Source organism: Bos mutus, chromosome 11, assembly GCF_027580195.1.
Source record: "Bos mutus isolate GX-2022 chromosome 11, NWIPB_WYAK_1.1, whole genome shotgun sequence".
In the NCBI taxonomy this organism is placed as follows: Eukaryota; Metazoa; Chordata; class Mammalia; order Artiodactyla; family Bovidae; genus Bos; species Bos mutus.
The window spans coordinates 962,768-1,228,586 of NC_091627.1; the positions used below are offsets into that span (position 1 = coordinate 962,768).

Below are 265,819 nucleotides of genomic sequence, written 5' to 3' on the forward strand. Positions count from 1 at the left end.
ATCTGTGCAGAGGCACCAAGGAGCACCCCCCGCCCCCGCAGGGCTGTGCAGGGTTAAGAAGTCTGGGGGCCGAGTGGGGCCCCACCTCTCTGCCTGCGCCTGGGGCCTGGACCCCACCCAGCTGCTGTCCCCTGTCTGGCCCGGGCCCCAGGCCGGCGAGGGCTTAGACCTGCCTCTAAGGATGGCCCCGTCCATGGAGAACACCACGGGTCAGCGGGGGAAGGACGGAGGAAGAAACACAGCGGGACAGAGAGGGACCACGGCGGAGGGTCCACCCTGTGAACCATCACCCAGTAGCCAGTCCACAGCGGAGAGGCCCATCCTCACGCAGGAAGGAAGGCTGCACCCCACAACCACAAGCCCTTGGTCAGAACACAGCCACCCTCACGCCCACCTCCTCCACCCGTCCTCCCACCAGCCACCCACCTGCACACCTCGAGCCCTCTGCTAACCCCCCCACCTCCGTCCGTCCATCCGCTCAGGGCCCGCCCCCTGCCCCCAGCAGGCAGGTGTTCACGGCCTCCTCTGTGGCCGCTGCCGTTCGGGGTCTGGGACACAGCGGCGGGCAGAGCAGGCTTGTGCCTGGACAACCCGAGCTATTGGAGAGTCAGATGCACAGAGGGACGTCAAACCGTGACCACAGGAGGCCATCACACGTGGTGCCCCTGGGGTCTATTACAGGGTCAATCTGGGCCATCAAGGAAGGCTTCCGTCCCAGAACCCGCCTGGTTTCTGCGACACCCTGCTCGGTGGACGTGTCTATGAGACCAGGCTCCACCGCCCAGGGATGCTGGAAGGGCTGCCTTCAGAGGAGTTTTAGACCACCCCCTCGTGGAGTCCTCCTGAGGGTAGATGCGCCTGGAGGCCAAGGTCAGGCACAGCAGGGTCTCTCTGGATGCCTGTTACCCTCTCCTGGGGCCGGTTCCACCCCGGCCCTGGGCGCACCCTACACCTCCCGGCTGGTAGACCCGGGGGTGCACCGGGAAGAGACTCAGACTGCGGTTGGTGTCCCGGCTGGCAGCCTCTGCCCTGCGGCGTCCCTGTCCCTGCACCGTCAGTGGCAGGAGGCCCAGCTCCCCTTCCCCAGCCTGGGGCCTCTGTGTCCGGTCCTCCAGGCCTTCTGGGGGCAGAGGGAGGCCTCTGAGGTCCCCCAGCAAGGAGCTGGGAGGATGAGGGGCCTTGTCCTGGGAACCACCTAGTACTGCCCACAAGGACATGCAGACACATTCACGCCCTCGTGCGCATGCCCCTGGTGGGCAGGGGCTGGGCATGGGTGCTCTGAGGGCAGCCCCCACCCGGGTGCCTCCCCACCTGCCCCAAGGTCACGGTCGCTCACACTCCTAGGTCCCAGCACAGCGAGTTTATTTCATGCTGGGAGTGGAGGCGGGGAGAGTGGGGCAGTGAGGCCGGGTTTGGCGGGGGATGAGGTGACTTCATCTTTCAGCATTTCTCAGGCAGGACTGACCACTCTGATGGAGAGACAGAGCCTCGGGATGGAGGCCGCAGGGGACAGGGCAGAGCCGGGAGGGAAACCAAGACAGACACAGACACACACACATGCACACACACACACACAGACTGGCATCGTGCACACATGTACACACACACGCACACACGCACACACGCACAGACTGGCATCGTGCACACACACACACACGCACAGACTGGCATCATGCACACATGCACACCACGCGTGCACACGCACACGCACGCACACACGTGCACACACACAGACTGGCATCGTGCACACACGCACACACACGTGCACACAGTCGCTTTCAGGAGGGAATGGGGAGGAGGCAGGGAGGGGGCAGGGGCTGGGGTGGGGGCCGAGGCACCTCTAGGGGCTGCCCTGCTGCCAGCCTGACCTCCTGGGGGGAAGTGCCCATGGGGCCAGACTCACTGCAGACCCTGGTGGCCAAGCATGGTGGGTGTGCGGTGGGCGTGCACATGCTTGTGAGTGAGTGTGTACCCGAGGGCATCCTCCCTGTGCACGTGTGTGTGCATGCGTGTGTAAGTGGTATATGTTCAAGCGTGAAGTGGTATATGTGCATGTGGCTGTCATGTGTAAGAGCAGAGGAAGGAAACTCAGGGGTGACGGGAGGGGCACTTGGCTGGGGAGGGGGTGACCCAGGGGAGGGGACCTGGGTGTGGAGGGGTGACCTGGGTAGGCGGGGGACACAGGTGGGAGGGGGTGACCTGGGGGAGGGGGACCCGGGTGGGAGGGTGACCCGGGAAGGGGTGACCTGGGTGTGGAGGGGTGACCCGGGGGAGGGGGGACCTGAGTGGGAGGGGGTGACCCAGGAAGGGGTGACCTGGGTGTGGAAGGGTGACCTGGGTGGGAGGGGGACTCAGGTGGAAGGGGGTGACCTGGGGGAGGGGACCTGGGTGGGAGGGGGTGACCCGGGTAGGAAGGGTGACCTGGGTGTGGAGGGGTGACCCGGGGGAGGGGGACCCAGGTGGGAGGGGGTGACCCGGGTGTGGAGGGATGACCCGGGGGGGGGGACCCAGGTGGGAGGGGGTGACCCGGATGGGAGGGGTGACCTGGGAAGGGGGACCCAGGTGGGAGGGGGTGACCCGGGTGTGGTGGGGTGACCTGGGGAGGGGTCCCAAGTGGGAGGGGGTGACCCAGGACTGGGGGACCTAGGGGAAGGGAGACCGTGGGGGAGGGGCTGGCCCCAGGAAGGGGACGCAGGTAGGGAGGAGACCAAGGAGCATTGAGACCCCCAATACGGACTCAGGCTGAACCCTGGGGTAGCTGGGACCCCACGCTTGGGCCACAGGTGTGGGCCGGGCTCCCGCAGGACCCCCGCAGGGCTCCGAGGCCCCGGGCAGACGCCAGCTGGTGCAGAAGCCCACCTGTCAGGTCTGGAAAGACGATACTGTCATCCGAGAGGCCCTGAGCTCGGACCAGGCAGACGAACTTGTCCAGCACCTGGGTCTGAATAGCCCATATTCTGCCTGGGGCCGAGGAGCATGGCCTGGCTTCAGCCACACGTAGACTGGCCTCCCTGCCCCCCACCCACCCTGACTGACCGCGCTGGGGCGAGGGGCTCACACAGCAGGCTGACCCTGAGGATCCTCTGCAGGTCCGACTGCTTTTTGGAGAGCAGGAGGGCGAAGGACGCGTAGTCCGTGTCATACACTTGGATCTCCTCGGGGTCCGCCCCGGGCTCTGGCGAGGCAGCCTCGTCAGGCCTCCCCGCCAGCGCCCACAGGCTGCCCCCTCCTCCCCCCGCCCCCCGCCCCCTCACCTCCACTGTGATCCACCGAGAACGTCCCAGGCTGGGACTGCGAAATAAGCTCGTACGACCAGGTGACACAGCGCTGGCCCCTGGGGAGGGGGACGGGCAGGAAGAAGGTTCCAGAACCCGGCCGGGCCTTTCCCAGGGGCTGCCCCCAGGTGGACCCACCAGGAGGGCCCACTCACGAGCCCCAGCAGCCCTGGGGCTTTGCCCCGTGGAGGGGACCTCAGCCCTGGGAGCTCTGGCGCCGTGTGGCCCACCCATCTGTGGCCTCCATCAGGTCCACCCGCTGACCATTCCTCGGCCTGGAACCAGACCCGAAATGCACCCGAGGCACACGCTCGAGGGACGGTGTTTCTGGGCCGTGACGTGCCTGGGAGAGCTCTGGCTGGGCCCTGGACTTGAGCTGGGAGGCAGGACCTGGTGCCCTGACCCTGCCAGGCAAACACACTCGACTGACAGCAACAGTGGAGGCTTCTGGAGGTGGTGTTTGCACTGAGTCCCTGCCCCCCGAGGGATCGGGAGCTGGTAAGGATTTGGAGACTCCCCGCTGGGGTCTGGCGTGGCTGAGCCTGCACAGAGCTGGGGCCGGGGGCTGCTCTGTGCCCCGCTGCTGGCCTCCGGGCTTCCTGTCTCATGCCGGGATCCAAGAACCCCAAGCGAAAGAGATCTCTGGGTGGGTGGGCGAGGAAGGCCTCGGGACCTGCTGGAGGAGCTGCCCCGGGAAGGAAGCCCTTGTGGTTTCAGCGTCTCCAGGGGGGCTGTGCACCCCCAGGGCACCCCCAGGGCTGTCCATCAAGCCTCCCCACTCTCCCCAACCAGTCATCCCGGCTGGCCCAGCAGAGTGCCTGTCGCCCTGGACAGCACAGCAACGGGTCCAGGGGAACGCAGGACTCAAGAAGAGCCGGTCAGACACCATGGCCAGGCCGGCCTGCATATTTCTTCTGTTCTGGAATTCTGATCCTGAAGAGGACGTCAGTGTAAGCCACTGTCTTATCCCTGTGAGGGGAGAACCTGCCTGAATGGAAGTCTAGGGCAGGCAGAGCTGAGAGGAGGAGAGGGAGGGGGTGAGGAGTCTCTGATCACAGTGTGTGAGATCTTGGATCCAGTGGAACCTGGCATCCACCAGCCCTGGGGTCTCCTGAGTCTGTGATCTAGTCCGTGCCTCCCCTCTTTTGAAGACGCCCCCCTAGACCCGAGTGAGGCTGTTAGCGGCTCGTGCTGGACATCAAGTTAGGAGGAAGGCCCTGGGAGAGTGCGGCCAGAGCCCCTGGTGGAGCTGCCGCGGAGGCACTGGCCCCTCACTCACCGGATCATGGCGTATGCCGCTTCCAAGTGGTTGTTTTTATTTAGCACGAACGTCGCCGTGAAAGGGCTCAGCAGGGACCTGTCTGCTACCGTGTGGGTGTTGCCCGCCAGGCCGAGGACATACCACTCCCCCTGGAACTGCAGGGGGCCAGGGGTAGGCAGGGGCCGGGCTGGCCGGGAACCCTGCTGCACTCGGCAACAGCTCCCGCTGTTCGGTCACGCTGGCAGGAGCCCGAGAGAGCCCAGGCCTCGCAGGGACTGTGACGCTGGCTGGGGGCCCCACAGGGACTGTAATGCTGGCCGGGGGGGCTCTCTGGGCAGAGGGACTGAGACATTCCCCCCAACTCCACAGGGAGAGGTGGGGACTACAGGGGAGTCTAGGGTTCTCTGCTGCCAGAGGCCAGGGGTCTCCATGGTGGGGGTGCCCAGAGACCTGGCCTGGCTGACTCCCCGCACCCAGGCCTGGCGGGCACCTCCTGTCCCTCCTTGGCCCTGACCTTGCTGTCCTCGAAACTCTGCAGAACAGAGCTGGGGGCCGCCCGGGTGTGTGGGCTCTGTCCCTGGAGGGCTCTCGGCAGGTAGAGAAGCACCCACAGGGCCAACCACGGGCCCATCCCGGCAGGGATGGGGTGGGACGCGCCGCTGGTGCTGCTGACCTCAGGCTCGCCCACCTCTTTATGGGCCTGCCTGGGGGTGTGACCTGGCACCGTCCTCCTCAGGACCAGGCTGGGGGTGGGCTCCAGGGGTGGGGCCCAATCAGGCCCTGCCCACCAGAGATGGGGGCATCTGGGTCACAGCCTGGACAGCGTGGGAAGCCAATGGGGCAGGTGGGGTGCCCACTGGGTCCAGCCCTCCCGGGGAGGCCCGAGCCAGCCTCCCGGGCTCGGCCGCCCCTTGCCCCCTCCGGGGGCCTCCCCACGCCGGCCCAGCTGCACCAAAGGACAGAATGCTGTGTCCCAGGCGGGAACCCAGGGGTCAGGGTCAGGGCCAGGGCGTTCTCACTCTGGAACAGGCAGGGCAGCCAGCCCGCAGGCGGCTCCACAGCCCCGAGACCGAAGTGGGGCCAGAACAGGGCCGGGGACCTGAGTCACCGCCCAGGAGGCGGGCAGGGGAGGAGGGGACAGGGAAGGCCAGCCGGGCGGGGGCGGCCCCACACGCTGGTCCTGGGGGCTGGAGGGCAGCTGTGGAGGGCGTGGGTGGCCTCAGACACCCCTGGGGGAGGACAGAGCCCTCCTCTCCACTCCAGCCGGGCACTGGGTGCTGGGCTCCGTCAGACGTGGGAAGGACCTGTGCTCGACCCCCGAGCTTGCCCTGGGCCACCTCCCCCCATCCTTGGCCTCCGGGCCCAAGGCTTCAGGCCTTGGCTCAGTCCCAGGCCGCCTCCTCTCCTCTGGGAAGGGCCTGGCCCTGGGGTGGGGCGGGGGCTCTGGGGGGCTCAGCCCCCTGCCTTGACCTCCCTGAGCCTGGCCGGTTAGCCAGGTCTTCTGCTCACAGACTCTGGCCTCAGCGACCTGGTGGTTAACCTCCCGAAGGACCCGTCACGCTCCGCCTAAGCTGGGGGGCAGCCCCCAGCCCCTCTGAAAGCTCCTATCCTACTCCGCTGACCCCACTTGATCCTCAACCCGGCCGAGGCGGCACCTGGCCCCTCGGGCTGTGGGCACTCTGCCGCGCCAGGCCGGGCCCTCCTCCTACCACCGTCCCGCCCACTGGGCCCTCCAGGGAGACTGAGAGCGGCGGTCAGCAGCGTGTCAGATGGGACAGCCCGCCCCCAAGTGCCGCCATCCCACCAGGGCCCTGTGACCACCTGACCTGCCACGGTTAGCTCCTGCAGCGGCTGAGGCCAGGCGAGGCCTCCACCCCAACCCAGCCCTGAGCGGAGCCCCAGGCCCAGGGCTCCCACCGCCCCCCAGGCCCTGTCCCCCTCCAGGCCCTATCCCCCCCCGGGCCCTGTCCCCCCGCAGGCCCTGTCCCCCTCCAGGCCCTATTCCCCCCCGGACCCTGTACCCCCGTGGGCCCTGTCCCCCCCAGGCCCTGTCCCCCCGTGGGCCCTGTCCCCCTCCAGGCCCTATTCCCCCCCCCGGGCCCTGTACCCCCGTGGGCCCTGTCTCCCCCAGGCCCTATCTCCCCCAGGCCCTGTCCCCCAGGCCCTGTCCCCGCCCCGGCCCTGTTCCCCGCCAGGCCCTGTCCCCCCCAGGCCCTGTCTCCCCCAGGCCCTGTTCCCCCCCAGGCCCTGCCCCCCCCACCCCAGGCAGGGCGCCCCCCTCCACATGTGCACCCAGCAGAGTAGGAACGCTGCTGCAGGGGAGCGGGAAGGGTGAGTGAGCCCCCGTGAAGCCCTCTCAAGCTGGGGAACTTGGAGGCCCCTCTGCGGTGGGGGACATCTGGCCCTGTCCCCACACGCAGGGGCCTGGCCCCCTGCCCACCGGAGCTCCTGCGGGGGCAGGGACAGCAGGTGCCCACCGGGAAGCGCCGAGCACAGGGAGTGCCCTGGTGGCCCAGTGGTTAGAATTCCCGGCTTTCACGGCCACAGCCGGGTTCAGTCCCTGGTCTGGGAACTCCCGCCAGCCGCGTGGCCAGAAAACGCCGAGCGCCTGCTGGTGTTGCAGCCGCGGTGGGGAAGCGGTGCTGGAGGCTGGGACGCGGAGCCTCATCCCCGAGGGGCGGGTGGGGGGTCCGAGTCAGTGCAGCTCAGGCATGCATGGCCCTTCCAGACTCCCTGACCAAGACTGCCAGTCAGAGTTCCCTAAGCTTTTCAAGGTTTCTCTTTCTGATAAGATTCTCTAGGCAAGAGTGCTGGGGTGTGTCACCAGGCCCTCCTCCAGGGGATCCTCCCCCACCCCAGGCCTGAGCTGCAGGTTCTTTACCACCCCTGGGAAGCCCGATAAAAAGCCAACTCTTACAATTAAAAAGCAAAGCTCAATTATAACCGATAAAATCTTTACACAAAACGACTCAGGGCTTCCCCAGTGGTGCAGTGGTGAAGAATCCACCTGCCACTGCAGATGTGGGTCTGATCCCTTGGTCGAGAAGGTCCCCTGAAGAAGGAAATAGCAACCCACTCCACCATTCTTGCCTGGGAAATCCCGGGGGTAGAGGAGCCTGGTGGGCTGCAGTCCATGGGGTCGCACGTGTCCGCAGAGTCTGACGTGACTGAGCACACACGTAAAAACGACTCATCTAGAACTGCAACTGCCTCACCTAGTTTTTGAAAACAATTAAAAAAAAAATGTATTTGGCTGTGCTGGGTCTCGTGGCCGCCAGGATCTTCAATTTTTGTTGAGGCACGAGGGATCTTTAGTTTCAGCGTGTGGGATCTGGTCCTCTGACCAGGGATCAAACTGGGGCCTCCTACGTTGGGAGCACAGTTAGCCACTGGAGCACAGGGAAGTCCCTAGATTCTGAAACTTAGGAGGAGGAGGGGGCGAGAGAGGATGGAGTGGCTGGAGGGCGTGACCGACTCGACGGACATGAGCTTGAGCAAGCTCCGGAGATGGTGGACAGGGAAGCCTGGTGTGCCGCGGTCTGTGTGGTTGCAGAGTTGGACACAACTGAGCGGCTGAGCATATAAAACGACTCACCCAGGACTACAGTTGCTTCACCTCGTTTCCTGAAGTGTAACTAGAGCTCGTTACACATTTTAGTGAAATCAAAAAACATTGAGGCCGTAGCGCTCGCTACGGTGTCCCCGGCCCCCAGCTCTGTGTAAGAGCTGCGGCGGGGCTGGGCTGCCCTCGGCCTGGGCCCTGGGAGCCCTCGAGAGGCCTGGCGCAGCCCCTGGAGCCCAGCCCCGCTGGGAGCACCCTTCCTTCCCCAGAAGCCCGAGGAGGCTCTAGGGAGCCTGGCCTCCTGCCCGCAGCTGCCCACACTCAGGGCACAGACCCTCCTTCCTGCCTGGGCACATGCGGCCAGGCCTGCGGGGGCCTCTGGGAACTGCCAGCTCAGAGCCGCAGCCCGGGTGATGAGGTGCCCAGCTCGGCGGGGTCTTTGACTTTCCCCTTCCTGCCAGCCCCATCTGCCTGTCTGGCTGGGAGCCCAGCACCAAGGGACATGGTCCCTGCCCACTGTGGACACTGGGCCCTGGAGGGCTGTGGGCTCCTCCCAGCAACCGTACCCCCTGCCCAGGTCTGGACGGGCCCGCGGGGGGAGGAGGGAGGTGGGCACGCGGAGGTGGGCCCAGGGGTCTCCGACCCTGCTCTCCAGGGACCAGACGGAGGTCCCTCCTGTTTGTGGCCTGCAGCTCACCCGGGGTGGCCTGGCCTCCCCGCAGCCCAGGTGGGGAGGCCGGGGGGGGGGTCCGTCTTGCTGTGCCCACTCTGCCTCACCAGCATCAGGAGTGGCGAGCCCTGGACTTCAGCTCCCAGGGGCAGGGGCCTGACACGCAGTGGGCATCTCAGAGATGTCCATCGGGCAGACACTGAGTCTCCCCGGACGGGGCGGCTTTGGCCGAGCTGAGGCCCACTCCCTGACCTCCTGCCCCAGTGTGGCCCCAGCATGGGGGCCGCCATTTGCCCTCAGGTCTCCCCAAGTCCTCTTGAGGAGGGCCGACCCTCCTCCTCATGGGGGGCACAGTGGGACGGGGCGGGCTGGGCAGTGTGTGCCAGGCACAGCTGCCTGCAGTGCCCCAGGGACGACTAGCAGCCGTCGTGTAGGCCTGGCTCCCGCCCGCCACGGGCTGCTGTGCGGGGAAGAAGGTGGGAGAGAGGTGGGGGAAGAAGGCCAGCCTCCAGTGGGGGCAGGGCGCAGGTCCGGGGCCCATCGGAGCGCGGGCGGGCGGGCCTGGGGGCAGCTGGAACTGGCCCACGTCCTCTGCAGCTTCAAAGGACGGGTCAGGGGGCGGGCTTTCACCAGTGGGCCCGGAGCTGGGCACCCCCACACCAGCAGACCTGGCGGGGGGTGGAGCGGATGCTCCATCAGAGCTCCTGCCCTTTGGTCTCTGCTTCTCAGGGCTCTGCACCGCGGGTTTTTTCTTTGGCGTCCTCTCCGCTGTCAGGGACACAGGTGAGGGTCCCGGGAAGCTTGGCCGGGACCCACGTGTGGAGGGCGCACAGTCGACCGCGGGAGGCCCCATCCCCACGCTTGACCTTCTACCAACAGCCTGCGGTTGTGCGGAGAAGCCCCTCCAGGCAGAGGCTGGGGGGCGGGACACCAGCCCCCATCTGTCCCCAGACCTCAGGGCTCCCACCTTCCAGAAAGTTCTTCTCTACAGGCTAGAGACCATCTTGTGGTCCCTCATGACTGGTGACCCTGGGCAGACCCTGGGTGTGGGCTCCTGGGGGCCACCCCGTCTGTCCAGGCACCCCTCCCCCGGCACTCTGGGCCCCCTGCCGGCCCACCGACGTGGTTGCCCCCAGGGGCGCCTGTTGCTCGCAGCCACACGTGGACTCGCCCCGGGGGGCAGTCCTGTTCACCAGCCAGTCCTGTGCCCCATCTGGCCCTGTCTGCCCCTGGAGCGGCCGTGAGGGCCACGCAGGCTCCCAGCTGCCTCAGATGGGCCCCAGACCCGGGAAGTGATGGGGGGTGGTTTCCCTGCCTGACCCCCTGAAGCCACATGCTCCTCCCCAGGGGCCCTTCCTGCCTTGGCTACGGGCCCCTGGGGCTCTGGGCCCTGGCTCCCAGGAGGGGTCTCAGGAGGCAAGGGAGACCTGCAGGGAAGGCTCTGGAGAAGACCAGGGCGTCTGCCCAGCACGACGGCCCAGTGGGGCCACGGGGCAGGCCTGCTCAGAGCCAGGGAGCAGGAGAGACAGGCGCCAGTACACGGGACAGAGCAGGGGACACTGGGGTCCGAGGGCAGGGTGCCAGGTGCCCTAGGCCGTGGCCAGGAGCTGTTCCCCACCCCCAACTCCCTGGGGAGGGCTCGGCACCAGGAGGTGGGCCCCCGCCCTCCAGCCCACCAGGGAAGCAGAACAGGTGGGCAGACGCGGGGTTCCAGGGTGGAAAGGAAGAGGCAGCGACTGAGGCTGCGACGTTTAATGAGAGCCCACGGAGCACCCGGGGGAGGGGCAGCTTCGCGGGGGCGGTGGATGAGGGGTGGCAGGTCCAGCTCCGGGCCGGCTCCTTCCTCGCGCGTGGCGGCCACCCGCCTCACCTCCGCACTTCTGCAGCACAGACGCGTCTCAGCTGTGAGGGGGCCCTGGGCACCACCCCCTACATACTGCCCGCTGGAGCTGCCCGCTCACCGTCCAGGGTGTGGAACTGGTCCGCGGCCTCGCAGAAACCTGGGGGCCGGGCCAGGGGTCAGGGGCAGCCGGAGGTGGGGGGTGGGCGGCGAGCCAGGGGGAGACAGGGGCAGGGGATGACACTCACCGTACTTGGGGAAGAACAGGGTGTGGTCCTCGGTCAGGTTGGCCCCCTGGACCCGCTGCTCAAACACACTCAGGAAGGAATCGCTCACAGGGAGCGAGCGGACTGCGTGCAGGACACACGGGCTCCTGGGCACCCACGGGGCAGGGGCCTGCAGGGCGCTCTGGGGGCTGGGCTGTGTGCCTCGGGCTGCGATCTGACCCCTGCTCCCCCGCTTCCCCGTCCCGTTCTGTCCCCACATTTGGGCTGAAGAGCAGGGGCAGGCGGGAGGGAGGAGAGGGCCCACCCAGCCCACCCAACAGCCCTGCGGGCGCAGCAGACCCGGGACCCAGGGCCCCAGGACGTACCGTACAGCTTCACCGACAGCTGCCGCGCCCTCTCCAGGTACAAGACGGCAAAGCCGCGGTAGTCCGTGTCCCCGACGACCACATCCACCGGTCCGCGGGCGCCCCGGGCTGTGGGGAGCCGGCGGGTCAGCCCCACCGCCAGCGCCGTACCCACCCCCAGCGGCCACCGCCTCACCTTGGAGCAGGAAGCGCCCTGGGCGTCCCGTGTCTCCGTACAGCTGCCGCACTGCCCAGCAGATTCCATCCCTGGGGGCACGGCCATCATGGGAGGATGCCCAGCAGGCTGGGGCACACCGACCCGGGTGAGGCCGCAGCTGGGATGGGCTCAGGGGTCCTCGCTGGGACTCACAGCTTTCGGAAGGTGCTGACAACCATGGCTGAGCCCTGAGGAGCCACGTGCAGAGTGGTGGCCTCAGCCCGATGGCCCTGCTCCTGCAGGTAGCGACACGGGGAGGCCACGGCCACCAGGAGCCAGGTCCCTGAGAACTGGGGAGCAGGCTGTGTGAGGGGCGGCAGAGCCGGGTGGGCCCCTGCCCCACCTCGTCCCGGCTCTACCTGCTGGGCGTCAAAGTTGGCCTTGGGCTGGATGGTGCTGATAGGGGATGGGGGCCGCGGGGGTCTCCGCACCCGCTGACCCAGGGAGCTGCTGGCCAGAAGCAGAGTCAAGAGGGCTGCAATCCTGGGGGTCAGCATGGCGATGGCGGCGACAGGGCGAGGGGACCCGCAGGGCAGGACGGCCACGTCCCAGGTCAGAGTCCACTGCCCACTGCTGCCCAGCCGCCCCGCCCAGGAAGTCCGCCCATGCTCCCGCCACCAGAAACCTCTGCCCTGGGCCAGGCAACCCCCGACTCAGCCTCCCAGTGAACTCAGCCTCACCCTGGACATCTGACCTTGGCCCTGCGCTTCCCGGCAGGGGCCGGTCGCCATGTCCGGTGTCCAAAGTCCAAGTTGACCTCTGGTCTTTGTCCACCAGGTGGCTCTGAGTCCACCTGCAACGCGGGAGAACCGGGTTTGAACCCTGGGTCAGGAAGATCCCCTGGAGGAGGAAAAGGCAACCCAGGATTCTTGCTTGGAGACTGCGACGAACTGTACACTCCATGAATGGACAGAGGAGCCTGGTGGGCTGCAGTTCATGGGGTCGCACAGCGTCGGACACGACTGAGCGACCTTCCCTTTCTTTCTCTTGTCCACAAACCCGGTGATTTCCACTGCGGCGGGTGCTCACCCCTTTGCACGTTCATCTCCCCACAGCGAAGCAAGGGCCTGTGAGGCCGCGGAACGCCGGAGCTCGGTCTCGAACCCGCGACCCTGAGCCCCGCGCGCAGCCACGCCCACGGCCGCCGCCCCTCCCCGCTGCCAGGGCCGCTGTTCCAGGGGAGGCCGGACGCGCACAGGCGCACAAGGACGCCCCGGGCCGCGGGGTCCTGACGCGCAGGCGCAGGAACGGCCGACGCGGGCGGTGGCGCTCGGCCGGCGACGGTCATCGATGCCTCGGGGCTCGTGGCATCAGCCTGGCGGCTTCCATCATAGAGACGCGGCGGCCGGAGCGTCGACGAAGGGCGGAAGAGGGTCCGTGGGCTGAGGCCGGGCGCCGGGGCGGGGGCCGCGCATCCGGGCGGAGGCGGCCTTGGTGAGTGCGCCCGCCCGGGGAACGTCGTCACGGCGGCGTCCGGACCCCGGCCCGGGCCCTCACAGCCTAGCCCGGAGAGCGTCGTCACCCCGCCCCGACCCCTGGTCCGGCCCCCCAACTCCCCGGACGCGTCCTTGGCCAATGAATGAATCGCCGAGGCCGCCGGGACTGGGGTGGCGGGGCCCGAGCCGCGGCCCCGCCCCCGGCAGCCCCTCAGGGAGGGTGGGGGGCGCTGGGCGGCCCCGCTCCCGCCCCGCCCCGCCCCGCCCGGCCGTGTCCGCGCTGGCCTGCGGTCAACCTGGCAGGGTCCCCCAGGCCAAAGGGCAGAGGTCAGGGCCGGCTGGTGTTCCTGGCGGCGTGTGGGACGGGCGGCCGGGCCGGCCCTCGTCCCGCCGGCCCCGAGTCTCTCCTGGGAAGGACCTCTATCCCATGCTGACCGCTCCGAAGCCTGGGGCAGCAAGGTCAGAGATGGTGCGCAGGGGTCACCGACCCTTCCCTTCTGGGCCTCGGAGCGGTCACCAGCTCTGGCAACCAGATGTCTCCCCGGGATCCTATGGGGGGGAAGTCAGAGGGCCCCACCCAGAAAGCCTGTCCTCCTGAGGAGGGGAACTTTTGGGGTGACAGTGGGTCCCCCGAGCCCACGGCCACTCCAGCTCCAGCTGGACCAGGCCGGGAAGCTGCGTGTTCAGGGACTCACTGGGCCTTGGGGGACCTCAGGAGTGCAGGGTCCGAGGAGCACGGCTGTGTAGGGGGGCTTGGGGAAGCTCTTGGCTCCTTGGCCGTGCAGGCAGTGCCAGCCGGCCCTCCGCACATGCTCAGTCCAATATAATGCCCAGCAGGGCAGTTGGTGGGGCAGGAGGAGCACCCACTGGGCTGGCTCGGCTCCGCTCAGCCCCGGGCTCCTGTGCCTCTCCTTGGACCTGGGGGCCAGTGTCCTCCCTGGTCCCACCGGCAGCTAAGGGGTTGTGCGTGTGTTTCAGGGCCGCCGGGGCAGAATGTCACGATGGACGAGGGGGAAACACCCCTGCTTCCAGACAGCCTGGTCTACCAGATCTTCCTGAGCCTGGGCCCGGCCGACGTGCTGGCCGCCGGGCTGGCGTGCCGCCAGTGGCAGGCTGTGTCCAGGGACGAGTGCCTGTGGAGGGAGCAGTTCTACCGCTACTACCAAGTGGCCCGAGATGTGCCCCGGCACCCAGGTCAGCACTGGCCCTCACGCTGGCTGGGGACGGCGGGCTGGGCCTGGGAGCAGGCCCGGAGGGTGGGCAGGGCGGCCCCCGGCTGCCAGGGCCTGGGCTTGAGGCCCGCAGCCCCAGCATGACCCCCCCACCCCCGACAGCGGCCACGTCCTGGTTCGAGGAGTTCCGCCGCCTCTATGACGCGGTGCCCTGCGTGGAGGTGCAGACGCTCCGGGAGCACACCGACCAAGTCCTGCACCTCAGCTTCTCCCACTCAGGCTACCAGTTTGCTTCCTGCTCCAAGGACTGCACAGTGAAGGTGAGGGCGGCGGCCCCGGGGGGAGAGGGTCAGGGCTGACAGCCCACGGCGAGGGTCGGAACCTGGACGACCGCCCGGGCTGGGAGGCCGGGGCTGGGCGGCCCTAACTGCCTGCAGGTGAGCAGGGGCCCTGCGTGCAGCTAGGCCAGAGCTCGCTGGAGCACCACGTACTCACAGGCCTCGGGTGGTCTGAAGGCCAGAGACAAGGGACCCCCACCCGATGGCGGTTTCCGGGCGCCAGCAGAGCGGGCTCACCAGGCGTGCCTGCTGGGCGCCCCCACACGCAGATTTGGAACAACGACCTGACCATCTCGCTACTGCACAGCGCGGACATGCGGCCCTACAACTGGAGCTACACCCAGTTCTCCCAGTTTAACCAGGACGACTCGCTGTTGCTGGCGTCTGGGGTGTTCCTAGGGCCCCACAACTCCTCCTCAGGCGAGATCGCGGTCATCAGCCTAGGTAAGAGAGGGCTGGGGGCGGGCGGCCCGACCACCCCGCCCCTAACGCTCCACCCTCTGCCCAGACACCTGCGCCCCACCCCTCCAGCCCCGCCCGCCCCGCCCCTTCCCTCTGCTCCCCCAGACACCTTTGCCCTGCTGTCCCGGGTCCGCAACAAGCCCTACGACGTGTTTGGCTGCTGGCTCACCGACACCAGCTTGATCTCGGGGAACCTGCACCGCATCGGGGACATCACGTCCTGCTCAGTGCTCTGGCTCAACAACGCCTTCCAGGTGCGCGCGGGGGGCGCCCTGTGGCCGGTGCGGCCTCCCGCAGCCCGCGCCTACCTCCGCGCTCCCGCCCCCAGGACGTGGAGTCGGAGAACGTGAACGTGGTGAAGCGGCTCTTCAAGATCCAGAACCTCAACGCCAGCACCATCCGCACCGTCATGGTGGCCGACTGCAGCCGCTTCGACAGCCCCGACCTCCTGCTGGACGCCGGCGCCCCCGGCACAGACTCCAGCCGCGTCTTCGACCTGGGCAGCGATGGCGAGGATGAGGAGAGCGACCCGGGTCCGGCCCGCGCCAAGGGCCTGCGGCGCCTCCTGGACGGGTTCCTGGAGGGCCGGGCACAGCCCCCGCTGCCGGAGAGCACGCTGGAAACTAAGGTGGCCAAGCTGCTGGCCCAGGGCCACACCAAGCCCCCGGAGCAGGGCAGGGCCGCCGCCGGGAACAAGCTCCTCATCTTCACCACCGGCTGCCTCACCTACTCACCGCACCAGATCGGTGAGGGGCCTGGGGCGGGCCCGCCTGTGGGCAGAGCCCCTTCCTCCGTTTGTCCGGGGGCCCAGCTCTAGGCCAGCGCTGCCCCCACTCACCCCTGGGCAGGCACACGTTCAGATCTGGGGATGCAGGGCAGGCAGAACCCTAGCCGTCTGGGAATTGCCAGGTACCGAGGCGCCGCCGCCACCCCCGCCCTCCTTGCAGGCATCAAGCAGATCTTACCGCACCAGATGACCACAGCCGGGCCCGTTCTGGGCGAGGGCCGGGGCTCCGACGCCTTCTTCGATGCGCTGGACCACGTCATCGACGTGCACGGACATATCATCGGCATGGGCCTGTCCCCCGACAACAGGTGGGCCTCTGTGGGCAGCCCGGGGGCGGGGGGAAGCTCCGTGGGCGCGCACTGAACTGCGTGCCGGCGCAGGTACCTGTACGTGAACAGCCGCGCCTGGCCCAGCGGCTCGGTGGTGGCTGACCCCATGCAGCCGCCACCCATCGCCGAGGAGATCGACCTGCTGGTTTTCGATCTCAAGACCATGCGGGAGGTGAAGCGGGCTCTGCGCGCGCACCGCGCCTACACGCCCAACGACGAGTGCTTCTTCATCTTCCTGGACGTCAGCAGGGACTTCGTGGCCAGGTGGTGGGGTGATGCCTGGGCGGGGCGGGGTTGGGGGCGGGGCGGGGCTCACCGCACTGTCCCCTCCCCAGTGGGGCCGAGGACCGCCACGGCTACATCTGGGACCGCCACTACAACATCTGCCTGGCCAAGCTGCGGCACGAGGATGTGGTCAACTCTGTGGTCTTCAGCCCCCAGGAGCAAGAGCTCCTGCTGACGGCCAGCGACGACGCCACCATCAAAGCCTGGCGCTCGCCCCGCACCGTGCGCGTCCTCCAGGCCCCGCGCCCGCGCCCGCGCCCTTTTTTCTCCTGGTTCGCCAGCCAGAAGCACTGAGGCGCTGGGGCCCGCCGAGCACGCCCGGGACCCTTTCCCAGGGCTGAGTGCTGCCCAGACCGCACAGGGGCAGAGCAGCTCGCCACAGGAATGCCTTAGGAAGGGGGCCGGGAGGCCGCAGGGAGCGCGGCCTGGCCCCCACCACGCTCGCGCACACACACCGCCTCCCACAGCTGTGCCGCTCAGCACCGGGCAGCCAGGGTCACGTCTGACTGGCCCGGGGCGCACAGGACACTGTGTCCCTGCCCCCCGCTCCTCACCCACCCCTTTCCCCTGGGCCTGGGCCCTGGGCCCTTCAGCACCACGTGTCCCCTGGCAGCCCTGTGGGGCCTGGCGCTGTTCACTGGGCCCAGCCTTGCCCAGGGAGCTGGGGCTCCCTCCTCTGGGAGCTGCCCAGCATCAGGGTTGCAATGCAGGTCAGGCTGTCATGAGCCCAGGGGACGTGCATGTCACTGGTCACCTGTTCAGGGTCTGAATAAACAGTTGGCAAGAGCACAGCACTGACCAGTCTCTGTGCAGGGAGGGGTGTGGCATCCACTCGGGCCCTTGGTGTGCTTGCTGGACGGGGTGGGGCGCCCCAGGCCACACGCTGGAGCTGCCCTGAGCCGGCCAGTGGGGACTCAAGTTTGTGTCCCCAGCTGTAGCCCCCACGGCGTCTAAACAAGGCCCCGGCACCCACTCCTGAACAGGCCCACTGTGTGCCCGCTCCCCGCCAGCAGGGGGCACAGGAGGACTGACGGCAGGCGGGCCGGCAGCAGGCTGGGGAACCAGAGCTCCGCCTCCCTGGGTGCCTGTGGAGCCACCGGCTCAGGGCTTGGAGTCCTCAGGGGGCCCTGGCTGGGGCAGTGGCAGAGCCCTGTGGCGCCTGGCACGTGACAGTGGACAGTAGAGGGGCAGGGGTGGCCCCGGCCCTCCCAGGGCTCACCCGGCCCGTGTGTTCGTCTGGGGACGCTGGGGGTGGGGGCCCTGGCGTGGCGGGGCTCTGGCGTGGCGACGGCCTGCCGAGCAGCCCCACACACGGCGCCTCAACAGGATGGTCGAGAGAGTCATGGACAGGCCCTCGGGGACCTTACATCCTTCCAGCCAGGGGCAGTGGTGAGCAGAGGCTGGCCCAGTCGCCTGCGGGGTCATAGTCAAGCCGGCCGCAGGGAGACGGGCCAGGCAAGGCCAGGCGCACACAGGTGAGCTAGCCTGGGAGGACTTCAACGTGCCTGGAGGAGCCAGCTAGCAGCATAGCGGCTCCCCAAGGACAGCCCCAGCGCTGTGTCAGACGCAGGGGCGCTCACATCCCTGGATTTGTCTGCAAACCGCTGGACCCGTGAGAACAGGGAAGGGGCCCCAACAGCAGTGGAGCCGGGGTGCACTGCCCTGGACCCGCTGGAGCCGCAGTCCGGAGCCTGTGCTTGGCCATGGGCAGGAACCAGCAAAAACCCCATGGACGCTACTGTCCGGAGGAGCTGCAAGATGAAACAGTTTCTGGAAAAGACCAGGGATATGTTTAATTGAAAGCCATCTGCTGCTGCTGCTAAGTCGCTTCAGTTGTGTCCGACTCTGTGTGACCCCATAGACAGCAGCCCACCAGGCTCCCCTGTTCCTGGAATTCTCCAGGCAAGAACTCTGGAGTGGGTTGCCATTTCCTTCTCCAATGCATGAAAGTGAAAAGTGAAAGTGAAGTTGTTCAGCGACCCCATGGACTGCAGCCTACCAGGCTCCACTGTCCATGGGATTTGCCAGGCAAGAGTACTGGAGTGGGGTGCCATTGCCTTCTCCATGAAAGCCATCAAGGAAATACAAAACCTGTAAAGCAGAAGCAGCAGAATAGGAATTGAGAACAGGCAGAAACTGACATTTAAAAGGGAGCTGACAGGGAAGAGGCACAGCGACTGGGCTAAATGCTTCACGCAGGGAAAGGAGGCTGGACCCAGACCAGCTGCTGTGGAATCAGACAACAGAAAGCAGAGAAGCAGAAACCTGCCAGAAGAACAGGGGAACAGGGGGGCCTGGGAGGTGGCTCTGAAGAGGAGACTGTCCCCAGGGTGCGAACAGAGGTCTGATGGAGGGCAGGAGCCCCATTCGAGCCTCCAAGCTCGGTGGGGAGCAGCTCAAGGCCCCGCCCCTCCCGGGCAAAGCGCGGCGGGCCCACCGCCCAAGGCTCTGCAGAAGGCACCGGGGCAGCTGGGCCCCAGCACCGCACCTCTCCCCAGCGCCCATCTTTGATTGCTGGGCCTGCAGCATGGCCACCAGCCCACCGAGGGGCAGGAAAGGGGGCTCACGAAGCGGACTGAGTGCTGAGAGGCGGGGCACCCCTGAGGGCTCTGTGGCCCCAGGTGCGGCGGCCTGAGGAGAGGACTGACAGCCAGGCCACAGGCCACAGGTTTCAGGCTGGGGACCAGACGGGGGGGCCAGACGGGGTGCCAGCAACCAGCCAGAGGGAGCGGCTTGAGAAACAGCCCGTGCAGGGCTCGCAAGGCCCAGGAGCCCCTTGGCTGTGGGGCTGCTCCCGAGGATGTGACCCAATGCCTGGTGAGCTCACAGAGCAGTGCCTGCGTCCCCGCCCAGGGCTGGGGGTGCACACACAGGGGGCCCACCCAGGGCTGGGGGTGCACACGTGGCCCGTCCAGAGAGGAGGGCTTGGGGGCGCAGCAGATGTGGGGTCCAGCCCACAGGTTGCAGTGGGGCCGTGAGCCTGAGCCTAACCAGACCCAGACCAGATGAAGTCCATGTTCAGAGTCTAATGCACAGCTAGGTGGCTCTCATAGAACTGGGGGAAAGACACGCCCACAGGTGCCGAGCGTGTCAGCGTGAGCATACAGGGACTGTGGCGGCTGCTGAGACACCTGAGCGAGCATCGCACACGCCGTGCCACAGACGTTAGGGCAGATACGTCTCATCAAAGAAACAAACTCACTAGACAGACTCAACAGCAGGATGAAGTCAGAGGAGAGCCAGTGAACGTGACTGAGGACAGGGCAGAGAGGAGAGCAGGGGAGGGCGAGTGAGGGTCTGAGGGCTGTGGGCAGAAGGAAGCGGTTCGAAGTAGTAGTGGCTGACAACGTCCGCAGATTTGGTGGAACATACAAACCTACAGATCGAAGAAGCTGAGCAGGACTCGGGACAAGCACACACATCCGGACACAAGTAACCAGAGGTGAAAACTGAAGGCAGGACACTGACGGCAGAGAGGAGACGCAGCTCACCCCAGGGGACAGCGTGTGGGGCCGTGCGGTCCTCCCAGAGGCCCGGGGCCACAGGAAGCAGCACTCAGGGTGGGCATGCCTCGGCTTGCGGGACCTCCACTTCCGACCGGGGATTGAACTCGGGCCGTGGCAGTGACTGGAGCCCTAGCAGCTGGCCCGCCAGGGAGGCCCAGAAGCAGAGAATCTTCCGAGTGCTGGACAAACGGAGACAGCCCAGAACTAGGTCTCCAGTGAGAAGGCCCCACTCCATTGGGCGTGGTGGAGGCGCTCTCCCGACAGGAAGGACACGATGTGAGCAGGAGGCGGCAGCGGCAGCAACGGGAACCCTCTCCCGAGTTCTCCAAACACGTGTGACGACTGACTAGGAAGAGGCCAGTTACGATGTCTGGTGAGGCAGCTGACTCATCAAGTAGAGAGAACCATCCCACACGTGTGTGTAGCTAACAGCAGAGCCTCAAAACACACATGGCAGTAAAGTGAGATGCGGCGGAAGTGACCGCCGGAGAGGCCAGTCGCTCCTCTCAGCAAAAGATGAAGCCAGTGGGCAGAGGCCGTGGAGACACAGCCGAGCCCTCCCCGGGCTAGGCGGCCCAGACAGTGAGCGGCACACCGGGAAGTTTAAAATGGAGAACTGATCCTCTCCGAGTCCTGGAGGCTGAGGTTGGAGCTCACGGGGCTGGCAGGGCCGCTCCTGGGGAGGTGCCCTCCCGGGCTCTTCCTGGGTTCGCCCTCGGTCTCCAGGGCTCCGGACACAGACACGCACCCCACCCCGACGCAGCACGCTCCCCAGGCCTGCACATGCGCGCCGCTCTGCGTGTCCACTCCAGGCATGCTGGATTGAGCCCAGCCTAACGCCTCCCTCTAACTTATCTCTGTAAAGGCTGCCATTCCAAACGAGGTCGCATTCTAAGAAGCACCGAGAAACAGTACTTGGTAGCTTTTGGGGGACACAGTTCACCCCATGACGAGTATCAGCCACAAATCTGGTACATACAGGACGCTCCCCTCCCCGACCACAGCAGCACAGACAGGCACGGGATTCCAGGCGCTTCCTCCAGCCAGGAGGGATCCTGCCGAAGCTGTGAGCCTGTGCGCAGGGCTGGATGGGATGCAGGGCAGCAGGGACGTCCGGCCAGCCCCGGAGACGGGCGCGGGCAGGTGTGTGCCTGTGGGAGTGGAGTGGGGAGGCGACAGACTGGGGGGCTGGCATTAACACCCCCACCGTGCTCAGCACGCCAGGCTCTCCACCCTGGGGCAGGGGACCCAGTGCACACATGTCACGCGTGGGAGACCAGACACAGAGACAGAAATCACACACACAGCAGAAGACCCGATCCGCAAGGGCAGCGCCTTGGCCAGCTAAGGCGGCACGAGGGAAAGGAAGCAGGACTCTGCTTTTCTGCAATGCCTTTTTAATTAAAATATGTAATTCAAAACGTGTACATGGTTAACTCTGGGCACGGAGTTTATATCTCTCCGTGCTTTGCTGCTGATTAACAACTCAGACCAGAGACGTGAGTGGCAGTGCTGAGCGTGTCCCGGGCTCTCTGAGGACCTGGCCCTCGAGTCTCCCAGGCGCAGTCACAAGCACAGCTGGGTGTGGACAGCCAGCGGCCAGGACCTGCGCCTGGCCGGGGGCCCCAAGGCTGAGGCCCCGACAGGGCCCACCAGCTGCACCCCGTGCTCAGGCCGCCCGGGCTCTGCCGCTGTCAAGGGGACCCCCAGGGTGGGCGAGGCTGCTCCTGGGGCGACACCACATCAGGCCCCCACTGAAGACAAAGCCACTGACACTTTTCAGGCCCGGGGCCCTGCTCTCCACGGCAGCTCCTGGTGAGACCTGAGGGAGGGAAGCCGCCCAACAAGCAGTCTCCCAGGAGAACAGCCGATTTCCCTGAGGTCCGCGGTGTCCAGGAGCCACGGGACACTCAGGGAGACGGCCAGGGTCACTGCCCCCAGGGCCAGAGCCAGGACAGCACTCAGCACAGAGAGCTGAGGGTTTGCTAACACCTCCCCGCACGGACGGGAAAGCTGACGTGTCTCTTGGCAGGGCTGGGCCCCCCACACACCCTGCAGGGCCGGGGACACGGGGCACCCCCCGCGTGCAGCCTGTCAGGCTGGCCCAGCAGGGCTCTCCTCCGAGCGGCAGCCAGGCCCGAGGCCGACCCTCCTCTCCCGGGCTCCTAGCCGCGGCCGCCCTGCTGTGGGCTGAGGGCTCCAGGGCCGTGGGGCGCACCCGCCAGGGACACACAGCCCCGCAGCCCGGCCCCGCTCAGGACGGGCACTTCAGGACTGAGCTCAGCAGGCGTGCAGCCAGCACAGGGCCGCGCTGCATGAGAGGCGGCTAGAGCCCGGTCAGGTCCACAATGGCCTTGATGAAGATGGCGTCGTCACGCACGTAGGAGTTCTTGGCCTCCATCTTGGAGACAGGGCAGAAGAGCGGGCAGCCGCTGGCGATGTTCATGTCGCCGACCGGCCTCTGGAAGGAGGACGAGGTCACGTCAGGCCTGAAGGCGTCGATCACGTGCTCCCGGTTGTTCTGGTCCAGCAGCATCAGGGTCACCTGGGAGGACAGCGCCCGGGGGCCACAGGCAATCACGGCTCCGCGGGCGGCTGGGCGTGTCCCTCTGGGCCCGTCCCGGCCTGTCTGCTGACAGAGGCCCAAGGCTGGCGCCGATGCGTGGCCCTCGGGCCTTCTCTCTGAGAACACTCTTCTCATGGGCATTTTCTCAGCAGGAGCTCCCAGCTGCCCCGGCCCAGGAGCAGCGCCCCCCGGGGAGAAGCGCGACCCTGCCCTGCACTCGGGGACGCCACATCCTCCTCGAGGGCCACGGGGCTGTGCGTCCCCTCACTTCCGTCCTCACCTAGACCCACACCTGGGTGCCCGGCTCAGCCCGGCTGCCCGCCGCCCTGGCACACAAGCTCTCTGAGGCAGCCCTGCACGCACCTTCTGGTTGAAGGGCCAGCGCAGGAGGGCGTCGTGCGGGCCACGCATTAGCACGAAGAAGAGGGACAGGTGCGTGCCACGCCCCGTGCCGTCCCCGTTGAGGTAGGCGCGCAGGCACATCTTGTAGCCGTACCTGCTGGTGTAGAAGGCTGCGGGGCGGCAGGCGTGAGCTCAGGCCGGCCGTGCGGCTCCCCCCACAGCGCCTGCCACTCAGCCCGGGCTCGAGGAGGGGTCAGCCACCGACACAGACAGACACAGAGCGTTGAGAAACGGGGCCTGAATGTGAGCCCACGTTGGCTCTGCTGCCGGCCGGGAGGCTCAGGCTGGGTCAACGCGCAGCTCGCAGGGCTCTGGGCAGAGGGCCAAGGCCAGCCACCCCCGGTCTGGACGAGCCTCCCGTCCAGCGAGGAGCGGAGGGCTGAGCACTGGACGCAGCAGGGGCGGCCGTGTTAGAGTGAGCGGGGTGAGGAGCAGGGAGCAGGCCTGCGGCAGACCTCAGCCCGGGGCAGGGGCGGGAAAGCCCCCAAGAGCACCTGGGGAGAAGATGGCGGGCGTGCGGCCGGCCACGGCTTCCTGGCGCTTCCTGGAGAAGTCCGAGATCTTCCAGATGAACACGCCGTCAAAGGTGGACGCCTCCATCTCGAGGACCTTCTGCTCCAGGTCGGCCATGGCCAGGTCCTTCAGGCCGATGCTCCTCTCCAGCTGCTGCACCTGGGGTGCGGGGCTGTGAGGACGGGCCTCCACCAGGCCTTCAGAGACCAACTTGCGTCCAGCACACACGAGCTTGTCACAGACCTCCATGCCTGTCCCCATCTCCAGGAGGATGCCCCTCGCCCAGCGCCTCAGCATTCCTGGCTCAGCTGCTCGCAGGTGGGCTCCATGCCCCTGAGACCCCCACCCCAGGAGGAAACGCGCGTGGTGCACACAAGCAGCAAGCACACCCCCTGTGGCCACCTCTGCCCCCGTCGGAGGAGGGGCTCAGAGGAGCTCTGCTCAGGCCCTGGTGGAGCAGGGAGCCTGCCGGACACCCAAGCGCCACCCTCCATCCCTGGCTCGGACACCCCGCGGCCCCTGGCCCCTGTCTGAGGAGGCCTGGGCACTGTGGGCACACGCCCTGCCCTCAGCACGGACCTTGTTGCTCAGGGCCTCGATCCTGTCTTGGTCCAGCCGGTGCTGCCGGCCGCAGGCCTCAGCCGTCACGGCCACCCGCTCCACCTCCCGGTTCAGCACACAGACGATGTTCTCGAAGGTGGCCGTCTTCCGCTCCAGGGCCTCGCACCTCTGCAGCAGCTCCGCCACCCTGGAGGGTGTGCCGGCCTCCAAGGCGCCCTCGCCTGGCCTGAGGAGCAGGCGGCTGTCCCCCGGGGGCCGCCCAGCCTCCAGCAGGACGCCCAGCAGCAGGGCCAGGTGCTCCTGGAGCCGCTGCGCCTCGTGCTCCAGCTGCTGCTCGCTCTCCACCTGCCGGGGCGACAGCGCTCAGCCCTGCAGGCCCCGGGTGCAGACCTTAGCAGGCGCCGGTGCCCGAGCGCGTGGTGGCAGGAGGGTGAGTCCTGACACTGAGCGGCAGCGCGGTACCACCCACCCCCACCTTGGGACACAGACCTCCCCACGGGCCGCCCCCGCGTGTGAGCCGCGGGAGGAGCCATCAAAGACACTGCCACACGGCAGGGGGTGGGGGTAAAATTCACCTTCAGGTGGTCCCCCCGCACAGATCTGACTTTGCAGCCACGTCCCTTGCAAAGCTCCACAGCGAGTGTGGAGGGTCAAAAGGGCCGAGAAAGTCTAGAGCACAGATAAAGTGACGCAGCTGCAGGGGAGGCCTCGTGCCCGGGAACCTGGGGCGCTTGACGTGGGGGCTGTGCCGAGGCTGCTGCTGGAGCCACGAGGTCAACAGGACGGGACCCTCCATAGGCTGAGAAGAGGCCCTTCATGCCCTGGGCCCCTCTGCTGGCCGCTAACAGCCCTTGGGCCCATGTGGGAAATAACCAGCGCTGCAATGCCCAGAAGCAGGAGGGCACACACAGACCGAGGGATGGAGGGAGCCCCACCCCCATTCAACCTCAGAAAATCAGGGCAGGTGCTGAGACCCGGCGACGCCAAGTCACCAGGTACCAGCGGCGCCAGCAGGCCGCGCCCGCCGAGTGCAGAGGGCTGGGGTGCCCATCTCTACGGGCCAGGCCTGCACATGTCCCAGCCCTCGGGGACACAGAACCAGTGAGAGAGGAGGGCCAGGGCCACACGCACAGGGAGCCGCCCAGAAGCTGGCAGGAGCGGCCACAGAGAGGAGGTGGGTTCAAGGTCCAGAGAAAGTTGGCGTGCTGGAGGACAGCTGGGCCAGTGGCTGGACTGAGATCACACAGCAGGGCCACGCAGGCCACAGAAGTGAGGTGGGGAGGGCTAGGGGCCGTCTGGGAAGAACAGAAGCTGGGCTGGAGACTGGACGTGACGAGAGACAGGAGGCAGGTCCAGGATGACCATGGGGCTTTTGGCCAGAATAGCCAGGTGAAGCGAGGTGAGCAGATGGGCAGGGGGCGTGGCCAGCCCTCGGGGGGCGCAACATGCTGGGCATCCTTTCCACTGGGTGGTCAAGGCTGGGCACTGGGGATCACTGGGAGGACAATGGACAGAGCCAGACACCCGTGGGCCGGGCTGGAGTGAGAGTGGAGACGTGTCCAGAAGGGCCTCTGCTTGAGAACGAGGACCCGGGCCACCTGCAGACCCGGACTCACCATCTCGGGGCAGCCAACAGCGTGGAATCGGCACGGGACTCGGCATCTGCCACATGCCCGGACGTGGTCCTGAAACTGACAGGCCTGGAGTCAACACGGCTCCGCCTCTGCTCTGGCCACTCACCCCTGCGGCCCCGACCAGGTCAAAGTCCGAGCAAAGGTCCCTGGACCCACCCCACCGGCTTCTGCACACTCAGGCCAGACAAGGCCCAGCAAGGTGCTCCCAAAGCTGCAGTGCACACTCGTGCACATGCACGCTCACACTCACACGCATACATGCAAACTCAGCCATGTGTGTGCTTGAAGCCAGCACAGGCTGAGGACATCTCAGATCATTCGCGGAGCCTCTATTCCCCGCACAGGCCTCCGAGTCCCAGAAAGCAGCCCTGCCGTCTCCCCTCTACGGCTGGTCTATGGCCCCGGGGCTCTAAGGCCAGCGGTGAGTTAGCGGGAGTCGCTCAGTTGTGTCTGACCTTCTGTGACCCCATGAACTGTAGCCCGCCAGGCTTCCCTGTCCATGAGATTCTCCAGGCAAGAATACTGGAGTGGGATGCCATGCCTTCCTCCAGGGATCAAACTACACCCCAATATAAAAAAAAGCTGGGGGGGATGCTGGTGAAACTCAAGGCAGAAAAGCTCTTGGCCATGTTCACACGCCGAGCATCGCCACCTGAAACCAGCCGGGACACAGTCCTCACCGCTTGTGCGGCCAGGCCTGAGGGCCCAAGGCTGGTGGGGCGGGGCGGGACGGGCCCCCTCCCGGCCTGGGAGGGACCCGAGCCCCAGGCACCCAGAAAGCACCCACCGCCCAGTCCTCACCCTGGAGCACCGTCACGGCTCAACACAGCCACAAACAAGTTCTCTCTACAGAGCGACCCCAGACACTCAAAGGAAAAGAAGACAGACGGACTCTGTCAGACGCACCACAGCTGCCTCCCCAAAAACAGGCCACAGGGCTCTCATCCTCCCCCAAGAGCTGGAGGGCTGGAGAGACAGCCGGCCACACAGGTCAGATCCCCACACAGCCAGCAGGGACGTGAGAGGGGCCCGTGAGACCACGTGCTGCGGGAGCAGACGAGAGCTGCTGCCCGCCCCGCCCCGCCCTCAGAGACAGAGACCCCCAGCAAACTGGGAGCCCCAACACAGCGTGGAACACCCAAGCGCCAGGTCCCCGCCCACGCGGGCCAAGGGCGCAGACACCGGGCAGTGCCTTGGGGGGTGGGGGGGCGGGAGAGACATGGAGCCCACTCTGGCCCAGAGCACCCACCTTCTCACGGGCGATCTTCTTCTTGCCGCAGCCGTCGCACGTCAAGGGGAACTTGGGGCAGATCTGGTGGTGCGCCTGAAAGGGGCACGGCGGCCGTCAGGGCCCTGGCCCGGCATGCAGGGGGCATCCACAGGCTCGGGGCCGGCCCGTCTGGACGCCAGGAGGCCAAGGGAGGGAGACGCAGGCCCGCGTGCCGCCCCGGCGCGCTCACCTTCATGTCGGCAGGGGAGCAGGGCGCCCTGCAGTGCCGGCAGCTGAGGCTCCGCTCCGGGCACTGGTGCTCCAGGTGGTGCTCCTTCTCGCCCAGGCGCACGAGGCCTTTGCACGCTGGGCACTCGGTCAGCATGAACGGGCACTGTCCTTCGTGGCAGCTCTGGCAACAGAGGGAGCGGGTGTCGGCGGGGCAGTGGCGGGATTCTGGCCGCGTCCAGGCCACGGGACCCCCACGCTCACTCCGGCGCCCCTGCTCCAGGGCAGAGATCAGGACCCGGGTCCAGCCAGCGGAGCCCCACCTTCTGGACACAGAGGGGACGGTGAGGGGGGCACGGAGGCAGAGGGACAGGCTCTCAGAGGACGAAAGACAGAGGAGAGCCACCCCGGCCCAGGCGACAGCCAGACGGAGGCCCTCCCCTCACCCTCCTGGAGCCGAGGCCATGGGTGATGTGGCCGGGGACGCGGGGTCCCAGCCTGGGGCTCCGAACGATCAGCCAGGCCCAGGCTGTCCCAGGAGAGGCGACGACGTGGGTGGCTGTGCCGCGGCCGTGAGAGCCAGGCCTGCCGGGCACTGGGGTGGCCACGGGGTGAGAGAGGAGGCGGAGGCAGCTGGAGCAGAGAGAAAGGGTGGGCCGGGAAATGGGCGGGGTGGTGGGCGCAGGGGACAGGCGGAGACCAGGAGAGCCGTCAGGAAGCCTGGCCGGAAAGGGCGCAGGAAGAGGCAGTAAGCAGAACACAGGACGTGACGCTTTGTGTGCGGTGCTTTTATAAAAACTGCAGTCAAATCCACATCATGTGAACATGACCACTCGTAGGAGCACAGCTAGGCACCAAGCACACCACCCCACGGGGCCAGAGCCTCTGTGGAGATGCAGGTTGGGCCCCCACCAAGCAGGTGCCGCTCAGGGCTGCAGGGCCGATCTGCAGGGCTGGATGCCCCAGAGGTCAGCCACAGTGACCCTGAAGGAGGAGGAGCCTGTCTCGGGCCGTCTCCACGCGGCCCACAGTCCAGGACGGCGGGCACACGGCCTCCACCCCGCGCGGCAGGCTTGGCTGCGGGGAAAGCAGAACCCCAGGAGCACCCTGGAGGCTCGGCACGGGGGGGGCCCTCCAGGCAGCCGGGGAGCCCCCAGGACCACGCCGCCCCAGGGGTGCGCATCAGATGGGATGCAGCCCCCAGGCAGCCCCACATGGCGGGGGGGGGGGGGCCGGGCGTCAGGGACGCTGCTGCGGAGGCCGGGCCCCAGGACACAGACGGGCCGCGCAGCGGGTGGGCAGGACAATACCGGATGCAGGGAGCAGAGCGGAGGGACCCTGCCCCAGGGCTTCCGCTCCGTGGACAGCGCCTCAAACACTGCCCTGCAGGTACGCCCAGGGGGCACGTCCCTGAACCCCCAGGGCACCCGCAACTCCCCAGAGGGTTCTGGTCTGACCGCACTGAGCGCAGGGCAAACCACCACACGGAGGCCGAGGGAAGCCTGAGACACCACGGCTCCTGAAGCACAAACAAGGGGCACCTGGGTTTGATCAAAGCAAAGGAAATGCTGGAGGCTGGGCACGGGGCAGCTTGACCAAGCCTGGAGAGGAAGGCCCGCCTGGTCGAGCCTGGCCCCACTCCACGGCGGCCGCCCCCAGGCTCAGGGTCCCGTTCAGGGGCCGGGCTGGCTCCGTCAGCTCCCACTCCTCTCGGACAGCACGGAGAAATCAACAAACACGCCGTCAGCCAGAGTTCAAACCAAATGCTCAGGTGTTTCAACTCTGGACGCCCCGGCAGGGCCCAGCACCCCCGCTGTGCGCCCCTTTCAGCTGCGACGGCCCCATAGCCTGGCCCCCCCAGGTCCGCCCGGACCCTCCTCTGAAGCCCGAGGTCCTCTCTCCCTGCTGTTCCCTCCGCCATCCCCTGCCTCTCCCTTCCAGAGAGCAGCCCCCAGCCGCCCCCACCTGCATTGGCAGGCGCTCTACCACCTTCTGACTGAACTGGAACATTATCTCACTGGGTTCTTAGAAAACGCTAGACATCACTGCAAGGGAAAAGCTTATTCAAAGGCTACACAGGATTTTCCCCATCTTTCCACACTCTCCGGAGCTCAGCTGCAGCCCCAACATTTCCCAGCACGGCCCCAGTTCTGAGCAACCCAGAGGGCAGATGTCTTGGCGCAGGGCAGAGGGCGGGGCCGCCACGCAGCAAGGTGGCTGCCTGCACACCGAGGCGGGCCTCGCCGGCTGTGGCCTCTCGAGCCAGTGACAGGTTAAGCTAACTGCACCGAGGGCTGCACTCAAGAGACCAGGCGGGCCTGCCTCCCACATGACCACCCCCTTGGGGACTTTCCTGAGCTCCCAGGCCCAGCCAGGGACTTTCCAGCCCGCGTGCCTGCAGGGCTGGCGGGCCCACGGCTGGCTGTGGTCCCAGGCTCTCAGCCAGAGGTCCTCGAAGCTGCCCTCGCACTGCCAGCCGGACGCAGAAGCCCCCGAGGACTTGGGAGCTGGGGTTACTCCACCTGTCCCCAGGGACCTTTGGTCCCCTCAAAAAGCATCACAGCATCCCAACCCCCACCCCTGCAGGGAGACCCTGCCCCAAGGCCTCCTCTCTGGACAGCCCCGGGCAGCAACAGCGCAGGCCCGTCCACAGACGGGACCCGTCCGTGCCCCTGCCCCATGGTGGCCCATGGAGTCCCGCTCCCGGAAGGGGCGCAGAAAGGCCTGTGCGTCCAGGCCCGGTGCCTAATCAGAGCAGAGCATACGTGCTGTCCATCTGCCCACAGGCTCCTCCACAGACGTGGACAAGCTGTTCTGGCAAAATGCAGACCCCGAGAGCCCGAAGCCCACGATGTCGAGTTGGGCAAGAAAACACGCAGCACCGCTGGGCAGGGCCCAGGCTGGGACAGGAAGAGGGGGTCTGCGGGCACCCAGGGTCCCACTCCAGAGCCGACGGGCCCCACCCTCAGGCAGAAACTCAGGACAGCCTGGACTTGCCCCCCGGCTGGGAGACTGCTCTGTGGTCTGGGCAGCCCTGGGCAGAGAACAGGTGCCCTGCAGACAGCCCTGCGGCCTCGCCAGGGGGCTGTGCGGGCATCGAGGCCTCCTCCGGGGCCCAGCCTGGGGCCCCCCCGCCCCGACACACGAGCCCCAGCCCCTCAGGCTGGGCCTGGCCACTCTGCCCTGTCGCGCTCCCCTCCCTCAGACCCCGTGTCAAGGACCCCATGGCTGAGAGTGGCCTTGGTGTAACAGCCCAAGGCCCCTCCCCCTGCAGCCTGGGGCGGGCTCCCCTGTTCTCAAGACTAGGCCTAGCCCGGGGTGTGACCTGCCACAGTGTGGGCACCGCGTCCTCCGCGGGGAGCACCCGACCACTGGGAAGTGCTGCGGGCACCGCTTGTGCGGGCGCCCCGCAGAGGAGAGCCTCCAGGAAGAGCACTGGCCCGGCTCCCAAGGAGGCAGCGGCATGGTAGGCCCAGCTGCCAGGGTGTGGCTGGCACAGAGGTTCCCCAACCTGCCAGACGGGCCCACAAGAGACGCACCCGGCCACTGCCCTTGTCGCTGGCACCTTGTCAAGACGCCTTCCTGTGACCCCAGGACTGACAAGTGGGCCACTCCTGCATCCTCCAGCGTGAACATGCTCAGCGAGGAGACACCACCACCCCAGCAGCGAGAAAGCTGACTTCTCACCTGCGTGGTGCTCCGGCCGCACCCGGGCCCCGCTCATGCTGCTGCTCCCTGCCCCCCGGCCACCCCAGGAGCATGCACACATGGTGAGCTCCCCAGCCCCGGGCGCGCAGCTCCGTGCGGCCACCCAAGTGGCGGCTGCTCTCCTCCGTGGAGGCCCCTACCTCGTAGTCCTTCAGGGTCCCCTTCCAGGAGCAGCCCTCGCTGGGGCAGACGGCCGGCAGGCTCTCCACCTCCCTGCGGGCAGCATTGTCCGGGAACGCCTGGGGAGACAGCGGCCCTCGGGTGAGCCCCCCACCACCCACCCCAGGCCCGGAGCCGAGGCTCGGGAAGGGCCGCCTCTCCTATGCAGCTGCTGCCCCCAGGCTCCCTTTCGTGACGCGGCCAGCGCAGCGCCTACAGCTCACTCACCGAGCTGCTCTCCAGGATTGAGACGCCCTCCTCGTAAATGCCCTCGTGCACGCAGGCGGCGCAGCTCTGGGGCCCGGAGCTGGAGGGGGGAGCGGCCCTGTGAGCCTGCTGCCGATGGCGAGCAGCCCCTGCCAGCCACCAGACCCACCCCATGGCCCTGGCGCTTTCACGGCCACCAAGTAGGGCGGCCAGCAGGCACAGGGCAGTGTGTGCCAGCGCACCCCACAGACGGACACGGGGACCGGGGACACTGTCGCGGGGACCGGGGACCACTGTCCTGAGGACCAGCCACCGCCCCCGCCTCCCAGCCCCTCGGGGACGCGGGCGCCCGGAGCAAAAGGGCTGTGAGCCTGCGACTCTGTCAGACTGTGCGGTTCCCACTAAAGACACGGAGGAGCGGGAAGACTGGCCTGAGGAGACGACCGCCTCGCCCCACCACGGGCCCACCTCAGGATGCTGCTCAGGCAGAAGGAGCAGTAGCGATGGCCACACTGAGCCTGGAAGGGTCTGCGCAGCACGTTCTTGCAGGCCGAGCACAGGTACTTGTCCTCTAGCTTGGTCCCCAGGAGAGTCTTGGAGAAGCCGGGCTGCAGTAGGTCCAGGGAGCCGGGAGGGGTCACGCTGGCTGCAGCCATGAGCGCCGCAGCCCACCAAGCCCACGCCCTAAGGGAGAGCACAGCGCGTCAGGGTGGGTCCGGGGACGCGCGGCCACCAGGGGCCGAGGCCGCTGGGCTGTGGGGGTCCAGCCTGAGAGGTGGGACGCTGGTCTCGTACACACGGGGGTCGAGGCTGAGGCAGCGGGCACCCCCCACTGCGGGGTGGCCCCTCTCCCAGGCCAGCCGGCCCAGCCCACGTCCGACGGAGACCGCAGCCCTCAACTCTTGGGGCTGGCATCTCCTCGAGGTGGCGATCGTGGAGTGCTCGGGAAACACTGGACAGCGTTCACAGTCGCCTGCAGGGGGCCCCCGGGCAGCCAGGTGCCGCCGCGCTGACCCCAGCCCCAAGACAGCCGGTCTCCCTCGGCAGCTTTCCACCCAAATGCGGCTGGCTGGCCACACCTCCTGTGGCACGCTGAGCCCATTCCATTAATCCACAGACTGTTACTCCTGTTGGACGCTGAAGAACCACACAACGGTCTCTTTTTTGAGCAATAAAGAGGGAAAAAGCCCCAATACATTGCAGGCCTCGACGTCCCCCTCAGCAGTCACAGCTCCCTGGCCCAGAGCGAGGGCGCCCTGGGAGGTCTCAGTGCTTAAAGCCTTAAATGTTTCACTCCATCACATCTATAAATGCACTTTAACTCTTAGTCCTAACGGAGTGAAGAGGAAATGGCAACCCACTCCAGTATTCTTGCCTGGAAAAATCCACGGAGGAGCTTGCGGGCTGCAGCCCATGGGTCCCCTGACTGAGCACATGTGCGTGAGGGTGGGGGGACATGGGTGGGTAGCCATAAACTGGTAGAACTAACAAAAAAAAAGGATCATAACAGGGACACCACAGAGGCTCTAAGCTCGTGCCCAAACCCCACCCGAACCGCACGCTGCTGCAGCCGCCCGCCCAGACACCTGCGGCCCCTTCGGCCCCTCCGGGCTGCACTGCACCCTCCCGCACTGCAGGCGGGTGGCCGGCCACCTTTGTACTCAGGGTGACAGATGTGAGGGGTCAAGTGTCAGGAGCCTCCAACCAGGAACCAAACCCTTCCTGGGCCTTCCGAGCCTCCAGTTTATTTTCCAAGTCCTCACTTCTCTCGGGCAAGGTGGTAAAAAGCAAGGAGTGCTCCGCGTGCCCAGCCCTGGCCTCACACTTAACTCACACCCCAAAACACGCTCCAGATGGGAACACACTGACTTTACACAACAAAGTGACATTCTGCTAAATGGCATTTCTACTAGACACAAAAAATTACTTATAGAATAATTCCAGTTACAGGGAGTTGGAGGACAGGCAAAGCTAACAGGAGACGAAGGAGCTGGGGGGCGGCTGCCCTGGGGCGATTCTGAGGCAGCAGGCGCGGGGGCTTCTCCCTGCCGGCAGCACCCAGACCCCCCAGGGCTTCCTGAGCGATGGGGCCGGATGGCCCCTCTACCACCACCCCCATCTCCTGGGGGTGAGGGGAACTAGAGGTGACTTACTGATGATTTATCAAGCGCACCTTCACAGTGGAGCCCTCTAGAAAACTCTAAACCAGGGAGTTTGGAGAGCTAGTTGGACACGGGAAATGCACGGAGGGGGTCTGGCTGCCCTCCCCACCCCCGTACCTGGCCCTTGGTGTCTCTCCCAGCAGGCCGACACTTGAGATTCTCTGAGTTTTCCGAGCTCTGTTAGCAAATCATTGACCCCAAGGAGGGGTCATGAAAACCCTCAATTTACAGTCAGTGGGTCTGAAGTACAGGAGGCCTCGCCCACCCACTGCCATCGGAGGTGGGGTGGGGGCAGCCGTGTGGGGCCAAGCCCTGAATGTGAGGGGCCTGTGCTGACTCCAGGCGGCCAGGACACCGGTTGGTGTCCATCGAGAAACGGAGGGCTTCCCTGGTGGCTCAGTGGTGAAGAACCGGCCTGTCAATGCAGGAGACACGGATTCTGTACAAATATTTCATTTTAAAAATAAAGAGACGGAGCTTGTATTCCCAGAGAATCCAAAAAAGATGGTGAAAGCCCTAATTACGGCACACTCACGTACCTTCATCCAGAACGACCCTGCTTCATAGCGCTAACAATGGAGGGCAACCTTAGAAGTGGGCTTAAACTCAAAAGAAGCCCCCAGGTGGGCTGCAGCCCCCAGGAGGGTGGAGGCGCCTGGCACCTACTGCTCCTTGCCATCTCCTTCACTGCAGGCCTCCTTCGCAAGCCCAGGTCCCACCTGCGTGCAGAGCGGGAGGACCCGTGGAAAGGGCCATCCCTGCGGGAGATCGCCCAGACCCCGGCTGAGCCCGAGGCCACTGGGCAGCTGGGCCCCACCGTCCTCGCCCGCTGCATTGGTGTCAGTGAGTTATCTCAGAAGGCTGAGCTGCTGCCCAAACCAGCGTCACATCAAGAGTCGAACAGGCGGCTGCTGGGGGGCCACCTGTCGCCAGCAGACACACGGGTTCAACTCAAAAGCCTCCCTCTGGGATGCCCCAATGCACGGACTGAACTCCCCCAAACCCACGCTCCCACCGACAGCCGCCCCTGCTGCTTGCAGTGCTTGGGCTCCCACCCCCCAGGGCTGAGCTGCCTGCACAGCAGACCTCCCGCGGCCACAGTCAAGGCCTGGCATCTGCGTGTGGTGCGCAGCGCGGCCCCAGGACCAGAGCCCCAGTGAGCAGCACCGTTCACACGGCGTCCACCTCCTTCAAGCTCGACGCGATGCCACGTGATCGGGTACCAACTCAGCACCCAGCAACTGCTGACACGAGAGCGCAGGAGGACATGCTGCGCCCGCCCTTCTCGCAGCACCCGCTCGCAGCACCCGCTCGCAGCTACTCGTGCTGTCAAGCCCCCTGCCCCGCCAGACTCTGGTCAAGCAGCAGCCGTCACGGGCGCAGCTGTCCCCGGCTCCCGCTAAGCCCACCGCCAGGTCCACCGGGAGCCCGCTTGGCGTCCACTGACCAAGCTGGCACATCCTGCCCCCATGAGTCCAGCAATGTTCAGACTGAGAAAGCCCACTTGCAGAAATGAAGACCCAACAATCCCTGCCCCCCAAAAAAAAACCAGCATCCAGAACCTGACCACAATGCTACCGCTGGGCCAGGCCACCGTCCACCGCGATGTGACCTACCGCAGGGCCGCCCCAGGCCCTTAAACACGTGACGGGGACCCGGCTCCTCCCTCAGACCCCCAGGCTGCCCAAGCAGGCTCTCGGAGTCCCAGAGAGCCCTCACCTGCTCCCTTGGCACAAGGGCATCACGGGCCTAGAGGCAGGGAGGAGTGGCCCGGGCATGTGCAGGGGGTTATGACTGCCCTCCCTGCTTCCCAGGCTCCCGCTGGTCACCAACTCCCACGCCTGGGTCCGGCCCTTCCTCTGTGCTGCCCCCCACACACACTAGCCCAGCCATGCCCTACCCCGTTCCAAAGCAGGGCACCCCAATCCTGGAACCCGCACCACATCACCCCTGCTACTCACCTCCTACCCCCACCACTGCTGTGCATTCACCTCCTAAACCACAGCCAGTCCACAAGAACACCTGCCCCAAACCCCTCTCCACCACCTGCGGGCCTGCCCTGCTGCTCGGAGCCAGGCTTCTGTGGAGCCTGCCTCGGTCCCTCTCCCGAGACACAGCCCCTCCACGGAACAGTGACACACCTGCCCCCTGGACCCATCTCCCGGAAGGGCAGTCCTAGCACCCTTCATGACGGGGCATCGAGCCCAAGCCTGGACTCGGGGACGGACGGGATGTGTGCACCCCGCTCCACGTGACCTGTGGGGCCTGCAGGTCACTTTTTTCTGAGTTTTCTTCTCTTGACCTTCCTCCCCTTGCCTGTGTGTGTGCCATCCTGCCATGGAAACCCACCTGCCAGGCTGTGCCGAGTCCACACTGGTGCGCTGACCATGCTGGCAGGTAGGCTGGCCTTTCCCACTGCTGAGAGGGGCCCACACCTGACTCAAGTCAAAAGGTCTATTCTTCCCCCCCAAAATACTGTCCTCAGCACCTAGTGATGGCTATAACTTCTCCGCTCCAGCCCCAGCTCACAAGCACTGTTGAAACAGCCCCTTCCTTCAGTTCCCCAGAGTGACCGAGTCAGTGATGCACACACGTGACCTTCACCTCATCCTGCCGTGCGCCACGCAGGGCGCTGGGCACGCTGAGTGGCACCACCACCACCAGTACAGCCGACAGACCGGGGTCACAGGGCACCACGCAGCCTGGGACAGCAGAGGTCTGGGACGCAGGCAGGGGGATGCCCGAAGGGCCCGTGGTGCAGCCTGGGTGTCTCAGGAGGTGCCCACGCAGCTGTCCCCCGCAACAGGACCGGAGCGCACGGGGGCTCGGCTCCCAGCGCGGCCTTCGCGGGCTGCAGCCTCAGGGGGGCGGGGCTTCGGTCCCCGGAGGGCAGGCTGAGGTGGGAGCTGGGCCAGGCTGGGGGCTGGAATCAGAGAGTCAGACGCCCAAATGTGTGAAAAGGCTCCTGCCCCCCAGAAAAGGCTTTACAAAAGCACTTCTTAGGAGTTTGAAATTCAAGCAATGAGGAGTTTTACGATATGCAAACTACACCGCAATAAAGCTGTTAAAAAATACAGAAACAACTCAAGCCACACTTCTGGGCAGGCTGGGACCTCCACCTAAAGCCAGAGACTGAGCAGCAAAGGCTGTCGCCGGCCCCACCGCCGGGGACATGTGGCCCCTGAGTCACGCAGGGCCAGGCGCGAGGCCCGGCACGCCCCCTGCCCTGCCAGACTCTGATCCGCCCAACGGCGGCCGGCGCGGGCGCAGCTGTCCCCGGCTCCCGCTGTGCCCGCCGCCGGGTCCACCGGGAGCCCGCTCGGCGTCCACCGAACCCGAGGCCCCACACACGCGGCAGAGCAGCGTCCCCGGGCTCCGCCCGCCCCGACAGCTGCCTCCGCTCTGGACCCCGCATCCGCCCCGGGGCCCGGGGTCACCGTCGGGCAAGGCCAAAGCGCAGCGGGGCCGGGGCAGGCGGAGGAGCCCGCGGCGGCCCCGAGGTCTGGGAGCCCGTCCGCACCCCAAGCGGGGCCGCGGCCGCAGCTGGCGGGCGGCTCGAGGCGCGGGGCCCCACCGGACCCGGGCCCGCCCCCGCGGACGCCCCGCCGTTCGCGAACCTTCCTGAGTGGGGCCCGCTCCGACTTTCAGTTTCCGGCCCCGAGAAATCCCCTCAGGCGCGCGCGCCGCGGCGTCCGCGCCTCCCGCCGGGCCTCCCGGGTCCGCGCGCCCCGCCACCCCGCGTCCCCGCCCCTAGACCCCGACCCCCAACCCCACCGCGACCCCGACCCCGACGTCAGGACTCACCAACGGTCGCCTCGCGCCCGGAACTGCCTGCCAGCCAGCCGCTGCGGGTGCCGCCGACCCGCCCCCTAGCCCGCCTGACGGACTGCTGTGGGGGCCTACCAGAGGCGCCCAGGAAGCCATAGCGAGCACCTATTGGCTAGATTTCTCCCCGCCCCCTCATTAGGGCCCCCGCCCACCTGACGGACTGACACAAAAGCCTACCAAGGGCCTGCAGAGAGCCACGGGGGGCCCGATTGGCCGGCCCTGTCCCCACCCCTCCCGCCTCCTGACGGACTGACACTGGAGCCTACCAGAAGCGCGCAGGGAGCTTCAGCGGGCACCGATTGGGCGGGGCTGCCGCGCCTTGGGTACTTAAGTCTCCCGAGGGCTCTGTCCTGGAAGGACTCCGCGGCTCCTTATGCCGGTGGTAGCTGTTCATTCTCGGAGGGTCAACTCCAGGCCCAGGGTCCCGGCGCAGAGCTGAGCCCGAGAGTGGGTTACATTCATGAGAAAAAGTACAAACGGACCCCGCCTATCTAAAGGGTGCTTGTACTTAGTCGCTCAGTCGTGTCCGACTCTGCGACCCCATGGAGTGAAGCCCACAAGGCTCCTCTGTCCATGGGGATTCTCCAGGCAAGAATATTGGAGTGGGTTGCCATGCCCTCCTCCTCCTTCCTGTCTAAAGGGTAGGAAGACCTAAAGGGAGGTCTCCTTTGCAAGTAGTGAAATGTTCTATATCAAGTAGCGGCGATGGTTGCCCGACCTTGAAAAAGTACAGATGACACTGAAATGTAAGCTTGAAAGTGGTTTAAATGGTGAATTTTCCATTATGTGAATTTTACCACCAAACAAAACCAAATATACATGCCTTTGGCATGCAAACACACAAGTGGAAACATTTAGAAATGAGGCTGCAGTCTTGACCAGAACAAAAGGACCGCGCCGGGAGGGGCAGGGCACTGCCTCTGCGTGTGGGACCCCAGGACAAGCGTTTCTTATCTGCTGAAGGAGGGTGGGGAGGATTCGGATTCTCTCCCGTGGGACACGGCTTTCTAAATACCTGAGAACAGTCTCTTCTGACACCAGCTCGGGGGAAAGGGGATGGCTCTCCCCATCTTGCAGGAAGGGACGGGCAAGATTCCTTTGGCAGGTCGCACAGAACACTGGGCACCCCTGTTTCAGGGGAGCATCAGAAGCCAAGCAAAGTGCTTAAGGACGGAGTGAACGAAACCAGGCAGGCTGTGAAGCCACGTAATGTAAATTATCCACTCGGCATCCAGAACTACTCTCATCACACTGCATAAATCATGACTTGGAGTCGGAATTCCCCAGTCCCAAACACCACAGCCCTGCATGCAGCATCGAGGCCACCCTGCGTCCAGCACGAGTTTTGTGAACCTCAAGGCTGAGTTTGCCACTTCCCTGGTGGCTCAGACAGTGAAGAATCTGCCTGCAATGTGGGGGACCTGGGTTCAATCCCGGTTGAGAAGGTGCCCTGGAAGAAGGCATAGCAACCCATGCCAGTTTTCTCGCCTGGAGAATCCCATGGACAGAGGAGCCTGGCAGTCTACAGTCCATGGGGTTGCAGAGAGTCGGACGGGACTGAGTGGCTAACACTTGCCTTGAGCATCCCTGCCCCACCGTCCCCTCCTGTGGGTTCCGTGAGCCTTTCTCTCAAGGCTCATGACTCATGGAGCTCTCAGGGGTAAGGAGGTCTCTTCTCCTGGGGTCTGGGGGGCCAAGGCTGTCCCATGAGGTTCCCCATAGCAGCACCCCTCTTTCTTCAGGGTAAAATCTGGGAGTCGCTCACCTGCCTCTGCAGTGCGTCCCCAGGGAGGTTCAGACCTCACTCCCCCTTCCAGCATTGGGACAGCGAAGGTGCTGGGCTCAGGGCCCCATCAGCCCACCCTGCCTCCCGAGGAGGTTTCCTGGGCGAAAGTCCTGCTTCCCCAGAAGGCGGCTGCCTGCAGCCCTTGGCACTGACAGAGCTGAGCTAATCTTGAAGGTCCTAGAGAGGCTTCCAGCATGAGAATGCTTTCATATCTTTCAGACTGCCAGTTCAGAGGGTCTCCCTGCATACACTGATCAATACATAGAGTGTGTGTGTGTGTGTGTGTGTGTGTGTGTGTGTGTGTGCGTGTGTGTGGTTCTGGCAGCAGGTCCTGGAGAGACCGGGGAGACGGAGCCTTGGCAGGGAGGGGCTGCTGACGGAGAAGCGGCCAGCCCACACCCGCCACCAGCTCAGAAGGTGACATCTAGGTCCTGGCAGGCTGGGAAGAGATGACTCACTCTGGTCGTCCAGCAACGCAGGGGATTCCCATGCAGGTTCCTTCCTGCCAAAAAGAAAGCAAAACTCAGTCTCTGAGGCAGCCTTCCGGGAGGTGACTGGGACAGCCCCAGTGGACCCTGCCGGGGCCTGCATCATCTGCCTGCTCCCTTGAGGGCTGTGGCCTGGGGCCTCTGTCCCTCACCTCGGTGCCCCCAGAGAGATGTGGGCCCGGCTACAGACCCGGGTCGAAGCTGCTGTGGCTCCTGGCTTTTCTCAGCTCTCCCAAGCAGGCAGGACAGGCCCCATCTGCCGTTCACTGGGCCTGCAGACCCCTGGGGACGGTGCGACCGCCACCTCCTACTCTGCCCGAGGCCCCCTCCCTGGCCCCTGGCGCCTGCTCAGCCGCCTGGGGTCTCCTCTCCCAGGCCCTCATCAGCGCCCCAGGACACTTCCTAATGCCCAGGGCACCTCTGCTCCTCACTGGCACGGCCGGTCTCCTTGGACATCTCACCTCCTGTCCTTTACGCCCAGGCTTCTGGGAGAACAGCACTCAGCCCTGAGGCAGGCGGGTCAACATAGGCCCCCACTTGGGACCCTGGATGTGGGCTGCCCCCCTGTGCCTGAAGCTGTCCCCAGAGCAGAGCCCGGAGCTGGTAGAGCCAGCCTCCTGACACAACCCACTCCCTGTCCTGAGAGCTGAGCCCTGAAGGTCACCCCGGGGCTGCAGCTTCTGAAAGGAGCCAGTTTCACTCTCACTGTGTAGTCACCTGATGGAGGGGGTTCCAGAAAGGCCAGCCTCCAGTCCTGCCCAGAATTCCCCTGCCCCAGCGCTAGCCACAAGGGGCTCCCCCGCTCCCCCGCCTGGAAGCGCACTGCCCACGCTGTCCCTCCTCCAAAAAAGGAGAAAGAAGGGGGTGGTGGGTCCGGCAGCTGACTTCACAGCAGCCAGTCACGCCCACTGACGCCCAGGTGCAGAAGAGGTGCAAGGAGGTGACAATGTGTGCAGCGTCCTCCGTAAGCCGAGGTGGGAGAGAAGGGTCTCCAGGGCCGTTTGTATTTTGTATTCTCTGTAGACTTGGGAAGGATGCAGGAGGAAGTAATTGACATGGTGGGAGGTGGGGAGGGGCCAATTTCTCTGAACACCTACTGTTTTTAAACCACTTCATGGTACCACCTATTCAAAAACATTTGGTTTTAAACAACAGAAGAGCATTTTGGAAGCTCCGGAAAACACATAAAATTGCCAAGAAGGCAAAGATCACCCCCCAATTCCCCCACTTAGAGACAAGCTCTGCCCAGATTCTTAGAAAATGGACCCCACCCCACATGCAGAACTGCAGACCTGGGAGACAAGCTCACGTGCAGAATCACAGGTGCCAGGGCTGCCCTGACCACCTACAGCCTCCCGACACCAGGCCAACCTGGCCCCAGGGTCTTTGCGCCAGCTCACAGGTGGCGGGGAAGAGCTGCCTTCCCCCCGCCAGGCGCTGGACACAGCCCAGGCCCGCTAGTGTCTCAAGATAGAGAAGGTCTCTCTCCTGGTTGCCCTGTGTTAAGTGGGCCTCTCCCCCACCCCTGGTGGGACTAGCCTCCTGTGCTCCTATCCTCCCCCAGATGTGGATCTTTGGAGGGCAGCGGCCCCTTCGGGCTCATTGGGGAGCAGCGGTCGGTCCGCGCGCGCCTCCTGCCGGCCTCATCCGGAACTGCGGCCCTTGCCCCTTGACGCCGGCGGGACCTCCCGCCTAGGACCCGCACTTGCTTGCTACCTGGGCGGAACTCGCTCCACTGCCTCACTTCGAACCCGGAAACCCTAAGATGGCTCTGCTCACGCTAAGACCCACCAGCTCCGTGTCGGAGAGGCTGCGGCTGGCCCGTGGGGATCTCCCAGGACCCCTCCGCAGCAGACATTTCCCGCCCCACCACGGCCACCCTCCTCCATGGGGCTCCCTCCTGTCCAGGACCCAGCAGTCTACAGCCCAGCTGGGACCTGTGACCCTGGTTCTGCCAGCTGTCCACCACCCCTCCTAGCTTCCACTGAACCCAGGCCCATCCCTGGCAGCGCCACCCTCTCCTGCTGGGCCCTCTCCTCCCCTGACCACCTGCAGAGCCCTGTACCTGGCTCAGTCTAGGTGGGGCTACGTTCTGCAGCTGAAAGAGGTGGCCGCCAGGGCTCTGGAGAAGCTGCTGGGCTCCTCCACTCCTGGTCCAGCCACTCGGCCCCCAGAGACCACAGCCCACCCTCTCCTCCCACACACCTGGCCTTTGCAGTCCCCACTGGGGATGCCCAATGGATCTTTCAGCTCCCCGTCTCCGGAGGACCGAGAGTTCAGTAATGACAGTGGCCTGAAAAGAAGAGCTAGTGGTGGGAACGCCGTCTTGCTGAACTTCATGCACACAGTCATGTAAAAAGTGAAAAGTAAGTACACTCAATAAACAGTACAGGAAAGGGGAAAGTGATGGGTCAAAACTTTCTTTATATGAATGTGTTTTCTCAAAAAAGAGGGGAATGCACATTCCAACACGTCCATTGTTCACAGTAATAAAGAACATCATGGATCAGTTTCTGTTTTCAAGTCTTAGTATCTGCAAATTTGACAACGCTTTCGTCACAATCAACCTTTTCCATCTTGTTATATTCAACAGACAATCCAGCCACATTTGTCCATCCACTCTCACTCAGAGGTGACCAAAGAATGCCCTTTATGAACCTTAACAAACTTACAGTAATTTTCTTTCACTTCTCCAGTATTTTTGCCTGGAGAGAAGAGCCTGCCAGGCTACAGTCCATGGGGTCACAAGAGTCGGACATGACTTAGCCGCTGCCAGCCAAAGCTGGAGGTGGGACTGGGCTGTAGGAGAAGCCCTTGTGCCTGCCATGGACGCCAATTACCCCAGAGAGGAAGGTGCCTCTGCTTACTATCAGGCAGGAGGAAGGAAGCTGCCCTGGGCACCCTCAACCACCCCCACAGCCCAGCCAATGAAAACAGGGGCCCAGCCAATGGGACGCCTCCACTAGAATCCTACTTCCTCCAGTCACCTTTCTGGTCATCACAGCCCCTGCCAGCTCCCCCCTTCCCCTATAAAAGCAAGTTCTCCTCCATGTTGTTCTCTGGATTTGCCTATGGTGGGTCACACTTCTAACACCCTGAATTGCAACTCCTCGGCTTTTCCACATAGTCTCTCTTTTGCTGATAACATAATTACTAAAGTGGACAGTGACAACCTGTTCGAAACTTGGCTGAGTAACGTCAGTGCCTCTGAGCTAGTGAAGGAATTCACAGATTCCATCACTCGTGTGGGAGCTTTATGTACACATGTCCCCTGCGTGCACCTTCACATGTGGAAGTCTGGGGAATGGCTGCTATGCTCGGGCAGCCTCCTGTCATGATAGTTGGAGAAGACAGGACAGTGTGCCCTGCTGCATTCACTGTCCTGTTCTCCCTGCGTAATGGAAGAGAAGCCTCACATGGATCGGTCCCATTAAACCTCTGTAACGGCCTTAAGTGAGAACTTTGCAGGAGGTGTTAAGAGTTTCTGGCTTTGCCTCTGTAGGAAGACCCTTCCTCCCATGGACGGGAGTGAGCGCCAGCGAACCTGTGATCACTGATCACCTGCTTGCTGAGCGAGCAGGTGTCTGCAATAGCAAACGCCTCTTCCTTCGATGGTTAAAGGCCTCTGGGGAAGTAGAGACCCAATGACAGAAAATTAAAGAGCAGGCACGTTGGCTATAGCACCGTCACCTGATAACCAGCTGTCTTTTTCGTTTATTTGGCTGGATTCCTGCAGTTCTGGGCTCCTGATGTGGAACCGTCTTGCAAATTGGGTTTATTGTATGCTTCTTTAAAAAATACTTCATCTCTGTGTGGTGGTGCTGGGTCTCTGCTACTGAGCGCGGGGTTTCTCTAGTTGCCGTGAGCAGGGCTGCTCTCGGTTGTGGCGCCCGGGCTTCTCACTGCAGTGGCTCCTCTCGCTGCTGAGCACAGGCCCGAGGGCTTCAGGAGCTGCAGCACCTGGGCTGAGCAGTTGCGGTGCACGGGCTTTAGTTGCTCTGTGGCACGTGGAATCTTCCCAGACCAGGAATTGAACCCGTGTCCCCTGCACTGGCAGGCAGATTCTTATCCACTGTGCCACCAAGGGTGTCCCTATTATGTGGTTTTAAATTCTGCTCAATATACTCGAGTTCTGCATCTATTGTTTGTTGAAACTTTATAAAAAATGACACTTCTAATAAGACGATGGCTTCCCTGATAGCTCAGTTGGTAAAGAATTCACCTGCAATGCAGGAGACCACGGTTTGATTCCTGGGTTGGGAAGATCTGCTGGAGAAGGGAAAGGCTACCCACTCCAGTATTCTGGCCTGGAGAATTCCACGGACAGTCCATGGGGTCGCAGAGTCGGACACAACTGAGTGACTTTCACTTTTGATACGATGATGCTAGCTTAGCACTTTGAGATAATTCCTAGTGCTTATAGCCTTGGCTAAGCATGGACTTGTAAAAGGAGTGCTGAGAGCTCTCCCTACTGTGCTCTTCCTCACTCAGATGCCATCTGCCTCATTTGTTTACTTTTCCTCCAAAATGGGAAGTGATGTGGGGCTTCCTTGGTGACTCAGTTGGTAAAGAACCCACCTGTAATGCAGGAGGCTGCCTGAAATACAGGAGATCCGGGTCCAATCCCTGGGTTGGGAAATTCCCCTGGAGAAGGAAATGGCAACCCACTCCAGTATTCTTGCCTGGAAAATCCCATGGACAGAGGAGCCTGGCGGGTGACAGTCCATCATGAAAGTCAGGCACAGCTGAGTGACTCGACCACGACCGACACGGGAGGGACGTGCCAACCAGGGAAGGTCCTTGGCACTGAGGGACAGAACACCACTATACAGAGATCCTCCTCTTTTTAGTTTTAACATTTCTTGATTTGACTACACCAGGTGTTAGTCGCATCGTGAGAACTCTTAGCTGCGGCACGTGGGATCCAGTTCCCTAACCAGGGATTGAACCCCAGCTCCCTGCATTAGAAGAATGGAGTCTCAGCCACTGGAGCACCAGGGAGGTCCTCTCATCTTTTTTTAAGTTAATTTCTTCGGCTGTGCTGGGTCTTAGTTGAGGCATGTGGGATCTACCTCCCTCACCAGAGACCCAACCCGGGCACTTTGTACTGGTAACTCGGAGTCTCAGGCACTGGATGACCAGGGAAGTCCCGAGATCCCAACTCTTGATCACTGATACTTTGACAAAAGATCTTCATGAAAGGGGGAAATGTGGAATTAATTACAGAAACCACACCTGCAGGAGGCTTCAGGCTGGGGGAAGTGCTCACCCCCACCAGGTGCGTCAGTTACTCTAAACAGGAAGAGATCTCTGTCTATCTCCCACTGGGGAGGCGCCTCTACTCAGCATCAGGCGGGAGGAAGGAGACTTCTGTTGGCCCCCTACCCCACGCACAGCTCAGTCTGTCAGAGTTCAGCAGTCCAGCCAACGGGAAGCCTCCACTGGACCCCCAGCGCCCCCTGACTGCCCCTTTTCCCCATGAGAGTGAGTTCCTCCCATGCTCTCCATCTGCCTGTGGTCTGCCACAGTGGTGTCTACACGCGTATTAGAATTCCTGTTGTGGAGCATAAACCTACAGGAATGCTGCTAACAGAGCACATCTATGCTACGCCAGGAGCGCTTTGATTAACTTGGATCTAACAGGTTAAAGCAACGTCTGAACTGTTCTTTCCAGAAAACAATTCTGCAAAGTCATGATGTGGCATTCAATGAGAATGCGGACAAAAATGCAAGCAAAGGCATTAAAGATGCATTCATTAACTCATACCAAGGCTATTTTTCTGAATTTTGTGATGCTTGTGGCATTTGTCAATTTTTGACTTATTTTCTCATGATCCAAGATTACCATAAAATAATGTATTAGTTGTCATAAAATAGCATTCATTACATTATGTATACATTCATATTATACTGTAAAGTTATGTATACATTATTCAAAACACACGTTACGCAAAAACATATTGTATAACTAATTTTGTCTTAATAATTTTACATATTTCCTTGCGTCCTCCCACAAAATATATTTGCTTCAGGCCCCACCTAACCTGCATCCACCCTGGCCCCCACCATCTTTGTATCGCTTGATAATAACCCCCGAGAAAGAGAACTTCAGTTGGCGTGCAAGGTGACCAAAAAAGTCAGGAAACAGAAACGAACATCAACGACAGAGGAATCGACAAGGCCACTTTCCCCCTGCATCAAGTTCGCGCGCACACCTTGCCCGCGAGGGGCCAGGCCGCGTCCCCGCCAACCGGGCGCAAGAAGCCAGGCGTTGGCTCCCGTCTCCTCCTTCCCGCCACCTGCGCCCCCTGCCCTCTCCCCGCTTCTCGCACAGACCCCCCCACTCGCGTTTCCCCTTCCCCGGCCAGTACTCCTCCTTTCGTCCCGGCCCCCACCTGGTTTCGGGGGCCACCCTGCACCGCCTTCCCGAGCCGGGCTCCCCTTCGCCCCACCCCTCCTCCTCTCGCCTCCGCGCCCGCGGCCCCGGCACCCTTCAGCGCCCCCAGCGGCCCCCGTCCCCGCCTCAGCCACCCCCAGCTCCCCCGGCCCCTGCAGCGCCCCCCAGCGGCCACGCGTCCGGGCCGCTCCGTCTCCCGCCCCACGTCGCGCACAGCGGGGTCTTGCTTAGACGAGCCGGGCGCGGATTGGCTCCGAGCCGAGGGAAGTACCCGCCCCCCGAGTCGCCGGCCAATGGGAGGAGGGGCGGGCCCGCAGCGGGCGCCGGAAGCGGCCCAGCGACGAGGGGACGTCGCGTCGCCGGGTCTCGAGCAGCTGCCGCGGAGCCGCCGGACGGACCGCCTTCCCTGCCCGCCCCGCCATGGCTGAGAGCGACTGGGACACGGTGACGGTGCTGCGCAAAAAGGGCCCCACGGCCGCCCAGGCCAAGTCCAAGCAGGTGCGGGCGCGGCGCGGGCCTCGGGACCCAAGGCCGTGGGCGGGCAGTGGGCCCGGCGCCGGATCGGGCACCGGGTGGGCGCGGAGAGGGGCCCCGGGGCGGGCCGGGGGCGTCGAGGCGGCTTCGGGCTGTGACACGGGCCCGCGGGATAGGCACTGCCGGACCCGGGTGGAGGAGGGGATTGGGCCGAGGCTGTCAGCGAGGACGGTCAGTGGCGGGCCCTGGGAAGCGATCGGACGCGGGCAGGGTTGGCGGGCACCACCGCCCCGGCGAGTTCCTCCCCCGTCCGCCGGCTGCCCGGTGCCCGGCCAGTCCGAGGCCGCCCGCGGAGCCCACTGAAGCACACTGCCGGCCGAAGGGAGTCCCTGGCCCTGGGCTGAGTGGCCTAGGACTCAGCTTGCGGTGACCCTGGTGTCCCCATCTTGCCAGAGTAGCCGGCATGCCCTGAGGGCACTTGGGGCAGACGGTTCTCTGGGAATCCATCGGGTTCCCCTGTGAGTCGCTGTAAGGGAAGCTGGGACGGGCAGGTCAGTCTCCAGCCCTGCTCCTTTCTACTCTCAGCAGCCTTGGGCCGGCCTTAGACACGCAGTGCCAGCTCTGGGCCACGACTGGCTTTGGCCCTGCTGACTAGCATTCATCGACCTGCCCAGGACTTTCCAGTTGGTCAAAACCAAGTTCAGTCTCTCTCTCTCTTTTTTTTTCAAAGGAACCTTAATAGCCACAAGCTAGGAATCACGTGAACAGCTTTAGAAAACGTTTGTGAACATGTCACACTTAGAATGCCCCACAGCCGTGTCTCTAAGGTGTCAGAAACTTTAAGAAATATGTTACATTCCTTTTCTACACTGTGGATCAAGGGGTAGCGCTGCCTCTGCCAGCGTTTGGGGCGAGGGCCACAGGCCTTGTGCGATGTGCTGTATTTTATTAGGAGCCAGTTTGGCTGAGGAAGGCCAAACGTTCTTTCCGGCTTTTGCAGGAGAGTCTCGTAGAGAAGTCTATTTCCAGTGTGGGTTTCTAAAAGGACTCACTTGCCTGTCTTTTTCAACAGCAGAGTCATGAGCTGTTTCTGTTTTCTTGAGCAGAAGTTTATTGAGAGTTGCCTGGACAGTTGGACGTAGAGGGATTTGTATGACAAGCTTTGGCTTAAAGCCGGCATTTGCTTGTCGGTCCTTGAGAAAACATCAGGCACTAGGCACGTAGCAGGGCGCTTCAGGGTGTGACTTCAGAGCCTGACTGCCAGGGCTTGAAAAGCATGAGGCATTATCAGTTGGCTGACAGTAGCCTAAACTTCGAAGGCAATGGCACCCCACTCCAGTACTCTTGCCTGGAGAATCCCATGGACGGAGAAGCCTGGTGGGCTGCAGTCCATGGGGTCGCTAAGAGTCAGACATGACTGAGCGACTTCACTTTCATTTTTCACTTTTATGCATTGAAGAGGGAAGTGGCAGCCCACTCCAGTGTTCTTGCCTGGAGAATCCCAGGGACGGGGGAGCCTGGTGGGCTGCTGTCTATGGGGCCGCACAGAGTCGGACACGACTGAAGCGACTTAGCAGCAGCAGCCTAAACTGGGGTTGGCCAGGTACCGGAAAGCTAATTTTGACCAAAAAACACTTTCTCATTTTCTAGGCCATCTTAGCGGCTCAGAGACGAGGAGAAGATGTGGAGACTTCTAAGAAATGTAGGTACTTATATGTCCACTTGTGGGACCGGGGAGTGTCTGGGTTCCCCGGTCGTTAGGGTGGCTGCAGAGCTGGTGGGTGTGAGGGTCCTGTTGGAGCAGCGGTGGTTGGCATGAATCAGGAGGGGTCCTCCCACCCACTTCCTGTCGCTGGGAGGAAGTCCTGGGCTCAGTGCTCCTAGGTCTGTGAGGGTGTCCCCACTTTGGGTGGCCTGGCTGAGCCTGTCTGCTAGGCTCAGGGCGCCTGTGGGGCCGGGTTCCATTCCGAACCGGCTCACCTGTGGGATTGTTGCAGACCTTCTCCTTTGCTCTTGCCTTGCACGGTCCAGGGGCCGCCGGCCAGAACAAGCAGCATTCGATCACCAAGAACACGGCCAAGCTGGACCGGGAGACCGAGGAGCTGCACCACGATCGGGTCACCCTGGAGGTCGGCAAGGTCATCCAGCAGGGCCGGCAGAGCAAGGGGCTGACGCAGAAGGACTTGGCCACGGTGAGCGCACGGCCCCAGCTGCAGCTGGGCGGGCGGGCGCGGGCCCCGGGAGCCCCGGCCACGGTGAGCGCACGGCCCCCAGCTGTAGCCGGGCGGGCGGGCGCGGGCCCCGGGAGCCCTGAGACCTCTGAGGGCAAGGGGCTGACGCAGAAGGACCTGGCCACGGTGAGCGCACAGCCCCCCAGCTGCAGCCGGGCAGGTGGGCGCAGGCCCTGGGACCCCGGCCACGGTGAGCGCACGGCCCCCTCCAGCTGCAGCCAGGCAGGCGGGCGCAGGCCCTGGGACCCCGGCCACGGTGAGCGCACGGGCCCTCCAGCCACAGCCGGGCAGGCGGGCGCGGGCCCGGGGAGCCCCAAGACCTCTGAGGGCCCGCACGAGTCAGCTGGGACTTGCCGAGCTGCGTCTGCTCTAGCCCTGGGCCTGCACACAGCCGTGCGGAGCCTGAGGCCCTCCCCTGGCTGTGTCCGTCTCCCACCACCGCCTGGAGCTGACGGGCAAACACACGTTCTCTCTAGAAAATCAACGAGAAGCCGCAAGTCATTGCGGACTACGAGAGTGGCCGGGCCATTCCCAACAACCAGGTTCTGGGCAAGATCGAGAGAGCCATTGGTAAGTGTCCTGCTGGCCTTCACTGCCTGGCCAGGCGCAGGGTGGCTGCCCCTCCTGGCTGCAGTTGGTAAGGAGGGTGCAGGAAGGCCCTGAGGGCCCCGGAATCCTCCAGAGCCTGAAGAACATTCCCAGGAGCATGCTGTCTCTGGGCGCACCCCCCTCACGTCTCCCCACCCCCCCGTGCTGCCCACCCAGCATTGGCAGCAGCATGGCTCCAAGCGGAAGCCTGGTCCTGGGAGGGGCTGTGCTTTCCCCTCGAGGAGGGGCAGGCACATGCTCTTTAGAATCAGACGTGAGAACTAGTCCTGGGGTGGGTGAGAGCCCAGGGCCAGGATGGCACTCCCCGCCCCCTCCAGAGGACGGAAGCCTGTGTCCCAGGGACAGTGGGTTCGGAGGCTGAGGAGCTGCCCTGTGCCTTGAAGTCCAGAGTGGGAGCTGCAGTGGTCAGTGGCGGCCCGTGGCTCTTTCAGGCCTGAAGCTCCGGGGGAAGGACATTGGGAAGCCGATCGAGAAGGGGCCAAGGGCAAAATGAACATAAAGCCTCGAAATCAGTGCGTTCCGGCTGATCTCGTCCGGCTGGTCCCCTCGACCACCGGCGCCAGCACGGCTCTCTCCACGCGGCCGAGCGGAACATGGGCGGGAGCCCCGCCCGGGAACCCCTCTCATCGTACCTGCTGTCTAACTAACAAAACCTTGCAAAGTGTTTGCTTCTGATTTTTTTCTTCCCTGCCCCCCGCCCTCAGTGGGGTGCAGAACACTGCCTTCCTCTCCCCCGGGGTCCATCCCGCTGCGGGGATGGCTCCGGGGAGCTGGCAGGGGGTGGGTGGTCACCATCTGGGAGAGGAGCTGTATGTCCAGCCTGGCTCGTAGAGAAGCTAATAAAGTTTTTGCCCTTCTGCTGGTGGTGTTTCCTTGCCCCCCACCCTCTGCTGTCGTGCCTGCAGTGCCCCCTCCCTCCAGCCCCCAGTGCTGCAAAGGGCTATCTTCATGAGGCACCGCGAGGGAACCTGAGGGGCTGGGATGGTCCCTCTGCAAGCTGTTTCTCGTCACTTCTGCTGGGACGGTTAGTGGGCATCGGTCAGCCTCTGGGCATCAGACTCGGGTGCCCCCGGTGCCAAGTCCCCAGTCACATTTTTGTCTGTGGATCCCAGTGGGCTCGGGTGGCAAAGTGGTGCTGCCTGGGCTGGAGGGGGCACCTGGCTGTGCAAGAGTGGCCGTCACACCCTCCAGGACAGCCAAGCCGGGGGTCCTCCGCAGACTTGGGTGGGTGGTGTCTGAATCTCCTGTGTGTAAGATCAGACCTGGGACTGTCCCTGGGTTAGAAAGACTCTGCTCCTTTTATTACATGGGGGTGGCCGGTGGGTGGGGATTCTGACCGGGGAAGGGCGGGCACGGGGACCGTGACCCTGGGAGGGCGGGCACGGGGACCGTGACCCTGGCAGGGCGGGCACGGGGGCCTTGGCCCTGGCAGGGCGGGCACGGGGGCCTTTCTTTGGGACTCTGGACAGATTGGAGCACCCCCTGCCAGTCCAGCCCCGGCCACCGTGGACCCTGACGAGTGTCTGCTACTGTCTGCTGCCTGAACCTGTGGGGTTTCTGTCTTTCATCAGATACGGAATCGCCCAGTGAGGTGGGGCCCTGGGGGGTCCCTCTGGCCTGGGCTGGGGCAGTGCTGCCTCCAGGTGCCTCGAGCCCCTGGCCGTCTCCTGAGCCACCGAGGCCCACGGGAGGGGCCCCCAAGCGTGTGCTCTCAGGTAGACTGGATCGGGTCTGGGGAGCTACTCTTCCTGCTGACGGGCAGACCCCGGCCGGCGGGGCGGTGTCCCTGTGGGCTGGGGCATATGTTGCTGGGGTTGGGACCACACTTGGTCTGTGGGTGCAGCCCCGTGAGGGTGACGGGCACAGGGCCTCAATGTATTGGCAGGGAGGCAGCTGTTGGTCCCTGGCCCGGGGTTCCGGTGGCCGGTGAGCTCGTGTGAGGAGCTGAGGTCTTCTCTGGCTCGTCTACTGGTCGTGGGGGACTGATGCTGGCAGGGTGACGCGGTCCTAGGGGGAAGGGGAGGAGCTTAGTGGCCACTGGGGCCCTGTGCACCATCAGGCTGAGTGTGGGGCAGCACACAGCGACCCCCGGCTCCCACCCGCCACCCCCACCCAGGGCTCCTACCGCACTGAAGAGAATGTTGTCGAAGCCGGGGGTCACGGTGTCCGCCTTGCCCCAAGAGGGGCAGCCCCCCTTCTGCAGCCAGCGCCGGCCTGCAACCCCGAGCAGCAGCAGCAGCACGAGCAGGAGGAGGGTGCCGCCGACCGCAGCCGGCACCACCGCGGCCGCCGCCCCATCCCCTGCGGGCCGCAGGGCACGTGACCCAGGATCCCAGTCCCGTCTCAGCCCCACCCAGGCTCGAGGAGGGTGCCCGGCATGGCTGCCCCACAGCCTGGCGTTTCCAGGTCCCCTCTGAAGTCACCAGTTATGGGCTGAGGCTGGGCCCTGGCAGGCACAGGGCTGCAGACCCGGGGCTTATAGCCCCAGGCTGGATGCCCCCTTTATCGTGAAGTCACAGCCCCCAGCGAGGGCTCCAGCAGGAGGGCGGCTGTGGTCTCTGGCCTGACCGGGAGCTGGAGCACAGTGGGCAGAGGCCGGGGGCACCCCGCTCCTGGGGGCACAGGAACCCGGGACGGCCCGGCCCCAGGCTGGGGCCCCGAAGCAAGGGCAGCCGGCCTGTGGCTCTCCTGGTCCCTCAGGCAAGGGCATGACCCGCCAACCCAGGGGCTGGCAGAGGCCCTGCCCTGGAGCAGAACCGGCCCGCTAGGCAGGGCTTACCCTGGCTGGGTGTGGACAGCTGGCACCGCTGCCCAGCCAGATACTCAACGTCATCCAGGGCAATGGGCCCCAGGGCCGGCTGGCCGCCCAGCGTGGCTTCAAACACAATCTGACGGGAGGGAGAAGAGGCTGCATGGGCCGGGGAGAGGGCTGGAGCCGCCCAAGGGCTCCGGGTTGGCGCACCCGCCTCACCTGGAACTCTCTGGCACTGGCTACGTCCACCTGGCCCTCCAGCCACTGGTGTCTGTGGCGCCCACCCGCGCCCCACACGGCCAGCTGCCCCTGCGCGCTGCTCAGGAGGACCCTCAGCTCGCCCTGGTCTGGGAGCAGGGTGTGAAGACGCTCAGGCAGAGTGGGGCGGCCCCGGCACCCCCTGCCGCACCCCGGGGCTCTGGCTCACTCACAGAAGTGCTCGGGGAAGCCCATGTGGTACCAGAAGCGCAGACAAGAGGCCGTGGTCGGGGGCAGAGGCTGGCTGATGAGCCCGGCCGCTCGGCCCCCTGGGCCCAGCACGCTGGTCTCGAAGAGGGCGAAGTGGCCTGGGGATGAGAGAGCGGGTGCCCAGCGGACCCGATGGAGCCGGCGCCCCGATCTGTGGCCTCTGACCCCGCTGGGCGCTGGGCGGGCCAGGCTGGGGTGAGGCGTGTGTGGCTCTGGGTGCCCTTCCTGCCTTGGACCCACCTGCCTCTGTGCCCAGGGTGTGGTCCACGGGGGGCTGCGGGTAGCGGGAGGGCGAGGCTCCGCTGCTCCAGTCCCAGCTGTACCCGCCCAGGCCGGGCCGGGGCACATGGTTCCAGCCACACAGACCAGCCTCGAAGTCACAGGAAGCTGCAGGGGCCAGCCGTGAGGGTGATGCCCCGCGCCCTCCACCCCTGGGGCACCATTGCTGCGGGGTGTAGAGGTCAGGCCGGGCGTTGTGGGGGTGGCAGGGAGCCAGGACCACCAGGAGCCAGGCCACAGGCGCCCACCTGGCAGGGGGCAGGGCCCATCCTGGAGGAGCAGGTCATCCAGCGCCACGTAGGAGTGCTCCACGCCGGCGGCCACTGCCTCGAACACCACCTGGGGGGCACCGGGCGAAGGTCGTGCCTGCTGCACCCTAGACAGCCTTTGGGGTGAGGAGGGCCCCCTATTCCACTCACCCTCCAGGCCTGCCCGGCCTGCAGGTCCACGCTGCCCAGGCGCCAGGCGGCCCCTCCGCGGGAGCTGACGCTGAGTACTTGCTGCCTGCCGGCCTCCTCCACGTGGACCCTCAGAGTGCCTGCCGCCGAGCAGCCAGCCCCGTCAGCGTGGCAGGGGTGCCTGCTCAGGCCCCTGTGGTGGGGGGGCTCCCAAGGGCCTCCTGAGGGGACCCCACGGCCCCGGCTCCCAGCAGCCCCTCACCTGGGTTGCGGAGGCTCAGGTGGTACCAGAAGGTCAGGCAGGTGGGCTGCACCAGGGGCCGCTGCTCCTCCGAGGTCAGCAAGGCCGCGTGGCCACGGGGCAGGGCCTGCGGGCTCATGTCCACGACCATGTAGTGCCCTGGGGGGTGGCAGGGTCAGCCCACCGGCCGCCGCCCCGCCCTCCCCACCCCACCTGTCTGCCCACTGCCCCACCCCAGTGGGCACCCTGAGCTGTCTCCGTGGTGTGGTCAGCGTGGGGGCCCCACGAGGCGTTGGCCTGGCGTGTCCAGAGGCCCCGGCCCCCCACGGAGAAGCCACAGGCTGAGTCCTCAAAGGAGCAGCGCCTGGGGGCCCAGCAGGGCCCGGGCCGCAGGGTCACATCGTCCAGTGCCATGCTGCCGTGGTACCCATCCCGGAGGCCCTCAAACAGCAGCTGGGGGGCAGAGAGAGGTCAGCGGCTGGGGCCTCGCCTCACCCACCGCGCCCACGCCCCGGGCCTCACCTGGTACTTGGCGCCCGTGTCCGGCTGGTGGTGGAGGGTGGCCCAGGCTTCGTGCCAGCAGTTGCCGTGGGTGCCAGACCGTGACCACAAGTGCGTTTCTGCCTCCCCTTCTCGCCTCATCGCCAGGCGTAGGGTCCCTAGAGACAGGGGGTTGGTGGGGAGGGAACAAGGCCTTAACCCCTGCCTCTCATCCCCTCCCAGGGCCCCTGAGGGAGCAAGAGGCAGGACTTGGGGCCCCGGTGAGGCTCCCTTGAGGCCCTGCCCAGCTGCTGGCCTCACCGATCTGGGGCCCGAAGAGGTGGAACCAGAAGGAGAGGCACTCCTGAGGGGCTGAGGGCACCCTGGGCTGGGTGAGCAGGTGGGCAGCAGGGCCCCGGGCTGGGGGGTCCACGGGGTCCAGGAGCACGAAGTGGCCTGCGGGGGCGCAAGGCGCTGGTCTGTGGGCCCCAGGCTGGAGGGCTCAGCCCCGCGCTCCTCTCTGCCTCCAGCAGGCGGGGTCTAGCAGCTGCCCCCCGGGCACCCTGGCTTACCTTGGCCCGTGGTGTGGTCGTACCTCGGGCCACGGCTCTCGACCCGGTGCCAGTGGGCATCTGTGAGGTGGCCGGTGTGCCAGCCGCAGGCCCCCCGCTCAAAGTTACAGGAGACCTCTGGGGGCGGGCAGAGGTGGGTCAGCACCCCCGACACCCCTCCTGAGTGCCGAGAGGGTGGGGGAGACTGGCTCCTGGAGAGGGGGCTCCTGGGGGCCCCTCGAGGAGGCCTGGGTGGGGGGCCGGGCACCTGGGGGAAGCACCTGAGTCTTCCTCAGCGGCTGCTGTGGGGCTGCAGCCCGTCAGGGTCACGTCGTCCACCCCTGCGCCCTGCTGCCCGGGGCCGTCCAAGTCCACCAGCCCAACCAACTCCAGCTTCATGGGGCATGAGGGAGGAGGCCGTCAGCCAGGGCAGGCCCCGCGGGGGCCCCTCTCTGCCCCAGGCCGCTCTCCTCACCCGAAACGGCCGGCGGCGAGCCCCGAGAAGGACCCTGTCCACCTTCCAGCCCCCAGCGGTGGTGCCCAGGGCCTGCCACACCAGCTCGCGGCGGCTGCCCTCCACCACGACCAGCTCCAGGAAGCCTGGCAAGGGATCACTGTGGGCGGCCCGTCCTGCCCCTGTCCTTCGCCCGGGGGCTCTGACTCCCCACCCCAGGACGGGGCAGAGGGTGCAAAGGGACGGTGGTACCTTGGGGGTGACTCTGGAGATAGTAAACCAGGCGGAGCTCGCAGCGGGGGCCCGAGGGGCCAAGGGTGGGTGTGAGCGCCCGGGCCTCCTCGGCCAGCTGCCCCCAGGCCCTCTGCACAGCCAGGAAGTGCCCTGGGGAGAGCAGGCCTCAGAGCTGGTTCCTCCCAGGGACCCCGACTCAGCGCCCTCCCTAAGGAGAGGGGGCAGCTGGAAGGCAGGCCCCAGGCTGTCTCGGGCGGAGCCTCACCAGCAGCCCCGTGGGCGTCCGGGCTGGGCATCCCCCTGTCCGGGGCCGGGAGGCGCACCCACTGCAGCTGCCCCACACTGGCGTCCTCCCAGCCCCCGCCTGAGAGTGACTCGAAGTCTGTGGTGCCTGCAAGGGCAGGGGGCATGGATGGGCCTGGGGCCTCGCCAGCCGCTCCCAGAGGGGAGGCTGGGGGAAGGGAGGGGAGGCCCCTGGCCGGCTCACCACATTCCTGCTCGTCCTCGCCCCCCGGGCATTGCTGCTGGAAGTCACACAGCTGCTCCGGGGGGACACACAGGTCCCCACAGAAGAAGTGTCCGGGCTCGCAAAAGCTCCAAGGCCGCAGGCTGGATGGCTGGGGCCAGGGGCCTGGGGCCCAGCACCCTGGAGGTGGACCCGCCAGCTCTGTGGGCCAGCGCGGGGGTCAGGTGGGTTGGCGGGGCCTGTGCTTCTCCCAGGGTGGGGCGTGAGGGTGCCCAGCAGGCTCACCTGGGATTGGCTTGCAGTGGTTGGACAGGATGAGGTCATCCAGGCCCACGACGCCCCCCGGGCCTGTCTGCGCAGCCAGGAGGATCTGGGGACCGATGGGGTCGGGGGCGCCCCAGCACCCCTCTGTGATCCCCAGGCCGGTCTGCCCCCGAGTCCTCTCCCCAGAATCCACACCTCATCCTTGGCTCTTGCTGGACACCCAGCCCTTCAGGGGGCATCTCTGCAGGGAGCCCCTCCCGTCCTCTGGCCTGCCCTCCTCCTGAGATGGTGGAGGGGCCCACATGGGACTCCCTGAGGGGCCCCGGACCTCCCCGCACGATGCTGCCCTTGCCAGCCTCACCCGAAAGGGGTGCTCGCTCTGGATGTCAACTCGGTCTCGGACCCAGGCGGCCCCCAGCTCCCCATGGCGCCTGCGCAGCAGGACGGGGGTCTGGGGGGCCGCAGGGCTCGCCGTCTGCAGGAACACCTGGAGGCAGCCGGCCTCAGACCCGTGCAGGTAGTGATAGAAGACGAGCTAGCAGGGGCCGAGCACGGTTAGCGGAGACGCCACAGGGCCTGGGCAGCCAGGGCCGCGCCCTGTGACTCCCACCCACTCACCGAGCAGTTGTGGGGGGCCGAGGCCTGGAACTCGGGGCTGGAGAGGACCGCTGGGGTGCTGGGCTCGGCCACGGATGCGAGGAAGGAGCCTGGGGAGATGGCAGGCCTGGGTCGGGGCGGCAGGCTGGGGCGGGGGGTCCCGGGGCAGGGCAGGGCGGGCGGCGGTCCCCAGGCCTCACCCTGTGCGCTGTTCCAGGTGTGGTCACCACGTGGCCAGGCGGGGTACCTGGGGCCGCCGGCACTGTGATTTCGGGTCCAGCCCTCTGAGTGGTTCCACAGGCCGAGGCCCATCTCAAAATCGGTGGCTATGTAGTGTCCTGGGGGACAAGGGGGTTCCGGCTGTCGAGTGGGGCCTCCTGCCTGGCCCCTGGGCCGCCCAGGCCTGTGCTCACGGCCCAAGCTCTGGTGGACATCAGCTGTCTCAGCCCCCGAAGGACGGTGCCAAGGGTCAGCCCCCTGTCCCACTCACTGCAGGGGGCCGCATCCTCATCCGAATGGTCCCCACAGTTGTCCTCCCCGTCGCACAGCTGGGCGGGCTCCACGCAGGCCTCGTTCCGGCAACGGTGGTGCCCCCGGGGGCAGTGTGCCTGGGGGGCTGGGGGCAGGGTTAACCCATCACCTGCCCCAAGTCCCCAGGCGGGCCACTGACCAGGGCCTCCTGCTGACCCCCTCCCCGCTCCAGGAGTGGGCCCACGGCCGGGGGACCTTACTGGGCAGCCCGCAGCGCCAGAAGGCCACATCGTCCAAGGCCACAGTGCTCCTGTGGGTGGCATTTCGCGTGGCAGAGAAGGTCACCTGGAGCGAGCGAAGTCCTTAAGTCAGGGCCCAGACCCTCCCCGACGGCCCCACTGTCCAGCGTGCCCATCTCACCCTGAAGGGGCCCCGGATGCGGCCAGTGGGCACCGCCAGCTCCTGCCAGTCTGGGTCCCAGGGCCCTGCGCTCCACCACAGGGTCAGCGTCTCCACACCGTGGGTCAGCTCCAGCCGCAACTCAGCCACATCTGCAGTGAGGGGTCCGGGGGCAGCTCAGGCCCCAGGCCTCCCCCAGGCCCGTGGCTGTGCCCACCCCAGGACCCCTGCCCACCCTGGGGGCGCCTTCCCGTCTCTGCGCCCCTCGTCTTGGGCCACCTGGCTCGGGTCGCGGGGTATGGGGTGCGCACCTCCTGAGGCCACGTGGTACCAGAGCCTCAGCTCGCAGGTGGGGGCGGCCTCGTGCAGGACAGGGGAGCGCAGGGCCGCGGTGGCCGTCTCCCTCCCACGGTGTGTGCCGACTGCCACATACCAGCCTGGCCAGCCGAGAGGTCAGGAGATGGGGCGGGAGGCACAGAGGGCTGGGGACAGCATGGAGCCCCACCCAGACCTCACCAAGGTCAGTGCCCAGAGTGTGGTCCGCGCGCAGCCCTGGCCCCTCTGGCGAGGCCCCTGCGCGGTCTCGGAGCCAGCGGTAGCCCGCAGTGCTGATGTCCCGCCAGCCACAGGAGTCCCGCTCGAAGTCACAGGTGAAGGGGGTGCCCAGGCTGGGCGAAGCCCCGTGGTAACCTGGGAGGGCAGGGGGTCAGGCGGGGTGGCCGCGAGGGTGGGCCCCGCTGCTGCCCCCCTGGCCCTGGCTCACCGCACTGCGCCTCGTCGGGGCAGCCCCTGCAGTCACACACAAAGTTGCACACGGCCTCGCGGGGGGTCCTGCAGTGGTTGGGGACCCAGGCCCAGCCGGGGGACCCTGCTGCCAGCAGAGACAGCCAGGTGGCCTGGGGTAGGGAGGCCCCGCTGTTCCCCAGGACAGAGACCCCTAAGAGTCAGGCATCCTGGGACATGTGGGGGCCGGGCCAAGAGGCTGTGCAGGGAGGGGGCCAGAAAGCCACGGAGAACTGCCCCCAGGGGTCCCTGTCAGGGCCCAGGAGAGGCTGGCTGTCAGGATGGGGTGCCTGGGTGTGCAAGGGACCAACCATCCCCAACGTGGGTCCCTCCCCAGGGAGGACCGGAGCCCAGCACGACTCGGGAGGGGCTGCGGCCCAGGCCCCCCAGCCTGCACCCAGAGCGGGCTGGACTCGGATCCCTACCCCAGCGAGGCCGTCCCCAGGACCCCAAGGGCTCGCCCGGCGTCCGGACTGCAGGCCGTCCTGGGCCCACGTCCCTCCTTCCCTGCAGACCCAGCAGCTGGGCCCCCTGTCGTTCCTGCTTCAGGAGCCAGGCCCGGCAACTCACCCAGGAGCATGACCACGGCGGGCAGGAGATGACCGTGCAGAGGCATGGTCAGGCCCGAGGCAGGGAGGCCTGGGGCGCTGTGTGCCCTGGCCAGCCTGGTGGGGACTCTGCCTGGCTGTCAGCCCGAGGCCCCGCAGGCCGACTCTGCTCTGACTGCGGGCCTGGCTCAGCTCTTTCTGTATCTGCAGCCCTTCGCTGGCCCCACCCCATGCTGACAAGGACGAACACCTGGCTGTAAGTGCACCCAGGAAGAGAGGCCCCGGCACAGGGGGCTCCCACCTGCCTGGCCCCCTTTTGGCCGAAGGTCGGGCCTCAGCCGTGGTGCCCACTCCTGCCCAGCCATCTGGTGGAGGCCCCGCTGGAGACAGTGCCGAGTGGCACAAGCCTCAGTTGCTCCTCCTGGGGCCTCTGGTCCCGCAGAGTTCAACTCAGCCGGGCACGAATGCCGCTTGTGCAAACCACGCACCTGGCTTGAGTTCACTGCACAGGGAAGGGGCAACCCTGGCGACCAGGGACATCGTCCCTGCCCGAAACTCGGCCTGTGGCTCCTCTTCACTTGCTTGCTTAAAAACAACGACTGTTCTCTCGTCAAAAAGTGTCCGAGCCGTGTGGTGTGGGCTGGGCGCAGCCAGACACAGGGTCCAGAGGAGCCGAGGGGCTCTGGGCCTCGCAGCACTGACCCCAGTGGAGGATTTGGAGCCAGGCGCTGCCCAGTGTATCGCCGTCCGGCCTTGGGAGCTTGTCTAACCTGAGCCTCAGCTTCCTCATCTTTAAAAGCGTGACGACGGCGCCTGTGTGGAGAGGCTCCTGTGAGGGCCCTGGAGTCCAGAGGAGGCGGGTGCAGCGTGATGGAGGCCTCTGCTCCCTGCAGCGCCAGGAGGAGGGTCCTGGGAGAGGGGCTCCACGCCTGGTTCTTGAAGCAGGAGCCTGAGGCAGCGGCCCCAATTCTGGAGTCGAGGGGCCATAGACCACCCTACTTGTGACCTCAGTCAGCAGTGGCCAAGACGGGAGTTGCTGGTGCCCCTACCCCATACCAGGAGGGGCCCCCGCCTCCGCAGGCTGGAGGGACTTGGCCCTAGCTCCTTGCATAAGGGCTTGTCAGGCCTCTTCCCAGATGACCGTGCGGACAGCAGGTGCACGGAGAAGCAATCAGGCCATAAACGGCGGCAGCAGCCAGGGCCCCCTTATCAGACCCCAAAGGGCTGAGTGCGCACTGCCACTCCCTGGGCCCCCGGGCAGATCCGGGTGAGGGGCAGCCTCTAGCTCTCAGCCACCCACCCACACTAGCTGGAAGTACAGCGAGGTGAGCTGAGAACACAGACGCCAAGACACACAGAGCTCAGGGAGCAGCAGAGCTGACGATGCTTTTAATTCTCCCGAGAGGGAGCCCCAGGCACCGAGGCCTGGCCAGGGTGGCAAAGTGCCAGGGGGTGCAGTCCGGCCCCTTGGGAGGGGTTTTCAGGGCAGAGTTCTGAGTGGGCTGCTAGACGGAGCGGGCCTCGAGTGGGCCTCAGTAGCCGTCGTCAGCCCACGTGACTTCGTAGTCCGGATACTTGGCTTTGATCTTCTCAGTAGAGACAGAGTGCTGGGCGCGACCGTAACCCTGACAGAAGGAGGTGGCTCTCACACACCCGGTTCTGGCTCTGGGGGCCCCCAGGCAGCAGGGACACCAGGAGCCAGCTGTGGAGGAGGCTGTCATCCCCCTAGCCACCCAAGCCACTCTCCTGGGGAAGTGTGGCCTCGAGTGAGCCAACCTGGAGGGAGGGCCCTCCAGCCAGAGGCCGAGCCAGCTTTGGGTGCCCTGTGACCCTGCAGGTAGAGTGGTGAAGGGAGAGGCAGGCATCCGAGCTCCAACGCAGCGCTGGCAGCCTCGAAGTGCTGGAGGACAGTGGCCCGGCCAGGCCTTTGGGGCAGGAACAGCACACAGCCCACGGGGGGCAAGCAGTGGCTCCCTCCCACCCCCTATGTTTCCTGGGTCATGCCGCGTGGAAACTGGGAGGCTGCGGGCCCTGGAGGCAGGGTTCTGTGGCTGAGAAGGGCCGGGTGTTCCCCAGCCAGGACTGGGGCCCTCAGCTGTGGGCTCACCATGGAGTAGCCGTACACGTGGATCTTCCTGTCCTGGCTCTGGTGGGAGATGCGCCCGCCCCCCAGGCACTCGCAGTCATAGCCCTTCTTCTGTATCTCGCCTGACACCTTGTCGTAGATGTCGGCTGGAATGGGAGGGAAGCTCAGCACCAGCCAGGGCGGAAGGGGTTTGAGGCCCTCCCCCGCATCCCCTACCCCGGCCCCCCAGGTCTAAGCAGCCCCCGTCCCCAGGAGAGGAGACTCTCCGGACGGGAGAAAAGGGAGGAGGGGGTGCGCCTGGGCAGGGGCCCTGGGACTAGGAGTGGGGGTCGGGCCACGGCAGCCCCTCGTCTCCAGGACAGTCTGGAAGCCTCCCTGCCACCTAGCCAGCCGGCGAGAAGACCCGGTACAGGGTCTACCCCACCCCCGCCCTCGGCCCCGCTCCAGACGCGCTGGCCCCGCCCACAGAGCCCGAGGCCCTGCCCCCGGCCCACCGCCCCGCCCTCACCGTGGTACTCGGCCCACTTGTAGCCGCGCACGATCTCTTTGGTCTCCACGGCCGGGTCCCCGGAGGGCGGCGCCGCATAGACTCGAATCAGCACATACTTGAAGACGCCGTCGGAGTCGATGTCCACGTCGGGGATCTGGGCGAGGCCCGCCGCCGCCATGTTCCCGGAGCGCGCTCGCCCTGCGGCCCGCGGCCCTGCCCCATGCGACCCCTGGCTGCGCTGACGGCGCGGGGGGGCGGGGCCTGGAAGCCGCTAGCCAATCCCGCGGGGGCATGCTGCCCGGGCCCAGCGCCTCAGCCAACCGTGCGGCCGACCGGCGGCACAGGCGGGCCAATCGCGGCCCAGCTCCTTGCAGCGCGGTGACCGCGCCAGCTCCCCTTAAAGGGGAACAAGGAGCCGGGAGTGGGTGCGGATACCTTTCAGCCCACGGAGAAGCCCCTGCCCGGGGGTCGGGGGCGGCTGACGGGCCCCTCTGGCGGGGCTGGGCGGCCCACGAGAAGCAGGGGGCGCCCGCTGGCCCTGACTCCCTCCGCAGATCACGCGCGCTGCCCTCGGCTTCCTCCTGGGTCCCCGCAGCGTATCTGAGGGCCTCGCGCCCGGGTACTCCCCGTGCTGTCCCGCGGCCTCCCGCCCGCGTCCCCACCGAGTCCCACGGTCTCCCGCCCCGCGTCCCCACCGAGTCCCACGGCCTCCCGGCCCCGTCCCCACCGAGTCCCACGGCCTCCCGCCCGCGTCCCCACCGAGTCTCACGGTCTCCCGCCCCGTCCCCACCGAGTCCCACGGCCTCCCGCCCGCGTCCCCACCGAGTCTCACGGTCTCCCGCCCCGTCCCCACCGAGTCCCACGGTCTCCCGCCCGCTTCCCCACCGAGTCTCACGGCCTCCCGCCCCGGCCCCACCGAGTCGCACGGCCTCCCGCCCCCCGTCCCCACCGAGTCCCACGGTCTCCTGGCCCCCGTCCCCACCGAGTCCCACGGTCTCTCGCCCCGTGTCCCCACCGAGTCCCACGGTCTCCTGGGCCCCGTCCCCACCGAGTCCCGCGGTCTCCCGCCCCGCGTCCCCACCGAGTCCCACGGTCTCCCAGACCGCGTCCCCACCGAGTCCCACGGTCTCCTGGGCCCCGTCCCCACCGAGTCCCATGGCCTCCCGGCCCGCGTCCCCACCGAGTCCCACGGTCTCCCAGACCGCGTCCCCACCGAGTCCGAGCCCCTCTCTCCACCCTCCCACTCCACGTTGTTCAGTGGTTTCCCACCCCTGTTTCCAAAGGCCCGCCCCCCTCGGCTCCAAAAATCTTCAACGTCGCACCCACTCTGAACAAAAAACGAGGCAGCAGTGGCTACATTCGAGTTATATTTTCCTTGGTTCAAAAGCGCTCCCCCTCTGGAAGTAACCCCAGTCCAGGGTCCTTCCTGGGCGGCGCGTGGGGCCGAAGGCGGAGGCCCCTGGGCAAGGGGCGCGGCGGCCAGTTTGTGAGGCCGCGAAGGCGGGAGGGGCTAAGCGGGGCGCGTGGCCGGTGCGAATGCGCGGAGCCGAGGCAGGCGCGCAGGCAGGTGAAGGAACGAGAGGAGATGGGCGCGGGGGTGCGGGCAGCGATCGGAGGTGGGGGGTGGGGCTCACAATTTAATTGAATGGATGCCTCCCACCACCTGGCCCTGACGGGGGCCTGGGGCTTCAGGAAGGCCTTTCCGGGCGCCAGGCCTCGCCCTCTCGGGCCAGGGCCAGCGGGCACCCCCCGACGAGAGCGGGGATAACGGACACTGGAGCGTGCACTCCAGCCTCAAGCGTCCAGCCAGCACCACAAGGCGGGGCCAGAGCGAGTTAGAGCGCGGGCGTTTGCGCAACTGCGCCCCCCCCCCCCCACACCTCTGACGGACCGCCGCCCTGTGGAAGTAGCTCGCTCCCGCCCCTGCTCCAGACTGGGGACGAACCTCCTCCTCGGTCCTCACTAGGGCTACTGATAGGGTCCCAACTGGAGGGCCTCCTCGGCCGCTCGCGCTCACCCAGTCTCTGCACCTGCTCCCGCCTGTGAGGTTAGGGCCGCTCTGGCGCACGCCTGGGGCCATCGACCAGGTGAGAGCAGGCAGCCCAACCCACGCCCTGCCGGGTCTGAGCTCTGGCCAGCGCCCCTCCCCTCCGCTTCCCCGGCCCAGGACCTCCTCCCCTCTGGTTGGGTGTCTTGTGCCTTGGTTGAGGACCCCCCACCCCCAGTACCCCTTCACTGCTGCTTGTCCCAACCCCTGCGGCAGGGCGGGCAGCACCGTCAGTGTACCGAGGTCTGACCCAGTCTGCGAGGGCCCCACGCAGGTCCCCGCCGGCCCTGCCTGCCCACCAGGCCAGGAAGTGCTCGGGGTGCGGACACACCGAGACCAATCAGCGTGTCTGTCCTCCAGAGAGGAAAAGCCTCTGAGCAGGGTGCATCCCAGACCACAGGAAGCGGGTGGGGGGGTGTGTTTAAAGGGACAGGACTAGGCTTTGGTCAACTCGGGCTCCTGGACCACGGCGAGCCGCGGTTGGAGAGGCTCCAGGGAGGCCCTGCAGATGGGCAGGGGGCGGACGAGTCGGATACGCGCGGTCGGGTCTGCAGTAGTGACCCCTCCGCGCAAAGGCAGGGCGGGCTGGTCCTCAGACCCACCCCACCTCCCAGCGGGGAGCACCAAGCGGTCGAGGACCTGCCTCTAGGGAGCCCCGAGGACGAACTGGGGGAGAAAGAGCCCGGCGGGACTGGGAGGGTTGTCGCCGGAAGGCGGGGAAAGGCGGCGCTTCGGGAGACCGCGACGGGGCGGAGCTCGCGGCGATGTGGGCGGGGCCTGGTGGACCGAGTGAGGCTTGGGTGGACCTGATGGGGTTCAGGGTGGGCCCTGGGTGGACTGGGCGGGGCTTGGTGGACCTGACGGGGTTCAGGGTGGGCCCTGGGTGGACTGGGCGGGGCCGGACGCTCCCCCGCGGCTCACATGATGTCATCCAAGAGGTTCGCACTGGCCACCCAGTCGAGCGCGCGCGGCTCGGACGCAGCCATGATCATGCACATGAAGGGGCGGCCGGTGCGCCGGTCCGTGGGGTAGATGGTGGTGGGCGTGAAGCGCCGGTTGGCTTCGACAAACTCGCAGAGCTGCTCGTAGACGCGCGGGAACTCGTGGCGCAGGAAGACGCCGCGCAGCCGCAGCTCTCGCTGGATGTGAATGAAGGCCACCTCGCGTGCTCGCCGGCCCGCCTCGCCGTCCTGGTCTAGGCCCGCAGTGCCGGGCGGCGGCGTCAGGATCAAAGTCTCCATGTCGGGTTCGCGGCCCCGCGCGGGGGGAGGCCGTGCTGGGCTGCCGGCCGCCAGCGCCACTTTGGCGAACTTGCGCACCGTGGGTCCCGGGCTGCGAGGCGCGGGCACTGGCCTGGCAGGGGCGCCGGGCGGGGTGGCCCCGGGGCCCACAGCCACCGACACGCTGAGCAGGAAGCACTCGGCTGGTTCGTAGAGGCGCCCAGCGGCCGCCAGCTCCCGAGCATAGCTGCCCAGTGGGGCCGCATGCGTGGCCAGCTCGCGCAGCGACAGGTAGGTGGGCGACAGCAAAAGCCCCTCGAGGCCGAAGCGCAGGAAGTTGTCTGCGGAGCCGGGGCTCGGGAAGCCCAGGAAGAGCACCCCACGGCCGCGGGACAAGAAGCCGACGCGCGCGATGCGCGAGAAGGCGCGGTGCACCGGGCCGCTGTCGCGGCAGAACTGCAGCACGTGGCGGCACACGCTGCCCACGCGGCCGTACACGCAGCGCGCCTTGTGCGCGTCCCAATCCTCGCGGCGGCACAGGCGCGAGCAGTAGTAGGTGTAGCAGCTGTGGCAGGACTTGAAGTAGAGGCAGGCGTTGAACATGGTCTCGGTGCGCCCGCAGCGCGCGTTGGAGCACGTCATCAGGTCGTCCTCGTCGGCGCTGGGCTCAGGGGAGGCGTCGGCCGCCTGCCCCTGGCCCGCGGGCTCTTCGGCGCTACCGGCAGACGCAGGTGGCGAGCGCGGCGCCAGCGCCGGGCCCCCGGGCCCCGAGGGCCGCGAGTCGAGCAGGCGCCGCAGCTGGCGGCCCAGGCCGTCGGACGTGGGCTCGAGCGCCTGGCCGGCTGGGGACCGCGAGTCGATGACCAGGTCAGTGATGAGCTCGTCCAGCTGTTCGAGGCTGCGCTGGCGGCCAGAGGCGGGGCCGTCGGGGCGGCGGGCTGAGACTGGCGGGGGCGGCTCCCCGGCATCTCCCAGCTCCTGGCGGCCGGGCGCTCGGCGGCGCGCAGATCGTTGTCGGTGATGGTGATCTCCGGTGTGACGTACCAGTTTCGGCCTGGGCCCTCCCCAACACGGCCCTTCTCGGACAGGGACGTCTCGGACAAGGACAGCGCCGCGTAGCGTCGGGGCGAGGTGGACAGGTTCACGACGACGGGCGGGCGCCGGCCTTCGGGGGACGTGCCCCGCGGCTCCCGCGCCTCGTGGCCCAGCAGGTTCTCGTAGCTACGGCCCCGGCCCAAGGGGTCTTCGCGGCGTGGCCCAGATGCCAGGATGTTGTCCCAGGAGCGCGAGTAGTGGCGACTGTCGGTCGCTAGCCGGGGTGGACTGGTGCCCGTGCCTCCGTGCCAGGAGGCGAGCAGCGGGCCGGGGTCCGGCGGGGGCGCCACCTGCAGGGTGCGGTAAGGCCGCGGGCCCCAGTCACCCCAGGCCGGGCTGCCTCGCGGGTGTGGATAAGTCCGCGTCAGGGCTTCTCGATTGCGGTACCGCCCGAAGTCCTCAGTGTAAAACGCGCGGGCGGCGGGGCGGGCTCGAGGCTCCTCGGGGGCATAACGCGGGCCGCAGGGCGGGCCGTAGGCGCGGGGGGCCTCCCCGTAGTAGGAGCGGGAGGGTGGTTCCTGGACCGGGAAGGTTCGAACTTCTCCCGCGTAGTAGCCGCTCCCGCGTCTTGGACTGGGCCCCGGGGGCTCTTCGGGCAGAAAAGGCCTGGGATAGTAGCCGTCGAAGGGCGGGCCAGGGCTGGCCATGAAGCCCCCAGGGTGGCCCTCTGGTTCCTCCGTGTAGAAGAACTGGGTGGGCCCCGGCGGGGTGGTGAAGGGCACACTCCGGCGCTCCGCGTAATCCCGGGGCCCAGGGAGCGGTCCGTCGCAGTACAGCGCCCGGGGGTCGGTGCAGTACGAGTCACTGGGGGTGGGGGTGCGCGAGAGGGCCACGTGGCGAGGCCCGGGCACCGTAAGACCGTGGAGCTGCGGGGCGGCGCGGGGCCAGGGCGCGGGCTCGGGGGGCCCGCAGGGCCGTGAGCCCCGGGCGGCGTGCTGCAGCACCGCTTCGTCTGGCTTGATGTCCAGGCGGCAGCGGACGTGGGGGGCGGGCCCCGCGGGTGGCTCAGCTGGCGCGCAGCGGTTGGCTGCAGCGCAGAGGGGCGCGATGCGGCCAGGGCCGCCCCGCTGCGGCTGTAGCTTGATGGGGTGTAGCTCGTTGGCGAGCGCGCGCAGCGCGGGGTACGCGGGCTCCCGGCGGGGCGACGCGTCGGCCCGCGCCGTTCGCTGCGCTTCTCGGCCTCGGCGCGGCAGCACGGGTGGTGAGGCGGGCGCGGGCGCCAGGCTCGGGGGCGCGCGGGGGGCGCTCTTGGAACGGGCGCGGCGCCGGGTCTCGCCGTCGCGGGATCGGGCGCGCGGCGCGGCGGGCTCCGGAGGCGGCGCCTCCGGGCGGGCCTCCATGGCCACCCCGTCCAGCCCCTCCAGGAAATCGAAGCTTCGACAGTGGCGCTTGTTGAAAGGCGCGGGCGCTGCAGGCCGGGCCATGGGGCGCTCACATGGCGGGGGCCTCGACACGGGCCCCGGGGCCGCCACCTTGATGTCCTGGTACACGGTCGACACGAGCAGATCCGGCGGGTCGGTGCGGGTCATCTTAAAAGAAGTCTCCAGGCGTCAGCTCACTCGGCCTTTCGGGGCTTTCGCCCTGAGGGGAGACGCGGGTCAGGGCGGCCCCTCTGCAGCCCAGGCCCCGCTAACCCCCAGCGCTGGCCTGGCTTACCTGGGGCACAGCCCGGGAGGCAGCCAAGGCCTGCGGCCACAGGCCCGTGTTCCATGCCGGCGTCCCAGGCACCTGCAGGGGGCGCCCAGCTGTCCAGCCACTCGGGTCTTGCCCCCTCCTCCACACCATCCTTTCTGGGCCACTTTCTGCTGGGAGGAGGTGGGTGACCAGAAAGGGGACGTCATCGCAGCGGCCCCCGAGCTCCTGTGCTCACTAGTGACCGCTGGCAGGCTGGGGTAGACCCCCTTTCAGGGACAGGCCAGCAGTAGGGTAGGAAGAATGAGAGTGACCCCAGGACCACCCCACCGGTGCCCACAGGTGGGACAACTGTGTGCTCACTGGGGCCTTCACAGACTGCTTTAAGGTGCTGGCTCCTATAAAGCAGGTGATGAAGCCTGCTCCTAACGCCTAGTGCAGAGCAATCCCCCCATGCTGCAGTCTGAAGCCCCTGGCCCCAGCCTTAAGCAACCTTAGCCAGCCTCCTGCACCCCCTGCCCCCCCCAACTGGCGCAGCTGGACATGCAGCCGTCCCCCAGGACTGTGTCAAGGCCCAGCGCAGAGGCCCCTGCAGGCCCTGAAGTGGCCCCGTCAGGCCCAGGCGTGGCACAGAGGCTCATGGGCTTGCTGCCCTGCCCTCAGTCTCCGTGTGGCGCTGGCCACAGCCGTGCTTCCGGAGCTCATACCTGGGCCCCAAAGCTCCCCTTGCTTTGCAGGAACCGCCTCTGACTCTCCCTCTTTTTGGGGTGGTTGAAACTCACCAAGCTCTTTGGGGCTGTCATGACAAGGCTGGGAGAGCGACCCCCCAATCTTTGCAGCGAGCGCATGGCAGCAGAAACCAGGCCCTGGCTGCTGGACCACGTGGGGGTGTGTGAGCTCAAGGAGCTCAAGGCTGCCCCCAGGTCCCTGAGCGGCGCAGCAGGCCAGGAGGCCGCCAGCAGGGGAGGCAGGGCGGTGGGTGGATCGAGCCCCTGCCACCTGCAATTCTCAGGCAGGCCCTCCCCTCAGCATCACGGAAGAGCTCCATGGAAACCTGAGGTTCCATGCCCCCGCATGCAGGCTGAGCTGGGGTCCACCCCTCTGTACTAGGCCCACGTTCAGACTTGGGCCAGCGGCTTCTCTGGGTGCCCAAAGCCTAGAGAGGCTAGGGGTGGAGGGGGGTGGCTCAGACAGCGGTACGGGGTCTCCACCTCCTCACAGGCTGGGGGAGCATGCTCCAAGGTGAGCTCGGAAAAGCGAGCTGGGTGCTCACCTGGCAGGGCCTCTGGTCTGGCTGACCCTCTGTGTCCCCGGTGTGCCAGGGCTTTCCTGCCAGCAGAGCTGCCCCCCTGGGTCAGAGACACCCAGGCCCAGTGCTTGTCCCCATCTCAGCACCCCCACCCACCTGTCCCTGGTTTCCAGGCCCATCCCCCTCCCACCCTGAAGCCAGGCCAGGACCGGGGGCTGGATGACAGGGTATGAGGCTCCGCCCCAGGGAGGTGACAGCCCGGCCTTGGAGCTGCCACGGCCCCCGAGGAGCCAGACTGGGCGACACCCCTTCCCTTGGCGATGGGACGGTCCGCCCCCGCCGGGGTCCCAGGCCTAAGGGGCCCGGCGGGTGGCCCTCCCCGGCGTGCAGCCCGGCCCAGCCCCGAGCCCCCGGGGGTGGGGACCGCCGTCCTCCAAGGCGCAGCGTCCCCGTCCTCTTGGTCGCCGCACTCACAGAAGATCCGCGGGGCAGCGGCCTGGACCCCTTACCTGGGCGGTGCTCCCGCACCGCGCCCGGCGGTCTGCGCAGGCCCGCGCGCGCTCCGCCGTCCCCCGCGCCGCCGCGGCCCCGGCACCGGCAGAAGCTTCGAGGCAGCGGCGTGAGGCTGCCGGGCCGCTCGGTGCTGCCCCCGATGGCGGCCGGCGGGACTGCACTTAAAGGGACCGCGCGGTGGGCCGGGGACCTGCGTAGCGCGCTGGCTCCCGCTTGGGGCCGAGCCGGCCGCGCGGTGAGGGGCTCCTTGAGCCCTCAAGATACATGCCTGGGGTCCAGCGAGAAGACCTCCGGCCGAGGAGCGCCTGGCCCAGCCTGCCCGCCCCCACCTCCCGGACATCTGCTGGAGGGCAGCCGGCAGCCTGGCCGGCCTTGGAGCGCGGGCCTTGGAGGCGGCCCAAGTCCTGGACGCGCTGCGGACAGCTCCCGGAATAAACGCCTGCGGCCAGCCTAGGCAGGAGCAGATGGGCAGCCCTATGCCCTGCTGGCCTCTGTGCTGCAGGCCTGTCTTCGCCAAGCCTTCCCCGGGCACGTGGGCACCCCCAGGGCCCTGCTGCTTCCTGTCCTCCCGCTGTGCGGCCTCCCCGGGAGGACAGGCTCCTCTGCCCCCCGTGTCCAGGCAGGCGGAGGCCCCACTGCCCTGGTCAGGTGTGCACACCCCAGAACTGCATGGTAACATCCCCTCTCCAGCCCTTCACATGAGGCTGAGCCAGGAAACAGTCCAGGCTGGCAGATGGGCAGGGCGCTGGCGCCTGCAGCTCCCAGGGGCAGGGCAGCCACGTTCTGGCCTGTCAGCTGAGGGGCCCTTGGGCCAGTCCAGGTCAGTCTGGTCCTCATGGTAGTGGGCACTACAATGATAGCCAGCCTCACGAACTGGGTTACAGGTGCCCTTATGGGTCAGTGTGGTGCCCGGCCCCTGCCCAGTCATGGCTGCCCATCTGCATCCTGGGTGTGGGGCTCTCTGGGCACCTGAGTTGGGGAGAGGGCGGCCTGCCCACCGCCCCCTCTTCGTCCTTAGAAGGCAGTCTGTACGCCTTTGGAGGGGACAGTTCTCGGGCACCTGTGGGTGGGGCAGAGCCCTAATGACAGCCAGAGGGGCCTGCAGGGCTGAGGTCAGTGCCAGGTGGAAGCAGGGGTGCACAGCCGCCCTCAGGGGTGGGACCAGGTCCGCGGAGGGCGGCTGCGCTGGCCCGCCTGCACGCAGCACGGCACGAGTGGGGCAGAGCCTGCCTGAGGCCTCCTACCCTGAGAGCAGTCACCTCGCGGGGAGAAGGGCCCCACGGCCTGTAGGCAGGGAGCTCGGGACCTTCCTGCCCACCCACTTCCTGCCCACCTGGGCCGGGCCCCTGGCAGCAGCAGCACACACGGATGCGCAGTAAAACAGGAGAGCTTTATGGTCCGAGCAGCGCGGAGGACAGTGAAGGACACGAGTGCCGAGGGCCTCCTGCTCGGCCCGCGCATGCCCGAGCTCAGGTGCAAAGCCAGAGGCCGTGCCTGGAAAGAGCCACCCCCGCAGGGGCGCCAGCACTGCCTGGCCTCGGCGTGCAGCGGTCCTGGGGTCGGGGTACGGAGGCCTGCGGCGCCGGCTGAGCCGCAGCAGGAAGCAGGGACGGCCCGCATGCAGCAGGCCAGGTGAGCACGTGCAGCGGGCCGGGGGCGAGCAGGGGCCGGCGGGGACGCACCCCCCCTGTAAACAGCCTCACGGGCCTCCTCGGCCTGTCCCATCCCTGAGAAGCGCGGGGGGCCGGCTGCCCGCCGCCCCTCCCTGCAGGGCAGGCCTAGCCCCCAGCGCACGGGCCTCCGTGGTCCGCAGGGGGGGGCCTAGAGTGCTTCGTAGTCGCCGCCGCCTCGGAGGGGGCCGCCAGGCGCCCCACCGCCCAGAAAAGCCTCCAGCTCGTCCAGGGCCGTCCTCTGCGAGCCCCGGGGCCGCCGCCGCCGCTCGGCCCTGCCCTTGTCGTCCACCCGCTCCCGGCTCTTCTTACGCTTGCTCCTCCTCTTCGCCGCCTTGTCCTCCTCCTACAGGGGGCACACCGCGGTGTCAGGGCGGCTGGGTGAGCACGGCCGCCCCAGGGCGCCCGGGGCTCAGGTACCTCTCTGCCCTTTTTCTTCTTCTTTTTCTTCTCCTTCGCGGGGGGCCTGCCCTCCTTATCTGCAGGGGAGAGGCAGCGTCAGTGCCCCGGCCCGAAGCCAGGCCCGCCCTGGGCCTGGCAGGGAACAGCAGCCTGGGTTAAGCCGGGGGTGGGCAAGTCTGGTCTGAGCCAGGGTCCCTGGGTCCCCAGCGTGAGCACAGCCCAGAGCCAGCACCTAGCCCTGCAGCCTCTGCCCTGGGTTTGGGCAGGGCCCGGGCCACTCCTGCAGACAGACGTCCTTTCCTCTCTGCTCTGGGGACGAGGAAGGCCCAGGGAGGCCCCAGGTCGGTTTCTAGGCTCCAGCGGCCCAGACTGGGATGACGCCAGGAGCAGGCAGCCAGAGACTGTGGGTCCCCACGGGCCCAGAGACCAGGCCCTCTCTCTGCGGAAGGCCAGAAAAGCAGGGCGGGACCGCGGCCCAGAAGCACTCCCGCCCACCGCCCGCGCCTGCAAAGGCCTCCCGTGGGCTGTAGGTCAGGTGCCTGGGGAGCTGGGAGGTGGTCAGAGAACAGCGGGGCCACGCAGAGCAGGGCTGGGGACGGGGCTTCCGGCCCTGTGGGGGCCTGCCTGCCGCCCCTGTGCCCCTGCTCCGGAGCTCTGGGCTCAGGGCGAGGGCGAGGTCAGCTGGCGCCTGGCAGGAGGGGGCGGGCCCAACGCGGCTCCCTTGCTCACTGCTGTCCTCGCGGCCCGGCTCTTCCAGCCCCAGCCCGAAGAGATCGGAGTCGTCCTTCAGTCTGAAGGAGGGGGCCAGGGGTTTGGGGGGTGCGGGGGGCTGCACGGGGCCAGCGTCCTCATCGGTCAGGTCGGAGAGGTCCTCTCGCACAGGGAACTCGCCCTGGACAGGGAGCAGGCGGGTCAACCGCAGACCCCCGCATCCCCCTGGCTCCTCCCGTTACCGCCCCAGGCCAGGGGCCCCCCAGTGACGATGGCCTGCGTGTGGCAGCTGTGACGCGGCAGCCCCCTAGCCATCCCCAGAGCAGGGTCAGCTGGGCCCGTTGTACATGGCGCCCCGTGGGGCAGCCCTGCAGTCCCCACGGGCCTGACCTAGCCCTGGGAGCCCCCACGCATCGGGCGGCACGACCCCCGCCCACCTGGCTGCCCTGGGCTCGCAAGCAGCACGGGTGCAAGGCTGGTCCTCACCGCTCTCCACTGAGCATCTGAGTCGCTCTCAAAGTCCGGGTCGTCCATGACAAAGGACAGCATCTGGGCGGCGATGGGCCCCTCGGCATCGCTCTCTGACGACACTGGCTTGTCTGTGCCCTCCTCCAGCTTGCCAGAGGGGCCCTCGGGGCGGGGCTTTGCCGCCCTGGGAGCCGCGTCCCGGGGCGGCCCCAAGGCCTTTGTGGAGGACCTGGGGACACAGAAGAGCGTCAGGGACCTGAGGCCGCCTCCCGCCTTCCCTCCCCCCAGGGCCCTGGCACCTCTTCCCTTCCGCCCCAACACACCGTCTGGTCTCTGGCTCAGGGCACTTCTGGGGGGCCAGGACTGCAGCCTTGGGGTGCCCTGCCCCCTCCTCTGCCTCCTCCTCGCTGGACAGAGTGATGTCCTCACTGGGCATGGGGCCCGTGGGTGGCAGGGGCCTGCTGGGAGGCTTATCTTCAAGGTCCACGTCGTCCTGGAAACCTGCCACCATCGGGTTCCCTGCCTGGGTCTCCCTGTCGCTGCAGGGAGGGCGGAGCAGTCAGAAGTCACGAGGAGGGCCCAGAGCACCCACTCTAACCTCCAGGCCTGGGCCTGTGGGGCTGCTCCGCCCTGCGTAGACACGGCCAAGAGGCACCAGCTGCCAGGGCAGCCCTGTTTGGGGGGGGGGGCGCCACATGTGTGAGAAAAGCAGGGGTGGGGGCGGGTCTGAAGGGGACGGGGTGCTGGAAGAGGGTGTGGAGGGGCCGCAGGTGGCCACAAGCCTGAGCCTCCCCTTCACACCCGCCCTGCCCCCGGGGAGAAGTGCAGAGCGGCTCTTTTGCCCCAGGCTCCGTCCAGCAGGCCCGGCCTGTGCTCTCAAGCAGCAGCAGCCCAGGGTCAGGCAAGGGGGACGCCTGCTGAGTCGCGACACCGAGGAGTCAGGCTGTGGCCTGAAGCTGCTCTCCCTTCCTCCTCCGCGCACCTCTGCTCTGTCCCAGCGCCCAGATGTGGACGGGCGTGTGTTCCCGGAGTCCACACCTAATGGGCAGAGGCCCAGGCTGAGGATGGCCCCAGCTGCCCGCTGCCTCTGGGCCCTGCCCTCACCTGTCACTGTCCTGGGGGCCCCTGGCTCCCAGTCTCTTCTCATCCTTGGCAGGGACTGTGTCCTCCAGGAAACTGCCGTCCAGGCTGTCTTCAGGAACGAAGTCCTCCACGTTCTGGACTTTCGGGGAGGCCTCTGCAGCTGGGGTCGGCTCTGGGGACAGTGGGTGCCAGCTCGTGCTCACCAACCCCCCCAGCTGGCCCATGAACGGGATGGTACGGCTGGGCTGTGGGGCCGCCTGCCCAGGAGGATGGGGGACCTTGTCCCTCCCGGGGCGGGGGAGACAGACAGGGTTGCTCCCCTTCGGGAGGGCTGGGCCTGCCTCCGGTCCTCCCTGGGGTTGGGGTCGTCCCTGGAGGTGGGGCCTACCTGGGGGCGGGGGGGCCGCCTCTGTTGCTGGCGTGGACCCAAACAGCCGAGCGATGATGCTGCGTCGGGGAGGTGCGGCTGGCAGGGGCGGGGCTTCAGCAGGGGCAGGGGGTGCCGGAGGGGCCTGGAGGGGTGGCTGCAGAACCGGCTGGGGCGTGCTGGGGCTGGAGCTCCCCGTAGACACTGTGCTGGGAGGCACCACGGGGGACTGGGAGCCGGAGGACGGGCTCTGCCCGCTGGTGGTCAGCGGGGATGCATGGCCACGGCTGCGCGCCTCCATCATCTCCAGGAAGCTGCGGGAACGGACCACGTGAACTCCGCCCGCCCCGACACAGCCCTCCATGTGTGTGAGCGCACCGCCGCCCTGACACAGCCCTCCCTGCATGAGGTCCCTGGGGCTGCTGTGCTGATGGTGACAGGGTCCCTGCCCCGGAGTCCTGGGTACCACCTCCCCCTGGCTGAGGACACCAGCAGCATGGAAGCCTGAGCAGGGCCCTCCTCTGGGGGGACGAGCTTTCAAACAGGTGTGCAATGGAGAGCCGGTGTCCTTGCCTCTAGGCTGGTGTGTGGAGACGGGGAGGGGCAGGCACAGTACAGGGTCTTGGCGGGGGCTGGGGTGGGGTCCGCCCCCAACCTTGGCGGTCCCCCAGCGGCTCAGGGCAGGCCGCAGTGACACCACTGCTGAACCCCCAGGGTGCCGCCTTCTCCAGGGACTGTCCTGGGGGCTGGTGGAGGGTGGGCACCATGGGGGGGCTCCAGCTGCCACCTCCCCAGGGGACCTGGTGCCCACGTTCAGGTGGAGACCTGGCGGGAGCTGGTCAGCCTTGGCGGGGGTGGGGGCGGCACCTGCAGCAAGGCCAGCCTGACGGGGTGGGTGAGACACCCCCCCCTGCCGCCCCCCGTGTCAGAGCCAGCAGCTGCATCTTCTTCCGGGGAGGCCCAAAGTCCCTCCCTGAGGCCCTGGGGCGGCAAGGAGACAGGAGGGTCCCACCAGAGGCGCAAGTGGAACAGCGGCTGCCCCGCCCCAAGAACACCCAGTAGAGCACAGGACACAGTTTAGTGGGAATTTGGGGCCAGGTCTTCCCCAGAGACATGCCCACCCCAGGAGCCAACCTGATCCTCGGGCAGACGGGGCTGTCCCGCGCTCTGGGTGCCCACGACCCGCCCTGTCGCGTGTCAGAGGAGTGCCTGCCAGGCCTGCTCTCCATGGGTCAGCCATCCCGCTGGACGCGCTCAGACAACACCCCTCCCTCTGCTATCAGGGGCCTGGAGGTTTGGGTTCCCCCCCCTGCGCCCTCCCAGGGGCAAGGAGCTGTCTCCACGGGTGTCACCCAGGAACACCGACATCAAAACAGGGACAGGGCCTCGGCTGGCAAACAGGGCCGCCGGACGTGCAGGGGCCTGGGGTGGACACGAGGCTGGTCAGCGGCGCCTTGGGCTTCACACCAGGGGGCCAGCAGCTGGGCCGGTCTGGACAGAGGCGGGGAGACCAGACAGTCGATGCCCACAGCTGCACCAGGCCTGAGCACCCCCACCCCTGCCCCTGAGACAGGTGGCCACTCACTCCATGCGCCCATCACACTCAGTGAGGCAGGCCCAGCGGAAGTGCTCAGTGGGCAGGGCGGCAGAGCCCATGTGCCTGACCTCCCATACCAGGGAAGCTGGGGAAGAGCCGCTGTCTCATCTGATTCCCAGGAAGGGCTGAGACCTGACTGCAGCAAGGCCCAGGGCCTGTACCAACTCAGAGCTGACATGACTCGGTTTCTCTGAGCAGCAGCTCCTTGTGCAGACACGTCTACGTGGCGGGAGGCACGCACGTGCCGCCCGCCGAGTGCAGAGCAGGGCTGGGGCGCAGCCTGGCCCAGCACGCACCCGCCTTCCTGCAGAGCCCGCCCGGGGGTCTGAGAGCGAACGCTGCCCAGCCACACGCACATGTCATAGTTCTGGTCCTCGGTCTCCTGCTGCACAGACAGCTCCTCCAGCGTGGCGTCTATGTCCAGCTGGTTTGTCTCCAGCTGCCGCAGCAGCGTCTCCCTCTGCAGACAGGAAGCAGGAGGCTGAGCCGGGGCTGTCCTGGTGTGATCAATTGCCCATCGGCCTGGCGGCCCCCGACAGACAAGGCCACTGCGGAGCCCGGAGCCCGCAGGGCCGCGCCCAGGGGCCAGTGAGATGCCTGGGTGGCTCCGTGAGGCTCGAGGGGCAGAGGTCGCAACGTGCGCAAAGCACCCGAGACAGTGCCCTGTTCACACAGGTGCCCTGAGGTTCGGGAAGCTCCAGCACTTGCTGAGACACGCGCTTCCTGCCGGCCCGGTGCTCCATGGCAGGATGGCTTCCACTTTCCGCTCTGCCCACTGCTGCCCTTCAGTCCACGCTGGGGGTGTTTTCCTGCGACTGTGTGCATGCTGTGCTCTGACAGGAAGCTCAAGGCACCCCTAAGGGTGACGCAGATCAACCCCCAGGGTGCCCAGGGAAAGGGCAGGTAAAGGGTGAGTGCCTGCATCCCGGCCTTCAGGGGCCTCGTCTCTTCAGAAGGTGAGAGAGGAGGAAAGACAGCCGCTCTCACTAGTGAGCTCTGTACCCTTTCAGAGGAAGCGAGAGGCCTCTGCGGCGGCAAGAGCCACAAGCCAGCACCCCAGGGACGGACATGGGGTGCTGTGTGTCTGTACTCCGTGATGAGCAAGGCTGTCACCTCTGGGGTCTTGCCTTGAAAGCCGATTGCTTGTCTAAGGTCAGACACTGACCCAGACACATCTGAAGAGCCACTGCAGCCTGCAGAGCTGTGACTGTGACGTGTGGGGCTACTGTTGTGGCAGGGCAGGGGTGAGCTGAGCCAGGGTTCAGAAAGCCTCAGCCTTTTCTGTAAATCTAAGAGCATCCCCCCACAAAAGGGAGAGCGAGACTCCAGAGAGGGTGGCCAGCCCGGTGGGGGAGGGCGCGGGCTTCTCAGCCCCTGCAGCTGTCAGCAGAGTGCCCAGGCCCACGGCGGGGGCAGCGGGGCGCCCACGAGGGCTGGTCACTGCCACAGGCCACAGCACCGAGAAGGACCCGCGCAGACAAGCTGGGGAGGGCCCAGCTCCTCAACCAGCCTGGGGCACCCCGGCGGTGCTCACCTGAAGCTGCAGGAAGGGGATGTTGAAGAACCTGTGCAGGTACTTGAGGCCGAAGCTGTTCTTCATGGAGGACTCAGCGTAGCGGAAGTAAGAGGATCCCGGGGGCCTGTTCGCAGGAGAGCAGAGTCGGAGAGCCTGAGGCGGCCGGGGCAGCGGGGCGCACTGGGCCGAGGATGCACCCGGGCTAGGCCGTCCTGGGGGCAGTGCCCCCGGGCGCTGGGTCGGCCAGTGGGTAACAGGCCCACCGTCCCAGGTGGAGACACGAGGTTCAGGTGGCTCTGCTCGGCAGGGCGCCCTCTGGTGGACACCAAGACCAGGCAGCTGGGGCCATCTGCCCCTGCACGGCCTCACCGTGCACCCCACCCATGCTGGCCCAGGGACGGGGCCGACATCCCCGCCGCACACTGGGGGTGCTCAGCCGTGACCCTGCCCGAGTCAGTCTCCAGGAGGGCCCGGGGCCTGCAGCTGGGGGGGTGGCCAGGGCTTGGGCAGGGGCAGTGCAGCAGGCCGATCCAGGGGGACAGGAGCGTCCAGGTGGGGGGGTCGGGCGTGCCTGGGGGCAGCCGTGGGCCCACCTGTCCAGGTGGTCGAGGACGTCGCGCACGTCGTCGGGCAGGATGACGCGGTGCTCGCCCATGTCGCGGTAGTTCCCCAGCACGCACACAGGCACGTGTGTCGGCACTTTGGGCAGCTCCCGCAGGATGTAGTTGAAGGTCCTCGGGGGCACATGGGGGGAGAGGCCTGCCTGAGCCTCCACCCAAGGGCGTGGGCGCGGCATCAGATGACCCCCAGGGTGCACGCCACATACCCTGCAAGCCACCCCGAGGGGTCGCCCCGTACCCGCGTGTCCCCAGACCCGTCCGCACCCTCTGTGGGCACCGTGTGCCCAGGCTGGTTTCAGTGGGGGCATGGGGCCCACGCTCCTGTCTCCTGAGTGGTGAGCAAGGAAGTGCACCCCCGTGCCCAGATTCAGGGCGGTCTGACCCGGAGCCCACCCACCTCTGGCCGCTGTGTGCACGCTCTGTGCACACTGAGCTCCCCGACTAGAAACGCCGGCGTGTCCCAGCGCCCTCTTCTGGTGACGGGGACAGCGCCCGGCACTGCAGGAGCGAAGCGGAGCCATGCTCCCTGGGGCTCTGGGGCAGCGAACCTCCCCACCTGCACCGGGTCTCCTGGGTGGGCTCAGCCTCCCTCCCGCCCCCTCCCCAGCCAGCAGCCTGAGGTGCGGGGACATCCATCTGCGTGGCTCCCCGTCCTCCTGGCCTCTGGTCACAGCTCATCCAGCCACGGCCAGGAGCTTCAGCAGTGGTGACAGGGCACACGAGGCCAAGGGGCCGTGCCAGCGCCCGCACTGCTCCCAGGAGGGGACGGCACCCCCAGCCCCGGGGCGGGCCCCCCAGGCCGGCTGTGCCCAGAGGCAGACCTGCTACTCCTGCAGGGGGTCTGGCCTCGAGCTCCGGGCACGCAGCGGCCCTTCCTGCTGAGCACCCTGCCGCCACTGGGGGCCGCTCACACATGGACTGGCACCCTGTCCTCTGTGGGCACTAAGCCATCTGTCCCTGCAGGTGGGAGGGCGGGTCCCCAGAGCGCTAGGCAAGGCTGGAGCTGTGTTAGACCCCAGACACCCAAGTCACTGACGGGCACCCTGGGGTGAGTGGGTGAAGCCCGGGAGACTGTCCAGCCATGACACGGAGGGCCCGTGGTAAAGGAGCGCCCACGCTGGGAGGGGCCGTGTCCCGGCAGGTCTCGCGGCGGCTTCGGGGACGGCCGGGCTGCTCTGAGCGTCCCCAGCTGCGCAGCCACTGCAGCTCCCCTGCATGTCCTCTCCAGGCAGCGCGCAGACTCGAGGCCACCAGCCTGGAAAGGCCTCTGGCAAGGCCGGCCCAAGTCACGCGGGGAGGACGCTCCTGTCGACCACCAGCCGCCCCCCTGAGCCGGGGTCCCGGGCGTCAGAAAGGCCTGGCGCTGGGCCTCCTGCCACGGGTGGTGCTATCACAGCTCAGAGCCGAGGGACGAGGCCCCACCAATGAGAGCCACGCAGACACGACCCTCGGGGCTGGTGGAGGGTGTCCCCACACCTCTGCACGTCCCTCTTTGCTCATCTTGCTCCTGAGCCTCGGCTGTGATGAGCCACAGCGGTGTGCCCCCCAGCGAGCCTAGGAACGTGGGATCTGGGGACCCCCACACAAGCGGCCACTCGACGCTAGCAGGGCCGCACAGCTGGGGGGCGCATGCCTCCCCACCCCGGCCTGCCGCCTGGCGCAGACGTGAGCACCCCACCTGGCCCACTTCCAGACTCAAGTGCTGAGGCCCCCAGGCTGGTGGCTCCACGAGGCTGAATGGCCGGGGCGCTCCCAGCCCAAGCCTGGCCCTGGAGCAGCGCTGGGCGTAGTCTCGGGAGTTGCAACGCCCTCGCAGCCCAGCGTCCTTACCACTGCTTGGTGATGTCAAACATCATGACCACCCCGTTGCAGTTCTTGTACACGTCCAGGAACTCCGCGTCCAGGGCCATCTCGGACTCCGCCTGCGGACGGGGAACCAAACCTCAGAAACGGGCCATGACCCACACGTGAGTACCCAAAAGACATCAAGTGTTTTTGTTTTGGGGAGGAAAAAAGTCAACACGAGGCTAACTGGCGCGGCCACACGGCCTGCCCTCAGACCAGGGCCTGCACTGCCTGCTGGTCCTACGCGTGGGGCTCACAGGTGCTGCCGTGGGCACTAGTGAGCTGAAGCGCGTCCCAGACCCGAGGACGCAGCCAGAGAACCTTCCAGAACCCACACCAGGGACGCTGTGGTGCTGGGGCAGTGCAACGTGTCCGTGAAGGTTGGGGACCTGGGCCGGCGCTCACGGAACCTTCCGGCCCGCTGTCAGGAAGCCGTGAACAGAAGGCCCTCGAAGCTGGCAGAGCCCATCACAGGTCAGGAGCGCTGCCAGTCGTGTGGGGACCTCGTGGAGCCACAGGGGGCCCATGTGTGCCCAGCTACACCCACAGGCGCGCCTGTGCCTTTACAGGCCCGGCCTCTGCGCCAGGAGTGAGATGTGGGCTCTCCACATGAACACCTCCCAGGCCACTGCAGCCCCAAGTGGGGTGCGGCAGGGGTCACGGACGTGAGCAGCAGCTCGGGTCAGTCCGCCACTCCAGGCTGCTCAGGAGTGGCCACTGCGTCCCTCCAGCGCCAGCAGATGCAGTCCTCGGGAGGGCCGGGCCAGGCGGGCAGAGGGGCTGAAGCACAGATGCCTGCTCACAACCGCCCCGTGAAGTAGGGGCCACGCGAGACGGACCAGCTCACCTCCTGGGGGTCGTTCTCCATCTTCAGGCCGTCACCTCGCTTCTTGCATTTTCCTTAAGGACAGATGGACACAGTCACGGGTGGAGGCGCTGTGCCTGAGGGCGGCGCGAGCAGGGCGGCTTCTCCCTGCGCCCTGCCCCCGGCAGGGGCCTCATGCCCGCGGGGCAGTGCTGGGCGCTCGCCCCCCACCGCAGACCCAAAGCCAACATCACAGCCGGCACGGAGCCCGGCCGCCGGCCAGCCCGCCTGCTCCTGGAGCCAACAGTGAGCCTGCCGAGAGCCGGGTCGAGGGGGCAGCGGAGGAGCCGCTCAGACAGCTGCAGGGTGGAGAGAGCCGGAAGAGAAAACTCGACGGGTATGACTCACCTTTGTCGACTACATCCCAGACTTCAACTTTCACGACGTCGTCAGTGGCTGAAAAGGGAGAACAGCAGGATCAGAGCCCAGGGTCAGGCTGCGGCTCCAAAGATGGGCCTCCAGGCCGTGCAGACGCCACACTCCCCCGGGCGCCGCCCCCAGGGCTCCTGCAGAGGCGGCAGGCGCAGCGTCCGGGACGCTCCTTCCTGGGAGGCGGGGAGCAACCTGGACGCGTGCTCAGGTGACAGGACCCCAGGTCCTAAAGGCACCCCTGAGGCAGGCTCGCGCCCAGCTAGTGCCCTGCGCCCCCGGCTGCTGCGGGAAGGCCTGGTCCCAGTGACTCCACAGCTGCTCTTTGGCAGCGCTGTCTAGGGGTCGCCAGCCTGGGGTGAGGCCCGGGGCACATCCCCAGGCGGTCGGGGGCTACCCACCTCCCAAGGATCCTGTGGGGAAAGGGGAAGAGACGTACGTGCCACCCAGAGGAGGGACAGAGCTTCACCCTGAACCAAGAAGGGGCACCCTGGGGGTGGGGCCCAGTGCAGCCGGGGCAGGGTGACGCCAAGCCTGTGTGGCTGCCCAGACGGTGCCTGGTGGGCGCCGGGTGGGTTGGGAGGCCCGCTGAGGCCCGGGCATCCTGCTGCCGGCCTACAGGGCCTGGTTTTCTGATGACAGGGATGTTTAAGACGGCTCAAAGGCCTTTTACTGTCATGATTCCCAAGCACGCAGAGTGGCTCCCCTGCCTTCCCGCAGGGTCCCTCCCCTGCCTCCCCGCAGGGTCCCAGCGGTCACCGACCCCCGCAAGGGGAGGGGGGCCCGCCATCCTGGTCATGCCCGGGTGGCTGCCAGGGGTGCTCTGCCCACCAGGTGATTCTGCCAGCAAACCCCTCCCGGGACCCTGAGGGGGTGGGGCTTCCCAAGGGCCGCAGAGAACTGGGCTCCGAGGACTGAGGAGCCTGCCTGCTGAGGCCAGTGCAAGCTGCGGCTGGAACCAGCCCGACCCGGCCCGGCCGGTCTGCTCCGACAGCCAGGGTCCAGCCCTGGCACTAATCCCCAAGTGGACAAATCTCCTACAGGAGCGGGGACTTCAGGGTGACCCCAAAGCAGCGTGTGTGGCGTCCCAGGGCTGACTCCAGGCTAGGGGTGACGGGACAGCCTTCCCTCCCCGCAGGCTGCGCCCGCCCAACCCCAGACTGGGGGTCACAGGAGAGCCCCCTCCTTCCCCACAGGCCGAGCCTGCCTGACCCCCAGCTGGGCGGGGTCACAGGAGAGCCCCGTCCTTCCCCACAGGCCGAGCCTGCCTGACCCCAGGCTGGGGGGGTTACAGGAGAGCCCCCCTCCTCCTGGCAGGCCACACCCACCCGACCCCCGGCTGGGCGGGGTCACAGGAGAGCCCTCACTTTTGTAGCTCCAGTGGATGCTGGTGACCTGGATCTCCTGCGTGGGGATGTACTCCTCCACGAACTTCTTGCCCTGCAGCCGGTGCCACAGCGCCGTCTTGCCCGTGTTCCTGTCCCCACGGATCACGATCTTCACTGGGAGAGAGCACAGGTCAGGCAAACAATCAGAGCAAGGCAAACTTGCTCCTCCGCAAGCATCCACGCACACCTTCTGCACACTCATGTCTGTACGCTGGCGAGCAGGGAGCCCTGGGGGAAGAGGCAGCGGGCACAGGCTGGAGAGCGGGCAGCCCTGCTCACCCCCAGGTCCCCAGGGCAGCTGGCCCACACCTGGGAGTCTGCACTCAGGAAGGCAGCCTCCGGAGCAGGCAGGGCTGTGCGCTCCCCTCCGCAGCCCTGCGTGTCCCACGGCTGCCCTTAACCTGCTTTCCCGCAGCCCTGCGTCTTGGGTGCAGGACACAGGGCTCCTCATGACACACGTCGGGAGATGGCAGGAAGCCTGGATTCTACCTTGCTGCCCAGCCACTGCTTAGGAGAGGCGTGCTCACGCACATGCCCAGGAGGACAGGGCGGGCTGGGGACAAGGTGGGGAGGGGGCAAGGTCCCAAGGCGTTGCAGAGGAGTGGGCTTCCTGCCGCCTGCAGAGAAGGCAGGGGCTCGGCCTAAGAGTGTTCCAGAGAGCTGGGGAGCTCGGCAGAACCAGCGTGTCGGGGTGGAGCTGATGGCCTTGGGTGGGCAGCTGGGCCTCTGGGGAGGGAAGCTGGGCAGCCTGCAGGGAGGCGCTCTGGAGGCCACAGGCTGGGCTGGGGCAGCGTCTCCCCGGCTAGCACCGAGCGCCCGGCAGGGCTGGGCCTGGGGGCACAGACGCCATGTTTCTCGCCCAGTCATTCTCTAGGGGGCTGTCTTCTCAGTTTCCAACAGAGGGACGCGAAGTCACCATAACACGTTGACTGAGTGGCTGCAGCTGTGTACTCTTTATCCTTCATGATACTGGTTTTGTCTTTTTAATTAATCTTCCCAGGGGTTCATCAACTTGGCCAGTCATGGGCACACAGCCTGTTTGGTTGGCTGGACGCCTCTGTTGATTCTTCTTAAAAAGCACCTGCTTCTGTTTTTCCCCTTGTCACTTACTTCCTTTTACTTCCTTGGGGTTTATCCTGCTCTTTTTCCTGGGTTTTCAAGCTGTATTCTCAGGTCGATGGCCACCCCAAGTATGTGGGGAATCACAAATACTTCTTCAACCCGTAAATTACTTAGAGACGTTTCCAAGTTTCCCCTCGGAGCTGTGCTTGTTGTTGTTCCTAATCAGTTCTGTTCACTGCGGCCACAGACGTGGTCCTTATGGCGCACACTCCCAGCTGTCTGTGGGGACCACTGGGGTTAGGGATGCGCCTGGGTCTGGGGGGCTGGGTGCAGGCGCCTGCTGCTCCACCGGGTCTTCCGCCCGCCGGGCCGGTTGTGTGCCCTGCACCCAGTCCCAGCGCCCACGGCTCAGCTTCCCTGTGGCCGATGTCTACCCAGGGCTTGGTCCCACATCCCCGCTTCCGGCCTTTTTGTGCCACTGTGAGCTGGACGTCATTCTTACGCATCACACACCGGAAGGAAATCAAATCACAGTCTTCTTTTGCTGCTGAGTCTGCATGGTCGCCTTCCCTGGCAGCTGACAGTCTCCAGTCCCTGCAAGAGGTTCCCTCCCCTTTTTTCTGCCTTTTCACAACGGGCAAGGTTTTGTAAATTCCTGTTTTTGCCTGGTATTTACCTGGAAGATTCGCAAGTTATTTCTGCTCTTAAGCTTCTGACACACACCTTTGCCACAGTAAGTCTGAAGCCAGTGTCCTCGGCCCCCACTCAGACGCCACTCGCCACTGGTCAGCTCGGGGCTGTGTGCTGGCTGCGAGCATTCTGGCTTCTCCTCCTGTGTTGTCCACGGCAGCCGAAAGGCCTGTTCCCCATCTCTGTGCCCTGCAGACCTCCTGCATCTCCCAAGCTCACCGTCCATCCGCCTGGAGTGCACAGCCCAGGATCCATCTCGGTAGGAGCCTGGCCCCCGCAGACTGCAGGGCTGATCACCTGCGTTTCTAGGCTGACGGGGCTACCCCAGAGCGCCGTCGCTGCCAGCGTGGGGTCGGGCTCTCAGCTGCCCCTCAGCGCGGTCACTGCCAGCGTGGGGTCAGGCTCTCGGGGCTCCCCCAATGCCGTCACTGCTAGCGTGGGGTCAGGCTCTCAGCTCCCCCTCAGCACGGTCACTGACAGCGTGGGGTTGGGCTCTCATCCCTCTCTGAAGGCGCTCCGTTTGCTCCCTTCCCCTTCAGCTTTGCTGTCCTGAGATTCCCACGATGCGTCCAGCTCTGGGGTGTAGAAGCCGCAGCCTCAGGCTTCTCGGCGTTCCGTGTGCTCTGTGAGCCGCAGGAGAGCCTGGCCTGAGTTTCTCCAGTGGCCGCCTCTCCATCCTGCTCTTTGTTTCTGAGACTCCAATCGCACGTGTGCATGCCCGGCTCCATCCTGAGCCTGCACCTCGCCATCAGCGCACGCGCCACACGCATCCCGAGCCTGCGTCTCCGTCAGCGCACGCGCCACACGCATCCCGAGCCTGCGCCTCGCCGTCAGTGCACGCTCCGTCTTCAGCTGGAACACTACGCTGCGTCACCCGTCCGCCGGCTTCTTGTCTTAGTGACCGTGCTTCTTCGTTTCTGGAGGGTCTCTTTGGTTCTTTTTTCAAACACAACCTTTCTGTTCTGACTCTTGATATAATCTTACAACCGTTTCCTTCTTTGATATGTTTCCGGTCCCATCACTTCGTGGCAAACAGTGGAAACAGTGACAGAGTTTATTTTTTTGGGCTCCAGAATCACTGCAGATGGCGACTGCAGCCATGAAATTAAAAGATGCTTGCTCCTTGGAAGAAAAGTATTAAAAAGCAAAGACATTACTTTGCCAATAAAGGTCCGCTAGTCAAAGCTATGGTTTTTCCAGTGGTCACGTATGGATGTGAGAGTTGAACCATAAACAAAGCTGAGCGCTGAAGAATTGATGCTTTTGAACTGTGGTGTTGCAGAAGACCGCTGAGAGTCCCTTGGACTGCAAGGAGATGCAACCAGTCCATTCTAAAGGAGATCAGTCCTGAATATTCATTGGAAGGACTGATGCTGAAGCTCCAATACTTTGGCCACCTGATTCAAAGAACGGACTCCCTGGAAGAGACCCTGATGCTGGGAAAGATTGAAGGCAGGAAGAGAAGGGGACGACAGAGGATGAGATGGTAGGATGGCATCACTGACTCAATGGACACGAGTTTGGGTAAACTCCGGGAGTTGGTGATGGACAGGGAGGCCTGGTGTGCTGCAGTCCATGGGGTCGCAGAGAGTCAGACACAACTGAGCAACTGAACTGACCAACTTTAACATATATTTGTTTTCTATTCTGTTTTGAGAATGAAAAGTGTTAATTTTCTCTCCAACTGAAATCCTTTTAAAATCTGAAATCTATTCTTCAAAAAGCCAATTAGAAGAAAGTGTATAATACCAGAAATAAACAGAAAGACCTGGTTTCATCTGGTTAAAAAAAGTAACCGATCTCTACTTCTAAGTAAAAAAGTCAAATCAATGTTAGAAACTTAGACATCACTCAGATAAACTAAGTGATTCAATGGAAAACCTTTAATTAAGATTCACTCAAGAAGTGACAAGAAGCCCTGACCTGAGAAGCGTGTGGCCGTTTTACTGAACAGAACAGCTGCCTTTCTATCCTCTGCCTTTTATTCTAAGGAAGGAACACCACAGACACAGGATTGGCTAAGGGCTCCAGAATCTCTTTTACTCCCTGATTCTATAGTAATTCACCCAGACTGCCACACACTGCAAGCGAAACAGGGTATCTTTTTTTTAAAATACAAAAGAAAGCTGCCAGTCTATCCTGGATGGGAGTGATGCATTCCCTCTGCAGGAGGCAGGACTGAAACCCCACGATGCCCTTTGGTGGTGCCACCAGCAGGGGTCGCTGGACAGCTGGCCCCCTCCTGGCAGCTCCTCCCAACACAGCCTCCAGGGTCTCTCTTCACAGAGTCCCTGGGATGGGGCATGGCGGGAGGGCCATGAGGGCCTAAGGCCATGTCTCCCTCTCTCCTTCGGCTTGGCCTCACGCTCCTCTCCTGACCTCACTGCACTGCGACACGCCCTCGGCCCTTCTCCGTGAGGCCGGCGCTGACCTTCGGCTCAGCAGCCCCAGCCTCAGCCCTCAGCCTGCTCAGGCCCTCGGCCGCCATCAGGCTGTGTGGCCGCTTCCTCACCGTGTCTTGTGCCCGCTGCCTGCCTTCCACTCCCCCTAAATGTAAGCCCCGTAGCGCAGAGACTGTGGTCTGGGTTCTCACTGATGAGCGCTCGGTAAATATTTGCTAAGCAGATGAATGCCAGAGAAGGAAAACCTATGAAGAAAAGCGTGGAGCACGTCTCAGACAGCAACGCTTGGGGATCCGCACACCAGCCCTGACGGGGCAGGCCGCACAGTCTACCAAACGCAGCCGCTCATGTCTGAAAGGAAAAGCCCTTTCCTGGTGACCAACCTTTCAAAGCTTTCCTGAGTTCTAGCACTGAAATCTGACTGGCCAGGACTCTGAATGCAGCCCGGAGCAAGGGCATGGAATCCACAAGACCAGTGCATCCTCACTCCAGCAAACACAGCTGACCACCCGGGCCCACCCGGAGCACAAAGAGCAGACAGCTCAGGGAGCATCCTGCCGCCTCACACTCGAATGGCTTCTGACCCACAGGTGTGGTCCCGTGGCTCACCTGGGCTTTGATGCTAAATGTGATGTGTATGCTGGGACTCTGCATGTGAGTCACTTCTCACCATCACAGCAATTTACAAGAAAATGACTTATCTGCCGCAGGAGAACAAAGTTCTATAAGAGCTCTTTACCCATAAAAATCCTGAGTCCATAGTTATCATACGGCTGGTGTGCTTCCTTAAGTAAGATGTTTTGGAAAGTAAGTACTAGAAATGTTCTTTTCTGCTGACTAATAAAGGAAGTAAAAAAGTTTGGAAAGTGCGTATTAGCCCACGACGGGGACAGCGTCAGCCTGAAACGTCACACAGGCACGGGGCTCGGCTTCTCAACCGCTCCACATTTCACGCATTGTGTTCCACATCGGAATCTGCTGCCATGCAATCCCAATCCCTGAAGTGGGGGCTCTTCTCTGGAAGGATTCCAGTGTCCTTTCTGCTTCTGACCCACCCCCCAACCCCAACCAGGGGGGTGTCCACCAGGGAGGGCTTTTCAGAAGGTAAACACTTTCCAGGCCAGTTTCCAAAGGAGGAAAATTAAGTTTTAACACATAATACTACAACTAATACAATTAACACATAATACTACAACTAATACAATTAACACATAATACTACAGCTAATACAATTAACACATAATACTAGAACTAATACAATTAACACATAATACTACAACTAATACAATTAACACATAATACTACAACTAATACAATTAACACATAATACTACAACTAATACAATTAACACATAATACTACAACTAATACAATTAACACATAATACTACAACTAATACAATTAACACATAATACTACAACTAATACAATTAACACATAATACTACAACTAATACAATTAACACATAATACTACAACTAATACAATTAACACATAATACACAATACAATTAACACATAATACTACAACTAATACAATTAACACATAATACTACAACTAATACAATTAACACATAATACTACAACTAATACAATTAACACATAATACTACAACTAATACAATTAACACATAATACTACAACTAATAAAATTAACACATAATACTACAACTAATAAAATTAACACATAATACTACAACTAATAAAATTAACACATAATACTACAACTAATAAAATTAACACATAATACTACAACTAATAAAATTAACACATAATACTACAACTAATAAAATTAACACATAATACTACAACTAATAAAATTAAGGAGAGACATTACTTTGTCAATAAAGGTCCGTCTGGTCAAGGCTATGGTTTTTCCAGTGGTCATGTATGGATGTGAGAGTTGGACTATAAAGAAAGCTGAGCGCCGAAGAAGTGATGCTTTTGAACTGTAGTGTTGGAGAAGACTCTTGAGAGTCCATTGGACTGCAAGGAGATCCAACCAGTCCATCCTAAAGGAGATCAGTCCTGAATATTCATTGGAAGGACTGATGTTGAACCTGAAACTCCAATACTTTGGCCACCTGATGTGAAGAGATGACTTATTTGAAAAGACCCTGATGCTGGGAAAGATTGAGGGCAGGAGGAGAAGGGGACGACAGAGGATGAGATGGTTGGATGGCATCACTGACTCAATGGACATGAGTCTGAGTAAACTCCAGGAGTTGGTGATGGACAGGGAGGCCTGGCGTGTTGCAGTCCATGGGGTTGCAAAGAGTCGGACACGACTGAGCGACTGAACTGAATAAAATTAAATAACGGGAACCAAATGTGAATTATAAGACGTGTGAAAATGAGTGTATTTTTTTTTTTAATATTTACTTTTGGCTGTGTCGGGTCCTAACTGTGGCCCGCAGCTGTCTTTGCGGCACAGGCCTCTCTCTAGTTGGGGTGTGTAGGCTCACTGGTTGTGTCCCGTGGGCTTAGTTGATCCTGAGCATGTGGGATTTTAGTTCCCCGGCCAGGGATCGAACCTGTGTCCCCTGTACTGGAAGATGGATGCTTAATCCACTGAGCCACCAGGGAAGTCCCTGAAAATGAGTATTTTGATTTACTGTTCTCTTCTGGGAATGTGAGAGAATCACACACAAAATTGGGTAGAATACGTGCAAAACGATTCCTCTTTTAAATTCAAACCAAGTCTTTCCAATCGGTTTCTTAATATGGCACATTGTTAACTGAAATACAGGGCTCATCACAGAGACTGGCAGGCTTCCCTGAAAGTCGGAAATGGGGGAATGTCCGATATCTTGTAGCAATATACAGAAATACTTAGGGGGGAAAGATTTAGAAGCAGAGAACACATTAAAACAAACAACTTCAAATACCGCTACCGAAAAGCCAGCAAGATGGAAAAACTTTAAAGAGGTCAAGAGGGCAGTCAGCGTCTAGGAGCTAAACTATTTTACATAATTTATAGCTGAGGACTGGAAACGATCTAGGCTTTCAGGGCATCGGGTAAATAACTCCTTCCCATAGAAGAGAAGGCTCTGCAGTAACAAGAGTCTGTTCCTTCTAAAGTTCTTCTAAATATATCTCTTACAAATGCTTCTTTTTAAAAAAGGGGAGCAAGAACGAGCTGCGCAGCTGACATTCTCTCTTCAAACTGAATACCAAGTCTACAGAGAAAAACCCCGTAGGTCAAACTAGCAGGCCAGCGGAATCCCCGGCCCCGTCCTCCTGCGGGTGGCCACACGGCTCGCGGGTGGAGAGCCCGCCACCCCTTTAAGACCGGGTCACAGACCACAGACTCGCCCCCGTTACGTAAGAACCCCTCTCGGACGGGGTCACCTGGGCCAGTCAGGGTGCCGCAGACGCACCCGGAGCCGCCTGGACGAACCGCACCGTGCACGCGAGACGCACGCCTGTCCCCCCCGCCGGGCCAGCATTCCTGGGGAATGACCCACAGGCCAGACGGGAGAGCCGCAGGCCGAGGCGCCCGGCCCCCGGTCCTGCGGTGCTCTGGGCCCTCCTCGCCGGCCCGCATTACCTCCGGACCCCAAGGGAGCGCCCCGGGGCCCCCGCCATCCGCGCAGGCACAGACAAGGGCTCAGCTGGCCGGAATGCAGACAGCAAGGCCCTCGGGGTGCGACGAGTCCCCGCGCGCTTCCCGGGTCGGAGCTACCCGGATTCAGCGAGACTCGGGCGGCGCGGCCGGGCCCCCACCCTCCCCACATGCCCCGCAGGCGCCTCCGCGCCGGGCCGCACTCACTGTTGTACTGCACGCCCTTGGCGAAGCGCCTCTGCAGCGCCTGGTTCATGGACTGCAGCCCGGCCGGGATGTTCCTGTCGCGGCCCGGCGCCTGCTCCGACCCCACCAGCTTCTTGAGCGCGGAGAACATCTTCCTGCTCCCACGTCCGAGCCCGGTACGGCCCGCGAGCTCAGCGGCGGCGGCGGCGCGGCGGTAGTCGCACCATGCCCCGGGTTCCGGCGGGCGAACGCCGGCCTGTAGGGCAGCTCGGGGGCTCAGCTGCGGAGGCTCCGCTCCGGCCCCCACGGCCCCCGGCGCGGCCGCTCTGTGCTCGTCAGCGCCGCCATCTTGGCGCCGGCTCAGCGGGGCGCAGAGCTACGGGGGCCGCGAGGGCCACGGGAGTGCGGCGCGCGTGCGCATAGCGCTGCGGGCGTGGGGCGTGCAGCTACGGGGCGCCGCGAGGGCCACGGGAGTGCGGCGCGCGAGGTGCGCGGCTACCGGGCGCCGCGAGGGTCATCGGAGTACGGCTCGCGAGGTGCGGATGCGCAGAATGCCGCAGGCGCGGGGCGCAGGGCGCGAGGCGCAAGGGTACCGAGCACCGCGAGGGTCACGGGAGAGCGGCGCGGTGCAGGCAAAGGGCCTCGGACTCTGCAGTCCCGCCTTACGAGTTTGTCCCCCGGATTTCAGCTCAGTCCGGATCCCCGTCCGCGCCCCCGCCTGGACCCCCCTGCTCACTCTCGCCCCTGAACCCCAGGACCCAGATCCACACCGAGCACCCCACTTCCCTGCAGACTTCCCCACGTGATGCCTCGCATCCGCGTCCCCTCGGCGCCCCTAAGTCCTGGAAAAATGTTTATTTGTGTAAGCAATGCAAGCGTGGGGGCGGGGTGGGGGGCGGGGCGGCCTCCTCCTCCTCCTCCTCCTCCGGTCACTTCTTTTTCTTCTTGGCCACTTTGAGTTTCTCCTCGATCAGCCGCTGACCTTGCCTCTTGATCTCGGCCCGCGAGGGCACGTAACTGTGGTCCACGTCGGCGAACTGGAAGGTCTCTGCAAGGAAGGAGGGGGAGGGCAGCTGCGCCCGCAGCCCCTCTGCCCCACCTGCGTCCCCAGATCCTGGGCTGTCCTCTGGCGCCCTTTCACGGCAGGGCCCGTTGTACCAACGACGTGTATTTCTTACTGTCTGGCGTCTGGGGTCTCGCACACCCGGGGAGAGAGACAGCCGAGAGTTCACCCAGTCCTTCCAGAGCCCACGCTCGACCGCTAATATCTACCCTATATGCCAAGCCTGAATCCCTCAGGGACAGGTGCCAGACAAGAGGGGGACAGCCCCGAGGCCCCACACGCGCCAGAATTATTAGAATGGGAGGGTCTTAAGCTGTGCGCCCTGCGCTTCCCACACAGACCCCCATAGGGGCCCTGGCCTAGGCACCCCCTGCCTGCCTACTGGCGCTGGTGCCTTCCCATCACCTCCATCAGTTAAAGTCCCGTGGGTACAGCTGACGCGGCCTCCCATTGCTTTAGCCCCCACTGTCCCTCCAGGCCACCCTGGTCAGATGCAGCAAGCGCCACCCCTAGCCCCTGCCTCTGCACGGCTCAGGCCGGCCGCCTGCCCCCGCCTCCCCTCCAGCTGCTGGGCCTCCTGTACCTATGACATCCTCCTCCGTCTCCTCAAAGCTGATCCTGGTGTTCTGCTTCTCCCTCAGGGTGGAGGACTCCAACACATCCCTCACCTTGGTGCTGACCTGCAGGGCACGGGGCCGGTGAGCCTTGGGGCAGGTGGGGCGTGCAGGCACCCCTGGCCCAGGGCTACCTCCTCTGTTTCGGCCAGCGTCTGCACTCGGTCAGCCAGGTACAGCAGCCTGCCCTCGCAGTACGCCAGCTTGCTGTACATGTCCAGGGTGGTCGAGGGCACTGCTTCCTTCTGTAGCGGGGAGGAACCAGTTGTCTCGCCCTGGCCCCTCCCAGGGACCCTCTGTGCTGGGGGCTCCTCCCGGCTCCGCTGGTACCTGGCCTGTGGGTAAGGGAATGCCAATCAGGCGGATGTAGAGGTTGTCGATGCCGGTCTGGATGGTCAGCAGCAGCTTCTGACTCTTGGTCATCTTGCTGTGAGCCAGCTGCAGCCGCTCTTCCTCCTCCTTCAGCATATCGTTCATTTTCTTCTCAACAGACTTAAAGCTGTTGAGGATGAGGGTGGGAGGTGGCGGACCGAGGGCACGGCAGCGGGGTCCTGAGCGAGTGTTGTGCTAATTCCGGCTCAAGAACTAAGACATGGGCGCGGGGAGCGCCCTTGCCAGGCCCTGAGGCAGCGGGTCTGCTCAGCTCCAAGCCTGGCAGTCAGTGCAGAGAGAGGCGGGACCCCCCATGTACCTGACGGAGCTGGGCGTCAGTGCAGAGAGAGGCGGGACCCCCCACGTACCTGACGGAGCTGGGCGTCTGGCGGAACTTGAGCGTGGCCTCCTCTATCTCCAGCTTCTTCATCAAGGCTTCCAGCTGCGCCCGCCTCTCCTCACAGTCCTCCATCTGCAGCTCCAGGTCCTCCTCCGTGCCGTTCTGAGCCAGGAACCGTCCAGCAATGTCCTGGCAGGGCCAGTGGGGCAAGCAGCAGCTGTGAGCCAGGGGGCAGCTGGTTCTTCTGGCTCCCGGTGGTCAGTAATGTCAACCACGCGATGTGTTGAAGGCCTGTGAGGCCCTCGGTGTGTGTTCTTGCATGCCACCCCTCACGACAGGCAGAGCGGGCAGACGACCCCAATGAAGAGCTGGAGAGACCACCACCAAGACCGAGTGGCTCTGAGTCGCTTGTCCAAGGGTGGACAAGCTTATGTCAGGACCATGGACAGGAGCTCAAGGTTTACTAATAATAATCCCAGAGCGGATTAAAGTAAAAGGGGGGTTAGGTGGAGAGGCAGCTGCTGTTGGTTTGGGAAGGGGAAGGAGTCGGAGGTGGAGGCCACCCCCTCGGGGTTTAATCCTCAAGTTCCCGTGGGCTCTGTGCGATCCTGGACCACAGCTCAGGCTTGCTGGCTGTGGCCCAGGGGCCGTCCACTTTGATCTGCGGGCTGCTGCCCTGTGTCTCCATTCACGTGAAGATGTCTGCAGAGCCTGGCCGGGCTCAGCTGGGCCTTGGGCTGGGGATGGGCCCTTCCCCCTGCCCCTCTGCCCACATCCAGGAGTCAGTAAGTAGTACCCAGAGGTGGGAGCACTGCACGGCAGTCTTGACCTTCTCCACCAGAGCAGTCACATTCGTTTGGTATTCAACGTCAGCCTTGGAGGCCTCTCTCTTCCTCACTGGGCGCAGCAGAGGGGAAGGACGGCCAGCATGCAGGGAGGGCGTGGGAGCTCTGTGCGGGCCATCAGATGCCCCCCATGTCCTCAGGGGAGGCCACCCAAGAGCTGGGTAGCCTTCAGAGTTGCCTGTATCTTAACTGGCTCCCTCCTCAGCCAGCCCTCGAGCGGCTCCATCCAGAGCAGGACCAGAAGTGGCTGGCATAGCGGGGCTTAGTGGAGCTTCTCAGAGGGGCTTGGGTTCCAGGGGGGCATTGCTGAGTGCATTTTACAGCTGAGAGGCGGGGTGCGGGGGTGGGGTTAGCCACACCTGGCCGAGAGCCCAGAGCCAGTAGCAGCACCCTGAAGCCAGTGCTGTGGCAATTGGTGTGTGCCTGTGCAGGGCCCACCAGGGAGGGCTCGGGGTTCATCGGTCTCCCTCACCCTGGCCACTGCAGGTGACACCCAGCCTCATGGTGACCGACCTCTCTGGACCTTGGCTGGGGCAGTGGGAGCTGAGCGCTTACCTTTCAGAGTTTCTGGACCCATCAGGTTGGAGGGGAAGTCCAAGTCCCGCCGGCCCTGGAGAGAGGGAGGAGGAGGTGTGGTGAGGGGCATCCTCTGCGGGGCTGAGGAGCGCTGGGCATCCCGGAGGGCAGTGCCCAGACGGGCCAGCTCACCCGGCGGTACTTCTCGCTCGTCTCCTTGGTGTGGATCTTGTCGATCAGCTTCTTCTGCTGGTTCAGCCGGTTCTCTCGTGCCCGGCGCTCCTCGATGAAGGTGGCCTCCCCTTGCCTCATGTTCATCTGGGGACACGGGGAAGGGGCGGGGGTCTGTCCCACTAAGGCCGTGTGGGGTGCTAAGCCAGTGTCTTCCTGATCTGGGATGCTGCACCTGTGTCCCCTCTCCTGGCCTCTGAGCCCTCCCTTGTATTACACTTCTCTCTGCCACCTCTGCCAGCTCCCCTTCAGGTCAGTTCAGTCCTCAGTCGTGTCTGACTCTCTGTGACTCCATGGACTGCAGCACGCCAGGCCTTCCTGTTCATCATCAACTCCCGGAGCTTGCTCAAACTCATGTCCACTGAGTTGGTGATGCCATCCAGCCATCTCATCTGTCACCCCCTTCTCCTGCCTTCAGTCTTTCCTAGCATCAGGGTCTTTTCCAGTGAGTCGGTTCTTTGCATCAGGTGGCCAAAGTATCAGAGCTTCAGCCTCAGCATCAGTCCTTCCAATGAATATTCACGATTGATTTCCTTTAGGATTGATTGGTGTGATTTTCTCGCAGTCCAGGGGACTCTCAAGAGTCTTCTCCAACACCACAGTTCATAAGCATCAATTCTTCGGCACTCAGCTTTCTTTATAGTCCAACTCTCACATCCATACATGACTACTGGAAAAACCATAGCTTTGACCAGATGGACCTTTGGCTCACATCCTTCTGCTCTGCCATCTTGTAGACCTTGCCAGCTCCCCTTAGAACTCACTAAAGTGGATTCCATGTGTCTAAACAAAAGCTCATCATCTTTCCCCAAACCACCTCTCTCCCAGCACATCCGGCTTTGGTGGCTAAATCTACTGTCCTTCCGTCCCCGCCTGCTCACACGTCCCGGACCCTGCGTTCTCCCTTGGCCTGCACATCTAACACCCTACCCCTCATCAGGGTGACTTCTTAAAGGCCTCGAGTTCATCTCCACCATGTGGAGCCTCGCCCATGTGACTAGCATCTCGACCCTGGTCCTCTGATCTCTGCAGTCAGAGCGTACCCGTTTGGGAACATGAATCTGATCCTTTGTCCCCTCCATCTCCTCTCAGGGCTCCAGGTTCCCCGGGGGCCACATGCTGCCCCACATGGGGGCTCCAGCCCCCATGGCTCCTTTTGGCCCTGTTAGACCCCAAGACTGTGTTGCCCAATCTCCACCCCCAGAACCCACTTGTGCACTGCCCCCCTGATCAGGTCCGCACCCCAGGGTGGCCCTGCTTCATGAAGAGGGGTACACAGGCTTTTCAGGGGCCTCAGCACAGACGGGGTGAAGGGGTGCCACCTGCCCTGGCCAGGCCAAATCTCTGTCTCCTCCGTCTACTTCCTGGATTCTGTGTCTGGTGGGACCCTGTCTGCCCAGACTCATGGGGGATGAGGAGAGCTGGCTGGCAGGGCAGCCACTGGACTCCTCCAGTGATGGCAAGGTGTGGGCAGGGGTGTCCAGGTGGGCCCTGGGCCAGACAGGTTTGCAAGACAGCCCTGCAGGGCCCCAGCCTGGGAGCTCACCTTGACCTCATCTGTAATCATCATGGCATCCTGGGACATGACTGTCATGTCCGACAGCTCCAAGCAGTAGTTGGTCACGAGATTCTGCAGCTTGTCCAGCTCTGTGGGGTATCCTGCCAGCTTCTGCAGCACAAGGGCAAGGGCAGGGGGGCAGAACACCTGATGGCCCAGGAGCTGTGGGCCCGTCCCAGGTTGGCTCCCCTGGCCCCTTCCTGATTCTCCTCTGTCCCCCAGAGTGGACCATGCCTGCTCTCCACTCCTCACCCCAGACTGTGTGAGCCCAGAGGACAAGTAGAGCCTGGCCTTTGGCCCCAGCAAGGCCCAAAGCAGGTTAAAGGAAGGTTTTGAGAGGGAAAACGGCCTCCTGCTGGGGGACTTCTCCCTGCCCAGGGCTAGAACCCAGAGACACTTCGTAAGAAGTTGTGATGGGGAGTCCGACTACCTGAGAGGTGCCCCTGGAGCCCCGGGAGGCTGACTGCTCTCTGAAGTGAAGTAGATGGTGTGGGGTCAGACGCAGGACTCAGGGCCAAGGCTAACCTGACCAGCTAGCGTGAGACCGTAGGAAAGCCACTTAACCTGAGTTTCCCCGTGTGTAACAGGTAATAATGGCTCTTTCAAGGGGTTGCTCTCAGGATGGATTGAGATGGTAGAATGATGTATTATTTAACACAGGGTCAGGTTCACAAATGTCCAAGACACCTTAGCTGTTAGTATTTTGTTGTTGATAACTATTATGTAGACTCTCTACTGTTTTTAAAAATTTATTTTTAAAGAATATATAGTATCTTTAATGTCTACTTTTTTGGGGGGAAGGGGTGTGCCACGTGGCATGTGGGATGTTAGTTCCCTGGCCAGGAATCGAACATGTGCCCCTGCATTGGGAGCACAGAGTCTTAACCTCTGGACTCCCAGAAAGTTGTTCTTTTATTTTAGTGGGCGTGGGGACTACCCTGGCGGTCCAGCGGTTGAGACTCCAGGCTTCCTCTGGAGGAGGCACCAGTTTGATCCCTAGTCCAGGAACTAAGAATGCAAATGCTGTGCCATGCAACCAAGAAAAAATTCAGGTGGCCACAGGAGGTATTGTTTTAATGCATATGTTCTAAAAATGCAAGAAGGGACCGCTGGGAGGATAGAATGCATCCAGATGAGAGAGGGGCCCTATCCTCCTTCCATCTTCTGGCCGTCTGGCCTGTGGCAGGTGCCTGGGCTCTGCTCTGTGGGGGCCTGGGGGGGGCCTCCAGTGAAGGGGGCTTGCCTCTTAGGAGGGCTCAAGGCCCCTGGGGCTTCCCTGTCTCCTCGGCAGGGAGCCTGGGGGCTGGCTTGGAAGAAGTGGGCAGCAAGCCCAGGCTGCTGGCCTGTGCAGAGGCAGCTAGCCCTGGATGATGTGAGGGGACTTCCTGAGGGTGCTGGATTCGTCTCTTGCCCCTGTGTGTGGGGGTGCCCTGCCCTGGAGGACCCCGCCCCCACGGAGATCCCAGTCCTGCACACGGCCTGGGGCCTGAGAGTCCCGCCCTTCAAGCGCGGTTAGGTTCCCTGGAACCAAGATGCGGCGGCAGGTGTTGGGATGCGGGGTGAGGGGGCTCACCTTTTTCAGGTGGTCCAGCAGGTCCATGTACAGGAAGTGGATATTTTGGCTTGTGGTGATCTTGATCGTCGTCTTTTCTATGTTGTTCTCCAGCTGACGGATGACCTGGGGTTGGGGGGTGGAGGGCACATTGAGAGTGCCTTGGGGACAGGCCACCTGGGAGCCCAGAGACTCACGGGGGCGGGGCTGGCCTCTCTTCCTAGGGGCGGGGTCTCACTTAGCCCCGCCCCACGCAGCCCCGCGCCGGCCGGCACATGAGCCCCGCCTCCCCAGGGCCCGCCCCCTGCTCAGCCCCGCCCCTCGGCCGCACCTGCTGCAGGCGCAGTTCTTCCTTGGTGGCCTCCGGCTGGCTCTTCAGGCCGGCCAGCTCCAGCTGCATACTCTCCAGCTTCCGCCCGCGCCGCCGCACCAAGTGGATCAGCACGTTGTGCACGTTCACGCGGTCGAAAACATACTTGCGCAGCTTCTCCCGCGCCACCTGCGCCGGGGAGGGCACGGCCCGCGAGTGGGTGCGCGGGGGGGTCACGGAGCACGTGGGAGCTCCGCAGGGACCCTGGGGCTGGGCGCTCTGCTCCCCACCGGCTCCACCTCCTAGAGTAGTTGGGGGGCACCGGCTGGGCGGGGCGGAGGGGCCGTCCCGCCGCCTACCTCCATGGTGCAGCGGCTGTTGGCCAGCCTCATGGGCACGTCCTTCCCACAGGCCCTGGAGATGGCCCACTGGTCGTACTGCGGAGCGGTGGCGGTGAGCTGGGGGCCCATCCCCTCTGCGTTCACCCGGCCGCAGGCCCCTCCAGGCCCTCTCCCCAGGCCCCTTCTGAGTAGCAAGACCCCAGCTCCTGGGGCCGCAAGGGGCAGAGCGCTGCAGGCCCCATCAGGTCATGCCCTCTCGGATGTGATGGGGTCCAGAGAGGGGGGTTCCCGTGTCTCCTCAGTGGCTGCCGTAGGGGGTAGCCCCAGAAAGGGCCCCGAGTTGGGTCCTGGCCCCACCCCCTAAGGTGGGTGGTGGGGTCAGCGTGGGGAAAGCAGGGGCCAGCTGTCCACTTGTGTTGGGGGTAGAGGCTATTACAGCGCGCACCCCACCCCTGCCCCCCACCCCCACCCCCTCGTCCCCAGCCATCAGGCAGCAGGAAGGGCCCCGAGTCCACCTTCTTGGCCAAAGCCCACTCCTGGGACCTGCGGCGGATGTTGCTGCGCAGGAGAGCCAGCGTGGCCTTGTTCTTGACTGTCTTCTCCTTCACGGACTGGATCTGCAGCGCCCGACATTGCTCTGTGGGTGGGGGAGGGGCAGGGCAGTGGGATGTGGGCCGAGGGCTGGGCCTGGATTCCTGGTGGCCGAGGCTCCGGGCCGGGGAGGCCCGGAGTGGGGTCATGAGTTTGCTGTCTCTAAGCCCATGCAGCTTCCTTCCAGCCTGCATGGGGGCCCACTTCGCTGTCCAGCGGTGATCAGCGTTCAGGGGACAGTGTTGCTGGGTGGTGGGGTGGGTGGGGCAGGTGGAAGCCAGGATGGGCAGGCCTGTCATCACTCCCAGACGCTCCTGTCCCCTCTGGCTTTGGGCCCACTATACTCACAAATCTCTTTGAAGCCCCCAGCTTCTCCAGCCCCTCCCCATGGCAGACCCTTCCCATCCATCCTTCCAGCTCTGCTTGTGGGTGAGCAGTGGCCTGGCCCCTAGCCAGTTTGCCCTGGGCTGTCTCTGTGTTAGGACCAACAGTCCTGCACCTGGAGCCCCGAGTCACCCGGTGGCAGGCGTACCCTGGAGCCGAGTGATGGTCTTCAGCTCCTGGATCTGCTCCTCCATCTCTGCCTCATTGCGGATCTTCATGGCGGCCCTGGGGGTCCTCCAGGACCCCTCCGCACCTCCCGCCCTCTCTGTGCTGAGCCTGCTCCGCAGAACCTGTTTAGATTGTCCCTGGAATCCTGGCCCATTGTGACAGGGACCGAGGTTCTCAATGCCCAGGGAACCCAGGAATTCCCGGCCCTCCCTGGTGACCCCACCCTCTGCCCCCAGCCAGCCTGAGTTGTTCCCCCAGACGAGTCTCCCTGCTGCTCTCTGCCCAGGAGTGCTGCCCTGGTCAGTGTCGCTGTCTTCTTCAGGGTGACTTGTGGTGGCTTCACACTGCACCCTCCCCGTCCTCCCCACACCCCTAAGGTCCTCCATGGTGCCTCGAAAAACCGCCAACTTCTCACTGCCTACAGGGTCTCCATTCCCTCACCCCACCCCAAGTTCAAACCACACCCTGGGGACCTGGCTTGTGAGACCCCAACCTCAGTCCTCACTACCCCACATCTCTCGGTAACCTTCCCTGCTCGACCTCCACTTCCCTGGCGAAGTCCTGGATCTGGCTTTAGCTCTCACTTACTCCAGAAATAAATTTGGCCTCCCGGGTGGCTCAGACAGTAAAGAATCCGCCTGCAACGCGGGAGACCTCGGTTCGATCCCTGGGTGGGGGATGATCCCCTGGAGGAGGGCATGGCAACCCACTCCAGTATTCTTGCCTGGAGAATCCCCATGGACAGAGGAGCCTGGTGGGCTACAGTCCATGGGGTTGCAAAGAGTTGGACACAACTGAGTGAGTTTCAACAACTTCAACTGACTACAGGAGGGGCCAGTGTCCTCCCTCTGCACCCTAGTCCAAGCCTGCCTTACAGCCACGTGGCTCAAGCCTGGGGTTCCAGGGGGTGCGCACTAGCTGGGGTACTTTTCCCAACCTGCATGAGTTTGCCAGGGCTGCGGAAACAGAGCACCACAGACCCGGCAGCTAAAACAGGAATTTACTGTCGTGCAACCTGGAGGCTGGCGGTCTGAGATCAAGGGCTGGCTTCTGCTGAGGCCTCTCCCCCAGGCTGGCAGATGCCGCATTCCTGCTGTGTCCTCATGGGGTCCTTACCCTGGACTCTCTGGGTCCTAATCTGCTCTGATAAGCACACCAGTCTGATGGGATGAGGGCCCACCCCCATTTAATTAATTTAGTTACCCCTTTAAAGAAGGCTGGGCACCAAAGAAAGCTTTCGAACTGTGGTGCTGGAGAAAACTCTTAAGAGTCCCTTGGACTGCAAGGAGATCAAACCCGTCAAGCCTAAAGGAAATCAACCCTGAATATTCACTGGAAGGACCGATGCTGAAGCTGAAGCTCCAATACCTGGGCAACCTGATGCAAAGAGCTGACTCATTAGAAAAGACCCTGATGCTGGGAAAGGTTGAGGGCAAGAGGAAAAGGGGGTGACAGAGGATGAGATGGGTGGATGGCATCACCAACTCATTGAACATGAGTTTGAGCAAACTGGGAGACGGTGAAGGACAGGGAGGCTTGGTGTGCTACAGTCCATGGTGTCGCAGAGTCGGACATGACTGAGCGACTGAACAACAACCCCTCCAAAGGCCCTGTCTCTAGATGCGGTCACATCCTGAGGTCCTGGGGGTCAGGGCCGCACACTGTGAACTTGGGGGAGACAATTCAGCCACGACAATGGCCTTCACCCATGTGCTGTTACAGTGTGCATCTTTTTCTGTGACCACTCACACAGACCCTTTTCCTTTCTGCTCACTCTCGGTTTTCAGTCCCATCTGAAACTCCAAGTTCATCCTCTGCCCTCCCTCAGAGCCCAGGTCTTACCCTCAGGAAGGACCTGCCGTGGGCACGGTCTACTCCTTCGCTGCCCCTCTTCTCCCAGGTGTGATGCAGAGCCTGTCCCCTGATACTGGCTCTCCTCTCTTCAGACAGAGATCATGGGGACACGTGGCTGCCTGGAGCAAGGCCACCCTCCTAGGTGCCTTTGCACCAGGCGTCCCTCCTGACTTAGTTCTAGCCAATGGAGTGAATGCAGGAGTGGTGAGTGAATCACTCTCCTCCCTCCCTTTCTCCTTCCTTTTCACAGGGGTGAAGACATGATGGCTGGAGCTGGTACAGCTGCCTGGCACCATGAGGAAGATTTGGAATGGGGGCCCTTACAGCATAGAGCACAGTAAAAGGAGCCTGGGTTCCTGACTCCCTGTTGGCCCCAGGCCACCCACTTGGACTTCTACATGAAAGAAAACGCAAACTCTAGCTGACTTACGCCACAGTTACCATCTTGCCTTCCTACACACAGATTCCTTGGTGCACATAAGTGTGCAATAGATGTTCTTTCGAGTGAGGGCCAGGCCAGCAGGGCGGGGCTGGGCCTGGAGCAGCGACGCCCTGGGAGGTGCACCTTCAGTGTTCTGGAGGAGCCTGATGGAAATGACGACGGCTCTGCCCAGGTTTCGGGTCATGTCTTCCGCTCCCTCTCCCTCTGTGGGCCGTGGCTGAGCTGGAGAGTCCTGCCCCCTCAGGAGCCTTCCTCCATGTGGACAGAGCTCCAGTCAGCTGGCTCTGGTCCCCTGCACCCCTCACTTCCTCCTCCCCCAGAGAGAAGTGACTTAATCTGATAGGTGGGCTGGAATGGTAGGTGGGTGGGAGTGGTCACTTCCGGCCCTCCTCTCCTGAGAGCAGGTGCTGTTCGGCTGCACACATCTGCTCTGTGCCTCCCCCGACCCCCAGCCCGCGTGGAGAGCACGTGGGGCCCGCCAGATGTCTAATTCTGGGGTTCAGATTCAGAAGTGCCCTGGTGCCTCCTCCCCTCAGCGGTGTGGTTCCAAGGAGACGTTTCTCTCATCTTCCTACTGCTGCGACATGTTCCCTGACTGCTTTAGAACTTAGGTGGGAAATAGGACAAGGTGTTTATTAGTTCCGCAGCCCCCAGGGGAACTGTCATCTGTGACTGGGGTGGGTGGGGGGTGCAGGGGCCAGAAAGGGAGTGTCAGCAGCAGAGTGCAGAAGCCCCCTCCCTGCTCCAGGGCTGTCCCCAAAGGTGCATGAGGCATGCTGGTCCTCTCCAGCACTGTGTCCACCTGCAGGACAGCCATCCCAGAAACAGAGTCTCCTGGCTTGAGCTCCCGGGCAGCCAGGCTGGGCAGGAGCAGTCTGCACAGGTTCAACAGACCTGGTCATGCCTGTGTGCGGGGGCCACGGGTGTGGGGAGGGCCAACCTGGGGTGCAGAGGTGCCGAGAGCTGTGTTCTAGAATTGTCTGGCCCCAGGTCTTCTGTGCCCTGGCTGGAGCTCTCCTAGCTGCGCCGATCTATAGGAGGCAGAGAAGACAGCTAGAACCACACCCCAAAGCTGTTCCCAGTCCCTGTGCCCATTTTCTGGAGGCAAAAACTGAGGCTTGGAACAGGAAGGGTGCAGGCAGTGGAGGCCAGACCTGAGATCAGCCAGCCTGGTGTCCGATGCAGGGCCTTTCCATCCAGCCGCTCTTCTTGGGGTGTCTGCCTTCCTCCCTCTGCACTCATTCCCCCCGGGCCACCCACCCCCTCCTGCGTCTTCCTCCTGCATGCGGGCCCTCTCCTTCCCGCCCTGCCCCTCATGTGCATGTCGAGGGGACAGGCCTGTGCAGCCTACACCTTGGACCCGGGCTTGCTGCCTCCAATTCTGGGCACTGCAGCCTCGGTTCTGCGTCCTGCTGCCCTGGGGGCTCTCACCTGTGCCCATGTCTTTGGGGAGCTGCCCTGTCTCCAGGAAGAGCCAGAGGTTGCTGCATTTCTGCGACTCCACTCGGGTCACCCAGTAGCTGGCCACTGAGCCTGCGACTGGGGAGCAGGGGGCAGGGGTCAGGGGGACGGGCATGCCCAGAACCACAGCCACCCACCCCCAGTGGGAACCCACTTCTGCTGAAGAGCCAGCGGCAACTGAGGTGCACTTCAGGGGTCCCAGGCTGGAGTACCCACCCACAGCCAGCAGCACCTTCCACTGAAAGGGGTATGGAAGCTTCCTTTGAACCAGCATCTGCAGGCCGAAGGTTGCACCGGTGCCTGCCAAGAGCCACGGTCCCCATCAGCCAGCTTGTCCTCGGGGCCGGCCAGGGGACCACCGCGGCAGAGCCCGCGTGCCCGCAGCACCTTCCAGGCTCCCAGCACTGCGGGCTGGTGAGCTGGCGCCACTCGCTGGGGAGTCAGGGTGCGACCTCCTCACACCCGGCACCCAGCCTACCTGTGACAAAGGTGGAAACGCCCTTCACGAAAGCGTTCGACTGGCAAGCCGCGTACTCGCCTAGTCCCTGGGAGGGGGAAGGGGTTGAAGGCTCAGTTCCCTGCCCCTCCTGTCCCTCCCTAGGGCGCACTCCGGCCCCGGGGGAGGGGACCACTCATCGTGAGGCCCTGGGGGCCCAGCCACACCCCGCCTGCCCCCCTGCCCACCCAGGCAGGAGGCCTCCACTGCCACCGCAAGAGGGTCCCACACCTCTGTCCCTCTTCGCTTCCCTGATGAGGGTACTCCCACCAAGGCCCCCGCCCCGCTCAGGTCAGCTTCTGAGGTCGGGGCCCGCGTCCAGGCCGGCCTTCTCACCGGGTGCTTGCTGGCCACGGCGTCGTCCACCCGGGACAGGCCCAAGTTCACCATGGCTGGCGCGGCGGCGGGGATCCGGCGGGCTGACCTACACCCGGCCGGCGGAGGGCGGGGCCGGATGGGAAGGGGCGGGGCGCTGGGCGGGGTCTGTGCAGGCCGGAGCGGAGGGGCGGGGCCGGAAAGAGGGAGGGCCGGCTGCAGAGGGGCGGGGCCCGCTCCGGCCGGGGCGGGGGGCGGGGCCAGCGCAGAGGGGGCGGGCCTGCGTGCGCTTCGGGCGCCGGGCTCCGCGGGCGGACGCAGGCAGCGGAGCGCGCTCCTCGCCGCGAGCCTGGCTTGGATCGCCTGCATTATCTCCAAGCTCTTAGAGACCTGATTACTGTTAGTAATTTGTTGGGATGGGCTTTGCTTAAGGGATTACCTATACTGAAGACGACCACGGAATATGAGGTGGCGTATCTAAAAATGGTTTAGTGAGTTAACTCCCCAAATACTGTGACCGCATACTTGGTGTTAGTCCTGTGCTCGGAGCTGGGGGTCCCACGGAGGAGTCAGAGCCCTTACCCCTGATAGAGCAGACAGGTAAACAGACCTGGGGGGAGGTCAGGAAGACAAAATGGGGGCGGGGATGGAGAGGGTCAAGCAGAGGACCCGCAACCACGTGGGCCTGAGCCCTGGCCTATTTGATAAGCTTCAGGAGGCCCAAGTGGCTGAATCTGAGGGTCAGGCAAGGGTTGGGCTGTAAGTTAGGGTCTCCGGCCACAGCCTTCTGTGCCTTGAAGCCTGGCGGGGGCTTCAGTTCTTCTGATTGCACTGGGAGGGCCCGGGCAAGGATGTCAGCGCCGTGGACACATGGCCTTCCTGCTTGGTTGGGAGCCAGCCTTCCAGGAGAGCGTCTGCTAAGGTTCAGAGGGTGTTTCAGTGATGAAACAGGCAGGGGTGCTGTGGGCTGCATTTGGAGGCTGCACTGGTAGGCTTTGGCACTGGGTTGGTGGTGCCAGTGAAAGGTTGCGGTGGTGAGCCGTGTGCTACGCCAGGACTGGTGACCTCCAGAGGAGAGGATTTCGATCCAGGGCCAGAGACAAGGCTTGACTACTGGGAGCTTTTCATGTAGCAAAGTTTTATTAAAGGGTAATAGAGATACACTCTTGACAAGAGAATTCCAGAAAAACATCTACTTCTGTTTTGTTGACTATGCCAAAGCCTTTGACTGTGTGGATCACAATAAACTATGGAAAATTCTGAAAGAGATGGGAATACCAGACCACCTGACCTGCCTCTTGAGAAACCTGTATGCAGGTCAGGAAGCAACAGAACTGTTGGTGGCCAGGGTCCCCAGCTGACCACCAGCCTCCCAGATGCCTGATGGGAGAAAACGATAGTGAAAGACAAAAACATCATCCCAACCTTCACATTGACCTTGTTCATTATTTTTTCAAGCAGGATTTCCTGAAAAACACCTGAGAGATGAAGACTAAGTGAGCGAGACAGCAGAAAAAAGCAGATGCTAGAAGCAGACCCATTGGGCTTCCCTGGGGGCTTAGTCAGTAAAGAGACTGCCTGCAATGCAGGAGACCCAGGTTCAATCCCTGTGTTGGAAAGATCCCCTGGAGAAGGAAACAGCAACCCACTCCAGTATTCTTGTCTGGAAAATCCCATGGGGAGAGGAGCCTGGCGGGCTAAGGTCCATGGGGTCACAGAGTCGGACATGACTTAGCATCTAACACCAAACCACCATTCCCATCTTGAGGCTCCACCCTCATGACCTAATCACCTCCCAAAGGCCCCACCCCTCAGTCCCATCACATCAGGGCTTAGGGTGTCAGCTGCAATGCAGGAGACCTGGGTTCGATCCCTGGGTCGGGAAGATCCCCTAGAAAAGGGAACAACTACCCACTCCAGTATTCTGGCCTGGAGAATCCCATGGACTATACCAACTCTGGGTCACGACTGAGTGACTTTCAGACGTATAGGTCCAATGACTACCCTGGTGATGGTAGAGAATCTGCCTGCAATGCAGGAGACCCGGGTTGGATCTCTGAATCCGGAAGATCCCCTGGAGAAGGGAGTAGAACCCACTCCAATAATCTGGCCTGGAGGATTCCATGGACTGTATAGTCCATTGGGTCTCAAAGAGTCAGACAGGGCTAAGTTACTTTCACTTTATGGCTTTTTACTTTTTTATTTTAATGATTTTATTGAAATATAGTTGATTTACAGTGTTATGTTAATTACTGCTCTACAAAAGTGATTCCGTTTTATATATTTATGTGTGTGTATCAGTTCAGTTCAGTTGCTCAGGCGTGTCCGACTCTTTGTGACCCCATGGACTGCAGCACACCAGGCCTCCCTGTCCATCACCAATTCCCAGAGCTTACTCAAACTCATGTCCATTGAGTCCGTGATGCCATCCAGCCATCTCATCCTCTGTCGTCCCCTTCTCCTCTCGCCTTCAATCTTTCCCAGCATCAGGGTCTTTTCTAATGAGTCAGTTCTTCACATCAGGTGGCCAAAGAATTAGAACTCCATATATATATATATAATATATATATATTATATATATATATATATACACACACACTTTTTTTTTCAATTTAAACTTTTTATTTTCTATTGGGGTATAGCCAATTAACAATGTTGAGACGGTTTCAGATGAGCAGGGGCACTCAGCCCTACACATACATGTACTGTGCTCCCCCAGACCCTGCCCCATCCAGGTGGCCACGTGATACAGAGCAGAGCTCCCTGTGCTGCACAACAGGACCTTGTGGGTTATTGTCCGCAGAGGACTTTAGTTGTGGGGGCAGGTACTCAGACACTCAGACTGCAGCATAGGCTGTGGAAACACCTAGGATTACTCTGCTTACATCTGACCATCAGATGGGCAACACCAAAATCAGACTGATTATATTCTTTGCAGCCAAAGATGGAGAAGCTCTATACAGTCAGCAAAAACAAGATCGCGAGCTGACTGTGGCTCAGATCATGAACTCCTTATTGACAAATTCAGACTGAAATTGAAGAAACTGGAGAAAATACTACACCATTCAGGTATGACCTAAATCAAATCCCTTATGACTATACAGTGGAAGTGAGAAATAGATTTAAGGGACTAGATCTGATAGACAGAGTGCCTGATAAACTATGGATGGAGGTTTGTGACATGGAGGAGACAGGGATCAAGACCATCCCCATGGAAAAGAAATGCAAAAAGGCAAAATGGCTGTCTGAGGAGGCCTTACAAATAGCTGGAAAAAGAAGGGAAGCAAAAAGCAAAGGAGAAAAAGAAAGATATACCCATTTGAATGCAGAGTTCCAAAGAACAGCAAGGAGAAAGAAGAAAGCCTTCCTCAGCGATCAGTGAAAAGATATAGAGGAAAACAATAGAATGGGAAAGACTAGAGATCTCTTCAAGAAAATTAGAGATGCCAAGGGAACATTTCATGCAAAGATGGGCTCAATAAAGGACAGAAACGGTATGGACCTAACAGAAGCAGAAGATATTAAGAAGAGGTGGCAAGAATACACAGAAGAACTGTACAAGAAAGATCTTCATGACCCAGATAAACACGATGGTGTGATCACTCCCCTAGAGCCAGACATCCTGGAATGTGAAGTCAAGTGGGCCTTAGGAAGCATCACTACAAACAAAGCTAGTGGAGGTGATGGAATTCCAGTTGAGCTATTTCAAATCCTGCAAGATGATGCTGTGAAAGTGCTGCACTCAATATGCCAGCAAATTTGGAAAACTCAGCAGTGGCCACAGGACTGGAAAAGGTCAGTTTTCATTCCAATCCCAAAGAAAGGCAATGCCAAAGAATGCTCAAATTACCGCACAGTTGCACTTATCTCACACGCTAGTAAAGTAATGCTCAAAATTCTCCAAGCCAGGCTTCAGCAATACGTGAACCGTGAACTTCCAGATGTTCACGCTGGTTTTAGAAAAGGCAGAGGAACCAGAGATCAAATTGCCAACATCCGCTGGATCATGGAAAAAGCAAGAGAATTCCAGAAAAACATCTATTCTGCTTTATTGACTATGCCAAAGCCTTTGACTGTGTGGATCACAATCAACTGTGGAAAATTCTGGAAGAGATGGGCATACCAGACCACCTGACTTGCCTCTTGAAAAAGCTATATGCAGGTCAGGAAGCAACAGTTGGAACTGGATATGGAACAACAGACTGGTTCCAAACAGGAAAAGGAATACGTCAAGGCTGTATATTGTCACCCTGCTTATTTAACTTATATGCAGAGTACATCATGAGAAATGCTGGGCTGGATGAAGCACAAGCTGGAATCAAGATTGCTGGGAGAAATATCAATAACCTCAGATATGCAAATGACACCACCCTTATGGCAGAAAGTGAAAAGGAACTAAAAAGCCTCTTGATGAAAGTGAAAGTGGAGAGTGAAAAAGTTGGCTTAAATATTCAGCTCAGTATTCAGAAAATGAAGATCATGGCATCCAGTCCCATTACTTCATGGCAAATAGATGGAGAAACAGTGGAAATGGTGGCTGAGTTTATTTTTCTGGGCTCTAAAATCACTGTAGATGGTGATTGCAGCCATGAAATTAAAAGACGCTTACTCCTTGGAAGGAAAGTTATGACCAACCTAGACAGCATATCAAAAATAGAGACATTACTTTGTCAACAAAGGTCCGTCTAGTCAAGGCTATGGTTTTTCCAGTGGTCATGTATGGATGTGAGAGTTGGACTATAAGGAAAGCTGAGAGCTGAAGAATTGATGCTTTTGAACTGTAGTGTTGGAGAAGACTCTTGAGAGTCCCTTGGACTGCAAGGAGATCCAACCAGTCCATCCTAAAGGAGATCAGTCCTGGGTGTTCATTGGAAGGACTGATGTTGAAGCTGAAACTCTAATATTTTGGCCACCTGATGGGAAGAGCTGACTCATTTGAAAAGACCCTGATGCTGGGAAAGATTGAGGGCAGGAGGAGAAGGGGACGACAGAGGATGAGATGGTTGGATTGCATCACCAACTCAATGGACATGGGTTTGGGTGGACTCTGGGAGTTGGTGATGGACAGGGAGGCCTGGCGTGCTGTGGTTCATGGGGTCACAAAGAGTCGTACATGACTGAGCGACTGAACTAAACACTGCTTAACGGCGTGAGAACCATATTTGAAACTGTGTTACATTTTCACAAAACATTATAAACTCTAAAGATGAAACTATAAAAAAGGCAGTTAAAGAACATCTGTGTAACACAAGATAGTGACCATCATTAAAACTAAATCTCTGTACAGTCCTGCAAAAAAAAAAAAAAATGCAACCGCACAAATCATGAAAAATAGAAACCTCACATTTCTTGTAAGTGAAAAACCCCAAAGTCCACCAAAGATCTCTCTCGAGCCTCTGTCTTAAGACTTCCTGGAGAACTAAGAAGGACTGTGGAAAGGAGAGGAGATGGACAAGTGCCCTAAGACTGAGCTGAAATAGGTCCAGAACTCCAACAACGGTCACAGACCAGCCGCCAAGACAGGACCACAGGGCAGCTTGGGGCTCAGCTGCGACTTCAGAAAGGCATCACTTTTGGGAAGGAGGAGCATTAGAAAGGGGCTGGGTGCCTTTCCACACTGGGTAGTGGAGTAAAATAAACACCTGTAAATGTAGGATCCTTCAGGACAAAAGAGAGCCAAACTTCACACACACACCAGTACCCAGATGCCACCCATTAAGGAGAGTCCATTAAGGAGACGTTCTATACAGTCAGCAAAAACAAGAGTGGGAGCTGACTGTAGCTCAGATCATGAACTCCTAATTGCAAGATTCAGACTTAAATTGAAGAAACTAGGGAAAACCACAATACCACTCAGGTATGACCTAAGTCAAATCCCTTATGGTTGTACAGTGGAAATGACAAATAGATTCAAGGGATTAAATCTGATAGACAGAGTGTCTGAAGAACTATGGATGAAAGTTCATGACATTGTACAAGAGGCAGTGTCAACACCATCCCCAAGAAAAACAAATGAAAAAAGGCAAAATGGTCATCTGAGGAGGCCTTCCAAATAGCTGGGAAAAGAAGAGAAGCTAAAGGCAAAGGAGAAAAGGAAAGATATAAGCATCCGAATGCAGACTTCCTAAAAATAGCAAGGAGAGATAAGAAGCCTTCCTCAGTGATCAATGCAAAGAAATAGAGGAAAACAATAGAATGGGAAAGACTAGAGATCTCTTCAAGAAAAGTAGAGACACCAAAGGAACATTTCATGCAAAGATGGGCTCAATAAAGGACAGAAACGGTATGGACCTAACAGAAGCAGAAGATATTAAGAAGAGGTGGCAGGAATACACAGAACTATACAAAAAAGATCTTAATGACCCAGATAACCACGATGGTGTAATCACTCCCCTAGAGCCAGACATCCTGGAATGTGAAGTCAAGTGGGCCTTAGGAAGCATCACTATGAACAAAGCTAGTGGAGGTGATGGAATTCCAGTTGAGCTATTTCAAATCCTGCAAGATGATGCTGTGAAAGTGCTGCACTCAATATGCCAGCAAATTTGGAAAACTCAGCAGTGGCCACAGGACTGGAAAAGGTCAGTTTTCATTCCAATCCCAAAGAAAGGCAAGGCCAAAGAATGCTCAAACTACTGCACAATTGCACTCATCTTGCACACTAGCAAAGTAATGCTAAACATTCTGCAAGCTAGCCTTCAACAGTATGTGAAATGAGAACTTTCAGATGTTCAAGCTGAATTTAGAAAAGGCAGAGGAACCAGAGATCAACTTGCCAACATCCACTGGATCACAGAAAAAGCAAGAGAATTCCAGAAAAGCATCTACTTCTGCTTTCTTGACTACACCAAAGCCTTTGACTGTGTGGATCACAACAAACTGGAAAATTCTTCAAGAGATGGGAATACCAGACCGCCTTACCTGCTCCCTGAGAAATCTGTATGCAGGTCAAGAAGCCACAGTTCCGAGTCGGATATGGAGCAACACACTGGTTCCAAATTGGGAAAGGAGTACATCAAGGCTGTATATTGTCACGCTGCTTATTTAACTTATATGCAGAGTACATCATGTGAAATGCTGGGCTCAGTGAAGCAAAAGCTGGAATCACAATTGCCAAGAGAAATATCAATAACTGCAGATATGCAGATGACACTACCTTTATGGCAGAAAGCGAAGAGGAACTAAAGAGCCTCTTGATCAAAGTGAAAGAGGAAAGTGAAAAAGCTGGCTTAAAACTCAACATTCAAAAAATGAAGGTCATGGCATCCAGTCCCATCACCTCGTGGCAAATAGATGGGGAAACAATGGTAACAGTGAGAGACTTCATGTTGGGGGATTCCAAAATCATTGCAGATGGTGACTGCAGCCAGGAAATTAAAAGATACTTGCTCCTTGGAAGAGAAACTATGACCAACCTAGACAGCATATTAAAAAGCAGAAACATTGCTTTGCCAACAAAGGTCCGTCTAGTCAAAGCTGTGGTTTCTCCAATAGTCATGTATGGATGTGAGAGTTGGACCATAAAGAAAGCTGAGCACCAAAGAATTGATGATTTTGAACTGTGGTGTTGGAAAAGACTCTTGAGAGTCCCTTGGACTGCAAGGAGATCAAGCCAGTCAGTCCTAGAGGAAATCAGTCCTGAATATTCATTGGAAGGACTGATGCTGAAGTTGAAGCTCCTATACTTCAGCCACCTGATGTAAAGAACTGACTCACTGGAAAAGACCCTGATTCTGGGAAAGATTGAAAGCAGGAGGGGAAGGCGACAGCAGAGGATGAGGTTGGGTGGCATCACCGACTCGATGGATATGAGCTTGAGCAAGCTCTGGGAGTTGGTGATGGACAGGGAGGCCTGGTGTGCTGCGATTCATGGGGTCACAAAGAGTCGGACACGACTGAGCAACTGAACTAACTGAACTGAACTGAGAGAGAGTCCTCTGCATATGGATGCATATGAATTAGGAATCTTGAAAGTCATCGAAACTGCCAATCCCACTCAGGAAATGAATAGACTTAAGGAGTATATCAGAGAAGGCAATGGCATCCCACTCCAGTACTCTTGCCTGGAAAACCCCATGGACAGAGGAGCCTGGAAGGCCACAGTCCATGGGGTCGCTGAGGGTCGGACACGAATGAGCGACTTCACTTTCACTTTTCACTTTCATGCATTGGAGAAGGAAATGGCAACCCACTCCAGTGTTCTTGCCTGGAGAATCCCAGGGATGGGGGAGCCTGGTGGGCTGCTGTCTATGGGGTCACACAGAGTCGGACACGACTGAAGTGACTTAGCAGTAGCAGGAGTATATACTTTGCTCTTAGAAGAAGAAATCAAGAAAAGAATGAAAACATCTCTTCTAATGGAAATCCCACCGTGGGGAGAGGAGGGTATGTGGAAAGCAATAACTATTACGTGAAACTCCAGACTGAACTAAATATGCCAAAGCATTGAAGGACATTAGAAGAACATCTTGAAATATGTTTTTTTAATTAACTAAGAGCAGAAATGAACAAAAAACAGGAAAGAATTCAGTAAGAGCTAATTGTTGTCAGGAAAGAAATTGACTCTCAGACTTTACCGATAAAGGAAAATTCTTTAGGGTCTCCAGGCAAATGACCAAATTACTTTCAAGGGTGAGAACAAGCTGGCATCGAACTTCCAAAGGCAAAGTGCAAACAGAAATGCACTTGTGGCAGGAGAGATGCGCACGCCCTCTCAGTAGAGGTGGGCCTAAGGGCTCACTGTGGGTGGGCGTAAAGTGAAAGCGTGAGTCACTCAGTCGCGTCTGACTCTTTGCAACCCCATCGAACCTGGGTCAAAGCACCACAGTTCAAAATCATCAATCATCAATTTCAGGCAGATTCTGTACCGTCTGTGCCACCAGGGAAGCCCCTGATGTGGGTAAAGAAGTCCTAAAATGTCTAAGGCGGGTCATGAGGGTTTATGTATTAATTTTACAGGCTTCACAGGTGGCGGTAGTGGCAAAGAACCCAGCTGCCAACACGAGAGATGTAAGAGACGTGGGTTCAATCCCTGAGTGGGGAAGATCTCCTGAAGGAGGGCATGGCAACCCACTCAGTCTTCTTGCCTGGGGAATCCCATGGACAGATGAGCCTGGTGGGTTACGGTCCACAGGGTCACAAAGAGTCGGAGACAACTGAAGCAAATTCACCGCATGCGCATAGAATTGTATGCCTTGATAACAGAGAGGAAAACACGCACAGAACTGACTGTCTAGCCACAAGCACAGCATCAGTGAGCCCCACAAAGTAGAAACATTGCAAACTTACCTGACCAAATGACAATAAAACAAGGACTTTAAATTTTTTCCTATTTTAGAAAATACTCTTGGATGAAACAAAAATGCAAAGTGAAATCACAGAATTTATTTATAATAAATATTATTAAAATATCACATGAAACAGGGTCAGAAGAGACGTCAAAGCCTTAAACACACCCTTAAAAATAAAAGATTGAAAGTAATGTATTAGATTCCCAATTCTCACAGCTGGACTGGGGATTCCCCGTGCTCCAGGGGTTGAGAATCCACCTTCCAATGCGGGGGATGTGGCTTCCATCCCTGGTCAGAGAACTAAGATCCCACCTTCAGTGGAGCAGCTTCCCAGGTGGCTCAGGGGTAAAGAACCTGCCTGCCAATGCAGGAGATGCCAGAAACACGGGTTTGATCCCTGGGTTGGGAAGATCCCCTGGAGGAGGGCAGGGCAACCCACTCCAGTATCCTTGCCTGGAGAATCCCAGGGACAGAGGAGCCTGGCGGGATGCAGTCCATGGGGTCATGAAGAGTTGGACACGACTGAGCGACTGAACGCACGGACAGTGGAGCAATCAAGCCACGGCCACAGCTACCGCGCTGCAGAGCGAGGCAGCCCCCACGCCGCGAGGAAGAGCCCCACGCAGGGGGCCGGCAGCCAGACACACAGATAAAGAAATGTTTCTAAAAAGGACAAGAGGGGCTTCCCTGGTGGCTCAGCTGGTGAAGAATCCACCTGCAATGTGGGAGACCTGGGTTCGATCCCTGGGTGGGGAATATCCCCTGGAGCAGGGAAAGGCCACCTACTCCTGTATTCTGGCCTGGAGAACTCCATGGACTGTATAGTCCGTGGGGTCGTGAAGAGTTGGACAAGACTGAGCGAAAAAATAAAATTAAAAATAAAAATAAAAATAGGACAACAATATAAACCACAGGACCTCACGGAGAAGGAAATAACAAATAGGGACCAGAGAACAGCGGATGTAACGAATGGATCAAAGTCCTCCCCCAGGGGGGTGGCCAGCAGGACTGGGCATGCTCCACACGCAGGTTTTGGTCACAGAAGGAAGGAGCCAGTGCGCAACCCCGGCAAAGGCAAGCGCGGGCCGCCGCCGTGTGGGCGGAGGGCCACCCAGCCCACCCTCGGGTTTGCTCAGTGTGCCCAACCCCTGGATCGGTCCTCGGGGCGGCGTGGACCCCGCGCCTGGGAGCCCGAAAACTGAAAAAAAAAAAGTCTTCATCCTTGAGAAGATGAACAGAATTTTTCCATTAATTTACAGGATTATTAACAGAATCATTAGTATTATTTTTAAAAATAATAAATTAACTAACATAAATAAGAAAAAATGGAGAGACTATAAATGCATGAAGTAAGAAAAGACAAAGGGCGGGAAAAATAACCTTTGGGACAAAAGGATAAAAAAATGTTTCATCGACAGAAAGTGCTTTGCTGGCTTCTAAGAAAATAACTTCAAAGTCTTCAACCAGATGTGTTTACAGAATTCAGTTTGCCTGAATTTACCCTATTAGAAAGAAAGAGGGGCTTCCTCTCTGGCTCAGCAGTAAAGAATCTGCCTGTCAATGCAGGAGACGAGGGCTCCGATCCCTGGGTTGGGAAGATCCCCCGGAGGAGAGCATGGCGATCCACTCCAGTATTCTTGCCTAGAGCATCCCCATGGACAGAGGAGCCTGGCGGGCTACAGTCCACGGGGTCACAAAGAGTCAGACACGACTAAGCAACTGAGCATGCACACACCCAGAAAGAAATGTCTGTGATAGATATAATAGGTGATAATTTACAGGTAAGCTGAGAAATGGACAGGTTGATAAGCAACGCAATCGATCGATAAAGAGAGGCTATGAGAAAGGACTAGACTGACGGGCAGTGGAAACAGCACCCACGCGGGAACAGAGGGAAAGCTCAGGGTGTGAAGCCGGCTTCAGACCTTCCTCTCCCAAACCCAACCCTGGCTCTTCTCAGCATCACTTTCAGTTGTACGTGTGTTAGTCGCTCAGTCGTGTCCGACTCTTTGCGACCCCATGGACTATAGCCAGCCAGGCTCCTCTACCCATGGATTCTCCAGGCAAGAATCCTGGAGTGGGTTGTCATTCTCTTCTCCAGGAGGTCTTCCCGACCCAGGGACTGAGCCTGGGTCTGCTGTGTTGCAGCAGGCTCCTTACTGTCCGAGCCACCAGGGAAGCCCCGGTTTTTATTGACTCCTTGTTTTCGACCATAGATTGCATTTTCCTGTTTCTCTGTCCGTGCAGTAACTTTTGCGCTGGATAGCGCTGCGGACACCACCAGGTGGGGGCCTGGTCTCCGTCACGGGCCTCTGAATTGTCCCCGCCCCGCTTCCCGTGCTGAAGCCCTCATGCTGGACATGATGTATTTGTCCAGTGCCTTTGGGGCCTTCCAGGGGGTGAAAGTGAAGTGGGGTTGCAAGGGTGGAACCCCAACCCAGTAGGGCTGGGCCCCTTAGAAGAGGGAAGGACACCAGAAACCTGTCCCCACACGTGCAGAGAAGACGGTGCGATGGGAAAGCTGCCGTCCACAAGCCATATGGGGGCCCTCGCCAGACACCAGGCTCTTAGCACCCTGACCTCAGACTTCCAGCCTCCAGAGAAGAGACCCCTGTTGCTGCTGTACCACATTCAGCGGGTTCTGTGTTACAGCAGCCCAAACAGACGTCCTAGAACCTTCTATCGGGAGGTGCAGCTGAGGCAGACGGCCCTGCTCCCCTGAGCTCTGGCCAGACAGGTCTGGGGGAACCTCGCAGGTGTCGGAGTGCAGCCTCCAAACGTCCCCCTGCTCGTCTTTCGGACCCGTCGTCTCAGGCAGGCCCTCCCCTCGAGGGTGGTCCTTACTCCTGGAGGCTTTCTGGTGGCCCGCTGGGGTCAGCAGGGTCTCTCTTCTCTGGACGGATGGGCCCCACCGGCCCCTCAGCTGTGCGCAGAAGCCCCGTGACCCTGCTCTGCACGCGGGCAGGGGGCAGACGCCCACCCACATTCTCTGCCCTGCCCCAGCCGATAGAAGGAGGGTGTGGTCATGGTGGGGGTGCCCCCAGGCGCTGAGGAGGACCGGGCTGATAGGGGATGGAGCCAGCGGGGGGCCGGGGTTGGGGCAACTGTGGCCTGAGGGCCTTGGACCCAACGCCCACGGATTTGAGCTCAGGGCAGCAGGGAGCCAGGCGAAGATAGACAGGCGGCAGCCGTGGTTACCTTCCACTTGGGAGGAGCTCGGCTCGGGCCGGCCCGGGGCTGCCGCGGGCTCTCGGGGACCAGAGGACAGACCAGAAGGGCCCGGGGCAGCCCGGCCCGCAGGCACTGAGCAGCACAGGCCGGCAGAAGGGACGGGGAACAGCGGGAGCCGGCCTGCCCGTAGCCGTGTCGGCCACAGCGGGAGGAGCCCACCCAGGGGTGGGCGGCCCCCATGGTCATGGTGAACCCAGACCTCCTGAGAGTCAGGTCTGCTGCGTGCGATGTGGAGGCAGTCACGGGACACACACCCCACCAGCCCGCCCGCCACCCCTCGGCCCCCTGGAAAGACGGGACCGGACACACACCCACCAGCTCGCCCGCCACCCCTGGCTCCCTGGAAAGATGGGACCATGGTTCAGCTGAAGAGTTTATTCGGGCTGAGCAGCTGCAGGTGGCCCCCCAGGGCTGGTGGCCCAGGGAGGCTGGGTGGCCCAGGGAGGCCGGGTGGGCAGGGCTGCAAGCACGCCAGTGCGGGGTAGGGGCTCCCCTAGGTCAGATCCTGCGACATGGAAGGGCAGGGCCTCAGGATGCCGCCCTCATCCGAGGGCCCCAGCCAGGAGTGGGTGTCCTAGCTGAGTGGCCTGGGCCTCAGTTTCTCTACCTGTACAATGGGGTCACAGTACCATCTCTTGGAGCTGTTGAGACAGAGGGGACCGTGCAGCTGAAGGGTTAGCACAGTGGGGGACCCGGGAGCCCGAGACGGGGTCCACAGGGCCTGTGACCCCCAGGCAGGACCCTGCTGGGTGGAAACCCGGACGAGGCCAGCCTGCCCCCACCGCCAGGGATCCCTCCTGGCGTCAGCATCCTGGAGGCCCCAGGAGCTAGAGTGAGCGCGGACTCCTGTCAGGCTGGGACTCAGCCAGGGCGGAGACTCGCCTCCTTCAGGAGCCTGGGACATCTCCCGTGGGCCGGGACAGCGTGCGGGGCTGCGTGAGGGACAGGCGCCCGGCCCCCTCTCAGCCCAGGCTTTGCAGCCACAGGAGGGGCTGGCTCAGGACAGGAGATGCCCAGGTCGGCCCTGACTCTCGGGAAGCCCCGGCTCCACCCGCCCCGGAGTCAGCCCCCCGATCCCTAGAACCCCAGACTCCTCTTCCAGCTGTGATGGGGAGGTCTGGGGACCCAGCCCCAGCCTCGGGGTGGGGAAGGAGACTCACCACCTAGGACAGCAGGTTCACACAGGTCACTGTGGAGATGAGACGGTGGGGAAGTGGGGAGACAGTTCCCAGGAAGGAGGCCCCGGCCCCTAGCCCGACACTCACAGTCCTTGGTGAGCAGCTGCACGTTCGAGACTGACAGCCCCTGCTCCACGGCCTTCTCCACGAACTTTTCTGTGGCCTTCTCATTGTGCTCCAAGGTCCGGCCTGCGAGGAAGGGGGCGCGGCTGGCTGGGGCCCCCAGGGACGCCCTCCCTGCCCAGCCAGTCCCTGCTCCGCCCCGCCCGCCCCAGGCCCCCACCCGTCTGCCCCCTAGGCTTCTCCTGCCCCCTCCCCGAGGGGCCGGGCTCTCCCAGGCTGGAGCGGGAGGTCGTGGGCTCACTGTAGAGCTTCAGCACGCTGCTGGGCTTCCCGCCTCTGTTCAGGATGATGTTCATGATGGCGTAGGTCTTGTAGTCTGTGGCCACCACGATGACCTCTTTGCCTCCTTGGGATAAACCAAACAAAGGACTCCCAGGCTGTGGGGGGGGCGCCTCCCACGGGCCATACCCCCACCTCGGAAAGTACACACACACGTGCTGCACACATGTGGGGCTACAGCAAGCCTTCTGGACTCCCCGGGGAGCTTCTGAAGAGGGTGGGCAGAGAGCCCCACTGGCCAGGACAAAGGCCACCTGATCAGGCTCATCAGAGGCTGCAGAGAGGAGGCGCGGGCGGCCCAGGCCGGGGGCTGGGCAGCTTCCGTGTGGGCTGAGCACTGAGCTCAGGCCGAGGGCTCTGGGCGACCATGTCCCGACGGGAAGACCCTCAGGGCCAGGATGGCTGAGCAAGGGCCACGTGCAGTGGGACAAAGCATCCCCACCGGCTCCCGGCGCACGGAGGGCGGGGCTGGGGACTCCAGGCTGAGCAGGGCGTCGGGGCAGGGAGTGAGGAAGGGGCGACCGCGGGCCGCATTCCTCACCAGACTCTAAAGGGATCTTGAACTTCCCGGGGGCGTCCCCCTTCACGGCCTGGTTCTTCTCCTTCATGCACAGGTTCATGCTGGAGAGGGCAGACGCTTTCAGCCCACCCTCGCCCACCACCACCGCGCCTTGCTCTGGACAAGGGGCAGCTCTGAGACCACCAGGTAGCCCCCGACCAGCAGGCCCCTGCCCAGCTCCACGTCCAGGCACCAGCCACCTCAGGAAGCCACTCAGAGGACGGAAGCCCTGTGCCTCCACCCTGCCCTGGGGGCCCTGGCACCCTCCTCCCCCCACTCCATCCTCGTCCCGCCAGGGGGGCCGCGTGACACCGGGAAGGCCAGCGCCACTCACTGGTCAGACACGGAGGTCAGGCTGAGGTGGGGCCCGTCCTGTTCCACTATCACGGCCCCCACCTTCCGCTGTGGGGACGAGCTCTGGTGCTCCAGGTTGGAGGCCAAGGCAATCTCGTACCACATACCTGAAAACTGGGGGGACAGCAAGCTGGAGGGGGACTGCCTTGGAGGGGGGCCTGCCGCTGGTATCAGGGCCTCCCCCAGCCCAGGACAGTGGTCTGTGGAATTCCCGGGCCCCACACGCCTGGAGCTGGCAGGGGCTCTAGAGGGAGCGTGTCCCCAGGGGCCTCCAGGCCCCCTCCGGCCGGCTCAGCCGTTCACCATGGTGGGCACCTGACGCAGCCACCTGGGTCAAGCTGAAGTTCTGGAGGCCCAAGTCCTCCTTGCCGGCCGCCAGCACCACGAGCAGCCCCAGCAGGGCTGCAAGCAAGTTGCCCCTCATGTCTGGCCAGCAGGGACTGGGGCCAGCTCCCCAAAGCCACAGGACATGCTCCTTGGGCCCAGTCTGGGCTTATACCCTCCCCGTGGGTGTCGGCAAAGGCACAGGCTGGCTTCATTAAGCAGACCGCCTGCCCATCAGCTGGGCCAGGCCTGAGGGGCCTCCGCCCCCAGACCTTGATGTTGCCCCAGCTGCTTGGCCAGCCAGTCGGCTGCCCTGCAGGCTGGGCCCCAGGCCCCTGGAGGGACAGTGCCCAGAGCCCCCAGACCACCCGCGAGAGGCCGGAGGGCAGCATGGGGCTCCATGGTGAGGGGGCAGGACAAGAGGCGGCATGTCCTGCACTTCGGGACATGTGTGCGGGGAGCGGATGGCGGTCGGGGCCCCTCACGGCACCAGGACCCAACCGCTGCCCACAAGGCTCCAGCAGGAGCCCTCAGCAGCACCCAGGGCAGCCCGAGGCCCTGGCACCTGGCCCGCCTGGGAGCACCAGGCGACCTCCGGACGTGGGTGCGTGCCCTTGAGGGCCCGCCAGCTGCGTAGGCAGGGGCCCGGGTCAATGGGGCGGGACCAAGGACACGGGCACCCGGGCGACGCTGACTCTGTAGCCCACCGGCCGTGGGCAGCGAGGCATGAGCCGGGACGAGCCGATCCCGCCAGCCCTGCAGGCCGATCAGCAGCCCCCGAGGTGGCTCCCCTGGCCGTTCACCCACGGAACCGTTCTCCGTGGCGGGGACAGTGTCTCTCCGTCCTGTGGAACTGTTCCCCGAGGAGGGACAGCGTCTCTCCACCTCACGGGTGAAGAGCTTCACCAGCAGGGGTGGAGGGCACCTGTCCAGGTCCCCCTGACAGGTGGGCAGCCACCCCGTCACCCCAGCTGCTCTCACGGCCCTTGACTGCACCCCACCTCCAAGTGTCAGCCGTGTGCCCGATGGTGGCCAACAGCAGCCAGGCCGGAGGGCTGGGGAGCAGCAGAGACAACAGGGGAAAGGAGGCAGAGGACGAGGGCAGGGGGGCGACGCCCGGGGAGTGCCAAAGGGACACGGGGGTCCCAGCTCCCCGGGGAGCAGAGTGCGGGGAGGACGAGGGCAGGGGGGCGACGCCCAGGGAGTGCCAAAGGGACACGGGGGTCCCCGCTCCCCGGGGAGCAGAGTGCGGGGCCCGCAGACAGCGCGCGCCCTCACGGTCTCAGCTCAGCCTGCGGCTCACGGCAGAGGCTCCAGGGCAGCTGCTGACCGTTTGTTGACCCCACCAGCCCCGCCCACCACCCCTGGCCCCCCAGGAAAGACGGGACCGTGGGTTCGGCCTTAGAGTTTATTCAGGCTGAGCAGCTGCAGGTGGCCCCAAGGCTGGCGGCCCAGGGAGGCCGGGTGGGCGGGGCTCCAAGCATCCCCGTGGGGGCGGGGCTCCCCTAGGTCAGATCCTGCGACAGAGAAGGGCAAGGCCTCGGGGCGCCGTCAGAACCCGAGGGCCCCAGCCAGGAGTGGCTGTCCTAGCTCAGTGGCCTGGGCCTCAGCTTCTCTACCTGCAAAGTGGGGTCACAGTCCCGTCTCTTGGAGCTGTTGAGACAGAGGAGGCCATGCAGCTGAAGGGTTAGCATAGTTGGGGAGCCGGGAGCCCGAGAAAGGGTCCACAGGGCCTGTGCCCCCCAGCAGATGGAAACCCGGACAAGGCCAGCCTCCCCTGCCCTGCCCCCACCCTGCCCGCCCCAGCCTCCAGGGTCCCCTCCGGGCAGCCTGGTGTCAGCACCCTGGGGGCCCTGGGATCTAGAGTGAGCTGGGACTCCCATCAGCCCGGGACTCAGCCGGAGGCGAAGACTCACCTCCTTCAGGAGCATGGCGCACCTCCCTGTGGGACAGGGGAGCGTGAGGGGCTGCATGTGGAATGCATGCCCAGCCCCCGCCCCCCGCTGTCGGGGCCCCCTTGCCCAGAGCCCACCCCGAGGCCTGGAGCTCACCGTGCCGGCCCACCAGATACAGCCCCATGTCCGTGGTCAGCTCCCGGAACTTCAGGAACCCGGGCTCACACTCGCCGCCCAGGCTCCGAGCTGTGGGGGCATGGGGGCCTGAGCCAGGGGTCCCCGGGGGCCGCGGCGGTCCAGCCCCCACCCTGGGGCAGCTTACTGAAATACTTGAACACGTAAAACTCATGGTTCTGCCACTGGAGGGACACGCGGAGGATGGCGTACTGCTCATAGTCCGTGTCCACCACGTGGATCTCCCGGCGGCCTGCGTGGACAAGCGGGAGGGCCAGGCCTGGGTGGACGGGCACCCCTCGGGGTGGGTCGGCCTGGGCGGTCAGGGTCGCCAGAGCCTGACTCCATTCTCCCCCACCTAGCCAGGACCCTCTCGGGATGCCGGGACCCTCTCGGGGGGACTAGAGCAGCCCTGGCAAGATGACCGGTCCACTGTGGGGAGCACAGGAGCCTGGGGCGTGAGGAGGAGCGCAGGGAACAGCATGAAGAGCAGCCAGGCTAAGAGGAGCTGGCGGGTGGGGCCCGAGGAAGCAGCTCTTACCAGGAAACACAAATTTCCCCAAAACATTCATTTCTGAGCTCACTATTTCTTCAGTCTGACAACTTCCTGAGCTGAAAGGCGTGGTCAACAGAGTGGTCACTAAGGAAATGCCCGCCTGAGTGCCTTCCCGGGGCCCACTCCTGGCAAGGGGGCAGGCGTGCTGTCCCCAGGAACGCCTGGGCAGGGGGGCCGTACCCTTCCGAGAGCCACCCACTGGCAAGTTCTCCTCCCGTCCTCCCAAACCCGTGGGGCCTCATCAAGATGCCCTGCTTCATCCAGGAGAGGACGCAGCTTTGGGGCCTGGGGTCCGGTCTCAGGGGACGATCGAGGAGGACCCCGGGAGGACTGGTGCACCCAAGGGACAGTGGGGTCCACGCCCCACGCCCACAGCTGCAGCCCCCCGACACACACGCCTGACCCCCACGCTCCCAGGGGCCGGCCGCTTACTTGTTGTAGGCAACTGTCACGGTCAGAATCTCCCCACTCAAGGTCAGGAACAAGGCCTCCAGTCTCCTTGGGGTCTTCAGTGCCAAGTTTTCTCTGGAGGCCACACCAGCTTCCCACCAGAATCCTACCATCTAGAGAAAGGACCGGAGCCAAGCCCATTCGGGCAGCAGAACCAGACCCCGGGAGGCAGACCCCTCTCCCTAGACCTCCCAGACAGGGAGTCGGCGGGCTCTGAAGGGTCAGGGAAGCAGCAGGTGACGGGCCTTCCGCGGGGTCCCCACATGGGCCTGTCTGCGGCTGCCGCAGGGCTGGCGCCCTTCTCCGAGGAGACCCGGCCTTGCGGTGCCTTCCCCTGAGCAGAGGCAGCGGTGGTCAGAGCCCGAGAGATGGCACAGGGAGCCGGCCGGCTGGACGTGAAGGCCCCCCGGGGGCGCTGGCCAGCAGCCCTGCCCCGTGGGGGAGGCCCGGCTCTGCATGGCCACGCTGGAGGACCGAGCGGCCGCCTCGGAAACCACCCCTGGGGCCCGGACCTTCCCTCTGAAGCTGTTATTTTTAATTTTTTTTAGTTCTACCAGTTTATTGCTACCAACCCATCACCCTCCACCCTCATGCACACTTGCTCAGTCATGTAACCCCATGGACTGCAGCCTGCCAGGCTCCTCTGTCCATGGACTTTTCCAGGCAAGAATACTGGAGTGGGTTGCTATTTCCTTCTCCACCCTCTGAAGCTTTTAAAAATGGATCATTTTTTGCAAGAGAAGCAAACCTGTGTCCAACACCGGCTGTTTCTGAGCCTGCCGGCCCAGGCCGGGCAAAGAAGGAGCTCAGACAAAGAAGCCTCCAGATGGAGACCAAATGCCCCCGCCAAGGTCCCTGCCCTGGGAAGGCCTCCACCTCTGCTCCCACTGCCTGCGGGGTCAGAGATCAGAGCAGGAAGCCTGCCAACCTGGGAGCAGGAGATGGCCACCCCGAGCCCCACACCCTGGAGACCCCCTCAGGGGAGCGGCCAGCCAGGCTGAGGACACGGTCACCCAGAGGAGGCCCCGGGGGAGGGGGCCGCCCCCATCGGCCCTGGGTACTCGCTGTATCCCCGCCGGCCAGGAGCAGGGACCCCAGGCCGGGCTGAGCTCACACCTGGGGGGTCCTGGGGCCCCCGCGCGCCTGCCCCAGCTCAGCCGTGGGAGAGGAGAGCTGGAGGAGCTGGCCCCTCAGGGCCCTCCCGGCCCAGGCCTGCCGCCCCGAGGAAGACCAGCACCTTCTGCAGGTCCAGGCCCTGCGGGGTCATCTGCACCTGGGCCAGCATGAGGCCCAGGAGGGCGCTCAGCAGCCCGGCCCCCATTGAGCATCTGCTCCGTGCCCTGAGCCCTGGGCAGGGTTATAGCAGGATGGAGGGTGGGCGGGGGTGCAACCCCCCAAGAGGACCGCAGTGAACTTGGCCTCCAGCCACTCAGGGGTGTGCATCCGGGCCCCAGGACGCCCACAGCCCTGGGGCAGGGTGACCTGGACCAGAGCCGCCCGTGCCACCCTCCTCCCGGTCTAGGGCCTGCCTGGGGGCCTGAGAGCAGGACAGACACCCCCACTCCCAAGCAGGGCCGCCAGGACCACGTCTCCCCCCGGGGAGGGGCTGCCAGGACGGATTCGCCAAGCCCAGGCCTGCACACACGGCCAGACTCCCCTCCCAGGGCTCCCAGCGGTCTTCAAGCCCTTTCTGATGGGTCTCGGGAAAAGTGGGTGAGCGCTCCACAGGCCTGGGCCACAGAGGCAGGCGAGGACCGCTTCTGGCTGCGAGGCGTGGGTGGGAGAGGTCGCTGCCTGCAGAGGGGGCCGCGGAAGAGAGACAGACGCTCCGCGGGAGGCAGCGTTGGGGTTGCCTGGGCCCCTGCCCCTCCACGGACACCAGGCAGCGGCCGGCAACCCACCTGCTTCCTGTGCGAGCAGCTTCTCCACCAGGTGGGACCCTTCCGGCCCTGACACCTGCCCTGACACCCACCCTGCACGGCCAGGCAGGGCCAGCCTCGGGGACCCCTGTCCTGCTTACGCTCCACGAGCTGTGGGCTGCCGGTGTCCACCCCTTCCCACCGTGCCCAGGCCCCCAAGCCCAGGACCAGATGGTGAGCAGGTCAGGGTGAAGGCAGAGCCAGGCTACCTGGGCACCAGGGCCTCCAGCCGCATCGCCCGAGGGAGCCGCCTTCCTCAGTCTCCCCACCCGTCAGGACGGCGAGCACGGCAGGGGCCAGGTGCCCAGGAGGGTCCCAGGAACCAAGGCAGCCGTGACCCAGGTCTCAGCCCTGGCCTCTGGCCAATGCAGGGTGGCCTCCCCACCTCCAAAGCCACAAAGGCTCACACAGGCCTGGCCAGCTAAAGGGGAGGCCGCTCACCCGAGGCAGGGGGACTGCCACCTTGACTCTGCAGCAAAGCTGTGGGTCACACAAGGACCAGTCAGCCCCAAGACCCAGGGGGCCCGTCCAAAGGGAAGGAGTGAGGCGGGATGCCCGAGGAGGCTGACCCGGGTCCGGGCTGAGCCCGGAGCTGGGCTCACGAGCCAGTCCCCCAGGGGCTTGAGCGGGCAGAGGAGAGAGGACAGGAAGCCCAGGGCCACCCCCTGTCTTGGGGTGATCAGCCCGAGGCAAGGATGGGCGCGCTCAGAGCTAACAGCTTCCTGCTCCACCCTGCCAGGGCTACAGGATGCCCGCGAGCAGTGAAGCAGGGTGTCCAGTGCCTTCCTGCCCTGCCGCAGGCCCAGCCAGCCCTTTGAAGTGTGCGCATCGGGCAGAGCCGGATGCTGTGAGCTCCACGGGGCGTGGTGTCGGGGCAGGAGCCACAGGGGGCCCCGGGCGTGGGGCGCTCCGGCCCCCCCAGCTCATTGAGGCTCAGCAGGGAGCTCAGGCCCCAGAGCCCGGCCGCAGGACCCCAGCCGGGCCACTGGCTGTGCAAGTTGCTGACCTTTCTGTGCCTCGGTTTCCTTGTGAGCAGACAAGGCACCCAGCAGGCTCTCCGCTCGGGCCCGAGGGTCCATCCAGGGGCACTCAGGCTGGGCCACAGGGAGGGGCTCAGGGTGCTCTGGCCACGACCGTGACCCGTTCCCAAGCTTCAAGGAGGCTCACCAACGAGCCCAAGGTCAAGGTCACAGCAACAGCAGGAAGGAAACACCGAAAAGCTGCACCCCGAAGCTCCCCTGCAGCTGCTCTGCCTCTGTGGGTTCTGCCCCTAATGGAGGCCCAGCCGCGGGGCCGGGCTGCCCAGGGCACCTCGGCATCCCCACAGGGGCCATGAGCCCACAGGAGCCGGGCTGGGGGACCCAGATGCTGCTTGTGGGTGCAGACCTTACGGGGGGCCACCCTTGGCTGGTGCCTCCTCCCTCTGAGCCAGAGTGCCCGTCCTCAGCCCTGAGCCTCCCAGCCTCAGTGGCTCCAGGAGCCCGGATCACAGCGGGGCCCCAGGGCCCTCCCTAACGGCCTCTCCAAAGAATCCAGGGCCCTCGAAACTGCAGAATCTGTTTATTGAGCAGAAGGGGGAGGCCCCAGGAGATGCCGGCGAAGGGTGGGGGACGGGAAGGCGCAGGGCTGGAGGGCCGTGGGTCAGGACACTTGGGGTGACAGGACCCGCTGCTCCGGCTCTCCCTGCACAGACAGCAAAGGTCCGGTCACTCCTGGGACCCCTGAGTGGCGCTTCACACAGCAGGGTGCCCCATCTACTCATCCCCTTAAAGGGCAGGGTGAGTGGATTCTGCCACCGAAGCTTCTGCAACCATGGAAACACTCCCCCAAGGCGGCCCCCTCCCCCAGTGTCGCCCCCTTACCGGGCTCCCCAGGGACCCAGCCACTGTCCCCAGGGCCTCACCACCTCCCTGGCTGGTGGAACAGCCACTTAACCCCGAGGAGCCTGCAGACACAGCCCTGGAGAGGGGGTCCACGTAGGTGTGCACTTTACCCTAAAAGGTGCTTTTTTAACATAATCCTGGGGGTGGGGCACAGAGCAGGCAGACAGGCTCCTGCTCTCTGCAGCTAGAACCTTCCTGATGGCACGTGACCCGATCCCTAACGTGGCTCAAACAGGGATGGAGCCGGGACCTGGGCTGCATCATTGAGACCCACTGAAAGCTGCAGCAGCCCGATGCCCCCAGCGCAGCCCTGGGCAAACTCGGCCTGGCCGGGGGAGCAGAATGAAGTGAAGGCCAGAGGGCCGCTGCCCGCAGGCCACTCTGGAAGCCCCCACCTAACCTAACCCACCATGCCAGGAGAGGCCGCAGGGGTGCCTCCCGACGCCGGCGAATGTCACATCCTGTCCGAGGTTTACTGCTCATGTAGGTTCCCAAGTTCTTCACAGGGAAGGGGGGTGAGGGGCCCAACGGTCCCCTCTCCACTTTGGGAGAAGGCGTCCCCAAGAGCCCACCTGCATCCATGTCCCAAGGGGTCCTGGGGACTCAGCCCTGTGCCAGGAGGCTGCGGTTCCCACCTTGTGGGGCCCTTGGGAGAGGATGAGGACTCGGGAATCCCAAGGCAGCGCCCCATGCTCTGGGCAAGCCAGGGGCTATGGGGACACAGAGCGCACTGGGCTGGATTATGCCCCTCCAAATCCATATCCACTTGGAACTCCGAAAACGCCCTTATCTGGAAATAAGGTCTCTGAAGATGTAATTGTTAAAGATCTTGAGAGGGCATCACCCTTGATTTAGGGTATCCTTATATGAAGGCAATCTGGCCTCTTAACAGGCGAGGCAGGGATGGGAGTGGTGGGTCGACAGGCCAAGGATTGCCAGCACCAACAGCCTCTGGAAGAGGCAGGGATTCTCCCCAGAGCCTCTGGGCAGTCCTGCCCCGTCCTTGACTCCGCACCTCTAGCCTCTAGGCTATGAGAGAGTAAATTCCTGTTGTTTTAAGCTACGGCAGCCCTAGGTAATCAGGAGAGGCTTCCCTGGAAGAGGTGATATGTAAGTGGAGGCTGCAGGCACAGGAGTGAGTATCCAGGGAGAACAAGGGATGCTGGGGGATCTGCACTTGCAGACCTCAGCAGGTGAGAGGGAGGAGGTCCCGGCACACAGGCCCTGGAGAGCGGGAGGGAGGTGTTAACCCTGGCTCCTACCTGGGAAGGGCCAAACTGGGTCTCTGGAGCCCTCAGGGTGCGTCCCTGTCCCCCAGGGAGCACACATCTGTAGAAAGACAGAGGGTCCCGAGAGGCTGGGCTGGCTGGGACTTCACCCTGCCTCCTGCAGCCCCTCCCCATGCCAAGGGACCCGCTGGGGGCGGCATCCCCAATCTCCCCCGGGCCGGCCAACACACCCTTGGAAGACAGGGCTACTTCCGGCCGGCACCTCCCAGGACTCCGGAATGGGGGCGGAGCGAGGCTCTGGCAGGGGCGGGGCTTTGACCGGGCGGGACTTTGACAGGGGCGGGGCTCTCAGGGGTACCTGACTTGGGCAGCATGGCCACCATGTCCGCTGGCAGCCCCACCGTCGGGTAGAAGTCCTGGAAGGCCTCCAGGGCCTGAGGACTCGCTTCTTGGGTCCGGCCTGGGGCAGAGCAGGGGCCGCTGTGAACCCCCGTGGGTCACAGAGATGAGAGACATGGGCAGATGGGGGCCCCTGGCCTCACTGCCCTTTCCTGAAGGCTGGAGGTAGGTCTGCCCCCTGAGGTTGGGCAGGTTGTGCACTGATGAAAGTGCCTGCCTGGCTGAGGGGCTAGTGGGGACTGGAAACTGCACAGACGGGCAGCCTTTCCCAATTCACACAGGGCACCTGGGAGCTTGGGGTGCCTGGCTGCTCTCCCAGACCCTGCGCCCCGGAGCCCCACCCCTTCAGACACCTTTACCTGCAGCTCCCAAAGCCAGCTTCCCGCCCTCACCCCTGCCTCTCCTCTTGGGGAACTCTCCTGGTTCACTCCGCCAAGCCCACGAGAAATTAAAGCAGAATAGTATCGCAGCCCCTGCTCAGGGTGTCAGGCCGCAGGCCAAGCAGGGGAGGCGGGGTCTCCAGCCAGAGACAGGCCTGAGTTTTGGCCTGAGTGCCCAGCCTTCAGAGGCCCCTCAGTTCAGCCGTACCCATTTGTGATGGGGTGGGCAGGGCCTGAAGAGGTGCCCCAGTGGGTGGGGGTGGGGTCGGGGGGTGCGGGGGAGCCCTCACTGTAGAGCTGCACCATGGTGCTGAGCGCGCCCTCCAGCTCCTTGTAGATGTAGACCACGGCGAAGGAGCTGTAGTCCGTGTCCACCACGCGCACGTCCAGGTAGCCCAAGGCTGCAGAGGAGACAGCCGGCTCTGGACAACGGAACCGCTGAGCATCCGCCCACACGGGAAAGGGGGCGGGGCCCAGGCGGAGGCAGGGGAGGGCCCCGGGAGGGGCATGGGGGAGGGTCACCCATGGAGAAGGGCGTGGGGGTCACTTACCTGGGACTCGGAAGTGCCCCTGGGCACCCACTCTCAGGTACTCCGCATCCGCCCGGTTACAGCCGTCCGCCCTGGGGGGTGCACGGCCTGCTCACTCTCGGCCCCGCCCACCCGGCCCCGCGCGCCCGCTCACCCCGCGCCCGCTCACCCCGCGCCCGCTCACCGGGGGAACTCCATGTGGACGCTGAGGTTGCCCCCCGCCGAGGCCTTGATGTCCCTGGTGGACATCAGCAGGTGGTCCTTCTTGCCCAAGAAGACCTTGCAGTCAGAGACCATGGAGACCACGTACCAGAGGCCTGAGAACTGCAAGACAGCTCAGTGACCCGGGGCGGAACCTCCCGGCACCCGGACAGTGGGCCACAAGGCCCACAGATTTGTCTGAAGCCACTCGGCCGGGGGTCTCCGGAGTGTCCAAGCCCCAGTGCTGCCACTCACCTGGGGCAGGGGTCCTGGCCACTGGGAGCCTCAGTTCTCTGAGTTGTGAAGTGGGTCAGTAACTACCCAACAACAGGGTTGTTTCAGGGTTAAATGGAAGGGACTCTAAAGGGTGTGCAGGCCCAGGACACCAAGCAAGCGTCCCACGGAGGCGGCAGGCTCCGCTAGAACACGGTCACTCCTGTTTCCAGTGGCTGCTCAGCCCGGACCCCCACCCGCATGGCACAGCACGGGGGCCTCTCGTACCTTGTTGGCATCAAAATCTGGCTGCACCAGCACGTCAGCCTGAGCCGAGGGTGGCCAGAGCAGCAGCAGGACGCAGCTCAGCAGCGTGGCCCCCATCCCCGTCTGTGACCCTGGCCCCGCACTGGTCCATCCCTACTGCTGTGGGCAGCTTTATAGCCCGGCCCGCAGTGGGGCAGGGCCAGCGAGCCGCCTGGGCAGCGCACGGCGTCTCGGTTCTGGAAACGCCAGCCCTTCTTTGTTCATTGTTTGGCACAATCGCCCGAGTGTCCCCACTGGCTCCAGGGGTCATTTCCGGGAGGGCTCCAGAGGGCTCTCACTTGGCTTGGGCCTTGCCCACCTGTGGGCAACGCGGCTGGAGCCCGGGGCCCTTGGGGGCGCCGCTGGGAAGCACCCACGGTCAGGTTGCTCCAGCCAGGAGGCTACCCCTTGGGGCCCAGGTCCCCCAGAGTCCTCACCCCCTCACCTCCCTGCACAGGAGCGTAGTCACATCAGCCAGGCCTGGGGACCTCGTCTCAGGGGGACAGAGGTGATGTCGAGGCCCGAGCAGTCCTGCCTCCAGACCCCTGGCTGGGCCTCCAGCAAGCCCGTGGGGAGGGCGGGGCTGGGCCACCACCTGGGGTGGATTATGGGGTCACGGCCACCTTATCACTGGTTGCATAAGCGTGTGGACCGCAATGTCGCCGGGGAGGCGCCGCAGGCTGGCCAGGCCTCTCTCCAGGTGGCCTCTTCTGTCCTCTCAGGGGACCCCAGGGGCGCCATGTGAGGAGCAGCACGTGGCCTGGGGCACCCAGAGTCCTCTGGTCAGAGGCAGGCATCCCCAGGGAAGGCCAGCACTGTGCTCCCAGTGGAAGTGCGTCCAGGGTCGGAGAAGGACCCTCATCGGCCAGTGGGGTGGGGAGGAGCAGGGGGTCAGGGCCGAGGGCTCCGGCTCACCGCCTCCACTGGGTTCAGGAGGCGCCAGCTCTCACCCAGATCCCAGAGTCCTGGGACAGAAGGCAGTGAAAGCCTTCCTGTGCAAATATTTACAAAACATCCATCTGATAAAGGACTTAAATCCTGAATCTATAGAGAACTCTCAAGACTCAAAAAAAAAAAAAAAAAAAAACAGTTAAAAAAACAGGCAAAATATTTGAAAAGATTCCAAATCAGAAAGTAAAGCCAAGCAGAGAGGCTCATGGGCATTTGTTCACTGTAAGGAGATGCCACGGCAGACCGGCAGGCTGGCCACTCTGGTTCCAAACCGGAGACACTGGTGGTCACCACCAGGGCAGGAAACCAAGAGCGTGCGACACCCTGGGGACGGCTCGGCAGATCCTATGAAGGAAAACATTCAAATACCATGTGATTCGACAGTCACAAGCCTAGATATTTACCCAAGAAAAATGAGACACACTTTAGCCAAAACCTGCTGGTGGCTGGTCATGAGATCTTATTGACAATCCCTAAAAAACGGAAATGACCAAATGCCGTTCAGGGGGCAGGATGCACAATGCTCTGGGCATGAGACCTCTCCAGACACACTGACCCAGGGCAAACCCCAGATGCCCACGCTGGGTGACAGAAGCCGGCCTGGAGGGGTGCAGACTGTGGCTGCAGAACATGGGAATCCTCAAGGACAGACGGGCCTGGCTGACGACAAAGGGGCTGGCGGAGACGCTGGGGTGATGGACTGTGGTGCGTTTGTCTAAACTTAAAACCAAAGAGGGTGAATTCCAGAGCGTGTAAACTACACCTCAACTTTTAAAAAGTGTAAACTAGAGACTTCCCTGGGGGTTGAGTGGCTAAGACTCCGTGTTCCTAATGCAGGGGTCCAGGTTCGATTCCTGGTCAGGGAACTAACTCCCACGTGCCGCAACTAAAGGTCCTGTATGCCACAAGTAAGACCCGGTGCAGCCAAGTAAATAAACTTCTAACTGTGGACCACAGCATGTATTCATGCTTATACAGTGTAGACAGGCTGGACACGGAACAACAGGCTGGTTCCAAACAGGAAAAGGAGTATGTCAAGGCTGTATATTGTCACCCTGCTTATTTAACTAGTATGCAGAGTACATCATGAGAAACGCTGGGCTGGAGGAAGCACAAGCTGGAATCAAGATTGCCGGGAGAAATATCAATAACCTCAGATATGCAGATGACACCATCCTTATGGCAGAAAGTGAAGAGGAACTCACAAGCCTCTTGATGAAAGTGAAAGTGGAGAGTGAAAAAGTTGGCATAAAGCTCAACATTCAGAAAACGAGTATCATGGCATCGGGTTCCATCACTTCATGGCAAATAGATGGGGAAACAGTGGAAACAGTGGCTGAGTTTATTTTTCTGGGCTCCAAAATCACTACAGGTGGTGACTGCAGCCATGAAATTAAAAGACGCTTACTCCTTGGAAGGAAAGTTATGACCAACCTAGAAAGCATATTCAAAAGCAGAGACATTCCTTTGTCAACAAAGGTCTGTCTAGTCAAGGCTACGGTTTTTCCAGTGGTCATGTATGGATGTGAGAGTTGGACTATAAGGAAAGCTGAGAGCTGAAGAATTGATGCTTTTGAACTGTGGTGTTGGAGAAGACTCTTGAGAGTCCATTGGACTGCAAGGAGATCCAACCAGTCCATCCTAAAGGAGATCAGTCCTGGGTGTTCATTGGAAGGACTGATGTTGAAGCTGAAACTCTAATATTTTGGCCACCTGATGGGAAGAGCTGACTCATTTGAAAAGACCCTGATGCTGGGAAAGATTGAAGGCAGGAGGAGAAGGGGACGATAGAGGATGAGATGGTTGGATGGCATCACCGACTCAATGGACATGGGTTTGGGTGGACTCCGAGAGCTGGTGATGGACAGGGAGGCCTGGCGTGCTGTGGTTCATGGGGTGGCAAAGAGTCGGACACAACTGAGCAACTGAGCTGAACTGAGTGTGGATAGGTAGGCGGGTAGACTGTATGAACTCTTCTCCCAGATGCCAGTTCTTGGGCTGAGGGGCAGGGAGACAATGTGTCCGAAGCCCCCAAGTAAGATCCGAGTGTGGCAGGGAGAGGTCAGACCTCTCACCACAGAACTGTGGGGTGAGAGCAAGCAGGGATCGAGGGACAGGTCACTGTGGCCTGCAGGCCCCCCACGGACCCCCTTGAGCCTTAGGTGTGGGGCGGCTTCCAAGGCCACAGAGAACGCTCCCGCCACCAGCCTGTTCCCTGCCGGGGTCTGGAGACTCTCCATCACGAGTTCTAGATGCCCGCTCACCTCCTGCCTCCCCAGCCCCCTCATCTCTGAAGTCCACTCTCCACACAGCGGCCTGAGCAAGCCTTGTAAAGCATCAGTCTGATGCGTCCCTGCTTGAGACGCTCCTGAGTCACTGTGGTGCAGAGCACAAACCCACCCCGAGTGGAAACTCCCCAAGCGCAAACCGGCGCCCAGCCCAGCCCAGTGCTGCCCAGCTCCCCAGCAGTCAGCCCAGCCCGCTCCCCGCCTGCCTGGGGCCTCTTGCTCATACCCTCCGGCCCAGGGGCCCTCTGGTCCTGTCCAGCCCCTCACCAGAGTCCCTGCTACTCACACTCTGCCTAGTCAGCAGCCTTCCTCAAACCCAGCCCACCGCTGGTCTGTGTCCTGGGGGCTTAGCACCGTTCCAGCTCTCTCCTGAGTTTATTTGTTCTCTGCTCTCCTGTGAACCCCGAGACGACAGGAACTGCAGCAGCCTGCAGGCCAGCCATTGGCCTCTGTTTCCCAAGCCTGGAGTGCGGGGCCTGGCGGTGGACGCTGCCCACTGACCGTTGTGAATGAACAAGGGTCAGGCCCAAGTCGCTGTGACCCCCAGGTCTGCCAACTGGAAACCTCACAGCATGCATTTGCCTGCGGGCAGGTGTGTGTGGCCACATCCGGCCTGAGGTGGCCCTGAGTGCCTGGCACCGCAGGCCCAGACAGCAGCGGCTCAGTGGGGGCCCCACACACACAGTGGGCCGGGCACTGCGGCCAGGGCCTCCATCGCGTCCTGCAGGCCTCAGCGCCCTGGAGGAGGCTAGCACATGCTCTGCTGTGTGCAGAGGGGGTTTGTGGCGGCTCAGGACGAGGACGGGGGCACCGGCAGGAGAGGTGCCTTGGTGGGCGGTGGGCAGACCGGAGCTGGCGAGGCCCTGGACCCAAGAAGGTGCAGTCCCAGAAGTGGCCACAGGGCGATAGCAAAGAGACGCCGCTCGCAGGGCTGGTGGAAGAGCTTAGATGGGGTCTGCGGTTCACTGAGCTGGGGAGGGGTCCCCTAGAAGGAAAGCTGCCTTACACTGAGGTGAGGTCTGCTAAAGGGCCGGGCTTCCCAGGTGGCACCAGCAGCAAAGAACATGCCTGCCAGTGAGGAGACGTGAAAGACGCAGGTTTGATCCCTGTGTCTGGAAGATCCCCTGGAGGCGGGCACGGCAACCCACTCCAGTATTCCTGCCTGGAGAATCCCCATGGACAGAGGAGCCTGGTGGGCTACAGTCCATGGGGCCGCACAGACTCAAGCACAGCTGAAGTGAGTTAGCACTCGCGCATTCCGCTGAAGGGTTGCCTGGATAAGCAAATGTGGTCTATCCACACATTGGAAGATTGTCCATATAAGAACACGATGAACCTCGAAGACAGGGTGCTGGGTGAGAGGCCAGACCTAAGGCCACGACGTGGTGTAGGAGCCCCCTATGGGACATGCATAATAGCAAGTCCGCAGAGACAGAAAGGAGCTTAGTGGTTACCAGGTGCTGGGCTGGGGGAGACTGATGCGTATGGGGTCTCTGTGGAGAAATGCCCCAGGGGGGCAGCAAGTTGTGTCAGGAAGCCGACATCTGGCCATGAGCTGGCACACGCAGGTGGACACAGCCCAGCCAGGGGGGGCGACAGCTGCCCAGGACAAAGAGAGCTGGGGGGCGGGGGGTCACAGGAAGGATTTCAGGGCTAGAGAGCTGGGGGGAGGGTGGGGGGGTCACAGGGAGGGTTTCAGGACTAGAGAGCTGGGGGGTCACAGGGAGGGTTTCAGGGCTAGAGAGCTGGGGGGTCACAGGGAGGGTTTCAGGTCTGGAGAGCTGGGGGGTGGGGGTCACAGGGAGGGTTTCAGGGCTCCCAGAGGCTGCTCTGGGTGCTGAGCAGGAGCCAGCAGGAAGGTCCAGGGCAGCACTGGGTCCGAGGCCATGTGGGAGGCACTAAGCTCTGCGTGGCCGCCACCCCCACCCACTTTCTCAGCGCCCAAGCTCGCCCCCTAGTGTCCACCAGTCTGCACAGCAGGTTGCCTGCTGCTGGGGAGCGGGTGTGGGGCGGGGGGAGCGGGGCGGGAAGGAGGGGTTGGCGGGGAGGCGCAGGGCGGCAGGGGCAATCCCAGCTGGGCCCCACCTGTGGCCAGTGCCCTATGTCCCACTCCTGCCCTGAGGGCCCCTCCTGGGCTGGCTTCCACCCCATCCATCCAGCCTCCCAGTAAAGAGCGCTGGGAGGAGCTCTGGCTCGGCCTCCTGGGCAGGGGTCCTTCAGCCCCTGCCCACTTCCCCATCCAGTGCCCCCGGGCCTCCTCTGTGGAGCCACAGAGAGCCACCCCTGCCCGTGGTGGGCTGTCTGTGCCAGAGGCCCCGGCCCTGGGGTCCTCCAGGCCTGGGGGCAGGGCGACGCTTCTCTGCAGGTCTCTGTGTGATGGGCTCTCTTTGGCCCCCTTTCCTGCAGGGTGCGTCCTGTCTCCAGGCAGGGGTGGGGCACCGGCTTATCTGAGGTCCTTTCTGGGAAGGCCCAGCAGGACAGACAGCTTCATCTTTCGTCACCTTCCAAGGTGCCTGTCCTGTGTCCACAGCACCCTGGAAGCCAGCCAGCAGAGGAGGCTGGGAGCTGTGGTTTGCAGGGCGCCCCCTCCCCGGGAGGGCATCGTCCCAGGTACTTCCGCTTGGGTTTTGGGGCCTCAGACAGATCCTGCCGAACCTTCTGATCTCCGCTCCCAGGCAGGGTCTCCAGTGACCCAGAGTGGGCAGCCCAGGTCCAGGGCAAGCTCTCATGTGGCCTTGAGGGCCCGGCCAGGCTCATGGTGAGCAGAGGTGGGAGGCATCACAGTGAGGCTGCCCAGAGAGTTGGCAGGTCCGGATGGTGGGTGGGAGGCGAGTGGCACAGGGCGTCCAGTTGGGTGCTGGCCGTGGTGGGGCGGGAGACAAGGGCCAGTCGGGCAGGAAGGGGAGTGGACCAGGAGCGTGTGGGAGCTTTCAAAAAAATGGGGGGGCTTTTTAAATTTTTAATGCCTAAAACAAAAGATACCCAAACCACAGCTTCTGGAGGGACTGTTTGTTCTTGCCTCTCTTCTCAGAAGTGACCTTGGCCTGGGTTCAAGAGCAGGGTCTCTGGCCCTCCTAGACTGAGCGACAGAGGGTTGGCGCCCTGGAAGGGAGGGGATGGTGCAGCTGAAGGCAGGATGCTCATTCTGGAAACTTCCAAGTGGAGGGCTGCTGGACAAGCCGGGGTGGAAGGGGCCCTGCACACGGTCCCAGCCCCTCCTTGCTCCCTGGCGCAGCTGGAGGACAAGGAGAGAGGCAGGAGGGAGCCTGGTAATGAGCGCCGCCCACAGCACTGCGTTCAGAGCCATATAAACGGGCATCCAGAGGCGGGAGGGCTGCTCAGCCCGGGCCCGGGCAGGTCGCTGGCGTGTGGACCTCGGGAGGATGCGTGCAGCGCTGCTGGCCGCTCTGCTGGCTGTGGTCTTGGTGCCCAGCGCCCGGGCCGTGTGGCTGGGGAGGCTGGACCCTCAGCAGGTGGCGGCTCCCCCACACCAGCGCGGGCCTGGGGCCACACGGGTCCTCGGGCCTTTGTGGTCTCCGGGCTCCCCCGGGGCCCCCCGGACCACGGGGGCTGCAGGAGGCCGGGCTGGGGGTGGAGGGACGGCCCCTCACCTGCGCCCCCTCCCTCAGCTCATGGGGTCCTGGTACGTCCTCGCCGTGGCCTCAGGGGAGAAGGACTTCGCGCTGGAAAAGGCCACAAAGAGTGTCGAGGGGGTCGAGGTGATGCTGACGTCCCAGAACACCCTGAAGATGCGGGCTTCCCGGCACAGGTGGGTGGGGCCGGGGGCGCGGCTGGGTGGCCGGCCCGCCCTCCCCTCCCTCTGCACCGGGCTCTGCTGTGAGCTCCGCCCTCCATTGGGTCTCAGGGGTCTGCGTCCTGGGCTCCGGCCAGGGGCGCCTGGGTGGGACTCATGCCTTCTCCAGCGAGGCCGGCACAGCCTCTGACCACCCCCTCCGCCCCGGCCCCTGGGCAGCTTGGCAGCGGCTCCGGTTAGCAGGAGAGGCCGCTTCTTTGTTCAAGGCCCCCCTGAGCAGCCGCTCAAGGTGGGTCTGTGCATTTGAGCCCACACGGTCCGGTGGGCCCTGGGGGAGCCTGGAGACCACGAAGCCCCGAGGACCCACGTCACCTAAGTGTCCAAGTCCCCGCCTGTCGCTCGGGATGGCTGGTGGGGCACCACCGCGGGCCTGGAGTCATCACGCAGCCTGAGCGGCTGGCAGCCCCGACCCGAGAGGAGGCTGTCTGCCCTGCTCCTTCCCACAGCTGAGCCTGCTGCAGCTGCCACCCAGCTGGGGTGGCCTGGCGGCGGACAAGCAGGACAGAGGACATGGGGCTTGGGGCGGGGGCCCTGCTGTGCTGGGTGAACACTGGCTCACACGTGTCGTGGGCTGTAGCCCCAAAGCCATGAGGCTCAGAGAGTCCTAACAAGGCTGGCAAAAAGCCATCCAAACATGGAACCTTGGCACCCGGAAGGCCAGGCCCCATGGGACGGCCGTGGGTGGTGAGGGGACGAGAGCGCTTGCAGGGGCGGGGGCCTCCCAGCCCTTTCTGGCGTCCGCTTGTGGGTACCATCGGTCAGCGGCCTTGCTCCCTGCTGCGTGGAGGCGTGTGTGTCTGAGGACCTGGGCCACACCGGGGTGGAAGGGGCGGGCCCAGGCCCGGCTGCAGGGTGCACCCTGACAGCAGGGCCCGAGGACGGGCAAGAGGGCGCTTCGTTTTGTGAGCTGAGGTGAGTTTCACGTGTTGGTCTTCGAATAGGAAACACACTTACCTGGTCCGAAGGTCAGAGTCCCCCGGCAGCTCCCCGGGGGTGCAAGGGTGAGGACTCTGTGCTCTCACTGCCAAGGGCCCCAGTTCCATCCCTGGCCAGGGAACTCAGAGCCCTCAAACTGAAAAAGAAAGAAACGGGGAGGTGGACAGCAGGGGTCTTTCCTCCCCCTGGCAACAGGCAGCCCCTGGTTTTGATCTGTGACGGCTCCTTGGAGATGTTCAGGAACACGCAAGCACACGCAAGTCTCTTAAGTATTCAGGCAAGCCACAATTTGGTGTCAGCCCCCCGGGTTCTCTGCCTTCTTGTGAAACATTTAAGATTTTATTCTCTTTTGCCTTTCTTAAAGTTTTCAAAGCTGTGGTAAGATAAACGTAACATAAAATTCACCATCTTGACCATTTTCAGTGCATAGTTCAAGGGCATCGAACACACTCACCTTGTGCAAACCTCACCAGCATCTCCGGAACTTTCTCACCTTCTCACACTGACCCCCTGTCCCCACCAGACACTCACTCCCCGTCCCCTCACGCAGCCCCTGGCTGCACCATCTGCTTCCGTCTCTGGGTTTGATTCCTCTAGGGCCTCGCATGAGTGGATCCTGCATTAGTCTTTTTTCAAAGGAAAAATGTTGTTGCTGTCTTTATGCTCACTCTGGCCCTGCTGGGTCTCTGGTGCTGTGCGGGCTTTCTCTGCGGGTGGAGGGTGGGGGCCACTCTCAGTTGCACAGGCCTCTCCTCCTGTGTTGGAACACGGGCTCCAGAGCAGGGGCTCGGCCACTCTGCAGCGTGTGGGATCCTCCCAGGCAGCGACCGAGCCCTCGTCTCCTGCTTTGGCAGATTCTTTACCACTGAGGTGGGATGGGGTAGGAAGCCCCCTACATTGGTCTGTGCCTGGCTTATCTCACAGAACACAGCGTTCTCCAGGCTCACCGTGTTTCGGCCTGCGTCGGGATTTCCTCCTTGAAGGCTGAGTAATATTCCACCGCAGGGCTGGACCACACCCAGTTCCCTTTCGTCCGCTGATGGATGTCTGAATTGCTTCCGGCTTTTGGGCCTTGTAGACACAGGTGTGCAAATATCTCTTTGAGACCCTGTTTTCAATTCTTTTGGAGACACACCCAGATTGTGGGATTATTGGGTCATCTACTGACTCTATGTGACTTTTTTTGAGAAACTTTTTTTCAGAGCCAAGTAATACTCCCCTGGGCTGCCTTCCAGAGTTCTGCTGACGGGCAGACAGCGGTCTCCAGTCTTTCGCAGCTGGAAACACATCTAGGGCTGTGACGTTGGTGTGCTGGCCTGGGAGGGACAAACCCCTAGAGCTGAAGTGCGTCTGTCCTTTTCCCGTGTCACACGAGGCGGGTGCCCCGAGCTGGTGCGGGACTGGGTGGCCATCTGATGGGTGACCGATGGCCCCATGGTTGTTTTTACTGTCTCCTCTGATCACAGGGGAGCGGGCATCTCGGGGCCTGTTCCTTCTGGGGCTCCTTCCCAGCCCAGCGTCTGTTCGTATCTTTTGCATATTTTTTCCTGGGGTAGGTTTTTATTGACACGCAAGAACGCTTAGGTATTGGTGATTTTGGCTACTGTCTGTGATGAAGGTTAGTTGCAAATTAATTTCCCAGTCTGCCACTCTTACGCCTTCCAGCAGTTTTTGGTAGGAAGAGTTCTTTCTGTGTTTGTGTAGATGTAACTCTGGCTCTTTTTAGGGCCTCTGGGCCTTGTGATGTAGTTGTTAGGAGGTCTTTCCACCTCCCTGAAGCTGACAGGCCTCTGATCTTTGACCTGCTCGGGGCTACGCCCTGGGGACCTGCGAGGTGTGACCGTTGATGCTTGCCCAGGGTCCCTCTTTTTCCACTGGCCAAAGATGCTCCCTTCGTGACACCTAACCTCCTGGGCACTTTGCTTCATTTCTGGACTCTCTGCTCTGCTCCTTCGATCGGTCTGCTTCTGTGCCAGTGAGTCCGGTTGCTTTCCGTCTCGTGGCTCCACAGTGTGCATTGTTAGGGCTGGTGATGCTCCTTTCAGGCTTTTCCTCGTGACTCCTGGGTCTTGCAGGGAACTTGGCTGTGAGCTCGTCTTGCTCTGCTCACAGAAGGCCGTCTGCTCATTTTTCGGGTTGACGGCTTAGGGACACTGGCCTCTTTAGACGTGGAGCCGCTTTACTCCAAACTGCAGACCCCCCTTTGTCTCAGGCGCCTTTCATGCCCTCAGCAGTGCTCCCAAGTTTTCTCCGTGTGGATCTGGCAAAGCAGGTCCCTCGGGAGGTATATTCTGCAGGTCCCCAGCCAGCCTGCGGCCCCGATGGCTCACCTGCGGTTGAGACCAGGGTTTCTGGGTAACTGCGGCCCCCGAGGGGGAGGCAGAACCCCCCTGCAGCCACGCTGGCCAGGTCCGGGCAGTCCTGCTCCTGGACCTGGGTGATGACGGATCCTTCTGTGCTCCAGGCTGGAGAGATGCCACCTGCAGGCTGTGGAGCTGCGGAGACAAAATTCCAGATGGGTCTTCGGGAATCCCTGTAAGGATGACGGCCACGACGGTCCTTCTGGGCAGCGTGGGGACTCCTCCAGTCCCCTGACCGCCATCCGGCTGCCTTCTGCCCCCAGCGGCCTTGGGCCTTCCACCCGAGCTGCGTCCCCAGGCCCCTGTGTGCGGGGTCAGCCCCTCACAACAGGGAGGGGCAGCTCCACCCCAGCTCCAGGGGTGCTCCGCTGGGGACTGGGAGGTGCTCGGGGCCAGTCAGTCCCGGCCCTCCAGCTATGGTGTCTGGGGAGGTGGGCGCGCGTGGGGGTGTCCTCTGCCCCTGTGGGGACCTGATCTGAGGAGGGTGACCTGGGAAGAGCTGGGGCTCACCTGCCATCCCCAGACCACCTGGAGGCCCCGTGTGCCAGGGCTGGGTGGGGGCGGGGGGCTGAGGGGACCGAGCCTGGGGGCTCTTGGTCCGCTGAGGCCTGACGCGCTCCCCCGCCCCGGGGGCACCTGTCTCTAGCCCGGGGCGTGCTGGAGTACCGGGTGCTGGGCACCAACTTCAGGGACTACGCGATAGTGTTCACACAGCTGGAGGCCCAGGAGGAGGCCTTCAGCACCGTGGAGCTGTACAGTGAGTGCGCCGGGCTCCGCCCCTCCCACCAGCCTCACCCCGGCCAGAAACCGCCCACCGGCCCTGCGCCTGCGTCCCGGGCGGCCCCTCCCCATGCACAGCGCCCCCCCTCACCCCGCTCCTGTCCCTGGAGGGAGCGGGCGGGGGGTTGCACGTGGCGAAGAGCCTTGGGCCCAGAGGGCAGGGAGTCCCGCCGCCTGTCTCTGGGTTCTCTGGGTGGGCTTCTCCTCGCCCCAACCCCCGCCCGGCTCTCCCGCCTCCCCCACAGGCCGAACGCCCCTGGCCAGTCAGGAGGCCCTGGGCCGCTTCGCCAAGTGGAGCCGGAGCCTGGGCCTCCTGTCGCAGCAGCAGGCCGAGCTCCAGAGGGACTGTGAGTGTCCCCGGATGCTGGGGCGCCGTTTGCCGGCTTGAGGACCTTCCTGGCCTCAGGGAGTCAGGCCGAGCTCAGGGGGGCTTCAAGGGGTCACCTGCTCCCTGCCCAGCATCAGGCTTGCGGGGTGGATGGGGCAGGTGGTGTGCGGGGCCAGGGTGCTGGTTGGCGAGGGCCGGCCATCCTCACCTCGGCCCCTTTCCTCCCCAGTCACCTGCGCACACAAGGTCTTCCCGGTAAGCGGCCTCCCCGAGCACCCCTCCCCTCTGTGTGGCAGGAGGCACCTGGGTGCCCTGGGCCCCTGTCTTCCGGAGGCTCCACGGTGGGCAGGGCTGGGGCCCTGGGGAGCCGATGCCTCTGAGGGCGAGTCCAGGCCGCCCGTGTTGCTCTTGGTTTCCAGTGAATGCTGCACCCACCAGGGGCCCGGAGGAGGCTGGCCAGACACTGCCCTCCTCGCCCAGCCGCCCAGGGGCTGGGTGGGGGGCCACCTGCTCCCAGGGGCTCTTGCTGCGGATTCAAATAAAGCAGTTCCACAAACCCTCCCGGGGTCTCTTGCGTGTGTCCAAGCAGGGCCCTGGGCTGGAGACTGCTGCTCCCCCAGGGGGTCACCCCGGGCCCTGGGCCGACAGGAGGCCCGTCCACCTGAGCTGGAGCTAGACCCTGTGGTCTGGGTGACGTGTGGGCAGGGCACTGGGCTGGGGCGCCCAGGGCGTGAGAGCTTGGCTTTTCCTGGGGCCTTGGGGCAGGGTCGGGGCCAGGTACCCCAGAGAGCCGGAGTCTGTCTGTCTTCCTGTGTCCTGAAGTCCTGGCAGAAGCAGGGGCCGCTGGGGGGCGGGGTCATCTTGCACTCTGCTCGTATCGGGTGTACACACATACAGACATATGTGAACACACACAAACACATACACACATGCACACATGTCAGGACCTGCCAAGGGCATCACGCAGGCGGCCCCAGCGTCAGCACCAGCACGGTCCCAGCCCCGTCCTCAGAGACCCCACTTCCTGTGTGCACACCCCGGGGAGTAACTCAATGCCCCGTCCAGCCTTTGTTCCCCCCGGGGGTGGGGGTGGGGCTAGGACAAGAGCACCAGCAACCTCCCTGCCGGTTGCATGGCTCCAGGGGACACTCGGTGACCCGAGGCCCAGGAGGTGACCTCGGGATCTTTGACGCCTCTGTCTTCTGGGGTGTCCCAGGCTGGCTCCGAGGGCCAAGGGTGGGGCTGGCCCTGCCTGCAGGGCGGGGGGAGGGCCCAAGACCCCTCCGTTGGCCCCCCAGGCTGGCTCACGGCTGTGGTCAGCTGACGCCCACGGCAGGGCTGGCAGGCTGGGCATTTAAGCGCAGCGTCCAGGCGGGCAGCTGAGGTGGCGAGGATGGGGCTGGGCTGGCGGCCGGCCCTGCTGGCCCTGCTGCTGGGGCTGGGTGGGGGCTCCCGGGCACAGGAGCAGCTCCCCCGAGAGTCCCACAACCTCAACTGGCACAAGGTGAGCCTCGCGGCGCCCTCGCCGGGCGCCGGGGCCAGGGGGTGAGGGCAGCGGGCAGAGGGCCCCTGAAGCTCGGGACGGGCTGGCGGGGGGCTTGGGCACTGGTCTGCTGGTCCCCAGGGCCTCTTCTGGGGACAGGCTGGGGCTTCAAAACTCAACTGCTGACCGTGGGCCACAGCCCAGAGCTCCGAGACGGGTGCTGCCGAGTCACTTGCTGGTGCCCGGGGGGTGGAGGGGAGGCGGGGGGAGCAGGCGAGCCCTGGAATAACGAGACCGCAGCAGGCGGAAGGTCCTGGTGGGGGCGGCCCTGGGCACAGGCCGAGCAGACGCGGGGGAGCCGGTGGGATGGGAGCCAGCTGGAGGAAAAGGCCCTGCGGCCCCTGCGTCCTGGGCCCTGCGCTGCGCCGCCTCAGGTCGCAGACCAGCTGGGCGTCCGCCTCCAAGGCCTGGGAGGCAGCGGGCACCCAGGCTGGTCCTGGACATGGGCTGGGCCGTGGGCGGGGGTCACCGGTCCTGGGGGTCCTTGGAGACCGGGGCTGGGCGGGACCAGCGTGGCAGGCCCTGCGCCCTCTCCGCAGTTCTCAGGCTTCTGGTACGTCCTTGCCGTCGCCTCCGATGCCCAGGGGATGCTGCCGCATGGAGGCCAGAGGAAGCTGGGCGCGTCCATAGTACAGGTTCAGGAGGTGGGCCAGCTGAAGGTGGTGCTCGCCTTGAACCGGTGCGTGGGCCAGGGTGGAGGGCCCTGAGCCCAGGGAAGGGGAGGGGCCGATGGGGGAACCAGGGTGGGGGGCCCTGAGCCCAGGGAAGGGGAGAGGCCGATGGGGGGGCCAGGGTGGGGGGCCCTGAGCCCAGGGAAGGGGAGGGGGCCAGTGGGGGGGACCAGACCCAGGGTCAGTCTGGAAATCCCACAAGGACTGTCCCCAAACACCATCACTTCCTGCTGTCAAACTCAAGTGGCTGCTTTTTTGAGAAGTGCCCACAGCCCACTGGGGGCTGGGGGGCAGGGGTGTTGGAGCATTTCTCCTGAGCGGTGGGACTGGCCCAGGTCCCAGCTGGAATGTCCCAGGACGGCAGAGCCCCGAAAGGTCTCCCAGGCCCGCAGCTCACAGCCTGCTCCCCCCACCCAGGTCCCGGGGGTGCCAGACACACTCGCTAATCCTGCGGAGAGACAGGAAGAAGCCGGTGTTCAGGAACACCTGTGCGTACCCACTGGGCCACAGGGGGCTGGGGGAGGGCCGTCCAGGGCTTTCTGAGCCCCCAGGACCCTGGACAGGATCCCTGACCGCACGGCCCCCAGCAGTCCTCCCCGAGAGCATGCGCCGGTGGGGACAGACGCTGGGATGCGCGGTCAGCCCACAGTGGCCCAGAGTTGGCTTGGCCAGTGTGCGCCCAGGAGCCCAGGCCTGGGGGTGGGGGGCTTTGCTGCCCTTCCAGATGGCCCCTCGGTGCGGGTGGTAGGGGCCCGGGGACCCTGGAAGGACCGCAGTGTTCAGGAGTGAGCAGCGGATTCTGCGCTTCCTCCCTTCCAGTGAGGGGCGTGGAGGGCTTCCGTGTGATGGTCCCCGACTACAGCGCCAGTGTGGTCTACCTGCGCCTGGGCCGGGCCGGCAGGACCACCAGGACCCTGCTGCTCTTCAGTGAGTCCAGGGGCCACAGCCCCCGGGCCCTGCAGGGCGGCCCCCTCCCGAGCCTGTCTGGGGACCCCCACTCCCGGCTGACGCTTCCCATCACCCACCAGTGGCTGCAGGTCCCTGACCCAGAGCCCGGGGGCGTTCTGGTGAGGGGTGGTGCCGGGGCCAGGGCGCCCCTCGACCGGGGGCTCTGATGCTGCGGCTCTGGTCCGCACCCGCCCCGCCCCCCGCAGGCAGACAGCCCACGTGCAGCTTCCTGAGCATGAAAAAGTTCGTCAACGCGTGTGAGGCCCTGGGGCTCGCCAGCCGGGCGGCCGTGCTCCCAAAAGACGGTGAGGTGTGGGCGGCACTGCCCCGGGGCCACCCCGAGACGCCAGGGAGCTGGCCCCCGTGCGGGATGGAGGGACAGAGGGCGACAGGGGCACCTTTAAAGAAAGTCATGGCCACGTGCACGTGCCCATCCTGTCTCCCCAGGGCCCCCTGAGAACGCTGGTGGCTGGGGCCGCGTCCCTGCGGGGCGCTGGGGGCCAGGGCCGCTCAGCTTTGCCCTCTGCAGGGCCCGAGGCCCCAGGGGAGCTGCCGCGCGTGCCCGGCAGATGTGGGATCCCTCGGAGACGCCCAGCCCATTCCTTCCCCTGCAGCCTCCTGCGCGCACACCATCCTGCCGTGAGCCGGCCGCCCACCTGCTCCACCCCGTGAGGCTCGGCTTGCGGTCCTCCCAGACCCTGGGAGCGAGTTCCAGATTGCAGGCTTCACACCCCACTGCTTGTTGAGACGGGTCTGGAGACCCCAGGCCACTGATGGTGTGCAGCTCGGGCGGGGCTTGGGCCCAGCAGGGTCCTTTAGGGTCCCCTGGGTGGGGGTGGGGGTGCATGCTGAAGGAGGAGGGGGGACCTGGGGCTGGGTCCTCTGGATGGCGCGGCGGGCAGCTGCTACCTGCCCTCACCTGCTGGGAAATAGACGGGGCCAGTCCAGTGTGCCGTGTGCTTTCTCTGCCACCGCCCTCCCTGTTGCGTGACATCCGACACTTCCCAGGAAGCCGGGGAGAGAGCCCGGGGCAAAGAGGCAGATGCGACCTCTCGCTGGGGAGGCAGACGCCGACTTGGTCACCCGGGTTCAGTCGTGGACCCTGAGGACTGTGTCCAGAAGTGCCAAGCGCAAACCGTGGCAGGCCGGGGAGGAGGGGTCACGGAGAGTTTCTTGGAGGATGTGACGCTTGAGCTGAGAAAGTTATGGTGGCGCTGGAGCAGGGAGGGCCGTCCCAGAAGAGGAAACAGCCTGAAAACCCCCAGAGCAGCGGAGACGGTGGGGAGGGCGGGTGCAGGGCCGCTTGGAAGGGAGGAGGTGGACGGGGCTGCCGGTGTCCTGGGAGAGATGGGATCCAGAGCAGAGGGCAGGGTGGGGGACGGACATAAGAGTAACAGGGCTATTTAGGGTGGGGGTGGCTGGCGTGGATGAGTCAGGCCGCCTACGGAGAGAAGCAGGACTGAAGCTGTCAGCTACTGCTGTGTAAGAACCACATGCGTGCATTTCTCTTTATCATTATTAGGCGGCTCCTCAACTTGCAGGATCTTAGTTCCCTGACCGGGGATTGGACCCAAGGCCAGGGCAGGGAAAGCACCCGAGTCCTGCCTGCTGGACCACTAGGGAACTCCCCCACCAATGTGTTCAGTGCCTGCGCCTGGGGCTCACCTCGAGACTGGGGGGCACAGGCGGGCTGAGAGGTGGAACTCAGCTAGGTGTGCTCTGCGGCTCTGGGGGCGGGAGACGGGCTGATTTGGGCCGGCTCAGCCCCGGGGGCTCGGGGCCCTTGCCCTCTAGCCGCTGGGCTAACCACAGGGTGCCTGTCTCGTGGCCGTGACAAGGGCACATGGGGTTGGGGAGCGAACAGGAGTCCTCTGAAGGCTCAGGCCCGCCCGGAGTTGCTCGCCTCCGCCCTCCGAGTCGCCACCTGGCCCCACTCTCCACCGCAGCAGCTAATGTCGGGGGGCTTCCCTCCACCTGCCTCTCTGCTCCGGGGCTTCCGTCGTGCCTGCGTGGCTTGAGCCCTGCAGGCCTCCTCTACTCCACGTGCCTCCCGGCCCAGCACTCAGCCTCCCTGGCAGACAGAGAGGGGGGCCGCCTGGGTGCGCCTGTCCTGGAAGGAGGAAGGGTGGCCCTTCTGGGGTGGGGTCCCGGACTCTTGGTTCTGAGGCTCCATGCCTTGTCATCAAAGACGCTTCTTTTTCAAGTGCTCGGCCACCTCTGAAGGAGGCGTGGGGACACGCGCCAGGTGGGCACAGCCCTCAGCCCATCTCCAGCCTGGAGGGTCGGCCCAAGGCCGCCCTGCGCCAGGCTCAGCCGCAAGGTGCTTGCGAGGCTTGGAGGGTTTTCCCTGCGTTTGCCTCCAGCATACTCCAGGTGCCCAGGGCCACACCCACGGTTCCTCAGGAAACCTGTCTTTCTCTAGGTTTGATGGTTAGAATTTGGGAGCGCTCAGTCTCAAACATCCAAGGGGCCCTTATGTGAACCTCAAAGGCCTCCCTGGAGCCTTAGTACTTCCCAGACCAACAGCAGCATCGCAGGATCTTGGTCTGCTGTGCACCCTGAGGCTGGGTCTCACCGTGGCGCCGGGATTGGGTTCTGTTCCCTGTATTTTAACAGCCTCCTCCTAGATTTGATGCCCGGCTGGCCTCACCCCTCCTCGGGGGTTTCCTCTGGGGTGAGAGCTCCTCAGGTCCTGGAGGACCCCTGCCACCCCTCCCATGGGGGCCAATTCCTCTGGGCGTCCCCCACGAGGGCGCAGGTGCACGCGTGCACACACACGCTCACACTCACTGACTGTCCTGCTGGAAGTCAGAGGGGTGTGCACGGGGGGAGGGACGGGTGAGGGGGAGGAGGCTGGGGACAGAGACAGTGAGCCCCCAGCAACATGCCCGGCCCATAGCATGGGAAGGGGGTCGCCACGGTGCCCACTGGGCCATCCCTAGAGAGGCCTGGGGAAGACAGGGTCTGGAGTCCTGTGTCCAGCACTCTGGGCACCGGGAGCTAGGATGAGGCTCCTCCCCAGTGTGGAGGGGCTACAGGAGAGGAGGCCTCAGCTTACTCCCCCGTAGAGGGGGTGCTTAGACAGGGTGGTCCCGGAGGCCCCATAAGATTGCGGGAGAGTCTGTTGGCCTTGCTCCCCGATCCGTGACCCACTGTGCTCCGAGTCCTTGGAAAAAGCTTTCTGCTCCCTGAGGTCCTTCTGAGCAGGGGCAGCCTGGGGACGTGGGGGACTGGGGACCCGGGGGCGCAGAAGGGGGCAGGCACGGGACCACCATCGGGGACCAGGGACAAGACCCTCCTTGTTGCCCCTGGGGTCCTCATTTGCACCCCTGGTTGGGGTGAGGAGGCCTCCGGAGTGACCTGAGCACGGGGACAGTGGAGGGGGGAGGCGGCAAGGGAGGCGCTGGGGTCCCTCTCGCCCAGGAGCGGGCAGGCTCTGCTCCTTCGGGGGTGGGCCCTGGTGGAACCACTGCCTTGCTGAGTTTCTGTCATGCCCCGCCAGGCTCCTCTGTCCGTGGGGCTTTTCGGGTAAGAGTATTGAGGGGGCTGCCTTTTCCCTTCTCCAGGGGATCTTCCCAGTGTGTGTCCTGCATCACAAGCGGATTCTTTACCCGCTGAGCGGTTGGGGAACCTGGACCCCAAACAAGGGATTTGGTCTCTGCTTTTCCTCCCTGGGGCTGCAGTGCTGGAGATGACCACGAGGGGGCAGGCAGTGCCCACTCTGCTCTGTGGAGGATAGCCCAGGGTCATTCTGGGCATCCCCCTGCCTCTGACTCAACAGGCACCTTTTATTGTTAGTCTCCAGGCCCACAGTGTCAGCTGCTCAGAGGCGGGAGGGGGCTCTGAGACCCTCTGTTGATGGTTCAGCTACTGCCTGGGGGTGGTGCTGACACGACAGATGGTTCCTGCCCTGCAGGAGCTCACGGCCTGGAGGGGCAGGTGGACGAGAGCAGGAGAGCAAGTCCACGTGAGAGAAGAGCACGTGCTCCAGGGAACTGAGTCAGGGTCCTGGGGGAGGGCCGGGAGCCCTGGGGGTCTACAAGGCTCCACGGGACACCGATGCCATGACCAGAAAGATGGGGGCGGCCAGCCCTGCACGCTCGGAGCAGCGAGCTGGGGTCTGAGGTGCTGCCAGCCCTGCATCTCAGAGCAGTGAGCTGGGGTCAGAGGTGTGGCCAGCCCTGCACGCTCAGAGCAGCGAGCTGGGGTCAGAGGTGTGGCCAGCCCTGCACGCTCAGAGCAGCGAGCTGGGGTCAGAGGTGTGGCCAGCCCTGCCCGCTCTGAGCAGTGAGCAGGGATCGGAGGGATGTCAGAGCATTGGAGGAGGAAGAGACTTCGGCCAGAGGGCAGGTGAGGCGGGAGCCGGGGTGGCGGGAGAGAGCTGGGGAGGAGAGCAGGTGGGAGGAGGGGGAGGGCAGACCCAGGTCTGGACTGACTGTCGGAGTCTTGGTGTCTGAGTAGCTGGGATGCGCCACCCCTGCAGGGAGAACCGGCTCTGGAACCACCGTCAGTGCCGGCCCCACCCACGCCGTCTACCTGCTCCCCGGCCCAGAACTTTCCTTCCCTTCCCCCACTTTAGAAAAAAATTTTATTCTCTCGCATTTTGTATAGTGTTTTATATTTTAGGCTCTAAATTAAAACTAATATAATATCACCTTGCATCATTTAAACTGAGCCGCACATGAGTGTTAAGTCCGTTTCCGATTATGTGCAGCCTTCAGTCCGCAGAGGCAGACCCTGACCCAGAGTGCCCGGTTCCTGGCCTGTCCCCCAGCCCCTGACCACCTCTGGTCTCCTTTCTGCTCTTTACTGTTCTGCTCGTTTCCTACGAATGGACTCATACAAGGTCATTTTTTGTGTCGGCCACATTTTTAAGAGGGGAGTAGTTGCTTTTTGTTTTCTTTTTTAAATTTGAAATAGCATTTCTGTTATTTGAAAAGGAAATCCCAGATGGATTAAAGACGACATATACAAAATGAAGTCCTTCTGGTGAGCGTATGTGTAGGCTCCGGGCTGACCCTCCTGTCCTCGGTGTCAATCAGGGACAGAAGTTCTGGTTTTGCCTGGGCCAAAATGAAAATGGGCAAAATGTAGCAAGTGGGAAAGACAGACCGTGAACTGGAGCCCCATCCCTCACGTCCCGAGGCCAGAGAAAGATCTGACATCCCTGACGTAGACGTGGGCTCGACCCCTGGGTCGGGAGGATTCCCTGGAGGAGGGCGTGGCAGCCCGCCCCAGTGTTCTCGCCTGGAGAGTCCTGCGGACAGATGAGCGCGCACGTCTCTGTGGGCCTCAGACTCTGTGAAGACACTGATTTGAAAAGAAACAAAGAGCACACAGCTCTGAGAGGCGACCCCGCGGTCGTGCTGGTGAGAGGCCGCGTGCTGCGCCAAGACCTCTCTCTGAAACATCCACAATAAGAATCCTCAGTGCTGGAGAGGCGACGGCTGGTTCCTGGGGTGGCGTGGGACCCAGATGGACGTTTGGTGCTTGGTGGGCAAGGGGAATCTGTTTGGCATGACGGGAATGTCCTAAAAGTAGATTTTGCTGAAGGTTGCACAGCGCCAGATGGTCAACACGGAAATCAGATTGATTATATTCTTCGCAGCCAAAGATGGAGAAGCTCTATACAGTCAGCAAAAACAAGACGGGGAGCTGACTGTGGCTCAGATCATGAGCTCCTTATTGCCAAATTCAGACTGAAATTGAAGAAACTGGAGAAAACCACTAGACCATTCAGACATGACCTAAATCAAATCCCTTATGACTATACAGTGGAAGTGAGAAATAGATTTAAGGGAATAGATCTGATAGACAGAGTGCCTCATGAACTATGGATGGACATTCGTGACATTGTACAGGAGACAGGCAGCAAGACCATTCCCAAGAAAAAGAAATCCAAAAAGGCAAAATGGCTGTCTGGGGAGGCCTTACAAATAGCTGTGAAAAGACGGGAAGCAAAAGGCAAAGGAGAAAAGGAAAGATATACCCATCTGAATGCAGAGTTCCAAAGAATAGCAAGGAGAGATAAGAAAGCCTTCCTCAGTGGTCAATGCAAAGAAATAGAGGAAAGCAACAGAATGGGAAAGACTAGAGATCTCTTCAAGAAAATTAGAGATACCAAGGGAACATTTCATGCAAAGATGGGCTCAAAGCACAGAAATGGTAGGGACCTAGCAGAAACAGAAGATATTAGGAAGAGGTGGCAAGAATACACAGAAGAACTGTACAAAAAAGATCTTCATGACCCAGATAATCACGATGGTGTGATCACTGACCTAGAGCCAGACATCCTGGAATGTTGAGTCAAGTGGGCCTTAGAAAGCATCACTACGAACAAAGCTAGTGGAGGTGATGGAATTCCAGTTGAGCTATTTCAAATCCTGCAAGATGATGCTGTGAAAGTGCTGCACTCAATATGCCAGCAAATTTGGAAAACTCAGCAGTGGCCACAGGACTGGAAAAGGTCAATTTCCATTCCAATCCCAAAGAAAGGCAATGCCAAAGAATGCTCAAACTACCGCACAATTGCACTCATCTCACACGCTAGTAAAGTAATGCTCAAAATTCTCCAAGCCAGGCTTCAGCAATATGTGAACCGTGAACCTCCTAATGTTCAAGCTGGTTTTAGAAAAGGCAGAGGAACCAGAGATCAACTTGCCAACATCTGCTGGATCATGGAAAAAGCAAGAGAGTTTCAGAAAAACATCTATTTCTGCTTTATTGACTATGCCAAAGCCTTTGACTGTGTGGATCACAATAAACTGTGGAAAATTCTTCAAGAGATGGGAATACCAGACCACCTGATCTGCCTTTTGAGAAACCTGTATGCAGGTCAGGAAGCATCAGTTAGAACTGGACATGGAACAACAGACTGGTTCCAAACAGGAAAAGGAGTAAGTCAAGGCTGTATATTGTCACCCTGCTTATTTAACTTATATGCAGAGTACTTCATGAGAAACGCTGGGCTGGATGAAGCACAAGCTGGAATCAAGATTGCCAGGAGAAATATCAATAACCTCAGATATGCAGATGACACCACCCTTATGGCAGAAAGTGAAGAAGAACCAAAGAGCCTCTTGATGAAAGTGAAAGAGGAGAGTGAAAAAGTTGACTTAAAGCTCAACATTCAGAAAACTAAGATCATGGCATCCAGTCCCATCACTTCATGGCAAATAGATGGGGAAACAGTGGGTGACTTTATTTTTCTGGGCTCCAAAATCACTGCAGATGGTGACTGCAGCCACGAAATTAAAAGACGCTTACTCCTTGGAAGGAAAGTTATGACCAACCTAGAAAGCATATTAAAAAGCAGAGACATTACTTTGCCAAAAAAGGTCTGTCTAGTCAAGGCTATGGTTTTTCCAGTGGTCATGTATGGATGTGAGAGTTGGACTGTGAAGAAAGCTGAGTGCCGAAGAATTGATGCGTTTGAAGTGTGGTGTTGGAGAAGACTCTTGAGAGTCCCTTGGACTGCAAGGAGATCCAACCAGTCCATCCTAAAGGAGATCAGTCCTGGGTGTTCATTGGAAGGACTGATGTTGAAGGTGAAACTCCAATACTTTGGCCACCTGATGCGAAGAGCTGACTCATTTGAAAAGACCCTGATGCTGGGAAAGATTGAAGGCAGGAGGAGAAGGGGATGACAGAGGATGAGATGGTTGGATGGCCTCACCGACTCAATGGACATGGGTTTGGGTGGACTCTGGGAGTTGGTGATGGACAGGGAGGCCTGGCGTGCTGCAGTGCATGGGGTCGCAAAGAGTTGGACACAACTGAGCAACTGAACTGAACTGAACTGCACAGCACCTGAAATGTACTAAAAATCACTGACTTGTTCACGTGGATGAGCAATATCATGGCATGAGTAAGCATGACGTGTAAAGTGTGTGTAGAAAGCTGTTTTAATGTACACATAACAGAGGAATCAGACCTGACCGCAGAGTGGTTCTAGCCCTCGTCAGAGGCAAAGGAAGGAGAGAACTTACTCATATCTCCAGAACCGAACCGGCAGTTTTTACAAGCGGGCTCCCACTGCTGGCAACTGGAGCAGGGTTCAAGGTGAGGTACGTCACCAGACTGCACCCGTCTCACTCTGTCTGGGGTGGTTTCGACCACAACCTACAACATCGCCCGTTCCCCCAAGCAGAAGAGACGGAACCCTGAAACTTGGGCTGCAGAGAGAGCTTCAGCTTTCTTAGTATGAAAAGGTGGTTGTTGCTGAACTGGCTCTGGGAAGCCAGTGGTCCGCCTGGCCCGCTCTGGGGGTCAGTGAGGGGCTGCAGGTCAGCCCCCAACTCCAGCCCACCCAGGACGGCTGCCAGCTCACGCTGCACACGGATGCAGGCACTGCCCCCTCACGGGCGCAGTGAGCTGCAGCTGGAGGGAAGGCGGCGACGCTGGGAGAGAAGTCTCGGCTCCTGTGCGGTGGCAAAGGTCACTTGCTGCAGAGGCTCTTCCTGTTTCTTTGTTCACGGCCGCTTCCTTGTGGCTGGAACCCAAATCAGCGCTGCCCTGGCTGAACTTTGCAGAGCCCCGCTCCCCGCCGATCCTGGCTGAACTGTGCGGAGCCCTGCCCCCACCCCCGACCCTGGCTGACCTGTGTGGAGCCCTGCCTGCCCTGACCCTGGCTGAACTTTGCGAAGCCCTGCCCGCCCCGACCTTGGCTGAACTTTGCAGAGACCTGCCCGCCCCGACCCTGGCTGACCTGTGCAGAGCCCTGCCCGCCCGACCCTGGCTGACCTGTGTGGAGCCCTGCCCGCCCGACCCTGGCTGACCTGTGTGGAGCCCTGCCCTCTTGACCCTGGCTGACCTGTGCGGAGCCCTGTCCGCCCTGACCCTGGCTGACCTGTGCGGAGCCCTGCCCGCCCTGACCCTGGCTGACCTGTGTGGAGCCCTGCCCGCCCTGACCCTGGCTGACCTGTGTGGAGCCCTGCCCGCCCTGACCCTGGCTGACCTGTGTGGAGCCCTGCCCGCCCGACCCTGGCTGACCTGTGTGGAGCCCTGCCCGCCGCGACCCCTGGCTGCCTGGCGGCCCCGTCACCCTCAGTGCCCACCCTGTGTCACCCCCCCTCACTGACCTTGGTCCACGGTGTCGGATGCCCCGAATGCTCAGTGTCTGAGCCATCATCATGCTTCGTCTCACCCCGCTGAATCCACCAGGAGCATGCCAGCTTGCATGGCTGGACCCTAAGCCCTGGGCAGCCTTTCGTGATGCCCCTAGGCACCTGGGCACTTTCCCTGTCTTTCTCCAGGGTCCCGAACTATGACACAGCCCAGGGATGGGTTACTGTAGACCCATCAGGCTCACCCTGGAGATGGGGGCAGGGGGCGGTCAGCATCCTGGGGTGGGGGGTTGGGCCTGAGTCTGCCACCAGCCCCACAGCAGTGACCTGAGAGCCAGGGACCCTGGGATGGGGAGGCCCTGACTCCTGGCACCAACACGGTCCCTCTCCTCCGCGCCACGTGCAGTGGCCCGAGGACACTGTCTCACTGGCCACTCAGGTGCCCAGGGAAACCCTGAAGAGCCGTGTTCATCACTGACAGGAAACGCCCAGCCGCCCCAGTGATTTGATCAGCCCAGATTAAATGTGCGCCGGACGACAGCCCCGTCACACTCCCGGGGAACACGTAAGGGGAGAGATTCTAGGCAATTTCTACTTTTTCCTTAAAAAACATACAACTACAATGCAAACAATTTGCCTTCTATTTAATGTGAATAGCCTTTTTTTTTTATTCTGATGACACGAAAATCAGAAAATGCTGAAAACTCAAAAGTAGGAGTTAAAAAAATCCTCTTTTTGTCCAGAGGGCAGCTTTTCTGTTGGTACTTGGTATGTGGTGGGGCCATCCCACGGGCAGTTCCAGCCAAGGGCTTGCCAAACCAAAGAAGGGAAGAAATGAGACCGAATTGCTGGGCATCTGGGTGAGTCCCCGGTGAGCCAGGGACGAGGGCCGTGGTGTGGGCGGCTGACGGGGCACCCACGAAGGGACAGCTCCTCGCAGAGCTGAAACCCCCAAGCTGACCGCACCAGAGGGTCCAATGTGACCCCTGGGTGCCAACGACCCAGAGAGACCCTCCTCCAGAAGCCCCTTCCCGGATCTGCTCTGGGACGCAGGTGTGAGGAGCAGAGGAGGCTCCCCCCAGGCTTGGGCCATGGAGGGGAGGCTTGCAAACCTCCCAGAAATCACGTCTGCTGGATTGGACCTGGCAGAGGAGACGGGAGGATGTGGGTCCAAGTGGCCTCCAGGCATTTCTGTCTGTTCACCGTGACACACGGCTCATTGGTGGACAAAGCCACCCGCTGTTCAGACAGGCTGGGGACCTTGCCGGAGCCCGAGGAGGAGAAGCAGCCGGAACGCAAACACGCATGACCTTTCCTGGAGGCTGCCCGCGGCCAAGTGTGTAGACCAGCCCAGCCACCAGCTGGACCTGCTCAGGCAGGGCGGGCTGTGGGCACAGGGCCTGTGGGAGTCCAGCCCTGGGAGAGCCAGGGACCCTGGGATGGGGAGGCAGACACCTGAACCTCCGGATCCCTCCCCTGCAGGCCAGCAGCGGGACAAGGACAGGCCCAAGCTCAGGCAGGCAGGGGTGGCGTCAAGCCTGGAGCCTTTGGGGAGGCTGCCAGCAGGGACAGATGGACGTGATGGACAGAGAGCAAAAATAATAAGAATGATGAGTCCAGGTTGGACAGGAGAATGAACATTCGTTGGAGGGAGAAGCAACCCACAAACTCACACATTAAAAAAGCTGCTAAGTACCGACTTCAAGAAAAGCCATAAAATGTGATGAGCTACCCCGTGGCACACTTTCGTCAAACTTCTTTTGCCTGTTTTAGCCACTGCTCCGACGGCCACTTCCTGTGAAACAGACTTGTTGCTTATTGTGGTTCTGCTGTAAGACACGGGTTCTGATCGACGGTGTGGTCACCATCAAAACAGCATAAAGCTGGCATGTATCTGGAGAAAACTATAATTCAGAATGATACAGGGACCCCAGTGTTCAATGCAGCGCTGTTTATAATAGCCAAGACAAGGAAGCAACCTGTGTCCGTCGACAGATATGGATGAGGAAGAGGTTCGTGCACACACAGAGCGTTGCACAGCCGCAGAGAGCACGGAAGGACGCCGTCTGCAGCCACAGGGACGGACGGAGAGATGACCGTGCTCAGTCAGTCAGACACGTGTGCGGAATCCACAATGAACGGTACGAGTGGTCTTGTTTATAAAACATACACAGACTCAGAGACACAGAAAAGAAAGTCACGCTGCCAAAGGGGAGAGTGGGGAGGGGGTACACTGGGGGTTTGGGGTCACAGTACACACAGTGCTAGATACAAAAAAACAGCAGCTCTTCCTGCACAGCACAGGGAATGATATTCAGCATGTTGCAATAGCCCATAATGGAGAAGAAGCTAGAAAGAATACATATATGTAGCGATCCCTTTGCTGTACATCTGAAACTAATACAGCATTGCAGATCAGCTGTATAAATGTCTCTAATTAAAAAAAAAGCATAAAACTGCATGGCGAGTTTACACAGGTCCCACTGTGAAGAAATTCTGGACGGCGAGGGCTGGCGTTTAGACTGGACTTTGACGAGCACTCTTCACGTTAGGGCTGTGGACCACTTGATCCCAGACTCACTTCCGGCCTCAGGCAGAACAAAACTCACCCGTCCCCCAGTCCCCCCTGCCCACCTTCACACGCTGTGCCCTTGGCCGGCGCCACTGGAGTAGGCAGCCGGTGCTCCCACCCAGAGCGTAGGAGGAGTCGGCTGAGCTCAGCCCCACAGCGAAGCGACTGTGACCTTAACGTGCCCCACGAACCCCACACTGCCCATGCCCCCAGCACGTGGGCGGACAGCTTCTGCCAACTCACAGAGCCCTGTGACCCTGGAGCCCTGCTGGGGCGAGGAGGGGCCCTGTGGCAGCACCACGGGCCCGAGGGAGCACCGTCCCCCGGCCGCCTTGGGTGAGGGCCTGGGTCATCCGCCCTGGCAGCCCACGATGCCCAGGGCGACGCCCGGGCCCCGGGCTCCTTGCTGCCTCCGTCTTTCACACCCTTGCCGTCATCCCGTCTACACGCTTTGCTCCGCGTGTGTCCGGCTGGTTGTCTTTTTCTGGCTTGATCGTAGGGCTCTCTGTGGACTCCGTGGGGGATGCTTTGCCATAAGCTTCTGGGGCTGCCCTTCCTCTGTCTGTGTCTTGCGCCTGCCGGACCCTCCTCTGCAGCGCAGAGGCCTCACCATTCCTCCCTTTCGTAGGTTCTGTGAGTTCACTTTTCCTCTTTACACCTGCTAACCTACCAGGACTTAGTCGTGTGTGGTGTGAGGCAGCGAGCTACACTTGTGTGTCTTCTCCATACAGATAACAAGCTCCATTTATCCAATATTCTCTTGGCAAATATTGTTGCCACCTGTACTCGACTGTTGAGTTGCAAAATTGTGTCTGACTCTCTGCGACCTCAAGGACTGCAGCACACCAGGCTTCCCTGTCCTTCATTATCGCCTGGAGTTTGCTCAAACTCGTGTCCATTGAGTCAGTGATACCATCCAACCATCTCATCCTCTGTCGTCCCCTTCTCTTCCTGCCCTCAATCTTTCTCATCCTCAAGGTCTTTTCCAATGAGTCAGCTCTTCACACCAAGTGGCCAAAGTATTGGAGCTTCAGATTCAGCATCTGTCCTTTCAAAGAATATTCAGGGTTGATTTCCTTTAAGACTGATTGGTTTGATCTCCTTGCAGTCCAAGGGACTCTCAAGAGTCTTCTCCAGCACCACAGTTTGAAAGCGTCAATTCTTCAGCACTCAGCCTTCTTGATGGTCCAACTCTCACATCCATACCTGACCACTGGAAAAACAATCACTTTGATTATATGTACTTTTGTCGACAAAGTGAGGTCTCTGCTTTTAAAAACACTATCTAGGTTTGACGTAGCTATTCTTCCAAGGAGCAAGCATCTTTTAATTTCGTGGCTGCAGTCACACTGTCCACTGAGTGTGTGTATCTATGTCTGGGGCTTCCCAGGTGGCTCAGATGGTAAAGAATCCGCCTGCAATGTGGGAGACCTGGGTTTAATCCCTGGGTCAGGAAGATCCCCTGGAGGAAGGCTTAGGGACCCACTCCAGTACTCTTGCCTGGAGAACCCCATGGACAGAAGAGCCTGGTGGGCTGCAGTCCCTGGGGTCGCAAAGAGGTGGACGACGGAGCGACTAACGCTTCCCCTTTTCTCTTTGTCTGAGCGCGTGTATCTGGTGAGGGTGTCCGAGTGTGAATGTGTGTCTGAGAGTGTGCATCTGACTGAATGTGACCGTGTCTCCGTGTCTGCCTGTGTGTGAATCAGTGTGTGTCCCTGTGCTGTACAAGTGCGTGTCTGAGTGACCGTGTCTGTATGTGGGTCTGCGTGTCCCAGTGAGTATATGTGTGTGTGCATGTGCGTGAGTGTGCCTACATGTGTGTGTCTGAGTGACTGTGTGTGTGTGTGTCTCAGTGAGTTTCTGAGTGAGGTCTTTATCTGAGTGACTTGTGTGTTGGTGTGTGCGTCTGAATGAGTGTGTGTCTGAACTGGTTTCATGTGTCTGAATGTGTCTGAATGAGTGTGCGAGTGCATACATGTGTACGTGTGTCCATGTGTGTGTCTGTCTTGGTCCCCCTCCTCACGTCTGATCCACCGCTGCTCTGTGTGTGGAGCAGAGAGGGGACGTCAAAGTGCCCGCTTCCAGCGCATCTTGTCAGGAGTGCACGCACCCCCTTAGATTCATGGCTGTATTCACACAGGGGTTGGTGCTGAATCTGAGGTTAAGAAGCCACTCAGGGACACTCTTTGACACGAGCCACGTCCTCCCTGGCAGTGAGGGTGTCACCCTGGTGCTGGCATCGTGAGGCTCCCTCACCCAGCCCCCCAACCTCCGTGGACGGACCTGCAAAGCTTGGCCTCCAGCCTGGGCAGCGTGGTCATGACTCTCGGGGCTCAGCAAGGGTTGTTCAGCAACATCAACAATAGAGACCTTTATCTGCTTCACTGCAGAACTGGCCACGGTTTATGGCCAGGAAGGGATTGGTTGATGGTCTCTGCCAAGTTCCGCAGGGACCCTGGGCCGTGGGACATAAAGGGCCGATGCCTGAGTGGCCGGCACAGCCTCTCTGCACCCAGCGAGTGACCTGTCGGAGGCCGTGCGTGCAGATCCCAGGAGATGAGGGCCCTGCTCTTGACCCTCGGCCTCGTTGCCTCCCTGCAGGCCCAGGACACTCTGGTCTCGGACAGCTGGACTGAGGACGTGAGGCTCGGATGGAGCTGGGGCAGCTGGAGGGGCCCCTGGGAGAGGCACCAACCCTTGCCCCCAAGGCTGTGGTCAAACTGAGCGACGGGGGTCTGAGACAAATGGGCCCAGGGCGCCCACGGTCCCGGGGGCCCTGTGGGGCTGGAGCCCACCTGGGGTGGGTCTGGCAAGGGTGCTGGGCATCTGCTGAGGGTGGGGGGTCGGAGACAGACGGTGCTCCAGCCCGGGGGTGGGGCAGAGTCTGGGGCTGCTGAGCGGGGCAGGGGTGCTCAGCCTGAGCCCTGACGGCAGGCAGCTCTCTCCAGGTGTCAGGAAAATGGTATCTGAAGGCTGTGACCACAGACCAGGACGTTCCTGGGAAGAATCAGGAGTCGGTGACAGCCATGACCTTCAGCGTCCTGGAGGGGGGCGACCTGGAGGCCAAAGTCACGTCGCGGTGAGAGCCGCCTCCTGCCTCCCCGCTGACCCCTCCCCACAGCAGGAGAGCGGCGTCGGGGGGTGGGCAGCCCACAGTGGGGACCGTCCCGACCCCTCGAATCATGCTCAGCCCTGGACAGCTTTGAGGGGCCACTGCCTCACTCGGGACCCTGTGCAGGGGCAGGACCCAGATGGGTGAGTGGCGGGGCAGGGCTGGGAGACCCGAGCAGCTGTTGCGTGAGATGCTGAAGTCCCCGCTGGTGCCTGGACTCGGCGAGAGAAGCGCCACGCTCCCGGGGCTGCCTCAGGCCCGGGCCTGCGGTGGCTGTGGTGGAGCGGGGCATGCGGTGCCCGGGCTGGGCTGGGTTTCCAAGGTGGCCACACCCCAGGCATCAGCAGAGCATGGCTTCTGTGTCCCAGGGTTGATGGTCAGTGCCAGGAGACGAGCCTGGTCCTGGAGCAAACCAACGATCCTGGCAGATACACAGCCTGTGAGTCCTGGAACTCCAAGTTGGGGGGTGGGGAGGTGGATCCCAGCACGTTCCTGGGGGTCAGCTTTCAGCCAGAGAAGCCCCACTCCTTTCTGACCCCCTTAAGTACCTGGGGACTCCTCCACCGGTCAGTCTGCCTGAGAGGTGAGAACAGCTGACGCCATGTACAGGTGTGACAGACTCGTCCAGAGGGGCTGGCCGGTCCGAGCTCCGGCTGGGGCAGAGCTGAAGCTCCCGCCGCTCTGGCCTCTTTGGACCCCCTGAAATCCCTGGGATCCGCCCACTGGGTGCCCACCTCCCAGGCAGGGCCTCCCCAGGGCCTGGGGGTCTGGCCGGGGTGGAGACCCTGGGCAGGCAGTCCTGGAGGGGCCTGGGTTGCTCAGGACCATGTGCCGCCCTCTGCAGACGGGGGCAAGCGTGAGGTGTTCGTCTTACCGCTGCGGGTGCAAGACCACTTCATCCTGTACTGTGATGGCGAGCTGGACGGACGGCAGATCCGCGTGGCGCGGCTTCTGGGTGAGGGTCCTGCATCCTAGCCCCCGCAAAGCCCCTCCTGCGCCCTTTCCCCCGTGCCTTCTGCTCAGGAGAAGCCCCTGAGGAAGCAGCAGGTCCCCTGCTGCTTGGTGTCCGTAGGGGATGCGGTGGGCACAGGACGCCCATGTCAGTGTTGGGGCGGGCCTTGCCGCTCACCAGGCAGCTCCCTGTGGCCTCACCCTTGGCTCCGCTCCTCGGGGAGGGGGGGGCTTTTGCGGGGAGAGCGGTGTCTGCACGGAGCCCGAGTGGGAAGGAAATTCCAGCTCCTGGGGCTTCATTACGGGCATGAGGCTCAGGCATGTTTCGGAGCGTCAGGACCTTCCTGCCCATGGACAGGAGGCCCCGAGGGTCACGGAGGGTCTCTGTGGCCAGGAGCAGAATGAGCATCAGCCCAGGGGTCGGCGTGGACTCCCTCCTGGGCAGACCTTCCATCCTTGGGACGTTTGCTGAGGGCACTTCCTACCCTGCTGAGGCGGCCGCTCACTCCCCCAGGCCGGGACGGAGTCGTGGTCACTCTTGGTTCTGCCCTTCACCCTCCCATCCATCTCCTGGTTTCACCGACAGGAAGAAACCAGGAGAACAGCCCAGAGGCCTGGGAGGAGTTCACGGAGTTCGCAAAAGCCAAAGGGTTGAACCTGGAGATCTTCAGGCCCCTGCAGAGCGGTGAGAAGCCCATAGGCCCCTGCTGCCGGCTGGTGCCCGCGGCGGGCCATCAGCAGGGCTGATGAGGACAGGCCCCATCCTCGCTGGGGTCATGTGACGTGCTGGCTGATGGAGGGGCCCTGGGCTAAGGGATTCCCTGGGTCTTCTGAAATGTGCTTCCTTTTTCTACAGAAACTTGCTCTCCCGGAGGAAACTAGGGTAAGGGAACAGCTGTAGAGCACACTTGGGGTCTTGGGGCCCCTGGGGCTTTGAGAGACCGTGTGGTCAACCCCCCAGGCCTGCTCCCGCCTGGCAGGAGACCCTCCTTGGGCCAGGCAGGCGGGGCGTCTGCTCCTGGGCTCACCCGGCCCCTAGCAGCGCCTTCAGGTGGGCGCAGGGTGTCAGTCTTGGGCAGTGGGGAAGCCCCTTTTCAGGGGGAGGCTTCCTGGCGCCCCCGGCACCCACGTGCTTCCCAGCAGATGTGAAGTCCCTCCTCACCCCCATGCGTCACAGTGACTGTTTCCCAGTGAGCTGCTTAGAAGGGTCGGAGCTGGGGCGCCCCACGCAGAAAGCTCCGACCCCCGGGTCCCTCCCTGGCGGCAGGTCCCTTGGGAGGGTGGCGTTTCAGCAGCGTGCCCAAGATTACCTGCCCAGGTGTGAACAGAGTCAGAGTCCAGAACGTTGTCACGCTCCTCCTTTGCCCTCACTGGCTTGAAGTCCCTTTGTCACACCTTCACACGTGGGCTTGGGGGTCTGAAGACAGCCTAGTGGAGGGTCCCCCTTTGCTTGCCCAGAGCTCCGAGGGCCCCACTCCCTCCGATGCAGCACTTGGAGCACGCTCCCCTCCCCTGTCCTGGCATCATGACCTGCCCCTTCCTCTGCAGGGCAGGGGGCACTGAGGCGCCACAGCAGCCCCCGGGCAGCGCCTTCAGGAGCATCCGCCCTGCAGGACAAGGAAGGAGCCCTGTTCCTGGGACATGGGCCGCTGCACCCCCTCCCTCCCAGCTCCCCACCCCTTTCCTGGCTTCAGATAAAGAGTTTCAGCATCCCTGGTGGTTCTGCTTGTCTATGGGGTCCCTCGGAGGGGGCTGGGGCAGGGAGGGATGTGGGGGCCGGGGTGGGACCCCCCAGCCTGTGGTGGGAAGGACCCCAGGTCCGTGCCTGGGCAGGTCTGGGAAGGTGAGTTACAGCCCTGGGGGTGAATCACCACACGTCAACTTGTTCAGACACCTTTGGGGGGATTTTTGGTGTTTTCTATAAGATTTAGAGACTCTCTGATGGAGTCCACGAGGCAGTGAGCCTTGGAGATGAGAGGCAGGGCTCTGATGGCCCTGAGCACAGAGGCTGCCAGGCAGGGTGCATTGGGGCTGCGCCGGGGACAGGGGCTGGAGTCATAAGGCCCTGAGTGGGAGAGCCTGATGGGCAGGTGTGAAGTGCGGCCGTGACCGGCCGCTCGGGAAGGGGAACTGCCTGCGCCCGGCCGCGGCTCCCAGTGGCCAGGATGGCACCAAGCCAACCCACCACACCTGGGCCTGGCTCCCTGGTCTCAGAAGGGAGTCGGGGTCCTACCCAGAGTCTGAGGGTCTCCACGCGGCAGGCCCTCCGGACGCCCAGCTGGGGACGCAGCGCCAGCTCTGAGCCCATCTGCGGCGGGTGTGGGTGCCCCTCGGGCACGGTCACTTGGCTTGGCCGCATTCGGGGCTCACAGGGGCCCACTCAGCTCCAAAGGGCAGCCTGCGGGCATGGGGTTCCCAGACGGTTCACCTGGGGAGGGGTCCAGAGGGGTCGCACTGCAGCCCCTTCCCCTGGGGGTCTGCCGGCACCTCTTGTCCGTGGCTCTTCGATGGCATCACCCCAGGGTGGAGCCCAGGAGCTCAGGGGCAGGTTCTTCAAGCCACGAGGGCACAGGGCTCCTATCAGAACTCTGCCTGCTCCCGGCGGCGGACACGGTTGGCCTCAGGTGAGCAGCAGGGAGCCCAGGCATCAGGTCCAAGGCCCCTCGTTACCTTCCTCCAGGGGCTGGCTGATCCGTAGCACTGGTCCACTGGTCTGCCTCTGGCGGCTCCCCAGCACCTTAAATGGGTGTTTTCACGTTTTGTCCAGAGTTAATAATTGCTCCTTGGGGGAGGTGTGGAGCCCTGGGAGCTGCCTGGCCAGGCTGGAAGTGGCTCAGTTCAGTTCAATTCAGTCGCTCAGTCATGTCAGACTCTTTGAGACTCATGGGCTGCAGCATGCCAAGCCTCCATGTCCATCACCAATTCCCAGAGTTTACTCAGACTCTTGTGCATTGAGTCGGTGATGCCATCCAACCGTCTCATCCTCTGGAAGCGACTCACATTTACTAAAGGAGTCGCACTTCACAATCCCGACAGAAGAGGGCGCACTGACAGACGGCGAGCGCTGCGTGTCGCTGCTGATTCGCGATCTTCACCCGGTTTTGCACACAGAGGCGCTCCAAGGAGAAAGCAGCATAGTGTCTTAGGTGGGCTTTCCCTAGAGCCAGACCCTGCACGGGGCTCACTCAGCTGGTCCGCCCACCCCAGTGTGGGGCGCGGTTGGCTGAGGACCAGCCTGGCCGTCCCTGCGCTGCTCCGAGCGAGCCTCTGCCCCAGAGGAAGCCCTGGGGGAAGCAGTCCCGGGGGCCTGTGGTCAGGGCTGCCTCTGTGCCAGGAAGGACAGGTCTGGAGGTCCTGGGGGCCCTGACACGACGGCCCCCCTTACGCTGCTCAGATAACCTAGTCACCCCCCATGCTGTGGACACTGCTCTTCTTCAGTTCAGTCTCTCAGTCGTGTCCGACTCTTTGTGACCCCGTGAATCGCAGCACGCCAGGCCTCCCTGTCCATCACCAACTCCCGGAGTTCACTCAGACTCACGTCCATCGAGTCAGTGATGCCATCCACCATCTCATCCCCTGTTGTCCCCTTCTCCTCCTGCCTCCAATCCCTCCCAGCATCAGAGTCTTTTCCAATGAGTCAACTCTTCGCATGAGGTGGCCAAAGGACTGGAGTTTCAGCTTCAGCATCATTCCTTCCAAAGAATACCCAGGACTGATCTCCTTTAGGATGGACTGGTTGGATCTCCTTGCAGTCCAAGGGACTCTCAAGAGTCTTCTCCAACACCACAGTTCAAAAGCATCAATTCTTCGGCGCTCAGCCTTCTTCACAGTCCAACTCTCACATCCATACGTGACCACTGGAAAAACCATAGCCTTGACTAGACAGACCTTTGTTGGCAAAGGAATGTCTCTGCTTTTGAATATGCCGTCTAGGTCGGTCATAACTTTCCTTCCAAGGAGTAAGCGTCTTTTCTTAGGTGGAGGTAAAAACGACACAATGATCTGTCTTTGTTTCCAAGGTAAACCATTAATATCACAGAAATCCAAGTCTATGCCCCAGCCACTAATGCTGCAGAAGCTGAAGTTGAATGGTTCTATGAAGACCTACAAGACTTTCTAGAACTAACACCCCAAAAGATGTCCTTTTTATCCTATGGGAAAGGAAAAGGAAACTGAAGTCACTCAGTTGTGTCCAACTCTTTGCGACCCCATGGACTGTAGCCTACCAGGCTCCTCTGTCCATGGGATTCTCCAGGCAAGAGTACTGGAGTGGGTTGCCATTTCCTTGTCCAGGGGATCTTCCTGACCCAGGGATCGAACCCTGGCCTCCCACATTGCAGGCAGATACTTTACTGTCTGAGCCACCAGGGAGACGGTTCATCATAGGGGACTGGAATGCAAAAGTAGGAAGTCAAGAGATACCTGGAGTAACAGGCAAGTTTGGCCTTGGAGTACAGAATGAAGCAGGGCAAAGGCTAACAATTTTGCCAAGAGAACACACTGGTCATATCAAACACCCTCTTCCAACAACACAAGAGAAGACTCACACACGGACATCACCAGATGGTCAACACTGAAATCAGACTGATTGCATTCTTTGCAGCCAAAGATGGAGAAACTCTATACACTCAGCAAAAACAAGACCGGGAGCGGACTGTGGCTCAGATCATGAGCTCCTTATTGCCAAATTCAGACTGAAATTAAAGAAAGCTCTGCCTGCTCCAGGTGGCACACAGGGCTTGTGGGTTAGGCACCCCTTCTGCACAGAGCCTGGGGGTCTCTGGGGGTCGTGCTCCCTCCAAGAAGGTGCAACGGATCTCCTGCCTGGTCCTGCGTTGCTCTGGGCTCCAGGTCTTACCCACCAGTGGTCCCAGCAGCCACCCGCCTAAAAGCTGCACCGCGGGCGGGGGCAGGAGGCCACCCGCGGGGGCCCCAGGCCCTGGCTCTTGCGGAGTCTCTGCTCTCTGGATCTGAAGGTTTACCTTCCGCGTGGCCTCTGTTCACAGGCGCCTCTCGGGTTTGCCTCTTCCTTGATCTCGTCTGTCAGTCCTCCTGGAGAACCAGCGTTGGCTTTATTTACTTATTATTTTTAACATCCGTTTACTTGTTCACTTATTTCTGGGCTGCCCCGGGTCTTTGCTGCTGCGTGAAGGCGGTCCCTGGTTGCAGAGAGCAGGGGCGGGTCTCTAGTTGTGGTGGGTGGGCTTCTCATCGCAGAGCACGGCGGGGGGGGGGGGGGAGCCGCGTGGCCCCTGGGTGCGTGGGCTCTTCCTGGACCAGGGACGCAGCGGGTACCTGGGCACTGGCAGGCGGATTCTCCCCCACTGGGCGCAGGGAAGCCCAGCTTGGCTTTAGATGGCGCTTCCTCACGTCTCCTTTGCAGGATTCTGGCTTCTCTGTGCTAAATCCCCCCTCTCTATTTTAGGGTTGCTCTGTGATGGTTTAAGCACTGATTTGAACACTCAGTTTGAAACCGAGTCCCTTTGTCAAGTTTCTAATTAAGCTCCATCCAAAACTTTCTTCCCTGTGTTTTTCTGAACGGGTTCCCCTCAAGATGGTTAAGTATAAAAGAAAGGGGGGATTGAGACCCCATACCAGCTCCCGTGTCCTAGCTTTTGCCTCCTGGGCCTCCCCTGGTTCTCAAAGGGTTGGCTCAAGACGTGGTGATTAGGAAAAAAAAAAAGACGTGGTGATTAGGAAGTGAGGAGGAGAAACCAAGAACAACCGTTGGGCCAGGAAACAGGGGACAGTTTATGCCTGACACACGCTTTGAAGGTGCTTTTACAGAAAGCGGACCCCCCACCAGATGCAAACTGTGACCACAAGCACGGAGACCCCAGACCCCCGAAACCACCCGGAGCGTTGAGCACAAGCTGTTCACACCTTTGCGGCCCCCTGCCCACGCGGCCTTTGAAGCCTGTCTCCTAACCAGCAGCTCGGGACGGGCTGGGCCCCGGCCCGCTGTCTCCCCAGGCTGCCGGCCTCCTGAGCGAAGCAGCTTTTCCTTCTCGACCAGCTCTTGGCGCTTGAGTATCGGCCTTTCGAGCAGCCGAGCGTGGGTTCAGTGCCGGCCGCGTCGATTACAGGTTCATTTGCTGACTTTGTCTGTTTGCTTCCAGTGCGGATTAGGCTGTGGTCAAGGCAGAGATAACTCGGAAAGGGGCGCTGAGGTGCGGGGCGCGGAACTGCTCCACGTGCAGGCGGGCAGCCGCGGCTCCGGCAGTCCGTTGAGGTCATCCTTTCTCCTAGAACTGCCGTCACACCTTGGTCCAAAAACCCATGGGCCTCATGCTGACGTACGTGCCTGCCTGTCCATTACTCACACGGACCTGCGTCTACAAACACGGGCTAAATGGCTTCTTATCGGCCTCGGGGTGGCTGCTCAGAGCCTATTTGGCCTGACAGCCTCTGTCCATTTCCCAGCGAACCTCAGCTGGGCCGTGGACCAACCCTGCCTCTTGGGCGCCCGGTGCCCGGCTGGCTGGCTGTCCAGGCGTCTTGTGACAGTGGGCTGGGCTGAGGGGCCTCTGCAGAAGCCAAGGTGTCCCGGGTCCAGGGGACACCCTGTCTCTCCAAGACGTGGCAAGGGGCACCGTCCTGCCAGGCCCCAGGAGAGGGTCACACAGACCAGGAACACGGGAGCCTCTCCCTGTAGCCGGACCTGCCTCCTCGCCTCCTGAAAGGGCACTGGGCCTGCCCTCTGACCACCTGGGGAGAGCAGGCTCTGCTCAGTGGCACCTTGGATGGCAATCGCGGTAATTACTGGGTCCAGCTGAACATTCAGTTCCGCCCCCAGGGCCTAGGGTCATGCGAGTGCGTGGTGGCGGGAGGGGCACACCCTGCCCCGGGCGGCACAGATATTCTTTTGTGGGGCCCCAGGGTCCACCTGTGGCCCTGGCCGCCTTCTCGGTCAGCCCCGAGTCCCAGGAAAGCGTGCCAAGACCAGAATCTCCTCTGTCCCCGGGGAGAGAAGGCGGCCCTGCCCTGGCCCAGTGCTGTGTCCTTGAGCTGGCTGCTGTGAAATGCAGACAGCTGGACACCACAGAGGGGGTCAGACATGGCGAGGGGCCACCACAAGGAGCAGGCTGGACGGCCCCTCAGGGCAGGGGTCCCCCTGTGCCCTGGACGTGCAGTTGTGGACAAGCAGGCAGGCTCCCCACCCAGGGCTCAGACAGGTGGACAGACACCAGTGTGGTCATTCAGGTGGGAGCTCCAGAGCAGTGGGCCTAGGAGCTGACAGAAGTGGGCCTGTGAGCTGGGACTAGGTTACCAATGGTGAGGCGATTCGCCCTGCAGCCCAGGGCTGGTGTCCAGACAGACACACGGGAGAAGGTGTGAGGAGACGGAGTGGAGGGTCGGGGGTGTGTGGCCACAAGCCAGGGGCCTCCGGGAGCTGCAGGAGGCAGGAGGGACCCCCCACCCCCCGCCCAGCCCCGGAGACTGCAGGGGGCTGGCCCTACCGGCACCTGGATCTCAGACTTGGGGCCTCGGCACTGGCAGGGAATACGCTTCTACATTTCTCATCCTCCCCAGTCTAGGGGCCCAGAACATGAAAACTGTTCTCCACAGACAACCCACAGGGAATGTGTCACAGTTGGGGTGTACCTGGGGGGACTCCCCGAGGAGGCCGTGCTGAAGCTGAGCCCCGAACCCTCAAACGGTGCAGAAGATCACAGGCCGGGGGGCCGCAGGGGCAACTGGCCACCAGGGCGGCAAGGCCAGGGCTGAGCTGGATGCCTGCCTCTCATTCCTTGCCCACCCTGTTTGCCTGCGGGTCAGACCTCGCGCTCGCGGAAGACCCTGCAGGACGGGGGACGGGCGCTCAGAGAAGGGAGCAGGCTGAGGTGAGGCCACAGGCCCCTCCCGTCGCCCCAGCTGCAAGACGGCCCTCCGCCCCCCACAGACCGCGTGGGGCCCTGCAGCTTAATGAGCCGTGGGTGGAAATGACAGGTTCCCTTGCCAGCTGGCCGCAGAGTGCAGGGGGTCTGTGCCAAGTGCCCCAGGACCCTGGGCTGGGGCTACAAAGGGCGGCTGAGGGAGGGCCCACAGAGCCTCTTGGAGCCTCAGCGGAAGGACCTGCTGGCGGCGTGAGCCCAGAGCCCCCGAGATGAGGACCCTGGCCCTGACTCTGACTGTCACCCTCGGCCTGACCTCAGCCCTGCAGGCCCGGGACAGCCTGTCCTTCCAGGGGCCGGATGTGAGGCTCCGGGGGAGGGTGGGGGTCGGGGGTCCCGGGCTGAGCCCTCCCTGTCCACGGAGGCCAGCGTCTCGGGGTCAGGAGGGAGACGCAGTTTAGGGCTCGGCCCTGGCCCTCCCCACAGACAGAGACCGCCAGGGCTGGGAGACTGGGGGCCAAGGGGCCTCTGTCCCGTGCACTCAGCCCCACGCTGCGCCCCAGGAAGGTGCTGGAAGGAGGGGACCTCAGATGTGCCGGGGGGGCAGCCTGGGGGTGTCTGAGGGGCTCCGGGGGGCATCGGGTCGAGGGAGCTGGCCGTGGCGGGGTGGCTGGCGAGGTGGAGGAGAGGCGGCCGCCTGGCTCACGCGTGTTTCAGATTTCGGGGAAGTGGTTCATCACGGCCTTCGTGGAGACCGAGGGCCACACAGGGGACAGCGTGTTCCCCGTCACGTTCTCCGTCCTGAGCGACACCCACGTGTGGGCCTCCACGACACACAGGTGAGTGTTGGGGCTGCTCCTGGCCGCCCGCTGGCCCCAGGCCCGAGGCCCTTCATCAGGCCGGGCTGGGCAGAGGCCGCGAGCCCAGCCCCTTCAGGGTCCTCCCGCCGTCCTGTAGGCGTGGGGAGAGGCTGAACGCCCTCTGAACTCTGCAGAAGGGGCCAGGGCTCTGCCGGGATGGGGGCGGAGCAGAAGGCTCCACCCGGAGTCGGGGTCCCCTGCGCTGCTCTAGGGTCGGGGTGGGGACCCCGAGCATCCCCAGGGCGGAGGGGACCTCAGGCCCCTGTGCACGGGGCTGTGTCCTCCAGGACCCGGGGCTTCTGCTACGACATGGACGTCGTCCTGGAGAAGACCAGCAGGCCCGGCACTTACACCGCCTGTGAGTCCGGGACGGCGGGGTGGGGCCCCAGAGTGGGAGCCCCAGGCTGGGTCCTGCGGCCAAAAGGGGGCCGTCAGGATGGGGAGCCCCCTGCTGGGGCTCAGGGTAGGCGGGGGCACCAGAGGACAGGTGACTAGATCCAGGGGGGCATGGCAATCGGGGCCCCCCACCGCCACCAAGCCAGGTGCCAGGACTCGCTGCTAACACGCCCGGCCCGTGGCCCTCTGCAGCGAGGGGCAAGACGCACGTGGATGTGGAGGAGCTGCCCGCAAAGGACCACCTCGTGTTTTACTGTGAAGGGCCGTTCGAAGCGGGAAGGTTCAGAACAGCCAAGCTCTTGAGTGAGTCCCCTCTCCTGGCCTGGCCCCGTCTCTGCTCCAGGGGCCCTGCCCGCCCAGCAACAGCCCTTCTCTGCCCAGGGCTTCAGCGCCTCTGAAGGGGCAGCACTTGAGGCACGAGATGCGCACAGGCCCGCCGCTGGCCCTGCTGCCCGGGGCCTGTGCAGGCAGTCAGCTGGTGCCCGGGGTCTGTGCAGCAGCAGCGCCCTCTGGCCCAACAGACTGCTCCAGGGGCACATTCTGAGTCCCGCTTCTGGAGGCAGGAGGCGCTGACGGAGGAGTTCTCGGCGGGTGAAGGCCAGGGTTCTCTGGTCAGAGGGCAGCGCAGCTCCTCTGGGAGGGGAGCCCTTCCAGGTCAGGGGCCTGACCCTGCAGGTGGCTCTGGGATCTGGCCTGGGTCCCCCCGGACCCCCAGGGACTTAGGTGTCCCCCGGGGCTTCCCCCCACTTTCCCTGGGACCTGCCAGCTGGAAGGGGCCCGTCTCCTCCACGCCTGCTCAGCGTCCACTCCAGACATACTCCTCCTGCCCTCCTGGGTGTCCCCTGAGGCCTGACTCACCGGGCACCTGGCCTGCAGGTAGGAATCCCGAGGTGAACCCAGAGGCCCTGGAGGCTTTTAAGAAATTCGTCCAGCGCAAGGCCTTTTCCCTGGAGGACGTCTTCACACCTGAGCAGACGGGTGAGGGCCCAGCCCTATGGCACCCCCCGGGTCCCCTCTGCATCCTCTTCATGCCCCGGGTCCCTCCCTCCATCCCCTCCCGCCCCTCCCCAGCCCCTCCGTGGGGAGACATCAGCGCTGTGACAGGTCACAGGGAGCCCCGGGGGGCCCCGCTCTGGGTCTCCGTGCCCCACGTCCGGGCTGCGGGCGGTGAGGGGTCTGGGCCCCTGTGCGGGGCGTCTTCTCACTCCTGGCTTTGTCTTGGTCTCTACAGAAAGCTGCAAGCCTGAAAGTGACTAGGGTGAGTGGTCCTTGAAGCAATCGAGGGTCTCGGCTCAACGGGGCTTCAGGGTCCACCGGGCTCCCCAGGGCAGGCAGGAGGGACCCCACGTGGCCAGGAGGCAGCGTCTCTGCTCTGAGGGCCCCTCCGGCCGGCCCCGCCCTGCAGGGTCTGTTCCTGGGCTGCACTCCGCCCAGGCGCCCGCTCTGTGCTCAGGGCTCACTGTTGGGTAACTCGGGACGTCTGTGCCCTCCCGGCTGTGCACCGGGCAGAAGGTGCATTCTGCCCCCGGCGCTGCAGCCCTGGGGGCAGGGAGAGCCCCGTCTGCCCCCTTCCTCCATGACCTTTCCCCTCCTCTCCAGGGCAGGGGCACCAGGCTCCACGGCAGCCCCCGGCAGCACCATCAGGACCCGCCATCCTGCGGGACGTGGGAGGAGCCCCTGGGACCTGGGCCTCCCCACCCCCTGCTCCCCTGCCCTGCTTTCTCGCCCAGGCCTCCCTCCCCTCTCTGGCTTCAAATAAAAGGCTTCAGCGTCCCCAGTGGCTCTGCCTGTCTGTGGGGCCCCTCGGCGGGTGAGAGGGGAGGACAGGGAGGTGGAAGCCTTGCAGGAAGGACCAGAGGACCGCTCGCGTCCTGGGTCCCCATGGTGTGTGTCTCTGTCCGATGGGCCTGGGGGTCCGGGGAGAGGTGGGTGCTGGCAGCTCTGCCCGAGGTCCCGGGGGGTCTCTGCAGGTCTGATGCCCACAAGCTCAGGTTTGGGTGGTTGTGTGGTTGGGGGGAGGGGTCTGATGCCCAGGAGCACAGGCTTTGGGTGGTCCTGTGTGTGAGGGGGAAGGTGTGAGGGTGGCAGGGTCAGCCCCAGGCCCAGGTGGGGACACGTGTGCAGGTGGGGATCGCCCCACAAGCTGGAGGCCAAGGTGGGAGTGAAGGGGGCCAGGCTGGCCCAGACACACGGGACAAGGATGGCCCGACACTGGGCCCCAGACTGGGATGACTGCTGGTCCCCCACCCAGGCCTGGCTGCACACAGGCGCTGTCCCTGGTCAGGGGACCGCGTCAGCAGGGACCTTCTGGCCTCTTCTGACGCTGACCCCGCCATTTCCCCAGATCCCCCTGGGGCAACGTGCCACCTGACAGCCAGCTGATGGTGACCAGGGTCTCCTTTCTCGTGGTGGGAGGGGACCCCAGCCCAGCCTCCCTGGAGACTAGGGACAAAGGGTCCCTCTACACAGGGTCAGTGCGACTCCCCAGTGGGTTCAGCCAGCTCACCTGGGCCCTCCTGGACACAGAAAGCCCCCCAGGCAGACGAGAGGCCCCGGGCACTCTGTGTTCCCTCCTGACAAGGAGACACCAGACAGGGGGTCCCCCAAGTGCAAGCCCCTCACCAGTGTGGGGGTGCCCATGAAGCCCCCGTGACGGGTCTTCTGATGGCCCACCCCCACATCCTCCTTGCCCGGCCCCTCCCACCCCCTCCCCATATCAGGGGTGATGGCACTAGCCCCGGATCACCAGGATCGTCTCCGTCTCACGCTGAGCTGACCAGCCCCCTGGTCCGGCCGCACCTTCAGGTCTTCGCCACGAGCCTCACCTGGGCCTCGACTGGCCAGGAAGCGCACACAGGTGGCGCTGCCAGGACCAGCGAGAGGGACGGTTCTGGGGACTCTCAGGGGGCAGTGCCCACGCCAGGCTGACTGCATGGAGTAGACGTTCCTTCCTGCCACCCGACAGCGAGGAGGGGCCACTGTGTGTGAGGAGCCACCAGAGGGGGGACACACAGAAGGCTGAGCAGCGGGACCTCCCAGGAGGGGAGCCCCGGCCTCGTCCTCAGGGTGATGCGCCCCCAGCAGGGTGGCTGCACTGTCAGGGGGAGGGGTCATAGAAGGTTCTGGGGTCTGGGGGGGATGGGACCACCCACCACTGGAGTCAGAGCTGTGCAGCGTGGGAACGGCCTGGAGCCTTCCCTACCTGTGCACAGGCAGATACACTCACACTCACACACTCACAGACTCACATGCACACACACACATGCACACGGACAGATGTATGTACACATGTGAGCGTGCACAGGAGACACATCAGCACAACACACTCACATGCGTGTTACATGTGTGCACACACGTACACTCACGTCACACAGCCATGCAGCACGTGTCTGCACAAAATTCTGTGCCTGTGCACACACAGAAAGACACGCATGCGCACACACACACACCTTATAACAAGTTTAAGTACCACCCAGAGCAGGTGTGGTGTGAGCATCCCCCTGGAGGCCTCTCCACTCTCTCTCTCTCCTCTCTCATCTCTCACATGCAGATCCACGCACGTCTCTGTGTGTCTCCCTGTTGACATCACATCCATGTGTCTCATAGCCGGGATCCTGGGTGCAGAGGGTTGGGCCACGTGTCTCAGGTAAGACCACCCTGGAGTCTCTCTGCCAGCACCCACTTTAGCAGCCATGGGGCATTCACTCGTCCATGCGGACTACGCCTGGTGGATCCCATCCCCTCTCCACAGACATGAGTGTTTCTAGTCTCCTGCTATTTCAACCAGCGCATTGATGGAGACTCTTGACAACGCATCCGTGACAGACTGTGAGGATTCCTAGGGTGAGCTCCTAGGAGTCGCTTTGTAGGTACACGCCCCTGGGACCCTCCCCCCCGACACCCCAAGTGCACAGGCACACGTGTGCACGCATCACGCGAGGGTCCCTGTGGGTGGGCTCCTAGGAGTCGCTCTGCAGGTAAAGGGATGCACCTGTGGAGCCCTGGGGTCCCACGCATGGTTCTCCCAGAGAGGCGTGTCCTCCACACCTCCCTGCAGGGGTCTGCTGGCCTCTCTTCCTCACGTTATCCCCAGCGCTGGTCGTCACCAGCCTGGAAACCTGCCGGTGCAGGGGCGACACAGCCGTCTCCAGTATTTACATTCTCCTGTCGCCAGAGGCCGAGCGTCTCAGACATACACCAACCACGTGCGTCGCCTCGTTAGCCGTGCACGGGTCTGTCCTCTGTCCCGTTTTAGAACACTGACTTTCAAGATCCAGGGACCACAGGGGTGTCAAGCCGCTCTCTGGCCCTGGGACGTGAGGGACGTTGTCCCGGCCCGTGGTCTGTCCTCCCAGCTCTCTGCATGTTTGTCTGTTTGGCCGCAGGAGGAGCCAGGCGCTTCCCTCTATCTTCTGGCTCTGGGGCCACACTTAGAGCAGGGGTCTCCACCCTGAGACTGTACAGATATTTACAAAAAAGACTTCAATTTGTATATCTTAGCTTTAACTCACCCGAAATTTCCCTTTCATATAACAAAAATGCTGCTGCTGCTGCTGCTAAGTCGCTTCAGTCGTGTCCGACTCTGTGCGACCCCATAGACGCCAGCCCACCAGGCTCCCCCGTCCCTGGGATTCTCCAGGCAAGAGCACTGGAGTGGGCTGCCATTTCCTTCTCCAATGCGTGAAAGCGAAAAGTGAAAGTGAAGTCGCTCAGTCGTGTCCAACTCTTAGCGACCCCATGGACTGCAGCCCACCAGGCTCCTCCGTCCATGGGATTTTCCAGGCAAGAGTACTGGAGTGGGGTGCCATCGCTACTTCCAATTAAAAAAGAAAACAAAAGTTAACTACTCCCCTCTTGAAACATGTGGCTGATACAAAAAGTGACCTTGTACGATTCTGCTCCCAGGAAGCACCCAGAGCAGGGGGAAGAGCAGAGAGAGAAAGTGCGTTAGGGCTGGGGAGGAGGGCAGCGAGCGCTTCGGCTTCCCTTCTCAGGAGGAAACCCGTCCGCTGAGGCCGTGGGGAGGGCTGTAGACTGAGAGCGTCTGCCTCGCTCCAGAAGCGCACAACTCAAAATAAAAAAGACTTGCTAGTGTGAAGACATGCTTACATCGTGCTTACATTGATGCTTACATGTGAACTGAGAAAGATGGCAATGCCAACCCTGCACGCAGGGCAGCAGAGACTACACGGACACGGAGAGCAGACTGTGGACTCGGGAGCAGACGAGGGTGCGATGACTGGAGGGGATGGCACTGAAACAGGCACACTGCCACACGCAGAATCGACGGCCAGTGCGAGCTGGGTGCGTGAAGCGGGGCACCCGAGCCAGTGCTCTGGGACGACCCGGCAGGATGGGGTCGGGGAGGCGGGAGGCAGGTTCAGGATGGGGGGACACACGTGTGCTCGTGGCCAATTCACGCTGATGCGGGAGAAAAACCAGCACGATGCTGTAACTATTCTTCGATTAAGATAGATAAAACAAAAACAAAAGACACCGTAAACGATAAGAAACGAAATAGTAAAATTAAAAACAGAGACAATGACAGGGAAGGGAAAGGAAGTCCAGGGTGGGGGCGACGGGTAGACTGGTCTCCGGGCGCGGCGGTGGGCCCAGGCGGTCAGCATCTCCTTGGGAGCAGGCGCCGCCGGGATGCAGCCCTGGGTGCTCCTGCTCGACGGTCCCTCCAGACGCTGACGGGGCGCCTCCGGCTCGGAGCGGCTTCATCTGCTGCTGCTTCTGCTGCGGATCGAGGTCTGCGGGTTGTGTCGGGGCTGCTGCTGGGGCAGTTCCACATCCGGAGATGTGGTGAGGCTGCAGGAGGTCCCTGAGCCTGCCTTCCAAAGACGGGGAACATCCTGCCGCCTGTGCCAGAAGCGCCAGACTGTGGTCCCGGACGGTGGTGCCCACACGGGCGGTCTGAGGCCAATCTCTGCTCCCCCTGTGTCCCCCAGCCTGCTTCCCCCTCCGGCTCTGCCTTGCCAAGGTCCGCATGCTCCAGCTGGGCCAGGAGGAGGTGGGCCCAGCGCTCCAGGTCAGAGCTGGGCATGTTGAGCGGCAAGTAGGCCACCAGCCACCTGAGGCAGGGTAGGTTCGGGGGGCTGACAGAAGTCCTCCGAGCCCTGGTCCAGCCAGGTGCCCAGGATGGAGGAGATGGCACTGGGGGTGGGCGGGCGGGCAGCAGAGTCAGGGCCTGGCCTTTCCTTCCTCTCGGCCCTCCCCTGGCACCCCCTGGGGGCCGGGCTTCTGGGCTCGCCCCGCCCATCTGGACGCCAAGGCCTGGTCAGCAGTGAGGGGCGGGCAGTCTCAGCTGGAGCAAGCCCTCTCTCCACGGTGACCACCTCTCCCTTCCTGGGGAGCCTGACTCACTCCTGTCCACCCCCAGCCCCACTCTGGGCCCCCCACCCCACTCTTGGCCCCCCCACCCCCACTCTGACCTCCCCCCCAACCAAAGGGAATGCAGGAGGGCAGGCAGGGCCGCGGCTGCTCTGTTCATTGCTCCGGCCCGGCTGCGCTGCACACAGCCGGTGCTGCATACGGATTTGCTGAATGAATGAACCCCAACCAGCACCTTACAGACACCTGAGTGGCCTGGGGCTCTCTGCCAGCCCCCAGTGATCCCTGCTCCGGCTGCTCCCCGGAGGGGACCCCAAGATAGGATCCTGAACTTCCTTTACAAGTGGGGAGACGGCTCTGCCCCAGGGCTGGAGGCAGAGAGCTTCTTCACAGGGGAGGAAAAGCTCAACGGAAACCACCCCGTCCCTTGGGAGCCCTTTCCGCAGGGCCAGGAGGCCGCACCGTCCACGCGTATGGAGCGGCTCAGAGAGGTAGAGACTTCCCTAAGCCACACAGCTGGTCACTGGGCCGCTGGGCTGGGGCGCTCGCCTCTTGAACAGCGGGCCCAGGACCTGCTGGGCAGGGGGTTGCGGGGGGCGGGGGAGGGAGAAGGCGGGTCCAGGACCTGCCGGGCGGGGGGAAGGCTCGTAGGTGCGTGGGAAGCTGGTGACTTACGAGGGGTTGCTGTCCCAGGAGGCGGGCACCTGGTGCTCCAGCGGCTCCTCCAGGGGGTCTGCTGTGCCCACCCCCACCCCGAGGAGCTCATCCAGCTTCCGGGAGGATCCATTTACACACAGGGCTCATTTTTAGACAAAGCGGGACAGTTCAAAATGCAAACAGCGAGAATACTCGGGCTCACGTCCTGAAATGCGAAGAATCGCCTTGGCACGCGACCAGGGCCAGGCGTGGATGGCGCCGGGGGGTGAAGGAGGAGCCCAGCTCCTTGGGTCGGGCCTGGGCCTGGAGGCAGTCTGCGCTGGACCCGGGAGCAGGGCCAGGTGGCGTCTGGCCCCAGACCCCCAGGCCTGGCCGCCCTCCGCGCCCACGCCCACCCGAGCCTCTGTGGCGCAGGTGGTGGCGCGCTGCGCCGGCCTCACCCACTCTGGCCCCAGGACCCGGCTCTCCTGGGCCCCAGGACACCAGCCGGCCAGGGCAGGTCTGATGGGCAGCGGGAGGGGAGGGCCTTCACCGTCAGCCTCGGAGCTCCCGGCCTCTCGGGGTCCGTCTCCAGGCGGCCCCTCTGGGGTCCGTCCTGCTGGGCGGATGCCTCTGTACGCAGAGGCTGTGAGGAGACACAAGTACCACCAGCTGTGCTGCCTGGTGGGATGCCGACCCCCAGCTGGGGTGGGAGCCTGCGCCACGCCCCCTGGGAGGGCCCGGGCCGGCCCTCACCCTGGCTCCACACCTCCCTGCCGGGCCTGTGTGCCTAGACTGTGCAGCTCACCCATGTCCGCCTGGTTGGTGAGTCCCCTGCTCAGGGCAACCACCCGGGGCCCACGGCTCCCAGCGGCCCAGGGCAGGCGGCACAGCTGGCGACCTAGACACTCCCACTGTCCCCGCTAATCTTCGCCGGCCTGTGTCCCGCACAGGCTCCAGGGGATTCTCAGGGGAGAGGCACCTGGGGCCGTGCGGGCCTCCAGGGAATGGGGCGGTTGGGCTGCTCCTCCCGGCCCAGGCCCACATCTCAGCTGCCCGTGCCCCATGTCGCCTTCCCTAGATGCCCTGCTTCTGAAGGGTGCAAGGACCCTCTGCCCTGGGGAGGCCTGTCTACGGCCAGTGAGCCACCTCACATTGCACTGGCCCCAAGGGCCTTGGCTGTGCAGGCTGGCACCCCCGGGCAGAGAGACACTGTCTGTGCAGAGCTCTACCACCGAGCTCCGGCACGCGCACCCGCACTCTGACGGAGGCGCTCTGCGGTGGGAGAGCCCGTCAGGGCCCCTCAGTCTGCGGCCTCTGAACGTCTCCATCTCCTGCTCCCGAGTTAAAGCAGCGCCTGCCAGCAGCTGCTCTCAGGCTGCCACGCGACTCCCTCACCTTCCGAACGGGAGACCCTTCCAGAAGACACCGGGACCTCCACTGTGCACACCCGCCTCAGACAGAGTGGGCCCTGGGGCGTCCTGCTGCCCCCGTGCGCGGCTGTGGCTCCCAGATAGGCGTGTCCATCCACCCCACCAGACCCTGGGCAGCAGACAGGCTCCTGGGGCGTCAGGGGTCCTGGGAGCCCCACACCCCGTCCAGGAACGCAAGTGCTGCCCAGGGGGGTCCCGTGATGAGGAGCATTAAGAGGTCCCTGTGAACAGGGGCCACCCACCCCGCCCACACGGAGGAGGCCTGTCCAGGGCGTGGGGATGTCACCAGGCCTCCACGCCCCGCTGAGCCCACGGCCACAAGCCATGGGTCCACCTGAGGCTCAGAGACCCGGGGGCGGCAGGGCCTCGCATGCCCTGTGGGCACCGATGCAGAGAGACGACAGAGAACAGACTGCGGGGCCAGGGCCCACCCTGCCCGGACCCAAGCTTTATTTCTGCGGCAACCATGTTGTCTGCTTTGCCCAGCCTGGCCCAGCCCAGACGGGATCCTCTGAGGTGCTCACCCTGCAACCTCACGTTACAGAACAGCCCCTGAAACCAGGTGGCCGCACACCCCGACCCGGGTCGTGAGAAGGGTCGACCTGCTGTGCGGACGCGCCTAACACACGGGCTCATCTCAGGGTGGAAACAAGGGCCTCACGCTCCGGGGACACAGTGTTTTCCGAGGGGTCTTTTTTGGACAAGCCCCCTTTCCGGGTAAGCCCCCCGGGCGGCCACTGCTGAGTGCAGTTCCTAGTAGCAGCGGCCCAAAGCCTGGAAGGTCTGGAGGCACTCCCAGCTCGGGACAGGCTGCTCCTTCCTCTGGGAGGAGGCTGGGCGGGTCAGGGGGAGTGGCCCACGCCCAGCTGGGCCTGCGCTCCAGGGGAAGGTGCTCCCGGGGCAGCGGGGTCGGCCGGGTGGGGGCCCGGGGCGCCCTGCAGCCGGTACAGGGCCTCGAGCTGCCGGCGCTTCTCCTTGGCCCGGGTGACCGCTGTCTGGAAGAGCTGGCAGAAGAGCTGCACGGCCGGGGGCGAGTCGTCGTTGCCGGGGACGGGGTAGGTGATGAGGCAGGGGTTGCAGTTGGTGTCCACGACGCCCACGGTGGGGATGCTCATCTTGGCCGCATCCCTCACGGCCACGTGGGGCTCGAAGACGTTGTTGAGTGTGTGCAGGAAGATGATGAGGTCCGGCAGGCGGACCTGGGCGCCCAGCAGGAGGGGCGCGTTGGTCAGCAGGCCACCCTTGAAGTAGCGCGTGTGGGCGTACTCACCGCAGCTCCGGGCCGTGCTCTCGATCAGGTGTGAGAACTGCCGGGCACGGCTCACGAACAGGATGATGCCCCCGCGGAAGGCCACGTGCGCCGTGAAGTTCAGGGCGAGCTGCAGGTGCGTGGCCGTCTGCTCCAGGTCAATGATGTCCTGGCCAAGGCGGCTCCCGAAGATGTACGGCTCCATGAACCTGCCGGACACACGGCCAGCGTGAGCTGCCCGGGCCACCTCCCCCGACCCCCCCAGGGCCGGTACCATCTGCAGCCTTCCCCGTGATGACACAGTGAGAACCCGGCCCAGGAGTGACCACCAGGCGCAGTCAGAGGGCTGGACCAACAGGGCAGGCTGGGCTGTAGGCCGTGTCCACGTCTCGGGCAAGACGGCTCTACCCTCTGAACCTGCACCTCGCCACGACCCTAACAGAAAGGACCCAACAGGGACGTCTGCATGGACGCTCACACGTTGACATCCAGTGTCCTGCCCGGGGCTGTCTGTCTGGCAGCCACCCTCGTTATTACGGCTTTACCGTGGAGACCACCCAGGGCCGGGGGACCGGCAGGGCGGGGGTGCCGGCTGGAGCAGGAACCAGCCAGGCCTCGGAGGGGAGCCCTGCGGCCCAGACCTGCGGGCCTGGACAGAGGGGCTGGGCGCCAGACTGTCCCCTCGTGTTCCGTCTTCTCCCACCCCGTTCACGTTCCTGCTCACCGCCGTCTGGATTCTGTCCTCCCCGCAGACGCCGCCCAAGGCCCCACAGGCCCAGCCTCCCTCAGCGCGGGAGACTTCTGGGAAGAACCCCCAGCAGCACACCCTCTCACTTCCTGGCTCCTCCTCCTCTCCCAGACTCTGGGGTGCCGGTCGCCGGGCTCCTGCCCAGGACCTCCCCCCCCCTCTGCCCAACACGTCCTCTGAAGGGCCTGGTGTGGCGCCCCTGGTCCAGGCTGCTTCCTCCGAGGGCACCTGTTTGACACTGCCCTGGGGTGACCAAAGCATCACCCCGCTCGGGACCCAAGCTTCTAATGTGAAGAACGCAGACACCCGCTCTGCTCGGCTCCCCTCTGATCACCCCAGGCCCAGCCACTGCTGTGGCTCTGCCCAAGCAGCTGGGCCACCGCCTTCCCTGAACTTCTGCAGCGCCCCCCCAGTCCACTCTCAACCAGGCCCTCACAAGGGCCACCTTTAAGGACGGCCAGTCACTGCTCCTCAGCCTGCCCTTGGGACGTCCCTCCAAGAGGGTGGCCTTGCCAGCGCCCATCCATCGCCGGCTTACAGAGCTTACAACCAGCCGCCCTGCCCCTGCGGAGGACCATGAGCCCCACGGGAGGCTTTGGGGGGAGGAGCAAGCTGATTCTGAGAATAAGCACCCGTCCCTTCCGGGGACTCTACGATCCCATGCGGAGGGAAAGGGAGGTACACTCTCTGAAAACAAACTGAACAGGGGGACCCGGACTTCAAGGCGGGGCGCGAGCGCCCTGGCCGAGCCACGTCCACCAGGGCATCTCACCTGTGCCGGCAGCCGGCCTTGTGGCCCAGATGCACCCGGGCGTTGAAGAGGCTTCGCACGGAAAACAGCTCCTTGACGTTAAAGAAGTCGGAGTGCTTGAGGGGTTCGCTCAGGATCCGGGCGCTGCGATCTGGGCGGGGAGGTGGAGAGCATGCAGGCCCTGGGTCCCGGCACCCCAGAGCCTGGGGCCTGCGGAGGGCGGCGGCAGATGCTGGGGGCCCCCGCGGCCTTGTGCGGAGGCTCGGGGCGGGGAGACCGGATCTGACCATGGCTTCGCTCCCGGGTGAACCCGGCCAGGTGCCCACTCGGAGAAGAGGAAGCCGGCTGACGTCTGTGTCTGCGGGCCCCGCAGTCCCACGGCCGCCCGCAGAAACTCCCTCAAGGCAGCAGTTCGGGGCCGGCCGGCCTTGGCCCGCTCGGCGGCGGGGCGGGGACTCGGAGACCTCGGCAGCGCGTGCGGCGCGTGGGGCTCTCCCTCCCGGGTCCGGGCCCGCGCCCCCCGGGGCCGCACGAAGACTCAGGCGCCCGACCCCCCGGGCCGAGGGCCCACTTACCGCTGTCGCGCTCGGGCTCGCGGGCGGCGGCGGCCGCGGCGCTCCCCAGCGTCCTGCCTCTCTGCGCGGCCCGGCCTCGGGGCGCCGCCCGGACACCTGCGCGGACAGCGGACTCAGGGCGCGCTCCCCGCCCCGCCCGCCCAGCCCCGGAGGGGTCCCCGCCGCTCCCGCCACCCCGGGCCCCTCACCCGCTCCAAGCAGCCGGGGCAGCACCGCGCCAGTCGCCATGGCCCGGATCCTGGGCGGACGGACTCGGAAACGGGCGGGCGGAGGGACGCACGCACGCACGCACGCAGGACGGGGCCCGGCGGCGCAGCCGCACGAGCGGCTCCTCCTCCCGCCGGGTCCCGCGCCGCCCCCGCCACAGCGCCGCCCGCAGGCCCGGAGGTGCCACTGCGCCGCCGCCGCCGCCTCGTCCGGAAGCCCGGCGCGCCCCGCCGGCCGCCCAAAGTCCGAGCGCGCGGTCCCCAGGGAGCCGTACCCCGGGCCCGCCCGGGCAGAGCCGCAGGGAGGGCGTAGCGTCCAGGGCCCGTGGTCCGGTCGGGCGCGGGGCCTGGAGGCCCGTCTCCCCGCCCCGTCCCCCGTCCCGGCGTCCTCGCCGCCTCCCTGCACGGGGCCGGACGGCCGAGGAGCCCCACGCAGTCCGGGGGTACCCGCCGGGCAGGGGGGCCGCGCTCCCGTCCGGCCAGTTCTTACAGCAATATGTGGCTTAGAAGGGCTCCATCAGGTCAGTCCAGTGTGCTGTCCAGCCTTAGACGCAGCGTACCGGCGAGTCTGCAGGCGGAGTGCGGGGGTCACGGCGCAGCCCTGCCCGCGCGGTGAGCGCCGGGTCCCCGCAGCAGAGCGGCCTCGGAGCACCGAGCCCCACTGATGAACCCGGGCCGGGGTCTTCGGTGCCCCGAGACCCGCCCCGCGTTTGGGGAAACGTGGCGTGCGTTCGCGCCGGTAGCTTCAGAGCACAGGGGCCTCCGGACTGCGGCCCCAGCAAGTGATCCCTTACTCTCACAGCCAGGCCAGGGCCTCGGGGCTTGCCAAGGAAGGTTCTAGAACTCGGACTTCTGCCCAACCCGCCGGCGGGGGCGGGGGTGGGTGGCTCCCGCCCGGGGGTTGCGGCGCCTTTAAGGACCCCGCCCGCGCATCGGGTGGCCGGGCCGTCGCTTAGTAACAGGACGCCGCGCCGCCGCCCGCTCCTTCTGTGCCCCCAGAGCGCGGGGCGACCGAGGCGGGATGTCGGAGGAGGACCCCAAAGCGTGCGCGGAGCCAGAGGAGCCCAAGGCCGGGCCCCCGCCGGAGAAAACCAGCGACTGGTACCGCGTGAGCGAGGACCTGCCGGCCAGGTTCAACAACCCGGCCTGGTTTCGGGGCTACAGGTGAGCACCCGGGAGTCCGCTCAGGGTCTGCCTTGCGTGCAAGGAGGAAAGGCCAGTGCTCCTGGTCCGGCGGGCAGCCAGGTGCCCAGCTGGGCCTGCGCTCGGCTCAGCCCACAGGCCCCAGCCTGACCCCAGAGTCGAAAGCGAGGTCAGCGGACACCATCACGGGACCCTGGAGGGGCAGGTGGAGGCAGCGGACCTCCCGCCCGGGCCGTGGGCGGGGCGTGCCCCGAGGGGCGTCAGCGCGCGGGCACATCGCGGCCACACCCCCTAGGGCGAGGCCAGCCTGCTGTCCTGTCCGAGAGGAGGAGAGGGTGGTCTGCTGGAGATGCGCGGGCGATGCGCTCATCACCGGGCTGCTGAGGGGCGCGCGCCCTGCGGGCTCTAAGACAGGCTGAGTGCCTTTCCTGACCCCCACTTAGCCCCTCTACAAGCCCCCGGGATCGGCTCTGTTAGCATCTTCATTTCCCAGCTGGGAAATGAAACTGGGAGGTAGAAAGATATGCTTTTGCCCATAGTTAGTATGAGGCAGAACTGGGGTGTCGGAGCCCACAGCCCCTCAGTTACACGGCTGTACCACCAGCTGATATCAGGGCTGGAGACAGCAGGAACATTTTCTCCTGGAGGCTCAGAAGTGGAGGGGCACCACGCCCCCGGCCCCCCAGGTCTGGACACCCCCCCAGGAATGACAGCATGGGCCAGGTCTTGCTGGGGCTGAGGGCCAGCACTTTCCACCTGGGAGTTCTTTATGGCTTTGGCAGAGGTCAGCAGAGGGGTCAAGGGAGGCTGAATGAACCTGCCAGGAAGGCCAGCCCTGCACCCCAAGGAGCCCAGGTTCACGGCTGCATTGCATGCCTGCAAAGCTCTGTCAACCTAATACGGTAAAGCTGTGGCTTGGGCAGACTTAGAACAAATGAGTGGAAAATAAAGTGTTCTTTTCATCTGCCAGGACCAAGGAGCCCCCCTCAGTGTACAGGACCAGTAACCAAGCTTATGGTAGCAGAGCCCCCACTGTGCACGAGATGCCGGTAAGGAGGAAGCAAGGAAAGGCTCTGGAGGCGGGTGCGTGCGTGTGTGTCCGGAGTTCCAACATCACAAATGGAAAGGGATCACCTCACATCTTTTTAGAACAGGACAGGGTAGAAAAAATGAGTGAATGAATTTAGCAAACACGTTTTAAAGGCTGGGAAAGGGGCATGGTGGGCTTGCTTGCATGTATGTGCTTGCTCAGTTGTGTCCAGCTCTTTGGGACCCCATTGACTGTAGCCTGCCAGGCTCTTCTGTCCTTGGAATTTTGCTTGCAGGAATATCCTGGAGCGGGTTGTCATCTCCTCCTCCAGGGGATCTTTCCAACCCAGAGATCCAACCCGGGTCTTTTGTGTCCCCTGCATTGGTTGGTGGCTTCTTTACCATCTAAGCCAATGGGGAAGCCTGTAGACTGGTTTACAACATCCCAATGCACTGGCCCCATTCATTCATACGACGAGCCAGCTCTTATAGGCAGTAGGTTTTGAGGCAGATAAATGAAGGACTACTTTCATTTTGGAGTAATACCTAAGCTGTGACCCTAAGAGGCAGCACTGGTGGTGAAAGCTCAGGTTCCAAAAGGACTGGGCTCCGTGCACCTTTGGGGAAGTTGAGTCCTTTTTGATTGACTTCACATGGCAGGGGGCCTCCTCGAGTCCTCCGATGGCCCTGCTGCGTCTAGGAGAAGGGCCAGTGGGCTGGTGTGAGCCACCCATGGGTACCCCAGACAGTGGACCACCCGCCTGGGGGGCCACGTTGGTTTTCTTCCAAAATATCCCTCATTTTTAAAGCAAATCATGGTTTATGTTTTTGACTTAAACTCTGCTGGATCCTTGTTGCTGCATGGGCTTTTCTCTAGCTGGGGTGAGCGCGGGCTGCTCAGGGCGGTGGCCCCTCGACGCGGAGCACAGGCTCTAGGCGCACGGGCTTCAGCAGTTGCGGCCCCGGACTCTAGACACAGGCTCAGTAGTTGTGGATCATGGGCTCAATTGCTCTGAGGTGTGTGGGGTCTTTCTGGACCAGAGAGCGAACCCACATCTCCTGCACTGGCAGGCGGGTTCTCTACCACTGAGCCCCTAGATACTCCTCATTTAAAAAGAGCTGGATAATCGCTTCTTTACTTATTTCGCGTGAGGGAGTACAGCTCTTAACGAAAAAGAGATTGTTTACCTACGAAGTTTCCAGAGCACTAAAGGTCATGCTCCCAAAGCCAAGGGATCAGGTGTTTCCATGCAAAGGGCCCCCATGCTCACTAACACAGGCCCGGACGTTTTGCTTTCGTGCACAGGTCTTACGAGGCGGAGGCAGTGGGGCCTGAAGCAAGGGCTTCTCATGAGGCAGGTTTAGCAGGAGCTTTTCTGCTTATTGTCCACCTGCTCTATCAGGAGCCTGGTTTCCAGTTTCTGGCCTGAGTGTGGCTGCTGGGCTCATCGAGCGGGACTGTTTCCTTCCCATGTGGGAACAGAAAATAAAAATGCGTGTTTTGCACTTTAAAACATAGACTGAAGGGAACTATTCTTCCTGACACCGTAATGGTGGATTCAGGTCGTTCCTTATTCAGTTGTTACAACCCAGAACGTATAGCTCGAAAAGTGGACCTGAGCGTGTGGTGTGGACTTGGTTAATGAGAACCCGCCCACACTGGCTCAGTCACTCTACACGCTGCGCTGTGAGACACACACACCACGGCAGCTGTGTGCTGCAGGGAGGCAAGTGGGAGCTGCTGCTCTGAAAAATAAGTGCCCGGGGATGCCCTGGAGGCCGAGTGGTTAGGACTCCATGATTCCATCGCAGGGGTCGAAAATTCGATCCCTGGTCACGGAACTGAGGTCCAGCAAGCTGCACAGCATGGCCCACAAACCAGCAAAGCAGAACAAAACACGAAACACCAAAAACAAACACACACACACACCAGGCCAACAAAACATCTAAAAAACCCTCCAGAATACACCGAAGGCCATTTTTCTTTGCATTTGCTTCCTGTCGAGGAGACAGAATATCCGGTGGGCTTCTTGACACAGGGGCACTCTAGAATGGGCCACCTGTCCCGCAGTGGTCCAGGCCCCTTCCGTCAGAGGCGCCCAGGTCACCTGGCGACTCTGGGTTGCTGAAATGACCACCGCCCCTGGGTGCCCGCACACACCGGCAGCACCCCCGTGTCCAAACGGCAACCCCGCCCCGCAAGGGCAGCCCCTCCTGAGCCCCCTCTGCAGGTGCGCTGGGGCCCTCAGAATGGTTCTAAGGTTCTGCAAAAGATTCTGATTCCCTGTCAAGGCTGAAACCTACTCAGGCCACTTCTCTTCCGTAGAAAGCTCAGGTTCAGAGAGGTGCATTGACTTGCCCTGGCTGCACAGTCGGCAGAAGCAGAGCTGGGAATGGCTTCGGCCTGACGCCCTGTAGCCAGACCCGGGATGGCACTGCCTCGCCCGGCTGTTACAGCCCCCATAGCGGCGGAGGGAGGCGCCATTCGTCATGACTCCCTGGCGTTAGGCATAAACCGGGGCGGTGCTGGTGGTTCAGTCACCCAATCATGTCCGACTCTTGTGACCCATGGACTGCAGCCCACCAGGCTCCTCTGTCCGTGGGATCCTCCAGGCAAGAACACTGGAGTGAGTCTCCATTCCCTCCTCCAGGGGATCCTCCCGACCCAGGGGTCGAACCTGGGTCTCCTTCATCGCAGGTACATTCTTTACCGACCGAGTCACCAGGAAAGTCCAGGGGCAAACGAGGCCATCCTGCAAACCTGCTCCCCCGCCCCGCCCCGGCCTCTCTGTTTTCTAGTTTTAGGAACAGTGTTTTCTCCCAAATCCTTATTTTCCTTTCACAGGCGCCTGATGACCAATTGCTCGAGTGCCACCACGTGCCACTAACCCGTGTCCCCTTCTCACTTCCAGAAGGTGTTTTATCCAAATTCGTGTAAGTTTTCTAGACAAGTTGCAGTGGGCGGAATGTTCCAGAACAACACGCTCAATGTCTACATGGAGAAGAGCATTGTAACAGGTCCTGACAACTACATCACCTCCTATGACCGGCTCAACTTCCACCCCAGCTACAGGGTCTGCAGGCCGTCCATCTGTGACTGAGGGGCCTCCCGGCTCCTCTGGACGGCTGTCCACCCTAGTCCTCGATGGTTCGCCCAGGCGTAAAGGGACGCACTTGGCCACTTTTCCCGAAAACACTTTTCCTTTCTAGATAAGCAGGCAGACGGGGCGGCGATGCTCTGCTTTCTCTGTTTTACGCCTGAGACGAAAAAGAGCTGATGGCTTGACTTTCCATTAAAACTCTTGCCACGGCCTCACTTCCTGACTCATCTGTAACCCGGGCGCAGGGCTCTGGGCATCCTGAGACCCCGAGCTCGGCCTGGATGCTGGGAAGGCCTGCAGCGCTCCACCTGCATCCTAATCTGGATGCATCTTTGTTTTTATGCTCATGACACATTGTGGGGGTTTTCTGTTCTCGAGTAGCCTGCTGGGCCGCGGGGGGAGGGCTGGACCCCCTGCCCGGGGTATGGACGAGAGCCGGTGAGGGAGCAGGGGCGCCCTGGAGCGGGGAAGGCTCCAGGTGGGACTGGGAGAGCCCAGGCCAGGCTTGGAGTGACCCTGAGCACTCCCTGGCCATGAACAAGGCCCAGGTGGAGGCAGAAAGAAGGCTGGCGAGTGCCGCTCGTTGCTGAGGGGCGATGTGTGCGAGGGGGCTCCCTGCTTGTGTTCATCCGGGGAAGGCCGTTGGGGGTGATATCCACATGAGGCTTCCCAGGTGGGGCTCAGTGGTAAAAAATCCTGCCAACGCGGGAGGTGTGAGAGATGTGGGTTTGATCCCTGCGTTGGGAAGATCCGCAGGAGGAGAAAAAGGATTCTTGCTTGAGAAACCCCACGGACGGGAGCCTGGCGGGCCAGGGTCCATGGGGCTGCAGAGTCGGACACGACTGAGCCTCTGAGCGGTAGCTACGTAAGTGGATTCCTATCTATGTAGTCACTTCTCAGTCAACATTTACCATGATTTAGACCGTCCTCAGTTAGCATTTTCGGGGGCTTCCCTGGTGGTCCAGGCGTTAAGAGTCCGCTTTGCAGTGCAGGGGACTCGGGTTCTCTCCGGCGTGCCCCAACCCCGGAGCCCACGCAGCACAACTGGCAGCTCTGCGAACAACCCCGCCAGAAGTAAGACCCGAAGCAGCCGCGTAACTAAACGTTAAAACCGTTTTCTCCGACAGAACGTACGTTCCAGACATCAGTCCCGCTTCCCTTGTGACCGCTCACTGCAGGAACCCTGGGAGGTGTTGGGACCGGAGAGACGAAATGGTTAGAGGCTGTTGACGCTGCTTGTTTACCGAGGTTTTTATCCAAAGAAAGTTTTTACTCATGTATTAATTTGGGAGGAAATGAAACACCGTGGCCAGTTATCTCTTCATTAAAAAGTTTGTGAAGCAAAAGTAAACATTCCAGCAACATTCTTAAGCTTCCGTTTGCGATGGAAACGGTTTCTAGAGAAAATCCGTCCCTTTAATAGAAGTGATACAAAGCTGAGGCTGGAGCCAGGATCTACTGATAGGTCGTGTCCTTTTCCTTTGCTGGAAAGCCAGCACAGGCTCCAGGCATCAAACTGAAAATGCATTTTTCACAGCTTATCACTAGAAGTATCAAAACACTCAGAATGCTTCTGCATTCTACCTCTGTTGAAATACAAAAGGGGGGATAAAAAAGGACGCATCATCAGTCCAGTTTTGAAACTCAACAGAAGAGAAGCACCGCCTCCTCTGCGCTGGCCAGGAACACGGAGTCCTCAGGGCGGCCGTGGCCGTCAGGCCCCGGGACCGTCTGCCCCGCAGCCTTGACCGTGAGCAGTGCACTCCGGGGCGGGACAGTGTGCAACGGTCAGGGCCCAGGCTGGGCCGGCAAGTCGAGCCGACGTCCGCAAACACAGCAGGTGCCAAGTGGGCCGGTGAGCTTCAGCGAGTTGGTTCCAGCATCAGAATCAGGCAGTGAAGTGCTTTCATTAGTCCTCACAGCCGCTCACCCGTATTCCTGTACCAGTTGCTAATGAGTTAATGGGAAGTTAGACTCTTGTACGTTGAATAAATGTCTGGAAAGGTGGACGACAGAAATACCTTCTGTATCACACACACACCCGTCTTCCTGAGAAGTCACCCACCGCCTCTGGCGCAGGCTCCCAGTCCCCACGCCCTCCTGGGGCTGGGCCCCTGCAGACGCCGTTGGCCACGCGTCCCCCACCCGTGTGCTGTCTCACGGTCTACAAAGGGCTTTGACGGCCTCGCCTCATCGACGCTCGTGCCTGCAGCAGGTCTTACTCCACCTCCCTCTGTGGATGGGGAATTAGGGCCCCGAGGGGCTGCCCTGTCGCAGGCCCTGGGCCCCCGCCTTGGTGGTGGAGGGGGGAGGGTCCTGGGAGGGACGAGGTCATCAGCGTCGGACCCCATAGACCCGCCCTGACTTCCTAGTGTTTGCACGAGTCATGCAGGAACTCCAGTGATGATCATGAAATTTATCCTTTTAGTCACTCAGTCGTGTCTGACTCTGCGACCACAGACCATACTGCAGTCTTTATGTGCTGGGGGAAGGGAAAAGAGTTTGGATCGACAGGCTAATTTTTCGGCACAAGACCGTGCCTTCTGCCCGGGGTAACAGCATATGGAATGGCTGGTTGAAAAATGGGAAGAAAATCACACCCATCACTCTTCTGACCGTGGTGCTGAGATCTTTCAAAATCGTAAATCCAATCAGAGCAGTTACGGGAAAGGCGATCGAAACACTTAGGATAACAAACACCAGTTTCCACTGATCATTACATTAACTGCACGGCCATAGAGGAACCCTGTCTCCAGTCACGAGATGCTGTATCGGGCCTCTCTGCTCCACTCTTAAATGAAACGTTGACAGTTTCACAGCACTTTGCTCATCGCTTAATTTAGCTGCTGAGTCGGCCTAAAACTAGGAACTTCTTACTCTAGAAGTCTGTTTTCATTTGTTTCCCTGTTTTTCTTCAGTGATGTTTCACCTTTTATTTACAGTTAATTAGAATAAATGGTTTCCAGTACATAGTAAAATATGTTGATGTTGGGAAGACAAATCCCTCTGTCCAGCACACAAAATACCAGAGATCTCAAAGATTCAAAATAGAAATAATGTGTTTCCCTCCCCGGCAGCCTTGCCTGGTGCTGCCCTGGAGGTGGTCTGCAGACAGCGAGGGTGGGCTTGGTTGCTGTTTCTCCCCGTCTACACCGGCCCTAACATTAATTTTGAGGAAGGGGTGGGGTCAAGGTGGCAGTGCTTTTTACATGAGCAGATAAAGTGCTGGTATTTAAACTGAGTATCTGCGGCGTCCCTGGCGGTCTCGTGGTTAAGAATCTGCCTGCCAGTGCAGGGCACAAGGGCTGGGCCCCTGGTTCAGGAGGATCCCACGCTCCACGGAGCATCTAAGCCCGGAGCTGCAGTGGCTGAGCCGGCACGCCTGGAGCCCGGCTCCACGGCAGGAGAGGCCGCTGGAGCGAGGATCCTGAGCTCTGTGACCAAGGGGAGACCCCACTCGCCGCCACCAGAGAAGCTGGTGTGCAGCAAGGGAGACCCAGCAGAGCCGAAACAGCAACAGGAATTAAAAAGAAAAACTAAACTCAGCGCCTGGGTAAACCTGCCGACAACTCGGATTCTGAGCGACAAAGTCAGGAGCGACTTCTCTCGAGGAAGACCCCGTCCTCTGTGTGGACACGTGGGTGGTGAACATCAGACGCTCACCCCCAGGGCTCTCCCCTCCTTCCACCCCATTCCTGCTGTTAGGGCTTCTGACATGGGGTGGTTCCTGCAGAAGCCCGGAGCAGCAGACACCTCCAAAACCGGGTCTCTCCCCCTTCTTTGCGTTAAGGGGAGGGAACCTGTGGCCCCAGCATGCAGCGACCTCCCTTCACTGGGAAGCGAGAGGGGCCCTTTGGGTCGGACTTCCCTGTAGGTCCCCACCCCTTTTTAAAAAATCATTTCTTTCTGGCTGTGCCCGGTCTTGGTTGCTGTGCAGGCTTTTCTCCAGTTGCAGGGTGCGGGGGCCGCCCTCTCCTTGCCGTGTGTGGCTTCTGTTGCTGAGCATCGGCTCTAGGGCGCTTGGGCTTCAGTCGTTGCGGTTCCCGGGCTCCAGAGCTCAGGCTCAGTAGCTGTGGAATCCGGGCTAAGTTGCTCCGTGACAGGTGGGATCCCGCCAGGGAGTGGACCTGTGTCCCCCGCACTGGCAGGCAGATTCGTGACCACTGGGCCACCAGGGAAGCCCTCCTCTGCAGGTCGCAGTACTTTCTGCTTGCTCTGGCCACACGCCCTCCCAGCCTCTTCCTACGGGTAGGGGTGCATTGGCTGCCCGGAGCGCTGTGACCTGCAGACGCGCGGTGGGGCTGGGACCAGCGGGGGAGCTGGACTGGGGCTGCAGATGAAGCCGTCCCTCCTCAGACGTGCTCCCGCCGCCACTGCAGCTCCCCTCTTGAAAGAAATCGACTAGTTTTGGCTGTGCTGGGCCCGCGTGGGCCTCCCGTTTCTGTGGTTTCTCTTGATGGGAGGCACAGGCTCTAAGCATGCGGACTCAAACCCGTGTCCCCTGCACTGGCAGCTGGGTTCCACCAGGCAAGTGCCACTCCAGCCCCCTTTGCAGACAGGCTGCAGGGGACCGCCCACCTTGGCCCCAGGGTGCGCCAGAGTTGACCATGTCAGTGGAGAGGGGGGAAAGGTGGGAAAACAAGAGCTTTTATGCAGCCTGGCTTGTGGGCAATCCAGGGGTGGGCCCACGCTATCACGGCTACGTCCAGTTTGTCAAAACCAGGCCTGGCCTGCACTGCCCAGGAAGCAGCCAGAACAGGGAGGGGGAGGCGGGGGCAGAGGAAGGTGGGAAGGGCCTGGGGGGCGGCGATGGGGCCAGGAGCAGAGAGGTGCCCACGGCTCAGTCCTCGATGGCAAGGGTGGAAGCCCGACAGGTCCTGGACGCTGGGTTCTCACGTCCACATCCTGCAAAGGCCACTCTGCAGAGGACAGACCACATCAGCTGAGGTGTGAGCAGCGCTTGATTTATTAGCATTAAAAAAACCCAGTTCATATATACAAAACAAGCTGATTTTTGTTGTCAAGTGTTAAAAGCACTCCTTTAAAATTAAATACAATTTAAAGCATGGATTAATGAGTTGATTTCCTGGGAAGCACTTCAGTGAATGAATATTTGCCAATGGAAACATCAGATGCACACCACACGGGCACCAGGGGGTCACGGGATCCACAGGGCTGCTCATCACAGCGTCTGACCCCAGACACTGTAGGTGCCACACACGTCCCCGGTGGGTATTCCCGCTAAGACCCAGGGCGGGGGCACGACCTATGAAAATTCACTTGCACGTTAGAATAACGACCAACTTCAGCTGCAACTTAAACCTCGCCCCAGGCCCACCGCAGCTGCACCGATGAGCCGTGACACTCGGGGCGGCTGGTGAAAGTTCGCTGGACAATGGTGTGTGAACGTCCATGCTCGGCTGTGGGCCCCGTGGCAGCTGTGAAGCAGAAGGCACAGGGCACCAGGCTCGACCCAGCTGTGCGCGGCCCCGCCAGGCAGACACACGGAGAACACCGGGAGGACGGGCGCGCCAGCCCGCCAACGGAGCCCACCCACAACCCGCCCAGCCCCCAGCAGGCATGGGGCTCAGTCCTCAGGACTCCAGGAACCAGCCGCTCCATGGGCACTGACGAGGGTGAGGACACTGGAAACACATGGGCTGGCTGAGACCGGCCGGAGCTGTGATTAAACGTGAAGAACGGCAGCTTCCGTGTAAAAAGTGGTTTACTGAGCTGGTGGACTCGTGTCAGAACTGAGGAGGCCTGGACACTGAACAACAGAGGCTCCAGGTGTGAACGGCCGGCTGGCGGTCTCACTGGGGGTCTCCGTGTGCGCCCCGGGTGGCTGGTTTGCTCGCCAGCCTTTGTGCTTTGAAACGCTTTTCTGCTTGAGGACCCCATCGGGCCTCCGTGGGGGAGGCAGGGGCTCTTTCATGTGAGAAGTGCTGCCCAGCAGCGCCCCGACAGGGACTGCTGGGGTGTCTGGTGAATCTCGGGCAGGGCTCCGGCTGCTGCCTTCCTGAGGCTGGCATTGTGGTCGCAGCAGGCCGTGCCCACCAGCGGTCAGCCCCGAGTGCGGGGACGCACAGAACCGAACGTCCGCTGATCCAAGACTTGTGCGGAGACCACGGAAAACCGCTGCGAGGAACGCCCTGCAGGATCCAACCGCGGCGTTCACCAAAAATAGTTTCTACAGCACTTTAAATAATTTACAAAAAGGCTACAAAAATCATATTTACCAGGACACATCTGTTAAATAAAAACACGGTTTCACGTTAGTGTACAAATGTACAGGCTGCACAGGGACCTCCAGGGCCCCCGTTCCGTCAGGAGCGTGGCCGCGGGGCGCGCGCGCACGCCGAGCTCACAATTGCGTCAGGAGCGTGGCCGCGGGGCGCGCGCACGCCGAGCTCACAGCTGCAGCACCGGGCCCTGGGCCGTGGGCCCGCCGCCCTCCTCCACCGACGTGTCGCTGAGCTCGCTGGCGTCGCTGCCCAAGGCCTCCGGCTCCTCGTCGTCTCTGTCCAGCCCCCTGCGCCCGAACCGCAGGTCCAGGACACTCTCTTCCGGCCCCGACCCCCTCCTGTCGGACAGGCTGAGCCCTGCGGGGCTTCCTGCAAGGCCAGCGGCCGCCTTCCTTCACCAGCAGGCGTGGGCTTCCAAACACCGGGTTGCGGGTGGCCTGGGCCTCCCGGAAGGCCGAGAAGGATGGACCCTGCAGCGGCAGGCCCAGGCCGGGGCTGAAAAGGCTGGCCTGCTTGGCGCCCCAGGGCATGCTCTTCCCGAAATGGAACAGCTGCGTGGAGAGCAGCGGTGAGAAGCCGGCGAAGGGCAGGCCCCTCCGGGAGTCTGTGGCGAGGCTGGGTGAGCCCCGGGCCTGGCCCTCCAGCCCCTTCTCCCTCTGGCTGCTGAGGCCCCCTCTCCACGCAGCCACGTCCCTGCCTTCCGGGCCCAGTACCCAGGTGCTCTGCAGCCGGCTCTGGGGGCTGAGGTCGGGCCAGGGCAAGGCGAGGCCGGCCCGGGGCACCCCATCCCGCTGGGAGCCCGGGGTCCGTGCCAGTGAGCTGCGGCCCTCTACCCGGGCACCAGCCTCTGCGTGGCTTGGGAGCTGGCCGAACGTGCCCTCTCCTGTGACTCCCTCGGGCCCCCTGGGGCCCGGGTCTCTGGGGGCACAGATGTTTCTCCTGGGAGCCAGCGACCCTTTGGCTGGGGTAGGCCCGCTGGTGCTCCTGGGCGGCGCCAACTCGCACCGGGCCAGGGCGGCCGGGGGGCAGGGCTGCTCAGGGTGCGGGCTGCTCCCCCCGCCCGGAGCGAGGGCTCTTCCCGGCCCCCGGGGTCCCTCGGCCCCCGGCGGCAGGCCCCCCCTGACCCTCTGGCTCCGCGTGCACATGCCTGGCTGGGCAGCTGGGCCGGGGGGCGGTGCTTTCCGGCCCGGGAGCTCCGGCCTGGCCCCAGTTGGCGTTCCCAGGGTGGTTGGGCCCCCTCCTGGAATTTCTGATCCGCTCACGGACTCCTTGGCCTTTTCGGCCAAAAACTTCCTGATCTCCAGCTCGATGCTGTCATCGCTGTCTATGGAGCTGCTGTCATCAGACAGGGAGCTGGGGCTTCTGGCGGCACCGGGAGGCTCGCGGGCTTCCGACTCCCTGGAGAACAGTCCCCTGGGCGCGGCCCTGCCCCGGGTCCAGGGGGCCGAGGGGCCCGAGGGCGCATCCTCCAGCCCTGAGCCATCCGCCTTTGCCCTTGATGTTTCCTGGCTGGGGATGTGCGGGGGTCTCCCCGGGGTCTCCCTGCTGTCTCTTCTGGACTTGGAGAGACAGCTTTTCAGCAGGTGGGGGCTTCGGTCTCTCCAGTCTTTCTGGAAGCCCCCCAGTTTGTCCAGGAACTGCGTCTCTGTGGTGCTGAAGCGGACCCTCTTCTTGCAGCCGGCCCAGGGGTCCCTGTGCCGCTTCCGGAGCCGCCGCTTGGAGCGCAGCAGGTCCTTGATGGCCGTGTCCAGGTCCTCGTCACTGTCTAGCGAGCTGCTCTTCTCCTCGGAGCTTGCCTGCACATCCCCGCGCCTCCCCTCGGCCGTCTGCCTGGGGCCTGGCGGTGCGGCTCCCAGCGGGTCCGGGGCCCTGAGCTCATCGCCCGGTCCGCCTGTCTTGAAGGCGAGAGGCGGCCCGCGGCTCTCGCTCTCCCTTCTGGGGGCCTCGGGGGCTCGCCCCTGGCCAGGCTGCACCTGGCCCTGGCCGCGCTCGGCGTCCTGCATCTCGGCCGTGTCTCTGGGCTGCCTGGGCATGCAGGGCATCCTGCTGCACCGCCTCCTGCAGCCCGGGGACGGGTCTGGAGTGTCGGGGGCTGGGGCGCTGAGGCTGGGCGGCAGTGGCGGGCTGTGGGCGGGCCGGGCGCAGGTCTCCGTGTGGGGCAGCGGGCCCCCCGACTGCGCCTTCAGGGCCAGGAACGTGCGGATCTCCTGCTCGATGCTGTCGTCACTGTCCACTGCGCTGCTGTTGCCGTCGGGGCCCTGGCGCAGCGGGCTGGTGGGTGGGGGCCTTTCCCCACCATCCACGGGGGCTGGCAGGATGGTCTTGGAGATGTCCAGGATGGCCTCGGCGCACATCAGCTCGGCAGACGTGTCTGCCCGGCATGGGGACCCGTCCACGCCCAGGCTCTCAGCAGCCGCGCTCCCCGGAGGCACGGGAGCTGTGGTTTCCCTGGGGGGCCTGGGCGGGTGCTCAGAGTCTGGGCCGCCCGGGCCGAGGTCTGTGGCCTTGGGGGCCGCTGGCTTCTTCTTGCTGGGGGTTTTGCTGAGGGCCTCTGGCCAGGGGCCCCTCAGGCTGTGAGCAGGGGCCACGGGCCCCTTCTCCTCTGTTGGCAGGGGCCCCTGGTGGCCCCGGACCTCCCTCCGCCGCTCCCGCTGGTACAGCCGGATGGCCTCCTCGATGCCGTCGTCGCTGCTCGAGTCGGGCTCCTCGTGTACCAGGGCCACGCTCCTTGGCTGCCTGCCCTTCCGTGCGGAGCCCGCGCCCCTGCGGACCCTGCCTTTACCGGGTGCGGCCTCTGCAGGGGGCCCCGCAGTGGCAGCAGCAGCTGGCTCGGCGGTGACCTTGCACCTGAGGCCTCTGGGCAGTGCGCTGGCCTTCGCTGACCTGGGCAGCTTCCGGAAGACGAACTCCTTGCCGGTGCCCGGCAGGTCCTGCTGTGGTGCCTTCAGTGGTGGCTCTCTGCCAGGCCTGCAGGTCGCTCTGGCCAAGCTGTCACCGGGGTCTGCCTTTCTGTCAGCAGGGAGGTCACCTTTCTGGGTCTCGTGCAGCCTCTTTTCGCTCAGGAACTGTTCGATCTCTGCCTGGATGCTCTGTTCGAAGGAGTCATCACTGCTCACGCTGAGCGGGGAGGCGGAGCCCTGGACAGGGCTGGGGCCAGCTGCAGGGTTTGGGGGACACGGGGCAGCTGGGGCGCCGCTCAGAGCTGGCTCTGGTCTGCACCGACGGGCCGCGTCCCCGGCTGCAGGCGGCGGGGCGGCCCCGCTCTTGGCCCTCAGGTACTCCTGGATGGCTTCCTCGATGTCCCGGTCCACCGAGTCGTCGCTGTCCGAATCCAGCACCAGAGGCCCGAGGTTGGAGGCCTCCTCCTCCTCCCGCTTGGGATCAAGACCCGTGGCAAGACCACAGGCCGCAAAGGCGGGGCTGGCAGTCGGCAGGGAGCCCCGGCCCCTCTCCGCCCTCTGGCTTCCCGGCCGGGCATGGTCGCCGCTCATGCCCAGGGCTGCCCCGTCACCCTGAAGCCTGCTGATGGCCATCTGCACCTGGGCGCTCGCCGCCACTCTCGAGACGCCCTCTCTGGGCTCCGAGAAGCATCGGGGAAACCTACAGCTCCCGGGCGGGCCGAAGGCCTCCCACGCGGACCGCAGGGCCAGCACAGGAGGTGCGTTCATGAGAAACATCCTAGCAGGCAGTGCGCAGAGGCGGGGCTTTGCTTCTCTGCCCGCTTCACATCCTGCAGGGGGCACGCCGGGCGGGTGCCCCGGGTCAGGTCACAAGGGAGCCGGAGGCCTGGCGAATGTCCGGCCAGCCGCGGGCCCCCGGGCCTCAGCTTCCTCAGCTGTACAGGGAGGGTGGCCGAGGAGACTCATGAGAAAATGCTTCCAAGTCCCCTGGGCCGAGCTCGTGGAAGCTGACACGGGTGTCCTTCTTCCGTCATCCCTCTGTCCATCTTCTCCGGCGAAGGAGCAGAGGGGGGGTTTACCTTCCGAAGTCGTCAAGAGGGGCGACGGGACGAAGGCGCAAAGCCTCTGGGCGGGTGGAACTGTCGACTACTGGGAGTCAGGCTCAGCGGCACATCACGGGTTGGTTGGCTCTTGACACGAACTAGCAGCTCCTGGAAAGAGAAGTTACGTGATGTGAGCACCTAACACCTTTGGAGAGTTATTTACACAAAAGCCTTTTTATTGGAAAAGGTTGAGTGTGTATTTGCCGGATGATCTCAGGGGACCGTATGACTATTTGCATGTAATTAGCACAGACACTGCCCCAGTCACGTGCCCTTCCTCATGGTGTGTGGCTTCTCTGCTTTCTGCATCTCAGTCCAAACGTGGCTGGGCCGGCAGAACCGCTGGGCTGCCCTTGGGAACACAGTGAGGACTTGCTCCCAGAGGCCTTTACACGGGAGGTCTGGGACCACCGCCACGGAGGGGACATAGCGCAGGCTGTACACAGCGGATCAGAAAGACGCAAAATACACCATTAGCTGTCAATTCCGAACACGTCTCTCCGACCTCTCCTGACCCCCCACAAACTGGGACGCAAAGCGACCGAGAGTCAAGAGGAGAGCTTGGCAGCGCTCCCGGAAGCAGGGAGATGGAGTTCCAGCCCCAAATGGTGCCGGGCAAGGCCGTTGCTGCTTGGGAGCCTGGGGGTGGGGGTGGCCGGAAGCGGCCCGGGGGTTTGCTTTGCTTCCCTGCAGATCCTTCTCCCGGAGGAGCTTCCTTCCTGACGCGCACAGAATCCCGTGTTTACATACCACAGCCCTTTCCAAGAAAGCCTGGCCCGGCCACCTAGGCACAGACGTGCCCAAACAGGTGTGACCAGCGATTAACCAGAGGGTGTGACCAATTCAGAAGGAAGTCCTTTGCTATGGATATTTATGCTCAAAAAGTGAAACTTCAACGTCAAAGAATTTGCTACAATTACCTGTGATTCTCTTCAAGTCCAGGTTCAGTGTAATGTTGGCAGAACGGTTCAAGGACTGGGTCTTCATCTCCCTACGTGTACTCTGTAGCATCTTGGGCCCACTTTTTAAACAGACTTTTGACTGTCAGGATTAAAGAGAATCAGAGACTTAATTCAGAGGCTGAAACTATAGCCGGTAAATATTTGGGGGGAAAGAAAGTGCATTAATTTAAGGGCTCGAAATTCAATTTTGGAAGAACTTACCCTGAGGCCAAATACAGTTAACCACAACAATTAATCGTTCCAACTCCCCTGAGCCATTGGTCTGATGTACCAGGACATGCATAGCTGGGGACGTGAGAAGCCACTTCAGAGTCCTCAGATGGAGCCCCCACGACAGCAGGTGGTCTTTCCCACAACACCACCCTCCAAGGAGATCCCCTGCTAAGGACAGTGGGGGCCAGCAACGCCGAGGGGGAGGGCTCTTCACCCGCCTGTGCCCACCTCACTGTGGTCATTATTCAAGCTGCCCTGGTGAAATAACACAGCACACAAGACATTCCCATGGGCCTTCTCAAGAGTCTAGATCAGGAATATTAACTTGCTGAACAGCAGTGCCGTCTGAAGAAGCGGCCTGGGGATGGATCCCAGTGAACCAGGCTGCAGTGACTTCTACTCCCGGCAACAGAGAGCGTGGGAGGGAAAAACGCTCCTCTCTACTCCTCACCTTGACCGTGGTCACTGCTTCTAAATGCTGTCTCAAGTTCGGACTCCCAGGGAGTGGTTTTCTGAACTGTCAAGATTATCTAGCCCAAGAATGAGGTTAAAAATTCAGAGGGTGTCTCCAGCGACAACTTGGCTTGTGGCTTTAAAACAATGGTCTACATAAGATGAATCATTCTGGAAAACTCCCCTCAACTGTACTTTGGGGGACTCCGGGCTGAAGCCAGGGGGCTCCCACTTTGTCAGACTGCCAGCCTGCACCCCAAGAGCCCCAGAACCAGGTCTGGAGGGTGACTGTGGGGGCCCCAAAGCCGCGTGGTGCCAGAGTCTGAACCGTGCAGGGGGGCCCTAGGCCTCTCTGTACACCTCCTGTCTCCAGGAGGGCAGAACCTCACTAATGCTTATCCCCGGACAAGCCTGGCTCCCTGCACGGATGCCCAGCACAGCTCTGGGTTCCCCACAATGCTGTGCACCCCTGGCTGGTCCCCTAGGGTAGGGAGCTGAGGGTCAGGGTACAAAGCCCAGGAGGGCCTCTCCAGATTGCCGGCCTTAAGTGGGCGTGGGCTGGAATTTCGGCCGGGCTTGCCAGAAGGCGAGGCTTGACAACACAGCAAGGACGGCTCCAAGCAAAGCTGCATGGCCGCTGTCTGTGCCTGGCGGGCCGCAGGCAAGGCGAGACCCTCGGCTGGCCCTGCCCGCCCTTTGCTCCCGGCCTGGGGGCGCTCACTCACAGCGCGGCCTCTGCCAGGAGGCATCCCTGCGCCCGGAGCAGCGACCCGGTCCTCCAGCAGGGAGGGGTTGGGCTGCGCCCCGGCTTTATATTCTGGGCTCCGTGGTTTGGGGGCGAGGGGCTGGACGGGAAGCCGGGGGGGACCCTCCCGGAAGCTGCGTGGGGCGGGACGCGGGGCGCAATCTCTGCGGGAGGGCTGAGCGCGGGGCCCCCCCGCCGCCGGCCCTCACCTGGCCTCACCTGGGCCCCGCGCCCGGCCGGCTTCGAGGAACGCGGGCGCGCGCTGACGGGGGCCCGGGCCAGGAGCTGCCTCTGGGTCCGCGACCCCCGGCCTCGCGGTTGGGTGACTAGCCGGCCCTGGCCGAGTCCACGCCGCCCGCGGCGGCCCCTTCCCCGGCGGCCTGGCGCCGCGGTGCGGCCTGCGCGCCCGCCCTCCGGCCGGCCCCCGCCGCCCACTCGGCCCTGCGCCGGCCCCCAGCCCTCGCCCGCGTCAGTCCCGGGGAGGCGGCGGGGTCCCGGACCGAGGGGCGGGCAGCGGGCGCCGGGGGCGCGCGGGAGGGCGGGGCGCGCGCAGGGCGGGGCGGCCCCGGAGCCCCATCCCCGGACCTACCGGCGGCGGCGGGGCGGCGGCGGCCGCGCTCCGGAAGCCGTGCCCGGTGGCTGGGCATCATGGGAATGGCACGGCCGAGTTCCGGGGGAGGCGCGCGGCCCGGCCGGACCCCCGCCCGGCGAGCGCGCGCCCACCTGCCGGCCGCGCCGCGGAGGAGCCGCAGGAGCCGCGCGCCGCCCCCGCGCCCGCCCGGCGCCCGCGCCCCGCGCCCCTCGTCGGCCCCGCCTGGAGGCGGCCCGAGCCTCCGGAGACGCCCCACCCCTCCCGTCTCCGGCCGGCCCCCGAAGTGCGCCGGGGCGCTTGGAGTGAGTAGTCGGTTTGAGGTCTGACCCCCGTCCGCTCCCGGCCAGAGGCGGGGCCCTCCGGCGCTGCGGGGCCCCTCTCCCCGGGGGCCCCCAATTGATGGGCGCTGAGTCGGTGGCCGGGTAGGCAGAAACTGCCCTGCCTCCGCGGTCCCGGGTGCGAAGTTCAGGCCGGGAGGGTGTGGGCCCCCGCCAGGCGCGCAGATGGGCTGCTTTGGGGCTGCTGCTGTTCCTGTGGTCAGTGCCGTAACCGGAAACTCCTGCCCGGCCCGGCGCCGCTGTGTGCCTAGCACCGTGCCCCCCTCCTCCTCCGGGCTGGCGGAGGGGGTTCCTTGAATCTGCACAGAGCTCCGGTCTGGCCCCCGGGAAGCCGCTGGCCCCTCTGCGTCCCCTCACCCGCCCCCTGCGCCCCTACCAGTACCCCGAGCTCTGGGCTGCGCGTCCAGCCTTCTCTCTAGGAAAGCTGCCCAGGCCTCCAGCTGCCTTTGCCAAATGCCGCTGTGTCTGCGCTTCCTGCTTCACTTCCACGTTCGGGAGAAGGAACAGGGGCCGCGGATGGATAAGCAGTCCCCCAGGGGCAAGAGTCCTGCTGCAGGGAAGCTGGGTCGCAGGGTTCAGGCCTGCTGTGCAGTGGAAGCCCAGGGCCAGAGCAGCAGAGGGTGGGGCAGGGCAGGGCCCACCTGCCCCTCAGGGTCTCTGAGCACCTGAGTCTGCGCCGGCTGGCCTTGGGGAGGCCGGGTGGAGGCTGGGGTACCCAGGGCCTGGCTGCATGGGCGTCCCTGCAGGAGGAAGCCTGTTCAGACACACCTGTCATTGGCCAGTTTGGCGAGGGGGAGGGAGCACTGTCTTCTAGGACCCCGGCCCCACCCCCCCAGCAGTGTGGCCCTGAAGTTCTCTCAGGGTTTGAGTGATTTTTCTAACAGCTCAGAGATCTTCACTCGAGGCCTGGGGTGTCCCACTGCCCCTCAGGGTCCTGGGGCTGGTGGGGCGGACCCTCACCCGTGCGAGGGGCACACTGAAAGGAAGACTAGCACTGTGCTTCTGTCCCCCGTGCCAGCCTCTGTGGCCCCGACCTAGGCCTCTCTCAGGGTGAACTGGGGTTTTGTTTCCTGTCTAGAAAGTGCCAGAAATTGGACAGGAGAAAACAAATCAGAGGCTTTATTCCTACAGGGATAGAAGGGGGCTGTTTCTTATCTGCCTGGGGAATTTGGGGCCAAGTGTCAAGAAACCCATGAAAACATTGAATTAATCCTTCAGTAAATTGTTTAATAAACGCTGTCTTCCCATTAGGAGAGTAATACTTTATCACTGAAAGTTTGGGAAAAGTATCTAATGAGCCAGAACTAGGGACTCCACATAATTTGGCTTGAGTTTTCACAGGTTTAACGACTGCCATGATGAACATCTTTGCTGATGTGTCCCTGGAAGCCGGCTCAGTTTTCCCAAGGGTAAATTCCTAGAAGAGACACTGCCGGGCCAAGGACTGGGATGTATTTTGGCCAAAATGCCCTCCGGAAAGGCCCGGCTGAGTACCGTCCGCCCTCTGGGGCTGGCTCGAGTCCTCCTTTGTCTCTGGCAATCTCACAGGTAGAACAAGCCTTTCCACTTGGAGTTTAATCTCTTTACCTCCTGGTGGTATAGAGCATCTTTTCATTTTACTGTTGGCCATTTGGAAAATTGCCGGTATGTGTTCTGTGTGCATTTTTAAGTATTTTTCTGTTGGGGCGCGTGTCTTTTTCTTGCTCAGTGCCTTCCTCATTAGGGTTGAGCCCGTCTCCATCATATACACGCTTATTTTTCAGTTTGTCATTTTCCTCTGAACTTTGGGTTCAGCTTTTGGTTTGTTTTGCTGGTAATGCTTGAGTTTTCAATTTGTGTAGCCAAACCTGTCAAAGTTGCTTTTATGGTTTTGAGCTTGGAGATAAGACCCAGAGCGGCTATCGCCGCGCTGAGGTTTCCTAACCCGTTTGCCAATTTAATGGCTAAACTTACAAATAAGAACTGAAGACCTGGAGGGTGTGAATTACAGGTTCCTGTGGCCATCAGAAGCCCAAGATGTGACGGGTAATAAATTCTGGAAAGGGAGAGGCTTTCTTCACCTCTTGTTGGAAGCCACCAACCTTCAGATATCTGTGTACACACGCAGGCTTGTGTGCACACACACACACACAGGCACACGTGTATGGATGCACAGAGCACATGTGCGCGCATTCATACTTTAACTTTTGGGAAGCTCTGTCTCCTGCGTGTTGTTAGGTCATCATCAGAGGAAGGGCTGGTTTTATCGAAACTCCTGTTGTAAGAGGTGCCGACCTTGGCGTTTAGTTCCCCAGTCAGGCTTCTCACTGTGCGGGTTCAGGGTCTCCTGGGATCAGCCCCCAGGCCACCTTCCCCCAGTTCCTGCAATGGACCCACCTGGCACCATGAAGGCTCCCTTCCCCAAGGCAGGGGCCCCCCAAGCAGCTCTGCTCAGCCCAGTCCGACGCTTCTAGAAGGACAGCCAGTAGCTGTCCTGTCCCGCAGGTGGGTGAGTGGTGGGAGCAGGGGCTGGGGCAGTGACTGGGCTTCTGGTCGGGCCCCAGGGCCCCTCGTGGTCACTGCTGGCCTCTGGCCCTCCCCTTGTCCTCCTGTCAAGGGGAGCAGGGAGTTCTTAGAGACGTCTCTGTTATTCTCCGCATGGAGGTGACCTCCAGGGAGGCAGCTGGGGCCCTGGGGCCAGAGTGCGAGTGGCAGAAGCCAGACGCCCCCTTATTTGGCTGTTTTCCCTAAAAGAGTGAAGAGCGCCTTCACGATGAGAGAAACAAATGAAAGGAGGCACGGGCCCCCGCCCACACCAGGAGCCCTGACAGCCCCTGGGATGCAGCACTCTAGCCAGCTGGTGCGACAATGAAGGGCGTGTCCTCGCCACGTCGGAAACTCGAGGCCTGCTGATCCCGCTCGAGGACTCTGTCCCGAGGTTGCCGTCACAGTCCAGGCAGGCGAATGGCCGCAAAGACGATCCTTCATTTAGCAAAGCAACCCCCGCCTTCCGGCTGTTAGGAGGGGTGGGGGCACTGACCGCAGTGCGCCTGGAGCCTCTGCTGGAGAGGACGGGGCGGGGCTGCGTGGAGCCTAGGCGGACTCTCCCCGTGGCCGTGGGGCGGCCTGCCAGCAGAAGAGACGACAGAGTGGCGTCTCACCCGGGATGCGCCAGCCACTGTTAGCAGCAGGGCCTCCTCTGCAGAGCGGCCCGCGAGGGGGCTGGCCGGGGTGCTGTGGGCTCCCTGCTGACCTCTTCCTACTGTTCCAGCTTTGATCGTGAGCATTGCTTTCGTACATACAAAGACCAACTCGTAGCGTATGGAATGGAGCTGTGCGAAAGTTCATGTGTGTGAGCGTAGCCACACACACACAGCACCCAGACCAGGTCCGTGTAATAACTCTGCCCACTCAGTTCAGCCTTGGAGAGTCTTTCTGTAAAACTGTTTTAAAATCACTCACCTCAAGAGTTTGGGACTGACGTATACACACTATCACGTATAAAATAGGTGACCGGTGAGAACCTGCTGTATAGCTCTGCGCTGTAGTCATTCAAATGGGGAGGAAACCAGAAAAGAGCGGATCTGCGTATACACAGAGCTGATTCAGTTTGCTGTGTGGCAGAAACTAGAGCGATATTGTAAAGCAGCTAAACTCCAGTGAAAATTAATTAAAAAGTCTCTTGCCTCAGAAACGACTTTTATTCAGTTTGTTTCTCAAGTGTCAGATTTCTTAAGAGTTTTCCTGGTGTGATTTTCACCCAATTTATTATTTACCATCTTAGTGACCAACTTGACTTTAAGATTGTCCCTTAATAAGGCAGCTAAACTAGGCAGAAATGAGCCCCTTGAGGGCACAGTGCTTGTCCCAAATGGAATGAAGACATGTTACCTCCAATTTATTCTCAGAAGAGCGGGGTATTTCCAACCCCAGGTTTGAGAGAAAAAAGATATTGTCTCTGATTCTTTGCAGAAAATAAATTGGATGAAGGCCCTCATTCCACAACTCTGGGAAGCTTGCTTTTGCCTCTCCTTGGGGCTTCGGGGCACCGGGACGGTGCTGGGAGGTGGTCGGACTGGGGCTCAGGCTGCATTAAAGTGGGGAGACCCCTTTAAAAGCAGGAAAACATGCTGGGCAAAGGCAGAGCAACGGAGGCTGGCAGGAGCCGGACGTTCTGGTCCAGCTGTGCTCTGGGCCGGAGACCCCTGAGGACGGTCCACTCAGAGGTAAGGACACAAGCCTGGGTGAGGGGAGCTGGCGGTGACATGCGTACAGGGAGGCCGGGGGCAAGATGACCCCTCAGTGCCTGCTGAGGAAGCAGCTGGGCCTCTACACTCCTTACATGGGGCCCCTGGGAGGGGGCACCTCGGTCAGGATCGTGGCCAGTGCAGGCCCCCTCCTGGTACCTCCACCCTGAAGGCATCTGGGCGGTGGCTCCGTGTCTGCACAAGCAACTCCTCGAATCCCGTACATCAGAAACATGGCTGCCTGTCCCTGCTTCCGGCCAGGGGTCAGTTAACTTGTTACATCTTATAGGAGTTTTATTCCAGCTCTGTTCAGTGGCGGAGGCTGCTCCAAATTGGTCAAGTGGTGATGAGGTGGTAAGACTGGGGCGTGCAGATCTGAACTGGAGTGTTAAACGTCAGGATGCGCAGGATGGCAGATGTCGCAGAGGAAACCGATTCCGGCGGAGCTTGTCCCGAGGACGCCTCTGTGCTCCCGGGAGATGATTTGGCGCAGAGTAAAAATGGGAGAGTTCACACTTCAGTCTCAAAAATCTCCCCAAGTCTGCAAAAATGATTCTATTTCAGCTTTCTTTTGGCAGAAAGAAGAGGAACCTACTGCACGTTCTCTGAGTTTGGGAAAGGCAATATGGAAAACTCGACCTTTTTCGGTACAGAAATCTCCTTCTGTCCTGAATCACGTCTTCCCTTCCTAGGACGTGGGAGGGGACGTGTGTCCTCAGGCTGAGGAAGGATCCTGGTGTCCTGGTTTCTCGGCCCCAGCTAGTTGGTGCCATCAGAGGACAGTTGGGCATTCCCTTGCACCCCCACCCCCTTCCAGAAGGTACCATCTAATTCCACACTAAAGCCACTTTCAGAAACATCCCCTCCACGACACCCTGTGTGGCCCATCTTGGGAGTATATAGAGCGATAGACATGTTGGGAAAAATGTCAGGAACCTGCAGACCGGGGAAAGGACACGAGGTCTCTGCTGGTGGGTGGAGATCCGCTGGGAGGGGCCTGGGCGAGGTGAGTGTCCCTGGGTGAACAGCAGCTGCATGGGAGGGTGGCTCCAGTCGGCTGGCTCTTGGGCTGAGCACGGAGCTGGGGGCAGTGCAGAGTTTTCCCTCCCTGAAATCAGAGCATCGGACTTAGCTTTCCCCTGGGAGCCTGGATTTTACTTTCTTAGTTTCTAGAGTGGCAATGTTTCACTGCCCTGGGGGTGACCACTGAGTGTGCCTGTTCTTCAGCCTTGACGGGGTGCGGTGAGGTCATCTGTAGGCCACGCAGTGCCCAGGCAGCAGACAGGCCAGGCGAGCAGACTCCCCACCCCCATGGAGATGGCGTGTGTGGGGGGAGCTGGTGGGCACCATGGCGAGTGTGCAGAGGAGGTCCCCCAGCATGTTCCTCTCTGTTTATAAAGCAGGACGAGCCACTTTTTGAAGAGCAGCTGATGCACTTTACCCTACGTGTATAAACCACAGTCTCCAACTACAACAAACAAGGGTTTCCTCTGCTAGGAGGCAGAAGGAGGTTGACCAGTAAGACAGACATAAAACTCACCAGAATTCTTAGAGTGGGAGCCAGGGAGAAGGAAGCTTTAATCTGGGCCACCCGGCACCACTGAGGTTTTATACCAGAGACTCGCTGGGGGCTGGGCTGGCTGGTTACGTGAATGACACAGGCAGAGGTGACCTTCTGTCACCCTCGGCAGTCCGCTTACTTGTAGCCTAAGGATGCAGTGCGTTGGGCTTCCCAGCGACCACGAATCCACCTGCCAATGCAGGCAATGCAAGAGACACGGCTTTGATCCTTGGGTCGGGAAGATCCACTGGAGTAGGAAATGGCAACCCACTCTAATTCCTGCCTGGAAAATTCCAAGGACAGAAGAGCCTGGCAGGTCCGTGGGGTCGCAGAGCTGGACACGACCGCACACACGGTGGGTTAGCTTCATCCTGAATGCACACAGACATGGTGGAGACGTGTGTGTGTTCGGTTTAGCTCAGCATCTTTTAAAGGCATTCAGGGAAAGGAGTCTGACCACTGGAGGCAGGCTCAGAGCGGATTGTCTGGGGCGGGGGGTGGGCGGCCAGGCCCCAGGGATCCCCAGCACTGCCTGTCTCTGCAGCCTCCGTCCCCAGGTACAGAAAGGGCCCAGAGCGCTGTACAAACCCTCTGACTAAGAAGCCACTGCTCTACTCTAGGAGCCTGGAATGGAACACACAGGCACAGCCTGAGGTCTTCGGGGCCAAGGGGCTGCCATGGGCTCTACGGTGACAGCCCTGCTCTGACAGCCACCCTGGACGCCAGGCTGACTGGAGAAGGGACTCAACCTAAAACCTTGAAGGAGGAGCCCAGGTGTTTAAAGCTGACGCCCAGGAGAGAACACATGTTTGACAACTGGTTTCTGCTCCGAGTCGTCTCTTGTGCCTTTGGCTGAACTTCAGGGGAAAAGGGTGGAGCTTGGTTTTGCACCGAGACCTGGAGGAGAAAGAGGTCTCTGATGAGCAGGCTAAATCTTCCCGACATGCCCAACGCTGCCCTTGCCATCGGGGTAGAGGGTGGTGGCAATGGCTGGGGACAGTGTCCCGCCATGTAGTCTGGGGACCCCCGCTTTGGGCCTCAAAGACCAGGGAACTGAGGCTGGAACATTTGTGACTGGAAAAGGAGAGAGCTGCTTTGGGGGCATTATCCTGAAGAATCCAGAGCTGACTGAGCGGCTCGGTGCCGGAGGTCACTTCCAGAGAAGGGTCCGAGGGCAGACCCCGACTCTCAGCTGGAGGTCCTGAACACAAGACGGGGCTGCTTCTGGGGCTGCCCAGCTCAGGGGGCTGGAGACCCCAGGCTTTAAGGACAGGCCAGAGGCAGAGAGAGCTTCATCTAAGACCCAGACTCATCCATCTCGGTAAATAAGCTAAAATTTTAGTAAATGTATTGCAGCCTCAACCTTGACAGTACCGTCTCGTTTTTCCCACCACTGGTGTCGAGACTTAGTTGGAGACCTCAAGTGGACAGAATAACATTGACCTTTGAACCTGAGACCTTGACCTGGGAGGCGAGGGTCGATTTTAAAGGAAGAATCTGCGCTGGTTCTGGACTCCACGTGCCCTCACAGGAGCTGGCGCCCGGGCGCTTGCCCACCCGCCTCCCTTCCCAGACCCAGGAGCTGCCCACTTGGTCCTCTGCCTTGAGGGACGTGGACCTGCCGTCTTCCTTCACCGGCGGGACAGCTGCGGGTGCCCTCCTGCTGGTCACTCAAAAAGAAAACAACTCAGTAGAACTTGGAAATAAGTCAAAGTCCGTGACTTCACTCTAAGATTTCTAAATAGCCCAAATCGTCACCTTTGTAGAAGAATCAGCTCCATACGTTGAGGACGTGAAGAGGAGAAATCCAGCGTTTTTCCTGCCTTTCCCGAGTGAACTCTGCCCCTGGGGAGCCAACAGTATATCATCGTTCTGCAGCTCCCAGGGGATTAATGGGGATGGCAGCCACTGGTTCCTAAGAGGGGGTGTTCAGACCTTCTGTGCCCAAGGGTGGCTGAGGGGATGGAGACTTCCACCTTGAGGGGTCCACTCGTTGGATGGAGGCTGGCTGACCGAGCGCAGGGAGGAAGCGGCCGGCAGCACCCCAGCGTGCAGAGAACCTGGCCGGGAGACCAGTCTTCCCCAGTCGGCTGTGAGAAGAGGGCAGCTTGGGAGCAAGCTCTGGCGTGTCCCTCCTCCCCACCCTGAGGACTCCAGGGGTCTCATCAGCTCTTCTCCAGGAGCATCTGGTGGGGTACTAGAGTGAGAGCCCTTGAAAATGTGCCCCTCAGCCTGTGGCCCCCGGGAGTTCTTCACTCAGGACCCCATGCTCCTCTGACCACAGCCCCCCACATCCCCATCCCAGCACCCTCCCCAGTCATGGCTGGGGCCCCTTCTCATCCAGGTGTCTGGGCTTTGACATTCTGAATGCCCATCTCTGCAGGTTTTGAGGTGGCCGTTTGACCCGAATCTCAGTCCTCCAGGGGATGGAAGAAGAGTTGTTGCTTTGTGTGTGCAGCTTTCCTCGTCCTGAGGATGGGGTGACGGCCTCCCAGCGCTCTACATGTTGAGGGCTGAGCTGAAGCCAGACGTGCCCCTCTGCGGCTCCTGCCACGTGCCTTCGGGATCCACGCTTCCTTTTTCCCTCTCGTTTGCTCCTTTCTTGCTGTCGCTCAGTCTGTCAGGCGTGTCTGACTCTTTGTGACCCCATGGACTGCGGGACTCCAGGCTTCCCTGTCCTTCACTCTCTCTCAAAGTTTGTGCAAACTCATATCCATTGAGTTGATGACGCCATCCAACCATCTCATCCTCTGTCACCCCCTTCTCCTCCTGCCCTGGCGGCTCAGATGATAAAGAATCTGCCTGCAGTCCAGGAGATCTGGATTCGATCCCTGGGTCGGGAAGATCCCCTGGAGGAGGGCATGGCAGCCCACTCCAGTATTCTTGCCTGGAGAATTCCATGGACAGAGGAGCCTGGCAGGCTGCAGTCCATGGGGTTGCAAAGAGTCGGAAAATAATTGGGTTTCCTATAAAGCTGTCAAAGTAGAGGAGAAAAAGTCAAGGAGATCTGACATCTAAAGAGTGAGAGTCCCTTATGGGGAACGCTCTTCCATGCTGGGCCCGAACACTCTGATGCCGGGAGCTTGGGTGACCAGCAGAGAGGCCTTCTCTGCTGATTCCTCCCAGTCTGGCCTCGGCCTCAGACGCCCCGGCTACCCCAGGCAGCAGATGCGACCTGGCCAGGTGGCCTTTGTCTGGTCAGGTGACTGACCTCTGGGGCCAGGCTGGAGTAGCTCAAACCACCTACTTCTTTACTGACACTGCCCCATGGTGACTTCCGAGGGTGGGTTGATGACCAACATTTGGGACTCTCTGGAGGACACACCCGGGAGGTGTGGGCTCTGCCTCTGTCAACGAGAATCTGGAAGGCAAACCTCCTGGTGTGAGCAGGGCCATGTGGAAGGAGTGTCCAGGCTCAGAGGGCACGTCCTCCGCCTCTACCCGGGAGACCCAGGGGGGCCTGGCAGAGTGACAGCACTCATTCAGAAAGCGGATAAAAATAGCCAAGCAGCCAGTCGCCTATGGGGAAATCCACAGTGACCCAGGTAGACTGGTGGCTGCCGGGGGCCACGGTGGGGAGCTGGGGGACAGGGGGAGGATGACAGCTGAGGGGCCTGGGGTGCTGTGCTGCTGAGTCCTAAAGTCAGCCGTGGTGGTGGCCGCCCATGCGGTGACTTCACTAAAAGTCACTGAACGTGATGTTTGCCGAGGTGGTGACTTCACGAAAAGTCCTTGAGCTGTACTCTTTTTTTTTTTTTTCATATGTGGAGTGTCATTCACTTATTACAATGACACAGCTGTGAGTAATTTTTGAAACTCTTGGAATTGGCCTCTGTGCCTTGGATACATTTTGCCAAGTTCAGTAGTCATATATCCTTATGTTTTGGAGATTTTTTGGATTCAAATTTTGGGAGTGCTTTAAAGCCAAATCCAGTGAAGGGCATGGAGGGACTGAGCGGGTCACTTCCATGTTGGGTTACCAACAAAGTGCAACTTATAAACTGTTTCTGCAGTTATTTCTGAAAGAGAAGTTAAAAGCCTCTGGACCGAAGCAGCATTATTCAAGCAAACTTACAAAAGTGATCTCTTTGAAGGACACTGCTCATTTGGCAAATAGTTTGTGCCTGTGTTATTCCTTCCATTTTCTTTGGATTTACTTTACTATTCTTTCTCTGTTTTCTGTTTTTAAGATGGATGCTTAACTATTAATTTTTAGCATTTCTTATTAATTTTGCATACCTTTTAAGGCTATCTGTTTCTAAGCACAAGTTATGATACATTAATTTGTAATTTGATTATTATTTTAAAATATTCTCATAATAATTTAATGGTAATTTCCAAGCATGAAAGTTTCCTAATTTTTCTGGTTATTGATTTCTAGCTTAAGTTGTCTCAGTCACATATTGCTTTGTGAGAAACCGCCCCAAAACATAGAGATTTAAAATGACAACTGTTGTGGTATTTATTTCACTTGTGAATTGAAGTTCAGGTCGTGCTCTGTGGGGATTTTTCCAGGGTAGGGGCGGGAATTGGCTGACGTGCGTGTGTGTGTGCTCTTTGCGACTCCAAGGACTGTAGCCCACCAGGCTCCTCTGTCCAATCCCTATGGGATTTCCCAGGCAAGAATACGGAGTGAGTTGCTATTTCCTTCTCCAGGGGCGCTTGTGGTAGAGAACTCGCCTGCCAAGGCAAGAGACATAAAAGACGTGGGTTCCATTCTTGGGCTGGGAAGATCCCCTGAGAAGGAAATGGTCAGCCACTCCAGTATTCTTGCCTGGGAAGTCCCATAGGCAGGGGAGCCTGGAGGGCTACCGTCCATGGGGTGGTAAAGAGTTGGACACGACTGAAGTGACTCAGCACACGTGTTCTCCAGGGGATCTTCCCAACCGAGGGATCAAACCCTCGTCTCCTGCATGGGCAGGCAGATTCTTTACAACTGAGCCACCACGGAAACCCCGGAATTGTCTGAAGTCTCATCCACGTGCACAGCTAGTACTTCACGCGTCAGTCAGGGCCTTAGCTGGGTCTGAACACCGTCACGGGGCCTCGCTGCGTGTCCTCGCTGCATGTCCTCGCTTCCTCACGACACTGAGGCTGGGTTCTCAGGGCAAGACGGTCTGAGAAGGAGCCAGCTGGGCGGCGTCAGCTCTGCGACCCAGCCCCGGGTGTCTCGGCACCAGTCCCACCAGGTCTGGTCCTCGAAGGCGAAGACCTACCAGGTTCCAAGTAAGGGGAGCTGGACTCCACCTCTTCACAGGTTCTGGGTGATCTTAGACAGAAATACTGTTGTAGCTTTTTTTGTTTTTAATACAATCTGCTTCACTACCCTTCATGATGTCAGCCCTTTCACATTTTTGAGAATTCCTTTCTGGCTCAGTATATGGTTAATTTTTATAAATACTCAGTGCGTTTGGGAAGAATGTGTGGCGTTGTAAGAAGCAACCAAGTCTCAGTTTTGTTGGCCATGTTGATAAAATATTCTATATATCCAGACTGACTTTCAGGTGACTGCTCTATTTAATTACCCAGAGAGAGTGTATCAGAATCTCCCATGATGTGTAATTGTCTACTTTTCTTCATTTATTTGAAAGTGTTTGCTTTATATATTTTGAGGCTACTTTATTAAGTACATAAAAATTTAGAATTATTATTATTCCTGATATATGGGTTACTTTATCAATATGAAGTGTTTCTTTTTATGTCTAGTAATGCTTTTTGCTTTAAAGTTTATTTTCTGATATTAACATAGCTACCCAAGCTTTGCTTCGATTAGTATTTTATGCTGTTTATCTATTCTTTACTTTCAACTTTTAAGTATATTTATGTTTTAGGTGCATTTCTTGTAAAGAGTATATAGTTTCCTAATACCCACCTCATCTATCTGAAAATTCTAGTAGACTGTTACTATTATTATTTTTAGCACTTCAAAGGCACCATTTCATTGTTTTTTGTGTGAAAACCCAACAGCCTTCTTTATTTCTGTGGCTTCTTATGATTTTCTCTTTATTGCAGATTTTTAAAGAGGTTTATACTGTGAATGTCTAGTTGTAGATTTATTCTGATTTATTCTTCTTGGTTTTCCCTACTTTCTTCAATTTCAGTCTGAATTTGGCAATAAGGAGCTGATGATCTGAGCCACAGTCAGCTCCCACTCTTGTTTTTGCTGACTGTATAGAGCTTCTCCATCTTTGGCTGCAAAGAATATAATCAATCTGATTTTGGTTCCAAATAGGGAAAGGAGTATGTCAAGGCTGGATATTGTCACCCTGCTTATTTAACTTATATGCAGAGTACATCATGGGAAATGCTGGGCTGGATGAAGTACCACCTGGAATCAAGATTGCCAGGAGAAATATCAATAACCTCAGATATGCAGATGACACCATACTTATGGCAGAAAGTGAAGAGGAACTAAAAAGCCTATTGATGAAGTGAAAGAGGAGAGTGAAAAAGTTGGTTTAAAACTCAACATTCAGAAAACTAAGATCATGGCATCTGGTCCCATCACTTCATGGCAAATAGATGGGGAAACAGTGGAAACAGTGACAGACTTCATTTTTGGGGGCTCCAAAATCACTGCAGATGGTGACTGCAGCCATGAAATTAAAAGACGCTTGCTACTTGGAAGAAAAGCTATGACCAACCTAGACAGCATATTAAAAAGCAGAATCATTACTTGCCAACAAAGGTCCATCTAGTCAAAGCTATGGTTTTTCCAATAGTCATGTATAGATGTGAGATTTGTACTATAAAGCTGAGCACTGAAGAATTGATGGTTTTGAACTGTGGTGTTGGAAAAGACTCTTGAGAGTCCCTTGGACTGCAAGGAGATCCAACCAGTCCATCCTAAAGGAAATCAGTTCTGAATATTCATTGGAAGGACTGATGCTGAAGCTGAAATGCCAATACTTTGGCCACCTGATGTGAAGAACTGACTCATCGGAAAAGACCCTGATGCTGGGAAAGATTGAAGGCAGGAGGAGAAGGGGACGACAGAGGATGAGATGGTTGGATGGCATCACTGACTCAATGGATATGAGTTTGAGTAAACTCTGGGAGATGGTGATGGACAGGGAGGCCTGGTGTGCTGCAGTCCATGGAGTTGCAAAGAGTCAGACACGACTGAGCAACTGAACGGAAGTGATGGATTCTCCTTGGGATTCACAAGTTTTCTTGAATCTATAGAGTGATGTCTTTCATCAATTTTGCAAAAGTTCTCAACCATTACTTCTTTGACTATTTCTTCTCATTCTTTCTTTCCTCCTCTGCTGGGGTCGTAGTGAAATGTGCGTTTCTGTCCCCATCCACTGTGTCTCTCACACCCCTCTGTATTTTCCAATCCTTTTGTTTTATGCATTTAACGTTCATTTACATTTGCTTGCATATTTACCATTTTCGTTTTTCTTCATCTCTTCCTCCTCCATTTGAGTAGCCTTGATACTTAGAAAGGTTTGAACTTTTGTGTTAGTGTTCCCTTTATTGTTATAACTCTACATATTAAACTTTATTCCTCATTTTCTGTAGACAGTATTCAACATATAATCCTCTAACACACAATTGCAGTTGCTTTTTTCCATTTCCTGACATGCCATTGGCAACCTTTAATTTTCAAACTTGACGGTAATTTTAGATGTATTTCTGTGAGCAGCATAAAATTGGGTTTGCAGGTACAACCCAATTTCTCCTCTCGATCCCGTTTCATTGCCTGTGAACAGACACCCAGGAGTGGGACTGCTGAGTCACTGTAGCCTCTTTAGCTTCTTGAGGACCCTCCACCCAGTTTTCCACAGCGGTCGCTCCAGTTTAGCCTGCCACCAGCGGTGCACGAGGCCCCCTTTCTCCACATCCTCCCCAGCACGTGCCGTCTCTAGCTGCTCTGACGGCAGCCGTCCTGAGGGGTGAGGTGACGCTCACCGTGGTTCTGACTTGCGTTTCCCTGGTGGTTTGTGATGTGGAGCACCTTGCCATGGAGCTCTTGTCCGTCTGAACGTCTTCTTTGGAAAAACCTCAGTTCCCCTCCTCTGCCTTTCAAAATTTGGACAGTCTTTTGCTACTGTGTATGAGTTCCTTATCTGTGTTGGATATTAACCCCTTTTCAGACGTATGGTTTACACGTCTTCCTTCCCTGTCCGGAGGTTGCCTTCTCATTTGTGGATGGTTTCCTTTGCTGGGTGCTTACCTTTGGCGCCATCCTCATGTTGATTTTTGCCCTGTTCCTTCTGCGGATGCTCTGGAGGAGTCTCAGTGGACCTCCCAGCCTCACAGCCCCAAGGCTTGCTCCTCTGCTGTGCACCTCTTCCTGCTCACACAGCTGGTCTGTGGCTCCATGCGTGTCCCCTTCCTTCGAAGCAGCCTGGGCGTGGGGGCCTTTACCCACCGTGGGCGTCCTCCTCTTCCTGTGGCTCCCACACTGGTTCCACGCAGCTGTCCCCCTTCCACCGCGGAGGGCTGCGTTCTGCCAGCGCTTTCTGGGCTCCTGCACTCTGGGATCTGCCCACTGCCGCGGAGCTGCCCTCCTCCTGCCTGTATGTCTACCCTCCCCACATGTATTTTCAAAGCCTGTGCTTTACACTTCGCTCCTAGTTTTCCCGAAAAATGAAGTTTTGAAAAAGATCTTGTTGTTTTAACGTGATACCTAGGTAGACAAAGGCATAAATTCTGGTTTACACAGCCATTCTCATAGCAAAACGCTCAAACTCATGCTTTTCAAGTAAATATATATGTATATGTATTGGGATTTATTTCGTTGCCCCAGGTCATGGTTGTGGGCATGTGGTATTTTCAGTCTTCCCTGCGGCATGTAGAATCTTATTCCCTGACCGTGGGCTGAAGTTGGGCCCTGCACTGGGAGCACAGAGTCTTAGCCACTGGGCTTCCAGGGGAGTCCCGTGTTCTGGCTCTTTTTTTAGGCAGCACTCATTTGTCCTGCGCTGCAGTCCATGGGGTCGCTAAGAGTTGGACACAACTGAGCAACTTCACTTTTCACTTTCATGCATTGGAGAAGGAAACGGCAACCCACTCCAGTGTTCCTGCCTGGAGAATCCCAGGGACAGCGGAGCCTGGTGGGCTGCATAGTCCAGTCTGTGGGGTCGCACAGAGTCGGACATGACTGAAGCGACTTAGCAGCAACAGCAGCAGCGTTTTTCCTGAAAGAAAATTTTGAAGTCACCTTGGCTTTAGGAATATCTTTTGCAGCAGTTTAGCTTGATAAAAACACATTTTATGATTAAGTTCCAATAATTTAAGCAAACCCTTCTGGTAGAACCAAAAGGTAGAAAGAGGACACCTTTCGCTGGATTTTATTTAAAAAATTAAAAATAACCAGGCACTTCCCTTTCTCTCTTCCTTGCTTAGAATTTTGCTTATCTGTATAAAAGCCTTGGAGGGGAATAATGACTTTTCCTTTCTGATACTGAAGGAGGAAACAGAACAGGCTCTATCTTGAAAGCAGGACTCCATCTTGGGCCAGACTGTGGACTTTGAGCTACATGCCCAGTATCTATGGAAACGACGTACCAACAGGGACACCAGGCCCCCGGAAGGAAGAGCCCCAGGGCCTAATTATCTGTGTAACTGAGTAGAATCATACATTCTGTTATGCTTATTGGGGAATGACCACAAGCCTATTGATAATTGTCCACGGTTAACTACCTAGGTTTAAGGCATATAAATCACAGGTTAACTCTGATTGTATCTTTCTTTTTCCTTTGTTCAGACTAGTTTCAGGGAATTTGGGGAGGGGGGTTTGGGCACATACGCTTAAGGTATAAGGTTTTCACAAAAACTGGCCAGGGTCCTTGGCTAAGAGGAGACTCTGCGACGGGCCCACCAGTGTAATCAACTGCACTCCACTATCTGCATTGTCCTTTTGAGAGTTTTTTTCCCGGAACGTGTGGCTACAACATTTGACAATACTTGATGGAGTAAAAAGTGCAGAGGTCATCTCGCCATGGCAGAAGAATCTGAGCCTTGTACAGGAAGGTTCTGGATGCTCCCAGCAGCTCATGGAGTTAGACGTAGGAAAGTTCCCACCCCACCCCCAAATGAGGAAGGGAGGTGGGGACTGAGGGGCGCCAGTCCCTGAGGGGTGAGAACCCCAGGAGCACGTCCACACTGCAGTGAGAGCTGGGCCTGGGGCTGTGTCCTCAGAAGCGACCACCTAGGGCTCCCCTGGTGCTCCCGCAGCTAAGACTCCACTCTTTCAGCGCAGGGGGGCGTGGGCCCCGGTCGGTCGGGAACTGAGAGCCTGCGGGCCCAGCGGCGAGGCCAAAAAGTTAGAATAAAAGAAGCCGCGAGCCCCTGGCTCCCGCCCCAGCTCCAAGCGCCTCCTTTGAAGCAATTATGCTCGGAGCGTTTCAGCGACTGTCTCTCTGGTAGGGAGGCTCCTTGGCTGTTTATATTCAAGATGAAAGGCTCCAGGTTAACATTTCACTCACAGGAAATTCATTCAAACCGTGTTCAGTGGGGGGAGGCTGTCGAGATGTATCAGGAGTGACAAATCTCAGTCAGAAATAGAGCCCTGGGTGGACTGTCTGATCGCTGTGGGCCGGGGGGTGGAAGGCGCGGAGCTGGAGGGCAAGTGGCTGTCCAGCCTGCCGTCTGAGGATCTGTTCGTGAAAGCGTCCTGCTCACTGGACCTGCTTCCTCGAGAAGCTGTTCTTGGCCAAAGGACCGTCCAAGCAGGTAAAGGAAGCTGTTATTTTATCTAATGAGGCTCAAAAAGACTCACATCTAGTATTTCCTCTGAGTCAGTGGTGCTGGACAGGAGGGACACATGATGGTCTGGGGACGCCCCGGCCCCACGTGGCTGTGAGGGGCTGGCAGGGTGGCACTCTGCCTCACAGTGCGGGCGCCCCTGGCGGTCCCGAGAGAGGAAGTGATCCCGCTTCAGGGAGCGATCCCGCGCCTGCGTCAGCCCCGCCGCAGCCCTGCTTCAGACGAAGCTCTCTGGAGAAGGGCAGTGGGAGTCTGCATTTTGGAGCAAATAACGGGAGTTTTAGAGTTTGTGTAAAAATCTGTCTCTCTTAGAAAGGTCAGAGCCTGCTACCCACTTAACCGCCCTCCTGGAGCAGCCTGCACCTCGGCCGTTCACGGCCGTGCCTCTGTCTGGGTGATCTGAGGCCGCAGGAGAACGGACGGGTCTAAATGTTCCAACCCGAAGGCAGGTCTCAGCTGGTGGATGCACACATCTGGCACGAAGACGCTCGGTCAATATTTGTAGAATAAATAAAGGAGGGGGCGGCTGGCCCGGCTGAGAAGCAGATGGAGCTTGCAGCAGCACCTCTGTCCTCACCCTGCTGGCCGAGGCTTCGAGGTGGGAGGCCTTGGACGGTCATCGGCCAGGGCCCCTCGAGGAAGCCTGGGGGTCAGCTTGCGGGCCCAGGATGGGAGGCCAGCCTCCAGGGCCCCTCCCAAGGAGGCTGATGCGGGGAAAAGTGAGAAACAAGCCTTGGGGTTCTGCACCCTCCCAAGACATTTTCCAGCTTCAAAGAGGTAATTAAAAATGCTCTTTGGAAGAGCAATTTACATTTCAGTGCAAGCATTTCCCTCTGTTAGATGGCTTTTAAGAAGGTCTTTTCGCCTTCCTCACGGAAAAGATAGGAAGCACACATTCCACCATCCGCCTGGTTTTGGAAAACCTCCGGTGGCCACGGCGGAGCTGGGCCGGGGCAGGTGCCCTGGTGTGAGTGTGGGAGGTCAGAAGACCAGTGCGTGTGCACACGTGGGCGAGTGTGTGTGTGTGCACACGCACCCTGTGCGTCTGGGTATGCATGCATGAGCGTGTTTGCAGCTTCTAAGGAAATGGAAGTGATGAACCGCAGTCTTACAGGTGAGTCCTTCCCGTGTGTGCACGTGTGTGCACGTGTGTGTGTGAGTCTGCATGGGTGACACGCGCTGAAGGACGGCTTCTATCCCGGTTGCTGACGTGGGACGTTGTCCACCTGGGCTCTGTGGCCACATCTACCCTTTCCTGGCCTCAAGGGGAAGGTTCAGGAGGGAAAGAGACGCTCAGAGGCTGCGAGACTAAGAGGCGTGGAGTTGCCCACGACCTCCCCGTGGCCCCCGGACCGGCCTGAGGCTGACCCGCCGCTCTGGGACCTGCCTTCCTGGGCTAAGCTGGCCTGGGCTGTGTCTCTGCTCCTCATGACGGAAGGTGCTGAGCAGTAGAGCTTTGTGGCGGAGTTTGGACTTTGTGAGATACCGCTGTTCACCAAGCTTTACATGGGCGAGCTCTGATGTCTGCAAAACGTGAGTTTTTAGATAGAAAAGATAGCAGTTTGAGGTCGTTCAAATTGGAAGCACCGGGGCAGCCGTCCCTCAAAGCTCTCTTGATAATCTGGTTTTCTATTTCTGTGAGACACACTGCCTCAACATTAACTGTGAGAGAAGACAGCCATGCTTTCATGGCGCTCGTGGGGGGCGTGGGGGGCAGGGGGCGGCTTTGCCTCTGCTTCAGGTCGTCTGGGCCCCCGCGGGTGGTGCCGGCGCCCGAGCCTCAGGTCCTGAAGGCTCCAAGGTCGCGCCTGCCTGCGGCTGGTCCGTAAGGCCTGGGCTCCTCCAGGCGGTGGCCGGGTTTGGAGCGGGAGTCTCTGCCCGGGAGGGTCGGGGAGCTGGTCGGGCAGCTGTGGACAGGCCTCTGAACAGACGTCCTCGTACCTTATTCCTCTGTTGGAGGAGCCCCCGTCCAGCTTGAAGGAGGCGACAGAGACCCCACCTCTTAGCAGGGAGAGGGTCCGCGGCTTTGGGGCCACGTTTTACAGTGGCCATCCGGAGTCCCTGTGACCTCTTCGAGGCTGGGGTACAGGCTCACGTGCAAGCTCTGATGAAGGCACCTTCTGGCCTTGCTGTCTGGGGGCACGGTGGATGCACGGTCCGATAACTGTTTTATCCCCCCCAAATCTGGAGCTCCCCACGTTCTAAATTACCCCAGGCTCCATAGCTGGGCTCAGAGCGCCCTGCGGGGATTCAAGCTCTTCGAAAGAATTGAGGTGAAACTCATGTAACAGGACACGCACCGTCTTAAAGCACTTGATTAGGCGGCGTTTAGCGTTCACCGTGTTTCCATCACTGTAGACGGAAACCCTGCGTCCCTGGAGCAGGCACCCCCAGCCCCTCCACCCCAGCCGCTTCGCTGCTTTCTGCCTCTCTGGATTTGCTTGCTGCGGGTTTTTCGCCAGAAGGAATCGTGTGCTATGTGGTCTTGTGTCATCCTGTTTTCGAGGGTCATCCTTGCAGAAGAGCGCCATTCTCTCTTAAGGCTGAGTGACGCTTTGCCCAGTGGGCACCGACTGCGTTTTGTTCACTTATCACTCGAGGGGCATTTACGTTGTTTCCACGTCGTGGCTGCTGTGAATAGGGCTAATGTGAACTTTTGCATAGAAGTTTTTGTTCGAATGAGTCTCCAATTCTTTTTGGAAAGCGCTGAGAGAGAGAGGAGCCGATGCAGGGAAGGGTCGCGAAGGGGGCTGTTTTGTTTCTGGGCAGCTCCCCAAGCCCGCCTCTGGCTGTGCCTCTTAGAGGGAAAGCCGTGAGCCAGACCCTCCTTCCCCGCAACCAGCCCACTTTTGTGGGAAAAGGAGTCTAGAACCTCTAGCAAAATCTCCCTTGACATGCTCCCTTCCCAATTTTGAATCAGTCAGTAGTTCCATGTCTGGTTCAGTTGCTCCTTGACCTGCATAAAGGTTTCTCAGGAGATAGGCAAGGTGGTCTGGTATTTCCATCTCTTGAAGAATTTCCCACAGTTTCTGTGACCCATAGAGTCAAAGGCTAACCCTAACCAGCAGTCAGCGTAGCAGAAGTAGATGTTTTTCTGGAATTCCTTTGCCTCTTCTATGATCCAACGGATGTTGGCAATTTGATCTCTGGTTACCCTGCCTTTTCTAAATCCAGCTTGAACATATGGAAGTTCTCAGTTCATGTACTACTGAAGCCTAGCTTGAAGGATTTTGAGTATTACCTTGTTAGAATGTGAAATGAGCACAATTGTACGGTAATTTGAACATTCTTTGGCATTGCCTTTCTTTGGGATTGGAATGAACACTGACTTTTTCCAGTCCTGTGGCCACTGCTGAGTTTTCCAAATTTGCTGGCATATTGAGTGCAGCACTTTCACAGCATCACCTTTTAGGATTTGAAGTAGCTTAGCTGGAATTCCATCACCTTCACTAGCTTTGTTTATGATAATGCTTCCTAAGGCCCACTTGACTTCACATTCCAGGATGTCTGGCTCTAGGTGAGTGACCACACCATCGTGGTTATCTGGGTCCTTACGACCTTTCTTGTACAGTTCTCCTGTGTGTTCTTGCCACCTCTTCTTACTCTCTTCTTCTTCTGTGAGGTCCTTGCCATTTCTGTCCTTTATTGTGTCCATCTTTACACAATAATTGACGTAGAACATTATATTAGCTTCAGCTGTACGGTGTCGTGATTCAGTGTTTCTATATATTGTAAAGTGATGGCAGTTCAGTTCAGTTCATTCGCTCAGTCATGACCGACTCTTTGCGACCCCATGGACTGCAGCACGCCAGGCCTCCCTGTCCATCGACAACTCCCGGAGTTTGTTCAAGCTCATGTCCATTGAGTCGGTGATGCAATCCAACCATCTCATCGTCTGTCGTTCCCTTCTCCTCCTGTCCCCAATCTTTCCCATCTTCAGGGTCTTTTCCAATAAGTCAGTTCTTTGCATCAGATGGCCAAAGTACTGGAGCTTCAGCCTCAGCCTCAGTCCTTCCAACAAATATTCAGGGCTGATTTCCTTTAGGATGGACTGATTGGATCTCCCTGCAGTCCAAGGGACTCTCAAGAGTCTTCTCCAACACCACAGTTCAAAAGCGTCAATTCTTTGGCCCTCAGCTTTCTTTAGAGTCCAACTCTCACATCCATACATGACCACTGGAAAAACCAGACTTATTGACTACAGTAAGTCTAGTCATCACCCATCAGCACACATAGTTACAGCATTTTAATTTTCTTGTGATGAGCACTTTTAAGATCGATTCTCTTAGCAGCTTTCACAGGTACAATGTAGTGTTACAAGTATGGTCACCACGCTGTGCGTCATGTCACTTTGTAGCTGGAAGTGTGCACCTTGGACTCCACTTACCAGTGCTCCCTGTCCTCCGAGGCCCCTGGTGCAGAAATGCCGGCTGGGCCCACTGGGTGTCAGGACTCCCCCACGGAGAGACGGGTGCAGGGGGCAGCGTGCCCAGCAGGGGGCAGCCGTGCCCGCAGGTTGCCGGCGCTGAGATGCCGGGAATCAGCCCTCAGCCCTCAGCCCACCCTGCGGAGCTGGGCCGCGCCAGGCCCCCTGGAAGCTGAGCGGGAGGCCTCTGCTGCTCACCCCCCGCCTCTCATTTCTGAAACGTACATTTGCGGTTTCCTTTTTCTCACTCGCTGCCCACCGCCCTTTCTACCCTTAAGTCCCATGCAGCCCCTCCGAGCCCCATGTGGCCCTCTGGATTAAGAGTGACTGATGTACCCCGATGCTGACAGCTTAGTAGGGAAACATGCAAAGAGCTCATTCATAATTTTTATGTTGGTTACACATTGAAATTCACAGTTGATAGGTTTGGCTAAGTGAGATGTCGGATCAGAATTCTCACCTGTTTCTCTTTGCCTTTTCAAGCACAGCTCTCTTCCACTCCCCAGGCAGGCCCCTTGCCCTGTGGCCCCCTGTCAGTCTGGGGGGCACGGGAGGCTTGTGACCGCAGCTGGGGTGCAGCCGCGTGGCTGTGGGACGGCGTGCCTGATGGAGACCTTGGCCTCCTGGCCTGGCTGCAGGGCTCGATGCCAGGTGCCTGCCTGGGCCGTGGGGTCTTGGCTGCTCTTGCTGCCCGGCCACCAGCCTGGCAGCACCAACGCCACGCTGGGCCCTCTGCACACGAGAGGCATGGGCTGCAACCCGTTGGCCAGTCCCTTCCTGCAGTGGGCGCCCTGAGTCAGCACAGAAAACCAGCCCCTGGGCAAGCCCAGCATGTCAGCCTCCAAACCCGCTGGGGGCCCTTCTAGGGGCCAAGGCCTGGATGTGGGGCAGACACCTCAGCCAGAAAGCCTGGACCTCGGTGTATCCCCAGGAGTGCTCCGGGCTCTGAAGTCCCCATGCCTGCCCGGGCCAGGGAGCCTAATCATGCCCTTTCCTGGTGGCTTTTCCTCGGGAGATGGGAGATAGGAGACGGGAGACGTGGAGGCGAAGTCTTCCCCACCCTTCAGCCTCTCCTGGGGGCGGGCGTTCTGGCGTGTGGGGTCACTGGCCTCGGCCGTGGCGTGGGCAGTCCCCAGCTGCTCTCGCCCGCCTCTGCTGGGGTGTGAGTCCTCTGCTCCCCCTCCAGCTGCTTCACCTCGAGAGGACAGAGACCCCAGTGCCCAGGTCACCCTGCCCCCTCCCGGCCCAGAGCCGGGCCCAAGCCCCCCCGGGCTCATAGCCCTCCCGTCACCCTGGGGTGTCTCAGGGTCCCCCCAGCTTCCTACCTGCCGGATGTACCCCATCCGTAGGATTCTCTCTTCCCTCACAGAGCCCAAGCTCTCCCAGCCTGCTGGGGTGGGAGGAGGGGGATGGATTTTGTGGGCAAGACACTGCGATCACTAGCCATTAAAGGAAAGCTGGACCAAGTAGAAGACGTCAGAGTTAAGAATCCTGTCTATGGGGATTTCCCTGGTGGCCCAGTGGCTGAGTTTCTGAGCTCCTAGAGCAGGGGGACCTGGTTCAATCCCCGGTCAGGGAATTAGACCCTACATGCCGCAACTAAGACTTCACACGCGACAACCAAACATCCCACGCACGACAGCAAAGACTGGAAAGCCTGTGTGCTGCTATCAAGACCCGGCACAGCCAGATAAATTAATACGTTGTGAAGAAAAAAGAATCCTGTCTATGAAGAGACAGTAAAGAACAAAGAGCAAGCTATGGACTGAGTGAAGAGATTCCCACTGCAAATAACGGACAAAGGATGCGGATCCAGCATATGTACACAGTCCTGACCGACCAAGAAGAGGACACACGCCTCAATAGCAAGACGCGCAGAAGCCGCGGGCAGGCGTCTCAGGCGGGAGACAGCTGACGGCTTGGACGAGGCCCGCTTGCGACTCGTCTTACGCGCAGTCTAGAGCCCGCCGGCTGGCGAATACAATTACTCTGTAGGACCTTCTCTCGCTCGTGGGAGGACGAAAGGGGAAGTGTTAGTCGCTCAGTCGTGTCCGACTCTGCGACCCCATGGACTGTAGCCCGCCAGGCTCCTCTGTCCACGGGATTTCCCAGGCAAGAATCCTGGAGTTGGCTGCCATTCCCTTCTCCAGGAGATCTTCCCGATGAGGGCTCGAGCCTGGGTCTCCTGCATTGCAGGCAGATTCTTCACTGGCTGAGCTACCAGGGAAGATTTGGACAATCAGTTTGGGAGCATTTTGCTCATGTTGTAAAGCTGAGCGTTCATGTGTCCCATAGCAGGCCACATGCGAGGAGCACGGCTTGTGCGCGAGGCAGGAGACACTACTGAGCACCCGGGCGAAGACGGGCCGGTTGCAGCCCTGGGACAGCGGAGGGGCCCAGGCAGCTCAGCCACACAGCGGCGGGCGGGTGTTGGATGGCTGCCGCACACGTCTGGGCGGACAGCACTGTTCAGCAGCAGCAAAGGCAACAAGCACAGCCTTTCAGGCTGGTGGTTACCCCGGGGGTGGGAGGCAGGTGCAGAGGGAGGGAGCCCGTGAGGTCCCGGGGTACTGGTGCTCCCCGCATTCTCAACACTCCTGAGCGTGCCGGTGCACCCACAGATCTGTAGGTAGGTAGAGGGGGCCCCTGTGGATGCGTCTCATCACTGCCCGCCTCATCCGCTCTGAGCCTGAGTCCAGACGGTGAATGGACACGAGTGCCCCCCTGCCCCATAAAGCGAGCGCCTGCTTAGTGTTAAAATTCACAGCAAGGCCACCCGGGCCGCCCGTGGTCACCCTGCGTGTGTTTCTTTTCCCAGTTTCCCGGAGTCCAGCTCGGTGTCCGTGGGCGGGAGCCTGGGAGCCGAGAGAGGGCTGGCCTGAGACCACACGGGGGACGCCTGCCTGGCCCTCCCAGGCTGCTTCTGCGCTCCGGTTTACAAGACGATGGTGAGTTCCTGGGCGCAGAGGCAGCGTCGTCTCCCCGGGGTTGCTGGGGCCTGTTCAGCCTCAGGGAGGGGAGCCGGGGTGCTGGTGAGCTTCCTCTCCAGGCATTACTGAAATCGCTCGCAGCTCTTCCTGCCCGATGCGAGCTGGAGGGAAGACTGCCAACTTCTGTCTTTCTGGAAAATCCATTTTGTGAGCGTCTGGTTCTGACCCACTCGTGGACACGGCTGTAAGCGGCTTCGTCAGTTGAACGATTTTCTGTCTCTGAACAGAGAAAACAGTCTGAGGACAGGTGAGTGAGGGGGAGGGACGGGGCTGGTCACACCCACCCAGGGCTCCCTTTGTAAAAGCCGGATACCTCCCGGAGCCTGAAAGCCCGGGGACTCTGTCTTTGCTGAAGCGAAGTGACCAGAAGCTACAGCATTGCTTTTGTGGGAGAAAGGATCCCACAACTTTCCCACGCCTTCTCTTAGCTTGCTTTTTCCTTCAGCAAATGGCCCCAGAGCAGGTGCGCCCGGCAGGGAGAAGCAGCCCCCTCACCCTGGGGTGCTCAGCAGGGAGGGGTGACCCTGCAGTAACGAGGCGGAGGTGGCTTAGGCCCTGATGCCCCCCCGGTCACCCTGGGGCCCCTCTGGCCACGTCCGGTGTGCATACTCCCATACCCGCCGGCGGCCAACACCAGCCCCCACGAAACTGCAGAGGCCCTGAACAGTCCCTGATCCCCTAGAAATCCTCCTCTAGAAATCTCTGCTCCTGGGGCCCCCGCTGGCTTGGGGCCCCCGCTGCCCCTCACCCCGTGTCCCCTGTCACTGGGCATGCCCTCGCAGCCTCCGCTCTGCTGTCTGCTCCTGCCCGTCCCGCTGCCCCAGGCAGTCACCCTCTATCCCACCCTGGACCCCGCGACAGCCCCCTCCTGGGCAGGGTCCTCCCCCCTTGCCAGCCTGACCACGTTTGCCCTCTGTTCAGAGCCCCTCAGCTGCTGGAGCCCAGGCCTGCCCAGAGTGGCCCTGCCGCCCCCTTCCAGACCCTGCGGCCTGCCCAGCCTGCTGCCCCGTGCCCTGCCCATGGCCCTGTGGGACACGCCCCTCCTCAGGCTGGGGGCCCCATGCGCATCCTTCTGTGGGTGGCCCCTGCTCACTGTCACCAGTGAGCTCCCCGACGTGGCCGCCCAGTGGGCCGGGCCCTGGCGGGGTCCCTGCACACGTCGGGGCTCAGTGAGTATGTGGATGCGGCCAGGGCCCCTGGGCCCTAATGGGTCAGAAGAGCGGCTGCTCCTGGATGAGGACCTCTGGGTTCATCCCTCAGTGGGGTCCCGACCTTTCACCCCGTGAGGTGCTTCTGCCTACATTGGGCAGCTCACTGCAGGGTGGGCTCTCTCGGGGGGCGGCGTCCCCTTGCGGACCTCCATCTGCCCTCCTGAGGCCAGAATCTTTGGCCTATCCCAGTTGCCTGTGGGGGGAAGGGAGGGGTCCCTGCCACTGCCTTCCGCTTGGGATAGGGGTTGGCCAGCCCGCGACTGTCCCCAGGGGGCACGGGGACCTCCCAGGTGGTTGGCCTGGGGAGGGGGCTGCCAGGGAGGGGGCAGGGAGCTGAGGCCTAGCTGTGAGCGTCTACACAGTCACGAGCGGGCTACTGCAGGCGTGCCCTTGTCTACGCAGACGGCAGGGCCTGGGTAAGGGGGGTAGCCGGGCTTCTGCAGCAGGAGGGTGGTGGGCCAGGGTGGCCACCTGGTGGGGGGGTGGGGCTGGGGTCATCCAGGGACGGTCCAGGGGGACACGGACTGGGAGGGCATGGGGGGGGAGGGGCAGACCTGGGCGTCTTTCTGGGGCTGAGACCAAGCTCCCCGGAGGAAGGGAAGCCGGACCCTGAGGCAGCAGAGGGGTGGGCTGGGGGCCGGCGGGGACACTGGGCCCGTGGGTGTGAGATGGAGCGAACTTGGGGGTGAGGGGTGGCGGGCCCCTGGGAATTGGGTGGAGGAGGATGGGTGTAGCCACGCTGGGGGCCGGCCTCGGGTGCGGGCTCACCCTCGGGATGGACCTGGGGTCGATCCCCGGGAGGCTCAGGGCCCTCCCACGTGCAGCAGTACCCGCCGGGGTGCAGCCGGGGTGCAGCCTGGGGGCTGCTGGGCCGGGGTGTTCTCCAGCTGAGGGGTGTGGGGAGGGTCCCCAGGGGCATGCCTGTCCTCAGAGACGCCAAGCAAGTCCCTCTACTGCCTCCCTGCACCAGGACCCCGGTTTACTCTGAGGACCCCCACCGTGGGTCCTGCCCCGGGCCAGCCATCTCGGCAGCCCCTGGCCCTCTCGGCCCTCCGGCCTCTGCAGCCCTGGGGGCTGGTCTCGACAGTCACGTCCTTAGGGCTGCTTCCCGGGGCTTAGGTCCCAGCCCCCTGCTCTGCCAGCACCTGTATCCCTGTGGCCTTGAGGGTGACATGGTCACCACCCTGAGGGGGCAGAGCAGCAGGGCCCCCTCGGTGGGTGCTGATGGGAACGGGCTTGCTCTGAAGATGCACGAGTTTTTGGGAAGAAGACTGGGTGCGGCCCCCACATGGGGCCTCAGCACTGCCCCCACACCGTCTGCCCACTGCCCACCGCCCAGGCTGCCAGGGCTGAGCCCCTGCAGGCCTCACCAGCTCTTGCCCCCTTAGCAAGAGGCACCTCCAGGGAGCGGGGAAGGTCCTCTCAAAGTGTGTCATCTTGGCCGAGGGCTGAGTGTGGACCAGGCTCCCGCGTGGTGGGGGCCAGGGCTCCGTTTGGGTTGGCAGAGCCCCCACCATCCGCCACAGCTGCGCCCCAGAAGCGCGGCTCCTGCAGCTGACGTGGCTTCAGGCAACCTGGACTAAGTCGGCGTCTGGCCTCCCTCCCTGCTGGACGCCTTCCAAACGCATGACGAATGTGTTCTAATTTGTCCCCACTTGGCATGGAATCCCCACCCCCACCTCAAGAAACTGGGTCGCCAGCAAAGGCGTGATGGGCTGACTCCAGCTCCCCGCCCTTCCTGCACGAGGACCCTGGTCTTGTTAGCACGCTGACGGTCCCTGCGGGGCTCAGGGCAGTCCAGAGACGGCCAGGCCTTGGGGAGCTGCAGGGCAGCCCAGGAACGCAGCTCTCTGCCCTCAGGAGGGGGTCACCTCCACTCCTACCTCTTGGGGAGATGACGGTGGGGTGCAGAGTGGGGGTGTTTCTGGGGACCCTTGAGGGTGCTGGAGCTGAGCCTCCCCTGCCAGGTGCTGAGACCTCTCTGGGCTGGGCTCCCTCTCTGTGGGCAGGATGGGAGTGTCCCGGGGTGACCACACCTGTCTCAGATGTGCCGGTGGTAGGGAGATCATGAGTTCCCGCTGCCCACTGGCTTCTGGGGCTGTGCCCTTGGCTCTGGAGGGTCCCTGAGCCTCCTTCCCGCCTCCTCGGCTAAAGGATTCTCCAGGTTCATCAGCAGGTGACGGGCAATCCTCCACAACGGCCGTGCGCTTGGAGGCAGGGACGTTGCTCAGCGGCCCATGGCACAGCTGGGGTCAGCTCCAGCCTCTGCCCTCTGAGCCAAGGCAGGTCACCCCACCCCTCGGAGCCTCAGTCTCCCTTCTGGGGACTGAGAGGCAGAGACTGAACAAACAGGCTTGTGTGGGCTCGGACGAATGGGGCATGTGAAGGGTGAGCTGATCAGATGTGGGGAAGGAGAAATGGGGGGCTTGGCCGTGGGTGAGGGCCGAGCCCTCTAGAGTGCTTGCGGGCAGCCTGAGCTGGGCGAAGCTTAAAGCCCTCAGTATTTGGGTCCTTGAATTTTCCTTGGTGGAGGGAGGGGCAAGTGGGGGCCCCAACTTGTCAGTGGAATCGACCTCAGCAGGCATCTGTGGGCTCAAGGTGCTCTTGTGTCCTGAAGACTCTCGGTGGGCTTGTGGCCCTGGGACTGTGGGGAGACCCCGAGGTCGGGGTGGGGGCTGGGAGCCATGCAGACCTCAGACTCCCCAATGGGCATCCCTGGTCAACACCCTCAGGACGGCGGGGCTGCTGGGCTCTGGGGACTTAACCACGCCTGGCTCCTGGCTCTGCCCAGCAAACAACCCTCCTCCCCCAGACCTTCTGTCCCAGGGCCTCCTGCCTCGGCTCCCAGCCTCTGTATACCTTCTGCTTTTTTGCATCTCAGGTTAGGCCTCCACTTGTGTGTGGGGTGTGTTCATTGTCCAGGCATATACCCACTCATCCAGCCAACCATCCATCTTTCCATCCGTCCATCCATCCCCTCGTCCTATAAATACTTTCCTTGAGCAAGTCACGCAGTCAGTTTAAAGCTGGGAACAGGCAGGCAGGGAGAGATCCAAAGAGGAAAACCAGACGGTTTCTGCTCTCATGGAGCCGAAGGGTGACGATGGGTAAACCCTCTGCATCCTGGAGTGGAGTGGGCAGGGTGAGGCGGCTCAGCTGCTCAGACCACCACAGAGCTTGCCTGTTGGGAGCAGGGGCGATCAAGGAAGGCTTCCTGGAGGACAGGCAGCCCGGCTGAGATCCTGGAGGCCCGTCTCCCGGGCCGACCGGTTCTCCCCACGTGTCTTCTGATGGGGATGGGGGAGGCAGCTCACAGACGTCCGCGTTGCCTGCCCACGGGTGGGGCCCCCAGCCTGCCCACGAGCCATCTGCCGGCTCCTGCCTTCTCCGAGCGACGTGCTGGAGCCCGTGGGCTGCCTGGCTCCCGCATGGTTGCTAGCTGCACATGTGGGCCTTGGAGGTCCAGCCCAGGGGTGCCGCGCCCCGGAGGAGAAGGCACTGGGCCCGAGAGCCAACGGGGCGGGAGGGACGGCCCTGCTGGGGCCTGGCGCTTCACCGTCCGCGCGGTGCTCCCAGGTCCAGCACGTCGTCCCTTTGTCAGGACTATCCTGGGGGGCTGCCAGGCGGAGGTCACTGCTGGAAATGGAGGCTCAAGGGAGGCGGCGCTCCACCCCAGGGCACAGAGCCCCCGGCGGGGCCAAGCCCTCCCCTCCGTCGCGTGCGGCCCACCAGGAGCGCCCCCAGCAGTGTCACAACCAAGAGTCTCCGGCCTCGCTGAGTGTCCCCTGGGGGCCTTTCGTCCGCGGCAGGGGACAAAGCAAAGCCCCGCCACCTTCCTGGAGCTGAAAGTCTTTGAGGGGACACAGAGAAGGAAACGGCCAGGCTGGGTCGCCGAGGGACCCAGGAGAGGAGGGCGGCGGGTCTCACTCAGGGATGGGCGTTCCTGGAGTTTCTGGAGCATCCGTGGGTTGTGGCAGAAAAGGAGGAAAGTGAAGGGCTCCACGAGGAGTCTCTGTTCTGATTCGGGTCAGCTCTGTCTTTTCTCAGAAGCAAAAGCAAAGGCTGGGGTTTCTTTTACTAACTGCCCGTTGGACTCTTCCTTCGTCGTTGAATGTTACCACGGCCGGGTCGGGCTTGCGGGGACCCTGGGGTGCTCTCGGGTTTCGTAGAGGACACAGCGGAGGGCAAATAGCGCCCTCGGGAGGGACCACCTGCTTGGGGAGCGGCTCTGAGAAGCCGCTTGGAGCGGAAAATGCTGGCACGGAAGTGTGCAGGCGAGCGTTGGTGGGACTGGGTGTCTCCTGGGCCTCAGGAGGGACAGGGGTCCCCGGGAGCTGAGGCTGGCTTCAACCCCAGCAGCTTGTGTCAGCCAGTTTGATGTGGGACTTGGAGGGGCCAGGAGCCCTCACATCTGGGTCCCACCGATCTGGGCCAAGCCCCGTGATTCCTAACCCCAAGTCCTCCAGGCTCAGAGGGCTCACTGTCTAAGGCACAGGCCAATAGGCAGCCTCATCAGTCGTCATTCTCACCCCTGGGGTCCTCCCTGTATAAAGGCACCTGCTTCATCGAAGGCTGAGACTGTCCACAGTGGCCACTGGTCATGCGGCCCCTCACTGGTCTGTGCATCAGGGCACGGCTGGGCCCACTGCCTGCAGATGTCCCGGAACATCCCTGTGCCCAGCGTGTGCCCGGGGCACAGTAGGTGCAGGGCATGGCTGTGCATGGACGGGAGGGATGGACAACCGGCCCCTCAGACTGGCCCCTCCTGCTGAGTCCGGCCTAGCAATGCCCTGGGTGGGCGAGTCTGGTTGTTAGTCCTCCCCGACCCTGTCCAGCTCAGCAGGTGGCCTCTGAGCAGGCGGGGGCAGTCCTGAGGTTGGGGCGTCCAGGGCAGGGGCTGGGGAACACCTTGGGGGTCCCCTGGGTTGGGGAGGCTGGGAGAACCCACTTCAGACTCCTGCTGGTGGAAGCCACAGAGGCTCAGGGCTTCCTCTCCTTCCTGCAGAGCAGGGAGGGGCTGGCCCAGCACCCCCCATCCCCAGGCCACAGGCTGCCGTGTCTCTCCAGGGGTCGCCGTGTCTCTACCCCACTCCCTGCCTTCCTTGTGTGTGCAGAGGATGCACTCTTCTGGGTGCAGGGGGTGTGGGGCTCACACAGGCTCACACCTGTCTCCACCACAGGGTCCTGGGGCCTAGGCAAGTCAGGGGACCTCTAGGACCTCAGGCTTTTCCTCTGCACACTGGATACTTGAAGCGTCCTGTCTGCAGACTGCTCTGAACCAGGACTTGCTGGTGGCCTGTCCCCCCACAAGGGGCTGCCCTCCTGGGCTCTCCCCTGGGCAGAGCTCCTGTCCTCACAGCTAGACAGTCGTATTATCTTATTCTATCACTTTGGACTATAAAATGCCCGTCTGTACCCAGTAAAATCCTGGCTCAGAAGGTGCTGGCTTCTGCCTCCCTTTTTAGTAGTGAAATATGGTGTTTAAACGTTTCATGGTCTGGTGGTAAATGTTTATGAGAGAGGCCCATTGGCTAGAGGTCAGTGGCTTGGCTGGGTTTGTCTCTCCTGGGACCCAGAGAAGCCAAGGAGAGCCGGGGGACCCTTTGCCCCAAGACAGCCGCCTCTGGGACCCGACCCTGCAGACCAGGCAGAGGTGGGGACCAGGCCGGGAGTCGGAGGGGAGGTCAGGCTGGCCCTTTTGTGATAGCGGCTGTGTACTCAGGTAAAGATGATGACGATGATGAAATAACATTCCCGAGAGCCTGGTGGAGCCCCTCCCTTCGCTCTAGGCCTCCAGACTCTCCCTGGCTCCTGATCCAGCCCAGGAGCTGGTGACCTCAGGGGCACAGGGGGGATGCCCAGCTCTCCGTGGGGCTCTGTCCTTCCAGTGGGCTCGTACCTTCTGTGCTCTGGGCCTGCTGGCCCCGCCCTGACCAGTCTCAGAGAAGCCTGGGTGGGCCTGCCATCTGCAAACAGCCTTACACCAAGGGTAAAGGCAGGCCTTTCCTGCTGACCAGTGGAGGCAGGCTGAAGCGTGAGGCCCAGTGGGTATGACACCCTCCCGTTTCTTGTCTCTCCTGAAACATAGGAATGATGATGACGATGCTGGTGCTCCCACCCAGACGTGGGCCCAGCTCAGCGCCCCTGCTTTGGGCTCAGGGCCCCCTTGAGGTCCCAGTGGACGTCTGCTCAAAGCCTTAGCATTCCCCTCTGCTGCTCCCCAGATCTAGACACAGCCTATGAAACCATGGTTTTCAGGACCCTGCACACCAGGCCAAGGAGGACAGGATAGCTGAGAGGTGCAGACGAGCTGGGCGGGCCCCACAGCTGCTCCCAGCTTGTGGCCAGGAGGGGACCACAGGAGGACCCCGGGGAAGCCCTGGGTTCAGGAACCCAAGAGCCCACGGAGACCAAGGCATTTAAAGTCACAGGGCAGAGCCTCAGAGGAGAGAGCTGGTGGAGATTTGTACCCCCACATACTCATGTCACAAGTGAGGAGGGTTGCTGAAGTTTAGGAGAGGACCAGCCACCCAAAATGATGAGAGGAAACAGTCCTCAGGCTGACAGCTGGGAGGAGGTGTCCTTCCCACCAACCAGAGGAGAACCATGGTTCGTGGGTCCCTGGGGGAAGCGCTCAGCAGGGTCAGGCCTCAGTTATGAGGAATAACTAAAACCAGGTTAGCCACTGTCTGGTCCTGCGTCAGTTCAGTTCAGTTCAGCCACTCAGTCGTGTCCAACTCTGCGACCCCATGAATCTCAGCACGCCAGGCCTCCCTGTCCATCACCAACTCCCGGAGTTCACTCAGACTCATGTCCATCGAGTTGGTGATACCATCCAGCCATCTCATCCTCTGTTGTCCCCTTTTCCTCCTGCCTCCAATTCCTCCCAGCATCAGAGTCTTTTCCAATGAGTCAACTCTTCGCATGAGCTGGTCCTGCATAATGAAACTTAAGAACAAGACCCAAGAGGATAAAAGTGTTTCAAAATAAATTCACCCGCAAACAAAGCTCTAAAGAATTGATGCTTTTGAACTGTGGTGCTGGAGAAGAGGCTTGAGAGTCCCTGGGACAGCAGGGAAATCAAACCAGTCAATCTTAAAGGAAATCAACTATGAACTTTGGAACTCTGTCACTGGAAGGACTGATGCTGAAGCTGAAGCTCCAATACTTTGGCCACCTGATGCAAAGAGCTGACTCATTGGAATGATGCCAATGCTGGGAAAGATTGAAGGCAGGAGGCGAAGGGGACGACAGAGGATGAGATGGCTGGATGGCATCATGGACTCGATGGACGTGAGTGTCAGTGAACTCCGGGAGTTGGTGATGGACAGGGAGGCTGGCGTGCTGCGATTCATGGGGTCGCAAAGAGTTGGACACGACTGAGCGACTGATCTGATTTGAAATGTCCAAATTTAAATAAAGCTGTAAACCTGCAGAATCAGTTTGCTCAATGGACCCCGAGCACAAATTACATGAAGAAAACGACAGGAAGGCACGTTTTAATAAAGTCACTCAACACCTGTGAGGAAGCAGCCAAAGAAAAGGGACACATTACACTCAGAGGAAAAGTGATGAAGGAGACCGTGGGTTTCTCATTGGAGGTCAGCAAGAAACGGGGGTAGGTCTTTAAAGTGCTGAGGAAAAGAATCATCAGTCTAGAGTTCTATACCCTACAAAAGCATTTTCCACAAAAACGGAGGTGAAATAAAAGATTTTCTAAGAATGTATCTAAAAATGTATCACCAACCATCCACACGACAAGGAGCACTGAAGGCTGCTTTTCAGGAACAAGAGAAGCAAAACGGAAATTACGGATTTACCCAGAGGAACAGGCACCCCAAAGTGGTGATTTCGTGTGTAAACACGGTCTACATCTGTTGGCCTGTGATGATGACGTTAGATGCCTTTTACTGAATACTCATTTGCACCCAGCCCTGCACATATCGTACCACAGTCCATTTTTCCTCTCCATTTTGCAGATCAGGAAACTGAGGCTTGGAGAGGTCACATGACCTGGACGACACCGCAAAGACCGAGAGTCCACCTGGAGCCGAATTTGGCTCCTTTCACCCCCTAAGCTGGGTGGCCCACTACTCTTCTTGCCTTAAACCCTTCCTTTCTATTCTTCTAACCCTCACTTCATCCACGCAGCGTCTCCCACCCTGCCCCTGGCTCAGTGCCCCGGGGTCTGGCCAGCGGCAGGCTGGGAGGCTGAAGCCCCTCCCCTTCCAGCCCAGCTCTTCGCAGCACTGATGGAGCTTTCCTGAGTCTTCAGGAGATGAAATATGACAGGGCTGTCACCGTGGCAACCACTCATCATTTATTGATAGCCTGAAAACCCACTTGCTCGAATAGCTGGCAGTGATCTGCTGATTCTGTTCCCACTGGTGGGCTTGCTGAGTGGTGGGCTCCGCACCAGGTACTCTTGCTTTGACTTGGGGTCAGGGGGAACAAGGCAACGTGGAGGGCTGCCCTCTGGCCTGGCTGCTTGCCGCTCACCATGCTCTCTGACACCAGAAACCACCTTTCCCGCTTCTTCTGCAAGTGCTGAGTCACACCCGGATCACTCAGAACAGACTCGACCCCAGCCTGTGGGCTGAGTGCTGTCAGTCCCCCAGCTTCCATTTCTGAATCCCACCAGACAGTCTGGCTTTCTGTACCCCCTACCCAACCCACTGAGTCGATGGCTCCACATGACTATTTTCCACCAAAACTTAGAAACAAGTGCTTGAGAGGAAATAAGAGTGGCTGCTTGTCAGCATCTTGGCCAGAGATGGGCTGGGTGTCTGCCCTTCCAGAGAAGCTTTGATAAAAATAAATACATATGTAATAGGCTTATTAAAAATTTTAAAACTGTGGTAAAATAAGCTGCAGGGGGCATGGGTTTGATCCCTGGTCAGGGAACTAAGATCCTGAGGACCATGCTGCATGGCCAAAATTTTTTTTTTTAATTTTGTTTACTGATACTGAAACAAATTCTATAAAAAGGTAATATATACTCAAAACTCATCACTTTCTAATTATTTACTACATTTTATTATCATCTATGCTCTTGAGGTTAATCATGTCTATTGCGTCTGTTTGGTAGAAATATTGTATGTAATGTTTTGCTGTCTTGCATCCCTTCCCAACTTCACATTCAGTGACTTAACATTGGTAAATTGAAATCAGCCATGGTGGGAGGATTTATACCATGGAAATTGTTGATCATATAGACTTAAGAAAATGGTGGAGAAAATGTTAATAATACAGATTCAATTTTGGGAAAGACCCAGATGCTGGGAAAGTATGAAGGCAGGAGGAGAAGGGGACGACAGAGGATGAGATGGTTGGATGGCATCACCGACTCGATGGACATGATTTCAAGGAAGCTCTGGGAGTTGGTGATGGACAGGGAAGCCTGGCGTGCTGCAGTCCATGGGGTTGCAAAGAGTTGGACACGACTGAAGGACTGAACTGAACTGAATTTGAACCCATGTTGTATTAATAATTGTTGCATTGTGATGAGTGCAAAAAGCTGAGGACATACTTGTTCAGCATTCAAAAACCACTACCTGATTCAGCAAAGAAATCTGTCCCTGATGAACAGACGGCGTTCTGACACACGCCTTTGTTGTTTCTCTTTTGTCTTGCTCCTGAACACGTGAGACTATCCAGCAGCATTCACCCTGGAATTGTACTCCCTCGTTTTGTGACTCGAGGGCCTTCTCTGCTGCACTGGATAACAGTCGAGCATTTCTGGGCTCCCCAAGTGGCTCCAGTGGTAAATGACCCACCTGCCGATGTAGGAGATAAAAAAGTGGGTCTGATCCCTGGCTCGGGAAGATCCTCTGGAGGAGGGCATGCCAGCCCACGCCAGTGTTCTTGCCTGGAGATCCCATGGACAGAGGAGCCTGGCGGGCTACAGTCCGTGGGGTCGCACAGAGTCGGACACGACTGAAGTGACTGAGCACAGCACGGCACAAGCATTTATACACGTCCTGATTTTGTCAAGTCATGGTTGAGTTGCTAGCTTGACTATGAACACCAGAGTTCCAGAAGGTCCCTGAAAGCACTGTGAGACCCACCTGTCAAACACAGCGTCCACGATCCTAGCTCAGGCAGCTCTGCGTGCGGAGCTCAGGGGCGTCACGCCATGGTGCAGCCATCGCCATGCCCATCTCCAGGGTCCTTCATCTTCCCAAGCCCGCGCTCTGCGCCCACTGGACGCTCACGGCCCTCCCCACCCCGCCGCCGCGTCTGCTTCCTGTCCCTGCGGGTTTGGCTCCCCTCGGGCCTCACGAGGGTGGGGCCCGCAGGACTGGCCCTCCTGTGACTGGCTCATTTCACTGAACGCAGTGGCGTCGCGGTTCACCTGCGCTGTCAGCTGGGTCGGAGTTCCATTTTTCTTTGAGGTTGAATAACGTTCCTGCCACAGATAGGCCACGCCTAGCTTCTACATTCATCCACCATCGGTCGCCAGAACCTGGCACGGGCTTGTGGGAGGAGCGGGGCCCGGGAAGGGGAGCAGATGGCATTCTGCTCCTTCTCCTTCTGTCTGGACTCGGTCCCATGGGCGCTCCTCTCCTGCCCTGCTTCTCATTGCTGATGAGGGATTCACGGTAACAAGCGGTCCGTCCAGACCCTTATCTGACGTCAAGCCCTTGTCTTTGCAGGTGAGCCGCCTGAGAGAGGAGGAGGTGCCAGCTGACTGTCTGAGCCCCACCTGGTCTCCCCACCCACCCACCTGGCTCCAGCTGAGTCCAGAGGGGCCAGAGGCAGAGGAGTGCCCTGGGCGGTGCCTCGTAACTGCTGCCCAGGCCGTCCGGCCACGATAGGCTCCTCGCAGTCCTTGGGTGGTTCTGGAGGCCTCATCTCTGAGGATCTCTCAGAGTAGGGAGTCTGCTGGCCGGCCAACCATCATAGTCCCCTCTCCTGGGGCCACTTGTCCACTCCAAGCGGTCTTTCTAGGAGGGGTCTCTTTTGAGATGACTGGAGCCCAGCTGCCCTCCTGGAGAGAAGCCCACCAGAGTCCTTGCCCCATGGCTGTGACACATGGCCCAACTCCTCGTCTGTCCCTGGGATGTTCCAGGCACAGCCCCTCACCTGGGATGGTCAGGGGCCCAGCCCTCGTCCCCTCACTTGACCTGCAGTGATGGGAGGATCCCTTACCTTCCTGCCATGGGTGGCAGGGGCAGAAGACAGCATGAGGCCGGGTTTTCTTTGGGGAAGTGCCCATCCCACTTCTCCAGCCTCTCATGGACTCTCCACAGCTCCTTTCAGGGTTGGGAGGGCTGGGTGCTAGCAGGGCTGCCCCCAGCCTCCAGGTGGGCCCTGCCCCGGGGGTCTGGCTCTAGGACATACAGGTCGCAGGCCTCAGACGGGCACTCAGGTGGTGGTGTTCATCCCCAGGAGTGCAGTGGAGCCGCCAGCCTCAGAGTGGGCACCAGCTGTGAAGGGGGCCACAGGCACCCTCCTGCCTCTGTCTCGGGGAGCGCCTCGCCAAAGAGCGGCAGCGCTCGGGGCCCAGAGGGTCACTGGGAAGGGACAGCAGCCCATGTGAGCGTCTCGGGGCAGCAAAGGTCCAGCCAAGTGGCTGCAGATGCCGCCAGGGTCAGCGGATCCACGGGGCACGGGCCTGAGGACGCCGCCCGCAGCTGCACCTCGGGCGCTGCTCCCGGCGTGGAGGAGCTGTCGGGGGGCAGCTGCGTGTGAAAGCCTCAACTGACCACGGCATGGGCCCTGCTGGCTCCTGCCGCCAGCCCTGCTTCAGGAAGGAGGCAGAGCGTCCGCCCCGTGCTGGGCATAGCAGGGGTCACGAGTGGGTCTGCAGAAGGGAAGTTAGGGGTCCTCGGAGAGCCCAACAGGTGTTTTGCAAGGAAAGAGCTGTCGGTCAGGGTCACGTTTAGAGCTGTCAGTGTCTAGCTCACCCAGGTGGATGTGGGAGCTGGGCTCCGGGCGGCGATGGCTATGCCCCTCTTTGCAGGGATGTGCTGAGAAGCGTGGGGGTGAGGCGGGGAATCATTGTGGTCTCCGCAGAGTGGGGCTGGAGGCCCTCTTTCCCTTTCACAGAGCAGAGGTGAAGCCCAAAGCGTTCAGCCCAGGGACCCCCCGACAGACGGGCTGCTCCACAGACCCAGAGATGTACGTGGTCATGTGGGCGGGTGGGAGGGGAAAGCACTCTGTCCTCGGCACAGAGAGCCCGGAGGCCCAGGTCCAGGGAGCCTCCTGTGCTTTGGGGGGTCCTTCTGACTCATCAGTGACCCTGACAGGTGGGGAACCCTGGCCTGCCCGAGCTTTTGGGGTCAGTGAAAGGTGCCCGCCGATTCTTCTTTCACCTTCCTGTTGGGAGCCGGAGTCCAATCCCCCACCTCCCTGAAGCTGTGCGGGTCCTTGAGACTCCCGTGGCTGGCGGACTTGCAGGACTGGGGCCGGGGGGCTTCTGGGGCTCGGTTGGAGGCTGGGTCCATCTGGGCCTCTTGGAACCTAACGCTGTGGCCGGAGCTGCCGGCTAAGAAGGCTGACTGCACTGCTGTCGGGACCACGTGACTCCCAGAGGAGGGGTGCCCAGCAGAGCCCCCGCTTCTGGCCACCCGCTCCAGGTCGGGGGTGAGCTCCCTCTTTCGTGGAGCAGCAACGACACACATCCACGCCTTCTCCGAGGCTGCGCTGACTCTGCTGCCCTCTGCACGTATATTAACTACCTGGGCCCCCGGGACACCTCACAGAGCAGCACATCGATCCACAGAACGGGAGACATGTCGACGGGGTCAGCTGAGCAAGGTGACTGTCAGGAGCTCAGCCGAGCTGGAGAGCCTGGAGCTGCTCCTTCCACAGCCAAGGAGGCCGAGTGGGCGTGAGTCCACGTGTCCCCCAGGCTCGGGCCACACCTCCAGCAGAGGGGAGGGGATGCCCCGAGGACCGCCAGTGTGGGGGCTGCGTCCGTCCCCCAGCGTCCTCCCACGCCTCTCTTGGGGAGGAAGCCCTGGGCTCCCGAGGAGCTGCCCTCCCCCGGGTGCCCTGCCCCTGCCCTTCCGGGCGCAGGTCCACCTTGGCGTCGCTTGCGCAGACCTTGCCGGGTGACGGCAGCGGTGCCCCACCCCTGGATCAGGACAGTGGCTCAGGACAGCGGTGCCTGATGCTCCGACATTGTCTCTCCAGCTCCAGGTCAATGCGCTTGTGAAACCCCAGGGACGCGCTGGCAAGAGGTGGGGGGACCCGGGGTTTCTCAGGCGCTTCTCCACATTCTGGTGATTTTATCCCTCCAGCTACTCCTCTGCAGGAAGAGCTCCTGACACGACAGGCCTGTCTCGGGCCTCCGTTCGGGAGGACTTGGTGAAATGATAAAAAGTGTGACGTTCACCGTGTGCGGCGGCCCCTGTGCGCCCCCCGCTGTGAGCGTGTTTTCTATTCATTATAGTTCGTTTCTGTCCCCAGGACCACCAGGGAGGCATGGGATCCCCCCCAGTTCTTTGCAGGAGAGAGCCAGGCTCTGTCTGGGAGGCTCCAGGCCGCAGAGAACCCGTATTTCAGGAACGACCCACAGTTACGAGCCACGAGAGCCATACGACCGCATTACTAGAAAGAAATCTCGGCAGATGCCTGAAAGGCATCAGAGTGCTCCATATTCCGAATCTGATCATAATTAGAGGTTGAGAGTATGGGCCAGAAGGAGGCTGGTTGTGACAGACATGCGGCTCGGGGCACACGGAAGCATTATTAACGAGAGGAACTTGCCGGAGTCGGGCTCGGCGGCCGCTCCGCTCCAGCGTGCACAAACAAGGTGATTGGGGCCCCCAGCACCCGAGTCACGGCGGGTGACGGCTCTGACCCTGAGCTCTGCCCTGGAGCCCCCTCTTGGCGCCTCCACAAGCAGGGAGTGGGCGGGGTGTGGGGTGTGTGGACTCGGACGGGAGAGTTGGGTGGTGGGGCCGTGCAGCGACTGAGGGGGGAGGGGCCACACTGCCCGGGGTTCCCTTCCCCTGTGGGTGCCCCTGAGGGAGCAGGTGGCTCCTTACAGACAGGCTCGCTCCCGGCTGAAGACAGCAGTCTGGCTCCGGCTCGCTCCTTCCTCTGAGGGCGGCCAGCCTCCCAGACTGCTCAATGTGGGGCTGGAAGGGCTTGGTTGCTCGTCCAAATCTGGGATGGCCCTGAGCCCCTGCAAGACGCAGAGCAGCCCCCACATCCCCATCTCTGTCTCAGGGACAGCGTCCAGAGAACCCACTCACCCGGGGGGGTCGAGCCGTCCTGGGTCTCGGCAGGGTGGCCAGCATCCTGGGTCTCGGGACAGCTGGGGGAGGGAACAGGGATGCAGAGACTGAAGGACGTGCCCGAGGCCATAGCGCACCCCCCGGGCTTCCCTGGGTGCTCACGTCACCCTGAGCCCACCCCACAGTGAGCACAGAGGAGGGTGGAAGGCCCGTTGCCGGCACCTGGTGCTCTCAGATTGAATTCGGATCTCTTCCGACTGACTCAGTCTGGCTGCCTGGTTTCCGCTTTCCCACCCGCCTCCTGGGCTCCGGGTGGACCAAGCTGACGCTGGGCCTGGGGTCCTCCTCACCCTCACAGCGACATGTGCAAGGGCCCTGGGGGCGGGGCTTGGCACAGTACTTCACTTTCTGCCTTGATTTCCCCCTGTGAGCGGGGGAACTGTCATTAGGATTGGGTTCAGACCCGAGTCTTGCTCAGCCCAGAGACAGCCTGGGCTCCAGGCACCCGGAGACTGGTGCATCTCAAATGGTACCGTGCCCGGGATGTACTGGGGGTCTGGTAAGGTCCAGAAGAAGTGTGACCTTCCTGCTGCTGCTGGAGCAAGGTTTCTGGAGGCAAGCCTGGGCTCCAGGATGCAGGGCTGGGCTCCCTCTGGAGGCCCCAGGGCCCTCCTCTCTCCAGCTGCCGGTGGCCTCATTCCCCAGCCTCTGCCTCTGTCCTCTGAGAGCCTCTCTCTGGTGTTGCATCTCCTGCTTGTCAGGACACTTGTGGTGGTGGGCAGGGCCACCCGCACAGCCCTTAACCCGGTTACACCTGCAAAGGCTTGTTTGTTTGTTTGTCTGTTTTTTCACATAAGGTCACCTTTAGGAGTTCCAGAGATTAGGACGTGAATACCTCTGGGGCTGTAGTTCAGCTGACCCCAGGTCGTCTAGGGTGGGACCTGCCCTTCTCCATTTCTGAGGAGCTCCTGGCTGGGGCAGGTGCTGCCAGCCTGCAGACCCTGCGTGGAGTGGCCGTGGCGGATCCCTCGCCTTGGGGTGGGCAGGTTCCAGAAGCTTTCAGGGAGGGGGTGGCAGGGCCCCTGAAGGCTGCCTGGGGTGGAGCAGAGCCCACAGGAAGGGCATTGAAGTGGACCCAAGGGTCATTGCCCGGGCAGGGGCAGCTGGCAACAGGAACGTTCTGGAACCCGCACGGCTCCTGCTTCCTCTGGGTGTGATCTGTCTCCTTTCTCTTTGTCACAAGTAGCTGCTCTGAACTGAAAGCCTGCCCGGCTCAGGGTGGACCCCAGTCCCGCAGGATCCGGAGGGCAGCGAGTGGCAGGGACCGCGGGTGGGCTTTGTCCCGGCGCAGGCTGTGCTGGTGACGCTTCACTGGGATGAATCCACAGGCCGTGAAGGTCATCTGTCTCCAGAGTGTGATTCAGGGCTTCCGGTGTGTTCACAGAGCCGTGCAGCTCTCACCCGCCGGTGCTCCACACCCTGCCTGGCCCTGCTCGCTCGCTTGCTCAGGCCTGGCTTTGTACTTCTGCGGGCGGCCATCGGGTACTGGGCAAGCCCTGAGCGTGCCTGTCCCAGGGCCGGGTGATGTGTGGGCTGGCAGATAGCAAGTCTTCAATGTTCATTGGCCAGTGGAGGGGGTGGGGTGGGGTCCTGGGGACCTTGATTGCTTACCCACCCCCACCCCCACGACCGTCCTGGCCAACAGAGTTGGTGTCCCTTTTGACAATCCAGGAGACAGGAGCTTGGGAGGTCAAGTGCCTGTCTAAGGTCACAAGGGCTAGGAGGTGCCAGGACTCAGAACTCGCCTCCTGAGTCCCCTCTCCAAAGAGCCGGCTGGCTGGGGACCCCAGCGCGGGACAAAACCAACCCTGCTGCCCCAGCTGCCGCTGTTCAGGGGACAAGCAGGAGGCCAGGATAGACGAGTGGCCCCAGAGACGGTCTAATGGGGGCAGTTGTGGGGAGGGGGCACAGAATTCTCACAAAGGTGTGACCCAGGGGTAGGTGTGCTGCAGGCAAGGTGCTCCCTGGAGCCCCTTGGTGCTCTTTCCTGCGCCCTCCTCCCGGGCAGGCACAGTACTCCTTGCGGGGGGCCTCGGTGGGGAGTCAGGAGTCTGGCAGGGAGGGGACGGCGGGGGTGGGCCCTGGGCGAGGGGGCGGTGACAGGCAAATACACGAGGTGGACTCACACCCTCTGAAAATTACAAAGAGCTGATTGATGAACGCGGCTTTCTCGGTGGCCCGTATCTTGTGCTGGATCCTGTAAATGGATAAACAGGAAGGGATTTAATTAGGTGCCTGGAGCAGAGGAGTGGTGATTAGCAAGCGGATCCTTTAATGCCCTGTGTTACATGCAGTTAATTACACAGATTGCAGGGGAATTAATGTCGGGCCCTGCTAATGATTTTTTTGGGAAGAATAATTTTATTTACACAACAGCGGCTGCAAGAATTATTGAAACAAGAAAAATGGGAATGGCTGAGGACCACTGGTTCCCAGGGAAAGGGGTTCTTTGGTTCTGGGATGGTGAGGGCCGCGGGGACTGGGGCTCCGCCCGGCTCTGCCACTCCAGGCAAAAATGCGGCGGCCTGGGCATCCAGGGCCCACCACTTCTGTCTGTCCGGATGACCTGCTGAGGTCACTGCCCCACCCTGTCTGTTCCTGAGGCTGCCTGTCCAGCCCCTTCCCACCAGCTCCCCTCTCCTCTCCTCCCTTCCCTCCTTGTTTCCTCCCCCACCCCACTAGCTTGTAAGTGTCTGAAGTGTCAGATCAAATCTCTGCAGAACAAGAAAGGCCAGTCCTGCTCCTGGCTGTCATGGTTTGCAGGCTGAGACACACAAAGAGACGAGCCCCATGGCCCCGCGTGGCTTGGAGAGGCGGGCAGAGCCGGCTCTCAGGACGAGGTTGAGGGCTGGGTGTGCAGGGTCAGATGCTCGGGGAGAGCCCAGGGCCGAGCAGCACCCTGCACCCCTGGAAGCTCTGCCAACCAGGACCTTTCCCCAGGGAGCCGGAAGATGACCAGGCCACCGTGGTCCCCAGCGGTCTCAGCCATCTGAGATCTGGCCTTGGCCACCAGAGGCACAAGAGGGTCTGCCCACTGTCTCTGCGACTTGGGACAGGGTGGGGTCTATAGGCTGTGGGTTTCCTGGCAGTGAGGATGAGCCCAGAACCAGGTGCCCATCCAGACTTGATTAGCTGTTGCCAGAGATGGCTGCCATTCACAGGAGGGCGGTCCCTAAGCTCTGGAACCCCACACCCCACGTAAAAATTTTCAGGTGTAGAGAAGGACATGGTGGGGGGGTGGTGCAGAGAGACACAGAGACAGACACCGAGACCCTGGAAAGACCAGATTCCACTTGTGAGAGGCTGGATGGTGTGCAGACCAGACCCTATGGTGTGTGCGCGCGTGTGTGTGCATGCGCGCGTGTGAATGCATGGTGTATGTGCGCACACACACGCAGACTCACATGCTCACTTCTTGCCAGATACAAGGTCTGGGGTCACCTGGGGCTTGACCAGAAGATGTGAGGGAATTCACTTGAGGAGTAAGTCGGGGGAGGTTGCGGGCAGGACAAGCTGGGGGGGCGTCTGAGTGAGTGTCCAGGTGCACAGGTCCTGAGCTAGGAGGGATGGCAGAGGGGGGACAGCGCTGGGGCCAGAGCCCAGGTGCCCGGGGTGAGTGTGGACCTGGCTCTGCATGCTGAATCCTCGAGAAACCACTTTCCCCGGGATGTAGGGGGGTGTCAGCTGGGTAGCAGCACCCCGTCCTCTGGGCCACTTCTGAAAGCACGGAAGTGTGATCAAACCACACCCACGCTGGAACCTTTGCCCCACCCCCGTCTACTACCTAATGTGTCCTGGGGAGCAAGGCAAGCCCCCTGGTCGCCTGATTGAGTGGGCTGGTGCGGGCGGTGCTCAGCTGTGAACATCCCTTGGTGGCCAGCGGGAGGGGAGCCCAGGGTCCAGGGCTGAGCAGGTGCACTGGGTGGAGGCTGGCAGGTCCGTGCTCTGCGTGAGCGTCTGAGGGGCTCTGTGGGGCAGGTCCTGCCTGGAGGGCCTTCCCTTCCTCCCCAACCCCCCTGAGTCTGGCTGGGCTTGACCTTCAGCTCTGTCCAGACATGCCTCAGGAGCAAGCGTGAAATACAAACTGAACAATTTCAGTGATTCCACAAATGACTTAGATGCTCTGATAAAATAATCAGAGAAGAAACCAGGATAAATGGTAAAATTCATGCTAATAATCTACATTTATAATTTTTCTTTACTTAGAACGACATTAACCAGCAGCAAGTAAGAAACGTCACGGGGAGGCAGGGACAAGGCTTTGGATCTGAAAGCCTTTGAGGACCCTCCTTGCCTGCTTTTCTGAACAGGGCCCTGATTTCCTCACGCTCTAGGCCTGTGCCTGAAGCCCTCCCCACCCAGCTCCTGCTCACTCAGTGCCCACCCCACCTCTGCCCCGTCCTCCCCAGCCTCCTTGCGGCCCCCTCTGTCCAGGCTTGGAGTCCGGGCCACCCTCTGCACGCTGCTGCACGCTGCCCCGCTCTGGCCCTCCCTCAGTCCGTTCTGGTCCCTGTCCTGGCAAAAGCCCAACCCTGGTTAACCCCCTTCTCTACCTGGTTCCTGTTGTTCCCACACTGCTGGTGTGTCCAGAGAAAACCTGGCTGCTGTGCTGACTGGGTGTCAGGTCTGGACAGGGTCTGGGCCACACGGGTGTCCAGCAAGTGTCTCATGAGGAGTGAATGGATGACTCCTGAAGCCCTTTATCTCTTAGGCACCGGCTTGCCTTGCCCTGCCACTAGAGGTCAAGCCCCGCCCACTATGTCATAGCCCCGCCCACAGCCCAACCCATTAACCACAGCCCCCCATATCACCATAGCCCCGCCCACACCCCATATCATAGCCCCGCCCACAGCTCCTCCCCACACCCATCACATCATAGCCCCGCCCACAGCCCCATCCACTACCCCAGAGCCCCTCCCCATCCCTCCCACTATCACCATAGCCCCGCCCACATCCCCTCCCCACCCCACTATTTCAGAGCCCCGCCCACATCCCCACCCACTTCCCGCCCACAGCCCCTCCCCATCCCAACCATCATTACCAGAGCCCCGCCCACAGCCCCTCCCACCCGCCCAGGCCCTGGGGCCTCTAGGCAAGGTGGCCCGCGAGGAGGCAGCGAGCACCGGGCGTCCCGTTCCCTCCGTGTGGGCTGAGGGCAGGGGAGGGTCTTGCCTCTCTGGGCACGGGAGAGGCCGTGGAGTAGGCCGGCCCTTCCGTGGCCGCCACCGTGCTGACCCCACTGGGTCTCCGCGGAACTGCCTCCGCGCCTGCAGAAGGGCGGGGCGTGTGCGTGGGGAAGATGTCGGGGTGTTGGGGTGGAGATTCTGCCAGGACCCCCGCAGCCCCTCAGCACAGATGCTGCTTTCCCAGGGTTCCTGCCCCCACCCTCCTCCTCCCCCCATAGCTCCTTAGCCGAGGACCCCCAGGGGAAAGGAGAGGTGCACGCACACCCATGGGGGCCCCGCCCCAGGAGTGGCTGTGGGATCACAGGGGGCACCCCTTCCACCAGCAGGAGGAGACGGGTTGGTAAGAACCTGACTGAGTGTCGGTTGGGGGGTCCCACTTTCCATGTCAAGGGGGTGACCTCTGATGGGAAGACGACCTGGGGGGAGCTGGAATTGTCAGGAAATGTGCCCCAATTCCACCCCTTCCTCCGTGGCCTCCTTCCCTTCTCTGCTGGGTGGGGGTGTCCTCCCTGCACGCTGGCCACGGAGGCAGTTTAGAAGGGCATGGCCAGGCTCTGGATGCCCACAGGGGCTCCTGCCCCGGATAGGCCCATGGCTCCCACTGGGGCCCCTGCTGTGCGCCCTCAGTCACACCTCCTCCCAGCAACTCGGATCTCCACGCCTTTGCTCACACGACGCTTCTGGTCCAGCCACCCCTGTCTGTTGACTGCCTGGGATCTCAGTTTATAAAGGAGAAGGTCCATTTGTCCCCATCCTAGTCAGCCAGACTGGGTGGAATTTGGCAAAGCCGGAGAAGGGAGCCTGGTTCTCTCCACAGACCACCCCTGGGGCAGTGGCTGGACCCTAGGCAGTGGGGCCAGGTGGTCTCGGCAGGGTCCTCCCTGTGAAAGCCTCGGTTCCCTCCTCTGTGAAATGGGAATAATGCTGATGTGGCCCTCCCAGGGCTGCTCTGGGGCGTCCTGCACCCACAAGGGTGGAGGCCGTTGTGCCTGGGCTGCCCTTGGAGGCCTTCTCGCTGACCAGGAGAGAAAGACCTGTAATTAGCACCTCCCAGTAGACCTGCTCCTGACGGCTGACAGCTGCTGGCCAGGAGCTGCTTCTGGCTTTTCAAAGGTCCCTGCGATCTTGTCTGCTTGTTAATTCTCACTGTCTGTGCAATGTCACTTTCTGCCGGCCCCAGACGGGCTGATCACAAACCCCTAATTAGCGGTGTCTCAAATAATGAGGTTTCCCTGTGTTCTCATTACATGGAAATTACTTCCGAAAAGCAGCTCAGAGGGGCACGTGGGCCTGAGGCAGCCCTTTCCAGAGGGACACTGGTCCTTGGGACAAGGGCACACTTTGCCCTGGGGAAGAGCTTATGGGGGCCGAAGCCAGAGGCAGGGGCTGAGCTGGGGTTGGGGGGACCCTATGGGCATGCCTGCCTTGGGGCTCGGTGACAGGAGACGCGGGACTGGTTGGGGAGGAGTCCGTTCATCTCAGTTCCCGCTTCCCCGGGCTCCATGTAGGGGCATTTCTCGTTCTTCACTTAAAAGGATGCTTTTTGGCAAACCTCAGTATGTCATTAAAATTTCATGGCTCCACTTAAGTGGAGGACCGTTGGCTATGACCTCAAGCTGAGTCCGCGCCCAGCCCAGGTGTGTCTCCTGTTGGCGAGCCACCTCCTGGACCTTGCAGGAATGAGCCATCACCTGTGGACGCAGGACAGGTTGGCTGGGCCCTGACACTCACGGGCTGGGATGCCGTGAATTCACTTCCAGACAGAGCTGTGTTAACACAGCTATTAAATGCCGGATGACTCTGCCTTCTCCACACCGTATTTCAGGACTTTGCTAGCAGCGATGAGTGCTGCATTGCAAATTGCTGTGTGGGCCTTGGTGTGTCCCTCGCTGGGCACCGTGGTGGGTCAGGCCAGGTGGGTCCTGATGACTTCTGGGGCCAGAGGGTCCCACGGCCCGTACAGCATGGACCTCAGAAACTGAGAAGCCTGCTGTGAGCCAGCAGACTCCTGGGATGGTGGCGAGACCTCTGCCACCGGGAGGGCTCACTCTTGTCTCTGCCTGGGGTCCCTGCTGCTGTGGGGCCATCTACGCACCTTACCGCAACTCCACGCCTTCCGCACCAGGAGCGTGGAGGCCTCCTCCCCAGGAAGCATACCTGCTCTCCCGGGGCCCCCGACTCGCCGCCTGTGCCTGCCTGCCTGCCTGGAGTCTGTGGACACGTTGGTTCATAAATAAATGTGTGGGCTCCTTAGGAAGGTACTTGGCACACACTAGATGTTCATGAAACATTTGAAAATGCACGTGTGGCTGAATGAACGCGTGTACGAATGTGGATTAGTTCATTAATACACACCGGTGAGACCTGGCTGTGTGGCTATTGTAATAGTGATCACCAGCTCACACACCCTGAGGCCTGGACGCAAGCTGGTGGCTCAGGCCAGTGACCCTCCTGGCTGCCACTCCCCCATCCCGCCTGGCACTCTGGCTCCTACATCGTTTCCAGGGACCAGTTCCCTGCACCCAGGGAGATCTGGGGGCCTCCCCATTGGGACTGTTGTTTAGTCGCTCCGTCATGTCCGACTCTTTGTGACCCCATGGACTGCAGCACGCCAGACTTCCGTGTCCTTCATTATCTCCCAGAGCTTGCTCAAACTCATGTCCATCGCGTCAGTGATGCCATCCAATCTTCTCATCCTCTGTTGTCCCCTTCTCCTCCTGCCTTTAATCTTTCCCAGCATCAGGGTCTTTTCCAATGAGTCAGTTCTTTGCATCAGGTGGCCAAACTATTGGAGTTTCAGCTTCAACATCAGTCCTTCCAATGAATATTCAGGGCTTATTTCCTTTAGGATTGACTGGTTGTATCTCCTTGCTGTTGAAGGGACTCTCAAGAGTCTTCTCCAGCACCACAGTTTGAAAGCATCAAATCATCAGTGCTCAGCCTTTGGGGGCTCCTGGCTTAATTGACCTTCTTGCTGCTCATCTTGGAAAGGAGTGCCTGCCTGGCATGAGGCGCCCCTGCCCACGGTGCCCTGGACAGCATTTCTGAAATGATTTTCCTTATAATGAGAATCTGAGACACCTCATTAACCCTGACAACTCTGACTGAGGTGACCAGTTGTTCTGCGGAGGCTGGTGGAGTTTGGAAGTGGCTTTCTTCTTAAACAAAGAAAGTGACTGAAGACATTAATGAGTAAGTCTGTGATCATGAACAATGAAGGCCTGGCTCGCCGGTTGCTCTGGGCACCGTGCCGTCAACATTTTGAAGGAATGAGTGAGTGAATGAAGGAGGCACGAGAGGTGTGCAGAGGTCCTCAGAACCCCAGGTGGTGGCCCTCAGGACCCTCTCGTCTCCAGGACTCTCAGCCCTCCCATGGCCCTGCGTGGAGGTCATTTCGTTGAGAATAGCTCAGGCCCACTTTACAGATGAGAACACTGAGGCCAGACTCGAGGGCTTGGTGCTCAGGGCTGTCTTTTCACATCACGCTGCATCCTAAAAACAGCTCATGCTTCATCTGAGTCTGAACTAGGACGACTGGGGCACCTCGTTCGCCCAGAATCCCCAACACCCCATTTCAACCTTTCAGGGGGCCTTAGAGGGAACTTGTCTGTCCCCTCCAAAGTTCTGCTGGAGGTGAGGGGAGGCGAGGGATGCTGGGGGCTGCCGGGAGCCGGTGGGAAGCAGCCTGCCTGCACGCGTCTGGCAGCCGTTCCCTCCAGTTAGCAGGAATGAGCAGGCATTGCCCTCAAGAGCCCCCAGCGGTTAGAAGGTCATTATGCTATTCCTTCTGGTAATTACATTTGGGAGATGGCCGTGGCTGCAAAAGAGCAAGGGAGTGACCCTTGCTCCTGGGGAAGAACACTCACATGGAAGAAAAGGAGAGAGGCCCACAGCCTTGAACCTGGGCGAGGGCACTGTACCATCTCTGCTGCTTGGGACACAGCTGCCCACTGGGAGGGGTGCACCTGGGTGCCTTGGGGGAACTCGAGGCCTTGGGACACAGCTGCCCACCGGGAGGGGGGCATCCGGGCACTTTGGGGGAACTCGAGGCTCAGGCCTCGTGGCTGGGTGCCTTTCGGTGGCTGAGCTGTTCTACCACATCCTGTTTGCAAACTGGGATCTGAGCTCCAAGCTGCAGGAACGCGCCAAGGGGGTGGTTCTTACGAGAAAGAGCCATGGCTTTTGTGGACAGTGTGATGTCTGGACCAGGCTCACAGGATCCTGTAATCGTGCGGGTCCTTGTTCAGAACCCAGCACGTGCTGGACGCTTCCTGGGCACAGACACTCATCTTTCCCAAAGCCAGCACCGCTGCTGATGCCCAAAGTCACCTGGCTTGTGGTTGGCGAGGTGGAGTCGCATCCACGTTCCTGTGGCCCCTAAACCTGTGTCCTCCTCGATGCACTGTGCAGTCGGTGGAGGAGGCCTGTGCTGGGGAGTGGGGAATCCTGTTTAATTCTCTTGCCCATATCTTCTCCATCTGCTTGCTCTGGAGCCTTGGGCAAGGAAGCCCCCTCTCCTGAGAGCCGTGCTGGTGACCTCTGGGAGGGTATAGGCCAGGACTGGATCTCGGGGGCACACGTGAGAGAGCATGCATCCACATGCTTTGGAAACTGCTCTGCACATGCTGGTGTGTATGAGGAAAGAGCCCAGGACTCACAGCTCCGACTCTCATGCTTGATCCTGGAGCCCAGAGGGACCACAGGAGTGCCCCAGAACTCACTCCAGCAGGGTGGGCAGGGCTAGGTGATGCCAGGGCTTCAGACCCCAAAGTTGACTCTCTCCACTCCTCCATGTTGGTGTGCCCTGAGAAGCCAGCACCTCTGCTGAAAGGCATCCATCCTTCCATCCATCCTTCCATCATCCAACCCCCTATTCATCTGTTCATGTATCCATCTGTTTCCCACCCACCCATCCATCCAATATCCATCCATCCATCCACCCAGTATCCACCCGTCACCTATCATTCATTCATTATCCATCCATCCATCCACCACTCATTCACTGTCCATCCATCTACTTGTCTTTTCCTCAAGAACTAATCAAGCAGTTACTATGTGCCAAGAGACAGGGCAGCCAGCACAACCAGACTGGGCCCTGCTTGGAATCTCCTAGGCGAGAGGCATTTCTTGGGCCCTCATGTAAGTACAGCTGTAATATTCATGTTGGCAAGTGCCCATAGGATAAAGGCTCAGATGGCTGGGTGGGTGTCTGAGCGAGTTACAAGCTTCTTTGTGCTTCTGTTTCCCCACCTGTCAACAGAGAGCAGCCACAGAGCTGGCCTTACATTAGCGCGTCTCCTATGAGGCGCTGGCTCCTTCGCGGGCATCATGTTCTCGGATGAGTGTCTGCTGAGGGTTTTTCTGCTGCTGCGACCATCAGCATCACTGTCACGTTGCTTCAAGCACTGAGAAGGGCGGCTTGCAGACGTGAGGTCCAGGAATGGGCGCACCCTGAGTGGAGGGGCTCTCGGTTCCTTCTGCTGTGGGTGTGATAGGAGCCGTGCTTGCCCCTAAAGCCCCCAGACTCGCCTATGTGAGTCCCTGGGGCCTTGGTGAACTTGGGGAGAGGCGATGTGATGGGGCAAGAGTGGGACCTTGGGGGGCACCTAGGGATGGCAGCTGCTTCTCACGATGTCACCTCACATAGTCACTCCCAATCTTCTGGAAGGTTCTAGTGCTATTCTATTTAGATACGCAGAGCCTGAGGCTCAGAGAGGTTACGTAACTTGCCCAGGGACACAGCTAGTAGCCGGGTCTCCCACCTGAAGCACGCCCTTCCCGCTGGGCCCCCTGTTTCCAGGCTTGCTCTCTGAGTGTCTGGGGCTGTCCAGACGCACCAGGGGGCTGAAGCCAATGGGCGTTTACTGTCTCCCCGTTCTGGAGGCCCGAGGTCTGAAATCACGGTGTCGGCAGGGCTCTGTCCCTCCAGAGGATCTGGGGGAGGGTCCTTCCTGCTTGTTCCAGCTCATGGTGGCCCAGGTGTTCTGGCTTGTGGTCACATCCCTCCAGTTTCTGCTCTGACTTCACTTGGCTTCTCCTCTGTTGCTGTGTCTCTAATAAGGCTCCTTATCACTGCATTTAGTACCTACCTAGTCAATCAGAACTATGAACCATGAAACTATGAGCCATCCTGTGTGGGGCCACCCAATTGGGACGGACGGGTCATGGTGGAGAGTTCTGACAAAAAGTGACTCACTGGAGAAGGGAGTGGCAAACCACTTCAGTACTCCTGCCTTGAGAGCCCCGTGAACACCATGAAAAGGCAAAAAGAAATGACACTGAAAGATGAACTCCCCGGGTCGGCAGGCGCCCAACATGCTGCTGGAGAAGAGTGTTGAGATAGTTCCAGAAGGAATGAAGGGGCGGAGCCAAAGCAAAAGCAATACCCAGTTGTGGATGTGACTGGCGATGGAAGTAAAGTCTGATGCTGTTAAGAACAATATTGCCTAGGAATCTGGAATGTTAGGTCTGTGAATCAAGGCAAATTGGAAGTGGTCAAACAGGAGATGGCAAGAGTGAGCAATGACATTTTAGGAATCAGTGAACTAACATGGACTGGAATGGGCTAATTTAATTCGGATGACCATTACATCTTCCACAGGGGCAAGAATCCCTTAGAAGAAATGGAATAGGTCTCATAGTCAACAAAAGAGTCTGAAATGCAGTACTTGGTGCTATCTCAAAAAGGACAAAGTGATTTCTGTTCTTTTCCAAAGCAAACCATTCAATATCCATGTCTATCCCCTGACCAGTAATGCTAAAGAAGCTGAAGTCGAACATTTCTATGAAGACCTACAAGATCTTCTAGAATTAACACCCAGAAAAGGTGTCCTTTTCATCACAGGGGACTAGAATGCAAAAGTAGGAAGTCAAGACGTACCTGGAGCAACAGGCAAGTTTGGCCTTGGGGTATGAAACGAAACAGGCAAAGGCTAACAGAGTTTTGCCAAGAGAATGCATTGGTCATAGCAAACACCTCCAAATTTGCTGGCATATTGAGTGCAGCACTTTAACAGCATCATCTTTTAGGACTTGAGATAGCTAAGCTGGGATTCCATCACCTCCACTAGCTTTGTTCATAGTGATGCTTCCTAAGGCCTACTTGACTTCAGACTCCAGGATGTCTGCACTCAATGTGTCCGCAAATTTGGAAAATTCAGCAGTGGCCACAGGACAGGAAAAGGTCAATTTTCATTCCAATCCCAAAGAAGGGCAATGCCAAAGAATGCTCAAACTACTGCACAATTGCACTCATCTCACACACTAGCAAAGTAATGCTCAAAATTCTCTAAGCTAGGCTTCAGTAGTACATGAACTGGGAAATTTCAGATGTTGAAGCTGGATTTAGAAAAGGCAGAGGAGCCAGAGATCAAATTGCTGACATCCGTTGGATCATAGAAAATGCAGGAGAATTCCAGAAAAACATCTACTTCTGCTTTGTTGACTATGCCAAAGCCTTTGACTGTGTGGATCACAACAAACTGTGGAAAATCAGTCAAGAGATGGGAATACCAGACCACCTTACCTGCCTCCTTAGAAATCTGTATATAGGTCAAGAAGCAACAGTTAGAACCAGACATGGAGCAACGGACGGGTTCCAGGTTGGGAAAGGAGTACATGAAGTATGTTGTCACCCTGCTTATTTAACTTACATGCAGAGCACATCATGCGAAACCCTGGGCTGGATGAAGCACCAACTGGAATCAAGACTGCTGGGAGAAATGTCAATAACCTTAGATATCCTGAAGAGAAGAGGAACTAAAGAGCTTCTTGATGAAAGTGGAGAGTGAAAAAGCTGGCTTAAAACCCAACATTCAAAAAACTAAGATCATGGCGTCCAGTCTCATCACTTCATGGGAAATAGATGAGGAAACAATGGAAACAGTGACAGATTTCATTTTTTGGGCTCCAAAATCACTGCAGATGGTGACTGCAGCCATGAAATTAAAAGACGCTTACTCCTTGGAAGAAAAGCTATGACCAACCTACACAGCATATTAGAAAGCAGAGACATTACTGAGAAATATCCATCTAGTCAAAGCTATGGTTTCTCCAGTGGTCATGTATGGATGTGAGAGCTGGACCATAAAGAAAGCTGAGCGCAGAAGAATTGATGCTTTTGAACTGTGGTGTTGGAGAGGAGTCTTTAGAGTCCCTTGGACTGCTAGGAGATCCAACCAGTCAATCCTAAAGGAAATCTGTCCTGAATATTCATTGGAAGGACTGATGCTGAAACTCCAATGCTTTGGCCACCTGATGTGAAAAACTGACTCATTGGAAAAGACCCTGATGCTGGGAAAGGTTGAAGGCAGGAGAAGGGGACGACAGAGGATGAGATAGTAGGATGGCATCACCGACTCGATGGACATGAGTTTGAGCAAGCTCCGGGAGCTGGTGATGGACAGGGAGGCCTGAGGTGCTGTAGTCCACAGGGTCGCAGGACTGATATGAGTCGGATATGACTGAGCGACTGAACTGAACCGACTGTAGAATTGAGGATGACCTTCTAATCTCAAGATCTTTAACTTAATTGCGTCTGCAAAGACCTTTCCCAAACAAGGTCACGTTCCTGGGTTCCAGGGTGAGGACATGAAGAAACCTTTGAGAAACCCCATTCAATCCACTGCAGTTGGGAGCAGGTGGGACGTGTTCCTCCCTTCTCCGGTGACTCAGCAGTGAGGAATCTGCCTGCAATGCAGAAGATGCAGAGACGCAGGTGCAATCCTTGGGTCGGGAAGATCCCTGGGAGGAAGGCATGGAAACCCACTGCAGTAGTCTTGCCCGGAAAACCCCATGGACAGAGGAGCCTGGTGGGCTATGGTGCATTTGGTCACAGTCAGACAGCAAAAACAAGTCATGTTCCCACCATAGGGAGAGTGGGCTGAAGGCCCTCTTAGTCCGAGCTGGGGGCCCAGGGTCCCCCAGATGGCCTCTCTCGCGCAGTGAGCACCCGGACCCAGCTTGGTTATGTTCGCTACTCCAACAGTGACTTCTGCGTGGCCTCCCATCCCCCCGCTCCTGGAGAGCAGGACATGTCCCCCTGTCATCGCTGCTCGCTGGGTGCACAGAATGGGCAACTTAAAGGTCAGGTCCACCAGGGAGGGACGGGGTCGATGCTGAAGTCTGGCCCCACTCCACCACTGCCTGGAGGCCCCCCAGGCTGCTCTGGGGACCCCGAGCCCTGAGTGGGACCTGGCTGCCCGGGGCTGCGGCCAAGCTGCTCAGCCCAGTCCATCGGCTCTCTCCCCGCCTGTCCTCTCGGTGACACTGCTGGGCGCGGCTGAGCAAACCCGGGGTCCGGAGAACCCTCTGGGGCCTGGAACTTCCAATAGCATTTCTTTAAAGTGTCACAGCTGATCGGCAGCTGCGGCCTCTGATGGTTTCAGGGGGAAAAGAAAGTAATTTGGAGCCGGGAAATGGCTATTGATTGAGCACGAAGTTACTGCAGCCAGCCCGCCTCTGCCTTCTCAGCTCCGATTCCCCCGCTGCCGTCCTGCCGGCCCCGAGAGCTTTCCCACTTACCTGTCATAGTCGCAGCTGTGCTAACAGAGCCTGCCTCCCGGGTCAGGACACCAAGGCCTGGGGGCTCCCTGCACTCATTCGGGGGTCCCGTAGGCTCTGCCCTGGCACCCTCCTCTCCAGGTCGTCCTGCACTCTCACTGGGGGCGGTGACCCCACGCACAGAGGCCCCAGCACCCAGGGGTGCCCTGAGGTTTGACACCTGTAACTGGAAAGGCTGCAAGCATACCCGTCTGAACATCACAGACTTCACACTGTCCAGTGAAACACACAGACCCTGGGAGCATGGATGCCAGTCTGGGCTTCTGGAATCTGTCTGTAAATGCGACGGCGGACCCAGGCAGGTTTGAACTGGGTGGAGCTTTGAGGAGACCCTTCCTCTGTGCTCGGCTGGGTGGTTTGCATCCCTGGTGGCTCAGATGGTAAAGCATCTGCCTGTGATGCGAGAGACCTGGGTTCCATCCCTGGGTTGGGAAGACCCCCTGGAGGAGGGCATGGCAACCCACTCCAGTATTCTTGTCCGGAGAATGCCCATGGACAGAGGAGCCTGGAGGGCCACAGTCCATGGCGCCGCAGAGTTGGACACGACTGAGCGACTAGGCACAGTCTAGCCCCGACAAGCCCCGACATCTTTGTGGAGAGAAAAGCACTGGTCTTGTGAACGCGGGGATCTCCCAGGAGGCGCTGCGTCTGGGAGGGTCCTGCTGGGGGTGTGGGGAGGAAGGGGTCCTGGCCCCTCCCCCTGCCCCGTGTCAGCTGCCCCTGAAAAGGGACCCAGGGGTGCCCTGAGGTTTGATGTCTGTAACTGGAAAGGGGGCCACCCAAGCCCATCAGGTCCTGGGGCTTGGCAGCCACAGCCCAGGGGGTGGCCCCTGCCGTGGACTGGGCTTGGGACCAGGAGGGCTCGTCCCTGGCCCACGGCAGGCAGGATCCGAGGAGGTCTGGCCTTGACTGCAGCCATCTCCGGGCCAGCCGCCTTCTGGACCTGCTCACGGCAGCTGCCTTCCGCGCTGGGCCTCCCGGATCCCCAGGGCCTGTGCCAAAGATGAGCAGACACAGGGGGTGTGGAAGCCTGTCCGTCCTGCCTCAGGTTGGGGCAGCTCTGAGCGGCTGGCATGCCCCCTGAGACCACGCCCGGCTGCACCTTCGCTGCAGCACCCCGTCCCCGGGTACCTCTATACAGGGGGCCTCGGGCCGGCTCTGGCAGCGTCTCCTGGGAAGCAGGGCTGTGCCAGGCCATCCCCTGGTGGCAGGCCACCCTGCCCCTCCTCCCCGAGGGCACCGGCCTGTCCAGCAGCGGCTCCTGGAGACCCCACGCTGCCCTGGGTGTGACCACTGGGCCCTCCCTGCCTGCTCCGTTGGCCATCCAGATGGAGCCTCTTCCCTGCCTCCCTAGGGGACAGAGTGCCCCTCACCCCCGTCCCAGCCTGGAGGCCCGTGGGCACTCGGTAGGCAGCCCGCCCCTGGCATCACAGACCCTCGGCAGAAAGCCTGGCGCACACTTCCCAACTCCCGGGAGACTGAAGTCTGGGCCCCACCTGATTACTAGCTGGGCTACGACCTCCTGAGTCCCGGGCTCCTTCTCTGTAAGGGCGGGTGCCCGGCTGGTGTGAGGAACTTTTCCTAAGGAAACAGGGATGTGCACAGAGATACAAGGATGTCTTCATACTTTAAAAAAGGCGATTACACATCCAGGGCTGAGAGGGCTCTGAGTAAATCCCGGCGCACGCACTCGCTGGAACACCACGCGTGTGGTGACTGACAGCAGTGTGGTCGGGGCGCATTTATTGACACGCGTGTGTTCATGATAACTTGTGCGAAATTAACAGGCTGCAAACAGTCAGCGTGGAGGCTGTAAGGTGACCGGCCTCACTCACACGGAAGAGCTGCCGCTGAATCATGCGACCCCTCGAGGGTTTGGGCGGATCTTTTCCCCTCCTTTTTTCAGTTTTCAGGATCGTCCAGCTTTTCTGTGTTGACCCGTGTTGCTGGGGCAATGAACCGATAGGGTTTATCCTCTCTGGTGTGAGAGCCCATCAGAGCATGAAGTAGTGTGTGCTCGCTCAGCGCGTGCCCACTCAGTACTGTGGGCATGACCGGGCCGTGCTGTCCCTCTGCAACAGCCCTGCCCCTGTCCCGATGGAGCGTCCGGCCCCGAGCCCATGGGCTGGTGCCCAGGGTGGTCCTGCTGCACCTGGGCAGGGCCATGGAGGGATGGGGGCCCGGGGTGCACTGGGGGTGCACGTCAGGCAGGCCTTGGGTGTTGTTGTGAGTGCTCCAGGGTTCCCTCGCCCTGGGGGGGCAGATGGCAGTGCCATCTGCCCTGGCGGGGGGGCAGCTCCAGTCAGGCCCAGGCTACTCAGACCCAGTGGAGCGCTGGAACCGGGAGGAGCTCCGCCCAGTGGCTGGCGGGGCCCCAGGCTGGCCTCTCCCGGGCCGGTGATCGGTGATGTGATCAGCGTGAGGTAACACTGGGGAGCAGGCCCAGTGTCCGCCTGCCGGCCTGGGGCCCGAGCTCGTCCCGAGTGAGGAGGGTCTTCCTGCATCCACAGCTGGCCGCTTCCTGGGAGGCTGCCTTGGGGCCTCAGGGGCTCAGCATGGGAGCAGGACCCCAGGGGGGATTTGTCATAGATTTTATGCCCGAGTGAGGGTCAGAGGGGTGGGTGTTGTTCAGGTGCCCAGTCCTCAGCTCCAAGAGTCCTCTCTGCCTGGGAGGCTGCCCCCTCCTAAAGGACTCAGTCTGCTCAAATCACACCGACCTTCTAGGCACCTGGCTCCTGACTTGCCCTCCCTCTGAGCATCCCCCCAGAAGAACCCTGTCGGTTCATTGACCCAGCAACACAGGTCAACGCAGAAAAGCTGGACGATCCTGAAAACTGAAAAAAGGAGGGGAAAAGATCCGCCCAAACCCTCAACTCGAGGGGTTGCATGATTCAGCCGCAGCTCTTCCGTGTGCGTGAGGCCTGTCACTTTACAGCCTCCACACTGTTTGCAGCCTGTTAATTTCGCACAAGTTATCATGAACACACACGTGTGGCGATAAATGTGCCCTGACCACATTGCTGTCAGTCACCACATGTGCAGTGTTCCAGTGAATGTGTGCACCAGAATTTATTCAAAGCCCTCTCAGCCCTGGACGTGTAAACGCTTTTTATAAAGTATGAAGACATCTTTGTCTCTATGGGCACATCCCTATTTCCTTAGAAAAATTCCTAGAAGTGGAGATTGCTAGGTCAGAGGGCTTTGTGTAGTGATTTTATAAAGTTTTATTGAGATATCATTGACGTGCCATATAACTCAGTGATTTTAATGCATTCACAGGGTTGTCCCAGCGCCACCATCAACTGGAGGAGATTTTATGGGGTTGCACAGAGTCGGACACGACTGAAGTGACTCAGCAGCAGCAGCAGCAAGGGAACCCTGTGCCTGCTGGGACGTGACTCTGCCCCGCCTCGGCCGCTCTGTTGCTGGTGTGACCTCTTCTGTGCCTGGGGTCACCCAGTGCGAGGGGAGGGTGCCCGGCGTCCCTGCCTGGCATACTGCTCTTGAGGTCATCCGTGTGTGAGATGCTCCTTGCAGCTGCCCGACGATACCCGCCGGAGGGGCAAGTGTATTTTCTGGCTTTTCATAAGCGCTGCCCCTGGTGCGCCCCCAAGGTTGGATCCTCCCGACCCCAGCCGTCCCTGGGCTGGGATCCTCCTTGTCCCCGCGCCTGGTTGGGGGCCTACACTGGGGTCTCAGCGGGTGGGCAGATTGCAGACACCGTTACAGCCGGGGTCAGCTGGAGCCCCAGGGGGACAGTAATGATCTCCAGGCTGTCACAGCAGCCTTTAAATATCTTCAAACTAGAGGAATTTTAATTTACATTAATTAAAAAATGCCACAGCGCAGGGCAGCTTTCCTTTCCTTTCCTTCGGGTTGGTGCTGGAAAAATTGATGTCAGTCTTACAACATCTAACATACAGTAGAAGGCTGGATACTTTTTTAAAAATGTGGTTGCTATGACAATACCATAAGAGGCCATTAATATTTTCCACATTGTGGGGGACTGAGAAGCTCCCCGTCCCTTTGGGGTGGTACTTCCCAGAGGTGTGGGGGAACCGGGACTGCCCCCCAGGCCCACAGTGATGCCCCCACCCCCACTGGCTGGGCCCCCCTCCAGCTCACACCCCTCGCCAAGCGCTGCCCTCCCTCTGGCCGGCCTCGCAGCCCTGCCTTGGGCCACCTCTGCTCGACAGGGTTTGTGGCTCCGGCCGTGGCACTGCCCGTGGGCCCGGCTGGGACGCACGTCCCACGTCCTGGTAACACAGACCGGGAAGGACGTGGGACTTCCTGCTCCAGAACTCGGGCGGATCCACCTGTCCCCACGTCCTGCCCCTCGGCACAGCGGACCCACCTGCCCACAGGTGGGAAGCGAGGCCCGGGGAAGAACGTGGGGAAGTGCCTTCCTGCTCCAGAACTCGGCTCCCACCTGGAGTCATCCCTCCTGGAGCCAACCCACCTGGAGTCACCCCACTGGGAGACACCCCTGCCCTAAGAAGGATGGGCTCCTGGCCTCCGGGGGCTCTCAGCTTGGTGGAGATGGGGCATCACAGGGGGCCAGCCTCTCCTGCACGCCCACCGTGATGGAAGCTGGCTGAGGACCCCCGGCTGGGGGAGAGGGCTCCGAGCTGCCGGCCGAGCAGCGGGGAGGGGAGGGTTGGACGGCTGAGGGCTACTTCCGGTCAAGAATGGCCCTGCTCCAGGCTGCGGAATGGATGTGGCAGGCCCTTCAGAGAACACACTGAAATACAAAAGAGGGGCACCCTGAACCCCCGCCCAGGGACAAATGGCCTCCGTGCAATGAGATCGCATAAGCTCCCCACACTCACAAGAACTCCTCTCTTTTCTTACAGTGGGTCAAGAAGAGGGCCACACCTGTCACTGAGCCCCGTGCCCCTCTGAAGGTCTCTGTCCTCGTGGGTGGGAGGCTCTGCGCTGTGCCCTGAGCTTGGCCCAGGGGAAGGAGTCCGTCTGACGCTGGCCACACAAAGAAAGGTGCGGACAAACCCCTGCTCCCGGGCCGGGGCTGGGGCGCGATGAATATTTCATACCCGAGAAGGCGCTGACATTTTGCTGGATGGCTTCAATTAGCTGCACAGCCTCATTCTCAAGCTAATAAGCAGCTTGCTTACCATAATGGCTTATTAATCTATTTCCCACTGTGAGGTCAGACGCGTGTTTCGCAGATACTTCCTGCTGCATCCTTGATTGGATGGAGATGAGTCTGGCCCCGCAGTTCTCGGAGCACTGGGGGTGGGGGAGTGCATTGGGGTGAGAGGCTCACAGTTCTGGAGTGTTTCTCCATCTTCCCGGAGACAAAGGTGGCCCTTCTGGATGGAGCATGGGGGCTTGAGGCCCCGGGTGGTGGCTGGGTTTTCTCTTTTCTGCCTCTGGCTGTTGGGGCTCTCCTGCGATTCCCCAAAGGGGCTGGGGGAGCCCTGGGAAATTCTTTAGAAAAATTTCTAGATGGGAAATTTGAGATGGGGTTAGGTAAAAAGAGAGATGTGAAACAGTGGAATCAGCTGGGCAGGCTTTTTTAAAAAGGATTTTTAATGCAAAGGCTGCTGTGGCCTGTGTCGTGTGACCTGCCTCCTGGACACGGGTGGACGCCCGACTCCAAGGCAGCCACCTATAGACTTGCTGGTGGCTAGGAGTTGGCCCGAAGCTGCAGCGATGCCTGCCGCTGCAGGGGTGATCTTTAGAGGGCATGGCATCCAGAGCCAGGAGCTGGTCCCCTGGGGGGCAGGGGCTATGGGGATCCCTCGAGGGCTGCTTGGCAACACTCAGCGGTCAGTGCTCCTTCTTGGGGAGGAAACTGTTCACTGGGAACATGCCTGAATGAACTGCTTGGGGAGGGAGCGGTCTGCCCAGAGGAGGCTGGGGTGTGGGGGTGGGGAAGGTGGGGAAGACCGGAGGGGACTCCGAGCTGCTTGGGGCCAGGCCGGGGGCCAAGCATGCAAATGTGGCTGAGGAGATGCTCTCTGCACTTGAAATCATTTCAAAACAAGAAGTTGCGGACTAGGATGGAACTTATCTGTAGATTGCTCCCCACCCAGGCTCCCCTAGCATCCCCACACGATTGTCGGGCAGTCAGCAAGAGGCAGCGATTACCGAGGGTGTGAGGCTGTCCCCTAAACCCCAGGCCTTGCTGGCGGCTCCTCAGTTTTCCATGGGGGTCCTTCTCCTGTTTTAGGATCCGACGTGGATCCCGCCCCAGACGCCACCTTAGTTTTGCGGTCGGCTCTCCCGTGCCCTCCTGTCTGAGCTGTCCCCTCTTCCCGTTCGTGTCTCTGCCTTTGGGAGAGTGCTGGTTGGGTAGTTTTCAGAAGGGGCCCCAATTTGTGTTTGTCAACTATTTCATGATGAGAGGGAGGCTTTGCGTTCTGGGCCGGAATGTGAGAGAATGGAGGCGCCCTGCACAGCCGCACGTGAGGACTACCCGATGTCTGTAGGTCTTGGGTGGTGTTACCCCGATCCTTCACCCACTGGTGTCTGCTGCGTTTCTCTGTTCAAAATTGCTATTTTTTATCTTCATTTATTTATGTTTTACTTTTTGGCTGCCCCACGTGGCCTGCAGGATCTTAGTTCCCCGACCAAGGGATCCTGGTCTCCTGCAGTGGAAGGCTGGATTCTTAACCCTGGACCTCCAGGGAAGGCCCCTAATTACTATTTTTAAAAACTTCCTGGAAAGTTACAATGCTTCTCTTCCTAACTAGTAAGTAGCGTCAGGGAGGAAATTGGAGACGTTACAGTTCATTACTTCTCCTTGGACTTCGGTTCTTGATTTGGAGCTGCCATCCGTGAGTCTTGCTGGCAGTGACAAGCTCAGGGGATATTCAATTTCCTTCGTTCCTTCCACATGTGTTAATTAGAATTCTTCTCAAGGGAAGATCTGTCCCTTCCCCTTGATTATTTTTGATGCTGGTGCGAACTCGTGGGCGTTTGCTGTGTTACTTACGGGTGAATGCAACTCTCCGCGTGTCTACCTTCCTGCTCCGAGGAGGGACCTCGCGTTTGGCTCCGCCCCTTGCTCACGCCCCGCCCCTTCACTTCCTGACATCACGGGCGCTCCAGGCGCAGCTGGCGCTCGCCCTGCTCCACCCTGGGGTCAGCCTCTTCTCCAAGGCGATGAAAAACCTAGAGGAGGAGGTCGGGTGCCAGCTTTGCATCTTCTGCCTTGCAGCTTCCAGTGGCCACTCGTCCGCTCCTGTGGTGACCTGGAGTCACCATTGAAAGTCCCACCATCTGTCTCAGCCTGGAGTGGGGGTGTGTATTGCAGGGTTGGGGGTCCCTCACTGGGGTTGGCAGAAGGCTGTGGAGAGAATGAAGCAGGTCAGGGCCAGTGGTGATGTAGAATGGATCTAGATGGGGACTCATCTCGGCTAATGGATGGTCAGTGGGGGCCAGTTGGGGCCTCTGGGTCTGCTGGAGGCCGGTGGGGGCTGGTGGAAAGCAGGAAGCGGGACCAGAGAAGCCTGGCCCACTGCCTGGTGGCTGGACCGACCTCCGGCTGGGAGGGGTCTGAGTGACGGCATCCAGACTGTAGACAAAGGGCCTGGCTGAGAAAGGAGGAGCACCTGGTGTGCACCCCTGCCTGTGAGCACCACCTGTATCCCACGTCCACCACGTGGGCCCCGAGCCTGTGCTCCCTGCTGAGTCCTGCTGGCTCCTCGGCCTCCCGCTGGCCTCAGCTCTGGCTCTGCCTGACCTGTGCTCCCCGCTGGACTCCAGCGATGGAGAGCTCTGTACCCAGCCTGGGGAATGACCTTGACTCAGCCCGGACCAAGACCGCCAGTCAGCCACTGCTCTCTGATCCAGGCAGAGCCCCTGAGCCCTTTCCTCACGTACCTGAGCACACACACCTGAGCACACACCCCTGTGAGCACACACCCCTGTGAGCACACACCTGTGATCATACATCTGCATGCACATCCCTGAGCACACACACCTGAGTGGACACACCTGTGCACACACACCTGTGCACACACACCCCTGCTCCAGGAGGGGCTCTGTGCTGTCTCACTCCTTGCTGGCCTGTTAGGTTCCTGGAGCGTGCTTGTCCTGTGCCAGCCCGCAGCCCCTCCTGACAGCTGGCTCCTGCCCTCACGTCCCACCCGCGTCACCAGACTACCCCAGTCCTCCCCCTTCATCACTGTAACCAACTTCCTCACTCTTGTGAGCTGCCTCGGCCTGTTTGCTCCAGGCTGCGGACCTTGGCAAAGGCCGCTCTTAGAAGCCAAGTTGCGCCCCACAGCGTGTGTCCTGATGGCTCTCCTCCTCTGGGCTGCTCTGGGGGACGGGCCTGGGCAGACTGGCCACCCGGAGGGTGGAGGCTGTGGGAGCCTCCAGTCCTGTCGGGACCGGATGAAGGGCGCCATGGGTCTGGCACACCCCCGCAAACACTGGGCCTTAACCTTGGGACCCGGCTGGAAGTTCAGGCTCTGTGTCTGCAGGGAGAAGGGTGGGTGAGGGGCTTGGGAAGGAAGCTCAGACTCCCGGTGTGGCCAGCGGCTGCTGCTTGCCGGCCGGGAGGACGCGCTGGGTCTCGGTCCTCCTGAGCCTCGTGTGTCCACGCGTAAGTGGAGCTGTGTGTCCAGGCTGCGGTCGTGAGGGAGGCGCACACGGGCAGGACGCGTTGATTTGGGTGCCCCGCCCAGTGCTGTGGGCACAGGGCACCATGCCCGAGGAGGGCTCTGTGGGCAGGGCTGGGGCAGGGCTGGGGGGCCGGCAGGATTGACGTGTGGCGGTCCCTCCCTTCTCTGCTCCCACCCAGACAGAGTTGGTCTCCGGCCTGAACCAAGGGAGACCCTTCACCTTGTCCTGCTTCACTCCTGCTCACTGCTCACGAGCCCCCACCCCGCCCGCGGCCTGGGTGAGCTTTCTCTTGCACCGTGGCTCTCACAGGTGGGTCCCGCACCGCGTCACCTGGGAGGGGGTCAGAGATGCACGTTCCCAGGCCCCTCCTGCGCCTGCAGGCTCCGAACTCAGGGCGGAGCTGGTACTCTGGGGCTTCCTCCGCATTCGCGGGTTTGAGAAGGGCGCCCCCGCACAGGTTGTACCAGCCGCACGGTGGGGACCCGCGGGCATTCCCGAGCGCTCACTGTGGGTGGGAGCCCGCTCAGGGCTCTGCATCACAAGAGCAGACAGATGTGATGTGTGTCCCCGTTTCCCAGGGGGACAGAGGCGCAGCCCCTCCCTCGGGGGCCCAGCGTGCCCTCCTGCCCCATGGACCGGGGCCGGCAGGGGCGGGCGTCAGTCCCAGGTGCCCGCTGCGTCTGCAGGCACTCCCCTCCCCGCTGCCCCCGCGCCGACCTTCACCCGCGTGGCTCAGCAGGATGGCTTTCGGGCGGCATTCTGTCTCCCACCCAGCCCGGAGAGACAGCCCCACGCCGCCTCCTCAGTGTCGCAGGCATTTAAATTGCCGTTTTATTTAAATTTATGTCCGAGGATACAGGCGGAGAAAGGGCCATTTCAAAGTCAGTTTCTGTTTTATGGCTTTATGGGGGATCGCATGGGGCAGCTGCCGCCGGTACCTCGCTGCTCCCAGCACCGCGGAGGATCACGTGGCTCCGGCTGTTCGAGAAGAAATCCCATCTCTCAGCTGCGGGGCTCTCGCTGAGCTTCATCCTTCCCCCAGACTCAGCCCTGACGCTGGTCTCAGGCTGAGCCCTCCTTGCTTCCGACCCTAGTTCCAGACCCAGGCCTGATCCCGGCCCAGACTCAGCCCCAACCTGGGCAGTGTCACTTCCTTTATGAAGTCATGCCTTTGCTTATGAGGTGGGCAGATGCAGCTAGAAGCCTCACGGTGTCACCCCCACCCGGGGCTAGCCTGCTGTGCAGAAGACACAGCTCTGAGTGCACCGTGGTTCAAGGCGGCTAATCTCTGCAGCAGGAGGAGCATCTGCCCACGTTCGGGATGGGGGAATGCAAACAGCACTTCCAACACCTTCTCCAGCACAGATCGGCACCCTGGCCGTGCAGGCGGCGAGCCCCAGGGGAGCCCAGCCTGGGCTCCAGGCCGCTAGGTTGACCTCTGCTCGCTCAGGCGACCTTGCTGAGTCTCCTAAATCCCTGCAGTTTCTCTCTGATTTAGTTGGAGGCTCAGACTCTGCACCCGAGTGGGGTGGTGCTACGGGCTGAGAGGGATCGCGTGGGGGAAAGCACTGTGCAATACCCCTATAGGGGCTCCTGGCAGCCCAGCATGTCCAGGAGGGGGCCCAGGGGAGCTCCAGGGCCTGACACTCGAGGGCAAGCCCAAGGGACGCGTATCCTGGGGCCGCCACAGTCCGCAGGCCCAGAGGTCTTTCCTTTAGTCCTTCAACAAGCGTGTACGGAGTGCCAAGGGGTGCAGAACCCCAAATGCCTGCCAGCCTGGAGGAGACAGCTCTGCGGGGCGGTGGCGGCAGGGAGCCAGCCACTGGCCAAACAAAAGGAGGAGATGCCTTGGGGCTGGGATGGGCAAGAAAATAACCCTGGGTGAGTTTGCAGGGTCCCTCCTTCCTAGTGTGGAGTCCTGGGTGCCTTTACCAAGGGGTCATGTTTGAGTTGAGACCGGATTGCCTCAGAGGTTGAGGCTGGGAGGGGAGGCGACCGGCAGAGGGGATGCAGAGAGGCTCATCCGGCCCCGTCCCGCCCCCTTTCTGTCGGATGAATCGGGTTCCTCGGGGCCCAGATGCTAGGGAGCTGTGCCGAGAGCTTGCTGATGGCTGAGCGCTGGTGGAGTCCTGATCGGAGCTCTCCGGAGATGAACCGGGCTGTCCGCGCACTCCTGGCACGGTGCGGGGGCTCAGCGGTCCCGTCCTAAGTTCTGAGTTGTCTGTCCTCAATTAGTCTCCCAGCCATTCCTGCCCGACAGCGAGATGAAGGCCCTGTGAGTCCCGGCGGGTTTGTCCGATGGGAGGGCCATCCATTTGCAGGCTGGAAGGGGTCTGCACAGCACAGATGTGCTGGTTGCAGGTGGGGCCGGGACACAGCAGGGAAGACCCCAGGCGCGGTTGGTCCCTGCCCACGGGGCCCTGCAGGCCCCAGACACTGGATGCCACCCCCTCACAGTCCCAGGAGTGCCCACCGGTTCCGGGAGGCAGAGCACCTCCTTGGGGGTGACTGCCTCTGACGTTTGAAGGATGAGACATGTCAAACGTGGGGGGAGAGTGAAGGGTTCCCGGTGGAGGGGACGTCATGATCAGAGCCTGAGGGTGGCGAGCGTGGTCAGTGGGACTGAGGCCCCACCAGGGCGCCGAGGTGCCGAGAGCAGGGTCAGGCCTGGGGGGTCTGGCAGGCGCCGTGCTTAGTCGCTCAGTCGTGTCCAGCTCTTCGTGGCCCCGTGAACTGCAGCCCGCCAGGCTCCTCTGTCCGTGGGATTCTCAGGCAAGAGTACTGGAGCAGGCTGCCATGCCCTCCTCCAGGGGATCTTCCCGACCCAGAGATCGAGCTCAGTCTCCTATGTCTCCTGCGTTGCAGGTGGATTCTCTGCCCCGAGGTGGGGGACAGGCTGTGTCTTAAGAAGAAGGAACAGCCCTGAGAGTTTTGTGGGTGCTTTTGAGGGGGCAGGTGGGAAGGCAACCGGGGGCACAGAAGCCGGGAGGGGGGCGGCAGCCTGGACTGATGGGGGCGGGGTTGGCTCGTGGCCTTGCTGGTGGGTGGAGGTGACGGAAGGTGGTGTCTGCACCACTGGGTCTCGTGGCTGCTGAGCCTGCAGCAGGGGCCCGAGTTGATGGCACAAGTGGGGCCCCAGGAGTGATGGGCAGCAGAGGGCGATGGAGCCAAAGAGGGTGAGGGGCTGGAGAGGCCCGGCTCCTGGAGATGGCCAGGAGGTCGCGGGAGCCCAGGGGTGGCTCCTGGGGAGGAGTGGCCAGTGCTTACCGGGCTGCCTGTCCCCAGGCAGGGCAGTCCTGGGGAGTGGGGGCGGGGAGCTGCTGGGGGTGGAAGCTCCTTGGAATCTGGAGGCCAGATGGGAGTGGGCGCGGAGCGAGGGGGAGGTGAGAAATGAGACAGTGGGTGCCGCCAGTTCTTATGATTTTTTGTGATTCTGCAGTTTTATTTACACAGTCGGCGCAGGGCATGTTCTAGAAAACGAGCTTCATTCCTCTTCAAACCTATCGTTCATGTCAGAAGCCAGCCATAGGGAAAGAGAGGGTGAGGGCCTGGTGAGGACGCAGGTTGCAGAGTCCACCTCTGGGGGAGCTGGCAGCTGGGCACGGTCCAGGCCAGCGGCTCTGGGGGGCTTGGCGCTGTGCCACGGGGTCAGCGTGGGGGCGTGGTGTGCCGGACCCCCGGGGCCACCGCCCACGAGAAGCTCAGGAGCCCACGGGGCAGGAAGCGCCGCCCGCAAGACAGCGGGAGTCTGCGAGGCTAAGCGGGTGGCAGGCACATGAGGGGGCGGGGCCTTGCTCCATGGTGACCGCAAGGAAGGGCCCCTGTGGGGAGGACTGTGCAGACGGCGAAGGTGCAGGTCTCTGGAGAAGGTGGGCAAGCAGACCCTCAGCCCCTCACTGCCGGACGCCCACGCTGCCCGTGGTCCTCGAACAGCTGCCCCTGAGTCAGGCTGGGCCTGGGCTTGGGGGGTGCCTGCAGGGGCGAGGGTGGGAGGTTCACGTGGGGCCCCCATCCCGCTGGGGTCAGAGTCGGGCTGGGCTGCTCAGCCCTCACAGGCTCAAGCCCGCGGGCAGAGTGCTGGGCCTCCACCTGGAGGTGCCCAGACATTCCTGTGTCCGTGGACACACGCAGACAGACACACGCATGCAACGAGCACAGTGCACACACAGGCACATGTACACATGAGCACATGCACGAGTCACATGGGCCCGTGTACACACGTGCTAAGCATGCATGCACACGCATGCACACACAGGCACACACACACATGTGCAGGCCCTCAGGAGACGGGGTGCATAAAGAAAGCAGCTCTCCACTTTCTCCCCTGAAAGTCTCCCGCCCCCTGCCGTCACGAGACCGGGTGTCAGACAGCAGGGAGTCTGGGGCCAGGCGGCGGCCGTCTCCAGTTTGCTGGGGTCACATCTCTGTCTCCACCAGCGTGACAGGTGGCTTTTAGCGTCTGACAGCAAAGATGACCAGCCTGTCCCCTCCATGGCTTTCATTCTGAGCCCACTGGCGCTCGCGAGATGCTGGCCTGCCCCATGGCTGAGGTCCCTGCGAAGTGCTGGGCTGCATGTATTATGATCCTGGCCATGGCGTCTGAAAGGCGAGC

General features: G+C 61.4%; 20 protein-coding genes and 1 long non-coding RNA gene across 51 annotated transcripts; 8 read left to right on the forward strand and 13 right to left on the reverse strand.

The window, feature by feature from the left end:
- Positions 1-10,505: 10,505 nt before the first annotated feature.
- Positions 10,506-12,563, reverse strand: C8G (complement C8 gamma chain). Of its 7 annotated transcripts, none has more exons than XR_011465926.1 (7): positions 12,091-12,563; positions 11,756-11,843; positions 11,550-11,686; positions 11,376-11,446; positions 10,857-11,308; positions 10,730-10,768; positions 10,506-10,648 (listed from the first exon to the last, which is right to left on the reverse strand). XR_011465926.1 is itself a non-coding variant. In XM_070378650.1 (6 exons), exons 1-6 carry the CDS (start codon positions 11,891-11,893, stop codon positions 10,698-10,700), a joined length of 627 nt encoding a protein of 208 aa, XP_070234751.1. In that variant the 5' UTR covers positions 11,894-12,068; the 3' UTR covers positions 10,632-10,697. The 7 variants fall into 7 exon arrangements, 3 of the variants coding, with proteins under 3 accessions (XP_070234751.1, XP_070234749.1, XP_070234750.1); XR_011465925.1 differs by having other exon boundaries at positions 11,756-11,879; XR_011465928.1 differs by lacking the exon at positions 11,756-11,843 and having other exon boundaries at positions 11,550-11,584; positions 12,077-12,264.
- Positions 12,564-12,673: 110 nt separating this feature from the next.
- Positions 12,674-16,994, forward strand: FBXW5 (F-box and WD repeat domain containing 5). 4 transcript variants are annotated; one of them, XM_070378643.1, is made up of 9 exons: positions 12,674-12,830; positions 13,811-14,026; positions 14,167-14,324; positions 14,612-14,786; positions 14,874-15,058; positions 15,133-15,550; positions 15,752-15,899; positions 15,972-16,184; positions 16,256-16,994. In XM_070378643.1, exons 2-9 carry the CDS (start codon positions 13,834-13,836, stop codon positions 16,497-16,499), a joined length of 1,734 nt encoding a protein of 577 aa, XP_070234744.1. In that variant the 5' UTR covers positions 12,674-12,830; positions 13,811-13,833; the 3' UTR covers positions 16,500-16,994. The 4 variants fall into 4 exon arrangements, with proteins under 4 accessions (XP_070234744.1, XP_070234747.1, XP_070234746.1 ...); XM_070378646.1 differs by having other exon boundaries at positions 14,910-15,058; XM_070378645.1 differs by lacking the exon at positions 12,674-12,830 and adding an exon at positions 12,895-13,301.
- Positions 16,995-21,091: 4,097 nt separating this feature from the next.
- On the reverse strand, positions 21,092-36,942 carry TRAF2 (TNF receptor associated factor 2). Of its 2 annotated transcripts, none has more exons than XM_005887053.3 (11): positions 36,866-36,942; positions 31,368-31,583; positions 30,921-30,999; positions 30,674-30,772; positions 26,848-27,009; positions 26,637-26,711; positions 25,370-25,444; positions 23,772-24,098; positions 23,174-23,351; positions 22,641-22,789; positions 21,092-22,256 (listed from the first exon to the last, which is right to left on the reverse strand). In XM_005887053.3, exons 2-11 carry the CDS (start codon positions 31,553-31,555, stop codon positions 22,038-22,040), a joined length of 1,551 nt encoding a protein of 516 aa, XP_005887115.2. In that variant the 5' UTR covers positions 31,556-31,583; positions 36,866-36,942; the 3' UTR covers positions 21,092-22,037. The 2 variants fall into 2 exon arrangements, with proteins under 2 accessions (XP_005887115.2, XP_070234748.1); XM_070378647.1 differs by lacking the exon at positions 36,866-36,942 and adding an exon at positions 36,679-36,700.
- An 8,935-nt stretch (positions 36,943-45,877) lies between these two features.
- Positions 45,878-49,731, forward strand: EDF1 (endothelial differentiation related factor 1). The gene is made up of 5 exons (XM_070378662.1): positions 45,878-46,058; positions 47,685-47,736; positions 48,066-48,226; positions 48,742-48,835; positions 49,306-49,731. The coding sequence occupies exons 1-5, from the start codon at positions 45,981-45,983 to the stop codon at positions 49,365-49,367; spliced, it is 447 nt and encodes a 148-aa protein (XP_070234763.1). The 5' UTR covers positions 45,878-45,980; the 3' UTR covers positions 49,368-49,731.
- Positions 49,732-50,148: 417 nt separating this feature from the next.
- Positions 50,149-59,473, reverse strand: MAMDC4 (MAM domain containing 4). Of its 11 annotated transcripts, XM_070378661.1 has the most exons (29): positions 58,748-59,473; positions 57,692-57,799; positions 57,445-57,618; positions 57,240-57,365; positions 56,950-57,080; positions 56,790-56,874; positions 56,549-56,674; positions 56,259-56,396; positions 56,080-56,168; positions 55,823-55,996; positions 55,483-55,567; positions 55,219-55,398; positions 54,997-55,122; positions 54,750-54,881; positions 54,519-54,643; positions 54,325-54,436; positions 54,065-54,181; positions 53,814-53,948; positions 53,535-53,671; positions 53,258-53,465; positions 53,034-53,171; positions 52,793-52,911; positions 52,622-52,712; positions 52,335-52,481; positions 52,058-52,192; positions 51,846-51,973; positions 51,654-51,762; positions 51,000-51,175; positions 50,149-50,881 (listed from the first exon to the last, which is right to left on the reverse strand). In XM_070378661.1, the coding sequence occupies exons 1-29, from the start codon at positions 58,797-58,799 to the stop codon at positions 50,840-50,842; spliced, it is 3,645 nt and encodes a 1,214-aa protein (XP_070234762.1). In that variant the 5' UTR covers positions 58,800-59,473; the 3' UTR covers positions 50,149-50,839. The 11 variants fall into 11 exon arrangements, with proteins under 11 accessions (XP_070234762.1, XP_070234760.1, XP_070234757.1 ...); XM_070378659.1 differs by lacking the exon at positions 55,823-55,996; XM_070378656.1 differs by lacking the exon at positions 55,823-55,996 and having other exon boundaries at positions 54,997-55,398.
- Positions 59,474-59,620: 147 nt separating this feature from the next.
- PHPT1 (phosphohistidine phosphatase 1) lies at positions 59,621-61,086 on the reverse strand. The gene is made up of 3 exons (XM_070378663.1): positions 60,854-61,086; positions 60,367-60,491; positions 59,621-59,884 (listed from the first exon to the last, which is right to left on the reverse strand). Exons 1-3 carry the CDS (start codon positions 61,011-61,013, stop codon positions 59,792-59,794), a joined length of 378 nt encoding a protein of 125 aa, XP_070234764.1. The 5' UTR covers positions 61,014-61,086; the 3' UTR covers positions 59,621-59,791.
- A 1,097-nt stretch (positions 61,087-62,183) lies between these two features.
- Positions 62,184-69,819, reverse strand: AJM1 (apical junction component 1 homolog). The gene is given in 4 exon segments (XM_070378664.1): positions 62,184-65,058; positions 65,061-66,778; positions 66,854-66,999; positions 68,588-69,819. Coding segments are annotated over 2 exon segments (2,925 nt in total). The 5' UTR covers positions 66,727-66,778; positions 66,854-66,999; positions 68,588-69,819; the 3' UTR covers positions 62,184-63,799.
- A 143-nt stretch (positions 69,820-69,962) lies between these two features.
- RABL6 (RAB, member RAS oncogene family like 6) lies at positions 69,963-89,794 on the reverse strand. 3 transcript variants are annotated; one of them, XM_070378665.1, is made up of 15 exons: positions 89,414-89,794; positions 81,433-81,606; positions 80,084-80,131; positions 79,718-79,770; positions 78,856-78,947; positions 76,999-77,139; positions 76,424-76,529; positions 75,246-75,349; positions 73,314-73,606; positions 72,947-73,097; positions 72,166-72,381; positions 71,861-72,071; positions 71,384-71,555; positions 70,682-70,740; positions 69,963-70,607 (listed from the first exon to the last, which is right to left on the reverse strand). In XM_070378665.1, exons 1-15 carry the CDS (start codon positions 89,541-89,543, stop codon positions 70,413-70,415), a joined length of 2,145 nt encoding a protein of 714 aa, XP_070234766.1. In that variant the 5' UTR covers positions 89,544-89,794; the 3' UTR covers positions 69,963-70,412. The 3 variants fall into 3 exon arrangements, with proteins under 3 accessions (XP_070234766.1, XP_070234767.1, XP_070234768.1); XM_070378666.1 differs by having other exon boundaries at positions 71,393-71,555; positions 89,414-89,792; XM_070378667.1 differs by having other exon boundaries at positions 81,472-81,606; positions 89,414-89,790.
- A 511-nt stretch (positions 89,795-90,305) lies between these two features.
- Positions 90,306-101,032, reverse strand: CCDC183 (coiled-coil domain containing 183). The gene is made up of 14 exons (XM_070378668.1): positions 98,258-101,032; positions 97,650-97,771; positions 97,153-97,230; positions 96,815-96,982; positions 96,505-96,609; positions 94,920-95,042; positions 93,335-93,460; positions 93,182-93,236; positions 92,578-92,678; positions 91,810-91,970; positions 91,400-91,568; positions 91,204-91,314; positions 91,039-91,135; positions 90,306-90,440 (listed from the first exon to the last, which is right to left on the reverse strand). The coding sequence occupies exons 1-14, from the start codon at positions 98,661-98,663 to the stop codon at positions 90,322-90,324; spliced, it is 1,941 nt and encodes a 646-aa protein (XP_070234769.1). The 5' UTR covers positions 98,664-101,032; the 3' UTR covers positions 90,306-90,321.
- A 153-nt stretch (positions 101,033-101,185) lies between these two features.
- TMEM141 (transmembrane protein 141) lies at positions 101,186-102,993 on the reverse strand. The gene is made up of 5 exons (XM_005887056.3): positions 102,867-102,993; positions 102,513-102,579; positions 102,251-102,334; positions 102,005-102,112; positions 101,186-101,604 (listed from the first exon to the last, which is right to left on the reverse strand). Exons 1-5 carry the CDS (start codon positions 102,918-102,920, stop codon positions 101,591-101,593), a joined length of 327 nt encoding a protein of 108 aa, XP_005887118.1. The 5' UTR covers positions 102,921-102,993; the 3' UTR covers positions 101,186-101,590.
- Positions 102,994-116,838: 13,845 nt separating this feature from the next.
- Positions 116,839-118,585, reverse strand: LOC138989947 (epididymal-specific lipocalin-5-like). The gene is made up of 6 exons (XM_070380079.1): positions 118,456-118,585; positions 118,175-118,261; positions 117,840-117,966; positions 117,488-117,567; positions 116,909-117,010; positions 116,839-116,849 (listed from the first exon to the last, which is right to left on the reverse strand). Exons 1-6 carry the CDS (start codon positions 118,583-118,585, stop codon positions 116,839-116,841), a joined length of 537 nt encoding a protein of 178 aa, XP_070236180.1.
- Positions 118,586-119,703: 1,118 nt separating this feature from the next.
- LOC102282306 (epididymal-specific lipocalin-8) lies at positions 119,704-121,455 on the reverse strand. The gene is made up of 6 exons (XM_070380092.1): positions 121,241-121,455; positions 120,794-120,864; positions 120,401-120,505; positions 120,235-120,324; positions 120,100-120,125; positions 119,704-119,836 (listed from the first exon to the last, which is right to left on the reverse strand). The coding sequence occupies exons 1-6, from the start codon at positions 121,369-121,371 to the stop codon at positions 119,816-119,818; spliced, it is 444 nt and encodes a 147-aa protein (XP_070236193.1). The 5' UTR covers positions 121,372-121,455; the 3' UTR covers positions 119,704-119,815.
- Positions 121,456-124,100: 2,645 nt separating this feature from the next.
- On the reverse strand, positions 124,101-128,396 carry LOC102282586 (lipocalin-15). The gene is made up of 9 exons (XM_070380080.1): positions 128,301-128,396; positions 127,783-127,922; positions 127,620-127,690; positions 127,359-127,469; positions 126,619-126,749; positions 125,696-125,770; positions 125,283-125,385; positions 125,040-125,122; positions 124,101-124,271 (listed from the first exon to the last, which is right to left on the reverse strand). The coding sequence occupies exons 1-9, from the start codon at positions 128,394-128,396 to the stop codon at positions 124,101-124,103; spliced, it is 981 nt and encodes a 326-aa protein (XP_070236181.1).
- A 6,544-nt stretch (positions 128,397-134,940) lies between these two features.
- Positions 134,941-140,188, forward strand: LCN6 (lipocalin 6). 2 transcript variants are annotated; one of them, XM_005887080.3, is made up of 5 exons: positions 134,941-135,030; positions 135,187-135,344; positions 138,781-138,842; positions 139,314-139,424; positions 139,693-140,188. In XM_005887080.3, exons 1-5 carry the CDS (start codon positions 134,941-134,943, stop codon positions 139,833-139,835), a joined length of 564 nt encoding a protein of 187 aa, XP_005887142.2. In that variant the 3' UTR covers positions 139,836-140,188. The 2 variants fall into 2 exon arrangements, with proteins under 2 accessions (XP_005887142.2, XP_070236194.1); XM_070380093.1 differs by having other exon boundaries at positions 135,187-135,326; positions 138,772-138,842.
- Positions 140,189-141,168: 980 nt separating this feature from the next.
- Positions 141,169-143,708, forward strand: LCN10 (lipocalin 10). Its single transcript, XM_070380081.1, has 6 exons — positions 141,169-141,320; positions 141,458-141,997; positions 142,407-142,477; positions 142,809-142,916; positions 143,144-143,242; positions 143,552-143,708. Exons 1-6 carry the CDS (start codon positions 141,169-141,171, stop codon positions 143,578-143,580), a joined length of 999 nt encoding a protein of 332 aa, XP_070236182.1. The 3' UTR covers positions 143,581-143,708.
- A 13,377-nt stretch (positions 143,709-157,085) lies between these two features.
- Positions 157,086-159,384, forward strand: LOC102276405 (lipocalin-1). Its single transcript, XM_005887057.3, has 5 exons — positions 157,086-157,214; positions 157,523-157,653; positions 158,055-158,125; positions 158,531-158,641; positions 159,224-159,384. The coding sequence occupies exons 1-5, from the start codon at positions 157,131-157,133 to the stop codon at positions 159,382-159,384; spliced, it is 558 nt and encodes a 185-aa protein (XP_005887119.2). The 5' UTR covers positions 157,086-157,130.
- Positions 159,385-165,179: 5,795 nt separating this feature from the next.
- LOC106700650 (vomeronasal secretory protein 1) lies at positions 165,180-169,501 on the forward strand. 2 transcript variants are annotated; one of them, XM_070380094.1, is made up of 8 exons: positions 165,180-165,392; positions 166,207-166,481; positions 167,190-167,311; positions 167,620-167,690; positions 167,921-168,031; positions 168,605-168,706; positions 168,960-168,986; positions 169,328-169,501. In XM_070380094.1, exons 2-7 carry the CDS (start codon positions 166,221-166,223, stop codon positions 168,983-168,985), a joined length of 693 nt encoding a protein of 230 aa, XP_070236195.1. In that variant the 5' UTR covers positions 165,180-165,392; positions 166,207-166,220; the 3' UTR covers position 168,986; positions 169,328-169,501. The 2 variants fall into 2 exon arrangements, with proteins under 2 accessions (XP_070236195.1, XP_070236196.1); XM_070380095.1 differs by lacking the exon at positions 166,207-166,481.
- Positions 169,502-176,546: 7,045 nt separating this feature from the next.
- On the reverse strand, positions 176,547-179,777 carry MRPS2 (mitochondrial ribosomal protein S2). The gene is made up of 4 exons (XM_070378670.1): positions 179,645-179,777; positions 179,457-179,552; positions 178,903-179,032; positions 176,547-177,591 (listed from the first exon to the last, which is right to left on the reverse strand). Exons 1-4 carry the CDS (start codon positions 179,682-179,684, stop codon positions 176,976-176,978), a joined length of 882 nt encoding a protein of 293 aa, XP_070234771.1. The 5' UTR covers positions 179,685-179,777; the 3' UTR covers positions 176,547-176,975.
- Positions 179,778-180,474: 697 nt separating this feature from the next.
- Positions 180,475-189,714, forward strand: PIERCE1 (piercer of microtubule wall 1). 3 transcript variants are annotated; one of them, XM_070378672.1, is made up of 3 exons: positions 180,475-180,826; positions 181,776-181,854; positions 185,923-189,714. In XM_070378672.1, the coding sequence occupies exons 1-3, from the start codon at positions 180,684-180,686 to the stop codon at positions 186,031-186,033; spliced, it is 333 nt and encodes a 110-aa protein (XP_070234773.1). In that variant the 5' UTR covers positions 180,475-180,683; the 3' UTR covers positions 186,034-189,714. The 3 variants fall into 3 exon arrangements, with proteins under 3 accessions (XP_070234773.1, XP_070234772.1, XP_005887120.1); XM_070378671.1 differs by having other exon boundaries at positions 184,750-189,706; XM_005887058.2 differs by having other exon boundaries at positions 184,747-189,703.
- A 164-nt stretch (positions 189,715-189,878) lies between these two features.
- PPP1R26 (protein phosphatase 1 regulatory subunit 26) lies at positions 189,879-198,421 on the reverse strand. Its single transcript, XM_070378669.1, is given in 4 exon segments — positions 189,879-191,545; positions 191,547-195,291; positions 196,104-196,224; positions 198,146-198,421. Coding segments are annotated over 2 exon segments (3,510 nt in total). The 5' UTR covers positions 194,858-195,291; positions 196,104-196,224; positions 198,146-198,421; the 3' UTR covers positions 189,879-191,346.
- Positions 198,312-209,567, forward strand: LOC138989778 (uncharacterized). 5 transcript variants are annotated; one of them, XR_011465930.1, is made up of 4 exons: positions 198,312-198,450; positions 201,220-203,532; positions 204,113-204,628; positions 204,894-209,566. It is a non-coding gene; the product is annotated as an uncharacterized lncRNA (long non-coding RNA). The 5 variants fall into 5 exon arrangements; XR_011465931.1 differs by having other exon boundaries at positions 204,116-204,628; XR_011465932.1 differs by having other exon boundaries at positions 201,220-203,359; positions 204,894-209,565.
- The last annotated feature ends 56,252 nt before the right edge of the window (positions 209,568-265,819 follow it).

Excerpts from the sequence above, each read along its gene's own strand:
- C8G (XM_070378648.1), bottom strand. The coding sequence starts at position 12,299 with ATGGAGTGTACAGTTCGTCGCAGTCTCCAAGCAAGAATCCTGGGTTGC. Across the intron at positions 11,447-11,549 it reads GTCAGCACCTTCCGAAAGCT|GGATGGAATCTGCTGGGCAG; the intron begins GTGAGTCCCAGC and ends CCGTGCCCCCAG. Across the intron at positions 10,769-10,856 it reads CCTGTTCTTCCCCAAGTACG|GTTTCTGCGAGGCCGCGGAC; the intron begins GTGAGTGTCATC and ends CCCGGCCCCCAG.
- FBXW5 (XM_070378643.1), top strand. The coding sequence starts at position 13,834 with ATGGACGAGGGGGAAACACCCCTGCTTCCAGACAGCCTGGTCTACCAG. Across the intron at positions 15,551-15,751 it reads CTACTCACCGCACCAGATCG|GCATCAAGCAGATCTTACCG; the intron begins GTGAGGGGCCTG and ends CCCTCCTTGCAG. Across the intron at positions 16,185-16,255 it reads AGCAGGGACTTCGTGGCCAG|TGGGGCCGAGGACCGCCACG; the intron begins GTGGTGGGGTGA and ends TCCCCTCCCCAG.
- TRAF2 (XM_005887053.3), bottom strand. The coding sequence starts at position 31,555 with ATGGCTGCAGCCAGCGTGACCCCTCCCGGCTCCCTGGACCTACTGCAG. Across the intron at positions 25,445-26,636 it reads AGAAGATCGCCCGTGAGAAG|TTTCAGGACCACGTCCGGGC; the intron begins GTGGGTGCTCTG and ends CAGGCCTGTCAG. Across the intron at positions 23,352-23,771 it reads TCGAGGCCCTGAGCAACAAG|GTGCAGCAGCTGGAGAGGAG; the intron begins GTCCGTGCTGAG and ends CCCGCACCCCAG.
- EDF1 (XM_070378662.1), top strand. The coding sequence starts at position 45,981 with ATGGCTGAGAGCGACTGGGACACGGTGACGGTGCTGCGCAAAAAGGGC. Across the intron at positions 46,059-47,684 it reads CCCAGGCCAAGTCCAAGCAG|GCCATCTTAGCGGCTCAGAG; the intron begins GTGCGGGCGCGG and ends CTCATTTTCTAG. Across the intron at positions 48,836-49,305 it reads CAAGATCGAGAGAGCCATTG|GCCTGAAGCTCCGGGGGAAG; the intron begins GTAAGTGTCCTG and ends TGGCTCTTTCAG.
- MAMDC4 (XM_070378651.1), bottom strand. The coding sequence starts at position 58,799 with ATGTCCCTGGTCGCCAGGGTTGCCCCTTCCCTGTGCAGTGAACTCAAG. Across the intron at positions 55,568-56,079 it reads CGGCCCCCCACAACTGCTCG|ATCCTCCTGGCTGCGCAGAC; the intron begins GTGAGTGGGTGG and ends ATCGGTCCCCAG. Across the intron at positions 52,713-52,792 it reads AGGCCGGGCAGGCCTGGAGG|GTGGTGTTCGAGGCAGTGGC; the intron begins GTGAGTGGAATA and ends GGTGCCCCCCAG.
- PHPT1 (XM_070378663.1), bottom strand. The coding sequence starts at position 61,013 with ATGGCGGCGGCGGGCCTCGCCCAGATCCCCGACGTGGACATCGACTCC. Across the intron at positions 60,492-60,853 it reads CAAGTGGGCCGAGTACCACG|CCGACATCTACGACAAGGTG; the intron begins GTGAGGGCGGGG and ends CTCCCATTCCAG. Across the intron at positions 59,885-60,366 it reads ACGTGTACGGCTACTCCATG|GGTTACGGTCGCGCCCAGCA; the intron begins GTGAGCCCACAG and ends TCCTTCTGTCAG.
- RABL6 (XM_070378665.1), bottom strand. The coding sequence starts at position 89,543 with ATGTTCTCCGCGCTCAAGAAGCTGGTGGGGTCGGAGCAGGCGCCGGGC. Across the intron at positions 73,607-75,245 it reads GAGGACCAGAACTATGACAT|CTTCCTGGAGATGATGGAGG; the intron begins GTGCGTGTGGCT and ends CCGTTCCCGCAG. Across the intron at positions 70,741-71,383 it reads CGAGGACAGCAGTGAGCAAG|ATAAGGAGGGCAGGCCCCCC; the intron begins GGAGCCGCGTTG and ends TCTCCCCTGCAG.
- CCDC183 (XM_070378668.1), bottom strand. The coding sequence starts at position 98,663 with ATGGAGGACCTTAGGGGTGTGGGGAGGACGGGGAGGGTGCAGTGTGAA. Across the intron at positions 91,971-92,577 it reads TGCAGTGCTCCCACCTCTGG|GACATTGCTGGACGGTTCCT; the intron begins GTACTACTTACT and ends TGGCCCTGCCAG. Across the intron at positions 91,315-91,399 it reads TTCCCTTACCCACAGGCCAG|AAGGAAGCAGTGCCCTCGAC; the intron begins GTACCAGCGGAG and ends TCCCCGCTACAG.
- TMEM141 (XM_005887056.3), bottom strand. The coding sequence starts at position 102,920 with ATGGTGAACTTGGGCCTGTCCCGGGTGGACGACGCCGTGGCCAGCAAG. Across the intron at positions 102,580-102,866 it reads CCGTGGCCAGCAAGCACCCG|GGACTAGGCGAGTACGCGGC; the intron begins GTGAGAAGGCCG and ends TCCCCCTCCCAG. Across the intron at positions 102,113-102,250 it reads GAAGGTGCTGCTGGCTGTGG|TCGCAGGCTCAGTGGCCAGC; the intron begins GTGGGTACTCCA and ends CCTGCTCCCCAG.
- LOC138989947 (XM_070380079.1), bottom strand. The coding sequence starts at position 118,585 with ATGGAGCCCCATGCTGCCCTCCGGCCTCTCGCGGGTGGTCTGGGGGCT. Across the intron at positions 118,262-118,455 it reads GCAGCTGGGGCAACATCAAG|CCCTGCTGGGGCTGCTCGTG; the intron begins GTCTGGGGGCGG and ends ACTTGCTTGCAG. Across the intron at positions 117,568-117,839 it reads CTGACCTCCGTGTCTGACCA|CATGAACCTGTGCATGAAGG; the intron begins GTGAGTGGCGCT and ends TGCCCTCTCCAG.
- LOC102282306 (XM_070380092.1), bottom strand. The coding sequence starts at position 121,371 with ATGGTAGGATTCTGGTGGGAAGCTGGTGTGGCCTCCAGAGAAAACTTG. Across the intron at positions 120,865-121,240 it reads GTGACAGTTGCCTACAACAA|CTCAGGAAGTTGTCAGACTG; the intron begins GTAAGCGGCCGG and ends CACGCCTTTCAG. Across the intron at positions 119,837-120,099 it reads GCGCCATGCTCCTGAAGGAG|CTCCAAGAGACGGGACTGTG; the intron begins GTGAGTCTTCGC and ends CTGTCTCAACAG.
- LOC102282586 (XM_070380080.1), bottom strand. The coding sequence starts at position 128,396 with ATGGGGGCCACGCTGCTGAGCTGCGTCCTGCTGCTGCTCTGGCCACCC. Across the intron at positions 126,750-127,358 it reads CACCATGGTGCAGCTCTACA|GCCGGACCCAAGAAGCGAGT; the intron begins GTGAGGGCTCCC and ends GCTCTGCCCCAG. Across the intron at positions 125,771-126,618 it reads AGAGCCCCGCCCCTGTCAAA|CCCCTGGCTTGCCCAGAGCA; the intron begins GTCCCGCCCGGT and ends GTGTCCCCATAG.
- LCN6 (XM_005887080.3), top strand. The coding sequence starts at position 134,941 with ATGCGTGCAGCGCTGCTGGCCGCTCTGCTGGCTGTGGTCTTGGTGCCC. Across the intron at positions 135,031-135,186 it reads GGAGGCTGGACCCTCAGCAG|CTCATGGGGTCCTGGTACGT; the intron begins GTGGCGGCTCCC and ends CCCCTCCCTCAG. Across the intron at positions 135,345-138,780 it reads AGGTGGGTGGGGCCGGGGGC|ATGCCACCTGCAGGCTGTGG; the intron begins GCGGCTGGGTGG and ends CAGGCTGGAGAG.
- LCN10 (XM_070380081.1), top strand. The coding sequence starts at position 141,169 with ATGGGGCTGGGCTGGCGGCCGGCCCTGCTGGCCCTGCTGCTGGGGCTG. Across the intron at positions 141,321-141,457 it reads CCGGGCGCCGGGGCCAGGGG|CCCAGAGCTCCGAGACGGGT; the intron begins GTGAGGGCAGCG and ends CGTGGGCCACAG. Across the intron at positions 143,243-143,551 it reads GGCCGTGCTCCCAAAAGACG|CCTCCTGCGCGCACACCATC; the intron begins GTGAGGTGTGGG and ends CTTCCCCTGCAG.
- LOC102276405 (XM_005887057.3), top strand. The coding sequence starts at position 157,131 with ATGAGGGCCCTGCTCTTGACCCTCGGCCTCGTTGCCTCCCTGCAGGCC. Across the intron at positions 157,654-158,054 it reads GAGGCCAAAGTCACGTCGCG|GGTTGATGGTCAGTGCCAGG; the intron begins GTGAGAGCCGCC and ends TCTGTGTCCCAG. Across the intron at positions 158,126-158,530 it reads TCCTGGCAGATACACAGCCT|ACGGGGGCAAGCGTGAGGTG; the intron begins GTGAGTCCTGGA and ends CGCCCTCTGCAG.
- LOC106700650 (XM_070380094.1), top strand. The coding sequence starts at position 166,221 with ATGTGTCACAGTTGGGGTGTACCTGGGGGGACTCCCCGAGGAGGCCGT. Across the intron at positions 167,312-167,619 it reads TGGGCCTCCACGACACACAG|GACCCGGGGCTTCTGCTACG; the intron begins GTGAGTGTTGGG and ends TGTGTCCTCCAG. Across the intron at positions 168,707-168,959 it reads CTTCACACCTGAGCAGACGG|AAAGCTGCAAGCCTGAAAGT; the intron begins GTGAGGGCCCAG and ends TGGTCTCTACAG.
- MRPS2 (XM_070378670.1), bottom strand. The coding sequence starts at position 179,684 with ATGGCGACTGGCGCGGTGCTGCCCCGGCTGCTTGGAGCGG. Across the intron at positions 179,553-179,644 it reads GCCCCGGCTGCTTGGAGCGG|GTGTCCGGGCGGCGCCCCGA; the intron begins GTGAGGGGCCCG and ends CTGTCCGCGCAG. Across the intron at positions 177,592-178,902 it reads AAGGCCGGCTGCCGGCACAG|GTTCATGGAGCCGTACATCT; the intron begins GTGAGATGCCCT and ends TGTGTCCGGCAG.
- PIERCE1 (XM_005887058.2), top strand. The coding sequence starts at position 180,684 with ATGTCGGAGGAGGACCCCAAAGCGTGCGCGGAGCCAGAGGAGCCCAAG. Across the intron at positions 180,827-181,775 it reads GCCTGGTTTCGGGGCTACAG|GACCAAGGAGCCCCCCTCAG; the intron begins GTGAGCACCCGG and ends TTCATCTGCCAG. Across the intron at positions 181,855-184,746 it reads CCACTGTGCACGAGATGCCG|AAGGTGTTTTATCCAAATTC; the intron begins GTAAGGAGGAAG and ends TCTCACTTCCAG.